Below are 288,358 nucleotides of genomic sequence, written 5' to 3'. Positions count from 1 at the left end.
GCCATTTAAAAAAAAGTTAATAACAAAAGAAATTTTCCAATGTTGGTCATAAATAAATATTTCAATATCAACCTTAAGTAAAAGGTTTTTATATCAATTATCTATGTGTGTGTGTAGAAATTGAAAGAAAATAAATTCTTATTACATCGATATGTCCTTTCTATATTTGAGTATGAGGGAAATGTGTAAGTCCTTTAGCATTTAACATATAATTTACAATTTCCATTTAAAAAATAATAATTCAAAGTTGGCCATAATTAAAATATTTCAATGTCCACTTTGTTACCCATCCAAATACATGGGTCATCGCAAGAGAAAGCTTTTTCTCCTATGGTGTAGATTTCTTGCCAACAAATACACATATTCTTCACTACTCCACAATATAGATCATTATTCCATGATCCACATTGTAAATATGATGACCAACATTCTCCACATACAACAACCTTTAAATGCTTCTTATATATCATGCTCAACTCACTCACTTGATCAACATACTCTTATGATAATGGTGGTTCAACACACATATCAATAGTTATTGTTCATATGAAGTGTTTACATCTAATGTATCAGACATTTAAGTAAGGATTATGGGTTGAAGTTAAAGAATGTATTATGATGCTTGGAAATTATGTTTATTTCCTTCTTTCGCCTTGGTGGTCATTAGTCCTTCTAGTCAAGTTTAAGCACCTCGATGATTTTATTTCCCTGTCTAGGTGGAGCACAAATAAAAGGCCTAGATTGAGATAGTGTGTTCATATCGGTCGATACTTAACACTTTTTACTTATTCCTTTCTTCATTCTCCCATCTTTTGAGTTGGTTGTTTTTAGTTGCTCATAATGGTTCCCTATTTAATGACCAACATCTTCCACATATAACGACCCTTCAAACGCTTCTTAATATATCATGCTCAACTCACTCACCTGATCAACATACTCATCTAATGATGGTGGTTCAACACACGATTTACAATAATTATTATTTCATACAAAGTGTTTACATTTAATGTATCAAACAATTAAATAAGGATTATGGGTTGCCATTAGAGAATGTATCCTTAGGCTTAGAAGTTATGTTTATTCCCTTATTTCACATTAATGGTCATTAATTCCTTATATTCAAGTTTAAGCACCTTGGGGATTTTATTTCCTCGTTTAGGAGGAGCACGAATAAGAGGCATATATTGAGATAGTGTGTTCATATCCCTCCATACTTTATACTCTTCACTTATTCCTTTCATTGTTTTCCCTTTTTTTTTTAATTGGTCATTATCGATTGATCATACTTGTTCTCTATTTATCTCATCCTATGAGAATAAGTTTCTTTGAAATGGTCAAAGGTTGATGCTACTACAAGAAATAAATTTAAAAGAAAGTGCCAAATGATAAAATTCAAAATAAAAAGAAGGGATGAATCATAGTTAAAAACCAAGTTGGCTTGAGCTCTATACCCTCATGTGAGGCTATCACCACTAGTTCCATGCATATCATGATATATCAAATTAAAAGGGACTTAAAGAACATTCCAATCCTTATAAACAATGAGCTTACCACAATAAAAGGGGATTCAAAAGAAATCAATGAAGCTGGTAAAACAAGCTAATCAAAGAAAAGTAAATGGCTAAGTAAGAGGTGTAAAAAGTAGTGTCAAGCAAAGGGTAACTCAAGTACAAATCACTCCCTCCATAAACACACTCATGCATTATGGTCTTGCATAATCCATGTATAAGACTGTGATGTCACTCATGAAGTCAACCCCTAACCATATCACTTATCACATACACCTAACAACTTAAGGGTCAACCTAGGAACTATTCCCCTCCCTTAGGCCTTTTTTTCACTGTCATTTCAAAGCACTTAATAGGGGTAGTTGACAACCCTCCGATACCATAATTTGGAAACTTGCACAACATCATGAGCTAGTGTGATATTTGAACAAGATAAATAATGTGATCTATTTATGTGGCTTTTGCATTAAATATATTCCACATTTTATGTTACATTGATTATTGTATCTATGAGGGTTGATCCTACTTGACTGCTTGAGACATCCTTGATGATGATACATACATATACATGTTGCTTCGGAGGACGTTAATAATGCTTCTCCAATACATCATGGTGATGCTTCACACCTTTTAAAGGGAAATGGAGCCTTGATGATGAGTGTTGGACCATGTGATGACTTATTACCTTTCTAGATACACTCCAACACACACTGGACCATGAATGATGCACCTTGGAGCTATAACATTGCATGGATGGGCTTTTGGAGGACATTTTTCTGTTTTAATATTATATGTTCATATTGGAGGCCATTTTTAGGATTAGCATGAAACCTAGGTTTTTTTTGGAGTCAAAATGAAACCTATCCACCTCATATCATGTATTATTGTGTTTTTAGGGGCTTGTAGTGGGTTATCAAAATAATGAGGCACAACACTTGGTTTTCCTCATACAAATAGGGGATGTTAACCTCATTTGAGACATTGCACATTATGGAGACATAACACATTTTTATTACGATTCTTTCTTTATAATTCACTATGGATGCATAAGTTGAGTAAACTTCTTAGGAGGACTTGTGATGTGGATTGCCTTCTTTTCTTGGATGGATATTGATGAAGCTTGGATGCATGTGTGATAAGCCTAGTAGGTGGAATTATTTTATCTTTTTCATTATTTATGGATATTGTTATTACGTATAAAGAAAATGGACATGGTATTTTAATTTTCATTGTCCATCCTAAACAAACCCTTCTTCCAGGACTTTGAGGAAAGAGCAATTGGGATCTTTAGCTTATCCTTCCCTTGAATACTGAGTATGTTTAAGGTCAAATATCTAGGGTAAGTGATTGCAATTTCCCTAGCCTTTGAACTTATATATAGTCCAAACTTATTTGAGAATGTCAATCCTTAACTCCATGTTCCCTAGATTGAAAAAGGCATCGAGCTTCTCCCTTTGTTAATAAACTTATTTATAGAACTTTTTATTTTAAGTGTTGAAGGGTAATTTAGGGTAATTTATAAATCTTTCCTTTAAAACATTAAATAGGTTAGTTTCTTAGCACTAGGGTTATAAAATGTTTGGAATATGTTATAAAATACAAAGTGTATTTTTTCATGCATTTTTCAGCGAATTTCTAGGGTTGGCATGTAGGGATTTTATTGTTGTTATGTTAGCCTCCACTTTACTATTATCATAGCCCATATTTTTACTTTATTATTATATATTCTAATCATGTTTACTATTGTTGTCGTAATTTGGTATATTACTGCAATTTCATATTATACAAGCTCGTTTACTACACCATTGAGTAATTTCTTAATAGTGTGTGTTTGGGAATATTCCTCGAGTTCATATCGGTTTCTTTATGCCTTTAGAATAGTCAGAAGACACTTCAAACTCAAATTTAGAAATTATATTCAATTCCACCTTAAAACCTAATTTCCTAACTGATTTCTTGGTGGTAATCATTGTAGAATCCTTATGGATCTCTTAGCTTATTTTGGTAGGATAATTTGATTCCTAAGATATACTAAGGAAGCCTCCATTGTGTTGAATTGTGCCCATCACTAAAACGATAAGAGTAGTTTCTATGGTGACAACAATGACTCTCACATGTTACTCATTGTCTCAGTCACTTAGTCAGGCTTTGCACTAAGGTGCAAGATTTTGTTGTCACATTTTACTGTCATTTTTAGGGAGGAGTAAGTTCTTATCTTTGAGATTAAATTGTATACTTCAACTCTCTTATGGTAAGCATACCTCAAAACTTACTTTAGTGTGCTCATTTAGTGACTTTATAATCTCATTCAAGCTTAGGGCGTAGTAACAAAGTACCCAATAAAAGATTTGCTAACCCTCCTAGAGTCTATAAGAGATTAACCCAAGATAAGTCTCTCTTTAGTAATCCTCCAAGAGTAGTTTTAATGTCCATTAAACCATGGCTCACCAATTCTTTCAAGCATTCAGACATTTTTGTTATACCAAATTATTTTAATAACATGCTTGATAAGTTTGATGAATGGTTACTGAAATTCTATGGAAATAATATTATCAGTAATGAAGAACACACATAAATAATTTATGAATTTGTGGGTATTCTTTGTGTTGAAGAGGAGGATGTTATGATGCAAGTTTTCTCCAATTATTTGCTAGAAAATGCAAGATCATGCTTTAGGGATTTACTTAAAAAGAGCATCCAAACTTGCACATAATTCTATGAGGCTTCCATTCAAAGTTTGGCATATAGGAAGGATGGAATATTGTTGCTCACCCAATTCCATGAAATTAGGAAGAAAGACTCTGAAACCATTAAAAAATTAACCAAATATTTTATATTGTCGTCAAATTAATTTCCTACAAACCTTAAGCCCCTTGATGTTACTATCCTGTTGTAATACACTAATGCTTTTGAGGGTTAATTTGGTTTTGCATTAAGGAATAAAGAACCTAATGAAATCATCCAAGCTAAAGAATATGATACCAATATTAAAGAAAATATCTTGGTGTCTAAAATTGATCTTTTTGCACCTCGAGCAAAGGATAAAACTAATCCAACGTCCATGAACCATGTTGATCCTATCGAATGATTTAGTTTCTTTTGCTTAAAATTTTGACAAAGTGACAAATGAGATTCTTCAAAGCCAACTTGCTATGATGAATAAGTTAACCATTCTAGAAAGAGATGAGGGACAACGACCCAACTATCCTCCCGACCTTCATTATAACAATAGTGGGCCACCAAGAAGGAACCAAGAATCTAATAATAATTGACCTCCACCTCAACAAAATTTTCCTAACACCTTTACTTCTAATGATATGATTAATCAAGAACGTATCCCTTGTTGTAGTTATTTTGGTGAATCTCAAAGATAGGACAAGTTCCCTTCAAATCAAGGATATGATAATGAAAATCCTAATAGAAATAAACACTTGAATTTGATTAATAATCCATATCCCCTTTCTATGTTTCCTAGAAAAAAATTCCATGTTTCTAATGAAAAACATGAGTAATTTGTTAAAGTATGTGATAATGCACCTAATTTCACAAGGTTTAATGTGAATGCTATCAATGAAGAAACAAGGGATAAATATAATAAGATAATACAATATATTAGGACGAATAACAACCTAAGAACTCTCAAACAACTAATAAAAATGCTCCTACAAATAAGTAGACTAGCATTCCTTTATATCTGAATATAAATCTTGGTCCCCTACAAATCTAGAAGGATTATGGGGTCCCAAGATGATGATGTCTCTTAAATTTGGATTTGGGTTATATCCTTGCCACAGTAAATGTTCCTATATCTATTCTTGAATTAAACAAATATGATCCTCACATGAACCAAGAAAAACAATTTTTTAGTGTTGATAAAGAACCTAAGGACCCTCCTATAATATTACAAAATATGCATTATGACCAAAAGAATGGAGGGTGTTGGGGCAAAGTGATTGCCTGTCATTTAATTTGTCAACCCAGGGGTTTCGTAAACTTGTGAAGCATGTGTGCATTGTATGTGCTAGAAATTGACTTTAAGTTTAGATCAATCTAACTACAAAATAACGAAAACCAATTCATCTAATCTATGAAATCAAATAATGAAAATAAAATTCAACTAACCTGTGAAATCAAGTAACGAAAAGAAAGTAAACAAATTCAAAAGAAAATATAGCGCGCACAATCACACTTGCAGGAGTTGGAATTTTAATCTAAGAAAGCATTTCAAAGCATGTAAAAAAAAAACAACTAATGTATACTTAGTTACTCCAGCATTCAATTATGAAGTGTTAACTTCTTGAGATGATGTGTAAGCAACTATCTATACTTTAACTTCTAATGTCCTAGAAAAGCAAGTAAAGTGTACAGAAAATAACTCAGTAATTTCATGTATTAAATATTCAACCATTCAATATTGAAATATGATTAAATCAATTTCTTAGAATGATCTTTAGGGATATTAGTTAATGCAATTAAATGAGGATTTTAAAAGCAAATATAAAAGCCCAAAAAATAAAGCTCAATGATTGCATAGGTTGAACATTCAATCACCTAATTTGAAGTCGCCTTCTTGGCTTGATCTTTTATTCAATTATATAATGAATTGATAATTTGATCTAAAAAAGTAAATAACAGAACATGAAATGAAACTAAATAACTATGAGCTCTTGCCTCAAACTTAATCTAATTGGAAAAGACATAAATCTTTCCTATTGAAATGTTTTTAGAAAAGCAAAGATTACACAACCATTCTAAAACTAATACTAAGAAAGAAAATGAACTTTAATCTATAAAAGCAATTAAATTTCACACAATTTAGATAGCTGATCTAAAAGTGTGAGAGTTGGTAAATTGAGATGCCCCATATGTAAGCAAAATCAAGTCAAAATGAAAGAACATTCATGAGTAAGGTGCCACAATTTAATTCTGTATTCAAAGCTTGAACATAACTCCAATTTTACACATGAAAATGATAGGAGAAAACTTTCCCTATTTATACAAAAAGATGAGAAGCTATCTCATTAATGAGAGTCCATGAATATCTCCCCATATCTCTAGAGTTACAATCAAAATAGGAAATGATAAGACACATGTCTTCTTAGAGTTTCAATACAAATAGGAAATGAGACACATATCCTTATGATCCCATGATCTTCTCCACTCAAATTCGAATTTGGTTTTGGGAGGCCACATAAGGGTATTTTAGAAGCTTCCTTTTGACCTACACATGTCAACAATCTCATCCCACTTGTTAGGCATAAGCATATGTACATTATTTTCTAATTTTTAACCGTAAATTCACTTAAAAATGCTAAGAATTAATAAAGTTGGGAAAAACACAAATGTGACTCAATAATGATAATGGTAAGGTAAATGTAATGAAATGGAGGTGAATGTAATGAAATAGAGGTGGAGTGAAGGTGACAATATGGAAATATAAGTGAAAATGTAATGGAAGTGAATGACAATTTCAAGGCCCAACATACCCCCCAACTGAAGCTATTGCATGTCCTCATGCAATCTATTACATTAATTCTTGTTTATCCTTAAGCTTTGGCTTAACTTTGCATGATATCATTTGATAACTTTATACTTCTCCAAAATCTTTTAGTTGAATTGCAACATGGTTGGTTCTTGTGTTACAACCATATTTTGTTGTTGCATTCATTTTTTATCTTTTGAACTTACATAATGATAATTTGATTATTGTTGCAAAGTATATCTTTATTGGATTGCATCATAGTTGGTTCTTGTGTGACAACCATGATTGTGTTTGTATCCAATGATTTTTTTAGTACTTTTGACAAGCTTTTATATGCTCATAACAATAATGTAATAGTTAATATCTTTTGAAAGTATGTGGGATTTTGAATGTGATATGAATATGGAAAAATATGAATATGAATGTATCCCCCCCAACTGATGATATTGGCAATTTTATGAGATGAGGAAGAGAAATGTTTTTTTCCAAAAATTATCATTCTAGCTTTTCAAGGAATTTTATGGTAAAAAGTTAGAAAATGACATACCTTACCTTAACCTTTAGAAATAGATGAGTTGCATGTGTGGTGGCTGCGAAATTCTGATCATAATCTTCTTCAAGTGGTTGGACAAGTCATGGAGAAAAGAGTTAAGATGACTTTTTATTTGCTTTTATTAAAACTTGTTAAATCTGCTGCAGAATAGTGTTGATTCTACTGCTGCCATTTGATTCTGCAGTTGTTATTTGATTCTGCAGCTGTCATCTGATTCTGCAGCTGTTGTCTAATTCTGCAACTGTTGTCTAATTCCGCAACTACCATCTAGTTCTGTAGCTACATATCTTCTACATTTGCTCCAAAATGCTGAAAATGATAACCTTCATGTCTTCAAAACTCATTGGCATAATTCCTGCTATGTGAATAAATGTTCTGATGTCGAACATAGCAGGACATTGTTGATTTAGTTGCCATTAATGGATGCCACTAGTCAACACGAGAACTCTCACCATTGATGACAATGAGAGTCAAGATGCCCAAACACATCTTGCTAAGTACGAATAATTTTGTTGTTGTCGAGTACCTAGAAGATTCGATGAACAAGGGACATTGATGTATTCCCATTGTTCGTCGGCATGAGGACTTGCCATTAAGGCATGCAAGCCTCAAGGTGTTTTTGCAAGGATTTTAGACTCAAAGGACTATGGACTCAATAATTTGCATTGAAGCAGGGTTTATTTGCGAAATGAAAAAGGATAGGAAAGGAAAAATGAAAATGGAAGATGATAATGGAAAATAATAATGACAATGGGCAATAAGCATGTAAGTGAGCTTCTTGCTTTTATTTGTGGGTCAGGCGGAAAGTGTATGTGAATAAAGGAAAATGAACAACTGACTCTTGCTGGGAAAAATGATTGTGGCTTGCTTTGAATTGCTTGGTTGGATTTATAATTCAAAAGGGAGGAAAGGTAATGGTTTTGGTGGATATGGACATGGACTTGTTCTTATGTTTCTCATGGAATCGGTCCTTTGAAGACCAATTGTGTGCACAATTAGTTTTCTTCAATGATCATTCGATCATCCCAAACCTGCAAAAAAACTTGACATAAAGAACATAAGTGTGTTAAAAAAGAAATGGCCAAATTACTTTCTGATTCTTATGCAAAATGTAAATGTCAAATAAAATAGATTAAGGAAAATCAAAAGTGTTATATTCAGTCCAATTCATGATATTGATAACAATCCATTTTTAAGAAATAACCATGAAAATTAAATTAACTCCCTGTTGTCGGATGACTTCATGCACTGTGCTCAGTAAAACAATTGGCATCACAAAGATTTGTTGTGCTCTACAAGTTAAAACTTCATAGAAAAATACACAGCAACAATATTAATGCCAAATGTTCATAAATCATCTAAATAATTTTCCAATTGTTTTGCAAGCCATTATTGAATCGTCATTTGTGCTGCAAAAATAACATGTTGTCAAAATTTTTTGAAGCGACAAAAATATGAAAAAGTACTTGTACCAAAAAAAAAAAACATTTCAATCAAATTTTGCAAGTATTTTTCACTTTATAAATTGCTTCAATAAATTGATTGCATATGTATTAATCATCACATTTTTTTTATTTTTATTTATTTATTATTATTTTTTTCATAAATAAAATGATTTCTTTCATTCAATCTTTGAAAATTATTGTTGTTCATTTCATTACTTCAGAAGTAGGGACCTTTCTCATTCTTCAGATTAATAGTGGCCTCGAAATTATCTTCCTTTGTTTCGCCTAGAAATCCACATCTCACATTAGTCGCTATCTACATGTCTGGCACAAGTCGCATTAATGTATCAACCACAAATATGAATTCACTGATTGTGTATTCACGCTTCATAGCATTCAAAACAGAATCACTCCCTGACTACACTGACATGTGACGAAACGAGTATACACATGGGTGCAACATTAAGTTAGCAATTTCTTCCAAGTGTTCAAAGATGTAAGGAGGGTAAATCTGTTGAAATTTTGCAGAGGAGAAAGAGTCATTGTTTGATTAGAAGTCTTAGTGAATTAAATTTGTTATTTCCAGCAAAACCTCGTGCATCATATATAAATATATATGTTTTTCTCACGCAGTCACCAAACAAGGTCCCGAAGAACCACGATTTTCTCCCGAATGGTTAGGAATCCGAGGAAACGATTTCTGGGTTATTAAATTCATCCCGTTCCAGAAAAAACCCATGTCCCAGTTTTTTCAGATTTGCCCTAGTTTGCTCAGAAATTTTGTTTTAAAATCGGGTGTCAAGATAGTTTACGCTTTCTGGCAATTACATTTTCTGCAAAAATCAATTTCGGATTTCTCCTAAACGATTGCAAAATCCAGAAAATCGCTCATGTTTTACCTAATTTCCCTCGTTTCAGAGAAAACCCATGTCTCAGTTTTTCTAATTTTCCTCGGTTTGCTCATAATTTTCATTTTAAAATCGTGTGTTAATGCTGCTGCGTTTTCTAGAAATGTTCCAATGATTTTTTATTTGCAGGTTTTGAAGGTTGGGCTTGTGGCTGCGTGGATGTCTTCCGACAAAGGAAAAGGGAAGATCTAACTATACCAATCATCCTATATACAATTCTAGGGAACTCGAAATCTGGAGTGGGATAAAAGATGGGACAACGCTTTGAAGAAATCTAACCGCATCATTTTTGTAATCCCGCAGAAAACTCTTGCATTACAGAGATAAGGATTTTTACACATGGATTTGCAAGTCTTGCAGTAGCTAAATATTTTTTATGATATATTAACAAAACAATTTCTTTTTCTGATCCTCCAGATCACATGAAGTGCAGAAGGAGAGCATACTTGAGAGATTTATTTTGTTAGCGTAATCAAGATTTTATCAATTGATTCCTCTGTAAATTTTGCAAAAATAAAATGAAAAAGGCTTGATCTCATAACTTAAATTATCGTTTGTGACCTTCGCTTGCACTCCTTGTTCTCAACTATTTGTTTTATTGCAAATTTTTCCTACCAAGGGTGTTAGTAGATGGGTGGTTCTTATTGCACCATAAAACATCAAATTTATCTAAAAACTATTTTTTTTTAAGTATATTCATGCTTCTAATGAAGCCATTTACGGATTAGAATTTTTGAAATGCTCATATCCAAACTTGAAAAATGTACCTGATTGTTTGTAAGGATATGCGAAATCGACTTGACCTTTCGATTTGCCGCAAGGATCTCTTGAAGAATTGATGAATATTGTGGCGTAACCGCTTCTTGATAACATTCCTCAATGTAGTCTTTAGACTGCATTCTAGACCCTTTGTCCATAAATGGTTAGTAAAAACAAAAACAAATAAAATGCACTATAAACTAAAAGCTAGTTCCTATGCACACTTCCCCGGCAACGACACCAAAATGTTGGGGCAAAGTGATTGCCTGTCATTTAATTTGTCAACCCGAGGGTTTCGTAAACTTGTGAAGCATGCGTGCACTGTATGTGCTAGAAATTGTCTTTCAGTTTAGATCAATCTAACTACAAAATAAGAAATGCCAATTCATCTAATCTATGAAATCAAATAATGAAAATGAAATTCAACTAACCTGTGAAATCAAAAACAACTAATGTATACTTAGTTACTCCAACATTCAATTATGAAGTGTTACCTTCTTGAGATGATGTGTAAGCAACTATTTATATTTTAACTTCTAATGTCCTAGAAAAGCAAGTAAAGTGTGCAGAAAATAACTCAGTAATTGCATGTATTAAATATTCACAATCTTGAAATATGATTAAATCAATTTCTTAGAATGATATTTAGGAATATCAGTTAATGCAATTAAATGAGGATTTTAAAAGCAAATATAAAAGCACAAAAAAGTAAAGCTCAATGATTGCATAGGTTGAACATTCAATCATCCAATTTGAAGTCACCTTCTTGACCTAATCTTTTATTCAATTATACAAAGAATTGATACTTTGATCTAAGAAATTAAATAACAAAACATGAAAAGAAACTAAATAACTATGAGCTCTTGCCTCAAACTTAATCCAATTGGAAAATACATAAATCTTTCCTATTGAAATTCTTCTAGAAAAGCAAAGATTACACAGTCATTCTAAAACTAATACTAAGAAAGCAAATGAATTTTAATCTATAAAAGCAATTAAATCTCACACATTTTAGGTAGCTGATCTAAAAGTGTGAGAGATGGTAAATCAAGATACTCCATATGTAAGCAAAACCAAGTCAAAATGAAGGAACATTCATGAGTAAGGTGCCACAATCTAATTCTGTATTCAAAGCTTGAGCATAACTCCAATTTTACACATGAAAATGATAAAAGAAAACTTTCCCTATTTATACAAAAAGATGAAAAGCTATCTCATTAATGAGAGTCCATGAATCTCTCTCCATATCTCTAGAGTTACAATCAAAATAGGAAATGATAAGACACATGTCTTTTTAGAGTTTCAATACAAATAGGAAATGAGACACATATCCTCATGATCCCATGATCTTCTCCACTCAAATTCGAATTTGGTTTTGGGAGGCCACATAAGGGTCTTTTAGAAGCTTTCTTTTCTCCTACACATGTCAACAATCTCATCCCACTTGTTAGGTATAAGCATATGCACATTATTTTCTAATTTTTAACCATAAATTCACTTAAAAATGCTAAAAATTAATAAAGTTTGGAAAACCATAAATATGACCCAATAATGATAATGGTAAAGTAAATGTAATGAAATAGAGGTGAAGTGAAAATGACAATATGGAAATATAAGTGAAAATGTAATGGAAGTGAATGACAATTTCAAGGCCCAACAAAGGGCTTGCACCTTTCTTCCTCACATAAGTTGTGAGCAATTTGGGTCTTTATAATTGTATGCTTAATTATTGTGTTTATAATAGTGTGATGCCTTTAAAGGTCATGAATTGGTTATAATTGTTAATCACGGGTCCTTATAGGAAAGTATGTGGTTTTGACTCATGCACCATTCAAGTTGTGGTTTTATCAAATATCTTAAAGTCAAACTCACTACTTGTCCTAATATAGTTGTGCTAATGGATGTTTTTTTCATATATGTGCATGATGTGTGGAGTATGTTGTTAACTAGGTAATGGTATGCCATTTTGGGAGGAAATTGATGTTGGAAATATTACCAGTATTAAGGTGGGGGGTGTGTAAACACCCCACTTACCTTAGTGGAATGTCCACTTACTAATCCAATTTCTCTTGTGTTGTTAAAAAATGGGATAATTTGTTTGTCTCTTATGTCCATTTTTCCTTATCAATTCCCCTTTCTAGGGGTTTGGATTATTTAATTAAGTTTGTCGCTCTTCTTCTACACCAAATATGTATATGTATATGTATATATACCTATGCCAACTTTGTCCATTGTAGGCGGATTTAATAACAAGCGTTGGCAGTGCGCATGTGGTCGATTTCCAACGACGATTCACCATTGCTTTATTGACACAGTGGCTCCCACTCGATGCCAAATTCTACCGTAGCCCCACACACACACACACACATACATAAACAAATTATTTAAAATACATCAACAGTCCACAATGCTCATTCTCCAGATCAGCGATTTGAGATGGGTCAACATGCACAGATGTTAACAAGGGTAGAGGTGGCGCAAAGCGGTTTATCAAAACCACCCATCATTAAATCTATGACAAGAATCAATTGTGACATCCCTTCATCACATTTTCTGAAACCACTGTAGGGGGTGTCACAAGGCGGTCTCTAGTTTCCCAAACCACTTACATGTTTGCTAACATGCGCATAATGACAAGTTGGGGCACACACCATATGTATATCCCTGAAACCTATGATACTTTACAATGTCACACCAGACCCACATCCTCACTCTCTGCACATTACCAGGTCCTCCACATTGTCTCGATCCTATCATCTCGATGTTCCCTTCACCTGACCTTCCTTTGAATTTCCAGTGTTGGGACCTATGGGACATGTCATCCAAGTCCCTACCCTCTTCACGATTCTCCTTGACTACTCACCTTTAAACCTTTAGGAAGGAACCTTCAGGGCACATCATACCGTGTTGACATCATCCCAACATTTCTTGAATTTACGTCGTCGAGGTCTTCCATCTGGATTTAAGTGGATCGATGGGCCACACCTCCATACAACTCTTTCTTCTAGTTGATCCATGATGTTGTAGTGCCACAAAATCCCATGTTGAATCACCCTACTTCCCTTCTCGGGCATTCTCATAAACGCTCTGGGATAATTTTCCAGGCTGGCTTGTCAGGTGGGTCCACTCCCCAGCCAATAACAAGACTGTCAGGCTCATGGGTCTGCCATCATGGCCTGAGCTTACATCATCCCTCTCATTACTTGTGTTCCTTACTTTATTCCTTCTGGGAATAACTTTCGGGCTTGCATGTACAGGTGCACCACTTCTCCATGCATTTCTCACTCATGGTTAGGCCATGACTTTCCTCCTACCATGAATGTCGTGCTGAGTCATCCTGACCTTCCTCTCTCAGCTTTTTCTCCGACACTCTTATTTAAACTTTAAGAAGACTCTTATGAGTTGACTTGTCTCAGGGCCTACCTTACACCAATGTGATTGTAATTGGGATCATGTGGAGGCCACCATGTCCCGACTCCACATCATCCCACTCCTTCGAATCAAGCTTCCCCTTTGAAATTATGAGATATAATCCTTTGGGATGAGTTGTTGTATGGGCTCCATTTCCAGCTAATGAGAACACTCTTCGCCTCTGTGTTGTAAGCCTAGCTGACCTGGTGCCCCGTCAGCCCTGTCGTTCGTTTGTGTTGTTAATTAAAAGCTTCCATGATGTGGCCTTCGAGCCACGTCACCCTCCATTCACCTAATTACGACAAGGCATAATATAGGGAACCAATCCAAGGTCTCCATGGTGAGGATTTCATCAAACTATTTGGATAAGGTTTATCCAATTAAGGCTATAAGATTGAGCATTAGCCCGCATTCGCCACAACATAGCTCATTGTAGAGCTTTGCCATGGCCCACTTATGGGGGTCCTACTAAATCATGAGCATACACTTGATTTTGGATCCGATGGTTTTCATGAAGACCCGCTCCCTTCTTGCACACTTCGCAATTCAAGCAAGGATTTGATTATGGTTTGGCCCCAATGGCTCTGCAAGCATCTACATCTGCACCAATGTTTATCCGTGGCCATTAAAGTTTGATTAAGCACTTACTGGTATTATCCTTCCTAATATTACGCTAAAGCTACTCTTCTCGAGTCCACAAGGTTCATGAGATATCATGAAGGCCACAAGTAGATTATCACTAATAGAAGGAACAGGGAATTCCTATTTTTATTTCGAATAATGCATGAGCCTTATGGACAGGTGCACAATGGATAGGTTGTTGACATTCAAGCATTCCTCGTTTAGGGACAAGTATTTCTAAGCATGACTGCATTGGTGACCTTTCAATAATCCCTTGCTAGAACTTGGTGACTCCTGAAGGGCATCTAGTTCTCCTATCACATGCTAAGATGCATCCTGTGGTTTATAACAACCTTGTGTGCAATTAGCAGGGATGCACACATCATCCCTCATGGACAAGATATTATCCCTCGAACACCATGGTTGCTACCAACCATTCAGGAATGATGCTGCCACAACATCCCAGTGCTAAGATGTTACATAGAATATGGTTTATAGCCTAAGAAGGTTCAATATTAATGCAACTAGGGAAGAAATGCATCTTGCAGAAAATAAAAGAATATAAATCAAGTCAATCCCTCTTATAAGGTCATGCTCTTCCCAAGAATACACGTAGATCCTTTGGACCAAATCCTATTCAAGTGAATATGTAGACCCAATATCAAGGAACTTCTCACAGCGAGCTAAAGAAGCCCCTCGTGTAAAATCATAAGTCATTAAGTTAAGTAAGGACGAATTCCTTAGCATTATTACAATGCATCGCAACAACAACAAGGGCTTGTAACCAGCACCTTCAAAATATTAAACATAAGCCTTGTTAGCACAGGTTTTCCTCCCTGTAACAATTATATTGTAATAAAAGGTGTCCTTATGTTAATCATTGACATGATTTAGTGTAGATTCTTATGAATCTTTTCAATGGCTTTAAACTTTGCACATTATGTTATTCATTTGTGTGTTATTAACAACACATTCAAGAATTCTATATAACATACCATTTCAAACTAGAAATGCAACATATTATTATTTTTTATCGTGTAAGGGCATTGCAAAACATGTTATTCATCGTTATAATGTCAAAATGTAGTCATGTATCTTGCTCTACAACACCATTTTAAACCAGAAATGCAACATACATTCATTATCATTTAAACAAATACACAAGAGAACTTATCTTGTAAACTTTCAGGGAATCTGAGTCAGGGATTATTACTGTCCACCCAACCATAGATAGTTGCAACCAGTTCTCATTTGAAGCTATCACCCCCAAGCCAAATTCCAAATACTAAGATGGTCTTTCTCAAGGGAGTATACACCAACTGCCAACTGAAATAGGGACTCCATAGGTCCTCCTACCTCCACCCACCAACTATTCAATGGTAAACCAATGCACGGGGAATCTAGAGGCCAGTTTCCTCCACTCTTCAGCTATTCAATAACCACACACACTCTATGGAATCCGTAGGCTTCCCCTCCACCCTAGAAGGATGTGACACAATGGTTCCACCCCATGAAGGGAATCCAAAAATCACTGTCAATAACCAAATGAAAAGCAAGAAAAGGAGACTCCAGGGTTTTCTTACCAAGAATCCAAGGCCTAATTCTCTACCCCAGGCTATCAAGGGAATCTATAGAATTCCATCTCCATGCTCCAGCCCCCCAGGGAATCATGAGGTTAAACCTCACCTGAAGGAAGTCTAGTTGTGCTCTTACTGCTCAAATCGAAATAGAATCAGCTCCTCCTAGAGCCTAGCAACAGACTTCATGTGCTTCCATTGTCACCCGTTGTGTTCCAAAAGAGTAGTTACTTCCCTCTTCTTCATTGTTTCATTCCCCCTTTTCTTTTTTTTTAATGCCCCTGCTTCCTCCCGAGAAATCCTCTCCAAGAAAAATACTTTGTTCTCCTCACTTGTATGTGCTCTTTTCCACTACTCTTCCCCAACTATCAGTGCAATACATTTCCAATTAATTTCTTTGTCCTTCTTGTCTTGTAATGTTTTCAAAGAAACATGGTCTGTGTACTTATCTTGTAGTTCCATAAATTCTGAAAATACAAGGTCATCAAATTTGCACCAACCAACCTTTAATGGTTGTCACAATTAGTTCATATTTTCCCATAGCAAGGAAACTTAAACGTCCCAAGCAAGTTGCCACCAGTCCCTAAAATATGTGTCCCTTACTTAGCCCATTCATTTCACAAGAGAAACATGGTTGGGGTTGTCACACAATGCATCAATATTGGACACTTTTAACAATTGTTTAAAACTTCAAAAACAACATGTAAATAATACTATCAACGACACATTAATTTATGCATGAAACTTATCTTAAATAGTTTCAATGTTTACAACTACCAACTTGAAGGAGGAAACAACCCCCTAGTTTACCAACACCTACTAGAAGGAGGCACCAACCCTCTAATTTAGAGGCTTCAACATGAAGGAAGTTGCAACTCCCTTGTCTTTCTCCACCTTGCCACCCTTGCTTTAATAAAGAGAAATAGGGACTCATGTACCAAGGATATCGGCCCTCTCACATACACTGCACACAAGAAAAATCTATAATAGTACATGTTGTCCAAGGTGAAGGCCTATAACAACCTTCTAACTAGAACCAAAAACCTTCAAAAGTGTGCTAAAACCCTTTTTAAAAATGTGCAAAAAACAACTTCAAAAATTGTGCCAAAACCCCTTCCATAGATATTCTCTCCAGTTTGACCTCTCCTCACTTCTAGTTCATGAGATATGAACCCTAAAATCCCTTCTTCTCTTTGCTTGTTTAAATAGATCCAAATTTTCCTTGAGTGAATTGGTAAAATGCCTCCTCCTCATGGCTATATATAATGCTCTTTGGGGCCCAAACAGTGATTGTGGGGCCCACTTGTCACTGCTTGGGGTCGACTTGTCAAAGGCTACATAATTAATAAACTTCAAAAATGCATATCTCCTCAACTGTGAGAAGTTAATATTTCCAACCATCTATGTTATTCTTCCATTTGAGCTAGGTAAATGGAGTAAAAATGCATTCAAAGAAAGGGTATCAAATTCTCTTTTTCTTGGACAACCTTGACATCAATGACAACTTCTTTCAACAATCTCCCCCTTTGTCATTAATGGAAACCAATATACTCCCCCCTTTGATCATGCTCCCCTTGTCTTCATGCTTCTTGGTCTTTCTCTCCCCCTTTGACATCGATGGCAAAGGGTGATTCTTCTCTTTAGGGCTACTCCTTCGAAACTGATCCAGGTGGATGTTGGTGGCCACCCACCAACCCATTTGGACCCCCACAACTGTCTCTTTCAGTCTTTTCAGTTTCCTTAATTGTAGCACAACTTACTATTTTTAGCAGTTTTTCGGGTCCTGAACTTCCGGAGCCGTTTTGAGGCCCTAAACGACGTTTTTTTGGGAATCTGGGGGCAACATGGGTCTATAGACCGATGTTGCCCTTCCCAAAGTGGTAGTACTCGGATAGATCTTTCTAACGAGCTATCGAACGCGTCAAACGGAGATCGTATGCCAAAGTTACGACCCCGAGAAATTGATGTACCAATTTACCCAAACGGGGCCCACAATTTGGCGTTTCATCTTCTAGGGTTAGGTTTCGGGATGTGAAGGGTTTTCCATTGTTTCTCAACAATAAATAGGCCTTCGAGCCTCATTGTAACACAGTTCGAAACAGTTCAGAGGCATGTAGCCGCACATCTCTTCTCAGAGATATGCTACCATCGCCCTAGCTGGTTTCTTTCCATTTCTGTTTGTAAGCATATTTCAGTATTTTACAGTAATGAAATGAAGTATTATTTCCGCTGCATCTTTGTGTATATGGTTATCGCATCTCTGTATTTATGGTTATCTCTGTAATCTATTGCGTTCCTGTTTAAATCCGGATCAGTGGTATCAGAGCGGTCTGCTTTTTCTCTATTTTTCTTTGCATGTCCCCAACGAGGTCGGGATATAAGGAGTTAGGGCTTGAACTGGTCGAACCTTTGCAAGACCAGCCTCGCAAATCCCGACGACCTCCCATGGCGGATGAGAAGAAAGACGAGGGGGCAGGAGATCCTATCAAAATCTTGCTCGAAGAAGCACTCGAGCGGCAAAGGAACGCGATGATGGATAGCTTTGCGTAGATCCTTCAGCGGCTACCCAGAGGCGACGCATCGGCTTCCAACAGCGACTCTGGAAACGCCACACCCTTCAAGGTACAAGTTAATTTTGAAATCCCCATCTTCGAGGGTCAAATAGACGCAGATGCCGTAGATAAATGGTTAAATCTGCTAGATGGGTATTTTTCTGTTCATGAATTTTCAAGTCGGGAAAAGATTGTTTTCGCTCTTCTCAAAGCAGCCCCCCACGTCAAGGACTGGTGGGAAACCTACTGCGAGCAGAAGGATGAAAGTACAGGCTCACTATTTTCAGCCGCACCGACTTGGAATGACTTCCGGGCTGCCATCAAGGAGCAGTATTACCCTGTCGGAAGCTATGAGGACAAATACATCAAATGGACCACACTGCGGCAGGGACGAGACCAAGATGTTCCGGAGTTCACAAACATTTTTCATACCCTTCGCACACAGTTGGGTATCAAAGATTCTGAGCTGCATCTGGTACTCAAATACCGTGGCTGCCTGCACAAATACATCCAAGAAGAGATGGTGTTCTTGAACATCTCCTCACTCGGCACAGCGTACCGATACGCTGTCAAAATCGAGCAAAAGTTCAAACAGAAGAAGCAAGACTTTGGATCTGCAAATCCGAAGCCCAAAGGACAAAGCCAAGGCGGGGCAGCCCAAGACAACCCACCAAAGTCGCAAGAAAAGAACAACACCACAAAGCCGAAGAAGGACACAGGAAAGTGGTGTGAGTTCCACAAGAGTCCCACTCATAACACAAGTGAGTGTCGGACCAAGCAGTCGCTGGTGGCTGAGTTGAAGGCTTCCGAATCAGATGCATGTTCTCATCCTGAGCCAGAACCCGACAAGGGGAATGGCAAAGGGAAGCAGATCATTGATGCGGATCCTAGCGCCACTGTTGCCACCACCAAGATTCAGAAAGATGAGCCCGAAAATCCAGAGGAAGGGGAGCGTCTTTTCCACTCACAGATGTGGGTGAAGGGTTCGCCGCTACAATTCATTGTCGATAGTGGCAGCCAAAAGAACCTCATTTCAGCAGAGGTCGTGAAGCGGTTGGGCCTACCGACTACACCGCACCTGCAGCCGTACAGTATCGGGTGGCTTCACGAAGGACGAGATCTCAAAGTTCGCCAGCAGTGTCGACTTCCCTACAGCATCAAGCCCTTCACAGACGAGGTATTGTGTGATGTTACACCTCTGGATGTTTGCGATGTATTATTAGGCCAACCATACTTGTGGAGGCTACATGCTGTGTATGAGTCAAGGCCTCGTGCTGTCATTATTTCTTTGAATAATTCATTATACAGGATACCGGAGGTAGCCCCACCTACTGCCACATCCTTGATCACTACCAAGAAAGGCAGCAAGCTCATATCACAGACCAGGAAATTCATTTGTCTAGTTCACTCCCAAAATAAGGGGAAGATCGTTGCTACATCCATGACCCCTGCAAAGGGTTCCTCTACACAGCAGCAGCAACAAAGGAATACGGTCATGACAGAACACAGGAACAACTTCTCCTCATTCACAGGGGTACCACATAAGCTTCAAGTGGGCAACAAATTCTGGTTGCATCTGCAGAGAGAACGCCTTACCAGAACCCATCAGAAGCTCAGACCACTCCGACATGGTCCTTACAGCAGTACCAAGGCTATGGGGAACAATGCTTTGGAGCACATCATTCCTCCATTCCTTCGCCTGCACCAAATGTTCAATGTGGACCATCGTCGACCATGCTTCCCACCATCACTGGACACATCAGAGATTGCAGGACAAGTTCAGCAGATGGAGGAACTCAACGCAATGGGGACCATTGCTTCCTAAGGGGGGAGGAATGATCCAGGTGGATGTTGGTGGCCACCCACCAACCCATTTGGACCCCCACAACTGTCTCTTTCAGTCTTTTCAGTTTCCTTAATTGTAGCACAACTTACTATTTTTAGCAGTTTTTCGGGTCCTGAACTTCCGGAGCCGTTTTGAGGCCCTAAACGACGTTTTTTTGGGAATCTGGGGGCAACATGGGTCTATAGACCGATGTTGCCCTTCCCAAAGTGGTAGTACTCGGATAGATCTTTCTAATGAGCTATCGAACGCGTCAAACGGAGATCGTATGCCAAAGTTACGACCCCGGGAAATTGATGTACCAATTTACCCAAACGGGGCCCACAATTTGGCGTTTCATCTTCTAGGGTTAGGTTTCGGGATGTGATGGGTTTTCCATTGTTTCTCAACAATAAATAGGCCTTCGAGCCTCATTGTAACACAGTTCGAAACAGTTAGAGGCATGTAGCCGCACATCTCTTCTCAGAGATATGCTACCATCGCCCTAGCTGGTTTCTTTCCATTTCTGTTTGTAAGCATATTTCAGTATTTTACAGTAATGAAATGAAGTATTATTTCCGCTGCATCTTTGTGTATATGGTTATCGCATCTCTGTATTTATGGTTATCTCTGTAATCTATTGCGTTCCTGTTTAAATCCGGATCAGTGGTATCAGAGCGGTCTGCTTTTTCTCTATTTTTCTTTGCATGTCCCCAACGAGGTCGGGATATAAGGAGTTAGGGCTTGAACTGGTCGAACCTTTGCAAGACCAGCCTCGCAAATCCCGACGGCCTCCCATGGCGGATGAGAAGAAAGACGAGGGGGCAGGAGATCCTATCAAAATCTTGCTCGAAGAAGCACTCGAGCGGCAAAGGAACGCGATGATGGATAGCTTTGCGCAGATCCTTCAGCGGCTACCCAGAGGCGACGCATCGGCTTCCAACAGCGACTCTGGAAACGCCACACCCTTCAAGGTACAAGTTAATTTTGAAATCCCCATCTTCGAGGGTCAAATAGACGCAGATGCCGTAGATAAATGGTTAAATCTGCTAGATGGGTATTTTTCTGTTCATGAATTTTCAAGTCGGGAAAAGATTGTTTTCGCTCTTCTCAAAGCAGCCCCCCACGTCAAGGACTGGTGGGAAACCTACTGCGAGCAGAAGGATGAAAGTACAGGCTCACTATTTTCAGCCGCACCGACTTGGAATGACTTCCGGGATGCCATCAAGGAGCAGTATTACCCTGTCGGAAGCTATGAGGACAAATACATCAAATGGACCACACTGCGGCAGGGACGAGACCAAGATGTTCCGGAGTTCACAAACATTTTTCATACCCTTCGCACACAGTTGGGTATCAAAGATTCTGAGCTGCATCTGGTACTCAAATACCGTGGCTGCCTGCACAAATACATCCAAGAAGAGATGGTGTTCTTGAACATCTCCTCACTCGGCACAGCGTACCGATACGCTGTCAAAATCGAGCAAAAGTTCAAACAGAAGAAGCGAGAGTTTGGATCTGCAAATCCGAAGCCCAAAGGACAAAGCCAAGGCGGGGCAGCCCAAGACAACCCACCAAAGTCGCAAGAAAAGAACAACACCACAAAGCCGAAGAAGGACACAGGAAAGTGGTGTGAGTTCCACAAGAGTCCCACTCATAACACAAGTGAGTGTCGGACCAAGCAGTAGCTGGTGGCTGAGTTGAAGGCTTCCGAATCAGATGCATGTTCTGATCCTGAGCCAGAACCCGACAAGGGGAATGGCAAAGGGAAGCAGATCATTGATGCGGATCCTAGCGCCACTGTTGCCACCGCCAAGATTCAGAAAGATGAGCCCGAAAATCCAGAGGAAGGGGAGCGTCTTTTCCACTCACAGATGTGGGTGAAGGGTTCGCCGCTACAATTCATTGTCGATAGTGGCAGCCAAAAGAACCTCATTTCAGCAGAGGTCGTGAAGCGGTTGGGCCTACCGACTACACCGCACCTGCAGCCGTACAGTATTGGGTGGCTTCACGAAGGACGAGATCTCAAAGTTCGCCAGCAGTGTCGACTTCCCTACAGCATCAAGCCCTTCACAGACGAGGTATTGTGTGATGTTACACCTCTGGATGTTTGCGATGTATTATTAGGCCAACCATACTTGTGGAGGCGACATGCTGTGTATGAGTCAAGGCCTCGTGCTGTCATTATTTCTTTGAATAATTCATTATACAGGATACCGGAGGTAGCCCCACCTACTGCCACATCCTTGATCACTACCAAGAAAGGCAGCAAGCTCATATCACAGACCAGGAAATTCATTTGTCTAGTTCACTCCCAAAATAAGGGGAAGATCGTTGCTACATCCATGACCCCTGCAAAGGGTTCCTCTACACAGCAGCAGCAGCAAAGGAATACGGTCATGACAGAACACAGGAACAACTTCTCCTCATTCACAGGGGTACCACATAAGCTTCAAGTGGGCAACAAATTCTGGTTGCATCTGCAGAGAGAACGCCTTACCAGAACCCATCAGAAGCTCAGACCACTCCGACATGGTCCTTACAGCAGTACCAAGGCTATGGGGAACAATGCTTTGGAGCACATCATTCCTCCATTCCTTCGCCTGCACCAAATGTTTAATGTGGACCATCGTCGACCATGCTTCCCACCATCACTGGACACATCAGAGATTGCAGGACAAGTTCAGCAGATGGAGGAACTCAACGCAATGGGGACCATTGCTTCCTAAGGGGGGAGGAATGATCCAGGTGGATGTTGGTGGCCACCCACCAACCCATTTGGACCCCCACAACTGTCTCTTTCAGTCTTTTCAGTTTCCTTAATTGTAGCACAACTTACTATTTTTAGCAGTTTTTCGGGTCCTGAACTTCCGGAGCCGTTTTGAGGCCCTAAACGACGTTTTTTTGGGAATCTGGGGCAACATGGGTCTATAGACCGATGTTGCCCTCCCCAAAGTGGTAGTACTCGCATAGATCTTTCTAACGAGCTATCGAACGCGTCAAACGGAGATCGTATGCCAAAGTTACGACCCCGGGAAATTGATGTACCAATTTACCCAAACGGGGCCCACAATTTGGCGTTTCATCTTCTAGGGTTAGGTTTCGGGATGTGAAGGGTTTTCCATTGTTTCTCAACAATAAATAGGCCTTCGAGCCTCATTGTAACATAGTTCGAAACAGTTCAGAGGCATGTAGCCGCACATCTCTTCTCAGAGATATGCTACCATCGCCCTAGCTGGTTTCTTTCCATTTCTGTTTGTAAGCATATTTCAGTATTTTACAGTAATGAAATGAAGTATTATTTCCGCTGCACTTTGTGTATATGGTTATCGCATCTCTGTATTTATGGTTATCTCTGTAATCTATTGCGTTCCTGTTTAAATCCGGATCAGTGGTATCAGAGCGGTCTGCTTTTTCTCTGTTTTTCTTTGCATGTCCCCAACGAGGTCGGGATATAAGGAGTTAGGGCTTGAACTGGTCGAACCTTTGCAAGACCAGCCTCGCAAATCCCGACGGCCTCCCATGGCGGATGAGAAGAAAGACGAGGGGGCAGGAGATCCTATCAAAATCTTGCTCGAAGAAGCACTCGAGCGGCAAAGGAACGCGATGATGGATAGCTTTGCGCAGATCCTTCAGCGGCTACCCAGAGGCGACGCATCGGCTTCCAACAGCGACTCTGGAAACGCCACACCCTTCAAGGTACAAGTTAATTTTGAAATCCCCATCTTCGAGGGTCAAATAGACGCAGATGCCGTAGATAAATGGTTAAATCTGCTAGATGGGTATTTTTCTGTTCATGAATTTTCAAGTCGGGAAAAGATTGTTTTCGCTCTTCTCAAAGCAGCCCCCCACGTCAAGGACTGGTGGGAAACCTACTGCGAGCAGAAGGATGAAAGTACAGGCTCACTATTTTCAGCCGCACCGACTTGGAATGACTTCCGGGATGCCATCAAGGAGCAGTATTACTCTGTCGGAAGCTATGAGGACAAATACATCAAATGGACCATACTGCGGCAGGGACGAGACCAAGATGTTCCGGAGTTCACAAACATTTTTCATACCCTTCGCACACAGTTGGGTATCAAAGATTCTGAGCTGCATCTGGTACTCAAATACCGTGGCTGCCTGCACAAATACATCCAAGAAGAGATGGTGTTCTTGAACATCTCCTCACTCGGCACAGCGTACCGATACGCTGTCAAAATCGAGCAAAAGTTCAAACAGAAGAAGCGAGACTTTGGATCTGCAAATCCGAAGCCCAAAGGACAAAGCCAAGGCGGGGCAGCCCAAGACAACCCACCAAAGTCGCAAGAAAAGAACAACACCACAAAGCTGAAGAAGGACACAGGAAAGTGGTGTGAGTTCCACAAGAGTCCCACTCATAACACAAGTGAGTGTCGGACCAAGCAGTCGCTGGTGGCTGAGTTGAAGGCTTCCGAATCAGATGCATGTTCTCATCCTGAGCCAGAACCCGACAAGGGGAATGGCAAAGGGAAGCAGATCATTGATGCGGATCCTAGCGCCACTGTTGCCACCGCCAAGATTCAGAAAGATGAGCCCGAAAATCCAGAGGAAGGGGAGCGTCTTTTCCACTCACAGATGTGGGTGAAGGGTTCGCCGCTACAATTCATTGTCGATAGTGGCAGCCAAAAGAACCTCATTTCAGCAGAGGTCGTGAAGCGGTTGGGCCTACCGACTACACCGCACCTGCAGCCGTACAGTATCGGGTGGCTTCACGAAGGACGAGATCTCAAAGTTCGCCAGCAGTGTCGCCTTCCCTACAGCATCAAGCCCTTCACAGACGAGGTATTGTGTGATGTTACACCTCTGGATGTTTGCGATGTATTATTAGGCCAACCATACTTGTGGAGGCGACATGCTGTGTATGAGTCAAGGCCTCGTGCTGTCATTATTTCTTTGAATAATTCATTATACAGGATACCGGAGGTAGCCCCACCTACTGCCACATCCTTGATCACTACCAAGAAAGGCAGCAAGCTCATATCACAGACCAGGAAATTCATTTGTCTAGTTCACTCCCAAAATAAGGGGAAGATCGTTGCTACATCCATGACCCCTGCAAAGGGTTCCTCTACACAGCAGCAACAGCAAAGCAATACGGTCATGACAGAACACAGGAACAACTTCTCCTCATTCACAGGGGTACCACATAAGCTTCAAGTGGGCAACAAATTCTGGTTGCATCTGCAGAGAGAACGCCTTACCAGAACCCATCAGAAGCTCAGACCACTCCGACATGGTCCTTACAGCAGTACCAAGGCTATGGGGAACAATGCTTTGGAGCACATCATTCCTCCATTCCTTCGCCTGCACCAAATGTTCAATGTGGACCATCGTCGACCATGCTTCCCACCATCACTGGACACATCAGAGATTGCAGGACAAGTTCAGCAGATGGAGGAACTCAACGCAATGGGGACCATTGCTTCCTAAGGGGGGAGGAATGATCCAGGTGGATGTTGGTGGCCACCCACCAACCCATTTGGACCCCCACAACTGTCTCTTTCAGTCTTTTCAGTTTCCTTAATTGTAGCACAACTTACTATTTTTAGCAGTTTTTCGGGTCCTGAACTTCCGGAGCCGTTTTGAGGCCCTAAACGACGTTTTTTTGGGAATCTGGGGGCAACATGGGTCTATAGATTGATGTTGCCCTTCCCAAAGTGGTAGTACTCGGATAGATCTTTCTAACGAGCTATCGAACGCGTCAAACGGAGATCGTATGCCAAAGTTACGACCCCGGGAAATTGATGTACCAATTTACCCAAACGGGGCCCACAATTTGGCGTTTCATCTTCTAGGGTTAGGTTTCGCGATGTGAAGGGTTTTCCATTGTTTCTCAACAATAAATAGGCCTTCGAGCCTCATTGTAACACAGTTCGAAACAGTTCAGAGGCATGTAGCCGCACATCTCTTCTCAGAGATATGCTACCATCGCCCTAGCTGGTTTCTTTCCATTTCTGTTTGTAAGCATATTTCAGTATTTTACAGTAATGAAATGAAGTATTATTTCCGCTGCATCTTTGTGTATATGGTTATCGCATCTCTGTATTTATGGTTATCTCTGTAATCTATTGCGTTCCTGTTTAAATCCGGATCAGTGGTATCAGAGCGGTCTGCTTTTTCTCTGTTTTTCTTTGCATGTCCCCAACGAGGTCGGGATATAAGGAGTTAGGGCTTGAACTGGTCGAACCTTTGCAAGACCAGCCTCGCAAATCCCGACGGCCTCCCATGGCGGATGAGAAGAAAGACGAGGGGGCAGGAGATCCTATCAAAATCTTGCTCGAAGAAGCACTCGAGCGGCAAAGGAACGCGATGATGGATAGCTTTGCGCAGATCCTTCAGCGGCTACCCAGAGGCGACGCATCGGCTTCCAACAGCGACTCTGGAAACGCCACACCCTTCAAGGTACAAGTTAATTTTGAAATCCCCATCTTCGAGGGTCAAATAGACGCAGATGCCGTAGATAAATGGTTAAATCTGCTAGATGGGTATTTTTCTGTTCATGAATTTTCAAGTCGGGAAAAGATTGTTTTCGCTCTTCTCAAAGCAGCCCCCCACGTCAAGGACTGGTGGGAAACCTACTGCGAGCAGAAGGATGAAAGTACAGGCTCACTATTTTCAGCCGCACCGACTTGGAATGACTTCCGGGATGCCATCAAGGAGCAGTATTACCCTGTCGGAAGCTATGAGGACAAATACATCAAATGGACCACACTGCGGCAGGGACGAGACCAAGATGTTCCGGAGTTCACAAACATTTTTCATACCCTTCGCACACAGTTGGGTATCAAAGATTCTGAGCTGCATCTGGTACTCAAATACCGTGGCTGCCTGCACAAATACATCCAAGAAGAGATGGTGTTCTTGAACATCTCCTCACTCGGCACAGCGTACCGATACGCTGTCAAAATCGAACAAAAGTTCAAACAGAAGAAGCGAGACTTTGGATCTGCAAATCCGAAGCCCAAAGGACAAAGCCAAGGCGGGGCAGCCCAAGACAACCCACCAAAGTCGCAAGAAAAGAACAACACCACAAAGCCGAAGAAGGACACAGGAAAGTGGTGTGAGTTCCACAAGAGTCCCACTCATAACACAAGTGAGTGTCGGACCAAGCAGTCGCTGGTGGCTGAGTTGAAGGCTTCCGAATCAGATGCATGTTCTGATCCTGAGCCAGAACCCGACAAGGGGAATGGCAAAGGGAAGCAGATCATTGATGCGGATCCTAGCGCCACTGTTGCCACCGCCAAGATTCAGAAAGATGAGCCCGAAAATCCAGAGGAAGGGGAGCGTCTTTTCCACTCACAGATGTGGGTGAAGGGTTCGCCGCTACAATTCATTGTCGATAGTGGCAGCCAAAAGAACCTCATTTCAGCAGAGGTCGTGAAGCGGTTGGGCCTACCGACTACACCGCACCTGCAGCCGTACAGTATCGGGTGGCTTCACGAAGGACGAGATCTCAAAGTTCGCCAGCAGTGTCGACTTCCCTACAGCATCAAGCCCTTCACAGACGAGGTATTGTGTGATGTTACACCTCTGGATGTTTGCGATGTATTATTAGGCCAACCATACTTGTGGAGGCGACATGCTGTGTATGAGTCAAGGCCTCGTGCTGTCATTATTTCTTTGAATAATTCATTATACAGGATACCGGAGGTAGCCCCACCTACTGCCACATCCTTGATCACTACCAAGAAAGGCAGCAAGCTCATATCACAGACCAGGAAATTCATTTGTCTAGTTCACTCCCAAAATAAGGGGAAGATCGTTGCTACATCCATGACCCCTGCAAAGGGTTCCTCTACACAGCAGCAGCAGCAAAGGAATACGGTCATGACAGAACACAGGAACAACTTCTCCTCATTCACAGGGGTACCACATAAGCTTCAAGTGGGCAACAAATTCTGGTTGCATCTGCAGAGAGAACGTCTTACCACAACCCATCAGAAGCTCAGACCACTCCGACATGGTCCTTACAGCAGTACCAAGGCTATGGGGAACAATGCTTTGGAGCACATCATTCCTGCATTCCTTCGCCTGCACCAAATGTTCAATGTGGACCATCGTCGACCATGCTTCCCACCATCACTGGACACATCAGAGATTGCAGGACAAGTTCAGCAGATGGAGGAACTCAACGCAATGGGGACCATTGCTTCCTAAGGGGGGAGGAATGATCCAGGTGGATGTTGGTGGCCACCCACCAACCCATTTGGACCCCCACAACTGTCTCTTTCAGTCTTTTCAGTTTCCTTAATTGTAGCACAACTTACTATTTTTAGCAGTTTTTCGGGTCCTGAACTTCCGGAGCCGTTTTGAGGCCCTAAACGACGTTTTTTTGGGAATCTGGGGGCAACATGGGTCTATAGACCGATGTTGCCCTTCCCAAAGTGGTAGTACTCGCATAGATCTTTCTAACGAGCTATCGAACGCGTCAAACGGAGATCGTATGCCAAAGTTACGACCCCCGGAAATTGATGTACCAATTTACCCAAACGGGGCCCACAATTTGGCGTTTCATCTTCTAGGGTTAGGTTTCGGGATGTGAAGGGTTTTCCATTGTTTCTCAACAATAAATAGGCCTTCGAGCCTCATTGTAACACAGTTCGAAACAGTTCAGAGGCATGTAGCCGCACATCTCTTCTCAGAGATATGCTACCATCGCCCTAGCTGGTTTCTTTCCATTTCTGTTTGTAAGCATATTTCAGTATTTTACAGTAATGAAATGAAGTATTATTTCCGCTGCATCTTTGTGTATATGGTTATCGCATCTCTGTATTTATGGTTATCTCTGTAATCTATTGCGTTCCTGTTTAAATCCGGATCAGTGGTATCAGAGCGGTCTGCTTTTTCTCTGTTTTTCTTTGCATGTCCCCAACGAGGTCGGGATATAAGGAGTTAGGGCTTGAACTGGTCGAACCTTTGCAAGACCAGCCTCGCAAATCCCGACGGCCTCCCATGGCGGATGAGAAGAAAGACGAGGGGGCAGGAGATCCTATCAAAATCTTGCTCGAAGAAGCACTCGAGCGGCAAAGGAACGCGATGATGGATAGCTTTGCGCAGATCCTTCAGCGGCTACCCAGAGGCGACGCATCGGCTTCCAACAGCGACTCTGGAAACGCCACACCCTTCAAGGTACAAGTTAATTTTGAAATCCCCATCTTCGAGGGTCAAATAGACGCAGATGCCGTAGATAAATGGTTAAATCTGCTAGATGGGTATTTTTCTGTTCATGAATTTTCAAGTCGGGAAAAGATTGTTTTCGCTCTTCTCAAAGCAGCCCCCCACGTCAAGGACTGGTGGGAAACCTACTGCGAGCAGAAGGATGAAAGTACAGGCTCACTATTTTCAGCCGCACCGACTTGGAATGACTTCCGGGATGCCATCAAGGAGCAGTATTACCCTGTCGGAAGCTATGAGGACAAATACATCAAATGGACCACACTGCGGCAGGGACGAGACCAAGATGTTCCGGAGTTCACAAACATTTTTCATACCCTTCGCACACAGTTGGGTATCAAAGATTCTAAGCTGCATCTGGTACTCAAATACCGTGGCTGCCTGCACAAATACATCCAAGAAGAGATGGTGTTCTTGAACATCTCCTCACTCGGCACAGCGTACCGATACGCTGTCAAAATCGAGCAAAAGTTCAAACAGAAGAAGTGAGACTTTGGATCTGCAAATCCGAAGCCCAAAGGACAAAGCCAAGGCGGGGCAGCCCAAGACAACCCACCAAAGTCGCAAGAAAAGAACAACACCACAAAGCCGAAGAAGGACACAGGAAAGTGGTGTGAGTTCCACAAGAGTCCCACTCATAACACAAGTGAGTGTCGGACCAAGCAGTCGCTGGTGGCTGAGTTGAAGGCTTCCGAATCAGATGCATGTTCTGATCCTGAGCCAGAACCCGACAAGGGGAATGGCAAAGGGAAGCAGATCATTGATGCGGATCCTAGCGCCACTGTTGCCACCGCCAAGATTCAGAAAGATGAGCCCGAAAATCCAGAGGAAGGGGAGCGTCTTTTCCACTCACAGATGTGGGTGAAGGGTTCGCCGCTACAATTCATTGTCGATAGTGGCAGCCAAAAGAACCTCATTTCAGCAGAGGTCGTGAAGCGGTTGGGCCTACCGACTACACCGCACCTGCAGCCGTACAGTATCGGGTGGCTTCACGAAGGACGAGATCTCAAAGTTCGCCAGCAGTGTCGACTTCCCTACAGCATCAAGCCCTTCACAGACGAGGTATTGTGTGATGTTACACCTCTGGATGTTTGCGATGTATTATTAGGCCAACCATACTTGTGGAGACGACACGCTGTGTATGAGTCAAGGCCTCGTGCTGTCATTATTTCTTTGAATAATTCATTATACAGGATACCGGAGGTAGCCCCACCTACTGCCACATCCTTGATCACTACCAAGAAAGGCAGCAAGCTCATATCACAGACGAGGAAATTCATTTGTCTAGTTCACTCCCAAAATAAGGGGAAGATCGTTGCTACATCCATGACCCCTGCAAAGGGTTCCTCTACACAGCAGCAACAGCAAAGGAATACGGTCATGACAGAACACAGGAACAACTTCTCCTCATTCACAGGGGTACCACATAAGCTTCAAGTGGGCAACAAATTCTGGTTGCATCTGCAGAGAGAACGCCTTACCAGAACCCATCAGAAGCTCAGACCACTCCGACATGGTCCTTACAGCAGTACCAAGGCTATGGGGAACAATGCTTTGGAGCACATCATTCCTCCATTCCTTCGGCTGCACCAAATGTTCAATGTGGACCATCGTCGACCATGCTTCCCACCATCACTGGACACATCAGAGATTGCAGGACAAGTTCAGCAGATGGAGGAACTCAACGCAATGGGGACCATTGCTTCCTAAGGGGGGAAGAATGATCCAGGTGGATGTTGGTGGCCACCCACCAACCCATTTGGACCCCCACAACTGTCTCTTTCAGTCTTTTCAGTTTCCTTAATTGTAGCACAACTTACTATTTTTAGCAGTTTTTCGGGTCCTGAACTTCCGGAGCCGTTTTGAGGCCCTAAACGACGTTTTTTTGGGAATCTGGGGGCAACATGGGTCTATAGACCGATGTTGCCCTTCCCAAAGTGGTAGTACTCGGATAGATCTTTCTAACGAGCTATCGAACGCGTCAAACGGAGATCGTATGCCAAAGTTACGACCCCCGGAAATTGATGTACCAATTTACCCAAACGGGGCCCACAATTTGGCGTTTCATCTTCTAGGGTTAGGTTTCGGGATGTGAAGGGTTTTCCATTGTTTCTCAACAATAAATAGGCCTTCGAGCCTCATTGTAACACAGTTCGAAACAGTTCAGAGGCATGTAGCCGCACATCTCTTCTCAGAGATATGCTACCATCGCCCTAGCTGGTTTCTTTCCATTTCTGTTTGTAAGCATATTTCAGTATTTTACAGTAATGAAATGAAGTATTATTTCCGCTGCATCTTTGTGTATATGGTTATCGCATCTCTGTATTTATGGTTATCTCTGTAATCTATTGCGTTCCTGTTTAAATCCGGATCAGTGGTATCAGAGCGGTCTGCTTTTTCTCTATTTTTCTTTGCATGTCCCCAACGAGGTCGGGATATAAGGAGTTAGGGCTTGAACTGGTCGAACCTTTGCAAGACCAGCCTCGCAAATCCCGACGGCCTCCCATGGCGGATGAGAAGAAAGACGAGGGGGCAGGAGATCCTATCAAAATCTTGCTCGAAGAAGCACTCGAGCGGCAAAGGAACGCGATGATGGATAGCTTTGCGCAGATCCTTCAGCGGCTACCCAGAGGCGACGCATCGGCTTCCAACAGCGACTCTGGAAACGCCACACCCTTCAAGGTACAAGTTAATTTTGAAATCCCCATCTTCGAGGGTCAAATAGACGCAGATGCCGTAGATAAATGGTTAAATCTGCTAGATGGGTATTTTTCTGTTCATGAATTTTCAAGTCGGGAAAAGATTGTTTTCGCTCTTCTCAAAGCAGCCCCCCACGTCAAGGACTGGTGCGAAACCTACTGCGAGCAGAAGGATGAAAGTACAGGCTCACTATTTTCAGCCGCACCGACTTGGAATGACTTCCGGGATGCCATCAAGGAGCAGTATTACCCTGTCGGAAGCTATGAGGACAAATACATCAAATGGACCACACTGCGGCAGGGACGAGACCAAGATGTTCCGGAGTTCACAAACATTTTTCATACCCTTCGCACACAGTTGGGTATCAAAGATTCTGAGCTGCATCTGGTACTCAAATACCGTGGCTGCCTGCACAAATACATCCAAGAAGAGATGGTGTTCTTGAACATCTCCTCACTCGGCACAGCGTACCGATACGCTGTCAAAATCGAGCAAAAGTTCAAACAGAAGAAGCGAGAGTTTGGATCTGCAAATCCGAAGCCCAAAGGACAAAGCAAAGGCGAGGCAGCCCAAGACAACCCACCAAAGTCGCAAGAAAAGAACAACACCACAAAGCCGAAGAAGGACACAGGAAAGTGGTGTGAGTTCCACAAGAGTCCCACTCATAACACAAGTGAGTGTCGGACCAAGCAGTCGCTGGTGGCTGAGTTGAAGGCTTCCGAATCAGATGCATGTTCTGATCCTGAGCCAGAACCCGACAAGGGGAATGGCAAAGGGAAGCAGATCATTGATGCGGATCCTAGCGCCACTGTTGCCACCGCCAAGATTCAGAAAGATGAGCCCGAAAATCCAGAGGAAGGGGAGCGTCTTTTCCACTCACAGATGTGGGTGAAGGGTTCGCCGCTACAATTCATTGTCGATAGTGGCAGCCAAAAGAACCTCATTTCAGCAGAGGTTGTGAAGCGGTTGGGCCTACCGACTACACCGCACCTGCAGCCGTACAGTATCGGGTGGCTTCACGAAGGACGAGATCTCAAATTTCGCCAGCAGTGTCGACTTCCCTACAGCATCAAGCCCTTCACAGACGAGGTATTGTGTGATGTTACACCTCTGGATGTTTGCGATGTATTATTAGGCCAACCATACTTGTGGAGGCGACATGCTGTGTATGAGTCAAGGCCTCGTGCTGTCATTATTTCTTTGAATAATTCATTATACAGGATACCGGAGGTAGCCCCACCTACTGCCACATCCTTGATCACTACCAAGAAAGGCAGCAAGCTCATATCACAGACCAGGAAATTCATTTGTCTAGTTCACTCCCAAAATAAGGGGAAGATCGTTGCTACATCCATGACCCCTGCAAAGGGTTCCTCTACACAGCAGCAGCAGCAAAGGAATACGGTCATGACAGAACACAGGAACAACTTCTCCTCATTCACAGGGGTACCACATAAGCTTCAAGTGGGCAACAAATTCTGGTTGCATCTGCAGAGAGAACGCCTTACCAGAACCCATCAGAAGCTCAGACCACTCCGACATGGTCCTTACAGCAGTACCAAGGCTATGGGGAACAATGCTTTGGAGCACATCATTCCTCCATTCCTTCGCCTGCACCAAATGTTCAATGTGGACCATCGTCGACCATGCTTCCCACCATCACTGGACACATCAGAGATTGCAGGACAAGTTCAGCAGATGGAGGAACTCAATGCAATGGGGACCATTGCTTCCTAAGGGGGGAGGAATGATCCAGGTGGATGTTGGTGGCCACCCACCAACCCATTTGGACCCCCACAACTGTCTCTTTCAGTCTTTTCAGTTTCCTTAATTGTAGCACAACTTACTATTTTTAGCAGTTTTTCGGGTCCTGAACTTCCGGAGCCGTTTTGAGGCCCTAAACGACGTTTTTTTGGGAATCTGGGGGCAACAAGGGTTTATAGATCGATGTTGCCCTTCCCAAAGTGGTAGTACTCGCATAGATCTTTCTAACGAGCTATCGAACGCGTCAAACGGAGATCGTATGCCAAAGTTACGACCCCGGGAAATTGATGTACCAATTTACCCAAACGGGGCCCACAATTTGGCGTTTCATCTTCTAGGGTTAGGTTTCGGGATGTGAAGGGTTTTCCATTGTTTCTCAACAATAAATAGGCCTTCGAGCCTCATTGTAACACAGTTCGAAACAGTTCAGAGGCATGTAGCCGCACATCTCTTCTCAGAGATATGCTACCATCGCCCTAGCTGGTTTCTTTCCATTTCTGTTTGTAAGCATATTTCAGTATTTTACAGTAATGAAATGAAGTATTATTTCCGCTGCATCTTTGTGTATATGGTTATCGCATCTCTGTATTTATGGTTATCTCTGTAATCTATTGCGTTCCTGTTTAAATCCGGATCAGAAACTTATGGCGCTCAATAGTACTTCACCTTTATTTTTTGTCTTCTTATACTTTCCTTCGTTGTTATACTTGGAGCTCTTTTACATGGCTTCAATCTTCTTCCTCTCTTTTTTGTCTAGTATATATATGTGTTATTTGATCTTGTTGTTGTTGTTGCAACCAATCTTCCCGAGTCTTATTCTATGATTTCACATCTTTAGGAATAAACATGAGATTGTATCCCTCATCACATATTTTGTTAAAAATAAGGAGATTGTGCTTCAAATCTTCAACCATTAAGACATTTTCTACTTTTACGTTGTCACTTCCAAGACTAATTACACCCTCTCCAAGTATATTAATAAATGAGTCATTTCCAAATGCAACACTATCACGTTTTCTTTTCTCCAAACCAATGAATTGGTTTTCATTCCTAGGCATTTGCGTTGAGCATCCACTTTATTATTAGCAAGCAATGTTAGTCCGCAATATTCTTTCTTTTTCTTTTCCCATATTGTAGCTAGTTTCTTATTCTTTATGATAGGAGCATTATTTTTTTATTTTTATTTTTTTCCGTAATCTTCTGCCTTGTGACCAAAATTATTGCATTTGTAGCATACAATGTTCTAACCCATCGGTGGATCAAATGGATTGCAATTTCTATTAACAAATAAATGAGCATTTCCAAGTCTATGGTCTTCCTTCGTATATCCATAATCATTTCTTTCTCTTGTATAATTGTTTCTTGCATTGATTTTAAAATGAATTCCTTTGTCCAAAATTTCTACAAGAATAACATGCCAAGAAAAATATACTGTTAGGAATGGACCTTCTTGGTGGCTCAATTTTCCTGAATTTTGATCTTTTGTTCCAACTGGTGATGAGATGTTCTTGTTGTTCTTCAACTCCTTTTTGTTTGTTGTTTTCACCTTTCAAAGCATTGGCATAACTTCTAGACTTTTCTTCATTTTCCCTTACTGGTGGTTTTGTGTTTGTTTTATCTATTATTGCTGTTTTCAAACTGTTTTCATAACCAAGTCCTGTCTTATTGATAGGTGGTGATTGTTTGCTTATCATTTCATCTAATTTTTCAGTACTTCTTTCAAATTTCAAGTAACCATTTAACTTTGTTGTTGTCAAAATTAGCTCCTTTCTTGTGTGATCTAATTCTACTTTCAATTCCTCATAATCTTTGGCTTTATCTGACAGCTTATTCGAACTATTATTTTTCTTTTCAAGCTCATGATTCTCTTTTTCACACCTTTTCAATTGGCCATTTAGTTCTCTTTTTTTTTATGAACTTGATATTTTCTTCTTCAACATAATTCAATTTTTGTTTGAGATTCCCTTCATCTTGTTGTTCATTTTCTGTATAATCTTCGATTCCCCAAAAGGTGTTTAATTCCATATTTGTTTCTTTTGCATCAGACTTGATTGTATTGTTTATGAACTTTTCTTTAGAACCAATATTATTTGTTTCAAAAGTTTTATGGTTGCCATTCTAGGTTTCTTGAGTTATGAAGAGAACTTCCCTTACATCGCCTTCTTCTCCATCACTTTCATCTGAAGAATTGTTGTCCTCTTTGGAGTAAAGACTATTTTTCTTGTACACGCTTTTATTTTCTTCAAAATAACATCTCTTAGCATAGTGTCCTATTTGACCACAATTGAAACATTTGAAGGGTAACTTACCTTTACATCTTCTGGTTCCCCTTTTTAGCTTCCTTACGAAATTTGCTTCTTCTTCATATGATTCATTGCATAGTCTTCCTTATATCATGTGTTCTTTGTTCCTTGCCTTATTTGAAGTCTTAAATGTTGCTGCTATGTTTGGCTATCCATCTTTTGTATATATTCTCATTTCATATGTTGTGAAGGTGTCATGTAGTTCATTCATTGTCATTTTGGTCAAATCTCTAGTTTCTTCTATGGTAGATACCTTGGCATCATATATCAAAGGAAGTGATCTTAGTACTTTCTATAAGATCAAAGATTCTTGGACTTATTCTCCTAATCATATGATAACATTGACAACTTCATCTAGTCTGAGTTAATAGGTTACAATATCTTATGTTTCATTCATTTTTATATTTTCAAATTGTGCTTTGTGTCATTGAATATTGACCTACTTGACCTTTTGATATCCTTCATAAATACTTTTAAGTTTATCCCAAACCTCTTTAACTGTGTTGCACCCCATCACCTTGGTCTTAACGGTTCTTGACAATCAACATGTGATAGCATGATGAGCCTTTGAATTACAACTAAATAATTTCTTCTAATCGGGATCAGTTAGCAGGTTTTTTGGAACTTTGTAGCCATTAACAATAGAGAGCCAAACATCCACTCCTAAAGCCTTCAAGTAAATTTCCATGTTATTGATCCATAATACATAATCATTTCCATCAAACACCTGAATTGTGTTTGGAGAGAGGCCTTTCATTTCATCCATATTTGTTCACGATCTTCCTTTTAGTGAATAGAATGTTATGAAGGTAAACTGCTCTGATTCCAATTGTTGGAAATATTACCAATACTGAGAGGGGGGTGTGAATCAGTATTGGACACTTTTAAAAAGTGTTTAAAACTTCAAAGACAAAATGCAAATAATACTTATCAACAACACATTAATTTGTGCACAAAACTTATCTGAAATCATTTTAATGTTTACAAGTACCAACTTGAAGGAGGCAACAACCCCTAGTTTACCAACACCTACTTGAAGGAGGCACCAACCCCCTATTTTACAAGCTTCAACCTGAAGGAAGCTACAACTCCCTTGCCTTGCTCCACCCTACCACCCTTGCTTTAATAAATAGATATACGGATTGTATTTAGGCTTCTGTAGTCCATAATGAATTAAACAAAGTCTTTCGGTAGAAATCACATAAGAGAAATTTTTGGCCGATGCGTTTCGAACCAACAAGTGTGGTTCATCATCAGGACCAGATGAAGAGGCAGACCATGGAAAAGGATTAGATAAAGAGAAATGTAGAGACATACTTGAAATTATGTCTCTACATTGCTCTCTATTTAAGCATTTTCCATGGTCTTCCTCTTCATCCGGTCCTAATGATGAACCACACTTGTTGGTTCGAAACACGTCAGCCACAAATTTCTCTTATGTGATTTCTACCGAAATAATTTGCTTAAGATATAAGGACTCTCATACTAGGGATATTTTCCCTCTCACATAAATTTCACAAGAGAAAAAACTATAATAGTACATGTTGTCCAAGGTGCAGGCTTGTAACAACCTGTTGTGGTAAAAACACAACACCTCCCATTATTGATGCGTCCGCTTCGAATAATGGGGACCCTTTCTATAAAATTTTTGGCTAAGCACCTTTTTGATTTTGATTTTAATTGATTGCCCTATGCTTTCATTAGTTTTTAGTTTTCTTTGGATTCTTGTTTTGATTGCTTTGTTAGAAATCGATTTTTTTACAAGCTTCCCATTGACGCTTGTTTCGCCTCATTTGGTCAACTGGTTTGAAAATGGCACTCCTTTGAAATCTCATCATTTATCTAGCCTGGGTTAAAAATGCATAAAATGTACAATATCGCATTTTGTAAATAAATTTGTCCAATAACGCATTCAGTTTAAATATTAACTCGTAGAGGGTTTTACTAACATTTTTCATTATGCAGCCAAATAATTAAGCATCGAGACTTAAGAAATTCACTCAAATTTTCTAATCAAATCTTAATCTCGAAAAACCAAACATTCAAGTGGCTGTAGTTTATTTTTATTATTTTTCATTTATTTTCTAAGTGGCTGTAGTTTTATTTTTAGCTATAGTTTAAAAACTTATGTTCATAAAAACAAAATAAAAAATGAAAATTTAAGTTTAAAATTAAATTTTAAATTAATTAAATTAATTAATATATTATATAATTAATTTAATTAAATTAAAATTTAAAACAAACAAATTAAAAAAATATATAAAAAAAACAAATAAAAGATCGCATCGGGAGTTCTATTTTGCATTATATTAAAAAGCCCCGACACCTCCTTCCCGATTTGCCGATGCGATGAAGCAAAAGGAAATAACCATTCGCATCGGAACTTATATGCATACGAAACAAGTTCACTTGACATGTTTTAATTAGCCCCTCCATCCCCCGATGCGATGTGCCGATGAGAAATGTGCCGATAACGAAAAGGAATAAAATCAAAATTTTACATGGTTGGTTCACGAATTATTCCTTTAAATTCTCACGTATGGTGTATGTTAACATATGGTGTGATGTGTTTAGTTTAATATGCTTTAATATATTAACATATGGTGATATGTTTAACGTATGAGTAATAAGTAGTTTAGGTTAGTGTAGTTTACATATTAGTTTATATATGTGCTGTAGGTTAGTGTAGTTTATATATTAGTGTATATATGTGAGGAGTAGGGTTAGTTAATATATATTAATTAGTTTATATTAATTAATAATATGTAATATATTATATTATTTAAATTAATATATATTATTTAATTAATAGTTCAGATTAATTAATTTATAACATGTAAATAATTTATTTAATTTAGATTTAAATATTATTTAGAATTAGTTTTTAATTAGATTTAATTTGTTTATAAATAGTTAATTAGATATTTGTTAGTTAGTTTATAATTAGCAATTAAATTAAAATTAATTAAGGACTAATTCAGGATTTAATTTTTAATTCAAATTCTCATTTTTTTAGCCCAGCAACAGAATTTCCAGATTTACATCAGATTTGACCCATCAACTTTGGAAGCTCATAAATTGAGTTCTACTTGGCCAAATGAGGCCCAGGACGGCTCATTGGAAAGAGAAAATCAAGGAGAACATTTTGGAGGAGGTTTCACCAACAGAATTGATCATTTATTGGGCCAAAAATCAGGCAGAAGATCAGGCTCCGAATTTTGAAAACAAAATCAATTTTCTGAGTTATTGTTTTCAATTTCATTTATCCAAAGCCTCTTCTAATTGCAGATCCATTGGCCAATGATATCCTTTGCCAATCAAATCATTCCAAGCATCAATACAGAGCTTAGATTTTATTTTTTATTATTTATTTAAATAGAATTTGATTGGGTTTGATTTAATTGCCAGAAATGATATTTTGATTGCATTTTAATTTATTTTGATTTCTTTTGCAGGAAAACAGTGGAAAAGATATGGAAAAAAGGATTTCAAGCAATGAGAATGCTCCAGCAATTAAAGATCAGAATCAGGAGCAAGTAAAATTATATTTGGCAGATTTCTCTTCAACAAACTCTCCTCTCCAAACATTCCTTCACAAATATTATAAATAACAGATTGCAGAATGTAAAAGGGGCTGCTCTCCTCTGCAATTTTAGAGCTTCTAAAAGCACTATTGTAATTGGAATTTAGAGTTGTAGGAGGGAGGAGTGAAAAATCTCAGATCTGGGGATTATTGAGGATTTTCCCTTTGTATATTGAATTATGCATGAGGAACAAAGCTTGCACTATTGTGGCTCTAGTTTTGAAGGCAAAAGTTCAAGCAATGTAAAGGGCTGTTGGAGACCAAGGATAGAGAAATGGATGCAATAAATTGGTATTTCTAATACTACTGTTTTAAATATCAGTTTCATTTTTATGGTAACAGTAATGTGTCATTTTATTCATGTTTGTGCACTATTGTCAATATGAGTAGTTTGTCTCAATGTTGTTATCATGTGTCTCTGTTCTTATGGATTAATTTCTGATTTATGAGTAACTGTTTACTCAGAAATCTGCCTTATTAAAACTGATTTATTGAGTGGTAATATGTTGTGAACTATTTCCACATATTATTGTTTAGTTATTGGATTTGCTGATTTGATAATCAATATCATTTATGTGAACTACTTCCTGAGTGTTGTTGGTTTATTATTTCAGTTAAAAGGTCTCAATAGGATGTGTTTTGATATCCATAATATCAGTTAATTGAACTACTTCATTAACTTGATATTCATTATAAACAAGACATATCTAAATCCCAATACTTTAATTATCTTGCTCTTAGTTGGGTTAGATCTATATCTGTCTAATTAAGATAGGATTTAGATTAGTTTATTTTTGCTTGCATCATAGAATAAGTTTGCATTTAGAGTAAATTCTGCATTCTTTTAAGTCCTCTCCTCAAAGAGGCAAAACTTTAGTTGTGGCTTGGCTGAGCCCAAATCAGCTTAAGGGTCATTCTCTTGCCTGATCAGCAAGAAGAAGTGATCTGATGTCCCTGTCTATTGGTGGTTAAAGATACATTATAAACCAATAGCAATAGGGAGAAGGTAACTGGACCTAGATGAACAGTCGGAGCCACCACACCAAACGGAAAAGGAGCTGCTTTTAAGGTCCGGACCGGGTGGTTATCCCCCAATGTTGTTGCAGCGATTTTCGAGGCCTCAACATTTTTGGCGCTAGAAGGAGGGCCTGAGATTATTTGTCTATTGGAGTCTTTTCAATTTTAATATTTTATTTATTGTGATGGCTCCTCTTAAACTTCCAATTTGGAGTTGTATTCATGGACGTGCATCTTCCAATACTCCACCCGAAGTGGTAAGACTCTTGTCTCAGGTAAAGTTCAATGGTAAGAGAAATTCTTCTGCTTTTAACCATGTCTTTCAATTTATTCAAAATGTTTCAAATTACGATTTTCAAGGAATTGATGAAGGTATCTTATGCAGAATTTTTACTCTTACATTTGCGGCAAAAGCCAGAAACTGGTGCAAAACTCTTCCAGTTGCCTCAATCCATAGCTGGGATCAATTTGTTACAATTTTCATTTGTAAATTTGACGGCTACGATTATGAACAAGTATGTCAAGAAATTGAATATCTACGAAGGTTTAAAAATGAATATGTTAATGATTTTAACATTCGATTTCATTTGAATTGCTTAAGATTTAAAGAGGAAGATAAACCTACGGAAGAAGAATCATTAGATTGGTTTAAATATATTAGTTCTCTTCCAACCATTCCCAATCCATATGAAATTGATTCAAGCTTTGTTCCATCCCCTTCCAATACAAATGAGAATCCCAATTTGGATGTGCAAATAAATTGTGATGAAGTGGTTTCACAAAGCTTAGAAGATATTTCTAATCAAATGCAAGAAGACAACAGCAACAATCTTGGAGAAAAAGCCGCCTTGAAATCTGAAAGCTACTTTGAAGTAAATTCGGAAAATCAAATTGCAAATCAGCAAGTACAAGCAGCAATCAAAGCAAATAAAATGCAAACTACTGTACAAATTTCTGAATTTCTCCATGATGAACAAATGCAAAAATCAGAGCAGCAAAGCAGCGTTCTTCAAGAAAGCATATGCACGCAAAGGAATGATCTGCAATCTGAAATTTACAATGAGCATAATGCACAAGAGCTCTCAAACAGAGACAGTTTTAAATGCATTGTTTCAGGTTCACACTTTTCCCTTTATCCTGATATTTTCAATAATGGTAATATTTTTCCTCTTGATGTTAATGATATTCCAGAAATTAAAGAGGCTGATTTAAATGAATTACCATTAAGTTTTTATCAAGATAAAGAAACAATAATTGATCATTCTTTTGCCATTAATGAACATGAAATTCTTGTTCCTTCTTGTTTGGATATATTGGATGAAATTGAAGGGAATTCTAGAGAGTCTTGTGAGGTCATTTATGATGATTACTCTGATATTGAGGATGTTGATTTCAATTTTTCTCAAAAGAATCCTCATGATAAAATTCAAATAATATACGAGAATGAGGAACACTTCAATTTAGAAATTATCCCAACCAATCCTCCTTTTAGAGTAGCTAATTATCTTCATGATTTCATTATTCTTGAAAACAGTCTAATTTATGATTCACATGAGGATCAAACTCCCATTCTTATTCATGACCATAATTCGTTTTCTAATTCACAAGTTGGAATTCCAAATTTTTCAAATTCCATAATTCTGGCCAATCCTTGTGAAAATGAAATAATTTCAAAACGATCCCAAATGTGCTGTAACATTAGTTGTACAAATAGTGACTTCATTTTAGTTTTTCTTTCACAGCTATTTTGTTCAAACTTAGATTTATTTTCTGATTTTGTTTTGCAAAATTTTCACACTCTTCGCTGGCATATTGAGCGCCTTACTATCAAACACTCAATTGATGCCTTGCCCGATTGGGAAATTGAAGTTTCATATTATAACCATGAACATAGAAAATTATTAACATATCAATGTCAATCGATGTTCATCGCTTATCAAAAGCTTCTATCTTCTCAAAGGCAATGTCAACAAGAGAATGTATTTTTGCAATCTGGCCAGCAATTCAATTCAATTAATATATTGCCATTTTATTTGAAAAGCTTCCATCCATTTTTCATTGACTCATTTGAAAGTTGTTTGGAAAATTTTCCTTCAAGCAAAATTGTCAATGATTTAACATTTATACATAACACTAACAAATTTTTCCAGGCCTTTGAATTTAAAAGCTCATCTTCACAATCTGGCCTGTTATCTCTTCCTTTGAACATTTCCCAATTTTTAATAGAGATCCATCCAGATTTCTATGATCCAATTGGTATCCAATTGGAAAAGAAATTTCAAGAGAATGAGATTTTAATCAACTTGCTAACAATAATTGTACATTCTGACTTCATATTTATTTTCCTTAGTTTAATTAGATTTGTATTTTTATTACTAACATTTGAACTGTACATAAACGCGGGAATAAAAATGAGAAAATGGCTACACTGGAAATATGACTATACCTAGTCATTTTCATGTATATGGTTAGAATAGGAGTAGAATTAATTTAGTTAGTTTGTTTTATGTAGTTAATTTATTTTCAGCAGTTCTGTAGATTAAAAAATAAAACAAAGCAATCAGCCTTCTCATACATGTCCAGTGGAAACATTTTTCCCTATCAGAAAATTTTAATTCTTGCTTTCCTTTTTCTAATTTCTTACAACAATACCTCTACTCTGCCTATTCTGAATAATCTCTTGATTAAATTCAATTATAGATGCACTTGGCATCAATTGCCTCAAAGCCACTTTTCTTTATTTCGAGATTTCTTTCTAAGATCTTCTTTTGAAATTTATATAGTGAGGATATAAAAGCTTCATGATCCCATTATCCCATGAGATGTGTGATTGACTATGATAAGCCTAATTCTAATCATTATTAGTCAGTCCAACCTTTCACAGCAATCATATGAACTTCATATTATATTCCTCGGAATTTGCCAAAAGCTGATCTTAAGGATGCCCATTTTGCCAAGTGCACACATTTAAATCTGTTTTGACATTTTTCTACAATTAGTGGCCTAATCTCATTCTAATCTTTAGTTTATTATCTGATGCTGTAAAAACGCATCATGTCTATTTACTAAAGGCATTATTAAAAAGTCACTATAACAATACAGATTTTTTTTCTTTTTTTTTCTCAAGATTAATTCGGAATGAGCAGAGGTAATAAATTGTTGTTTCAATTTGAAAGGGAAGCATAGTTTAATATTTATTTCTGATAAATTTTATATTTCCTGAACATGAATAAACAGATTTTGTTTAGGCTGATTGCACACTTAGATTTAGAATAAATAATGAGATGATTTGAAACGAAGGGAAAATTTGATAAACCGAAGGAAGAATTTGAAGATTCATAAGGTAAAATTTGCAGACAATTTCCTTCCAGGTATGCATTTGCAAGCTCGTTCTCATCTCTTATTAGTTTCTCTTTTCCTTAGTTTATTTTTTATTTATGTTCTGTTTTATTTGCAGGTTTTTATTTCTTTTCAAGACTTGAAGTAAGCAGCGAACTCATTTCAAATTTGCAAACAGGTTCAGGGAAATTTAATTCTGATTTATTAGAATTCAAGCATTTTTGTAGCTTTGCTTTTATTCACTTAGAAAACCCAATTGAAATTTCAAGGAATATCATAAGACCATTCGCATCATAAGATTTCATCGGAAGTAGCTCTTAGCATTTCTTCGCTCATCAAAGACCTCCGATGTATTATCTTACTCATATGTCATATTGCATTTCGCTTATCGGAGCTTTCCAAGTGAAGTATACTTCCATGAACATGAATCGCCTATCTCCGATAATCGACTTTACCGATATTGCGATAAACACATAATTCCGGACCCGATATGAAATTCAAATCAAAGTCATAAAATATCGCGTCCGTCCAATCGCAATAATGGTAGGAGTATAACTTTAAAGGAGGCCGATGTTTCGGATCCGATATGTTATCAAATTTTCAACATAAAATTATCGGGTCCACTCTTCATCACATATCGGCATATTGAGAATTGTTAAATTGTGTGCATAACATTGCCGAACGCGATCGCCGATTAGCCACGTCATTCATCGCATATCGGCATCGCAACAATCATATTGTGTTACATCGGGTGCTTAAGATTGCCGATCGCCGATTTACGTCATCTATCGCATCACCAATATCGCAATCGCTTCCTTGCAGTTTTATTTATGGCCGATACCTCGGATCCGATATGTTATTAAAATCCCATCATAAAAAGTTATCGGGTCCGCTCTTCATCGCATATCGGCATCGCAGAAATCATATTGTGTTACATCGGGTACCTAAAGTTTGCCGATTGCCGATTAAGCTATGACATCAATCGCATCACCGATAGTGCAATCATTTCATCACATTTATTATGCTCACGTCACTTCTCTGGATCTACAATGTGTATTTTGCAATATGGGAAGCACGATGCAATTTATTCTCTGATCCCCGATATAATATTTCTTTAATGATGCGATCGCTTCATTTCATTGCACATGTTCTTATCGGCAATTTGCCATTGCAATCTCCGATGCAATAGCTTCCAATGCATGCCTATGAGCCATTAACATTTAATCGATATATGGCATAGCAATAAAGGTGAAGTTCTGCAGATTAAATTTGAAGCATGGCGAAGAAACATGTTATGTGAATCATCCGATACGGCAATGTGTTATTTTAAAAGCGAGCTTGGGTAACCACTATGGTAAGAAAGCAGTTAATGACCAATTTGCAGCATATTCAAACGATTTCAATTTCTCATACATTTTAGTTTAAATATATAATTCCATAATTAAAAATGGAATTCAAAGACCTCTCTATCTTCATATTTAAATTTTATTATCGTAGATTTGGTCTTGATTCCGAACTATTTATAAAATCATGGAATTTATATGAAACTTGTGATATTTTGAGAAACAGTCATTGCTGCAAATTCTCATTCTCATTTTTGATGCATTTGCTTTAATTTCAACTCCCTTGAACACTAGGCATTTCATTTTTATGTTTTACTGCTTGCTTTAGTGTAAATAAAATAAATAATGATTTTGGGTTACAAGATTTTGGTTAGTATGACTTCTTCATGTTTTTAATGATAATTAAAATAAGGAGTCAGCTAGTTTGGAGAAATTGATACCTTTCAGGTAAGATCAAAAGCAATTATCCAATGGTAAGATTCATGTGCCCACTTTCATTAATTTCCATTTCATCACTCTAGTTTCATTTTTAAATTATGCTGATATAAAACTCTGTTTTGCAGCTCTCCATTTAAAGCTTTCAATCCCCTGCCAGATCATATTTTCGAAAGTCCATACTCTTCTCCTGGCTTTATTTCAAGAAGCAGCGATAATCCTCATTGAAACAGTCACACCAGGAAGTTTCTGAACCTTTAATTTGTTTCTCTAAGCATTCATTTTTTAGAAAATGATTAAGATAATGCTTGGAAACAAGAAGATTCATATCAAACAGAAATTATTCATTGTGGCTGAATTTTACGATCACTGTTATCTAAAAGCCTAAAGCATTCACAACTCTGCAAGGTATGTTTTTCTAGAGCTCAACATAAGAAGGAATGATTACATGCTTATTTTCTTTTTCTTCATATTGTTGGAGACATTGGTATAAACATTCTTGTTTGAGTTTATCTTGCGAGACTTGGATTTTCTTTTCCATTTTTAGAGATTTCTTGGTTTTGATTTTTGCTCGCTGATTTCTTTTCCCATTTTAGCATAAGAATTATTTTTCTTTGGTTTTCAGTTTTGATTTTGGTGACTTTGCCATTATTCATATGGAAGGCCTACTTGTTACCTAACAATGGTCAGCATACATGGAAAAAAATTGTTAATAGTCACCTATTAGCTTTTTCTTAAAATCTCTTAGTAAAGTTTGATTTTCTTATTATTAAAGTAGACATACTTAAGGAAGAGATTACCAATCAAGAGAAGTTGGCAAAGTATCGTAAAATCTGAAAATTTCTTTTTCATCAAACTGTAATCATTTTGAGATTTCAAAATTTTATTAAGATCTTTCAGAGTTCTATTATCAGTCAAGAAAAGTTATTTTTAACCAAGTAAAAACACTTTACAGCAAAGCACCTTTAACTCTGAAATTGTCATTCTTAACTCTTAAGGAGTCAATGATTCTCCCTGTCTCAAAGAGTTTTATTTTTCTAGAATATAATCCAGAAATATATTTAAACTTAAAAGATAAGAGGTCTCATCATGAGCCTGCTTACCATGATCATAGGGGAAAAATAGGCTGACATTACCAATACTGCTAAACAAACCAGGGTAATGGATTATGATTGCAAACAATTATAAGACAAGGGGTCTCATCACGAGTCAGCTTGTTCAGCCCAATTTTAACCAGTGAATGGCATTGTCAACTATCTGGCCACCAAACCAGGACAATGGCTTTTAAGATTTAATAAAAAATAAAAATAAAAAAGTAATACATATATAGATGGATTTATCTCTAGATCAATAATTCTTAAACAGATGGGATTCTGAATCATTTATGATTAAAAGGTAACCCTGTCGAAACTATAGATGTTTGCTGGCAGCAGTGGCTCTACCTATGACAAAGGAGTATATTTTAAAAGCTAAGCTGTAAAGTGACCCCTGCTTTATCCCTTCAGCTAATTAATGACTGATATAGAGTTTTGAAATATTTTAATTTATGAGGAATTTTAAGAAAAATTACAGTTAGATGATTCTGGTTTTTATTCAGACTAATGAACTAAGTCAAGCATTTCAAGCATAATCTTCTCTTCTTTAATTATTTTTGCTTTAATTTTAGGAAAATCTCATTCATAATAGAGATAACTGGTTCTTCTCCCGTGTGTCGCCAATTGTTGTGGTAAAAACACAACACCCCCCATTATTGATGCGTCCGCTTCGAATAATGGGGACCGTTTCTATAAAAATTTTGGCTAAGCACCTTTTTGATTTTGATTTTAATTGATTGCCCTATGCTTTCGTTAGTTTTTAGTTTTCTTTGGATTCTTGTTTTGATTGCTTTGTTAGAAATCGATTTTTTTACAAGCTTCCCATTGACGCTTGTTTCGCCTCATTTGGTCAACTGGTTTGAAAATGGCACTCCTTTGAAATCTCATCATTTATCTAGCCTGGGTTAAAAATGCATAAAATGTACAATATCGCATTTTGTAAATAAATTTGTCCAATAACGCATTCAGTTTAAATATTAACTCGTAGAGGGTTTTACTAACATTTTTCATTATGCAGCCAAATAATTAAGCATCGAGACTTAAGAAATTCACTCAAATTTTCTAATCAAATCTTAATCTCGAAAAACCAAACATTCAAGTGGCTGTAGTTTATTTTTATTATTTTTCATTTATTTTCTAAGTGGCTGTAGTTTTATTTTTAGCTATAGTTTAAAAACTTATGTTCATAAAAACAAAATAAAAAATGAAAATTTAAGTTTAAAATTAAATTTTAAATTAATTAAATTAATTAATATATTATATAATTAATTTAATTAAATTAAAATTTAAAACAAACAAATTAAAAAAATATATAAAAAAACAAATAAAAGATCGCATCGGGAGTTCTATTTCGCATTATATTAAAAAGCCCCGACACCTCCTTCCCGATTTGCCGATGCGATGAAGCAAAAGGAAATAACCATTCGCATCGGAACTTATATGCATACGAAACAAGTTCACTTGACATGTTTTAATTAGCCCCTCCATCCCCCGATGCGATGTGCCGATGAGAAATGTGCCGATAACGAAAAGGAATAAAATCAAAATTTTACATGGTTGGTTCACGAATTATTCCTTTAAATTCTCACGTATGGTGTATGTTAACATATGGTGTGATATGTTTAGTTTAATATGCTTTAATATATTAACATATGGTGATATGTTTAACGTATGAGTAATAAGTAGTTTAGGTTAGTGTAGTTTACATATTAGTTTATATATGTGCTGTAGGTTAGTGTAGTTTATATATTAGTTTATATATGTGAGGAGTAGGGTTAGTTAATATATATTAATTAGTTTATATTAATTAATAATATGTAATATATTATATTATTTAAATTAATATATATTATTTAATTAATAGTTCAGATTAATTAATTTATAACATGTAAATAATTTATTTAATTTAGATTTAAATATTATTTAGAATTAGTTTTTAATTAGATTTAATTTGTTTATAAATAGTTAATTAGATATTTGTTAGTTAGTTTATAATTAGCAATTAAATTAAAATTAATTAAGGACTAATTCAGGATTTAATTTTTAATTCAAATTCTCATTTTTTTAGCCCAGCAACAGAATTTCCAGATTTACATCAGATTTGACCCATCAACTTTGGAAGCTCATAAATTGAGTTCTACTTGGCCAAATGAGGCCCAGGACGGCTCATTGGAAAGAGAAAATCAAGGAGAACATTTTGGAGGAGGTTTCACCAACAGAATTGATCATTTATTGGGCCAAAAATCAGGCAGAAGATCAGGCTCCGAATTTTGAAAACAAAATCAATTTTCTGAGTTATTGTTTTCAATTTCATTTATCCAAAGCCTCTTCTAATTGCAGATCCATTGGCCAATGATATCCTTTGCCAATCAAATCATTCCAAGCATCAATACAGAGCTTAGATTTTATTTTTTATTATTTATTTAAATAGAATTTGATTGGGTTTGATTTAATTGCCAGAAATGATATTTTGATTGCATTTTAATTTATTTTGATTTCTTTTGCAGGAAAACAGTGGAAAAGATATGGAAAAAAGGATTTCAAGCAATGAGAATGCTCCAGCAATTAAAGATCAGAATCAGGAGCAAGTAAAATTATATTTGGCAGATTTCTCTTCAACAAACTCTCCTCTCCAAAAATTCCTTCACAAATATTATAAATAACAGATTGCAGAATGTAAAAGGGGCTGCTCTCCTCTGCAATTTTAGAGCTTCTAAAAGCACTATTGTAATTGGAATTTAGAGTTGTAGGAGGGAGGAGTGAAAAATCTCAGATCTGGGGATTATTGAGGATTTTCCCTTTGTATATTGAATTATGCATGAGGAACAAAGCTTGCACTATTGTGGCTCTAGTTTTGAAGGCAAAAGTTCAAGCAATGTAAAGGGCTGTTGGAGACCAAGGACAGAGAAATGGATGCAATAAATTGGTATTTCTAATACTACTGTTTTAAATATCAGTTTCATTTTTATGGTAACAGTAATGTGTCATTTTATTCATGTTTGTGCACTATTGTCAATATGAGTAGTTTGTCTCAATGTTGTTATCATGTATCTCTGTTCTTATGGATTAATTTCTGATTTATGAGTAACTGTTTACTCAGAAATCTGCCTTATTAAAACTGATTTATTGAGTGGTAATATGTTGTGAACTATTTCCACATATTATTGTTTAGTTATTGGATTTGCTGATTTGATAATCAATATCATTTATGTGAACTACTTCCTGAGTGTTGTTGGTTTATTATTTCAGTTAAAAGGTCTCAATAGGATGTGTTTTGATATCCATAATATCAGTTAATTGAACTACTTCATTAACTTGATATTCATTATAAACAAGACATATCTAAATCCCAATACTTTAATTATCTTGCTCTTAGTTGGGTTAGATCTATATCTGCCTAATTAAGATAGGATTTAGATTAGTTTATTTTTGCTTGCATCATAGAATAAGTTTGCATTTAGAGTAAATTCTGCATTCTTTTAAGTCCTCTCCTCAAAGAGGCAAAACTTTAGTTGTGGCTTGGCTGAGCCCAAATCAGCTTAAGGGTCATTCTCTTGCCTGATCAGCAAGAAGAAGTGATCTGATGTCCCTGTCTATTGGTGGTTAAAGATACATTATAAACCAATAGCAATAGGGAGAAGGTAACTGGACCTAGATGAACAGTCGGAGCCACCACACCAAACGGAAAAGGAGCTGCTTTTAAGGTCCGGACCGGGTGGTTATCCCCCAATGTTGTTGCAGCGATTTTCGAGGCCTCAACACAACCTTCTAAACAAAACCAGAAACCTGCAAAAGTTTGCCAAAACCCTTTAAAAATGTGCAAAAATCCCTTCCATAGATAACCTCTCCAATCCAGCCTCTCCTCACTTGTAGTTCATGCGTTATGAACCCTAGAAACCCTTATTTTCCTTGAGCGAATTGCTAAAATACCTCCTCCTCATGCCTATATATCAGGGTCCAAACCGTCATTGGCTAGGGCTGACTTCTCACTGGCAACATAATTAATAAATTTCAAAAATCATATCTCCTCAGCCATGAGGACTTAGAGGGAGTGCCACAGATTGTTGGAAAGATATTGGAATAAATTTCCAACCATCTATGTTATTCTCCAATTTGAGTTAGGTAAATGGAGTAAAAAATCATTCAAATAAAGGGGATCAAATTCTCTTTTTCTTGGACATCCTTTGACATCAATGACAACTTCTTTCAACAATTTACAAATGGATTTTCCTTATGCCACTATCTATACCCTTGATGGAAAACCATTTATCCTCTACAAGGAGCCCATTATGAAATATGAAGTTGAAGATATCAAGGAACATATAAATTAGATATCCAACATTAGCATAGAAATTGTGAATCATCGTATATTCACTAATCCAATGACACCAACGAAAGACTAAGTTAAGGAATTTTCCATCCTTCCTTGTGTCCATGAGGAAAGCATTGGCAATATTGTTTAGAGGGGGGTGTTGATGAAAATGATAAAGTTTAACCTTTAAGCTTTGAAATTCCTTAGCAAAAATTTGGTCCTAGAAGGGTCATGAATGATAAAAGATTGAAAGAAAGGGACAATGCTAGGTTTGAGAGTAATATATACCCTATAAGTGATGGTGATTTATCACCTTATATTCATAATAAACTTGGGAATACATTGATGTTGTTTCTAAGGGCATTGCTCATGATCAGAAGGTAAGAAGAAGAAGAAAACATAGACCTTAAAAATTCTTTGATCATAAGATTCAAGAAGAGGGTTCTGAAAAGGGAGACCTTGCGCTAGTTGAGGATGATCCTCATCTATATAAGATCCATGGAAAGGTTGGAATTGACTCTTTCACTTATCCAACCTTAATGGAGTGAATTTTCCCATGCAAGTTAGTAGCCAACTTCTTAAAGTTTATGCTAAAACTAGCACTTGGCTAATGTTGTTAGGCATGGTTTAGTTTAGGATTAGGTAGGTTGTGTATTATGCATTTTGATATATCATCCTTATTTGTTTTCCTACCATGTTGATTTTGTGCATCTTAATCACTAATAAGTAAATAAATAGATAATTAACAAGTAAAATAATAGTAGGTTAGGATTTACCTATTTATTTTTATAATCTTTCATATTTTAGGGCAACTTTATCACCCTATTACTTGTGCATTGATGAATTTATTGTATAATCTAGTAAGATAGTTGGAGTGATGTAGGCTATAGGTCTTGAAGTACTAGAGATGTCGAGGTTCTCATGCACTCTATGGTGAGCACATGTCCCTAAGTTGGAGCCAAATGTTACCCATCTAGATACATGGGTAACCATAGGATAATTTTTTTCTCCTATGATGCATATTTCTAGCTAGTAGCTACACATATTCTTCATTCCTCCATAGGTGAGATCATACTTCCATGATCCACATTGTAGAGATGTTGACCAACATTCTCCACATACAAAAACCCCTCGTATGCTTCTTATATATATCATGCTCATCTCATTCACTTGATTAACATACTCATCTGATGGTGGTGGTTCAACACACATGAGGTACATTAGCTATTGTTTCATACAAAGTGTTTACATTTAATGCAGTAGGAATTTGAGTAAGGATAATGAATTGAAGGGAGAGGATGAATAATGATGCCTATAAGTTATGCTTGTTTCCTTATTTCACCTTAGTGGTCATCAATTCCTTTTAGTCAAGTGTAACCACGTTAGGGATTTTATTTCCTTGTCTATGAGGGGCACAAATAGGAGGCCTAGATAGAAATAGTGTGTCCATATCCCTCTATACTTGACATTCCACTTACCCCTTTCTCCATTCTCCCTTCTTTCGAGTTGGTAATTGTCAATCACTCGTATTGGTTCCTTGTTTGTCTAATCCTATGAGAAGAAGGGGCTTGCAAATGCTATAAGGTTGATGTAGTTGTAAGAAAGAATAAAAATACATGTGATAAATGTTAAAATTCAAAATGAATCAAGGGATGAATCACAACCAAGAGCTAAGTTAGCTTGAGCTCTATCCCCTCATTTGAGACCATCACCCCTAGTCCCATGCATATAATGATATGTCAAAGTAAAAGGGATTTATAGAACATCCTAACCCCTATGAGCAATGAACTACCTATACTAAAAAGGGGACTTAAAAAAGTCAATAAAGACTGTAAAACAAGCTAAATAAAGAAAAGTAACGGGCTAATTAAGTGGTGGAAAGAGTAACTCAGGTACAAAGCACTTCCTCCACAAAGGTGCTCATGGATTCTGGTCTTGCATAACCTATGTGACACCATTCATGAAGTCAACCCATAACCATATTACTTATCACATATGCCTAAAATTAAAGGGTTAGCCGAGGAATTTTTCCTCCCTTTGGTGCCTTATTTTTCTTTGTCATTTGGGACCACCTAATAGGGGTAGTTGATGACCCTCCCATACCAAAATTTGGCAATTTGCATAAGGCCATCACCTAGTGTGAAGTTTTAATAAGATACCTAATGTGATCGACTTATGTGGCTTTTGCATTAAATATGTTTCACTTTTTTATGTTACATTAATTATCATATGTACGATGGTTGATTCTACTTGACTCCTTGAGGCATGCTTGATGATGATACATGCATATACATGGCCCTTTAAAGGACATTAATGATGCTTCTCACATATGTCATGATGATGATACACCCCTTTTGGAGGGTGTTGGAGACTTGATGATGAGTGTTGGACCATGTGATGACTTGGCACCTTGTTAGATACACTCCATGACACATTTGACCATGGGCATTACACCTTGAAGCTACAACATTGCATGGATGAGCTTTATAAGGGTATGAATCCCATCGATGATATTGCACCCTTTAACGATATTGAGGCTTGGCTTGGTGACATGACACTTGATGATGATCATACACCACTTTGGAGGTCATGGAGCCTTTCCCTTTGATGATGCCATGATGATGATAAAGGGTATTGCACATATTATGGGATGTATCACTTGATGGGGCACTTGCTTGAGTCAACCTATTATATTTGGTGATGAGGAGACATGGCCTTTTGATGATATATTGCAGCTTTTAGGGAGAGACATGACTTTTGGAGCTTTATCTACTTCTGAAGATGACATCACCTTTATGAGGCTTCTACACTCACATATGTGGCACTTTTGGAGGATGTTCTCATTTTTTAGCATTGTATTTTCAAATTGGATCGCATTTTTGGGTGTCGACACGAGACCTATCCACATTGTATCATGGATTATTATGTTTTTAGGGGTTTTTAAAGGATTCTTAGCCTAATGAGGTAAAGTGTTTGGTTTGCCTCATAGATAGGGGAGTGGTTATCTCATTTGAGAAATTACACATTATGGAGACAAAACACTTCTTGATTATTATTTTTTCTCTCTAGTTCATTATGGATGCCTAAGTTGAGTGATCTAATTAGGAGGAATTGTGATTTAGATTGTCTTCTTTTCTTGGATGGATACTAATGAAGGTTGGATGCATGCATGGTAAACCTAGTAACTGGACTTATTTTACCTTAGTTATTGTTTATGGATAGTATTGTTAAGTTTTAAGCAAGTGGGCATGGCATTTTAATTTTTGTTGTCCCTCTTAAAGAAACCTTTCTTTCAAGACTTTATGGAAAGAGAAAGTGGGCTCTTTCCGTTATCACTCGCTTGAAGATTGAGGATGCTTCAGGTCAAATCTCTAGGGTAAGTGACTGTACTTTCCCTAGCCTTTAAACCTATTTCTACTTTAATCCTCTTCAAAAATGTTGATCGTTGACTCCATATGCCATAGAATGAGAAAGACATTAGTCTTCTCCCTTTGTCAATCACCTTCTTTATAAAACATTGTATTTTTATTATTTTTTTGGCAATTTAGGGTTTATCTACAACAAAATATTTCATTTTTAGCATTAAATAACTTTAATATAATATCGCTAGGGTTAGGAAGTGTTTGTAGTATGTTATATAAAACAAATGTCATTTTTTAGCCTCTTTCTAGTGCTAACATACATGGTTTTTCTTGTTCTTATGTCTCTTCTATCACATAAAATTTATTGTAATTAAGTCTCTATTTTACACACCATAACCCTTATTTTTACTTTATTATTATAGATTCTAGTGATGTTTACTATTTCTATTTTAAATTGATATATTGCTGCAATTTCATATTATAGAAGCTACTTTACTACAACATTGTGAGATCTTCCTTGAGATCATATTGGTTTCCCTAGGCCTTTAGAATAGCCATAGGATCGTTTGAACTCAAATCTAGAAATAACCTTCAATTCCATCTTAAAACCTAATTTCCTAATCTTATTTCTTAGTAGTAATCACCATAAAATCCTTAAGGGACTCTTAACTTAGTATGACCGAGTTATTTGATCCCTAAGACCTACCATGGAAGTCTCTTTTGTGTTGGATTATGTCTGTAACTAAAATGAGGGGAGTAGTTGCTAAGGTTATTGTTGTGACTCTCCTATGATAGTCATTGTCTTAGTCACCTAGTAAGGCTTTGCACTAAGGTGAAAGACATCGTTGTGACACATCATAAGCAAAATATACAATATAAACTTTATATGTGTGCATGTGTGGTTAAAACATTTCAATGGTGTGATGCTTTGTATGGGCAATATGTGTAATTCTTTTTCGTGCTCTACACGGAGTTGACATGTGAGACCCACACACAAGGAACCAATGTAACTCCACCTTAGCTTTGGATTTATCATATGTCAAGAGGGATCAAGTCCTTCGAGGTTAAAACCTTTTTTAGATTAAAAATACTTGAGGAAATATTTGCACCTGAGGGATGTGATCCCTTTTAACACATGGTATATCTAGAAGTAAGATGGATCTATGCTGATTATATATATATATATATATATAGCTATTAGGGTGGTTCACAAACACTGAGTGGCCATTACATCCACGAGAAAATCTAGGTAGATCAACTCGAAGGGATCTACTCGCCGACCAAACTAGCAAGGCCTAACCCTAAGGGCGTTAAGGAGATTTGACCCGACCTCCTGATAGGCAAGGTACTTAGCAACAAGAACTCGACCAACTGAGCTATCCCTTAGGATATGAATTTATATAAAAACAAAATATAAAATATGAACAATATTTCTTTAAAAAATGATAATAATGAAGATATAACCTTTTATGATTATATAAATCTCCCTTGTTGTTGGGTAACTTACTACTTGTTATAAATCTCTTTGAGTTAGATACATTGAATGGGATGATGTTATGCGTTGATGCCCATTTCTTTTGGGTTTTTGACAAACTCTCTTTTTCTCTTTGAGTCCTTTTTTTGCAGGCATGTGTCCCTGGTCTACTTGATTAATGGGTGGCTCCCTGTTGTATGGGATGATGTTATGGCCATTATGCAATGTATGGATTCTCCCTGTAATGTATTTAGGGTTATATGTTGACACATATGCGGGGTGCATGTTTATGTAACATCTTTTTATCTTAATAGAAAGTTTTTCTTCTGAAAAAAAAGATACATTGAATGGTCTTTTATAAATTTAATAGAAATGCCATTTATAAATATACAAAATTTTCCTTTAAAAAATACATCCCTTGTCAGAGGGTCATAACTTGATTAGTGAGGAGTGAGTTTGATAACTTTTCCATCATGCTAGGCTAAACCATGCATGTCCCACACCAGAAGGCATTTGCCAACTAATATAGGGGCCCTGCCTAGATTCGAAACTTGGTTTACTTGTCTAGCGAGGCTTGTAGGCAATTGCACTAGGCTCAAAGTATAGTAATAGTCCCACAGACTCAATCCTAAGTCTCCTTAGGTCTACCAATTCAATTCATTAAATAAACAAAAAAAACAAAAACATCTTCATCTAAATTCAAACCTACCTTGTAGTAATATATTGACTAAAAAAATTAAGAACTAAGTTATGATAAGTTTCACACGTGCAAAATTAACTAGATTATGATAAGTTTCACACGTGTAATAAAATACGTTAACTTAGAAAAATGCAAACAAACACTCCCACCGATGAAAACAACTTATAAACTTATAACATCTCAACAGTGGCAACTATTGGATTTTGATAGAGAGCCCAAATCACTTTTTAATTACGAACTCCTTGGTCTGTCGTATTTAAAGAAATAATATGTTAATTTTCGAACTGGGTTTGGTTTCCTTTGAAAATCAATAAAAGAGAAAAATGGGCGAAAACAGGTGACCGAAGCAAAGGAGAAAGGAATGCACGAATATTATATTTGGTAACGGCATGATGTGGGGTGGTGCAGCGACCGTGGTGTAACTGTTTTTAGTCTGTTACGAGTTGTTATGGGATGGGAGGCACTGTCGGCGTTGCCCTGCCCTGCTCTGAAAGGGTGTATAGCCATCCATTCCATTTCATTGAGGTAAGAAAGGAAGATGGATAAGCCGTATTGCTCGGATTGTAAGCGAATGACAGAGGTGGTGTTTGATCAATCGGCAGGAGACACAGTGTGCATGGATTGCGGGTTGGTGTTGGAAGCTCATTCTGTGGACGAGTCATCGGAGTGGAGGACTTTCTCTGGAGAGCAGTCGGGTGCGGATCCAAACAGAGTTGGAGAGGCAAGCAATCCTTTATTGGGGAACCAGGTCGCCCTTACAACGCTCATTGCCAAAGGCAATGCATCCAACACTGACGTGTCTCTTCTCGGCCGCTGGCAAAACAGGGGAACCAATTCAGACCGCAATCTGCTTACTGCATTCGCCACTATTGCCACTATGGCAGATCGGTACTCCATTTTTCGTTTGCTTTACTGTACTAATCAATTTCCCCTAATTATTCACTACACCATATAACTTGACTAGATTATCTGTGTTTTATTTGTTCTTGCACATGCCCTTTTCCTCCTTCCTCATGGATTCCTCTCATCTATCAATTTTGTAGGTTGGGTCTTGTCAGCACAATCAAGGTTCATTGCTAAGCGCCTTCTTCGCATTTTTCACCCAAACTGCAACCAAGCTTTTATATATGTACTGCACATAAATAAAATACCAAAAACAGCCTCAATGTTTAGGTTTTCAGTTTATAACCAATTAGAGAGAAATTCAAACTATTTTGTCATATCAAACCCTAATAACATATAAATACTTTTGCATTTAGAAAGTTACTAATGTAGTATTGAAAATAGAAATCTCATTGTTGCCAATTTCCAACCATACCACATGACAACTGAGATCGAATAGTCTACCCAGGAAAGGGGTTTGGTGGTAACTGCATTGATTAACTTCGACAGAAGAATCTGATCCAAAACAAGCTAAACTCAAACAAGTCCAAAATCTGAATTCAAGCAAGCAGACTATACCTGCCTGAGCACTTGAGCATCCAGTCATAATAATGGGAATTATGAGCTTACCTTTGGAACTTTGCCTTTTTTGGTTGTCCTGTGGTAAATTGTGATGTACTTATGTTGCTTCAAGGCATTACCTTGAAAGTGCGTGAAGAATGTAATAAGAAAGCGAAGTCTCATGTTTCTTAATTTATGAACACCATGGATTCCCGACTATAGAAAACATTGTCCTTGAGAGTCTTCCTTCCAATCACTGTAATGCATACTTCATTTTTAAAAAGTTTTATTAATTTAGCATGAGTGCTTTGCTTTTAATTAAGGATCGAGCTAGTGAAATATACAAGAAGGTGGAAGATATCAAATCTATACGAGGAAGAAGTCAAGATTCAATGATAGCAGCTTGCTTATACATAGCTTGCAGGCAGGAGGACAAGCCCCGAACATTCAAAGGTGCATACTAGCTATTTTTGGCCATAACTACACCATTTGCTTTCCTGGCACTTCCCTTGAATTAGTAATGCAGGAGAATGACAACCTCAAGATTCCTGTGCTTTTAAGTTGTAAAGGAGAACATTTTTGATAAGAAGAGTAGATTTTTAGATGTACATGAATTCAAAATAATGTAATATGAATGGTAAATTCTTATTTTAATGTAGCTGTTTCATTTCCGAGAAGGACTAGGGATTTAGAATGGTTTGTCTGTAGTCTGTACTTAAAAATAATTTAATTTTTTTGCTTGTGGTTTTCTTGATAGATCATTCAGTTTGAGATATCTGCTGGCCGTTCACACTAGATTGCTTCGAATGAATGAAAATTTTCCATCCACATATTTGAGTACTTAAAATATCATGCCATAATAGGAACTTTTTCTTTTGACTGCAGAGATTTGTTGTGCAGCTAATGGTGCAACTAAACGAGAAATAGGTCGTGCAACAAAGTTTATTGTAAAACAATTAGAGGAAGAAATGGGAATAACAATGGACATGGGCACAATTCATGCAGCAGATTTATTGGTATGACACTTGTCTTTTTGCAAGAATAAGAGTCATAAAGAAAGGAAAGATATTTATCCATTTCCCTTGTGTTATAAGAGATAAGCGTTTAAAACATATCACTCTATTGGTATGGCACTTGTATTTTTGCAAGAATAAGAGTCATAAAGAAAGAAAAGATATTTATCCGTTTTATTTGTGTTCCAAGAGATAAAATTCTAAAACATATCACTCTTAACTCCTTCTATAGATATTGTGGGCTTTCCTTTTGGTTTAATTCCTCTCTTTTTTCCTACCACCAAACTAAATTCTAGCAGCTGTTAGTGTGTCTCATACATTTAACGAAAAAGTTTGAATCATTGAGAATGCTTTCTATTCATTGAGAATGCTTTCTATAATGTCCCTGCGCGCCAGTCGGGCAACGCTACAACAAAATTTGAGTAATGTCAGTATTCCGTGGAAGCTTCTTAACCTTGTACTTGGTAACATTTAATTAACATATATACATATTGCCTATTTACCAGCATAATCAGACAATATTAATAACAATAATGACAAGTAGTACTCATCTTGTACTATGCAGTAATTAACCAATTATTTTGCCATAATTAGCTAGTGACCAAGACAATATTAATAACAATAATGACAAGTAGTACTCATCTTGTACCATGCAGTAATCAACCAAAATTTCGGCCATAATTAGCCAGTGACCAAGACAATATTAATAACAATAATGACAAGTAGTACTCATCTTGTACCATGCAGTAATTAACCAATTATTTTATTTTGCCATAATTAGCCAGTGACCATATTTATAACGGATAACAAAATGTGCAGTGGCATTATCACAAATTATGTATATCTATATCAGACACAACTAGGGTTTATTGTGAGATAATTTATACAGAAATGCATGGTATACTATCACAATACCATAATCACCCATTCTAGGGTTTATTGATAGGACATGTAGAAACACATTAAGTATGCCCATAAAATATATCATTGCGCACAAAACACTTATCTGAAGATAAGCAACCATAAATTAAACATAATTCATATATAAACAACCATAGAGAGAATTGAGGCACTTATCTAATAAAGAAGATCCGACTTACTGTGGACTCTCCATATTCCTCATAGTCGTGGACCGAGTGGCTCATAATCTCAGCCATTGGTCACCCTCGAGCTAGGGCAACAACTCCATAGGCAACAATGGTCCAATAACAACCAAAACCCTGGCCTCGACACCAACCCTAATACCCTTAGTCTCCAACTACAGGCTCATGTCCCCTTGACAGACACCCAAGTGGCGCAACCCTAATCCCTTGGTGGTGCCCACCTTCCAAGGTGACTTAAGGTTGGCCAAGAGAGTCTCCAGGAGATCCGCTGCTGCGCGGTGTCCAAGTGCCAAACAACTGAACCAAGATCCCCACAGTTGATTCTAGAGTCCCAACAAGGAGTCACTAGTTATCTCCAACGGAGTTACTAACCAAAACTCCATGGCACCAAACCATAACCAAGGCCAACAACCCTCGGAGCCACCAAGCTCCTGGAACCACCAGGGTTCCCAGAAACATAGCACCGAGCTCTAAAACCATCATAACTAGGTTCAAAGTCCAACTCGAGACTCACTAGCTGTCACTCGGACTGAGTAATCAACAAATTTTATATCCGAATTCCCAACCCATAATCACTCATCTATTTCCTGCACTGTTTGAATCTATATGTTGTAGGAAATGCTGGGCCTGAGCTCGTTTCTAAGCAGAAACGGTACGGAAATGCGTTTGGTATGGCCTGGAAACATGTTTTAGGCTGCACTTCATTTCATGTGGGGGAAACGTGGCTCGTACGGCCTGAAACGCGTTTCTAGGTCGTACAACCACGTTTTAGCGATAAAGTGACCTTTTTTTTGTTTTTTGTTTTCAATTTTTTTTTGGATTTTTCGTTTTGCTTTTTTTATTATTTTCGCTCCCTACCAATTCAGGAGTGATACAGAGAGCTATTGAAGATTGGAAGCAATTTTTTTTGAGTGGGGCAACCTAATGTTCAAGCCTATGTTCGCCCTCATTGGATTTCATATGGAGAGTAGAATTTTAGATCTCACTCAAAATCCAGCAGACTTATCATTTTTTCAGGATTTCAGGATTGGGGGGATTGCAATGTTTCCATTGGATTTTGTCATGTACTAGGGTATGGAACTTGTATTAATTAAGAGAACCAAGCCCTCTATGCAGGTGAGACTCCCAATAATCAAGACCACCTAGGGTACTAGGGTATGGGACTTGTATTTAATCAAGAGCACTAAGGTCGTTTAACTATGTAAGAAGAGACTCCCAATCAAACACGAGACAAGAAACTAGAAATTTCTCGTGGTTGATTTTGGATATTGGTATTTTCATTATGTGATCATTCATGAGTAAATGTGATGTAAATTTAGAGACTTATAGTCTATGCATTGACATTGGACAATTTAATCATAATGTAATAAATTATAATGTATCAAGTATGCTTTATGATTGCACATATTTCTTAAATGTCCTTATATATATATACATATATATATTGCGTTTCCCCGTTTCCAAAATTTGGGGGGGGGGGGTCACTTTTCGTATTCGTACCCGTTTCAAAAACTCGTACCCATTTCCACATATCGTGCAACTTAGGTTTGAATCCTTCCATGCATAAATCATAATGCATAATAATAACACATAATCATCATAATACTAATAATTTATAATATTAATACCCCCCTTATAACAAGAACCCACACTCCCTTTATAATGCATGACCTTCACTAGCCAAGTGGCACTTCTTGAAGCCACGTGGCCCCAGGGTGCACACACGTCACCAAATCTTGACTGTTGCCTTTTTGCCTTGATGTTGCACCCCCCATACTCTTTATGTAGAGTGGGCTCTGTCTCCAACCTTATTTTATTATTATTATAATGTTTGTACAAAATAAGTACAATCTGGCTCTCCGACCACTTTAGCAATTAAAGTTATACGTGTTCGGGCACACTGGTCCCACAATCTATTTAGCATCTACATGGGCACACAAGCCCATAGTATAATTCTGGCTCACCAGCCTAAATATCATGTGTACATTGTTTACACAGGTGCTATGGCATTATCATTTAATACTCGGACCACCGGCCTAACCATGCGGATACTTCCAGAGACACCCCAGCCTCAATGTCCTCTTATATACATATACAACGCAAGGGTCAGGAAGGGTTATTACACTTTTGGCTTTCTTAATTCTGTAACTTTGTTCCTGTCTTCTAATTTATTACCAAAAGTTATATAGTGCTGCCACTGACATACTTCTTAATTTGGCTCTCATCTCTCATATCCTATTTGGAAATAAACACTATAAAGAACTGAAATGGTATAGCAGATTTACAACCCCTTGCAATTGTCAATGCAGTTTAAAGCCATTACTTTTTGTATTGTCAATGCAGTTTAAAGCCATCGCTTTTTATATTGTCAATGCAGTTTAAAGCCATCACTTTTTGTCAGAGTTGGTATTTGAAAGCTTGTAAAATATTAACAAGAACAGAGAAATAATGACAAGATTGAGAATAACACTCAACTTAAGTGGTGAAACTTTGACAGTTTACCAGGAAACATCCATGGGCAAGGTAAGGTATTTTACTATCTAAGATGAACAATCATAATTATACTTACAAGTTACAACCACCTCCAATCTCTTGGGTTGCTTTGATATATCTATTTCCATGGGGCATGGTAAGGTATTTTATTATCTAAGATGAACAATCACCTTTAGACTTACAACCACCTCCAATCTCTCTCTTGGGCTGCTTTGATATATCTATTTTGGCAAAATTACATTTGTTATACAAATTGTTGGTTTTGGAAACCAACACCATTAAACACTGTTAAACGAACCACCAAATATTTATCTAAGTGAATTTTGGGTTTTTACATTTTCTTTTAATTAATTGTTGCCTTCACCTTGATAACAATCTACTTGATACCTTACTTGGGCCCATTCATCACGTTTTTTGTAAGCCAAGAGAAGTCTAACACCATTGCAACTTCTTTAACAACATTGGTTTTGTAAACATGTTTGCGCAATTTTCTTTTGTGTGGACCTTTTTAAGATCCATTCCACCTCCATCAATGACTTGTCTTACAAAATAGTACTTAATATCAATAGTACTTAACATCAATATGCTTAGTATTACTATGATAAACTGGATTTGTAGCCAAATGAATATTTTTTCGAATATCACAAAATACAGCGACATTGTTTTGCATCCATCCAAGCTCACCCAAAATACCCTTCAACCAACAACGATATAATTTGTCTCAGTAGTGGATAAAGCAATTGTTTCTTGAATCTTTGACATCCAACTAATGTATCCTCCTGCTAGAGTAAAGACATAACCTAAAGTAGATCTCCTCTTGTCCAAATCACCTGCAAAATTTGAATCAACATTACCGTGTACAAATTCACTACTACTATTAAAGGTGATGCAATAATCACTTGTGCCTCTAAGATATCGAAAAACCCACCCATTTCACTACATTCCAATGTTCTCTTCCTGGATTTGCCATGTACCTGCTGACAACACCCTCTGCATGTGAAATATCTGGTTTGATACATACCATCGCATGCATCAAGCTTCCTATTGCATTAACATATGGTATATGAAACGTATAATCCTTATAAAATGGGAAGAGAAAGGGATATTTACGGGTTTTACATTATTCATCTCGAATTTCACAAGTATTCTTTCAACATACTTTTGTTGTGAAAACCTAATAATTACCATATTTTTTCTTTGTGTAATTCAATGCTGAAGATCCATTTTGTTGCTCCTAGATCTTTCATGCTAAATGTCTTAGCCATCTGATCCTTCAGCTTGTTGATCTCATCCATGCTTTTGCTTGCAACAAGCATATCATTAACATATAACACCAAGATAATGAATAATACAATTCAAACTTTTGAAGTAAACACAAATAGTCATATTCACTTTTGGTATAAATCTGGCTCATCATGATGGAATCAAACTTCTTGTAGCATTTCCTCGGAGACCACCTTATGTTGTACAATAATTTCTTGTGTTTGCAAACTAACCTTATTCTGCAATTTTGCACAAAACCTTCTAGTTGTTCTATGAATATCTCCTCATCCAAATATCCATGTAAAAGTGTTGTTTTAACATATAATTGCTTTAACTCCAAATCAAGCAAAGCGACTAGTGCCAACACAATATGAACAACTACAAGTTTAACAACTGGCGAAAAAATTTCATGGAAATTTGTACCTTCCATCTGAAAATATCCCTTTGTGACCAGTTTGGCTTTATACCTTTCAACATTACCATTAACACCCTTTTTCAATTTTGAGACCCACTTTCATCCAACAACCTTTCTATCTTTAGGAAGTTCTATCAGGTCCCAAGTTTTGTTTTTCTGTAAGGCATTTATTTCTTCTTTCATTGCCACCTTCCATTTGGCATTATTGATATCATCTATTGCTTGATGATAACAAGAAGGATCCCCATTGCCAATAACCAAAGCAATAAATGAAATAAAATCAATATACTTTTTTTCTTGTAGATCTTTTTGGTGTTGGTTGTGGAATTTCCACATTTTCCTAAATATCCTCCGCATTTACAATTTTTTATCATCAAAAGCTTTTTCTTGCTTCCTTCTGATTGTAGATGGTTGCATCTCCAACTAAATTGTTTGATTTAATGGTACCTATTCCTATTTCAAATCAACTTCTACACTCTCTGATCTAATGAGAGGAGATTCATTAAATGTTACATCTTTGCTAATGATGATTTTGTGGGCAGTATTCCATAGTCTACATTCTTTAGCTACACCATCATAATCAACAAATATATCTTTCTTCGATCTGGGGTCTAACTTAGAATGCTGATTCTTAGGAGTAAGAGCATTAGTTTCAAAACCATAAATTTTTAAATTTGAATAATCGTAGGGATAACCCATCCCTACCTCTTCAGGGATTTTACAATTTATTGCAATTGATGGTGTTCAATTTACAAGATAACAAGTAGTAGTGACTATTTCCTCCCACAACTCTTGTTGCAAATTGGCGTTGGAAGAGTCTTGTTCATGTGTTTTGCTGCCACCAATACCATCTTGAATTCTCAACCCAGCATAGAACCTCGAGATTTGGAGTTCTATTATTATTTATGCTGGGATCGATTTTGTGGCTCACCCAAGGGGATACACCTTCAAATTTTGCCGTCACATTTTAAATGAGTGAACACGAAAAGGAGGATGTATACATGCTTTGAGTAGCTTCAATTCAACATTTGTTCTTGTCTCCAATCTTGTGAAAAATGTGCTCAATCTTATGATTGGTTTTCATTCAAAGGTTTTCGCCTTTCGGACCTAGAAAAGTACATAGGTGTAAAATTCTCTTTCCTGTCCCCTTCAACGAGCCTTGCTGCAATTTTCCCCAATAATGAGGATACCCTTTCATTGCCTTTTGGTGCGGAATTCAGTTATTCTAACCATTTGCCTTGCTGCAATTTTCTCCAAAAATGAGGATACTTTTTCATTGCCTTTTAGTGTGGAATTCAGTTATTCTAACCATATTTCTTGTCAACAAGTGACTAAGGGCTGTGAGTTGAAAACTGCTTAGATAGAAATGGCTTATATCTAGTGGTGCATGCCATGGAATTGTTGATAAGACTAAGGATCTCTTCAAAGAGTACCTTAGATCCAATGAATTTAAGAGCTTCAAGTTCAATTTTTTCCCTAAATCTTTTGGTGTTCTTCATTATTTGGGTCAAAAGAGTCAGTCATGCACCGTTCATACGTTGCAAACAGTTGGCCAGGTTTCAATACTCCTTTTAGCAACCAACTACATCCAATACATGATAAGTAGCCTCAGTTGCATAAACTGCATCAAATTTCAAAAGTATTGTTTGGGAAAGACGTCTCAGTGAAGTCTGCCTTGACAGAATCATAACTTTTGTAAAGCCCCCGTTGCCTGTTAAGCTCCTCCTCGCCAATTTTTCCACTTATGGTTCCAGCTTTAGTTAAAGCTAGAAGATTTTCTAATTCAGAAGGCACTAATTTGATCTCCAAGCATCCGAGTAGCTTTCATGAACATAGAATCATAGACCTCCGAAACATTCTCCAAAAAGGTCCTAAATGGCTTTTGCCCTTGAAATAGCCTCATCTATTCCCTTCACTAAAATGAAGCCCCAATTGGGAGCTTGACCCTTATTATTTTGGAAATTAAGACATGTGAAAATCTAGGAAGTTTTCAAAAACATTACCAAGGTCATCAATCACTACAATATCTGAATCTATGAGAATAAATTATAAAATGATCAACCTGATTTTTCTTTCAAAAAGTTCTGTCACGGGATCTTAGTACAATTCTAGTATGGTTAAATGTATTTCGAGTCTTGAAACTAGATTGTGACACTCCATTTTAGATTTTATATCCAGATTTTGAGTTTGCAAAGTTGAGAAAGTTGATATGAAGTTGCCATTAGTAATGTCAACACGACTTTTTGGAGGATTGAGAGATATCTTTCTGAATTTTGATGGCTTCAACTTGACTCTTGAACTTCCTTGCTCGTATTGAATTGGTTCTGAGCTGCTTGCGTCCACTTCAAATGACCTTCTTGCAATTTTTTTTTTCGTTAGCAAGTTCTAAACACCAAAACAAGATAGAAAGGGGCGCTGTTTATGCTGCATTGATTAAGTCTGCAAGAAAGGTCGAGAATGCATCATGCTAGCAGATTTGATCCTTGTCAAAACATGCTGAAAACTAACTCTTTTCTTACAGGCTGTAATCTTCAAAAGCCTCGAGACCTAAAAAATACAAGCAAGTGTGGCAACCATCCCAACTTTGTTCACTCCAAAGACTAGATACCACAAATAGCCATGCGATCATGGACTTCACATTTCCTAGAACTGTATCACTAAGTGAGGTAATTTTGCAGAAATTTTCCAAAAAGTACCCTTGTTAAAATGGTGGTAATGGTTTGATCCAATTGTGGTAGATGTGCTCCACCTGGGGCAATGTGAATACCCTGGAATCTCGTCATTGTACTTGAGCAACTACCAAAGAAACAAATTGTTGCAACCACTGTTCAAGTGGACATATTCATCTACTAGCTTACTGTGACTTGAAGTGACATTTTTTAGTAAAATAAAAAAGCCAGTTAACCACCTCATGGATGCATTATTCCATTTCCTTCTTCCTCTATGCTTAATCACTATATCAAATAGAGACACTGAAAATCAGCTGCTTGTATGCTGAATTTTTTGTGAGCAACAAGCTGAAAATGCATCTAGGCACTTGCAAAACAACAATGTTTTCCAGTAAACCTGCAAACCATGATGAGTTGTTACATGGTTTGTCAATATATTCCTGCAGTGGGTTTGTATAATTGCTGTCCAGATCTCTAAACTCCAACAAATCTGCAGTTTTTTTTGCTGCCATCTATTTTTAGATTTGGGATCTCATCCTTTGTTTGGATTATATCACCATCATCAACGACTTTTTCTGCCATTCAAGACAGCCGTTCGAGATTGTTGTCCTCTCCTGACCATGGTTGAGGTCCTGACAGATAATAGTGCTTGCCTGATTCAAAATGTGATTCCCTGCCTAATGAAAGGAAAATAATAGTGCTTGCCCCATCCATTTTCAAGGGTAGCAGCTTACTCAGTTTACCTAGAAGTTAGAACTGCAAAGGTAGCAGAGATGGAGGTAGTAGTAAATTACAGTTATAAGCATACTCATCATAAGATAGTGTGTGACTGCACAAGCATGCAACAACTATAAGGTACTAGGTAGCCCGAGGCAGGTTCTGCACAATAAATTTTCTGCTATCCAGTTGCACATCATCATAGATTTGATATCCTGTGATGATATCGTCATGTTCAAACTTTGTCACATGGCTGGCTTTCCCCTCTTCTACACTAGGACTGTTTCTTCCATAGGTGGCTGGGGATTGTCCTCAATTATATTTTGTGCAGAACATACTTTTTTATTTCTTGGACATGGGTAAGCCAACCTCCTGAATCATAATCCTAGCATGCACAAAATGCTTTCAGAAGCTCTGCAAAAGATTTAAGTGTGTGTTTGGGGAGGATTTCAAACTATTTTTGTGCAAACCCTTTCAAGCTCTTGCAATATCCGATGAATGCAGAAAGGTATTCCACAACTGAATCCCCATATCCATAAAAGATAGATCAATCCTTCGTCCCAACTATATGGTCATAGGGAAAACCCTTCATGCCAGAAGAGTCCACTAGAGAATAGCACTCTGCTAACTAGGAAGGAAGCTCCATCCTTTCTACAAATGTAAGATTTCAAAGCAAGGTTGAAAGAAAAATAAGCAATAAATACTGATCATACCTCAGGAAATGCCTGATAGAGTCGCCAAAAATAGCTTGCTTTTTGAGCCTTCATAGTTGTTGGATGTGCTCACCTCTACATCCAACAAAGTATGTAAATAGTATAAGGATCAAGGGATTTGTTCCTTCGTGAAGTCGAAACACACCCACAATTTTTGTTGAAATACCGGGTTTATTGAGCTTTATCTTCAACAATGGCGCTAAAATAAAATGTTGACGCTCAAATTGTATGTTAAAGTGATGAAATTTCCAACCCACGTCGCAGTTGTACGACCTAAGGGGAACTTGGGTAGGTCAGCCATTGTCACCTTAGTGAACTACCTTGCCTCTTTAGGGCAGCTCTCCTTCGACTTTGAGGGGGCTCCTCTAAAACTCATTGGGGCATAAACAATAAGGAACAATGTGAGATCATTAGTAACCCCAACGAATGAATTGCTTTTCTAAAAGAAAAAGAATAGAATAGCGATTAATGGATGCAAATAACAATGTCAAAGATGGAGTCAAGAGAATCTAATAATGAGAAGATATCAAGAAGAATGACCCTTCTTGGGTTGGTTTCCTCGAATAATGGATCAATGAGGAGAAACTAGTATCGAAAATATGGGTAGCATCCTAGCCAATTAGGGTCAACTACAAGATCAAGAACCCGTTAGAGGGAATTTCTCAATGGGATTGTCCTCCCCTGAAGGATTGACTATGGCATAAAATAAGCCATGCATTTACTAAGGGAACCCCCTCAAGGGTTTGCCTAGCAAAAAGGCTTGGCAACTACTTTGCACCAATAAAGGACGAGATGGGGTTTAGCGCCCTAATCTCTCTTTCCATGTGATTGTTGTCCCTCAATGGATCGATCACACTAAGCCTCGTGATGATCTTGAATCACCTGCAAATTAATTCTTAAAAATACTGCGGACAAAACCAAGAAAATAAATCCTTCTAAGTTGAAACATGCAATACATAACAAACCCAAAAAACCATTTCACCAAGAAGTTTTTCATTAAATCCCTTAGGAGAGGAATACTCTCGTTATCTGACCATTAGTTGCAAAGGAGGATATACTTCCTTTATATAGTTGAAGAAAGAAATTTCCTTGACAATAAAATAATATTATTTAGGAAGTACCTTGAACCTAATCTAAGAAGATTAGATCTAGTTTAATTAAAAAACCCAAAAATAATAAAGTTAGTGGACAAAGACATATGTACAATGATAGTAATGGATTCCTACCCTCTAAAGTTGGATTAGCCCTTAAGATAATAACACGATGTTCACTAAATGGGTCACACTAGCCATTAAAGTAATGTCATGGCTAAGTTGAGGAATGATTTAAAATATTGACTAGGTAATGTGGCCCTCATCTTGAGCTCTCTATACTCTGGTCAACCACTCACCCAGCTTGGACTTGAACCCACAACAATGAGAGATTCTCCGGACTCGAACCCTAGACCTCCTAGGTGGTCGAAGCAAAGGACCATTGACAGAGCATGAACGAAAGGGAAAAAAATGAAACAAGGTGCATGCAGGATTCTTGGTAGCTTTGATGGCTTCCTCTATCACCCAGAAAGAATGTCATTGGTCCTTCTCTTTCCTTTCATGGAATTATCTGCCTTTCTGAAGCACAAAAACTGCACAGTTTGCCTTTGAAAAAACAAACTCAACTTGTTTAAGTCCTACACATTTTCTCCTTGATGTCCCATGCCAAACCTTGGCCTACCCTGCCTCCTTACTTATTTTTTCCATGCAAATTAAAACTAGAGGAAAAACAAATCTGCTGTTTTAGATGAACCACTACTGTTACCATTTTAAACCCTCCACCCCACATGGAACTTAAATATTTTTATTTTTTGTTTTCATTTATGCTTGGGACGGCTTTTGAGGCTTGCACGAAGGGATACACCTTCAAATTTTTGCTGTTGCTTTCTAAATGAGTGAACATGGAAAGGAGCCTGTATACGTTCTTTGAGCAACTTCAATTCAACATCAAAGTGTGTCTTCGATCTCGTCAAACATGTGTTGAATCTTATGATTGGTTATTGTTCAAAGGTTTTCGGGCCTAGAGAAGTACGTAAGTGTAAAAATCTCTTTCCTTCCCTTTCAACGAGCCCTGCTACAACTTTCACCCAAAATGAGGATACCCTTTTACTTCATTCTGGTGCTAACCTCAGGAATTGCAATATTCTAACCATATTTCTTATCAGCAAGGGACTGAGGGTTGTGAGATGGAAACTGCCCAAAGAGAAATGGCTTGTATCTAGTGGTGCATGCCACATAACTGTTGATGAGACTGTAAGATTCTCTTCAAAGAGCACCTCGAATCCAATGGATTTTAGAGCTTCAAGATTATTTCTGGATTAATCTTTTGGTGTTCTTCATTCTTTGGGTCAAAAGAGTTGGTGCACGATTAATCCACTGCAGATAGTTGGCCAGGTTTCAGTACTCCTTTTATCTCTTTGTAGCAGCCAACTGCATCTGGTGCATGACAAGTAGCCTCGATTGCATAAACTTCATCAAAAGTATTATTTGGGAAAGGAATATTCTTGAAGTCTCCCTTGATAGAATCACAACTTCTATCAAGCCCACATTGCCTGTTAAGACCTTCTTTGCCAAATTTTCCACTAATAGTTCTACCTTTAATTAAAGCTATAAGATATGCCAATTAAAGAATTTTTGATTTGATCTCCAAGCATGGAAGTAGCTTTCATGAACATAGACTTATAAACCTCCAGAACTTCCTCTAAAAGAGCTTTTGCCCTTGAAATAGCATCATCTATCCCTTTCACTAAAATGAAGTCACATTCAGAGGTTGATCCTTATTATTTGGAAAGTAGGACCGATGTGAAAATATGGGAAGTTTTCAGCAACATTGCCTAGTTCATCAACCACTACCTATATTTGAATTTGTGAGAATAAAATGATCAACCTGATTCTGCTTTCCAATATGTCTTGATAGCCTTCCTTCCCTAATGTCCTGTCACGAGATCTCATTGCAATTTTGGCATGGCTACATGTATTTCAGGTCTTGAAGCTAAATTGTGTCACTCCATTTTAGATTCTACATTCAAATTTTGAGTTTGCGAAGCTAAGAAAGTTGATAGGAAGTCACCTTTAATACTTTTAAGTTTTAACATGACCTTTTGTAAGATTGAGAGATATCTTCCTTAATTTTAATGGCTTCAACTTGACTCTGGAACTTCCTTGTCTATGTTGAATTGGTTTTGAGCTGCTTGCTTCCTCTTCAAATGACGTTTTTGCATTTTCTTTTTCTTCTTTGGCCAGTTCTAAACACCAAAACAATCTAGAAAGAGATGTTTATGCTGCTATGTTTAAGTCTGAAAGAAATGCTAAGAATGCATGATTCTAGCAGATTTGATCCTTCTCAAAACATGTTGAAAAATAACTATTGTCACACTGCTTGTAATCTTAAAATACCTTGAGACTTACAAACACCAGCAAGTGTGGTGGCCATTTCAACCTTGTTCACTCCGAACACCAGATGCCACAAATAGCCATGCGATCATGGGCATCACATTTCCTACAACTGTATCACTAAGTGAGGTAATATTGCAGTTTTTTTGTTTTGTTTTTTAAAGTTCTCTTGTAAAAATGGTGGTAATGACTTGCCCCAATTGACATGTGCTCCACCTGGGAGGATGTGAACCCCCAAATCTCATATTTTACATGAGCAACTACCAAAACAAACAAATTGTTGCAACCACTGCCCAAGTGGACTCAGTCATCTGCTAGTCTACTTTAACTTACTTGAAGTGGCATTTTTCAGTTAAATCAAGGAGCCAGTGTAACCACCTTAAGAAATTAAGAATGCATTAGTCCATTGCTTTCTTCCTTTGTGCTTAATCACCATATAAAATGGAGGCACTCTGAAAATCAGCTACTTGTATGCTGAAATTTTTGTGACAAGCAAGCTGAAAATACATCTGGACACTTGCAGAACTATGTTTTCCAGTTAACCTGCAAATCAAGAGGAGCTGTTATATGATTTGTCAATATATTCCTTTAGTGGGCTGGTATAATTGCTGTCCAGATTTGAAAACTCCAACAAATATGCAGTTTTTTATTTGCTTCCATCTATTTTCAGATTTGGAATCTCTTTCATTGTTCGAATCAGATCACCATCTTCAAAATTTTGCATGATAAATTCTTTTCTGTCCGGACACATATTATCATGGATATGATCTTTTGGGATGAAATCGTCATGTACAAGCTTGGACACATTGTGGTCGTTCTCTTGTTCTACACTAGGACTATTTCTTCCATAGGAGGCCCAGGATCCTCAACTATATTTTGTGTAGAATATACTTCTTCTATTTCTTGGACAAGGGGCAGCCGACCTCCTCAATCAAAATCACAACATGCACAAAATGCTCTCAGAAGCTCTACGAAAGATTTAAACATGCCTTTGGGGAGGCTGTGAAACCATTCAAACCTTTTCAAGCTCACCATGAAATACTTCACCATGACATCCTCATAAAGGAAGTCATTTTTCTTGCAATATCTGATGAATGCAGAAAGGTATTTCACAATTGAATCCCCATATCCATGAAATATAGGTGAATAGTTCATCCCAATTACTATATGGTCATACAGAAAACCCTTCACGCCTGAAAAGTCCACTAGAGCATAGCATTCTGCTACCCAAGAAGGAAGCTCCATCACTTCTACATGTAAGATTTAAAAGCAAGGTTGAAAGAAAAATCTGCAATAAATATTGACCATATGTTAGGAAATGCCTGATGGAGTCACCAAGGTGAGCTTGCTTCTCTAGCCTTAACAGTTGTTGGATGTGCTCATCTCTATATTCAACGAAGTCTTCAAATATTGTAAGGAACAAGGGCTTTGTTCCTTCGTGAAGTCACCATGCAAGAGTGTAGATATACCCATATTATTCCTTGAAACATTAGGTTGATTGAGCTTTATCCCTGTGAACGACACCAATTTGAAGGTTGGCTCTCCCCCTGTTTGGAGGGGGGGCTCCTCTAAAAGTCATTGGGACATAAACAATAAGGAGCAATGTGAGATCATCAATAACCCCAACAAATGAATTGGTTTTTTGAAAGAAAAATAAAATAGTAGTGATGGAGGGATGCGGAGGCCAGTGTCAATGTTCAAGGGCAATGGGGTCAAGAGAATGTTAGTATGAGAGGATATCAAAAAGAGTGACCCTCCTTAGGTTGATTTCTTGTAATAATGGATCGGGGAGGAGAAACTAGTATCAAAGAGATGGGTAGCTTCCTAACCAATCATGGTAAACTACAAGGTCAAGAACCTACTAGAGAGGATTCCTTGATTGCACTCAATTGAAGGATCAATTATGGTGCAAAATAAGGCACGCATCTACTAAGGTAACCCCATCTAGGGTTTGCCTAGTAAATAGGCTTTGTAACTACTTTGCATTGACAAAGGATGAGATGAGGTTTATTGCCCTGGTTTCTCCTTCCACGTGACCATTGTCCCTCAATGGGTTGAATCACCCACAAATTTGTTTTTTTCTAGTGCTAATTAAGGCAAGCACAATTTTTTGCGACTGATAATTAATTCCAATGATATACATTCTTATTTTAGCATATTTTAGAACATCATTAAGCAATTACACTTAGAAAATTCAACAATAGATTCAACTCAAACAATAAAGATAACAATATGCACAATAGACACCAAATTTTTCATTGGGAAACCCAAACTCGGGAGAAAACCCAATAATCTTTTCTAGGAGAAATAATTCACTTCAACAAAAGTACAATATGATTTTTCAAGTCAAAACTTGGTCAACCTAGACCAACAATCTAACATAGGTCAAACAAGCCTTAATTCGGCCTCCTACAACTGCCCACAAATTTGGTTAACCTTGAGTCAAACAGGCCGAATTTTGGGCTCCTACTGCTGCCTAGAAGCTCGGTTGAATTGCCTAATCAAATTGCGGTCAAACTACCCATAATATACTTGGTCAACTTCCTCAAAAAATTTTGGTCAAATTGCCTCAGAAATTTTCGTCAAACTGCCTTTGAATTTTAGGTCAACTTCCATAGAAATTTTTGTCGAATGCCTCAAAAATTTCGGTCAACTTCCTCAGAAATTTTGGTTAAATTGCCTCAGAAATTCACTCAAAACATGTCAAACAGATCTCAAAATAACTTTGGTCAATGCTAGTCAAACATCTGATCAGGCTTTGGTCTTCTTCCCTTTCTCCTTTCAACATGTGTACAAAAGAACAAATGTTTTGATTTGTTGAATGACTGAGGAAAGTGGAGGAGTCACACTTGTATTTATGTTAGACCAAGTGGGGTGACTTTTGACCAAAAGTCACACCCCTTCACTTGTGGGGCCGAACTGCCATTTTGGGGCCTACATGAGCTCCAAAATTTATAATTTAATTTTAATTCTCCTTTTTTTCATGGGCCAACTTTTGTAGTTGGGGCATACTACCCGCAACTACCTAAAAAATCAACACTCCCTCGTAGCTAGGGGGTATCCACCTTGATTTCCTTAGATGTCCACTTTGTTGAAAAAATTTCTCCATCCTGAGAAAAGATTGAATGAGCCTGCTATGTTGATGTATCCATCCACTTCATGTTCTAGTATAGAACCACGTGGAAAACATTGCTACAAAGGATCTAGTTACCCACTAGCCAAAATATCCTTTACAAAGGATCTAGTTACCCATTAGCCAAATACCCTTTGGCTATATGGTCATGTACCCCCTTACTGGAGTAAACACAAGACTAGTCCTAGCTCACCAACTATTCAAGTTGTCACTTGAAACTAAGTCAGTGTCTCTGACCAATGATGAAACCCTGGGCCAATCTTCCATTCCCTCTTATTGTCACATGATACTTGAACAGTAAAACACTTGCCCAATGCTATGGGCACTCACTCTACCCACTGACCAAGTAACCCTTGGCAATATGGTTAGAACTTTCTAACCAGGGACCACTTCGGGCCCTGATGCTCTTTGGGCCAATCTCCCTAGCCACATTACATGGCACTTGGTCAATACCCTTCACCTAGGTGGAATGTATATGAGTCTAGACCTCGCTCTGTGATTATTACTTTGGGCAATAAGTTGTACAGGATACCAAAGAAATGCAGTAAGATCATTTCACAGACTATGAAATTTGTTTTCGTTATGATTCACCCTCAGGGAAAGAAGAAGATTGTGGCCACGGCTTCCAGACAGGGCTCCTCTGCACAACAACAACAACAGATGGACAAGGTCGTGGAGGAGTATAGGGAAATTTTTCACCTCACCTACGGGGGTACCTCTGCACTGTCAGGTCAAACACTCCATTGATATGACTCTAAGCGTGTTGCTACCCAATGGACCGATCTATCGACGCTCTGTTCTGGAGAACGATGAGATCAAGAGGCAGATTCAGGAGCCGTTGCAAAAAGGGCACATCAGGCCAAGCTCATCACTCTACGGGAGCCCGATTGTATTGGTACTGAAGAAGGACAGGACCTGGAGACTCTGTATGGACTATCAGGTTCTAAAAAAGATCATTGTCCGGAATAGGTACCCAATCCCACAGATTGATGACCTTTTGGACCAGCTCAAGGGGGCCAAATATTTCAGCAAGATTGACTTGAAGTCCAGTTATCACCAGGTGCCTATCAAACCCTTCGATGTGTGGAAGACTGCCTTCAAATCCAAGGAGGGCCTTTTCGAATGGTTGGTCATGCCTTTTGGGTTGACGAATGTCCCCACAACCTTCATGAAATTGATGGATGACATCTTGTGACCCTTCACTAATGCATTTGTGGTGGTGTTTTTAGATGACATCTTGATCTGCACCTCCACTATATTCGACAGGTCCTCCAAACCCTGCGACAACACAAGTTGTGTGCCAATTTGAAGAAATGCACTTTTGGCATGACCCAGGTTCAATATCTGGGGTACATCATTGATGAGCAGGGTGTGCATGTGGACCCAACCAAGATACAAGTCATTTGGGATTGTCCTGCCCCAACCACTCTAAAAAAGCTCTGTAGCTTTTTGGGTCTTGCCAATTTGTACCGCAGGTTCATGTTGAGGTTCTCTCATATCACTTGGCCTTTAAGTCAAGTCACCAAGGGTGGATCGAAAGAAAAGTTCTTTTGGTCTGAAACCCAACAGAAGACGTTTGTCGAGTTGAAGCATTGCCTCTGCTTTGCACCAGTGCTCACATTACCAAACCTGCAACAACCATTTGAGATCGAGATAGATTCCTCCGACTATGCTATTGGTGCAGTTCTTACTCAGAGGGGCATCCAGTGGTTTACCACAGTGAGACACCTCTAGACACAGTCTGAAAGTACCCCACCTATGACAAAAAAATGTATTCCATTGTGTAGGCCTGCCGTCAATGGAAGCATTACATTCTGGGGAAGGAAACGGTCATCCACACATACCACCGACCCCTGTAGTTCATATAGACCAAAGGGAAGTAGCAGAACAATCGCCATTAGAAATGGTCCACATACTTGCAAAAGTTCCATTTGAACATTAAGTACAAGAAGGGAAACACTAATAATGTTGTAGACTGCCTTAACCGACCACCAGTCATGGCACTGATCACTGTGCTCGACTCCTGTGGGCACGAGACTTCGGGGTGGCCGCATCTTTACAAGAGCGATCTAGAATTCGACAGCACATACCAGACACTCCTGGAAGGTAAGCAAGTTCCAAATTTTCACCTCCAGGATGCACTGTTATGCCACTTGGGACACATCTGTGTTCCTTCAAGTGAGTGTGCCAAGATGATTTGGGAGGCGCACTACAGTCGGGTTGCTGGACATTTCGAAGTAGAGAAAATAGTGGCAGTACTGCAAAAGTATTTTTATTGGCCAAACCTTCGTCAGGATGTTGGGAAGTACATTAGATCCTGCACTGCCTGTGCCATTGCCAAACCAACCATCAAGAAGCAAGGCCTATATACTCCTCTGCCTACTCCTAGTCGACCTTGGGAATCCATCTCCATGGATTACATGTCGGGCCTTCCTTCTACTAAGCACGACAATGACTGTGTTTTCGTGGTTGTCGACAGATTCTCTAAGATGGCCATTATGGCGGCCTGTAAGAAGAGTATCACAACAAAGGCCACTGCTAAGCTCTTCTTTGAGCGAGTGTGGGTACATTTCGGGATCCCTCAGTTTATTGTCTTAGATCGAGATAGTAGATTCCTAGATGCATTGTGGTAAAGTCTCTGGTTAGTGCTGGATACCAAATTTACCACGTGTTGAAGAATCTAGGGCAATTAGGTGTAGTGTGATACTTCTTTGACTGATAACAATTTGTGGTGTCTTTTTACTTTTCTTGTAAGCTTAATCTTCTTCTTCTTATTAATGCATGTGTGTGTACTTCATCAAACTGCTACCAAAAACATAAGAACAAGAACACAAGATGTTGGCTCTCTGTCAGGGCCAAAACCTCTGTCTCTCTTAGAAAGGAAAACCCTTTGGTAAGTTTCTCTTATTGAAGCTTCTTATTGATCAATGCCAAACCCTAGATCCAAAGAATATCCTCCAAGAACAAGTCAAGTCCTTCCTTCTTCCAGCACTTTGTTTTCTCGACACTTCGTCCTCCTTTCGGCACTTTGTTTCTCGACACTTCGTCCTCTTACTTCCTTCAGCAACTAGTGATAGACCTTGCTTATGTGAGCTTCTAGATGAGATGTTCATTGTTTAATTATTGGTGATGTCCTTCGCTTATGGAGACACCCTTTTCATTGATCCAACAAAATACTTCTTGAGATATATATGCAAATTGATATGATTGTACATCAGCCCTAAATTCTCGCACGTTTGATAGGTTAAGTTGTAGTTTAGGCTCCTTTTATCTTTGCTTGAGGGAGGGACTCCTTCACTTGAGTGAGAGGCCTTGTAGGCCTAAGATCTAGGCCAAACAAAGATGGATACTTGACTGAAATGTTACTATACTTGCATACAGTCCTCCTTTTCCTTCGCATGTGTGACTGTTTCTAGCCCCTAATGGCTCCTTATATAGGAGTCTGTCTCCTTCTTTTGAGCCGACTTGAGGCCAACATGTAGACGTGAGGCCGACTTGTTTATTTCTTTACCATTTTGCTGCTTGAAGGCTTTTGTTGCAAGGAGATGACTTTGACTTTGTCTGGAGGTATTCCTTTTGACTTTAATACAATTATATGTATAGTGTAACATGCCTTTAAGGTCTTCAACATTTTCTTTTGACTATTTGACTTACCTATAACACTTAATCATGTGCTTGACCTATTTCAATGAGCAAGAAACTCATTGACATATATTATAAAAATAATATTTCTTTTCTTGAATAAATACAAATATCAAAAGTACATTTATGAAGATCGAACCTAGTTACATTTCCTTCAACACTCCCTCTTAACTAGGGTGGTATTCATACAACATTACAAGGTGTTTGGTTATGTTTCAATCTTGAAGAATTCACATAAGAGAAACCGGATTTGCAATCCATCTGTTATAGCATCATAATAACCAACATTGTTTCGACAGCAAGGCCTTGACTGACAACTCTATCTCTCAATAGATCAGAGCACAATGTTGGCGAGAGTAATGACTTATAAACACCTTAGTCATTGTCTCTCGAGGTACATACCCACCCAGGTATTCACTGAGTATGACCATCTAGGACTATTCTTGTCTTGGGTTCCCAACCCTCAAAGAATATCGCTCCTCTTGCCTAGTCTTGGATGCCCTACGCATCCTCAAAGAGTATCGGATGTCAGATGATTACCTAATCCTCTCATTCTTTCTTCCCAAGTGAAGACAAGAATGTTGTGTCTATCTTGTGTCTACATTTTCATTAATGGTCTTCATCTAGACTTACGGCTGTTAGTCCTAGTCTAGTGCTTGACACATGAAATGGAAAAACACAATTGTCACTCCTTTGTAATTGGGGGTGATCCAAAACTCCCTCTTGATCAGGGACCTATCAGAGCTCCTTCTTAACCAGGGACTCTTTCATTCATCAACAACTTTTTCTTCGTGGGTCCTTCCACTACTTGATCTCCTTCCTTTTTTTGATGTCATGAAGTCTTTGTTCGAACTTATTCTATGTAGGGCACCATCCATCGATCACTTTCCTTCCTGGTTTGTCATGTCATTGCTTCCTTCGTGGAAAGTGGCTTTCTTGTCATACATCAGGTTTTCTTGTCATCTGGCTACTCCTTTGTCATCTGTCCATGCTTCAGAATACTCTTCTCATGGATGCTTCGTCGTACTTTCTTGTTTACATGCTTCGACCTAGTAGCCCATCATGACTTCATCCTGATATTGCTTCAACCAATGTTGCTTGGGAGCGGAGCAACCATTTTTAGAAGCTCCCGGTTTGGGAGCGAATCCGGGAGCGATTTTTTAAAAATATATATATTTTTTAATTTTTGATACATATATGTCAACAAAAACATGTAGAATGATGAATTAGACATAAAAAACATAAAAAAACATAGATTGATCATTGAACCATATCACATCAATCATCTAGAAATTATAATCGTCGGCAACCATGTCCACAAGTTAGTAAAATACATATTACAACTGCAACATATTGAGTCTCGTGAATCATGATTCATCAAATTCAATCTTAAAGTTTCAACTTCAAGCTCTCAAAATTTAAAATTCAATAACATTTATCACCATTGATCACCAAAGTTGTACTTGTAAGCTAAGTAACTAAGTTTAACCATCACAAGAAGTAATATCTTAGATATTTCTAAGTCCTAACTTCTAACTGTTAACATGATATGAAATGTTATAAATTTATAAAATGAAACATGAATAATGAAATGAAATGAAACAACTTTAGTCTTTCACGAAGCATCATATTCATAATTCACAATCATTACCAATGAGTTATAATTGCCAAGGCCCAACTTCAAACTTCAAATTTTCATTGTCACAGTGATATATTGTTTACAAAAAATATCATTATGATATGAAAGAGTCAAGAGTCAAGAGTCAAGGACTCAAAACTCAACAGTTATGAAAACTAAAGTCTAATAGAAACTAAAAAAGACAAGTAAACTGTAAATCTACATGTGGCCCTTGCCACGAGAGTCTCCAGGAGTATGAGCAGGTCGTGGTGGTCTTCTAGGAGTCTCTCGCACAGACCGACGACTAGAACTAGAACCTCCACGTGAGGGTGTAGATGGAGGTGGCGACAACAAAGGAACAAGACTCAGACCTCGAGCACTGCTACTGGATGGTGGAGGTGGAGGTGGCATGGCTGCTGCAGCTGCTTCATCTTCATCCCTTACAAGTTCCTCTTCCAGTTCTTCAAGATGTACAATGCCATCCTCCAAATTGTCATCCTCTAGGTGATTGTCTCAAATTTATATGTGGGATCCTCATAAGCCCGATCACAGTAATGACTCAACAACCTCAAGTTGTAGTGCACATAAACCAAGCTTTTGGCTCGGTTTTCATTGAGTCTGTTTCTTTTCACATTATGTATGTAGCTGTAGGTGCTCCAACACCTCTCTGCAGAAGAAGTATTTACAACCTGTGAAAGAACTTTTTTTGCCAATTTTGGCAAAAGTCCGTGGCCGCCATATGTTTCCCACCATGTGAGAGTATCAAATCTATCTCTGTCGTCCATTGCATGGAAGTTACCATACAAACCAGTGCCACTGAAGTATCTGCCTATTTCAAGGCGCACAACTGCACATTCCTCCTTGTCAGGTACCAACTTTTCTAATGCTTCCAAATATCCTCTAGTTACCTCTACATCTAAATGGGGTTTGGTCTTAACCCCACCCCCTGGTGCAGGTTGGCCCAACCAAGATGTAGAGTAGTATTTTGGCGTAAGGATATACGCCAAGCAATGTAGTGGAAGATTAAGTCTATTCCACCGTTCACACACACAATCGTGAATCAGATTGTACAAGTCGGGATCTCTGTTATGAACAATATCTTTTATTTCCCCCAACATGGTATCCATCTGCTCATACACCTCGCCAATCACTGGTTTGTCTGTATCTGCAAACCGAATGATGTGATAAATGGGCTTGGTGAAATCCAATACTTGCCTCACACTTGTCCAAAACTGACCATCAAGAGCAGCCTCCTCCACCAGTTCAAAACCTCGCCTGTCAGCTGCATTTGTAGCCCTTTCCTTTAATACTTGCCAATGTGGACTTGATACCATGCTAGCCAATGACTCTCTTACCTTCAAAAGGCGCCTGAAGGTGAGGTAATAGCTACCAAATTTGGTCTTCGCAATCTTCAACAACTCCAATCTTGAGTGACTGCGGAAAAGGCCATGGGTATTGCTATGATTTGTAATAAATTTTATCATTTGTTTGCCTTTCTTGTACAAATCACCAATCCATTGGTATTGTGCATTTTTGTTTTTGACAACATCATGCATCAGAAGGTTCAATGTGTGAACCAAACATGCAGACCAAAATATGTTGGGGTATTTATCCTCAATAATTGCTCCCGTTGCCTTACAATTAGGAGCATTATCAGTGATGACTTGGATGACATTGTATGGCCCAATATGGTCAATTGTTTCAAGTAATGCTTCTGCAATGTTGATGGCGGTCTTGAACTTATCTGAGTAATCATGTGCAGTTAGAAAGATGGGACCACTAACAGACACAACAAGAACACTTATTAATGGCTTGCCTTTTACATTTGTCCATCCATCAGATACAATGGACACCCCATGGTCAGTCCAAGAACTTGTCATTCTATTCAAAGAATGTGATATTTTTGCTTTTTCATGATCAAGGCCAACGGTTCTTGCCTTGTCATACCCAGGGCTCTTGTATCCTTTAGGGGCATCATTTATGGCAGAAACCATTTCGTGCCAATAAGGTGAGCGAAGAACATTGAATGGTATCCCACATGCATAGAGAAACCTGTAAACCTTTGAATCCACATCATTCCTACACCCCTCATCAAGGAAATCTGATATGGTTCTACGCCTTAAAGCTGATGACCCTGTGCCTCCATATCCACTGCCTTTGGAGGATGCTAAAGGAGTTCTTTGTGATTGTGAGCTTGGTTCAAAGAAACCCCTTGATTTTTTTGATTTGTATTGGGCTTCCTCCTCTTCCCTTATGTATTTGGCTCTATCCGCTACTGACACCGTTGAACAAGTTTTGATTCCTATTTGTTTGTCTCCATCCCATGGCCTTTTCCCGCAGAGGTGTCTTCTAGCACAGGTGTATGAACCTGTGTAATCATTGTTGCAATGGGGGCAATGAAATTTAGTTGTTCCACCCCCTCTTCCTGTTTCAGCCCTGTTAACATATTTCCACAATGGGGTTTGGTCTTGTTTAGTTTTTTGAGGGTCATGTTCACCCTCCTCCAGCTCCTCCTCACCGGGGTTGTCATCAATTCGACTTTCTCCAGCTTCTTCATCCCCCTCTTCAGTTTGGCCCCTCTGTTTCCTACTCTCCAGCACCATAATAACCATAAAAGGGACCAAGAAGAGGAAAATGCCAAGAAATATAGCCAGGTCCATGGTGTTTGATGTTTGTAGGGTTTTGAATCTGGCAATCTGCAAATTAATTTAATTTATTGGAATTAATTAATTTAATTTAAATTCATGATTTTTAAACTAAATAAACTACATTAAATTAACTAAATTACTACCTAACTAAAGTAAACTAACTAAACTAACTAAATTACTAAGTTACTTACCTCTTTGCAGGCTTGCTCCTCGCTCCTCGGTGCTTGCTCCTCGCTTCTCCTTGCTCCTTTGCTCTTGCTCTCCAAGAAACTCAACTCAATGAAGTGATAATGAATTTTTTTAGGCCCATTGGGCTCTTAAAACAATTTTATTTTATTTTTTAATTTTAATTTTTATTTATTTATTTATTTATTTATTTTTAGTTTATTTTTTAATTTTATTTAATTTTTAATTTTATTATTTAATTTTTTTTTTTTTTTCTATTCTATTTTTTTTTAATTAATTAATTTTTATTTTTTTTTCTCGGGTTAGAAATTTTTTCGCCGAATCGCTCCTGGTGCCGCCCGAAACGATCCTCGAGTGATTTTTTAATGTTCGAGAGCGATCGCTCCCGGGCTTAAAATTTCGCTCCAGGAGCGACGGAGCGATCGCTCCCTACAACGCTCCCGAAAATGGCAGGGAGCGTAAATTTTTTTATCGGGAGCGCGCTCCCTACCTGCTCCCGCCCAGAGCGCGCTTTGGGAGCGGGTTCGGGGGAGGGGGGGGGGGCGCTCCCTCGCAACTCTGGCTTCAACATTGCTTTTGCTTTTGCTGGATGGCTTCGTCATCACGACATCTTTTGTAGAGTAGAATCAATTATTTGTGCCTTTCATATCTCCAAGGCCTTCATAGGTGTCCAAGGTCCTTCCTTCCTTTGTCAGAGTTGTCCTGCCTTCTTTCGGGAGATATCTTCAATGGTTCTTTGTCAGATAGTGATTCTTTGTGATCATGGTGTTCTTCACATGCTTGATCTCTTTTTTCATTTGCTTCTTCTTGGATAGATTGGTCAACCACCTTATGCTCCTTGTGAGATCACTTCTTCATTGCTTGCTTCCTGGACTAGTCGGCATTCCTTCTTTCTTCTTAGTCAACAATCTTATAATCCTTATGTGAGCATATCCTTTAGTGGACCTTCATTGCATTGTACTACATGCCTTCGAGCATGTCCTTGGTGAAAGAGATTTTTTCCTATTTGATCATGTTATAGAACTATTCCCATGACTCAATGATATACACATGATAACGTGACTAAACTTTGATGCATACATACCTCATCTTGATTCTCCTTTGATCAACTTAGCTTCATTTTGTTGTCCTTGGTGTGGCCCTTTTTGCTTCATCTTAGCTTGACTGCATATCATCCTTTTCTTGAATCCCATGAATGAGATTCCCAATGAGACATTTGCTTTGGTTCATGAACCTTCTTTTGAAGATTCCATTATAGGATCTTAAAGACCCTTGCCTGGCAAATGTTTCTTTTCTTTTGATAATGGAGGTCTTCTAAGATTCTTAGTCATGATCAATTTTCTCTCATCGTGGATGAGGTCCTACACTAGGTGTGCTCCTTCTACGCGAATATCTTGAGCTATATCTACCATGCTCCTATATTCTAGAAGATATTTCTAACCATGCATTTTGTTCTCATTATAAATGCTACTTCTTCATGAGTATCTAGAACTCTATGTACTTCATGCTTCTAGATTTTAGAAGATGTTTCTAGCCATGCAATTTTTATTTTATTCCTACATGCTCCTATATGAAGTAAAGAGTTTGACTTAGTCATAGTAGAGATCCGAAGGATCTTCCTTCTTTTGCTTTTTTTCTTCATCTTTCACCTCTTGAGTCATGTGAGCTTCTTCCCTCTTTCTTTTGTTGTTGTTGTCTTTCTTAAGGTTTAGACAATTCCTTTTGTAGTGTCCATATTCTTGGCATCCATAACATTGGATTTTGGACATGTCTTTGTTGTTTGTTCTTCGTGGACCACATTTGCCAAATTTTCCTTTTCTCTTGGCCATGGTAGCAAATGCTTGCTCCTTTGATCCCGCATCTTCCTTTGCTTTAAGTCTGATTTCCATTCTCTTGCATAGAGACCACATTTCACTGAATGTGGTTGCTTCCTTCTTGGCATATATGCTTGATGTGAAGCTGCCCAATCCTCAGGTAGAACATTGAGTACTACAATTGTCATTTGTCTGTCAGACATGACTTCCCCAAGCTCTTGAAGTTGATCCCTCATCTTAGAGATCTTCATGAAGTAGGGAGCTATTCCTTCCTTTGATATCTTCATCTTGTACAATTCATTTCTTAGAGATATCACTTCTCTGGCTGTGGATACCGAGAATATCTCTACTAGCTTATCATAAATTTCTTTTGATGTCTTTGATAGATTCTATTAGAATCCTTTGAGCTCTTGTCTCATCCTTATTGTACTTGGCCAAGGTTTGGGTTTGTTCCTTAGCAGGGATAGTGATATTCCCTTTGACATGTTCTAGAAGTTCATTCTCCTTGAGAAGTAAATCAGTGCTCTTCTTCCATCCAAGAAAGTTATTGGTACCTACCAATTTGTTGCTTTCCTTGCAAAAAGGCATTGATGTATATTCAAAAGGGGACATATACTTAATTTATAAACTTTGAAATGTAGTTGACTTCTTTTCTCCTTGAAGTCTTGATGGCTTGCTTTCCTTGAATCTTGATGTTCCTTAAGATGTCTTCTCCAAGTGGGCTTGCTTGATGATGAGACTTGCTTGATGATTTGTGGCTTGATGTAGGTCCTTCTTTGATCTGCTCTTCTTTGTATGTGCCTTTATATAAGGCTCTTCTTCTAGCTTTGTAGTCTCCCTTGATAGATGATAGACCTTCTTGTCCTTGATGTGATAGAGACTTCTTGGCTTGATGCTTCAACTTTTGTAGATGTCCTTCCTTGATGAGTGTTCTTGAGATGCCCTTTCCTTGATGTGTCACCTTAGCTCCAATACCATGTTGAAGAATCTAGGGCAATTAGGTGTAGTGTGATTCTTCTTTGACTTGATAACAATCTGTGGAGTCTTTTTATTTTTTTTGAAAGCTTAATCTTCTTCTTCTTATTACTGCATGTGTGTGTACTTCATCAAACTGCTACCAAAAACATAAGAATGAGAACACAAGATGTTGGCTCTCTGTCAGTGCCAAAACCTCCCTCTCTTAGAGAGGAAAACCCTTTGGTAAGTTTCTTTTATTGAAGCTTCTTATTGATCAATGCCAAACCCTAGACCCTAAGAATATCCTCCAAGCACAAGTCAAGTCCTTCCTTCTTCCAGCACTTTTTTTACTTGGCACTTCGTCCTCCTTCTCCTGACATTTTGTTCCCCGCACTTCGTCCTCCTACTTCCTTTGGCAACTAGTGATAGACCTTGCTTATGTGAGATTCTAGATGAGATGTTCCTTATTTAATTCTTGGTGATGTCCTTTGCTTATGGAGACACCCTTTTCTTTGATCCAACGAAATACTTCTTGAGATATATATGCACACTGCTATCACTGTACATCAGCCAAAAATTCTCACATGTGTGATAGGTGAGCTTGTAGTTTAGGCTCCTTTTATCTTCGCTTGAGGGAGGGACTCCTTCGCTTGAGTGAGAGGCCTTGTAGACCTAAGATCTAAGCCAAACAAAGATTGCTACTTGACTGAAATGTTACTGCTGTTATACTTGCATACAATCCTCCTTTTTCTTTGCACGTGTGATTGTTTCTAGCCCTAGAAACAGTCTAGAACTTTTCTCTTCTTTCCTTTCTTCTTCACTGCACTTGGAGACCCTTAGACTATCCTTTTGTTACCCTTTTCTCGTCCTCTATCTCGCAGATTTCAGAGATGATTCACCTCTATGTTGAGGAGGTCTAACGACTCCTTATAGGAGTTTGTCTCCTTCTTTTGAGCCGACTTGAGGCCGACATGTAGACTTGAGGCCGACTTGTTTATTTCTTTACCATTTTGCTGCTTGAAGGCTTTCGTTGCAAGGAGATGACTTTGACTTTGCTTGGAGGTATTCCTTTTGACTCTAATACAATTATATGCATAGTGTAACATGCCTTTAAGGCCTCCGACATTTTCTTTTGACTATTTGACTTACTTATAGTACTTAATCATGTGCTTGACCTATTTCAATGAGTAAGAAACTCATTGACATATATTATAAAAATGATATTTTTTTTTCTTGAATAAGTACAAATATCAAAAGTACATTTATGAAGGCCGAACCTAGTTACATTTCCTTCAACACTAAGTTCACGGCTTTGCACCCCAAATTGATGGCCAAACAAAGGTCATCAACAAGATACACTATTCGATATTTGCAGTAGCAAACAAATTGTTAAATTAATTAACAATTAAAATAATTAATTCCAATTGCAATGTGATTAGTTCGATATTTGCAGTAGCAAACAAATTGTTAAATTAATTAACAATCAAAAGAATTAATGCCAATTGCAACAATAAGATTTCAGACTTGAAATTTTCACATGGTATTAGAGCATGATTGATTAGACGGGGAAGCTCAGAAGCGAAAGCAGAAATTCTTTGTTGAGGGGGAGCAGCAGGACGAACTTCTAGAGGTTACGCAGAGCCTAAGCCAGGCAGATCAAATTGTTGGGTAAATCGATTTTTCAGTGCAAGTTGGTAGAAAAATTCGACCTGCCAGATTTAATGATTCCAGCAGGTAGAGCAGCAACAACTCAGATTTTCGCTAAGCAGATTTTTCGTCTGAACATAAACGGTTTTGCAGCAGATTGCTAGAGCAGAATTTGTGTTGGGCGGAAAGAGAAAGAGCACACGCAGAGAGAAGTTATCTCAAGCGAAAGCAGAAATTCTTTGTTCAGGGGGAGCAACAGGACGAACTTCTAGAGGTTACGCAGAGCCTAAGCCAGGCAGATCAAATTGTTGGGTAAATCGATTTTTCAGTGCAAGTTGGTAGAAAAATTCGACCTGCCAGATTTAATGATTCCAGCAGGTAGAGCAGCGACAACTCAGATTTTCGCTAAGCAGATTTTTCTTCTGAACATAAACGGTTTTGCAGCAGATTGCTAGAGCAGAATTTGTGTTGGGCGGAAAGAGAAAGAGCACACGCAGAGAGAAGTTCTCTCAAGTGGTTTTGAGTTTTAGAAATTCGATTTTCCAAGTTGAAAATTGGCAGGAGCTATGGGCAGAATTTCTCACTCCATGAGGGAGTGTGAATAGTGTTGAAATATGTAACTAGGTTCAATCTTCATATTAGCATATGTAATCGTGATTTTATGTATTTAATGAAAAGAAAAATATACATTTATTATTTGTTTTCTTGAGGCATGGGTTTCATGCTCAAGGGAGAATTATTTTTAGGTCAAGCACCCATTGAGTGCTTCTAGGTTTGTCATAAAGGCAATTGAGTCATTGTCATGTATTGAAGACTCATTTGGGCATGTTACATATTGTAAAGAAAAATTTATTGAGTCAAAATAGAGTCAAAAAACCCTTCAAGACCTCGTCATGGCACAAAGATGAAGTCGGCCTACATGAAGGGAAAAGTCAGCCTCAAGATAGCAATTTGTACCCCTCAAAAGCCTATAAATAAGAAGGAATCCGACCTCATTTGCACACTCACTCAAGCAAGTTCGATCTCCTCAGGATAGAAGTTGGAAAAGGACGAAAAAGAAGAAGATCAAGATTGAAATTTTTGGGCCTTGTTGACCACTCTGTGTCAACGACCTTATAACAATGCACCTTTTTTTCGCAAAAGGGATTTCATCATTCAGATCATCCAGGATTCATCATCACTTTGCATTTTGCGAAAGTTGTAAACCCATTTTGCATGTTTATAATGTAAATGATCTTAGTAAGACCATTATGTATGTAACAACCTAGGTAAGCCCATTATTTTGGTGACGATTTCTATCCTATGAGGTTTTTCATCTCACTAATTCATCTGTGTTTTTAGACATAAATGATCGGCAAAGTTTTTTTCTCCAGCCTCACCTCAAAGCTATGGTGGATTTTGTCGTCAAGATCTTAGGTAGGTCCTAGTGTTCTAGTCGAGTCTTCAGTAAAGTGAATTGGGAACAATTTTAGCTAATTGGCTAAATTATTTTATTACAGAGCACTTGGTCTACTAGATTTAATTTGAGTCGCAAAATTGGGCAAATAATTGAGGTTCTATAGAGAATGAGTGTTCTCCCTTCATGGGTTAAATGTAATTATCTTATGTAAATAATATTTTAGTCGTGATGCTAAAATATTAGAGAGTTGGAAAAAATAATTAATCCCCTCATTGGTAAATTAATTAATTTTTCTGGCAAAAATAAATTAAAAATCATAAGCGAGAAATTTAATTAATTAGAGTCAAAGTTAAGTCTTAGGAAAAATAAATTGTCCAAATTAAAAGAATTTGTGGGTTCTAGAGAAATTAATTTTTTGAGGTCCCCCACCAAGGAAATATTGAAAATTTCAAGAAATTTTGGACCCTACCTTGGTGGTTAAGTCAAAATCAATTTTTTGAGGAAATTAACTCAAAATAATTAATTTTGAGTTAATTAAAAATCAATTAAATAAAAAATTCGAATTTTCCTCAAAAAATAAATAATTTCGACGGTGATGATTAAATTTTTATCAACAGTCAATATTACTTTGACGAGTATCACGCCAACTAGTCGTTTGAAAAATTTATCTATAAATTAAAGGTCATTTGTCATATCAAAAGATCTGATCATTGAGTCGTGTACTTGCTATTGAAGCTCTCTTGTTTATCTATAAATTAAAGGTCATTTGTCACATCAAAGGATCCGATCATTGAGTCATGTACTTGCTCTTGAAGCTCTCTTGTAACCTTTTTTTGGAATAATAATAACACAACGTCTTTGGGGTTTATATTGATGGTGGTGTTCCTATCTTGCATCTTATGGTAATATTGTTTTTAATATTCTACTAAGTATTATTTTTTATAAATTGTTTGTTAATAGCCTTTGTGGAATATACTATTGCACAAGTATTTTGCATAGGCTATTGGGTTTGAAATAGCATTTTAATTTAATAGAATTAACAGGTATCTCTAATTCTTGAAAAATTACATTGTTATTTTACGTCTCTATTAATCTAACAGTTTAATCTGAAGTGTGCAGAAATCATTTGGGTTTAAAAAAATTGGGCGATTGGGGAATTCCTCAGCTGAACCAGTTCACTCCCAAGACATAAGATCTAAAGAGCCTTCCTGATCTAAATTCCTAGACTTATCTTACGATTTTCCTTTTGCAGGGCCTTTGGGGCTTGTACCTCATTTTTTAAATTAATCAACTTTTATAATTTGTGCTCAATAGATAGATCTGGTTAGGAAGAGCTTATATCTACAAATTTGGGAGTGGAGTTAGACTCATACTCCTCAGATCTAGTAGATCTGTAATTTAATTGTATAGATCTAAAATATTTTAAGATTCTAACATCTGGATCTTGGTGTTTTAGTTCTATTTTGTATGTATTGGGTCATGGGTGTTTTGTTTTTCACTTATGCAGGTGTAGATTTGAAATTTTTCGAGGAGATATGCGGGTTTTGAATCAGATCTAGGCCCTAGAAGGCAAGATCTTGTTTTAAACATTTGTTTGCAGGGCCAAAATTCAAGGATTATTGAGTCAAAGAACTTCTCATCTCAGATCAAGGATTGATAAAAAAAATTGTGAAAATTTGGGGCAAAATTTGAATTTTCTTTAGGGCCTAAAGGCCTAATGCAAGCCCCTAGGGCCCTCCAAAACCCCTGTTGCAGCCTAAAATCATTAATGCTCTGCCCTAACCCCTCTCTCCTAGCATATCGCAGCCCCTTTTTTCTCTTTTGTTCCTCCTTTCTCCCTCACGCTATTGTATTTCCTGCCTGTCGCAGCCTCTAACCCTCTCTCCTCCTTTCCCTTATCCATCCTCTTACGATGTCTCTTCTTCCTCTAAACCTTAATGCTGCTCACAACAACCTTTCTCCCTGACGATGTCTTAGTTCTCTCTTAGGCCGCCTGTAGCAGAGTCCTAAAATTTTAACATAGTCAATTTTTTGCCATTTAATTATGAACAGAATGGAGAAGTTAAAATTTTGAGTTGATTTTCTCATTGTCTATGCATTAAGCTAATAATTTAAAACAGTTTGGTTAAATAAACAAATTGGTAAGATAATCTCTTGCATGAAAATTACAATTTCAAGTGACTGTCTTTTTTTGTTTTTGTTTTTGTTTTTCTGAGATCTGATCATAAATTTGAGTTGCATCTTTCTTTGAAAAAACATATTTGAGAAGCTGATACATTCAGGGTTGTTTGAAATGTATTTGGCATTAATTTGGTGTCTAAGATTTATTGTTGTCCTCAAAACAATCTCTAAAAATTTGGGTACTTTAATATCATTTTGGAGTTATCTATCATAAGAATTTAGAGGGTTGATCTTCTATTTGCAAAAAGCATTTCTCTATTGTCATAAGTTTACTTGCTGCTCTTACAAACTTTTAATTTCACTGTTGTCATAAGAAAAATTTATGTTGTTCTGAACATAATCTCTAAAGTTTCAAGTAAGTTTTCATTGATGAACTGTTTGTATCATCAAAATAACTGTTGGTTTTTCTCTGGGTTATTTAATTTGAATTGCACACACATAAGCTTATTTTTTTCTGAAAGTTCATTAATCTCACGCATTTGTTTGAGTTGTTAAGATCTAAGGAATTGATGGTATTTGTCCCCTTTTTATTCTTGTTCCTTGATTGATGAATGGTAGATGTGTTGAGATCTAATTCTGTTTGGGCTAAGTGGCATTAAAGACAATTTACTCCATTTGCTTAACATCGAGTAATCTGAAGATAATTGATTAGTTTGAGATCTAATTGCATATTGGGCATCTTTTAAATAATTTGTCTTAGAAATTCAACTAATTGTCTTTGGCATTTTTCGTTAAAGATTGGATAAGTGTTCTAATTAGTGCTCTTGACAATTTGTGTATCTTGTGAAGATTTCATTTCAGTCATTTATTTAACTTTGTTGGCACTTTACAAGATTGGCATTTATCTTTCTGTTTGGGATTATCCATTGAATCTTTGCTTAAGTACTTAACGTATAACTTAAATTAAATCATAATCCAAGTACTTTGAAGTTTTAACAATCATGTTTCATTAAGCGTCCGCTCATCTCACATTGCATCTGCATTCTAAGTTAGTCTTGCATTTAATAATCGACCTCCAACCATAAGCTTGGTTGAAAGAGAGATAGGAACACTTTTGCGTCTTCTCTTGAGAAGTCTACCTTTTTAGTATCTAAAACGGTGACCTTCCATTCGTTAGAGCCACAGTTTTTGCAGTGTTGGAGGCACCGGGTACATTAGATTTCAAGGAGAGGGATCGTTAATCACACCCTCATGTGCTTCACTTTGACTTCTCTCTGCTATTTTCTATAAAGTTTAGGCTCAATACAAACAAAGATCAAAGGACATGTTCAGAATAGGCATTTAAGTAAAATCAACCAAGATTCCTGCATTTCACATAAGTCTTAGGAATTGCACTTCATATAGGATAGTTACTCAATAAAGCAACAATTGTCCATCTTGTACTTGGTCTTAGAATTTGTAAAGCAAGAGTATTGACTCCATAAGGCACTGATTTCAAATCTTATAAATCTAATTGAATATTTAATATCTTGCTAAATCTAAACAAGTACTTGGCCACTCAACTATGTCTTCTAGATTAGTTGGTTCCCAACTAGTCTTTCTTCATCTCATTTTCATAGGATCTACCCCCCATAGTTTGTTGTTGGGAGACAACATAAACGGAGAGGTTGGGGATCAAGGTGACAACCCCTGACCTGAGTTGTTGTCGCAGTGCCTATACATTTTGAGCGACAACATGCCCCTCTCTCTCTCTTTTGTTAGGGTTTCTACAGTTTCTGGGCCAAAAGAAATTGTGAAGCTGCAAGGTCGAAGTTGTGAAGCTACAAAGTCGAAACTGTGAAGTTGCCTCTAGAGCGAAGCTGTGAAGTTGTTAGGTCGAAGTTGTTGATGTTGCATCAAGGTCGAAGTTGTGAAGTTGCTAGGACGAAGTTGTTGAAGCTGCTAGGTCGAAGTTTCAGATATTGTTATTAGGGTCGAAGTTGCTAGAAAAGTTGTTGGAAGGTCGAAGTTTGTTACTGAAAGTTGTATAAGGAAAACTCATCAAGAAAGAAGGATGACTTGGTCTTGGAAGGTCTTGGTCAAGGGTCATAGGTCTTGGAATTCGTCAATTGAAGTTTTATAAGAAGAGAAGGATTCTGGTGAGTTTCCTCTCAGCTGGAGAGGCTTTGGCCCTGGTTGATCGTCTATATCTTTTGTCCTATTGTCTCATTGTTCTTTACGATTTGGTAGTTGTTTGATGATAGAGAACACTAATAATAATAAAGGAAAGAAGAAGTCAATAAAGTAAAGTAAAAATACATCATAAGCAGTGATCAAAGTAAGAGAAACCACCTACACTCCCCCTAGATTTTTCAACATGGTATCAGAGCTAAGGTCACTACATCAAAGAAAGGCAACACGAAGAAGGATACTCGAGGGCCAAAGTATAAAGCGATCATCTTGGAAACATCAAGAGCATCAGTCATCAAGAAGGATTAACCCTCTCATCATATTGAAAAGGAATAAATAAGAGCATCAAAGAAGACCTCAAAACTCTAGCTCATCCAAAGAAGGGTTCCACACTTGAAGCGTTCTTGGGAATCTCACGCATTCTACAAGCATTATCACGAGGAAGGAAGAGCGAAGCACTTTTAGGTCTGTTTTTCTGGGCTATACTCTCCACGAGTGCGAAGTATTAAGACATCCTTCTGCAGTAGCAAGTATCGAATTGTAGCCATCATTAAGGATCAAGTTCTCTGCCAAGAAAGGTCTCCTTTGCAAGCCGAAATAACAAGAAAAAGAAGTCAATTTAAGCGAAGTAGAAAGGAGGCAAATTTGTCCATCTTCTGGCCACAAGTGTGAACTACGGTACTGCAAAAAAGGTCGAAATTGCATAACTGCTACAACAAGCCGAAATTTGAGGTTGTGTAAACAAGTTTAACTAGCGTTGTCTTAAAGGAAGAAAAGCAGGAAAAATCATTGTCATCATCATCATCAAGGAATCAATGCGATCTCCCTTTGAGCCAAGGATCACTTTTGAAGAAAGACCTCTTCACCAAGAAGACATCTTCTATTAGCTACATCATCATCAAAATCAAGAAGGCATCAAGTTGAAGATTTCATCTAGGAGTATCTTCACTTGACAGGTAATTTTATATCTATATTTGAATATGTCAAAATGACTTCATATTGCAAGGAGAGCAACAAATTGGTTGGGTTGTAAAACTTTCTTGCATGGAAGAAGAGGATGATTTGATCCTCATAAGAAATGAAGTTGTTGGTCATATTAAGGGTTTAATTGTCGAACCGCCAAAAGAAGCTCAAGCTCTACAAGATGAAGATATCAAAAGAAGGAATAGCTTCATACTTTATGAGGGTGTAAAAAATAAGAGACCAACTCCAAGAGTTGGGAGAAATAATGTCTGACAAGGAAATGACTACCATAGTACTCAGTGCACTGCCAGCGGAATGGGGCAATTTCACATCAAGCATCAATGGGAAGAAGGAAGTTACTCCATTCAATGAACTATGGTCATTGTGCAAAATCAAAGAAACCAGGCTTTAGGCAAAAATCGATGTAGGATCAAGCGAGCAAGCTCAAGCATCTGCTGCCATGGCTAGAATAAAAGGGAATTTTGGGAAGCTTGGTCCTTAGAAAAAGAAGAACATGTCGAAGGTTCAATGGTCATGAATATGGGCACTACAAGAGAGATTGTCCAAAGCTCAAGCCCATATCGCTGAAGAAATGGAAGAAGCCCATATCATTGAAGAAGTGGAAGAAGTTGAAAAGAAGAAATCCAAGGGGGTTTTTGTTGCAAGTTTTCTGTTGTAAAGTATAACTATCATGGTAGGAATCATTATAAGCATGATAGGATACATCATGTTAGGAGATGGCATCATAGAAGCATACGATTGAAAGCAATAGCTCATGACATCATCATAAAAAAGCATGAAAGATAGCTGAAATAGAAGTCTATGGTTGTCACCTATAGAAGGATGTAGCTCTTGGTAACCTCATTAGAAGCATAAGTAGTACTTATGGGAAAAAGAAAGTCATCTAGTATAAAGCTCATCATAAATCATTCAAAAGGAGCATTTGCAGGATGAGGATGATCAAGATCCTCCATTGGAATCTTCATTGGAAGATTCACCTACTGGAAGAAGCAAGTGTCTCACTGAGAATTCCAACTTGTATGGGATTCAAGGGGTGATGGTATGATGTCAAGAGAAGTGAAGCATGTCAAGGGATTGAAGTTCTTTCAATCAAGGAAGTTGCCAAAAGAAGTCTAGATAACCAAAAGAAAGAGATGAGGTATGCATGCTTGTACTTGATAAAATAGAGTCATATCATATAGTTGCATATATCATGAATGAGTGCTTTACCTGAAGAGCATGATCAAAAGAAAGGATCTCCTCCTGTGAAAGGATGCAGAAAGGCATGGTTAACACATTGACTAGATGAAATCAACATAATATGTCCTCATATGAAATATGAGGTGGTTGACAAAGTTGAAGGAACTATGACTGGAAGTTCCTGGGAGGAAATGTGCGAATAAATAAAAGAAGAGATCATGAAAAATGCAACTGTGGAGAAGGCAATCAACATCCAAGGACTAGAAGATTTGACTATGATATCTCCATGGGAAAGATATGAAGATCCTGAAAAAGAAAGAGACACTTGACGTTGTATATATTTTTGGAGATGTGTCAATATATGTGTAGGATGTTGATGCAAACAAGGAGATGTCATGATGAAAGACCATCACAAAGGTATTTTTGATTTAATGTTCATTTTCTATTTTTGAACAATATTTGGATGGGCTAATGCAGGGCTACCAAAGGGAGAGTTGTAGATGTTATTTATCACTGACTCTCATTCTCATGTGGTAGGATGAAAGATTGATGCGAAGAAAGGTAGCAAGGTATGGATGAAAGGCTAGATATGGACTAATGGATCACTTTCCAATGAAAGAAAGGATGACATGACTGACACGATTCATGAATGAAAGTGATGGATGGTCGATGCCCTACGAAGAAGGTCCAAAAAAAAGATGAAGACTCCTGAATAAAGGAAAAGAAGTTCATGACATCGAAAGGGGGAGCTTTTTAAGGCACTGGTTGTCCCAAGATCTCCACCTAAAGAGTTGCTAGAAGCAAGTCCCTAGTCAAGAGGAAGCTTGGTCAAGTCTTTGATTAAGAGGGAACTTGGGTACATGCCTTCACTGGAATGGGCATATCCACACTCCTAGAAGGCAAGCAAGTTCCAAATTTTCACCTTCAGGATGCACTGTTATGTTACTTGGGACACCTCTGTGTTCCTTCAAGTGAGCCTGCCAAGATGATTTGGGAGGCACATTACAGTCGGGTCGCTAGACACTTCGGAGTAGAGAAAATAGTGGTAGTGCTGTAGAAGTATTTTTATTGGCCAAACCTTCGACAGGATGTTGGGAAGTACATCAGATCCTGCACTGCCTATGCCATTGTCGAACCGACCATCAAAAAGCAAGGCCATATACTCCTCTGCCCACTCTGATACATGTCGAGCCTCCCTTCCACTAAGCATGGCAACGACTGCGTTTCCATGGTCATCGACATATTCTCTAAGATGGCCATTCTGGCAGCCTGCAAGAAGAGTATCACAACAAAAGCCACTACCAAGCTCTTCTTTGAATGAGTATGGGTACACTTTGGGATTCTACAGTCCATTATCTCAGATTGGGACAACAGGTTCCTAAGTACATTTTGATCAAGTCTCTGGTTGATGCTGGATACCAAGCTCACTAAGTCCATGGCTTTCCACCCCCAAACTGATGGCCAAATAGAGGTTGTCAACTAGATGATCGTACACATTCTGCGCATGTACAAATCGAAGCATCCACGCACATGGGACGAAAGCCTCCCCTATGTCCAACACAGCTACAACAGAGCTCTCCATAGCTCAACTGGCCACAACCCTTTTCAGGTGGGGTTGGGATTCCAGCCACTATGTCCCATTGATGTGGCCATACCCTTCTGGTGCATCCAAGGCATTATCTTGTCTTTTAACATTAGCAGGGGGAGGAGTGTGTATGGCTTTTCAAAGAGCTGCATCTTCATGAAATGTTATATCTCTGCTAAAATCTATAGTGCTTTTACGAGGCATATATATTCTCTAAGCTTTAGAATTTTCACAATAACAATCATACCTTTCTTACCTGAAGCTTCCAGCTTGGTACTCTTTTCCTTTGGCACATGAAAGTAGACAAGGCAGTGACAGACTCTTAAGTGCCCATTTTGTTCTGGGTTATATGGTATGGTGGTCTACCTTGAGCTGCCAATTTTCTACCCAATTTTTGCTCGGTTAAATGTATTTCAGGTCTTGGAGCTCAATTGAGGCACTCCATTTAGCTTCTGCATCTAGATTTTGAGTTTGTAAAGTTGATAAAGTTGATACAAAGTTGTCTTTAGTACTATCAACATGACTTTCTGGAAGATTGAAAGATATCTTCCTAAATTTTGATGGCTTCCTTGTTTGTATTGAATTGTTTCTGAGCTTTTTGCTTCCTCTTCAAATGATCTTTTTGTATTTTCTTTTTCTTCTTTGGCTAGTTCTAAATACCAAAACGAGTTAGAAAGATATGTTGTTTACACTGCTCAGATTAATTTTGCAAGAAAGGCTGAGAATGCATCATGCTAGCAGATTTTATTCCTTCTCAAAACAAGTTGAAAAATAACTCCTGTCACATAGGCTGTAATCTTCAAATGCCTTGAGACCTGACAAACAACAAGAAGTGTGGCATCCATCCTGATCTTGTACACTTTGAACACTATATGCCACAAATAGCCATGCAATCATGGACTTCACATTCCCTGAATTGTATCACTAAGTGAGGTAATATTGCAGGATTTTTTCAAAAATACCATTATTGAAATGGTGGTAGCATAATCAATCATTCTTATTTTCTTGCAAAACAATGTGTTATTTTGAAAACCCATCTATATATATACATGCGCCATGTTTCCACTGGCATACCCATTTCCAAGTTTCTTGCAACTTAGCTAAAACATTTAAAAATAACTTGCTGTTGAAGCTTTGTCGCCCCCTTAGCAGTAACTACTTCTAGAGCTATCCTTGCATGGGGTGTGGTGTGTTGAAAATGTAGCGAGCAAGGTCTTCTGGCTTGTGCCTTAGCTAGTGAAGACCTCAAGTTGTCCCTAGGAGATAGACTTCAGTTGTGGTGAGTTATTTCTAGTTTATTGGAATAATTATCAAGTTAACATGCGTAGTGTTGAAGCTTCAGTTAACTGGAAGTCTTCATTAGTTTGACTACATGATTGGTTGGTAGTTACGAGTTCAGATAGAATGAGTTGGAACTTTAGCGATTGTTTGAAGAAAGGACGAGTTATAACTCCAGTATTGATTGTAGAGAGAAATAGTCCACTCTTAGTTAACTTGTTGATCATCACTTGAGTTCTAAATTTGTACTTGCCTAATTTAGCATAGATCGAATCTATAAAGAGAAGGAGGAAGGCACAAGGAATTATGAATTGTTTTGTGCACAAAGGTTTGTGACAGGACAAAGCTCACAGGTTGTGAGAGAGCCTTGTTTGTGGAGAGGGCAAAGAGCTTTTGTCCTAAGTAATAGGAAATCACAAGTGTACTAGGATTTAGGAGTTGGGATCAAGGGTTGGCAACGCAAGTCTAGGCTAGATCTGTAGGAGAACAAATTTGTCAAGGTATTCATTAGTAGTAGGCGTGGTCAACGTAGGGGCCCAGTCGTAAAGCAAAGGTGGCGAAGTGACAAAGTAGGCCATGGGAGTCGAATCCACAGTTCCATAGGGGAGGCATGCCATGTCTAATGGTTGAGGTTTGCATTCAAGCATGCAAAGAGAGCTAGCGAATGAGCAAACACAAATAGTCGAGGACGCAAAGCATTGGTTAGTGCTACAGACCAACTTATGCGGGATTGCATTATCACATACAATCATCACAACACTCTGCAGGCTCGGGCAACGGGCCCAGGTAGCATGTTGCGGAGGGCTAAAGTAGCCATGTAGAATGCTCAAGAACGAGAGGTTTCTAGGAGCATAGTTCTTAGCTTGGGTTTCATATCTAGTAGTAGGGAAATCTTCTATTTCAGAGGGAGAAATTGCAACCACAGAGAATGTAGTAGTGTTAAAGATAGATCCAAGTGGACGCGGTTCTTCCAAAAGCACCTTCCTCGCTAAGAGGGAGTGTTGAAAATGTATTAGCAAGGTCTTCTAGCTTGTGCCTTAGCCAGTGAAGACCTCGAGTTGTCCCTAGGAGATAGACTTCAGTTGTGGTGAGTTATTTCCAGTTTACTAGAATAATTATTAAGTTAACATGCATAGTGTTGAAACTTCTGTTAATTGGAAGTCTTCATCAGTTTGACTACAAGATTGGTTGGCAATTACGAGTTCAGATAGAACGAGTTGGAACTTCAGTCATTGTTTGAAGAAAGGACGAGTTATAACTCTTAGTGTTGATTGGAGAGAGAAGGAGTTCACTCTCAGTTAACTTGTTGATCGCCACTTGAGTTTTAAATTTGTACTTGTTTCATTTAGCATGAATCGAATCTATAAAGAAGAGGACGAAGGTGCAAGGAATTATGAATTGTTTTGTGCACAAAGGTTTGCGACAAGACAAAGTTCACAGGTTGTGAGAGAGCCTTGTTTGTGGAGAGGGCAAAGAGCTTGTGTCCTAAGTAATAGGAGATTGCAAGTGCACTAGGATTTAGGAGTTGGGATCAAGGGTTGGTAGTGCAAGCATAGGCTAGATCTGTAGGAGAACAAATTTGTTCTCAAGAGACAGGTTGCTTTGTATTTGATTTATTTGCTCAACCAATAAATACCACATCAAGTAGAGGGTTTTCCTAAGAAAAATTATTGTGTCTTTTGTGTGACTGTGTTCTTTATCTTTGTGTTTAATTCCATTGCTTCTATTGTTGAGAAATTCTGTGTCTTGATGAAAAGAAAGGTAGTTTCAGATTTTTCATGCAAGCAGGTGCAGAATTTCGTGGAAATTTAACATGGTGTTCTGACTTGCATGAGCTCTATTAGTCATCTCACTCAGACTCAAACTTGTTTTTCTAATTCTCCTTTAGATATATGATGATCTTACCTCACTCCTCAACAGATGCCTCAACCATGGTATATCAAAACCTTTCTCTCACTTAAGATGATACATGCACTTACAAACAATACACCATACTTTAACACATAGGGTGCTATGTTCTTTTGGTTTAGCTTGTTCACTTCAATTGCTGTGCTATGGTTTCATGTGTGGTTTCTTTCTTAGGCATGGTGTGTTGGTTTCCTACTTGGTTGTGAACATGGAAAACGTTGGATGTGATCTAATAACACTTCATAACAATAACATTTTTTTATTATTTTGCCTCGTTGTACCAAGGAGGACAATTTTCCTTTTAGGCGAGTGTTGTCATCTCTTGACTTTGGTTGTACTACTAGAGATTTGGTTGATGTAGTGTGTCTCATATTCCAAACCATACTTTACATTACATCCACTTCCATTCCATTCTTAAAAATTACTCCTGCTCATGGTTGACTCATCATTGTCATTCAACAAGGTTCAACTAAATTTGGTTGATGTAGTGTGTCTCATATTCCAAACCATACTTTACATTACATCCACTTCCATTCCATTCTTAAAAATTACTCCCGCTCATGGTTGACTCATCAATTGTCATTCAACAAGGTCCAACTAAACAAATGAAGGCACATATATAAATTCCTAGGTCAAGTAAAGCCAAATATACTAGAGGTGGAGAACAAATAAAAGTAAAAGGCCAGAAATAATAAAACTTGATCATTGAGCTATGCCACCTCATTATGAGGCCAATGTCCCTAGTTCTGTGCTTAATAACACATATCTAAAGAAAAAAGTGACTTTAAAAATAAAAGAAAGTGAAACAAAATGAAAAGGCCAAATAAGAGCGATAATAAGAACTAGTGTCAATGAAATGGTAACTCAAAGCTAAATGCTCCTTAAAGGCATCCATGTGGTATTAATGAAGATTCCTAGCATTTAAAAGGTAGTTGGAGAAGACAAAAGCTTCACATCATCATACATGATTGTGGGGTTAATTTTTGAAATTCCACTTTTGTACATTATTCATCATATCATCTACTTTTAACGTAGTGATCTAGGAAATACTTCTTTGTCTCACGATTTTCCACATGTAATAAGGGTTAAGGTTGTCCTCCCATGGTAAAATGTAGGCAAATCTTAAAATTAATTTATGTTATGATTTTGTTAGATGGAATCCTTTATTGTGCATTACTTAATGACTTGCGTATTCATTAGGGGAATTTTGAGGTAAAAAATGTTAAGTTTTGTAGCTTGGAAGGTACTTCTAGTCTTGTGTTAAGAGCTTGCATGCGACATGCATGTTGATGTGTTGCATGTGACATGCATGTAAAACAAACTAAATTTATGACTTGTATTTGAGTGAAAGTAGAGAAAGTCAAAGATAGGATAGTTAATTAGAGTAAAGTCATATCTTCATTTAACTTGACGAGCTAATTTTAACCGTTAATCTTAGCTTAGGAAAGTTATAAATTAAGCCTAAGGTGAGGAGCTAAGACATAACAACACAAAATTGAGAGAGGCTTCTCAGTGAGTGTGTGATGGGTCTAAGATAGTGCAATGAAGTTGGTGATCAACTTTGTATTTTGTATTACAACACAAAATTGAGAGAGGTTTCTCAGTGAGTGTGTGATGGGTCTAAGATAGTGCAATAAAGCTGGTGATCAACTTTGTATTTTGTATTTTCTCCCTTGGGCCATTATCCCAGGATGGGATCCCACCAAGTTTTGTGATTAATTTATTAATGAAGAATTGCTGATAGGGCAGAAATCTGTTTGTGTGATTCAAATTGAGTAATTTTGCTTTTGCTAAATATTTTGTGTTAGGAACTTAGCCATGTATTCATTTAGTCAATAATTGCGGGGAACCAAATATCTGGTGCTGGGTTTAGGTAATTCTAACATGGTTTAGAGCCCTAACCATGAATCGATCTTGGAATTACAAGTGTTGGGTTTGTGTCAGATCGTCGAAGCTAGGTTGGTTGGGATCATACTAACAAATTTTTTAAAAGGGTCGCAAGTTTTGTTGGGCCATGTTTTTATTTTTTTCATGCGAATTTTTTTTGAGTTGAAAAATAAAAAAAAATAAAAAAAGGGTTGATGTGCTAGAGCTAGTTGTAGTCGCTAAAGAAGGTTGTTGCGGGGAAGAAACAACGCGTTGAGTTTACAATCATTGGCAAAGAAAACAACAACCCAAGTTGTGGGTGTAGAGGAGGATCGTGTTGCAGGGAGGGTACCATGCTGGGATGATCAAGGAACTGCAACATGCAGTTGGTGATAAAGAGTCGTTGGGAGGGGATTTGCTGCGACTTCTTGTGAGTAAAAGTGTCAGTAGGGTTTAGCCAATAGCGTATGGTACAAAGGACAATACCAAGCTTGCCAACAGGATTGGTGGAGGTCAGCCCTCAGAGGGACAGAGGGAGACCATACTAGTTGGGGGATTAGCAACAATTTTTTGGGTGTCTCAAAGGATCGAGACAGATCCACAACCATGCTCGAAGGTTTTAGCACAAGATCGAGGCTAGTGGACAATAGAGTGTCTAGTCAGATGACAGAGATAAGGCCAATGTTCCACAGTGTTTCAAAGATAGGCTCAGACTGTAGTGTGTTTAGTGGGAATCGTAGCATGCATCTAGTGAAGGGGTTTGGATATGTTAGATTCGAGATAGAGTTAGGAGGATTGTTTGTTTAAGGGTTGATGGTACACATGCTCTAAGTATCAACGTTGGAGGATGCTGTATATAGATTTTTCTTTCGATATGGACAGGTGTTTCTATATTCAGAGGGTGCGACCTTGGATGCAACTGTAGTGCTTGGCATTAGACAGGGGTTGTCATACAAGTTGCTGGGACAACCTGTGGGTATATTCAAGGAGATCTTGGATACAGGAATAGTGCTAGTTACTAAGGGGGAGCAGGTGGCGAGGAAGAGTGATTCTTTAGGTACTGCCAAGAGCCTCAACTGGTATGATATGACATTTTTAGACTCTCAGAAGTAGGATCCTAGGAGCATGGTTGGAAGGAGCAGTTCTTCAAATCAAATTTCGAAGCAGTAGCAGGCAAGTCTTCTAGTTCAGAGGGAGCAACTACAACAATGTATAACATGGTGGTGTCGGAGACAAATTCTAGTGGAGGTTCTTCTAGAAGTACCTCCCTCACTAAGAGGGACTGTTGAGTTTTGTATCTCGGAAGGTACTTCTAGTCTTGTGTCTTGACTAGAAGGACCTTGATTTGCCTCTTTAGGAGCTTGCGTACGGCATGTAGAGAGTGCAAGTGAGTTGCACACATGTTGATGTGTTGCATGTGAGATGCACCAAATGTACATGTAAAGTAAGCTAAATTTATGACTTGTACTTGAGTTAAAGTAGAGAAAGCTAAAGATATGATAGTTAACTAGTGTAAAGTCACTTATCTCTAGTTAACTTGATGAGCTAATTTTGGTTGTTAATCTTATCTTAGGAAAGCTATAAATTGAGCCTAAAGTGAGGAGATAAGACAACAACAACACAAGATTGAGAGGGCTTCTCAGTGATTGTGTGCTGGGTCCGAGATAGTGCAGCGAGGTGGTGATCAACTTTATAGTTTGACTTTGTATTTTCTCAGTTGGGCCATTATCCTAGGACGGGAGTCCAAGTAAGTTCGGTGATTAATTTATTAATGAAGAATTGTTGATTGGGCAGAAACCCATTTGTGTATGATTCAAATAGAGTAATTTTGCTTTTACTAAATATTTTGTGTTAGGAACTTAGGCGTGTATTCGTTTAATTAATAATTGTTGGGAATCGAATACTGGTTGTTGGGTTTAACAAATTCTAATGGGCCTCAAAATGAAAAATGTGATAACAAAATTCACTTTAAAAGAACTAGTAGGATTCATGATGATGATGTCATCCTCAGGGGTAAAAATTTTTGGAGGGAAAAGAAGAAAACTATTCTTTTCTCATATTTTGAAATTTGGTTTAACCTACAAGGAGATAAGTAAGAAAGGTAATAAAGAAAAGTATCTTTCTTTCTTTTCTTTTAAAAATTTCTCTTATTTTATTATTTCTACTATTATTTTATTTTTTCTTTAGGAGGCACATTTTAGACCTCAAAATTCCCCTAATGGAGACATGATTCACCATGATGTGTGGGTGCATTGCATTAGGATTTGTGTATATGCATTGGGAGTTGCATCTATGCCTTGTGATTAGTGTACTATGCCTTGAGATACATGTACTTTTTTGAGATCCATGACACTAGTAAGGGATTTGTGTATGGGCATACAAATATATGTATATATTCATCAAGATCTATGATATCTTCTTGAGATGAGTGACACTACAGTGGGATAAGTGTCAGTGCATTAGGTTTTGTGACAGTGCATTGGATAGTGTGATGGGGATTTCACATCGTCATGTGACACCTAAACCATTCATAGAGGGTGAGATATTCCCATAGGTGTGGCTTATTTGGGTTTGTCATGTCTTGTTGACCACACGTGTGAGGTTGTTGGGGTTAGTTATGAGATTGTTGAACACTTGGACTAGTTCTTGAGTTTGTTATAATGTTTTTTAATATATATGAGGAATCAACAATTGGGTCAGGCTCGTACTCGTGTGACATGGGCTTGATTCTAACCACTACCATTATAACCTCTAGGTGAACCACACACACCCCCACATATGGCTCATGGGTAAATCAAGGGGGATTTGAACCTTGGATCACATACTTTACATTATATTTCATATCACGATCATTGCCAATCGATTTGTCCCCGTAGGGGCTAAGTTTATTATGAGTTAGCTGAGTTGGTTATGACTATTTTTCCACTTGATGTAATTCCTTGTTCCTAGTGCTACATGTGCTACTTGTTATTGGAGCACCTCATCCCACATTACACAAGTTGTCATCTTTGCTTGGAGTGCATTTCACTATCTCATTCATCATTTCGTATTCAATGTAGTTGGTTGAGAGGGTGCTCTTATTTTTGGGTCCATTGTTGACCATGCATAAGACTTTATGAGGTTGTTATCTCACATTTGGAAGGACAAACCACTACATGGATTATTTTATTGGCTCATGGTGGTTTTAGACCATGGTATTGGAGCTAGAATGCATTTTTGAGTTGTTTCATAATAACCCATATTATTTTATTGCATTTGACTTAAACCTTTCTAGTTTATTAAAGGGTGACTATTTTGGGTAGGGAAGTTCTAAACCTATGATTATTTTATGCATGAGGTTGTTTAGGTTTTCTCCTAATTAAGAGACCTCTCACTCACTTGTATCTTTGTTGGAGAATAATTGGAAGAAGCTTGTCTTGCCTTGCCAAAGTTATTATGTGATACTATTTTGTTTGAGGGTTATTATTCTTGTATTGTATAAGAAGATACTTTGTTTTTTCAAGTGCCTTGGAGGAAGGAGCTACTACAAAACCATAGAGGGGCTCCGTGCCATGTTGGAAGTACTATAAGGCATAATTCATTCTTGTCTTATCCTCTTCTTTTTTATTTAGATCTAGTAAATTGAGTATGGACATCTTATGATTCTAGATTCTTGTTTTAGATAGGCTTAAAGTTCACATTGTAGTATTTAGTTTGGATTTTCATGGGACCAAGCTTCCCAAGTTGCTTGTGTAATGTCTCTTTTTGAGAAATGACTACGAAGTGGTCGACTTAGTAGCCTATCTTGATTCCTGTGGGCTATAGTCGGAGAAAGGGGGATCAATTAGTTATTTAATGTCACCAAGGGGAAAAAGCAACATTGTACTCGGGTGAGGAAAAAATTATAAAAATAAGGTAGGAGCTCATTTTTGTATATGATTGGAATTTCTATGAATTGAATTTAGAGAGGTCTTGTGGCTTGTTGCGTAAGGGGAAACCCTAGTGAAAAATTAGTTTCAGTGTTGAGACTATCCACCCTAGTTGGTTAATATTGATTTTAGTGGTGAGGCTTATCCACCTTAGCTGATCCAAGGGGAGGATCACTCAGGTTCTCCATAAGGATTTAACGAGGAGAAGGACGAATTTGCCAGAGATCGTGGAGATAGAAGACAACATCAGATTACCCATTGCAACAATTTTGAGATTTTTTTGGGTAGGTCGAATTCATCTAGAGAAGATCGACTTAAATTGTGGCAAGCCGAATTTTGTCTGAGTAGCTAAACATTATGGGAGAGGCCAGATTTACTGAAGAAGGTTGAATTTGTTTGTAGGGCCAAAGTATTCTCTAGAGGTTGAGTTTTATAAAGAAACTAAGTTTCCTACATAGGGACGAATTCATTATGGAGGTTGATTTCTTATCTATTGGAGGCCAAATTAATTGCAGAGGTTAGATTATTTTCTAAGAGGTCGAATTAATTAGAAACAACTAAATTTCCCTGAGAGGGCCAAATTGTATCTAGGAGGCAAAATTGATTGAAGAAAATCAAATTTTTGCCCCGAAGATATTTTTCCTTAGAAGGCCAAGGTTAAGCTAATTTCCTAAAGAGGTTGAAGAGGCCAAATTCTTCCTTGAAGGCAAAATTGACTTTGAGAGGAGCCAAACCATGCTATTGTCGAAGCAAGATTCTAGGTTTTAGTAATCTATTTTTGCATGTAATTTCCATGATATAATTTAGTAAAACTTGGTTGGAGTTTTTGGTGTTTTACCTAGGTAAAATTATTGTGTAGAAATTTATTAGCAATGCTTCCTTAATTTTGTTATGTGATACTTGCATACAAAATATATGAATAAAGATATGTTGTGAAAGTGTTTGATGAAATACTTGAAAGGAAATTTGGGAACATTTTTGCAAATTAAATTAGTAAGATTATTAGGGGGACATTACATTGGTATTAGAGCTAGTTTTCTTGCCAACTTGTGAATAATATGCTATTGGATGAATCTGGAGGGGTTACGTTACTTACTGGAGGGAAAGGAAAGGATCTTCTTCACTCTAAATTTGAAGAAGGAACAAAAATGAGTGGTTGAGATGATCAACTGTGGGGTAACATCATATATGCTCTAAATGACATGGCAAAGAGACAACATGAACAAGTGTCAACGATGGAAAAAGGCCAATAAAAATTGGTGCAAGTTTTCACTCGGTTTATGGCCAATATTCAAGGAAATCAACAAACCCCAACAAGAATGGTGCAAGAGGGTTGAATGACCACAATGGGCAACATGTTGATGCGAACAATACTTATAGTCCATCCCAATATAATCCTTAGTCATAAAGCAAAATGACACCTAGACCTCTCTTACCCAAGTTTTTGGAGGAACAACCAACAAAGAACCAAGGGCAACAAAGGCTAGGAGAAGAATTTATTGATTAAATGAGTATCAGGCATTAGGAGAAGAGTTTCATGCAGTAGTGTCCCTACAAGATTTATGTACTATCAAGTACAGGAATAGGCCCAAAGACTATAAGCAGGGGTCACAAAATTATGTGATTACAAGGAAATCATAGAAGATAACTATCTCTTCCTTTAATGGATCATCTAGTTGCACGACTAGAGCTTGGGTGCATAAGTTGGATACATATTTCCAACTTAACCCCATGACAAAACAAAGGAAATCCAATATGCTACATTGCACCTGGAGGGGGAGGCTCATGATGGTAGTACCATGGGTTAGTCACCCTAGAACACTCTAGTATCACCTCTTACCTAGAGTTCACACAAAGATTGATCAATTGGTTTGATAAAAAGAACCTTGAGTTGCATTTCAGGGAATTGGTGCAACTTAAGCAAATAGGGATGCCTGATACCTATATCTTTGAGTTTTAGAAGATTGCAATGATGGTGACCGATGTGTCAGAACAAAGATTGGTCATGTTGTTCATTAAGGGTTTATCAGAGCCACTATGTGGTTGGTTTGAGGCCTTTAAACCAAATTCATTGCAGGATGCTATCATGAAGACTTGAGATATGGAGGACGTAGTTCCTAATGGTAAATTTCCTTTCAAACCTCTCCTTTCATAGAAACATAAGTAGCCCTTACAACATGATTGGTTTGGGAATTTAATTGCAAGGAGCCTTAGGTGCCAGGTCACAGATGCATGGGAAAAGGCAAGGTACACTATATAGATTTACTCTTCGACAGTGATGATGAAGAAAAAATGAGGTCAACTTTGGATAATGGACATAGCAGTTCAAATGAGGAATTGCCACAGGTGGAGTCGAGAGGTGGCACTATAGGCAAACTCTACTGTGCTTCTTGGTATAATACCTTCAAAGTTAGAGGAGTGGTGCAAGGAAAACCACTCATTGTTATAATTGATGGTGGACCAACCCACAATTTTATTGGCTCCACCTTGATAGCTAGAAGAAACATTCCTACATAGGAATTTGAGGGGTTTGATGTGGAGGTGGCTATTGGTGCTAGGAATGTCCCACAACTAGAGCTAAAGATGTGGACCTTCTCACTAACAAATGATTTCTATGTGGTAGAATTGACCAACACCAATCTTGTATTGGGTGTTCAATGGCTTATCTCTATAGGGAGACATTGGAAGGACTACTAAACTATGGAGATGAATTCACTATAGCAGATGGCCAGAAGGTGATTTTGAGGGGTATGACCAATGGTGTCCCTAGGGTGGTTATAGCCAAAAGGATGGAGAGTATTTTTCGGCATGGTGACATGTCTTGGGTAGCAGAGTGTTTGGTTTCATCACAAAAACCTTCAGATAGCAGTCGACAAAATCATATAAATATTCCATTATTGTTGAATAAACATGACAAGGTATTTGGGGACAAGGGAGACCGCCTGACAGAGGTTTTGGGCATACCATCGAGCTTGAACAGGGGCCTAAACTAGTCATAACCACCTCATACAGGCACTTGAAAAGGTTCAGGGAGGAAATCGCAAAGGCCGTTGAGGAGTTATTAGAAATGGGGCACATCAGGCCTAGTTCCAGTCCATTTGCTTCATCCATTATATTGGTTAAGAAAAAGGATGGACCTTGAGAATGTGTCTCGATTATTAGGCCTTGAACAAAAAGACAATTAAAAATAGGTACCCTATACCTAGGATCGATGAACTGTTGGATGAATTGCATAGGGAAATTTACTTTTCAAAGATTGATCTTTGATCAGGGTATCATCAGATTAGGGTCAGAGAGCAAGACATACCCTAGATTGCTTTCTAATGTCATTATGGGCACTATGAGATTTTGGTCATGTTTGGATTGACCAACACACCTGCGACTTTCCAGTCATGGATGAACCATATTTTCAATAAGCAGTTGCTTAATTTTCTATTGGTATTCTTTGTTGATCTTGATATAGTGTCAGACTTGGGAGGACCACTTGTGACATCTAGATAAGGTGTTGGGAATATTGGAGGAGCATTTACTATATGCCAAGGAATCCAAATGTGAATTTGGTATGACAAAGATCTTATATCTGGCCCATGTGATCGACGCACGAGTATAGGTGCATCAAGAAAAAATCTAGGTTGTCTTAGATTTGCCAACACCAAAAACTCTTGCAGAATCATGAGGATTCATGGGAATTTGCAACTACTACAGGTGATTTGTGAAGGGGTAATCACAGTTGGCTGTGTGTCTAACAAATTTGACAAGGAAAGGGGCCTTCAGGTGGATGAGGATAGACATTAGACAAGTGCAAGGAAGTGATGAGCACTTGCCGAATTTTGGCGCTTCCATATTTCACTTAGCTCTTTGTGCTAGAGTGTGATGCTTTAGGAGAAGGAATAGGATCATCTTTTATGCATAACAGACACCTAATTGCATTGAAGAGTTGAAAGCTCAAGGAGACAAAGAGGCCTTATTCCATTTATGACAAAGAGATGCTCGCCATAATGCATGTGTTGGTAAGGTTCAAACAATATCTAGTAGGTGGTAGGTTTGTGGTTAAAACCGACCACAATAGTTTACAATACTTATTGGAGCAGACAGACTTGAATGAGAGGCAACGAAAGTGGATAAGTAAGATACAAGCTTACGACTTTGACATTAAGTACATGAAGGGTAAGAACATTGTTCTAGATACCTTTTGTAGGAGGCCGACAACATGCTCTCTTATGGAGATTTCAGCTAACTGGTGAGCACTTATTGGTGGAGTATTCCAAGAATAAATTTGCGTTCGAAATAATGGATGGGCACATCCAGGATGACGGGTACAAACCAGGATGACGGGTACAAAGTGGTGGGGGACATCATCTATTATAAAGACAAGATATATCTAGTTTTGGAGTCCAAGCTCAAGGAGAAGATCATGAGAGTTGTTTAGGACTCATCACTAGTAGGGCACCTTAGGTATTTTAAAACCTATAGACAGGTCCGAGAGAGGTTCTCTTGGAAGGGCCTCAAAGATGATATATTGGGGCATGTAAAGGAGTGTATGACTTGTTAGTAGAACACATCAGAGGCTACCCATCCCACAGGTTTATAATAGCCCTTACATATTCCATAGCAAAAATTTGAGAGTGTGTCCATGGACTTTGTCACAGGCCTTCCTAGGGTACAAGGTAGAGATTGTGTCTATGTAGTAGTCGGTCAATTGGCTAAGTTCGCACAATCTGTGGTTCCATTAGAGTTGAAGGCAACACAAGTGGCCAAACTATTTTTCAGGGAAATATTTAGACTCTATGGGTTGCCTAAATACATTGTTAATGACTGGGGGATAGAAGATTTCTTAGCGCATTTTGGTAGGAGCCATCCAAGTTAGTTGGCACAAAATTGACTTTCAACACGAGCTATCACCCACAGACAGATGGTCAAACACAAATTGTAAATAGATGGGTTGAAGGGTATCTGCAGAATCGTCTCTGGGTAGCATAACTCTTGGTTCAAGTGGTTACATTTGGGTGAGCATTGTTTCAACACCACTTATCATGTCCATTGGTATGACCCCATAAAGATTTAACAAGGAGAAAGACGTGTTGCTGCCTCGCTTGCACACCTAGGTTAGTGTGGGAAAAGTCCTCAACCCCACAAGGTGTGATCTTGGTGGCAAATTAAAAGAAGGGGCTGTCACCTAATCCCAACTCTCTCCGTTAAAGCTCTCTCCTAGTTAAGCTAAGGGGGGTGGTCCCTAAAGAAGTTTAATGAAGGAAATGTGAGTTTCTAGGAGATTAAAGTTAGAAGGAGATACTTATAAAAAATGACTTGATTCCAAAATGTGAATAAGCATATAAATATATGAACAATATTCAATGATATATTCAAAGTATAGATCAGTGCTTCAAAGTAAATGACAAACGCTTGCTCAAAATAAAATTCAAGATACAATGACAAATAATCCTGCAAAACCAAATGTTAGACCAAGATGAGCATATAAATACCACTTGCAACTATAAAGAAAATAATACTTGTAAAGGGAGTGCTCAAGTAACAAAAGATAGTGACATTAAGTAATTATGAGCTAAATTTCAAGTACATGAAATAGCAAAATTGTTAAAGATTGCAAAAATAAAGATCCACAATACTTGTAAAATGGAGAAAAGGCTACTTGAAAGAAATATAATGCTTGCAAATGAGATTCAATAAACCCAAGATAGCTTATGAAATATTACTTGCAAAATGTAAATAAGGATTGTACTTGCAAAGGAAATGCTCAAGATATAATGACATCAAGTAATAATGAGACCATGTAACAAGTACATGAGACAAATAATATTTCAAGTAAATTATCCTAAGTGAGAAATTATCCTATCAAGTTCTTACCAAGGGGTAAAGATTGGGGTGACTTGCAAGGAAGAGGGGCTGAGTAGGCACAAGGCGTCATTAATGATACCTTTTCCCTAATCTGAGTGAAAACTCACACCAATTTTTGTTGGCCTTTTGCCATAGTTTACACTAGTTCTTGTTGTCCCTTTGCCATGTCATTTAGAACATGTATGATGTTACCCCACAGTTGATCATCTCAATCACTCATTTTTCTTCCTTCTTCAGATTCAAGGTGAGGAAGATCTATCTCCACAATCTCTGGCAAATTTGTCCTCCTCCTTAAATCATTAAGGAGAACTTGAGTGATCCTCCCCTTGGATCAGCTAAGGTAGATAAGTCTCACCATTGAAACCAATCTTAGCCAACTAGGGTGGATAGTCTCACCATTGAAACTAATTTTCACTAGGATTTCCCCTTACGCAACAAGCCACAAGAGCTCTCTAAATTCAATTCATAAAAAATCCAATCAAATACAAAAATGAGCTCGTATCTTCTTTTTATGAATTTTTCCTCACCCAAGTACAATGTTCCTTTTTCCCCTTGGTGACATTAAATAACTAATTGATCCCCTTTCTCAGACTATAGCCCACGAGAATCAAGATAGGTTAGTAAGTCGACCTCTCTGTAGTCACTGCTCAAGGGACATTACACAAGCAACTTGGGAAGCTTGGTTCCATGAAAATCCAAACTAAATACTACAAGATGAACTTTAAGCCTATCTAAAACAAGAATCTAGAATAATAAGATGTCCATATTCAATTTACTAGATCTAAACAAAAAATAACAAAGAGGATAAGACAAGAATGAACTATACCTTATAGTACTTCCAACATGGCATGGTGCCCCTCTATGGTTTTGTATTAGAGGCAAGACAAGCTTCTTCCAATTATTCTCCAACAAAGATACAAGTGAGCGAGAGGTCTATTATTTAGGAGAAAACTTCAACAACCTCATGCATAAAATAATCATAGGTTTAGAACTTCCCTACCCAAAATAGTCACCCTCTAACAAACTATAAAGGTTTAAGTCAAATGCAATAAAATAATATGGGTTATTATGAAACAACTCCTCGAAAATGAATTTTAGCTCCAATACCATGGTCTAAAACCACCATGAGCCAATAAATTAATCCATGTAGTGGTTTGTCCTTCCAAATGTGAGATAACAACCTCATAAAGTCTTATGCATGGTCAATAATGGACCCAAAAACAAGGGCACACTGTCAACCAACCACATTGAATACTGAATGATGAATCAGATGGTGAAATACACTCCAAACAAAGATGACAACTTGTAGGACTTGTAGTGTGGGATGAGGTGCTCCAGTAACAAGTAGCACATGTAGCACTAGGAACAAGGAATTACATCAAGTATGTGGAAAAATAGCCAAAACCAACTAAACTAACTCATAATAAACTTAGCCTTTAGGGGGACAAATCGATTGGCAATGATCGTGATATGAAATATAATGTAAAGTATGTGATCCAAGGTTCAAATCCCCCCTGATTAACCTGTGAGCCATATGTGGGGGTGCGTGTGGTTCACCTAGAGGTTATAGTGTTAGTGGTTGGAATCGACCCCGGAAGAGATCTCGGATGTCAGGGAAAGGAACTTGTGAAGCATTATGATTAAGGAATACCTGCTTAGGTGGAGGAATTTCCCAATGGAAGATGCCACATGGGAGGGATATTAGATTTTATAGCATCGTAACTTACAATTGCTTGAGGACAAGCAATCTCAGGAAGGGAGGAGTGTAATGTCCCTTTTTGATTAGTGACTACAAAGGGTTTGACTTAGTTGCCTATCTTGACTCATGTAGGCTACAGTCAACAGTTAGAAAAAGGGGATCAATTAATTATTTAATGTCACAAATGGGAAAAACAACATTTCTAAAGTGATATTAGATAATTGACTTAAAAAGATGGTAAAATCAAGTGACCCAGGGTATTCGGGTGAGGAAAATTTTATAAAAATAAGATACGAGTTCATTTTGGGATATGATTGGAATTTTTATGAATTGAATTTAGAAAGCTCTTGTGGCTTGTTGTGAAAGGGGAAACCCTAGTGAGAAATTGGTTTTAGTGGAGACTAATCCACCCTATCTAATTACGATTGATTTTTGCATTGAGACTTATCCACCCTAGCCAATCTAAGGGGAGGATCACTCAGGTTCCCATAAAGATTTAACAAGGAGAAAGATGTGTTGTCGCCTCGCTTGCACACCTAGGTTTGTGCGGGAAAAATCCTCAACCCCACAAGGTGTGATCTTGGTGGCAAATTAAGAGAAGGGGTTGTCATCTGATCCCAACTCTCTCTGTTAAAACTCTCTCCTAGTTAAGCTAAGTGGGTGGTCCCTAAAGAAGGTTAATGAAGGAAATGTGAGTTTCTAGGAGATTAAAATTAGAAGGAGATACTTATAAAAAATGACTTTCCAAAATGTGAACAAGCATATAAATATATGAACAATATTCAATGATATATTCAAAATATAGACTAGTGCTTCAAAGTAAATGACAAACGCTTGCTCAAAATAAAATTCAAGATACAATAACAAATAATCCTGCAAAACCAGATGTTAGACCAAGATGAGCATATAAATACCATTTGCAACTATAAAGGAAATAGTACTTGTAAAGAGAGTGGTCAAGTAACAAAAGATAGTGACATTAAGTAATTATGAGCTAAATTATAAGTACATGAAATAGCAAAATTGCAAGTAATGTAAAGATTGCAAAAGTAAAGATCCACAATACTTGCAAAATGGAGAAAATGATACTTGAAAGAAATATAATGCTTGCAAATGAGATTCAATAAACCCAAGATAACTTTTGAAATATTACTTGTTGCAAAATGTACATAGAGATCGTACTTGCAAAGGAAATGTTCAAGAGATAATGACATCAAGTAATAATGAGACCATGTAACAAGTACATGAGACAAATAATATTTCAAGTGAACTTAAAGTGGTCAAAGATAACTAAATTGAAATGATGTGCAACTTATCTAATGTGGAATGCAATTATCTTGGTTAGTTTTAAACTATATGCCTATCCTAAGTGAGAAATTCTTTTACGAAGGGGTAGTGATTAGGGTGACTTGCAAGGAAGAGGGGCCGAGTAGGCACAAGGCGTCATTAACGATACCCTTCCCCAAATCCTTACAAACCATGTGTGCCGTCGTTCCTACAAGGGGACAAAGCCACCTTCATAACTGCAGGGTCACACACTTTACCTTACTCCTTACCAAATGGAAGAAAGTTTCAAGGAAAACTTTGTCCTGTTGTGTCGATACAACCAAGCTTATGCTTGGAGGTGAGCCTTAAAGATGCAAATTAATACTAAAAATGCTTAAATGAGATGCTTGGGTGAATGTTAGTGTTTCACAAGAAACGTATTCAGACAATGTGTAACAAATGAGAGATAGCGCTCAAGTAAATGGTACCAATATCTTTCAATGGAAAATGATAAGTGAAACAATTAGCTCAATGTAGCTCCACAAGTTCCAAATATCTTGCTTGTAAGTAAAATGAATTGCTCCAAATGAAATGACACAAGAAATATTTCAAGAGATAATCATCAATAACCAAAATGCCACATACATATGAACAAAATATTGATGCAATGTATTCAAGAAACTTGTAGAACCAAGGAGATGGATGAGTGAAAATAGTCTAAGGTTGCCAAATAAATATGAGATACTTGTTTGCTGAAAAATAAATATTGCTAGTGTTGTACATGGATTGCACAATACAACTACTTAAGGAATTGAAATAGCAAACATAAATCAATGTCAAACTTATGCCAAAATAAAAATGGATGAGTGTTATGTTAAGAGACTAACCATGCATGAATGAGATTAACAAATGAAATTAGCAAGAGAGAATTTAAAGGAACTAAACTAAAGAGATTAATCCATCCACAAGCAAAGATCCTCCCTCTAAATGGGGAGAAGTGATACCATGGGAAAACTCCCAAACTCCCATCCAGAATATCAGCCTTTTATTAATTTGATTACAACAGATGAGAACCCTTCAAATGCCTCAACCAAACTCAAGGAGAGTCTTTACAATAGTAGCTTAGAAGCTTGAACACTAGACTTCCTCCTTGATAAATTAGATTGATGCAAATGAGACACAAAAGAAAAACCTTCAAATCTGAAATTTAAAGGACTGTTTTGGCAATTACAAATCAGTCACTTGAAAATCACAATGAATGCAAAGGAAGAGAGGCTAGGACACCTCCAACTCTTGGCCTTGAAGAAGAAAACTTGCAGCCTTCACAACAATTCACGAGCTTCTTTAAATTTGTCCAAAATGAACTTTCAGCCTTGTCAAAAAGCCTCCGTTATGATGCCAAAGGTTTTGCAAGAAAGATGTTAGTAGTTTTCAAGAGCTCCTTCAAATTGCCACCAAAATGGATTTATAATTCTGCTCAAAGAGGCTGCAAAACAGATTTAAAAAATGAGTGGAGAGAGTGTAAGGAGGGAAGCAATAATTTACAATTAGTGTACAAGAACTAGGTCAGGTTATGCAAGTAGAGATACGTACGTGTCTAGCCAAAATCATGCTCTAAATAACTCATAAAATCATTGAAAGCACATAATTTTTGATCAAGAAAAATATTGAATTGAATTTTATGTGATTTTAGTAGACTAAAGGAAAGGAAACTCCCCCTTTGCACTTTGTTTGATGCTATGTTGCCCGATCCGGCATCGGGATGGCGGTTCCGCGGATCTGAACTGGATCCGGATCCGGATCCGCCAAAAATACGGCGTAAATACATATACGTACATATTTGATTATTTAAGAAACGTTTCATTGACAGAGGAAACGGATCTCGAGCCAATTTGTCAAGTTGCTGGAACAACCCAAATGGGTGACTGTTTGTCGCTTTAGGTTTACAGTTTTTTTGGTTTTAGGTTTTAACTTTTAGTTTTATAAACGTGGTCCCTCCCCTTTGTCGGCACTCACACCGAATATCCCACCCAACAATTGTTGAATATTGAACTGGGCCCTGCTCCATACAGCGACTGTGAGCACAACAAATTGTTTACTATTGAACTGGGCCTTGCTTCATACAACAACCATGAGCACAACAACAACAACTGTGAGCACAACGACATAGCCATCGAAGAAGCTGTCGCTGGTCGAGACAATGCCGTCAAGGAAGCCGCCGTCAATCAGTTGTTGCCGCTAGCCTGTGTTGTGGGAGTGAGAGGAACGCTTAGTCGCTGCCAGGAATGCTTAGCCACCACCTTCGTTGCTGCTTAGCTAACAGGTTAAAACTATTTTTTTTTTCAAATGTCGATTTTAAATACGCAGCAAATGGTCCGATTTTTTTTGTTTTGTTTATTTCGAAGGTCGATTGTCCATTTTTTTGTTTTGTTTTTAGAAGCCCGTCGCAAATGCCAAATGGTCGATTTTTTTGTTTTGTTTTTAAAGGCTTGATAGTCGCAAATGCCAAATGGTCGATTTTTTTGTTTTGTTTTCAAAGGCCCTATAATCGCAAATGCCAAATGGTATTATTATTTATATAACGACAAATGACATTCTATATATATAACTATTTAGTATTATTTAGTCAATTTAAATTTTATAGTTATGAAACATTCTATTATATAGTTTATTTATAACTATTAGTAATTTACTAATTACAGCGAATGCCAAATGGTATTATAATTATATAACAACGAATGGTCGATTTATAACTATTAGTATTCTCTTTATTTATATATATTATAATATATATTTTATTGTTCCCTCTTATAAAGTTATAATATATATTATTATTATATATCTTTATTAAAGATTCTTTATAAAGTTATATAATTATATTTCATATTATGATATTTGTCATCTCTAGCATGTATATCGTATAGACATATGTTATACAATTAATAATTATAAAGTGTCCACTGTCTGTTAGTTAATTCCCTTCTCCAATTTTTTATGTTTTTCTTCAATATAATTTGTTTTTAAATTTTAATGTATTTAAATTTTTATGTATTTAATAAATTCATTGTGTATTTTAATTTTTAATTGTTTATTGATAATATATTATAATTTGAATTTTATATGCAGTAACATATACCATTATCAATATGGAACCATCACAGCATGAGCATAGTGAAGGGGAAATAATCAAAACAGACCCAAAATCTTCTCTATGGCAGTATGTGGAGATTATTGGAAAAAATCCCCGAGGTGGTTCGTGTAAATGGAAGTGCAATGAATGCCAAGATATAAAAATGGCTCATATACTAGAGTGAAGGCCCATTTCATTGGTCAAACTAACATAGGGGTGCAAGCATGCACCGAGCCAAAAGATGCAAATGGCAAACCTGGGCAAGGTTTGAGTCTTGGAAAAATAAAATTCTATGCATCTTTACAAGAAGCTATTGATAGGAAGCTTGCTAAGGGAAAACACCCTGTGAAAAGCTCTACAACTAGGCCTCCACTGCCATCTAGGCCCGCTACCACAACTAATAAAAGGCCCACTCTAGGTCCTCTTGAAACGTGTTTCAATAATCAAGGTAGAGACATAGCTGATGAACATGTAGCTCGTTGCATCTATGCAAATGGCCTAGCATTCAACTTGGTGCATTCCCTTTATTGGCAACAAATGATTAAGGCAGTGAATGAAGCACCAAAAGGGTACAAAAGCCCTGGATATGAAAAAGTCCGCACTACTTTGTTGGCATCAGAGAGACAATCTGTGGATTGACAACGATAGGCAATCCGGGATACATGGACAGAAACAGGGGTGTCCATCATTTCTGATGGATGGAGAGACCAAAGAAACCACCCATTAATTAATGTTGTTATAGTATGCCCCCAAGGGGAAATGTTTTTGAAGGCTGTTGATTGCAGTGGAATAGAGAAAGATGCATCTTTCATATCCACAATTCTTTTTGATGCAATAGAAAGTGTGGGGCCACATAATGTTGTCCAAGTCATTACAGACAACGCATAGGTTTGTAAAGCTGCAGGTTTGATTGTGGGGGGTCGATATGATCACATCTTTTGGACTCCATGTGCAATACATTCATTGAACCTTATGCTTGCCAAGATTGGTGAGATTGAATGGATGAATGAAATATATGTAGCATCAAAAGAAATCCAAATGTTCATAACAAATCATTCAATGTCCCAAGCAATTTATCGGGGTTTTGCAAAGTTGGAGCTACTGGTACTTTTTTTTAATCAATATTATTTGTATTGGAAATCTTATTTTTAATTAAAATTTATATATGGTTTCTCATTTGAGATTTGACTTTTTGAAACTTGTAGGTTGCTGAAACTCGTTTTGCCTCCCACACTCTTGTCATAAAGAGACTTGTGGAGGTGAGACAATCACTACAAGCAATGGTCATTGACCCTCTTTGGGAATCATGGACGACTTCCACTTCTGATAGAGGGAAAAGAATCAAGTCCATCATTCTTGATGATGCATGGTGGGATAAGGTTCAATACCTTCTATGGTTCACTGAACCAATCTTGACATTGATCAGGGCATTTGATATAGATACATCTTGCTTGGGGGAAGTTTATGAAAACATTGATAGTATGTTGGAGAGGATAAGGGAAATTATCAGGGCAAGTGAAAATGACCGTTATGAAACATTCTATTATTTAGTGAAAGACATAGTTACAGAAAGGTGGAACAAAATGACCACACCATTACACTTTTTGGCATATGCATTGCACCTTAAATACTATCATTCTAAAATTGTCTTTACCTGGTAGAACAACACCAAACAAAGATTCTGAAGTGGTACAAGGATACAAGACAACTTTGAGGAAAACTTATAGAGATATGGGAGTTGCAATGGACGTACGCCAAGAATTTGGAGGGTTTGTACAGTCTACTGGTAGCTTTTCAGATCCAATAGTTATGGATGATCGAGGGCATCTTGATCCTATTACTTGGTGGGGCTTCCATGGTGGGGATAGCATTCATATCTCTACTCTAGCCACCAGGTTGTTATCACAGGTTGCTAGTTCCTCATTAGCTGAGAGGAATTAGAATACATATGGCTTCATCCATTTAGTGAAGCGAAACAGACTGGGAGTGGCAAAGGCCGAGGATCTTGTTTATATTCATTCCAACCTTCGTCTTCTATCACATGTTGAATCAGAGTATAAAAAAGGTCCGAGCATGATGTGGGATATGGAGCCTGAGATCTATGACTTGAACCTGACACTGAATGCCATGACTCACCTCAACCTACTTGAGGATATTGTTCCACCACCAGTCCAACCCACTGATGCAACTTCCTACATTCCAGGACCCCATCATCTATTCATGATGTAGAGTTGCAATATGCAGGAGATATAGATCCATTTGAGGATATGTACATGTATTTACTATTATCATTTATGATATTATGATCCTTTTTGTTACTTTGTATGAGAGAGGATGCATCATTTCAGTGTTTCAATCTTCATATTTATCATTCAGTGTTCTAAAAGTGTTTGATGGTTTCATGGAGTATTTGATTTTTTAGCTCTAAAGTGTTTTTTAAAATTTAAAAAATATTATTATATATATATATTTTTTTTTTGTGTACGTGACGTATCCTTGCCGTATCTGGATCTTGGATTTTCAAAAAACTAGCGGATCCAGATCTGTATCCGTATTCGAATCCTGGTAACATAGGTTTGATGAGATTGTTGAGGCAAAATTGATTGTGTCCTTCAATCCTTAAGCTTGAGAGTGAGTTAATCTATTGGAGATTTCTCCGACTCGCATGTAATCCTTCACAAGGCTTCAGAAGAGTTTTCTACACACTTGGAAATAAATATTAACATTCATAAAGGAATTAGAGAAGTACAATGGCTGAGAGAACTAGAGATTCCTCCTAAAGTCACCTAGTGCTTTTCACCCCTAAAATATTTCTTTAAATAAAAACTAAACACAAGATAGCTTGCATATATAAATCCAAAATGAATGGCAAGATGATAACTAACATAATCCAAATTTCATAGAAAAATGAAGCACATAAATCAAAATAACATCACCTCAAAGGGAGAAGGAGAACACCATCAATGTAATATCACAAAGTCTTTAATTAATTGAAAGCAAGTACACAACCCAGCAGAGTCATGGGAGCAAATCCCAATGGAGAAACCAAATGACAAGTGTAGCAAATGGAAATTCCAATGAGGGAAATCAAATCACAAGTTGCTTGAAGGACTGCTTGAGGTGGCATGAACTGCTGGTAGGTGTCTTCAATTAACTGTGCGTTCTTCCCTGTTCTGGCCAACGTATCATCTTGGAGGATCTGCGTACTAGCTCAACTGTTGCCCATGTGTTGACTCAATTGAAGTGTATAGGAGACAAACTCCCTCAAATATCTACTCATTAGCTTAGTTAACTGCCACCCCAAATCTGCTTATTGACTGTTGTGCGTGTCACCATCCTGGGCCTGCGTAGACTCTAGAATACTCCTTGAAATGGGTTGTGTATCTCCTTTTCCATGTGCAAATTTTATGGACTGCATTGTGTGAAATTAAGTAGGTGAATGGGAATCAAACTCCCATCTAATCCTCAACTAGAAACCAAAGTGTGACACCTTGCAATTTGAGCCAACAAACTGCGGTGTTGACTAGCTGATCTGCTGGTGCGTAAATATCTTTTAACAGACCTGCATATAACCATTGGCTGATATGTGTGCCAACGTGTGGGTTAAGTGGGGACAAGAGCAACTTGGTGGGGGACAAGGCCTGTCCCATGTGGCAGCTTTGATCCCACTAACTCCCTTCGAAATTTACCATAGCTTAATCAAGTCCATGAGCCTCCAATGTGGTTGACTCGAGCCTTAATTTGGAAACACATTCATATGCCCCTACTCAACATTTTTTATTGATTTCTTTTTGTCTCATATGCCAAGTCACTTTAATTCCACCATGTTTAAATTAAGTCAACTTTGAAACCTCAAACATTTTGTTGTGCCTCCTGAACTTCAACGTGATGTCTGTTGATTGCCTTTTGACCACCCTTTGCCTTGAGTCGTGGTTTATGTGGTGGGCCCCACATGGTTGCCACATCATCTTTGACCTTCACTCGAATTGCCATGTCACTTGTTTGACTTTCTTTGACTTTGGAAAAATTTATAAATTTTTCCAATTATTGATTTTTTTCTTATTTTTGTCCCACTAATATTAGAAAAATTGGCTTTTGAGGGACTATAAGTCATTTCTTAACCCTCAAAGTGGGTCCTAGGATAACGTTGGGTCATTAATTTCGAGCAGTCACACACCCCAGACATTTCTTAAGGCCACTTTTTTCATCATTACATAAAAATTAATTAAAAAATCCAGTTTTGTGGAAAATTTTTAACTATTAAAAAACCCTACTTAGACTTAGTCAAAATCCGTGAAATTTTTCGAGTGATCTAGTATGGTAATATACAACGACTCTAAACACTAGGACTCACCCAAGGCCTTGCCATCAAGCCGCACTCCGGCTTTGGGGTTATAGCCTGGAAGAAAAAACTCAATTAATTATTTAGTGCTAAAAAGTATCAATAATTAACCAAGTAAAAAAAACTTCCTAGAGTAAACTCACTTGATGACAATGCCTCAAGTTACTTAGGTTTGTTACATGACTCAATTCATCACACTAGCATCACTTTACAACATCTTCGTAGGGCTTGCGAAATCTAAGTAAAATATAGAAGAAGAATGAGAAGAAGAAGATAGAGCTTAAAAGCTCTGATGATATATGAACTTTGGTACATGATCTCTTTGACATATCCTCGGGCATGGTATGTATCTTTCTGATCAAGTACATTTCAGTGGTCAACTAGACGAATTTGCCAGAGATCTTAGAGCTAGAAGACAACATTAGATTACCCACTACAATAGTTTTAGGATTTTCCTGGGCAGGTTGAATTTGTTATGGAAGATCAAGTCTTTGAGAAAATCGAATTAGATTGTGGCAGGCCAAATTTTGTTTGAATAGCTGAACTTTTTGGGAGAGGATGTATTTATTGAAGGTCATATTTGTTCGCAAGGCGAACTATTCTCGAGGGCGAATTTTTTGAAGAAGGTGAATTTCCTATAAAAAACCAAATTCATTGTGGAGGTTGATTTCTTATATATTGGAGGCCAAATTAGTTGTGGAGGTTAGATTATTTTCTGAGCCCAAATTAATTAGAAACAACTAAATTTCTCTAGGAGGACCAAATTCTGTTTGGGAGGTAAAATTAATTGAAGAAGATCATATTTATGCCTCAGAGATATTCCTCAGAAGGTTGAATTATTGGGAGGTCAAGTTAATTTCTTGAAAAGGTCAAATTTTTTCTTGAAGGCCAAATTGACTTCAAGAGGAGCCAAAGTCTAGACCATGCTATTGTCGAAGCGAGTTTCTAGGTTCCAATAATCTATTTTTGTATGTAATTTCCATGATATAATTTATCAGAGTAAAATTACTGTGTAGAAATTTATTAGCAGTGGTTTCTTAATATTGTTATGTGATACTTGCATACAAAATATTGAAATAAATATATGTTGTCAAAGTGTTTGATGAATTACCTGAAAGGAAATTAGAATTTTTTGCAAAATAAATTAGTAAGATTATTAGGGGGATATTACATTAGAAAAATTTTTAGGTCTAAAATGGGCCTCTTAAGGAATATTATAAAATAATATTGGAAATAATAAAATAAGATTAGATTACTTCAACTAGTTTTGGAGGGAAAAAGGAAAAAACTACTTTTTCAACTCGTTTTTTCAACTTATTTCCATTTTACTTAAATTTTGAGCGGGAGTGCTAGTTGGATGCAAAATTTAATTTTGCATCAAAGGAGTACACATGTTGCATATTTTCGATGGACCCTACAACACGAAAAATGTGAAATATATGAAAAAACGTGATTGCAATAACATTTTTTCATGTATTTCACAATTTTCTTGTAGTAGGGTCTATCAAAAGTATGCAACATGGGTACTCCTTTGATGCAAAATTAAATTCTGCATTTGAGTAAGATCGTAGGGAAATAAGTTGAAAATATGAATTGAAAAAACAATTTTTTATTTTTTTATCTTTTTACTTTTTTACTCCAAAAATGATGTCAACCTTGGGGGATGATTCACCATTTTTGAAATAAAAAGATAAAAAACAAAAAATAAAAAACTATTTTTTCAACTCGTATTTTCACTTATCTCCTTATGATTTTACTCAATTTTCGAGTGGGAGCACTAGTTGGATGAAGAATTTAATATTGCATCCAAGGAGTACCCATGTTGCATACTTTCGATGGACCCTACTACACGAAATTTGGGTAAAAATCATATAGAGATAAGTTGAAAAAATAGTTTTTATTTATTTTTATTTTTTTCAACTTTTTACTTTTTTACACAAAAAATGGTGAAACATCCCCCATGGTTGACATCATCATATTGAATCCTATTGGTTTTTATAAAGTTGATTTTTGTTATACATTTTTGTTTTGAGGCCCATTTTTGACCGTAAAATTTCTCTAAAGCAATTTTAATTCCGAAGGTCTTAGTTGATGCTCATTGGGAAATCCTTAAATGGTGCAGGCAACTTTGACACTTTAGACCAACTGAATGACCTCTTAAGCTAGACAAGTGTTCCCCATAGTCCGAGTGGGGTACTGGTCTAATCCTTTTAATTTTCATCTAAACCTTTGAAATTTTCTCTTTTCAGCCTTTTAGTTGTCTTGCAACCTAGCGTTTAAATGGTTCATCTCTTTAGATCTAGATTGCTAGTTCAAATCTTGTGGCTGATTTTCTTTAGATCTAGTCTATATTGGATAATTGTACAAGTTGTTTGCTTCACAAGTTAGATCTACTAACATTTTGCAGGTTTTTATAAAGTTGATTTTTGTTATACATTTTTGTTTTGAGGCCCATTTTTGACCGTAAAATTTCTCTAAAGCAATTTTAATTCCGAAGGTCTTAGTTGATGCTCATTGGGAAATCCTTAAATGGTGCATGCAACTTCGACACTTTAGACCAACTGAATGACCTCTTAAGCTAGACAAGTGTTCCCCATAGTCCGAGTGGGGTACTGGTCTAATCCTTTTAATTTTCATCTAAACCTTTGAAATTTTCTCTTTTCAGTCTTTTAGTTGTCTTGCAACCTAGCGTTTAAATGGTTCATCTCTTTAGATCTAGATTGCTAGTTCAAATCTTGTGGCTGATTTTCTTTAGATCTAGTCTATATTGGATAATTGTACAAGTTGTTTGCTTCACAAGTTAGATCTACTAACATTTTGCAGGTTTACTAGTTTATGTTGTTAACATGCAAATAACTAGTGAAACATCTTGGATTTGAAGTTAAATTTTTGTGGATAGACCTAAGTAAAATCAAAGAATTGACTAAATCTTGCATAGAACAAGATATCCTTTCATTTAGTCTAATTCATTTCATAAGGCTGAAAATACAGTAAGAGTTGTGATATTCTTAGTCCTTGAATGTTTTGGTCAATCAATGTTTAAGCCCCTAAGAGAAACTTTTCTCCTATTCATCTCTTCCTGCTGGCAGGTAGCAACCCTTGAGAGCCACTAGTAGCCGATGACGACATGCCATTAAAATCTCCACCACTTGGATCAGTGATATGTTTCCTAGCCCAATTGCCAAGAGCACATGTTGGAAGTTGGGCTTCTCATCAAAAGGTACTTTATTCATTTTGCAATAAGGTGCTCATGCTTGTTTGTATTTGGGCATTTTGACATGGATTATGGGGTAACTGGGAAGAAAGAAGGGTCTTGGCTGTGATCTTGTTCCCTCACCTTAAATGGGGTTGGGGGGGGTTAATTTTCAATCCTAGTCTAGTGAGACCTCTCCTAATAGCTCAACGAGTACAGGAGGGGCACTACTTGGGAAGCCATGATTGAGATATTGTAGCCCCATCTCTCCCTATTCCATACTTACCACTTTCCATCTTATGTTACAAGCCCCTATTCCAGCTCCATTCTTCGAGTTCAACTGGCCATTGGTTCATTAGGACTTGGTACCTAGACATCCTCACACCTAGGAGGACTTGGAAATGTACCATGGGAGGTTGATGTAGCTAAAAAAAATAGAAAGATCACATGATGACCTGTAATGTTCCTAAACAGGAATTTAAGTGATAAACCAATTAAACAAACAGTACAACAGTGGAAAATTAAAAACATTTAGCAAACACCCATGAAACACTGTAATACTGGAACTGCTGAGCCATATATTATGAAATATGAGAGCATGAGTACAATATATAAATGGAGTAGTGCACCTGGGCTTGTCTCAAGGACAAGATGGACCAAACCCAGGTGGTAGAATAACTGGAAAGATGGTTGCTCAACTGCTGCTCTACTATGCTCTGCGCTATCCCAGTAAACTGTTGATCCGCTGACTTCGGCCTGTTGGAAAGTGCCCAAAAATTGTCCAGAAAATTCTGCCGTTTTAGCCTTAGAATCCCTGGACAAAACCCAGAAAAACCCAGAAGGGAATTTCTTTGATTTTGAATTTGGATTTTCAGCGGCTTGGGCGCTGCTCTCCGGCTACATCTGTTGACATTCGGCCTGCTGGAAAGTGCCAAAAAACTGCCCAGTAAATTCTGCTCTTTTAGCCTTAGACTCCTTGGACAAAACCGAGGAAAACCTAGAAGGAAATTTCTCTGATTTTGACTTTGGATTTTTGGCCTCTTGGGAGCTGCTTTTTGGCTACATCTGTTGATTTTCAGCCTACTAGAAAGTGCCCAAAAACTGCCCATAAAATTCTGCCCTTTTAGCCTTAGACTCCTTGGACAAAACCTAGAAAACCCCGAAGAGAATTTCTCTGATTTTGACTTTGGATTTTCAGTCTATTTGGAGCTTCTCTGTGGCTACATCGGCTGACTTTTGCCCTGCTGGAAAGTGCCCAAAAACTGCCCAGAAAATTCTGCCTTTTTAGCCTTAGACTCCTTGGACAAAACCCAGAAAAAACCAGAAGGGAATTTCTCTGATTTTGACTTTGGATTTTCGGCCTCTTGGGAGCTGCTCTCCGGCTACATCTGTTGACTTTCGGCTTCTGGAAAGTGCCCAAAAACTGCCATAAAATTCTGCCCTTTTAGCCTTAGACTCCTTGGACAAAACCCAAAAAAACCCAAAAGGGAATTTCTCTGATTTTGACTTTGGATTTTCGGCCTCTTGGGTGGCTAAATCAACCTTTGCGTATTTCTGGCTGCCTAGAAAACACGCAGTCCCTTCCTCTGCGTGGCTAGTTGAGCTGTGAATTGCTGCTGGAAACTCCTGCAATCTCTGTGGAACAACCTCCCTAGGGTGGGCACGGATGGTCCCTTGAAGTAGAGGTTGAATCTTCCCTACGGAAGACTCGTGGCTAAACAACCGGTAGACTCGCTAAGCAACAAAGCATACAAGAGTGAGTTTGTTTGTCAAATATTCAGAATGAAAACAAAATGAGAGTTGATCTCTCTTTATAACTCCTTGGGCCCCCTTAGCCTCATGTGGGCCCCTCCATCCACCCATTCGATTTTCCCTCCAAGCATATCAAATGGCTACTTCAAACTCCTATGTGGGTGCCCCCCACATTCCACTAGCAGCTAAATAAAGCCGATTTGGCCCCTGAGTCCTTAAGTCGAAAGTGTGGGGCCCTCTTCTTTAGTAAAAAATGTGCAAAATTGTGTACCAACACCCTGTTACTAATGTGTTTGAGAAGGGACATGACAGTCCTCCGCTCCCAAATGTTGCTTGCCCTCAAGCAACCTCAAAGTTGGGTGCTCTAAAATATGCTCACCTTCCCAGGTGGCATCCTCATCTGGCAAGTTCTTCCAATGCACCAAACATCGCTTGTCCTCAAGCAATGCTTGAACAAACACTCTCTTTGATTGTGGACCCCCACTATCACTTCAACTTCACCAGGGTCCCAAATGTGCTATTGGATTGCCCCTAATCGTTGTACTATCCTATAGTGAAGGAGTCCCTTGATACCTGGATTCCAAGCCAGCCTGATCAACGTGAAGCCCCCCTTGTTCCACTCACTATCCTGCCAGATATGGGCATTAGAACCCTTGTGTCTATCACCAATAAGTAGAGCATCTTGACGATCTAAAACTTTGCCCATATCCTCATGAAGCTACTCTCCTAAATAGTCCATCTCATGCAGTACAAGAGTAAACTCCCGAAGATGCAATCCAATCCTGGTGAAATTGAACCCTCGTCTACCCGGGCCTCCCCTGATCTCCTCTTGTCGATCACCCTGCCACACCAGTGAAGTTCCCCACACCATCAATGGATCACTAAAACCAAATGGAAGATCTGCATGACCCTCCCCTGTAGAAACCAACTCACTTCTACGGGTAGTTGAACTGCTCAGCCCTGTTATGCTAGAATCCCCTGCCCATCGCAGAAGGAACCTATCTTGTTGACATCGTGACACTCTGGTCATGAATGACTGCCTAGCATGCTCGTACTAGAACCTCCTCTCCCATAAATCTTGGCCATAATCTACGCGATGATCAAGGCTATGCCAATCTTGCCAAAGTGACTCGATAGTGCCAACACCTATCACTCCATGGCCTGCCCAAATCCTGAGCAACAATCTGCCTTGTCCTATAGTGAGGACTTCGGTGATCGCCCATGTGTACGCCTGTGAATGAATCAGTCTACTTGTTATCCCGACCATGCTCACTGAGGAGTGGAGTATCCCACCAATCCATTGGATCCCTGGATCCCATAACCATACTGGAGGTCCATAAACCCCAATCCTCTCTGTCTGTCGTTGTGATATGCTGCTAGTTATTGGGACCCCTTTGTGCCCCATCTCTGCTTTCTGTAGGTATCCAATAGGTAGGCACCGAGCATCAAGAACCCGTGCTGCAAATATCCAGTTGTTCTGTGCCTGCCAAATCACACAGCGAGATCTGCTATCCCAGCTCCTGATGATGTGCTCGGGTACTGCTAGAAGCCTAGGCATCATCCTGCCAACAAGGACTACTGTCCTCTGCACCTCATGCTCCCCTAACGCCTCAAGCTGTCCAACTGAAAAAGCACCATGTAACTCCCTCTCGGTCACCTCCCCAAGTGTGAACCTAGGGGTGGAACATATGCTACCTCAACAATCAACCATGCCATCCCTAAGTCTGTAACCGTCAACTTGTGCACCTACCAAGTGTCTCAACTGGAGAGTCTCCTCTTGGCCCATGACACGTGGTGTCTCATCCAAGTGCCTAGGGTGAGTCCCCCATGCCCTGATGGAGAGTGTCAAAGTGAAACAACCAAACTCTCTGTGACTGTAAGCAACCTTGGAGGATGATGGGTTGTCGGAATGCTCAAGAGTAATCCTAAAGACGACCCACTCTCTGCCTCGGATCTGCTGGTAACTCAGTCAAGGCCTTGCCTCCACTAAACATGGTGTCCCCAAATGCTCGACAATGTCCTCATCGATCGTAGGTGAGTTGCATCCAATGGTACACCTACTATTCCTGTCCATAAGTCTCCCTGGAGGCAAATATCCATGAGCCTGTTGTACTGCATCATGTGTCATTGCATACCACCAAGTACCACCACACTCCATGAAATGCCACTGTATGCCGCAACCTATCCCTATACACCATTGGATACCCCCGACTACGGCTATACCATCCTGTACCCTCCTGTGTCCTGCTTGTGTCACTGCACCTGTCACTCCCTGCACATCCTCAATGCGATGTGAGTCACTCCTACCCCACAGTGTAAACCGGCATGCTATGGTATACCACCATGTATCTCCATGCTCCTCTGTAGACCACTGCTCCTCGCTGCATAGCCCTGCACACCACTGGGTGCTATGGCCTAGAATTGGGTCTGTATGCATCAGGCCACATCCCTCTATATAACACTGAACGCTACGACCTGACTCTGTGTAGTCTTGTGTACCACTGCCTACTATCATACCACCCTGTAACATATGGTATCCTGCATGTGCCAAAGTGTCTGCCACTCTGATAGTGACCCCACCATGACACGCGTCATGTCCCCTCATCCATCCTGGTAGACCTGAGCACCCTAACTCCACTCTTGCTAGGGGGGATATCTCTGTTGTGTCGATCGTCTGTGACCCCTGAGTCCTAAACCTCAATGGGAGAACATCGTCTCCATACAATATCTGGTCTGGTGGCCTACCCATGCCACCTCCTCGAACCAGCTCCTACCAGAGAATGTTAATCATCCTGCGCCCCCATGCACAACCAACATGCCAAAACAACCAATGGATTCTGCTCACAAACCACCTGGCCACTAGCGTCAACTGGAGCTCCCCTAAGGAATGCATGCACTCAGGCATGGGGTTGACTACATCATCAATTCCATAGCAATCTCGCGTGTCTGATATTGGATAGGAAGGCCTGCCTGGATCCCAATGCCAACTTGGGCCTCCAACACCCTTAATGCTTGAGAGCTCCCACTGAGCTTTACTCAGAACTACGACCATCTCCATGAGTCCAACCCACTCCACTGGGTACGAACTCAGAATCTCTCGCGATCCAACCCCAAGAGGGATCGAATGCACAAACTCTAGCACATAGAACAAGCCCGACATGCGGATGTTGCATCTTGTGCAACTCTGACTGTCTCATCCCATTACCTAAGTCAACACATGAAATTTCACTAGGTAGCTCTGTCTCTCTTTCTCCAATGGGCAAAGGTGACCCAACAGTGCTGCTAACCTAGTCATTCCCTTTGGTATGTCTAGACAACTCTACCTCTCTCAATCCAATGCGTAAGGATGGGTTGATAACACTGTAGATCCTGTCAGTGTGCCTCTGAAGCGAACTGTGCTGAAATCCCAACGTGTCGCCTCTATGCTGCCCCTCATCACTGGCTAACCTAAAGGATGATTGCACATCCTCCTCCATCATGGGCTTGACATGAGCCTCCAACTGCTCCTCCCTAAACAACCCAACATGCAAGACATGCTCATTAGTCGTGACTTTCATCCGACAACTTTGTCATAGATTTGGATGCCTCTGCATCTATTGGCTCCTCATCAATAGTGGGGATGTTTCCTAACACCTCATCAATGGATGGTCCTATGGGTGTATGCTCTACTCTCTCCCCCAAGGTCTCAACTGGTGCTATCAAAGAGGCCTCCAACAATGGTGACTCTTGTGCCACGTTGGGTATACCAATGTGATCCTCACACTCCCATGTGTCCTCTACCTCATGTTCAAGCCCCTCCTCAGGCTCTTGATGTCTAAGACCAGGTCTCCACTAGCAAAATCATCTCCTTGACTCATCCCTAATTGTCTCTGGCCTGCCTGCTCCTTTCCAGGAGATCTGGTGCCCTAATTCTGTCAGCTTTCCCCGCATAGTTTAGATGGTTGTACTCCCACAGCTTGTGCACCTCTAGTGTCTATGTTGTAAGGACAAGGATGGATCTGGTCTGACACCTTTCTCAACTGAGCCAATCTCTCATCACTCCAGCGGATTCCACCCCAGAATCCTTGCATACTGAATCTCCCTTGAGCCATGGGTAGTGTACGGTCTAACTCGTCACTGTGCATACATGCCCAAATCTTCCATGATCTTACTGAATACCCACAACTGGGCCAAGATAATGCTCTGATACCACTGTAATGTTCCTAAACATGAATTTAAGTGATAAACCAATTAAACAAATAGTGCAACAATGGAAAATTAAAAACATTTAGCAAACACCCATGAAACACTGTAATACTGGAACTGTTGAGCCATATATTATAAAATATGAGAGCATGAGTACAATATATAAATGGAGTAGTGTACCTGGGCTTGTCTCAAGGACAAGCTGGACCAAACCCAGGTGGTAGAATAGATGGAAAAATGGTTGTTCAATTGTTGCTCTACTATGCTCTGCGCTGTCTTAGTAAACTGCTGATCTGCTGACTTTGGCTTGTTGGAAAGTGCCAAAAAACTGCCTAGAAAATTTTGCCCTTTTAGTCTTAGACTCCTTGGACAAAACCCAAAAAAACCCAGAAGGGAATTTCTTTGATTTTGATTTGGATTTTCGGTGTCTTGGGAACTGCTCGGCTTGTTGGAAAGTGCCCAAAAACTACCCAGAAAATTTTGCCCTTTTAGCCTTAGACTCCTTGGCCAAAACCCAGAAAAACCCAAAAGGGAATTTCTCTGATTTCCATTTGAATTTTCGGCCTCTTGGGAGCTGCTCTCTAGAGTCTAGCTATATCTGCTGACTTTTGGCTTGCTGGAAAGTGCCCAAAACGTGCACAAAAAATTCTGGCCTTTTAGCCTTAGACTCCTTGGACAAAACCCAGAAAAACAAGGAAATTTCTCTGATTTTGACTTTGGATTTTCAGCCTCTTGGGAGCTGCTTTCTGGCTACATCTGTTGACTTTCGGTTTGCTGGAAAGTGCCCAAAAATTGCCTAGAAAATTTTGCCCTTTTAGCCTTAGACTCCTTGGACAAAACCCAGAAAAACCCAGAAGAGAATATCTCTGATTTTGACTTTGGATTTTCAGCCTGTTGGGAGCTGCTCTCTGGCTACATCTGTTGACTTTCGGTCTGCTTGAACGTGCCCAAAAATTGCCCATAAAATTGTGCCCTTTTAGTCTTAGACTCCTTGGACAAACCACCCAGAAGGGAATTTCTTTGATTTTGACTTTGGATTTTCGGCCTCTTGGGTGGCTAAATCAACCTCTGCGTATTTCTGGCTGCCCAGAAAACACACAGTCCCTTCCTCTGTGTGGTTGGCTGAGCTGTGAATCGCTGCTGGAAACTCCTGCAATCTCTGTGGAACAACCTCCCTAGGGCGGGCACGAATGGTCCCCCGAAGTAGAGGTTGAATTTTCCCTGCAAAAGACTCGTGGCTAAACAACCAGTAGATTCACTAAGCAGCAAAACATACAAGAGTGAGTTTGTTTGTCAAATATTCAGAATGAAAACAAAACGAGAGCTGATCTCTCTTTATAACTCCTTGGGCCACCCATTCGATTTTCCCTCGAAGCATATCAAGTGGCTAATTCGAACTCCTATGTGGGTGGTCCCCACATTCCACTAGCAGCTAAATAAAGTCGATTTGGCCCCTAAGTCCCTAAGTCGAAAGTGTGGGGCCCTCTTCCTTAGTAAAAAATGTGCAAAATTGTGTAGCAGCACTCTGTTACTAATGTGTTTGAGAAGGGACATGACATGACCACAAGCAAAAAAAAGAACAGAAAAATCAAAATGCAAAAGATGGTTGGGACATAAAAATTAGCAAATGGGGAAAAACCAAGTGTGAGCTCTACCTCACTTGTTATGGCCATCACCAATCAAAATGCAAAAGATGGCTGGGACATAAAAATTAGCACATGGGCAAAAGCCAAGCATGAGCTCTACTTCAGTCGTTATGGCCATCACCAATCAAAATGAAAAAGATGGCTGGGACATAAAAATTAGCACATGGGCAAAAGCCAAGCATGAGCTCTACCTCACTCATTATGGCCATCACCCGGTCCCTGGGCCAATGTTGCCCTATCATATTAATGAAAAGGAACCATTGCACATTCCAACCCCTGATGGGCAATGAGTTGCCACAAATTAAAAGGGGTAATAACCAACGTTGCACAAAGACGTTTTTTGGAAGCGGGGATGCGGAGGCGTCATTTCCCAAAAATCTAGGAAGCAAAGCATCTCGGAACTGTCTACTATATATATATATATTTATATTTTTTTGCATTTATATTAAAAAAAAATCCAAAATACCAAATTAGTTGTAGAAGACATGAAAACATGCACATTTTTACATAAATCAAGATATATATGGCATCCATTGTACATCAAAGATTAATTATTCCAGGATTTTACCATCTACAATCTAGATTCTTCTTCTCTTGTCTAGCTTAGCCTCTACTTCAGTTCTATAGGGATTTTAGTCAACATTGCCTAATTTTGATCAAACAACTTAATCCAAGCCTTATACTATGTTAGAGAAAGCTTAACATGCCTGATCAATGATTTTGACTTGAGTGAAGGGTACATAATTGCTAAGGCCATGATAAAGGAGTTCAACAATCGATAACACCAACATTGGGGTACATATAGGGCTTGGTGCTCTTGATTAAATGCCAATCACATGCCCTCATACATGATATAATCCAATGAAATGCCACAATCCCATTGATTCTGAAAACTATTAAGTCTGTTGAATTTTGAAAGGGATATGAAATTCTATGTTCTCCATATGAAGTCTGATGAGGTTGGAACCACTCTCAAACATCCTGAGTCATTTCATGGTAATGTTAAAAATTTAAGCAAAAGTATGGAAATGAAAGATAAAGGAGAATGTCACTTTTACGAATTTAACATTACCATTATCTACGAAGCATTTAGGGAGCATCAAGGGTCACCTTGGGAGTATTCGGAAAATGTAGTTTGTTCCTCACATAAAAGTTTGAAATTTCCAAAAAAAAACCCCTCGCAAAACTATGTGAATCGTCCACCTTCTCTCAGATTCGCCCACGACCGCGGTGGATACATGCTCGAACCTCCATAGATTCACGCCCGATCCTTTTCAGATCCGCGGATTAGGTAGTAGGAACCGCAGTTCGGGCCCCCATGGATCTAATTTTCTTGGAATCGCCAAAAGGCAGAACTGTGGATCTGATTTTCCATCTGCGGTTTTGCCGAAAGATCGGTGGCGGATTTGTACGGGACGCGGATCTGCCTCCAGATCCTTGCGGGGGGAGGGGGGGAACAGTTCCTGCAACACTGGTAATAACTGTTATACATCATACAAAAGCAAGCTCTCATTCCTCTAGCTACAAGTAATACAAAGAATAATTAAGAAAAAGCAAAAGGCATAAGAGGGGTGGAAAAACAAAGGCCGAGTTGGTAACTCACGCATCCATGATTGCTCCCTCATGTCTATACACCCAGGATAAGGTCCTCCATCATTGCTGGTCCCTTTGACTATGGAAATTGGCCATGAAGTCTTTCCCCCTCCGTTCCATAATTATTCACATGGCATCTATTGATTGAAGGGTGGATCAAGGACATGTTACTTCCCCTTGGGGGTTGATAGCACGTAATATGGTCTTCTATTAACAACCCCTAACTAGGGAGGTAACACCATTATGTGCCTAAGGTCACAATTTTGAAAGAGAAGCCTTGCATGAAGTGTTAATTTATCCATATCTCTCAAGCTTGGTTTACTTAGATGCAATAATGATTAAAACATAATAGTACCCAATAGTGAAAGTTGCAGCACTGGATTTTGTGTGTAATTGACACGTGGTTCCATCTATACGTTTGGGCAACTTAATTGGGTTCCAAGTCCTCTAGAGGGACAAATTGACACCCACAGGCGAGGCATTGAAATCCATGGGCCTCCGGAGAGTTGTAGAGCATTAGTTGTATCCATGGGCACCTTCGGCACCCACAACATTCCTGCACTTTTCCCTATATCATTTACTTTCATGTGATGATGCACTTGGACTTGCATGCCTTCAACCGACTTAGCAGTGATCATGGAGGTAGGAAGTTGATCCAAGGCTTAGATGAGGTTTGTCTTACACCTTGAGACATGAGAGGGCTAGCACCATCTTCAGTGCCCTCAATGTTGGAGTAGAGTCAGGCATATTGACTATAGGGAGACCCATGAGACCATGTGCCCCAAACTCAAAATTGGGATCCATAGGATGTTTATAATAGAGATCTAGGGGACAACCCCTAGACCATGATTTTAGAAGGCCTCTACACTTTATGAGGCACCTATTTCCCTCTATGCTAGCATGACGTCAACATTTTGGCTTGCACGTATGGATCTTTATTTGATTTGTCAAAGGATATTAGGTCGGCTTGTGACCTAACACATTGTTTTTATGTTTGGAGGGGTTAGTAGCCTAAATAGGCATTCGTATGCCCCATAAATATAGGAACATGTCATTGTGATATCTCATCAGCACAAACTTGGAGATTTTTTTTGCAATAATCACTAATACTGGGGGGTGAATTAGTATTAGGCACTTTTTAGCAATTTTAATTATATCAATTAAACATTAAAGATTGACAACACCATTCAATAAGGCATAACATCATAGATAGTACAAAAGATTTTTAGGTGGAAACCCTTCCGAGAGAAACTATAGAATGTTTTTTAATATATGTCTTAAATATTACATCAACATGACGCTCCAACTTCTAAGATTCTCTAGTAATGATTGGAAGGAAGCTCCAACACCCTGGTTTTATCAGCTCCAACTGAAAGGATGTGCCAACAACCTGGTTTTACTAGCTCCAACTGGAAGGATGCTTCAACACCCTTCTAGCATCAATCTGCTGCCCTAGCACCACCATGCCACCCTGAAGTGTTCTTAGCGTCCAACTTGAAGGAGACTTCAATCTCCACCTTGCACCACCCTACCACCCTAAAGGTAAGATGAATGAGAGAGATCACACTGCTCAACCACCACACCTGATCACTGCACTTCATAACCACTGCTCAATAACCAAGTTTGCTTAGTACTCTCTGTTCAACATGCACATCAAGCTGTTAAACCCTAGTAGCAATATGCATACATCTGTTTCTCATAAGCTCTTTCTCTAGCCATATAATTCACTATTAATGTTTTAGCAACAATATTAGCATCAATACGAGCATTGTCTTCTCAGTTATATATAACATCAACAAAATCTCTTTGTAGGAAACAAACCCTACCAACAGTAGCAACTCAGATCTCTGCATACTCTTTGTTCTAGGCATTTAGCGATACATGATATCTAGTGGATTAACGCACACTCAACTGACAAACCGTAGCTCTATAGCAAACTCCACTCAACCAACAACACATTACCAAGAGTATGACAACACAAGCCTAATCATTTCAACAATGCTTGCACACTTTCATGCAACAACATATAAACTTGCTACCCCTCTCCTAGCACATCAACTTAGCCTCAATTGTCAATTTGCAATGCTAGCACAAGATGATAGGAACTCTGCTACAACAACTTTGCTCACTGCCCTACAATATCATATCCTAGTAGCACATCAAAATTCCTCTCTCAACCACACTATAGCATAATATTCCAACCATGGTAGCTATGTTGTTTTTCCACGATACTAGAGTCTAGGTTAGAATCTTACAATCACTGATGCTACCAATCCAAGTATCACAACAAACTACTTTGCACAATGAAACAATAGACAACAATAAATCTACCAGTGCACAAAAATATATACAACTTTTTACAATTTTAGTAACAACCGACTTCGTTATACTAATCAAACTGATAATACAACTGTCTAGGGCTCCTGTACCAGGGATAATAGCACTCATACATCCACTAATACAAGAATAAAAGAACAAGATACACTCATGATCTAGTTGATGTAGTCGACGATCACAACTGCTTTGTCATATCCTGAACACATTGCAGGTCCTTCGCTTCCGTTCTGCAACACTACCTCTATCAATGTACCAACTCCTTTAGGCCACTGAATTCGGCCCTCCAATCTGCCCTCTAGCTGATCCTAAGTCCATCTACAACCAATACATAAGGTCTTCATGCTCACTAGTTGCTCCTTAGTCCTTCAAGGCCACAACGCTTTGATTCGTCTTGCCCACTGTTGCTCCTCAGCTACTTAGGGACTTCTTCCCACTGTTGTCTTCTTGTGCTGCTCCAATGAAGATAAACATAGGGAGGGATGCCACCTATTACTACAAGATGTCCTCCCACAATGAACTTGGGTTAGTACAATTGCTCTTCCTGGCTAATCAGACCTCGAGCTCCTCAATCCTTTGCCTCATTTAGTAGCCACCTTAATCCTTTAAGGTGCTGCACTTAGGGCCAACTTGGTCCACTCTCACACTGCACTCCAACAGTCCACGAGTGTCCAATATCAATGTCCTCTTCTAGGACCTCCACACCTTCACAAGTGTCGAATACCAAAGTCCTCTTCTAGAACCTCGAGATTTGTGCTTCTTGAACTTTGGTTAGGACACAACAGCAGCCCTAAATCCCTGCTCCCAACTGTGTTTCACTTCTCCAAACACGTCCCCTTCTTCGCTGCCCTTTTTAGGCCTCCAAAGCACTATTTTGGGCCTAAGGAACCTCCTCGAAATACCCTACAACACTGTCTCACTACAACAGGTGATTCGAGCTCTCTAGAAGGGAAAACACCCCTGTTCAACTGTGCTGCTCCTTGGAGTAATTGCAGCTTGGGTGGAGAGCCTTTACTAGGCCTCTTGGCCCTCCAAATTATGCCTCCAACAACAAAGATCCAAACACCACACAAAGGTAGCACTGAAAATCACCCAAACTTCAAAACTGTGACTCTGTCCAACAAGGAGATTCGCACCCAAACACAAGAGAAACTCCTCCACAACTTGTGCCAAACTCGTCTTCCTTACTACCTTGCGAGCTGCCTCAAATTCACTATCTATTTCAGAGGTAAAATTTGATGTATTGTACTTTTGATGTGACCTAAACCTCCATACATTACCCTTTATTTATACATAAACATGTGGCTCCAACGAATTTGTCTTTGGGGTATCCTTAAGCCCAAGTCGACCTGCTCGGCTAGACAAATTAACCACCAGTCACATATAAATTCATATCTTCATTTCTAGACCTCTGATTTGAGTGATTTTCGCTGCCCCTAGTTCTTCTAGAGGTCCTTTATCATCTCCATCGGTCACATGTCAAATTCTCCTCATGGTTTTGGCCTCGCTCCTTTGGGTACAAAACCCCAAGCTTAGGTTCCAAGCCCATAAATCACTTTTGTGACATTTCTTCCTCCAAACGCGAACCCTAGGGCTTGCAGTTGCTCCCAAGCTACCAAATCTCAACACTCACTCTTAGCGAGGGAGGTACTTCCAATCCTAGGAAGTCTCCATCAACATCAACGACGACACTACCCCATTTGGTGTCCATCACTGTAACATACTCTGTATAATGAACCATGCTATCTTGGTAGTACCTCTACCTCATCTCATCTGAACCTGAAGACCTCAACACTTCCATAGGGCTGCTCCCTCTGAAGCTAGACTCCCTCTGAGTCTACATGATCTCCACTGGCTCAACCTGCTACTAATCTTGTGTCCTACAAGGTCAGTCCGAGTTGCGGTCAAACACGGACCATCATCACCGCAACCCAATTCTACAAGCACTCATCCTCCTGGATCAAACACAACTCGTGCACATCCCTCCAATCTCGGATATGCAACATCACGATCCAATGAAGAAACTAGCCTGCCAATCTATAGCATATCACATGAAGCAATCTCGATCATACCAATCTTGTCCATGCCAAAGCAATCCTCGAATTGTCCCAATGATCCATGGCAAGTCATAGGAAGTCCATGATCAACAACTGGCCCTACGACAAGCTATTGTTCACTAAGCTCACCACCAATCGACTAGAACTCCTAACCAATCTCGCTGCCAAGCTAGGCAAGACCACATTTCCATGTCTTTAGCTGAACTCTTTCGCTCCATGATCTAGACAATCTCGACTCCCTCTGAGATGCTTCGCTGTGCACACTCTGATTCACAGGCCCTGAAAGTAGCTCTGATACCATGTTGTTTTTCCATGATACTGAAGTCTAGGTTAGAATCTTACAATCACTGACGTTACCAATCCAAATATCATAACAAACTACTTTGCACAGCGGAACAATATACAACAGGAATCTACTAGTGCACAAAAAAATACAATTTTTTATAATTTCAGTAACAACCCAACTTCATTATATTAATCAAATTGATAATACAACTGTCTAGGGCTCCCATACCAGGGATAATGGCCCCCATACATCCAGTAGTACAAGAATACAAGAACAAGATACATTAATGATCTAGTTGATGTAGTCGATCACAACTACTTTGTCGTATCCTAAACACACTGCAAGTCCTTCGATTCCATTTTGCAACACTGCCTCTATCAATGTACCAACTCCTTTAGGTCACTGAACTTGGCTCTACAATCTGCCCTCTAGCTAATCGTAAGTCCATCTACAACAAACACATAGGGTCTTCATGCTCACTAGTTGCTCCTTGGTCCTTAAAGGCCACAACACTTTGAGTCTTCTTGGCTACTGTCGCTCCTCAGCTACTTAGGAACTTATTCCCACTATTGTCTTCCTGCGCTGCTCCAATGAAGACAAACATAGGGCAGGAAGGTTGCCACCTATCACGACAAGACCACTCTCACACTGCCCTCCAACAGTTCACAAGTGTCCAATACTAGTGTCCTCTTCTAGGACTTCTACATCCACTAGCAACCAAACATCAACAAGAGAATACACATACCTTGCTCTCTAACACACTGTTGCTTCCCTTGTCCTTAGGATCTGTGCTTCTTGAGCTCTGGTTAGGGCACACTAGAAGCCCTAAATCCCTGCCCCCAACTGTGTTTCCCTTCTCTAGACACCTGCCCTTCTTCGCTGTCCTTTCCAGGCATCCAAAGCACTGTTTTGGGCCTAAGGAACCTCCTTAAAACACCCTACAGCACTTTGTCTCACAACAACAAGTGATCCAAGCTCTCTAGAAGGGAAAACAACTCTATTCAATTGCGTTGCTTCTTGGAGTAAATGTGGCTAGGGTGGAGAACCTTTACTAGCCCTCTCGGCCCTCCAAATTATGCCTCCAACACGCTGTTGTAGTAGCACTTCCCTACGGCCTGAACAGAGATTCAAACACCACACAAACGTAGCACAAAAAATCACCCAAACTTACCTCAGAATTGTGGCCCTATCCAACAAGGAGATACGAACCCAAACACAAGAGAAACTCCTCCACAACTTGTGCCAAACTCGTCTTCCTTGTTGCCTTGTGAGCTGCCTCAGATTTGCTATCTATTTCAGAGGTAGACTTTGATGTGATTGCAGTTTGGATGTGACCTAAACCTCCACACATTACCCTTTATTTATACACAAACATGTGGTTCCAACGAATTTGTATTTTGGGCATCCTTAAGCCCAAGCCGACCTGCCCAACTAGACTAATTAACCACCAGCCACATAAATTCATATCTTCATTTCTAGATCTCTGATTTGAGTGATTTTTGCTGCCCCTAGTTCCTCTAGAGGTCCTCTGTCACCTCAATTAGTCACATGTCAAATACTCCTCATGGTTTTGGCCCCACACCTTTGGGTACAAAGCCCCAAGCTTGGGTTCCAAGAACACAAATCACTTTTTTGGCACTTCTTACTCCAAACCCCAAACCCTAGGGCTTGGAGTACCTCCCAAGCTACCAAATCACAAGAAGCTATAGACTCTCAACATATGAATTGAAATATCAACAACAAGACCTCACTTAGCCAACAAACTAGCACTGGTAATGACATATTAGTAGCAATGACATATTCTCAAGGCAACTCTCTGGGAGCAATTTTCACAAATGGCCCCGCAATACAAGTAATTAATACTATATCAAACTTTGACCATACTCATCACACACACACATGTCACTCCATTCGTATCATGCCTCTTTTCTTTGCAGAGGAGCTAGATCTTACTCCTCTTTAGCTCTGGTTGATCCAATACACAACCCACAAATCACATAACATGCTTTTCATTATGCTATAGAGATAAACTTTAGGCTCTAATCGCACACATTGTGACCAACTGCACCACTCCTCTCGATTTTCGATTATACCAACAAAGATCAAAACCAAATGGTACTTGTCGAAATCCTTTGCAATGCAAGCCTTGAGATGAGCTCGTGGATCAACCCTTGTCGGCGATCACCGGATGCAAGATAACTAGGTGAAGCCTGTAAGATACAAGTTCAGAGTATCATTAACAAAATCATGTAGATTTCTCCTTTTTTTGTTTTAATCATGATTTGGTTTTAATAATAAAGCTTTTTCAAATCGAATCACATTCAGTAACATAACAATGACGGATTGTAAACGTAAATCACACGATCAAAATATACATTGTCCCCTTGTTGACTTGTTGTGGGTTAAACATATATTAACTGAACGACATCCAAACTCAGGGTTACAATCCACATATTTTTAATTACCAATAACAATATTACAATCTATTAATCATTCAGTCAAAGCAAATGGGTGCCAAAAAGATTTCCTCTGATTGTAACTATTATACAATAAAGATACCCGTCTTTTTGTAATGTTCCCAATTTTTGTGAGTGCAAAATTCACTAAGGAGTTTTGCCAATTTTTGGTGATATTAAATAAAAAGGAGAAAATATTATTTTGTGGGAGAAATGTGGAAATTATTATTTTAATGAAGAATCTCGACAAAGTAATATTTTATTAGTGGAAGGTGGGGACCACCATGGGAGAGGGCTGACAATTATAAATAGAGTTTGGAGGCCTCCATTTGGTATCTTTTGATTATTTGACAATTTAACACTAGTTCTCTTGAGCTACTTAGCCAAGACAACCAGTGCTGTTCAACACAAGGAGTTTCCGAGTGGGAATTCCACCCTCATTTCGGAGAACTGAGAGTGTTTCCCTAGTGAGCAATTTGGGGAGATCCATTCAGAGGTTCCATTGGACATCATTACAGGAGTTTACTGAGCAGTGCACATTTCTTGAGCACAAAGGTATTTTTGTCGAGCACATTGTGGGAGCATGCATTGGTTAGAGGCCTGTGATTTTGCAGGGAATTTTCTTATTGTTAGACTAGAGTTTGGATAACAATTTGTTGGGCTGGATTGGAGGTTATTACCTGGGTTGATTTTTCTCTCTTTTGGCAGGGGCGCAAAAGCTATTTGACCAAGTGTTGTGCAGGGGATTAAAGAAGTGGAGCTGGGAGAGATAAGGGTTGAAGATATGAGGTATTTCTTAGTGGAGAATTTCATTAGAGCTGGGAAAAATTTCCCGTGTAGATTTGGGCATAATTCAGTAGTACCGAAACTGTGGGATGTTTGGGCAATTCATACTTGTTGGGGTTCACTAGGGGTCAGTGGATTCAACCCAAACCCTTTCTGGGTTTTTGTGGGTTTATTGAGAGGAGTCTTCGACTAATTTTATAGAATTTTCCAGGCGATATTCAGTCCTGAAATCCACATTCTTATAGCATGGTGAATTGCTAGTTAGCTGGGGAATTTGCATCACTTGGTGGGCTCAGTTTTGGCTTGGAGTTGGGCCAAACCATTTCTGGGTTTTTCTGGGTTTTGGGAGAGGAGTTTAGAGCTAAATTTTTAGAGCATTCCGAGGAGTATTCAACCCTAAGATCAACATTCCAGCCAACAACTAGTAGTAGATTATTTCTAGATAGTGCACAGATCACTCCGAGACCATTTCTACTACTTGGGTCCGGGCTATTTTTTCGGGTTCTGCTTAACTTGCATAGCAAGCCCAGTTTCCAAAATTTCAGCTCATTTTATGTACTCTTTTATCATAAAATTAATAAAATGGCTTGTGTTGTTGGACATTTTGGTGTTTTAATTGTGTATGAGTTCTAGTTTATTTATTATTCCTAGTCCATTGCTTGGTATTATATGTTAAATTCCAATTAGGAATACTACAATGGTATCAGAGCCATGACCTTAGCCAAGCTGTGGGCCTTTTGCCAAGTGAAAAGACCTGGAAATATATATATATATATATATATATCTAAAATTCATGGGATCCAAAGGAAGATTAAAATCAAACATGGCAGTAACCGATTATGGGATCCAAAGGAAGATTAAAATCAAACATGGCAGTAACCTTGAATGAGGTGATTATGATGCAACAAAAGATGATTGATGTGGGGGAGCAGTTGATTCACACCACAATTGGGAATCAGGACCATTCTCAATTATACAACAAATCCGCTATGCCCAAAATTATGGATAATGCATCAAGATAGCAAGTCATGATTGATATTGATGTGGAGTTATTGGCAGCAAACTGGAGGGCATACCAATCATTGTGACATGGCATTCGGGCATCCCTCTCTTTTTGGGAGTTCTGTGAACTAAGAGACATGCACAAATCAATGCGAATTCAGTGGAATTATGCAAGGATGATGAGGAGGATCAAGGCAGAAGATGAAAAAGTAGTTGAAGGGGCCATGGTTGGCAAGGAGATAGTTGAGCATACACCCGTTGATGAAATGCCGACAATTGATGAGGTACCCAGTGTTGTGATCGAGTTTTCAGGTGATAGAAACACACCACAGGTTGATGAGGTGCTGAGAGACATCTTCACCATTGAAGAGGAGTCGATAGGTATAGAGGCATTGTAATATTCCTAATTAGCCATGGCTAATTGGAATATTCGATTTTGCTCAATTTTGCCTTCTATAGTTATTAATAAATAAAAAAAGAACCCTAGTAGCACAACGATGTAACTTAAAAGGGGAGCCAAGGGGGGCCCAAGGACCATGTAGAGAAGGGGCCCACGTAGACACTTGGAGGGCCTGCGCAGATGAGAAGGAACACGTGGCAAGAGAGAGGCTATGTTGGAGGAGGTGGCCTTAGGGTTTTGAGAGAAGCCAATGCTATAAAGGAGAGAGGAGCCTCCTCATTTTGATCATTCGATTATGTTGCATTTGAGCTAGTCACTTCGACTTAGAGCACACTGGCTGTATAGCCTATCTACAACACTGTTTAGTGCATCGAGTGTCTCCGTTCGGAGATCTCACCATTAGCCCGGGGGGGCTTCGAGTGCCTGCTCGAGCAAGGTAGTTTTAGCAGTATTTTGCAGGAGGAGTGATTTCTAGAGTTGAGGAGGAACTGAGCATTTTGATGACTGCGCAGTCTTGAGAGGGGAGGACGCAATCTCTTTTGGTAGGAGCTCCAGATTGGGGTTTTGTGGAGGATTTGAGCTTGGAGATTGAGCAAGGGATCAACCCTTGCATATTGGAGGATTTTGGCAGAGTTTCAGGTAGAGTTTTGGAGGATTCTCTTCAGGGGCAGCGCAGAGCCTTGAGGGATTGCGTAGATCCCCAAGGGGGTGATTTTCGGGGGTCAGCTATTTTAGAAAAGCTTTCTGGGCTTTTCTGGGTTTATTGAGCAGAGGCTGATTCCAGAGTTTTAGCATTTTCTAAGGAGGGGAACAGCCCCAAATCCTCATTTGATTCCAGCAGTAGCAGCAGCACAACAGTTCTCCGGCAGTTTGGACGCAGTTCAGAGAGAGGCCATTTCCTTACCATTTTGAGTGTATTTCTTCACTTGCCTTGTGCAAGTCGAGGTGCTATCTTTCTGATCACCTCTTGTACTCTTTCCATTACTTAGTATAATAAAATGGCTTAGCATTTCTCTTTGCATTTCTCGAGTATCTGCTTATATTCCATGTATACATTATTGTATGTTGCACTACTGTTATTTCTCTGGTTAGAGTTTGCTTGTGTTTGAGGGATATCTCTGATAAGGGATATTACAGTGGTATCAGAGCATAGATCTGGCTCAGCCTGTGGAGCTAGCAGTCTATGACACCGAGGGAGAAGCCCTACATTTGTTACAGAGGTAGGAAATACAGAGATATTGAGCATAGGTTGGAGAACACCTACGGAGAGGGAGACTGTGTTCGGGTGGTGGACACAGAACAGGAAGAGCATGTGGTGAACACAGAACATGAGGAGCCTGTGGTGGACGCAGAGTAGGAGGATTCGATGGCAGATGATGATGGGAAGAAATTTGTGGACATGCTCCTCAAATCAGTGCAGGATCTGTCGAGGCAGATCAAGGTGATGGGGTAGAGATTCACGGTAGGTGGAGGCTAGACAGCGTGAGAGCCCACAGGTTTTCCAGGTTGGAGAGGGATCGGGTGCATCTCACCATTTGCCAGAGCAGGGTGCCACTCAGCGTGATACTACGCAGCAGGTGGCCTCACATTCCCCTATACGCTCTATCTTTCCTAGGAGCAGACACAGGGGCCGGAGCACAGCAGGAGGCAGAGCCCGGTCATATGGGTGATTATTTTGCGGAGTACTAGGCCTATGGGCAGGAGTTCAGGGATGCTCTCTCATTCAGAGACTTTGTTCAGCTCCAACGGGATAGTAGACCCCGCGACCATCACAAAGGATACCAGCATTATCATGATGGAGACTGGACATCTATTTCCAGCTTAACCAGATGTCAGAGACAGAGGCCATCAAGGTGGCGACATTACACTTGGATGGTGAGGCCCAGGACTGGTGGTTCCATGGGTTGGTTACACTCGGACACTCCACATTGACGACATATGCCGAGTTCACCAGGAGACTGATGGAGAGGTTTGACTGGAGGGATCCAGAACAACACTTTGTTGAGCTGACGAGGCTCAAACAGACCGGGAACCCAGAGACTTACATTGCAGACTTCTTGAGGGTTTCAGTGATGGTGCCAGATCTATCCGCGGCATGGAGGATCTACATGTTTGTTGAGGGGTTAGCAGAAACACTTCGGGGTCTAGTCAGATCCACTAGACTAGCCACACTCCAGGATGCTATTAGCAGGACCCGGACACCTTACCCCAGAGACAAGCTTTCCAGCCTAAGGGGAAGGATGTGAGGATTGCTCCTCCAAAGGGGAATCCAGGACGAGCACAGATTGATGATGATGCCAGGAGGGAGTTGAAGAAGAAGCGGTTGTGCTTTACCTGTCATGAGCTGTGGGCACCGGGACATAGATGTGCTGCTGGCAAAGCACATTTAATTGAGGCCTTCTCCGAGAGTAGCAGGGAAGAGGATGAGGACGATGATGTGGAGGTAGGAGATAGTCATGCCGCGTAGGATCTTTTGCCACCTCCACCACCAACAACAGGTGGTGTCGCCTTTGCACCTACTAGAGGGGCCCTTGCAGCATTGCGACGAGTTCCCAAGTATTTGACGCTGCGCGTACGGGGGATAGTACGTGGCCAGCGAGTATCAGTTTTGGTTGACAGTGGGGCAACCCACAACTTCATCGATGCACAGATGGTTGAGCGGAGAGGTATACAGACAAAGAGCTTCGATGGCTTTTCAGTTTTGGTCCCAGGAGATCAGACCATGGTGTGTGCTCGTTATGTTCCAGAGTTATCAGTGATGATGGGCACCTACACACTGACTGACCACTTTTTTGTGGTCGATATTCCGGACACCAACATGATACTAGGTGTTCAGTGGCTTATCACTCTAGGGAAGGTCACGACAGATTGGAAGGCCCTAGAGATGGAGTGGGATGATGAGAAGACAGGGAGGCATGAGAAGATACAGGGACAACACACATATCTGCCTCAGACTGTTTCGGCTCATCGGATGGAGGCAGTCTTCCGGAAGGGAGACGTAGAGTGGGTAGTGGAGTTGCGTGCATCAGAGGCAGGGACTACAGGGCAGACGATGCACCCAGAGATACAGTCCATCCTTGACCAGTATGCCACAGTGTTTGGGGAGATTCTGCCAGGACAATCACCGGACTGGGGATTTGAGCACACCATTGAGCTTGAGCAGGGCATACAGGCAGTGATTACTACCTCCTATAGGCATCCCAAGGCCTATTGGGATGAGATTGAGCGGGCCATTTAGGAGTTGTTGGCTCTTGGGCACATTCGGCTGAGGACGAGTCCTTTTGCTTCTTCCGTGGTGTTGGTGAAGAAGAAGGACGACACATTGAGTATGTGCATTGACTACAGGGCCCTGAACAAGAAGACCCTGAAGAACAGGTACCCCATACCTAGGATCGATGAGTTGATGGATGAGTTGAGAGGAGCACGGTTCTTCTCAAAGATTGATTTGAGATCTAGGTACCATCAGATTTGCGTGAGGGAGCAGGACATTCCCAAGACTGCTTTCATTTGTCACTATGGGCACTTTGAGTTTTTGGTGATGCCCTTCGGGCTAACCAACGCTCCAGCGACATTCTAGTCCTGCATGAATCACATCTTCCGCAGTCACTTATGGAAGTTTGTGTTGGTGTTCTTTGATGACATTCTCATTTACAGCAGGGCTTGGGAGGAGCATCTCCAACACATTGAGACAGTGTTGCGCATCTTGGAGGAGCAGCAGTTCTATGCCAAGCTCTCCAAGTGTGAGTTTGGGTTGACGGAGATGTTGTACTTGGGACACATCATAGGGGTGGACGGAGTGAGTCCACGAGGAGAAGATCAGGGCCATCAGAGATTGGCCGGAGCCGAGGAATGTGACAGAACTCCGGGGATTCATTGGTATTTGTACTTACTATCGGAAGTTCGTCAAGAGTTTCTCACAGCTTGCTGCACCCCTGACAGATTTGACGAGGAAGGGGGCATTCAGTTGGTCGGATGCAGCGCAGTGAGCCTTTGACAGGCTCAAGGAGGTTATGAGCAGCTGCCCAGTGCTTGTATTGCCAGATTTTTCGCAGCCATTTGTTTTGGATTTTGATGCATCGGGAGAGGGGATCGACGTAGTGTTGATGCAGGGAGGTCACCCTATAGCCTTTGAGAGTCGGAAGCTCCTTTCGCATGAGAGGTTGTATTCTATATACGACAAGGAGATGCTGGCCATTATGCATGCATTGGCCAAATTCCGACAGTATTTAGTGGGTAACAGGTTCAGGGTGAGGACTTATCACAACAGCCTCAGGTTCTTTTTGGAGCAGAAACAGCTACAGGAGAGGCACCAGAAGTGGATCAGTAAGATCCAAGTGTATGACTTCGACATCAAGTATGTCAAGGGTAAGAACAACGTGGTAGCGGATGCCCTTTCACGTAGACCAACCACGTTGTCTCTTATGAGCTTGGACACAGACTGGAGGGCTCGACTCTTAGTAGAGTACTCCAAGGACAGATTTGCATGTGAGATTCTGGATGGGCAGGTGGCGGATGACAGGTACAAGGTGATCGATGAGATCATCTACTATAGGGACTGGATCTTCTTGACTGAGGGATCTCAGCTCAAGAAGAAGATACTTCAGGCATCACATGATTCACCATTGGCCGACCATCAGGGGTTTACCAAAATCTACAGGCCATTAGAGAGAGGTTCTCATGGAAGGGCCTCAAGGAGGATGTACTCTAGCATATCCGGGAGTGCGATGTTTGCTAGAGGAACAAGGGGGAGATGAGCCATCCCGCAGGATTATTGCAGTCTCTTTCCATTCTGGAGGGGAAATGGGAGAGTATTTCGATGGACTTCATCACAGGGTTGCCCATGGTGCAGGGCAAGGATTGTATCTTTGTCGTCGTTGATTGACTGACAAAGTACGCACATTTTTTCGCCATATCCGCACACTACACAGCAACGCAGGTGGCTGAGCTGTTCTTCAGAGAGGTCTTCAGGCTACATGGTCTTCCTAAGACCATCATCAGTGACAGGGACAACCATTTCATGGGCGGGTTTTGGCAGGAGCTTTTCTGTTGGTGGGGACAGAGTTGACACCGAGTACCAGTTATCACCCACAGACAGACGGGCAGACGGAGATAGTTAACAAGTGGTTGGAGGGCTACTTGCGTAACTATGTCAGTGGGCAACAACGAGCATGGCTGAAGTGGCTGCATCTGGGGGAGTACTGCTACAATACTACACATCACATGTCCATTGGTATGTCACCCTTCTATTCTTTGTATGGATATCATCCTTTATCTTTTGCTGACGTGATGTTTGGTGCTAGCAAGGCTTCGAGAGCCAAGATTTGGATCCAAGAGAGTCAGGATATCCTCTGAGCTCTCAAGGATAACATGGCTACAACACAGAACCAACAGGAGCTGTATGTCAACAGGGGCTGGGTGCAGAGACAGTTTGAGGTAGGGGACATGGTCTACGTACGATTACAGCCATACTGACAGTCGTCACTGAAGCAGAAGGGGGCTGAGAAGTTCAAGCCCCGCTTTTATGGGCCATATAGGGTGATACACAAGATTGGACAGGTTGCATATGAGTTGGAGCTGCCCCAAGGCAGCAAGATTCATAATGTTTTTCATGTATCATGCCTGAAAAAGGCATTGGGGCAGCAGGTGATAGTGACAGATGAGCTACCACCCATGGATGATGAGGGGCATTTGGTATTGCAACCGGAGGCTATCATTGATACCAGGGAGAGGCAGCTGCGGAGCAGGACGGTCCGGGAATTCTTGGTGAGGTGGAAGAATTTGCCGGATGAGGATGCCACTTGGGAGAGTGAGAAGATCTTGCAGCATCCATCACTTCAGTTGCTTGAGGACAAGCAACATTTTGCCGGGGGAGACTGTAATATTCCTAATTAGCTATGGCTAATTGGAATATTCGATTTTGTTCAATTTTTGCCTTCTATAGTTATTTGTAAATAAAAAAGTGAGGAAGGGGGACATAATTCACTTTTAGAATAAAAAGTCACTTCCTAGTAGCACAACGTTGTGACTTAAAGGGGAGCCAAGGGGGCCAAAGGGGGGATGCAGAAATGGAGCCCATGCAGACACATGGAGGGACTGCGCAGGAGGGAAGAAACACGTGGCAAGAGAGGAATCACACATGAGGAGGTGAGCCTTGGGATTGAGAGAGGCAAAGGCTATAAAGGGGAGAGGAGTCCCCTCATTTTGATCATTCAGTTATGAGCATTTGTGATAGTCATTTTTGACTTAGAGCACGTTGGCTGTTTAGCTAGTCTGCAGCACTGTTTAGTGCATTGAGTGGCTCCGTTCGGAGATCTCACCCTTAGTCCTGGGGGACTTCGAGTGCCTGCTCGGGCAAGGTATTTCCATTGGCATTTCAGCAGTAGTTTCATCAGCAGTTTTATCAGGGTTTTGGAGGACTGTGCAGAACTGAGAGGGGGATGCAGTTTTTTCTGGCAGGAGTTCTGGGTTGAGGGTTTGCAGTAGGATTTGTGCTGAGAGATAGAGCAGGGGATCAACCCTTGCATATTGGAGAGTTTTGGCAAAGGTTTCAGGCAGATTTCTGGAGGGTTTCATTCAGTGGTAGCGCAAAACATTGAGGGACTGCACAGAACCCCAAGGGGGTGATTTTTGGGGGTTGGCCATTTCAGAAAAGCTTCCTGGGTTTTTCTGGGTTTCTTGAGTAGAGTCCGATTCCAGAGTTTCAGCCTTTTCTGAGGAGGGGAGCAACCCCAAATCCTCATTTGATTTCTAGCAGCAGCAGTAGCACGACAGTTCTCCAGCAGCTTGGACGCAGTTCAGAGAGGGGCCATTCCTTTGCTATTCTGAGTGTATTTCTTCACTTGCCTTGTGCAAGTCGAGGTGCCATCTTTTTGATCACCTCTTGTACTCATTCTATTACTCAGTATAATAAAATGGCTTAGCATTTCTCTCTGCATTTCTTGAGTATCTGCTTATGGTTATATTGTTATATGTTGCACCATTATTATTTGTATCTCTTTGAGCATTCTCGGCTATTATACCACTTGTGTGTTTTCTCCTATACTCTTAGACAGAGTCTGGAAAGGGCCAGGTAGCCTCCGGATCTCGTCCTCTTTTCAGAGGCGACATATCTGGTAAATGCCCTCCCAGTCCATCTCTGGTTGGAGTTTGCTTGTGTTTGAGGAATATTCCTGATAAGGGATATTACATAAAGTCTATTGAATCAAAATTCACGTCGAAGTCAGGCACGACTTGTCAAGGATAACTTTTGCAAAATATGGATAGGATCGAATCTTTGCTAAAGTTGAACTTTACTTTTGCCTAGTAAAGTTTATTGAATCAAAACTCGCGTCGAGGTCAGGCACGACTCGTCAAGGATTGAATTTAGTCAAACATTCAAGCAAAACCAATCGCATATGATCCATATCAATAGAACAATGGCATCAAATGCTTCAAACAATTATGACCATAGTAAAAAACTGTATCATCTTCAACAAAAACTCAGCTGCATCCGTGATATTTAAACTTGAACCACTATCAATATTCACTATAAAACTCATTCATCACAATAGATTGTTGTACACTTAAAGTCCAGTATTATGTACATATATATAGGCATGGTGAGGGGTCCAAGGATTATGTGGGTTGATCCAAATGAAATCGACCAAATCATAACCATATTATGATTTGTGCAAAACTGACCATATAACAGCCCTTAAGGCTGACCTTATTACCATGTGACCATAATTTTAATTTGAAAATAATATTCCAGCCAAGGCCGACTTGTCTTGGTTTTTTCTTGCAGTTTTGCCTTCGTTGGAGAGCCATATCAATATCTTTTAGTTGATGCTTGGGTGAGGATCATTCTTTGACCCCTATATTAGTTTTTTAATATTTTACTAACATTGGGTGAAATGGCCCATGCATTGGGGCATACCATCTTCAAATGAGCGTATCTCTTCAACCAACAAGAACCATGTAGTATGCCACCTATCGTTGAAACAACATGATGGGGACTATCAAATGATGATGGTCTTGTGTGCAAAATCAATGTCCTCTACATGCTTTTGCCTCGACAAGTGCGAGGCACCTGGACAGGGGCTTCCTTCCTTCTTTTCCAAGACTTCTTGTCCATTTGTACTTCCAATTAATGCAATAAAAGGCGTATGTTAAAATCATTCAAAGACTGACTTCGACATCAATGACAACACCATTCAACAATTTTGCCTCTCTCTCTCTCTAAAGAAATTTCGACCCTCTTTTCTTGTGGTGGAGATTGGATCTATAAATGCACTTTGATATTTGGAGCTGATTTTGGTTATCTTTCCAGTGATTCTTTGGACAAATGGATGGAATCTTTGCATGTTATCTTGTAAGTGCACTTAATTGTTGAATATCTATTTTGTTCATGTCTAATGTATGGAATAATGTTGATTCTAGGTTATGCTAATTATGTCCTAATTTGTTGAAGATATACTGATTACTATCTAGATGATCTATTGCTTGCATGACTCATAAAACATGTGAATGAATTGTCCTATTGGTGATCTCTTTGTAGCTCTCCCATGAAGAATCCACTATCCATTACATAGTAATTGTTGAAATTTTGATTGTTGGACACAGTATCTTGATTCTCAACCTCCTTGGAAACTTATTGGTTGACCTATCATATTATAGACTCCACTCACCCAAAATAAGGCACCAACCCTCCTTTGTTGGTGATCACTTTAACTTTTATCCATAAATTTTCTCCTTTCTTTTTTCCCTAATTCGGCTCCTTCAAGGCCAAGTGAGCTAAGGCTTGATGCGAATCCCTAGGAAAGGTGAATTTGTGGGATTGGAGAGCCTAAACATCAAGGGGATAGCATTTGCCACAAAATCTATCCTTTTGGTGGGCATCCACTTCAATCTTGTCCATAAATTTTCTTGCCCTAGTTGTTTGCCCCTAAGGGGGAACCCTAGTCTAGTTTTGCTTCAACTTAGGGGCTTCTTTGAAGGTTTCATGAGCCTTGGACTTGTTAGTATACATTGTTGGAAACCTTTTCTCCTAGCCTTGACCTTTGGTTACACCAACACTCAACTCATCAATCAAACCCTAGGTCTTGTGCCTCATCAAATAGGCCTCTATCAAGAAAGTGAATTGCCTCCTATTGAAGCCTTGAACCTAAATTGTGCCTTTCTTGTAGAAAAACTTATTGTGTCACCTTGTACTTTAACCTTAGAATATCCATTAGATGACCTCACATATCGGGACTCCTACCATCACTAGTCTAGTTTTGCTTCAACTTAGGGGCTTCTTCAAAGGTTTCATGAGCCTTGGACTTTTTAGTATACATTGTCGGAAACCTTTTCTCCTAGCCTTGATCTTTGGTTACACCAACACTCAACTCATCAATCGAAACTTAGGTCTTGTGCCTCATCAAATAGGCCTCTATCAAGAAAGTGAATTGCCTCCTATTGAAGCCTCAAACCTAAATTGTGCCTTTCTTGTAGAAAACCTTATTGTGTCACCTTGTACCTTAACTTTAGAATATCCATTAGATGACCTCACATATCGGGACTCCTCCCATCGCTAGTCTAGTTTTGCTTTAACTTAGGGGCTTCTTCAAAGGTTTCATGAGCCTTGGACTTTTTAGTATACATAGTTGGAAACTTTTTCTCCTAGCCTTGATCTTTGGTTACACCAACTCTCAACTCATCAATCGAAACCTAGGTCTTGTGCCTCATCAAATAGGGCTCTATCAAGAAAGTGAATCACCTCCTATTGAAGCATCAAACCTAAATTGTGCCTTTCTTGTAGAAAACATTATTGTGTCACCTTGTACCTTAACCTTACAGTATCCATTAGATGACCTCACATATCGGGACTCTTCCCATTGGTGAAAATCCATAAAGAGCAGGGGGTTTTGGCTTGTTGTGATAGTGGGCCACTACCCCATTGTTGTTTCTTGGTCTAGTTTTAGCCTTCTGGAGTGCCCCTCTCCAAGGCCTGTTATATTTTGCGGCAACAAAGTCATTTTCATGGAACCAAATGATGATGATAGAGGCCTAATGATTTTGAGATTTTAAATTGAGGTCTTATCTTGGAAATACCACATTGGATGATACATTGCACTTGCTTGATACAATGTTTCATATATTTGGCAATCTAATTCTCTAGAGTCTAAACAGATTAAATCGATGGCATAAACCCTATAACAACTTTCAAATTTGGGCCTTAAAGTCTCATTTACTATGAAATTTTATTGCGGGAAGATTGCCTTGATGTCTGCTTGTTCTTGGAATGTTTTACTTTATTTATGGTATAACATTTCTGATGGTAAAAAGATTCATAATTTACTTCAACATTTTTCTCTAAGAGCACCTCTCACTTTCTTACTATTTACCATGCTGAAGTACATTAATGTGAGGATCTATCTTGGAATATTTCATTTGGTCCAACCTTTAAAACACATCTGAAGATTGAACTTGTGCTCAATATGTGCTCAAATGACATGTTTGGAAGCTAAAATTTCAATTGCAATCGCTGGTATAACACTTGTGCTTAAGGGTTTGGCATAAATACTAGTTTGAGTAATGTTTGCTCTTCTAAATCTGCTGCAACAAGTGATCGCAAGCAGATTTTAAATTTGGGAGAAGTCATCACTTTTGCATATAAGTGTTAGTTGACACAACTTAATCTTAAATATGCTATGTTTTAAGTTTTCCTTTCATGATGGTTTATAGACAATAACGCACAACATTGGCAGCATTTCATAATTCGAGCACTTAATCATTTCCTGTGGACTTCAAGTTATGGGAAAATGTGATACATATTTCAGATCTAGGCATTGTTGACTGTTGTACATTGATCACTCTATTATTGTGTTGATGGATGGATCTTAACATTGATATAAAAATGTCCCAAATAACTTGATAATTTAAGTGTAACTTTGTGATCTCTTGTTAGCACTTGGATTCATTAATTTGAATGGATGGTTATTGTTAAGGCATGAGCACATTTGAGCATTCTTGGATAATTCTTGGTTGTGAACATTTCTTGAGGCATAATTTAGAAATTATTGTGACGATAAACAAATCTAGTTTTACTTGGTTATTTAACATTGTCACAACTCACTTTAAGTCATTTTCAGCTTTCTATGACAAAAGTTTGTTGTTGATTTGTAATTCATTGGCAAACTTGTGTCACTTGAAGTAACAAACTCACATGCTTAATCATTTCTCATATATAAGGAAAATTGGTTATTTGGTGACAAAATTCCTAGTCAATTCAAGCTAATAAAACTTTCAGACATCTACGATGTGTAGCTTAATTGACCATAGTCATACCCCCTTGATTAAGATGCCTCCTTTCCTTTAGTCTAAAATGAGAGGCACGAACACTGAGGCGACAGTGGGTGGCATACCTAGTAGTTTTCTTGAGGATTTCCTTGAGTTTGAGTAGTAACAAGCCCCAAAGGACTGAAAAAACCTTAATTTGATGTCTGAAACAGCCTTACAGTGGATAGAGGAAGAAAAAACTACACTAGCGCTAATACCAAGTTATATTCATAAGCCAATGGATATATGGTGAATTCTCGAATGAAACCCTAGTTGAACCATAATGGAAACAAAAAGAATATAACAACACTAAATGGGTGAACTTAAGAGAGACAAACCCATACCATAGTTCACTTGAGCAAGAGATGACCACCAAAAAACTAATAGAGTGAAAATTTTAGAAGTAGCCTTAGGATTTTATCAAATAATGACATGAACGAGTGAGATAGTACAAATGAGGAGTGTATATGTTTATTTATGTTTTATACACATACTTTAGGTATAGGGTGCTATCCCCAGGATTGTGACTAGGTCAACCTAGTCAAATATAGATAATATACAATAAATGGGTTGATACCCAATAAGTCGGCCAATAAAGGGCAGGCATGTGGCCACAAGTGAAGATTAGTATTAAAATCTCAATAGTTTTATGAATATATTTAGACTGTACAATGATAGGCAACTTTCTACATAGAGGCACTAATTTATCTGAATTCAGCTATTTTTTTGTCTTATATGTATTGACATTCTCTCTCTCTCTGAGCGAGAGAGCATATTTAATTTTGAATTTTTATTTTTGTAAATCTTAACTTCATAAGACATGAAATTTATATAGTAGATTGATTTTGACACACTTTCTGTTGGGATGTGCAGAGGAGATTTTGTTCTCATCTTGGGATGAACAACCAAGCAACCAGAGCTGCCATTGAAACAGTAAAAAGTATAGAAGCTCTTGACATTAGGTATGGTTATTTTGTTATCACTAAAATCAATTTTTCTTTATAAATGGACATTAAATCTGGACAGCATTATTTGTCTTCTATTTTTTGTGATGCAACAAATATTGTCAGGTTATTTTTGGATTTCAAGTTTAGATCATGCATCTTTTATAAAATTCAGACATCATCTATGCTTGGTTATCTTACTTAGGATGCAATACTAGCTTACTTTTGGTCATTAGAATTCAGTGATTTATGTTCCCAAAACAAATTAGTAGTACTGCCATGGCAGTTAATATGATCCTACAGGGAGCAAGATAATAGGTTTTGTTTGTGTTGATCCTTATGGAGGCAGATATCTGTTTAAATGTATAATATAATAGCATGGTAGTGGGCCCAATTGTGTAATGAGTGAGAATATGTATATATGGAGGTCGATAGAAAGAACATGATAGAACATGTATATGTAGAGGTCAATTGAGAGAATATGTAATATCGAGGACAATAATTCTATTCTCTCTAATGAATTTGTTACCTCTACTCACTCATTGCCAATGTGGGCCCACCACCAGGCCAGATTATGTATGCATTTAATCCCATCCGCTTTAGGGTCATAATAGAGTTTTCTTGTCCACTTTTTAAACATACAACACCCAAAACAAAAAGAGCAAAGATAAATGCGTCAAGATTATAATTTAGTTCTGTGCCTATTGCATACATTAAGACATGTATGCAAACAAAGATGCAAGCTATTTGCATCCATGAACACAAAGATATACATAGACAAAGATGCAATAATGTTATAATTATGCTAAGTTCCACATGCAACATGAATGTACTTATTGTTGGAATATGGTGTGTTGTCGCGCAGATTGGCACGACAACGCTCGGACCGGGGGCTGTCACTCTGATCCCCGATCCCTCCGTTTAAGCCTGTCTCCCGCGGCTAAGAGGGGTAGACCCTGAGAGATGATGAGACCAACTGTCGACCAGTTGGTTGGGAGACACGAGATACGATATGAAAAGCACTCGATGGATTTGATTAGTTGAGCAGACCAGTGCCTTGTGGAGTCAATGTTTAAATGATTACTTGTTAAATGATATAGAGACATGAACCATGAACAGCAATCATCTATCATCGGCTAAATCATAATGCTCAAAACGATATCTGGCAACTGAAAATTTCGAAGAGATAAATGCCTTAAAACACCACGAGAGTCGTAAACCATTAACTAGATATCATTTTCGCATCTCGACTTGAAAGTTTGGCATCTCAGCATAAAACAAATAACGTGAAAACTCATGAGACTTGCAAAATAATTTTCCACAAAATTTTTTAAATCTTTTTCAATTTTTTTTTTTTTTTTAATAATATTATGGAAATAAAAGATCCTAAAAAAAAATTAAAATTTTTATTATTTTTTTTTTTTTTTTATATTTTTTAATTTTATAAAAAAATGAAAGAAAAATCTAAAAAAAATTAAAATTTAAATCCTATTCTAAAACTAAATCTAAACTAAAACTTAAAATTTACAATCTAAAATATGAAATTAAAAATCTATTCTAAATAGAATCTTAAATACCTAAAATAAAATAAACCTAAGTCCTAAAAGGTACTAAATAAAATCTTTTTTATTTTTTATAACAAAATTTAAAGCATAAATAAAAATCTAACATATTTACATTTTTTATGAAATAAAACTTTAAACTAACAAAATATAACCTACATCTAAAATCTTTACACTATCTAAAATCGAAATATTATAACTAAATTCCAAACTAACCAAAACTAAAAAAAAAATCTACGTTAATCTAACTAAACCCTAGATCTAAAATGTGACCACGCATTTCATACATACATGATAATAAAAGATCGAATTAAATCGTAACCCTGTCATAGAAAACCACGCAAAGCTCAAATATGATTACGCAGCGTATTATGCAATCAACCATGCGTATTATTCCTTCTTTTTTTTTCTTCGAATTGATATGTCACAGCAGTGTTTGCGATGGCGTAGGGAAAAGACGTGAAATTATACTTACCTGTCCGCATACCTGAAAGGCCAAAGCCGGAACACAGTCATGGGTGCATGCCACAAACAGTAGTCACGTTTGATGACACCGAAAAGAATCCTTCAGGTGTACGCAGAGAGCAGTTTGACGGTATGGATGGAAACAACCGAAAATGCAAGAGGAGTTCGGAGTGAAACGGATCAACAAGCTTTGCAATCAAGTGTAACGATGGGTTTAATCGTTTGCAGGTCCACGACTTCCAGCAAGTCGGAAAGTGGTGATTTATAACAAATGCGTGGGCATTTTCGGTCGATTTCTGAGCCGTTGGTATCGATTTGAGACTGTGTGTTTGCAGCGAGTGGAGCAGAGACAGGGCTGGAGCTGGTGGCTCAGCCGCATTTCACTTTCTATTCTACTTTATTTGCAGGTTTGTATGCAGAGAAATCACTGGATGTTCACAGCAGGACTTGTCGACAGCAACATATATTATCACCCATGCACGCAGCCTTTTCGAAAACTGGTTTTCGAAAACTGGTTTTGCAGCTACGCTCTGACAGATATTTTCTAAAAAAAAACCCTGTAGCTGAAAACACAGAAATACAAAACCCTAACGAAAAAATTGAATAAAACAAAAATTTGAAAAGCAGAAGTTTGAAAACCCTAAAAAATGAAACCCTAAGACGGCTTAATAAATTTACAGATTGTGGCCCCTGAAATGCCAGATTTAACAATAATTGCAGCAATACTTTTGAAACATCAGAAAATTTGAACTTTACTGTGAGCAGAAAGAAAATTTCTCAATGTAAATCATGAAATAAACTTTAAAAAAGGATTAACCCAGGGCACAATCAGCTGGGCTCTGCACAGAACAGCCTGTGGGAGTCGGCTGGTTCAGCCCAGAACTTCCCCAAACGCCCACAAATACCCTGCACCTAAAGGTTTCCTGCACACTTCAAGCAAACATCAGCAAAGAGGGCAAGAAATGCTGCTAGAATTCAAGGAATAATGGAGATACCTGCCATTATTCCAAAAAAAACCTACAACATTCAAACCCTAGCACATGAGCAAGATACCTGTACCCACAATGCTCTGAAAACCAGCTATTATTTACTGCTGAAAACTGAAATATGCAGAAAAAATGAAAACCTCACAGCAATTCCAGAGAGTAACACCAGCCAGTTTTGAACCCCAAAGTCTCTTTATTAATCAGAAAATCAGATTTACAAGAGAGCTTTCTCAGTACAGACTCACAGATCAGATGACTTGAAATGACCCCCTAAGACCCTATATAAAGGAAATGATCCTAACGGCTAGTTCAAGTGATCCATGTAGAAATGATCTCGACCGTTGATGAGGATCAAGACATCTCTTGATCTCATCCGTCGATTTATTAACTTAAAATATTATTATTTTATTAGTTAGGGTTTTTGCTTGATTTTTTAATTTTTTTATTATTTTTTATTATTTTATTATTTTTATTCATTTTTTAATTTTTTAATTCATTTTAAAATGGATCACTGAACTAAACCTTCGGAAACATCACCTAGGACCTAGGACTTAGGACTCATGAGGGGATTTAAAACATTTCTCGACCCTCAGGACACATTACATCATGACTTTTACAAAATTACATCTTAAGGGACAAACCCATTTAATACAGACCCTCACGAAACACCCAGCTCTGCAACACAACGATAATCTAGCAGATCAACACACTAGGATTCTCCTAAAGTTCTAATGACAAAATCAATCCCGGCTTTGGGGTCAGGTTTGAAGGAAAACTCTGCCGATCCGTGGATCGGTGAGACACAAAAACCTTCCGGGACGTAGATTATCATCAGAAAGTTAGGTCCACCTAGGCAAATTACATACATGACTTCATGTCTGCTAAGATTATTTACAATTAATACATGCAGACTGGGTTTACAATCAAAAAGATCAAGCTGCTGCTGATGGCAGGATGGCACGGACATGCTGATCAGGTGCTGCTTCTTTCTGTCAAGAAAAGACGGGGTGCATTGCATGGGAAGTTGACCAGTAGGGGTCAACATCTGGCTCTACTTGGGGACACGTTGCTGCTTGCATGAATGTGAGAATCCAGAATCTGCATCCATACAACACAAAAATAAGTAGCGTCCATCCCAAAAATCAGCGTATACATTAAGCACAGGAAAGATAAAAGCTCTTCATTTATTAACTATCTAATAACATGAAAAATAAATCTAATCCTAAAACAGAAATGAAATGCTGAAAAGACAAGGAGTAGAGTTAGAAATACAATACAAAAAATGCCTCACGGCATCAGATGTGTTCAATATAGTGCATACTGAGCATTTGCCTGCTTTCAGGCAAATCTGTGGGCTGCTTGTCGGATGTGCCATGTCCAATTTTGCATATGGTAGGACTCCTTCCTATCCGAAAATCAAGCTGCTCACGGCCGTCTGATGCATCAAATCTTCGTCTAATCTTCTTCCTCTTGCGCTTCTTCTTTCTGGCAGGTTGAATTACTGATGACCTGGTACTTTCTGTTTCAAAGCTATCAGATGAAGTATGTAAGATATGCATGCTATGTCTTTCTTCATCTTGCATCTGATCTCTATCATTCTTAAGTCTGTCTGGATCACCCTCAATCAACCGTCTTTCAATCGAATCAACAACCTCCCAATAATAAGATGAATCTTGTTGCAGAAAATGAGAAGGCTCCTGATCTGTCGATGTTTGCTGGTTTCTCTCATCTTCCAATTGTTGAAACCTTTGAACTTGTATTCTAATGGCATCAATCTGACTATAATGTTGAACCTTTATATTACTGATTTGTCTGGCATGGTGTTCTTGCATGTCTTTTATTACTTTAACATTCTTTTCCTTTATGTCCATCAAGCAATGCTGTATAAAATTTATTTCTTCTTTATGGTTCGCTTGCATGTCAGCCACTTGATTATTATGGTTGAACGTCATGATGGTCATTTCCTCATCCATGGTTAATAGCTTGTTTTGCATAGAGTCAATTTCCCTATCATGATCAGCTTTCATGGCCACCATATTTTCCTCTAAGATAGACAACCTGCTTTGCATGATTCTAATTTCTGTTTCATAATTAGTTTTTATGGCCTCAATTTCCTTAGCATGCTGGTTTTGCGTGACCTCAATCTCTCTATTACGTTTCTCCAGGTGAGTGCATAAAGTTTTCACATCATTGACATAATTAGTTTGATTGATTTCCATATTTCTTACCAGCATCATTAGATCTCGTATAATTTGGTTTTGCTCTTCTTTTTCATTGTCATTTGTCCCTGATTTTTCACTATCATGAACTTGATCTGCAATATTTTCGGTGGATGACACATTTTGACATGAAGAATCGTCCTGGAATCTTTCAGCTGGACCTCCTATCAAATTACTTACATTCTGTTGTACAATTTTGGAGGAAGAAGGCAAGCTGTTTGGATAACCATATCTATCTTCAAAAGCATTGATAATATCAGCCAAAGAAGAGAAAGAATCCTTAGGAAAATTGTTAAACCAATTCAAAGCATTATCTTCTAAAGAAAGGACAAATAGACGCATTTTGATATCACCATGATGAAACTGAGGGGGTCTGCAATATATGATCATGAAGCGGATAAACAAGTCAATATGCCTTTTAGCAGCGATTGGATCACCATCTGAAAAAATAGGCAATTCAGGAAGGGCCTCCTCCGGAAAATCATGGAGACGGTGAGTAAAACGACATGGTTTAAACGAATAATCCATGATGAACAATAAGGGATGATAGAACTAGATCTTTGCTCAAGAAAATCAAAAGATGAAAGAAGTGGAGTCGCCACTTGAACAACAAATCTGATTCTAAGATCCGAGAAGCAATCAACAAACAGATATGCGGTAGGCTTCTTGTCTGGGAAAAATGAGAAAAGTGGAGTCGCCACCCAAACAAGAAACAAAACCGAAGAGATGCTGCTGATATATGATGAAAAGATGCCAAAATATTGAATCTGCCAGCGCAACTGAGAGATGAGAGATGAGAAGATTAATGTCGATGAAACCCCAAGAACAGAAAAACTCTGTCCCCGGCAACGGCGCCAAAAATGTTGTCGCGCAGATTGGCACGACAACGCTCGGACCGGGGGCTGTCACTCTGATCCCCGATCCCTCCGTTTAAGCCTGTCTCCCGCGGCTAAGGGGGGTAGACCCTGCGAGATGATGAGACCAACTGTCGACCAGTTGGTTGGGAGACACGAGATACGATATGAAAAGCACTCGATGGATTTGATTAGTTGAGCAGACCAGTGCCTTGTGGAGTCAATGTTTAAATGATTACTTGTTAAATGATATAGAGACATGAACCATGAACAGCAATCATCTATCATCGGCTAAATCATAATGCTCAAAACGATATCTGGCAACTGAAAATTTCGAAGAGATAAATGCCTTAAAACACCACGAGAGTCGTAAACCATTAACTAGATATCATTTTCGCATCTCGACTTGAAAGTTTGGCATCTCAGCATAAAACAAATAACGTGAAAACTCATGAGACTTGCAAAATAATTTTCCACAAAATTTTTTAAATCTTTTTCAAATTTTTTTTTTTTTTTTAATAATATTATGGAAATAAAAGATCCTAAAAAAAAATTAAAATTTTTATTATTTTTTTTTTTTTTTTTTTATATTTTTTAATTTTATAAAAAAATGAAAGAAAAATCTAAAAAAAATTAAAATTTAAATCCTATTCTAAAACTAAATCTAAACTAAAACTTAAAATTTACAATCTAAAATATGAAATTAAAAATCTATTCTAAATAGAATCTTAAATACCTAAAATAAAATAAACCTAAGTCCTAAAAGGTACTAAATAAAATCTTTTTTATTTTTTATAACAAAATTTAAAGCATAAATAAAAATCTAACATATTTACATTTTTTATGAAATGAAACTTTAAACAAAAAAAATACAACCTACATCTAAAAACTTTACACCATCTAAAATCGAAATATTATAAACAAACTCCAAACTAACCAAAACTTAAATATAAATTAAAATAAAAAAAAAAAAATCTACGTTAATCTAACTAAACCCTAGATCTAAAATGTGACCACGCATTTCATACATACATGATAATAAAAGATCGAATTAAATCGTAACCCTGTCATAGAAAACCACGCAAAGCTCAAATATGATTACGCAGCGTATTATGCAATCAACCATGCGTATTATTCCTTCTTTTTTTTTTCGAATTGATATGGCACAGCAGTGTTTGCGATGGCGTAGGGAAAAGACGTGAAATTATACTTACCTGTCCGCATACCTGAAAGGCCAAAGCCGGAACGCAGTCATGAAATACAAGGAAAATTTCTTCGGGTGCACGCCACAAACAGTAGTCACGTTTGATGACACCGAAAATAATCCTTCAGGTGTACGCAGAGAGCAGTTCGACGGTGTGGATGGAAACAACCGAAAATGCAAGAGGAGTTCGGAGTGAAACGGATCAACAAGCTTTGCAATCAAGTGTAACGATGGGTTTAATCGTTTGCAGGTCCACGACTTCCAGCAAGTCGGAAAGTGGTGATTTATAACAAATGCGTGGGCATTTTCGGTCGATTTCTGAGCCGTTGGTATCGATTTGAGACTGTGTGTTTGCAGCGAGTGGAGCAGAGACAGGGCTGGAGCTGGTGGCTCAGCCGCATTTCACTTTCTATTCTATTTTATTTGCAGGTTTGTATGCAGAGAAATCATTGGATGTTCACAGCAGGACTTGTCGACAGCAACATATATTATCACCCATGCACGCAGCCTTTTTGAAAACTGGTTTTGCAGCTACGCTCTGACAGATATTTTCTAAAAAAACCCTGTAGCTGAAAACACAGAAATACAAAACCCTAACGAAAAAATTGAATAAAACAAAAATTTGAAAAGCAGAAGTTTGAAAACCCTAAAAAATGAAACCCTAAGACAGCTTAATAAATTTACAGATTGTGGCCCCTGAAATGCCAGATTTAACAATAATTGCAGCAATACTTTTGAAACATCAGAAAATTTGAACTTTACTGTGAGCAGAAAGAAAATTTCTCAATGTAAATCATGAAATAAACTTTAAAAAAGGATTAACCCAGGGCACAATCAGCTGGGCTCTGCACAGAACAGCCTGTGGGAGTCGGCTGGTTCAGCCCAGAACTTCCCCAAACGCCCACAAATACCCTGCACCTAAAGGTTTCCTGCACACTTCAAGCAAACATCAACAAAGAGGGCAAGAAATGCTGCTAGAATTCAAGGAATAATGGAGATACCTGCCATTATTCCAAAAAAAACCTACAACATTCAAACCCTAGCACATGAGCAAGATACCTGTACCCACAATGCTCTGAAAACCAACTATTGTTTACTGCTGAAAACTGAAATATGCAGAAAAAATGAAAACCTCACAGCAATTCCAGAGAGTAACACCAGCCAGTTTTGAACCCCAAAGTCTCTTTATTAATCAGAAAATCAGATTTACAAGAGAGCTTTCTCAGTACAGACTCACAGATCAGATGACTTGAAATGACCCCCTAAGACCCTATATAAAGGAAATGATCCTAACGGCTAGTTCAAGTGATCCATGTAGAAATGATCTCGACCGTTGATGAGGATCAAGACATCTCTTGATCTCATCCGTCGATTTATTAACTTAAAATATTATTATTTTATTAGTTAGGGTTTTTGCTTGATTTTTTAATTTTTTTATTATTTTTCATTATTTTATTATTTTTATTCATTTTTTAATTTTTTAATTCATTTTAAAATGGATCACTGAACTAAACCTTCGGAAACATCACCTAGGACCTAGGACTTAGGACTCATGAGGGGATTTAAAACATTTCTCGACCCTCAGGACACATTACATCATGACTTTTACAAAATTACATCTTAAGGGACAAACCCATTTAATACAGACCCTCACGAAACACCCAGCTCTGCGACACAACGATAATCTAGCAGATCAACACACTAGGATTCTCCTAAAGTTCTAATGACAAAATCAATCCCGGCTTTGGGGTCAGGTTTGAAGGAAAACTCTGCCGATCCGTGGATCGGTGAGACAAAAAACCTTCCGGGACGTAGATTATCATCAGAAAGTTAGGTCCACCTAGGCAAATTACATACATGACTTCATGTCTGCTAAGATTATTTACAATTAATACATGCAGACTGGGTTTACAATCAAAAAGATCAAGCTGCTGCTGATGGCAGGATGGCACGGACATGCTGATCAGGTGCTGCTTCTTTCTGTCAAGAAAAGACGGGGTGCATTGCATGGGAAGTTGACCAGTAGGGGTCAACATGGTGTAGTTCCTAGTCTTGTACATTGCTTGTATATGTGTACTTGGGGTTAGTTGTGCATGTAAAGTTACATACACACAGATCCAATAAGATTGTAATTTGGTTTGGTTGTACATACAACTTGAATGTACTGGTAATTTGGAGTATGATGTAGTTCCTACTTATATTATATGTCATTTTTATGTGTAGTTGTGGTTACTTGTGCATATAAAGAGATATGTACATAAAGATGCAATCAGTCCAGTTCTATGTCATGTCCCCATTTTTATTCTTCTTCATAGTACAACTAGGGTGGATTTCCAGGGAAGGAGATGGCCAGGTCAGTGGAGCAGGTTTATGTCATCAGGGGTCCTAATGGAGTTTTGAGGAGTTTTTATGGGATTTGATGGCATTTGCTTGGCATATTCCATCATCTGCACAGTTTGCCTTTCGTTCCGACGCATTTTGACAACTTTTAGAAATTATTATTGGGCATAACTTAATTAATTATGCTCGAGGTGGCATTCTAGGGAGATTAATTGATGGAACACCTCAGTGTAATAGCTCGTTGGAACTAGAACGAGAAGATCTATAGGATGGGACGCTGAGAAGAGACTTCCAGTGGCCGAAGGGAGTATGATGGGCGATTTTCCATTTTCCCTAGTTAAAAAATAACTTTAATTGGTCATTTAATTAAGGAAAAATAATTAATTGGAGAAAAAGGGCCAAAAGTGACTTAAGTGAAATAAAATAAAATTAAAGGTCACTTAAGATAAAGTCAATGGAAGAGCTTTTAGAATAATAATAAAATAATAAAATAAGATGCTTCTAGAGGTTTGGAGATCTATCCATTAGATCTATAAAAGGGGAGGAGGAGATCATTTGGAGACAACTTGGTTTTGAGTATTGTTTTTGTGGAGAGGTTTGAGAACGTGGTTCTCTACTTCAACAGTAGCCCCAGGACGGAAACCCTTGGGTGATTCAGTGAGAGTGGGCGAGCACCCACCTCTTCCCTTGGTGGATCGATTCAGGGTTCACAAGTTGCAGTGATTTGATTTTCAGTTTGTTTTGGGAGGCCCATTGTGGCGTTATTGTAGATCTGTTGAGGCCAGCTATCTCAACTATCTTGTTATTCCATCATGTAAAACCCCAGTTCTTATATTATAATAAAACTGAGATTGTTTCTACTTATCGTGTTATAGAATTGCTTGCATTTTATATGTTATATTTTACATGGCAATCTTCTGTTTATGAGTAGAAATTTTATGTGTAGGTGTTATTCCAAATTTCGTTCATTTGGGACATTACAGTGGTATCAGAGCCTTGGTCTTCTTAACCTGCGGGTTTTTCGGTTGCAGCTATTATTGAAGGGTTTTTTTAGAGAAATCGGAAACCCAATTTCTGCAACAAAATGAGAATTGGTTAAAAGGAGCTCCCCAATTTTATTTTTGAATATGCAACAAATTTCTGACAAATTGTTGCATGCAGAATAAAAATTCAATGAAATTGCGTTGCGAAATACCATCAAAGTTTGAAGGGTCAAATCATTTTGATTTATTTAAAGGGGCCGAAGATCAAATATTTTAAGTGGGGACGTGGATAATTTTTACCAAGCAAGGTGGCCCAAATTTTGCATGGTCGAATTATCATGTGCCATTGGTTAATAGTATGCGATGAAGGTTTTATTAAAACGACACAAGTTGGGGCCATGGCGGCGCGAGTTCCTGTGTGGGAAAAAAATCGAATCCATTTCCAGGGGTTTGCAGTAAACAAACCAAGTTTTCTCAAACATACATGGCCAAATTTGTTGATCATCGAAGAAGGGTTTCATACCACTTGCCTAGAGGAAGAGAATTCTCAAACTAAGAGCCGAGAACTTGATTTAATCTGAAGGCGTGAATATTTTGGTGAAGAAGGCTTAATTCTATAAATCGTAATTGCATTTCTGGGGATGCCACATCTGTTTGGTAGAAGAGCGAATTGAATTCCAAGCTGGGGTCAGAGCTCTTTCGTGCCCTCCATTGTACAAGGAGTGGAGCCAACATCTTCTTTACTGCTAGCCGAGGTTTTCTAGTGCCAATTCTTTGCATTCCTTCCAGGATTCCACCCACAAACAAGTCGAGTTTTACACTGTGACAAAGGGTCAAATTACTTGGGCATCAACAACGACGTTTCAGAGACCGATTGCACTTAATTTTTACAGCTTGGGGAGCCGCCATTTTTAGAGACCGATAATTAATTCATTTGCAAGAGCCACTTTTCATCTACGACAAGTTGTGATTGCGGTGTGAGGTGCTTGGTTTGCATTCACTAGAAGGCATCAATTAATTTAGCGGGAGTACTCTCTCATGGGGGTTGAATTCTTGAGTTGTTTAAAAAAAAAATTCGAGCCCGAGTCGTTTGCCAACTTGCTGGACGAGTTTTCATTTCCAGGGCCGCATTTCTTCTCCAATGAATGAGCTATCACAAATTGTATAAAGCCGAATTTATTAATTCCTGACGCTGGCAAAGTTCATTATCAACTAAAGCGGTTCCCATTGCTGATCATGGGTCTTCATTTCCAGGGCCGCATTTCTTCTCCAATGAATGAGCCATCACAGATTTTATAAAGCCGAATTTATTAATCCCTGAAGCTGGCCGAGTTCATTATCAGCTAAAGCGGTTCCCATTGCTGATCGTGGGTCATTTCCCCAAACTGGACAAATTTTGTGCACAAAAAGACAATGAATTTCCTTGCAGAATTTTGTGGCACACAGAGGTGGTATTATTGAATAGGATAAAGGTTGTGTTTTAGTGGGTCATTTCAAACTTGAGAGGAGCCGAGACATCATTCTTTTACGACTCATCTAGTTGTTGTTAGTTAGGGGTTGAATTCTCCTCCATTAGCTGTGCGTTGCTGCCTTAAAAAAAAGAAAAGAAAAAGTGTTGCAGCTTGTTTTCACTGGAGAACACTCAGTAAATTGAACCCATTCAAGTGAATGTTCAACCTCTTGCTGATATTTGCCTTGCTGGAGGTGCCCACCAGTCAATATCATCAGAGGAGACGAGCTGTTATGTTGTGCAAATTGACGTCGAAAGGACCAAACCAGGTTCATCTACACAGTCTCTTATTTCTTAGTGTGTTTGCATTGCCTTGCTGAAGTTTATTAACATTTTGCAAGCAAAATGAAATGTTGGTTTTTATTGTCTCTCTTCTGTGGGAGAAAATATGAATATATGTCAGTGGCAATGTTGCACGAAGCGGGAGCGAAGCGGAAGCGTTTTTTGGAAGCGGAAGTGTCATTTTCCAAAAATCTAGGAAGCGAAGCGTCCGCGGAAGCGTATGCTATATATATATTTATATTTTTTTGCATTTATACTCAAAACAAACATCCCAAATAGCAAATTAATTGTAGAAGACATGAAAACATGCATATTTTTACATAAATCAAGATAGATATGGCATTCATGATTCCATTGTAGTTACGAGTATGTACAACAATCATCTATATTCTAGCTATTACAAACATACATCAAATTTTTAAGCATATTATAAAACCTAAAACATTTAAGCATATTATAAAACATAAAACATAGAGCATATTATGATTTATCTAGCAAGTGAGCAACTGTCAACATTTGTCATGTCCAAAATTCAAATAATAATGTTTAGAAAATATGTCACTTGGTCACCGCCAAGACAAAAAAGGTTCAAAATTCAAATTCACAAGCCTACAAGTCTAATGAGTAATCTATGACAAAAAGTAGTAGACTATGAATATATCTACTAATCTCTCCTCCTTCCACCACGAAGAGAACGTGTCGGCGGGCGGGGGCCTCCACGTGGTGGCAATGAAGAAGATGGTGCCGGTGGAAGTTGTGGAAGTGGCACTGAAACTGATGAAGAAGAACCCCCTGCTGTTGGTGTTGAACCATGGAACCTAGGAACCAAGGGACCAGATGGGGGTGGGGGTGGCATATCAACACGATCATCATCATCCTGGAATCGCTCAAAAAATTCATGCAAAAAAAAAAAACACTAGTTAACAAAAAATTAAAAAACATGAATTAGAGAAATGCTTTATAAGGAAAAATTGGAAAATTCATACCACAATGGACATACGTGGATAAGAGCATCCTTTAATTGTTCTAATCGCAACACTCCATCCTCCAAATTGGGCTCCTTTGGATTCTTGTCCCAAATCAACAACTCTTTATTAGACTTTGCATCTTCACAGTAATGGGACAACAATCACAAGTTGTAATGAACATAAACCAAGCTCTCTGCCCGGTCTAAACTCAACCTGTTCCTTTTAACACTGTGGATGAAAGAATAAGAGCTCCAACACCTCTCTGCAGAAGAAGTGTTTACCACCTGTGATAGCACCCGCAATGCCAAAGCCTTTAGAAGTGGAGTACCCCTTCCATGCATGTTCCACCACTCGAGAGAAGAAAAAGTCTCTCGATATTTAATTGCATGCATGCTCCCAAATGGACCAGTGTTAAGCGTATAGTTGCTCACCTGTCTCCGTACCAATGCAGCCTCCTCCTCAGGGATTAATTTACTCAATGCAGCCATACATTTTTTGTGAACCTCTTGATCTTGGTGTGGTTTTCTCCTGCTTTCCCCCCCAGGTGCTAGTGTTGAAAGCCATGATGGATGATAGTATTTAGGTGTCAAAACATATGCTAATGCATGCAATGGAACATTTAGCATTTCCCATCGATTTTGCACCTCTACACGAATATAATTGTACAAGGTGGTATCTCTAGGCTCAACAATGTCTTTAATCTGCCCCAACATGCTATCCATTTGCTCATACACCTCCCCAATTACTGGGCGATCTGAATCTGCAAACTTGATCATGTAATAAATTGTTTTGGTGAATTGCAAAACATATTTAACCTGTGACCAAAAGTAACTGTCAAGAACAATGTCCTTGATTGCATTAGCACCATCTATGTCAGTGTTAATTTCATCCCATGTTTTAGCACACATTAGATTAGTTAAAGCTTGTCTCACCTTCACTAGCCGCCTAAAGGTGAGGTAATAACTAGCAAATCTTGTCTTTGCAATTTTAAGCAACTGCAACTTGGAGTAAGTGCCATAGAAGTAGTTTACCCTTGTATGCCCTGTGATGAATTTAATGAGCTGCTTCCCTCCTGTAAAGCTCAGTAATCCACCCACATTCTTTGTGCTTCACAATATCATGCATCAAAAGGTTCAATGTGTGAACTAGGCACCCAGACCAAAAGATGTGTGGATGAGTATGCTCAATAATTTTTCCTGCTGCCTTACAATTTGCTGCATTATCTGTGATCACTTGAACCACATTATTCGGACCAACATCTTTGATTGATTTCAATAGGAGATTTGCAATGTTTTGTGCAGATGCAGTGATGGAGGAGGAGTCATGACATGTAATAAATACTGCACCACTAGAAGAAACACCAAGAACATTTATCAAATGTTGGTTTCTAATATTTGTCCACCCATCTAATACAATGGATACCCCAGAATCTACCCACTCATTTGTAAAACGTGTCAAAGCTCTTTGAACCTTAGCTTTTTCTCTTTCTAATAACATTGTTCTAGCTTTCTCATAGTTGGGGGCCTTGTATCCTTTTGGGGCTTCATTGATGGCCTTTACCATTTCATGCCAATAGGGAGAGTGAAGCACATTGAATGGTTCACCGCAAGCACAAAGAAAACGGACTATCTTTCCATCCACATCATCCCTCCCAACAACATTAAGGAAATCCCCTATTGTTGTTCTACCTCCAGAGGTTGCAGAAGTACCATGAGGAGATGAGCAGCTACCAAATTTAGAGGTTGCACTTGATTCAGAATGAGTTCTTTGTTTCTTGTTTTTTTGTTGTGCAACCATCTCTATTTGGATGTATTTTCTTCTTTCTTCAGCTGAAATGTTTGGGCAAATTTGTACCCCCACAAGACCCTTTTTTTCATCACTGTCCAACACCCCACAAAGATGCCTCCTCAAACGGGTATATGAACCACAATATGGTTTTCCTTCATGACAACCATGAGGGCACACATATTTGTATGATCCACCACCCTTTCCCCCATCAAGTTTGGTCACATAGTTCCACAAGGGTGTTGATGTAGCTTTCCTATCTTGTGTTTCATTGTCTTCTTCAGGTTCATCCCCTTCCTCTTCAAACCCTTCCTCCTCATCATACATTGGGTCACTCATATTGGGACCACTGTCCTCTTGTGTTTCATCCCTTCTATTTCTATTCCCCCTTGCCATCATTAAAACCAAGAGTGGAATGATACATAGAAGCCAAAAGAACACCATCTTGGAATATGGATATAGGTGGTGGACAACCTGTAAGTAAAGGAGCAAGTAGAAACAATGGGAAAGAGTAGGAGAGGGAGGAGAAAAATACAAAAAAATTGTCAAAAAAATAAGGGAGTTTGGGGTTTGAACTTACCTCTTTAGCTCTTGTAGATGAAGTCCTCCAAGCTCTTGCTCCAAGCTCCTCCTCCTTCACTCCTCCAAGCTCTCCTCTCTTCTCCTCTCCTTTCCTCTCTTCTCTTCTCCTCTCCTCTCTTCTCTTCTCCAACTCTCATAAACTCAAAGTGAGAAAATGAGGAATGAATGGGGGCTTTATTCTTTTCATTCCTCACCTTAATCTCACTCTAACCTCACCCTAACCCACCCCCTTTATGTTAAGTTAACATAAATTAAAAAAAGAATTAAAAAAAATCGTTTTTTTGCCTTGCGCGCGGCCTCTTTTCCGAAGCGTACGGAAGCGTACACTTCCTCCTCCGAAGCGCCACGCTTCTGAGGCCCAAAGTGCCATACGAAGTGCGCTTTGGAGGCCTGGAAGCGTCGCTTTCGTACTACGCTTCCAAAATTCCAGGAAGCGGCTAAAAACAGGAAGCGACACTTCCGAATTCGAAAGCGCCGCTTCGGGCCACGCTTCCTAGGCGCTTCCGTACGGGACACGCTTCGGGGCTTGGATCCGCCGGGGGGGGGGGGGTGCTTTGTGCAACATTGGTCAGTGGTGTCATTGTATTCAGCCTTTTCTGAGTATATGATAGGCCAAATTTCATGAGGAAAAGTGCTTAAATGCCTAGCAACATATTTCTGAGTTCAACAAGTCAGATTTGCAGCTACAGCAGTTGCTATGAAACAATTTGTCCAAACACCTCTCTGAACTTGTCATCATTAAACATGGTTGCGACCTTCACAAAAGCCCTTTTGAATACTAGAATCTAAAGTCAGAAACACCATTAGTAGCAGTAAAATATCTGAATGTGTTGCTCGGTCAAGCACATTACACAATTGGAGTAGATCATGGGACAGTGAGAGTGCCAAGTATTATTGGAGAGATGTTTGTAATGTGTATCATTGCTGCTAGCATTATTGCTTATTTATGTAGTGTGATTGGTTGTGCCTTGCATTGAATGTGATACCTTGTATTGTTGCAATAAAAATGGAGCATCTAAAATACCTTATAAACCAACACAACAACACCTCAATGGACGATGATATACACCAGAAAACCAAGTATAACAGTAGGCCTTTCTCAAAAGGCATCTATGCCATTCTTCAAAAGAAAGTGCCAAGGGATCTACAGAAAGAACCAGAGATACGGCACAAGATTTTTTCTCTTGGGACAGATTTGAAGCACGTGAGGGTCACATGGAAAATTCTTTTCAAACTTAATGAACTAGATGCACTCCTTTCCAAAGTGAGCTAGTTAGAAGGGGAGAAACTAATTTGGGCTCTAAAACCAGCTATGCTTGCTATCATACAACACAAATTCTTGGAGCAACATTGTGAAGTGATTAGATTCCTAGTTGCATCTTGTCTCAATGACATCATGAGACTAACCATCCCTAGAGCTCCTTACAATGATGATGTTATGAGGAGAGTTTTCAAGTTGATAGTGGATACTTTTCAGGACTTAGACAACAGTGAGTGTCCTACATTTGGGAAGAAGCTTGAGATTTTAGAAGTTATGGTTGTGACTAGGACTTATGAAGTCATGTGAAGCGAACAAAGTTCCTTCTTAAGATTAATTACTCTAGAATACTTGGAATATCAAGATATCCATGAAGATATAAATATTACATATTAAAATGAATAAGAATGATAATGATAATGATTTACAATGAGAACAAGAGGCTTGCTTATATATCACGCAAGCGTCTCTTCATGAAGAGTCATGTCCTATTAGACATGCCTCTTCAACCTAATTATTAGCTTAACTTAACTATTATTTATGATTATTATCTTTTCCATTATATTTATATATTTTATTCGCTACATTGCCTCCTTCCTCGAAAAGCTTTGTCCTCAAAGCTTGTTGATGAAAAAAAGCTTGATCTCTTTTTCGGCTTTGAAAGTCTTTCTGTTTTGGAATAGTCATCCTTGTCGATACAAGTTGATATGATCTTCTTAGTGACAAACAAAATTGTCGCACCGAGAAGGGATCAGACCATCCCAGATTAATCTTCTGTATAGCATTCTGATCACTGGAATTTTGTGACGACTTGTTAGCATAAGACTGGATTGAGATTACATCACTATTATCCGGAACATCAGTTTGTTGTTTCGGTTCTGACTTGTTCAAATATGTAGCATGGTTGATTCGTCTGTTCTCATGATTCAGATGCCGATATGGAACCTTTTTTGTTTGATTTTTCCTTACTGGGCATGCGACAATTTTTATATTTTCTTCTGGCGAAGATGTTGAGTTTGTTATGAAACATTCATTGGGGATGTTCATCGTTTGAGTTGCAACATCCACGCTCGTCTTTTCTTCAACTTGCTTGTCTTCTTCCTGAGTTGTGACATTCACTGAATCGGTATGTGTTGTTTTGTCATCAACTTGAATTCCTACATTTGATGCTTCCTTCTTGATAAGTTGTTGTACCTGGTTTTCTAATGACTTCTTATCCTTCTTTAGTATCTTAATTTGCGTCAGCAATTTTTCACTATGGTTTTTAAGTCGAGAAACTTCTTCATTTTTGTCAATAGTGATTTTGTCAATTTCATTTTGCATATTTTGTAATACTTTTTTACCTTCTTGAGAAATTACTTTTGAAATATCCAATATATCTTCTGGCGTTACTGAATTAGGTTTCAGTGTAACATCTTGGAGCGTTATTTTCTTCTTCTTGTAAGAAAATGTTAAAAACTTTTTCTTAGTATTTAGAATAAAGGAACCTAGAGTTTTCATCCATGGTGATCCCAAAACAATGTCACTATCGTTAAAAGATAGGGTTTGCACGGTGAATTGTGAGGTAAAAGTATAATCTCCAATATTTAGGTGTAAATTGCTTATATCGTATTGTTTGCCAAAAAAAATTGTTTCAACTATATTTGATTCAGGAATCACCAATTGATTAGCACATTTAGGACTAACATAATTACTTCTTTCAGTAGGACTGATAGAGATTATGAGAGTGATCCTTTGATGTTAAATAGTGTGCGAACACATGTACTACGGGTTTCAGGAAACCTTTCATTACTAGTCTCCATTTTTTCCTTGATGTTTTTACGTAAACAATATGTCAACTGGAGCTATTTTTATTATAAAATATCACTTATTTCTCCTATATATATTTTTCAAATATTCTCCTCTTCTTCTTCTTTTTTTTGGTTCGCTCTTTTAATAAAAAATTTATATAATAATAATTTATATATATTATAAAAATATAATTATATAAAATTTATATATACTTTTTTGAGACCCACTTTTCCTTTTATATGTAACTATGTAAGGCTTATATAGTATCCTTTTTTATAATTATAATAATATTTTTTTTTCGGAAAATTTGTCAACTGGAGCTATTTTTATTATAAAATATCACTTATTTCTCCTATATATATTTTTCAAATATTCTCCTCTTCCTCTTTTTTTTTTGGTTCGCTCTTTTAATAAAAAATTTATATAATAATAATTTATATATATTATAAAAATATAATTATATAAAATTTATATATACTTTTTTGAGACCCACTTTTCCTTTTATATGTAACTATATAAGGCTTATATAGTATCCTTTTTTATAATTATAATAATATTTTTTTTCTCGGAAAATTTGGATGAGACGTGACTTGGTACGGTCACAATCTTTAGATTTGAATGATTAAAATTATTTAGATCACACTTTTTTTTCTCCAATGTTATCAAAATATCTTTTACTTTTAAAATACCATGGGCTATTACCATGGGTTGTTTTTAAAACTTACCTTTCACGTAAGAGCTTTTGTATTCTTGTTTCTTTAACTTTTAAAATACCATGGGCTATTACCATGGGTTGTTTTTAAAACCTTCGTTAAAATGTTCTCCACGTAAAAAGTAAAACCTCCATTAAAATGTTCTCCACGTAAAAAGTAAAACGTATTCCTTTTGTTTTTTGTTTTTCTTTGTTTTTCTTTTAACTTTCTAAAATACCATGGGCAATTACCATGGGTTGTTTTCTCCACGTAAAAAGTTTTAAATATACTTGGTATGATACCAAATGATGCGAACAAAGTTCCTTCTTAAGATTAATTACTCTAGAATACTTGGAATATCAAGATATCCATGAAGATATAAATATTATATATTAAATTGAATAAGAATGATAATGATAATGATGTACAATGAGAACAAGAGGCTTGCTTATATATCACGCAAGCGTCTCTTCATGAAGAGTCATGTCCTATTAGACATGCCTCTTCAACCTAATTATTAGCTTAACTTAACTATTATTTATGATTATTATCTTTTACATTATATTTATATATTTTATTCGTTACATCATGTTTGATCTAGAGTGTGATGGTTTGATCTTGTAGATGTTCCAATGCTTCTTCAGCATTAGGAAACATCATCTTGACAGAGTTATAGCACACATGCAGTCCATCTTGTCCTCATGTATAAGAGGCCGTGATGCCATCTGTCGGGAGTTGTAGTCTCAATTGTTGTCTGTTTGGAGGAGAGAGCAGTTGGTCTCACCTGCTGCTTATGATCTAGCTAGGAGGTTGTTTGAACAGAACATTGGGTTGTTCAAGAGACAGTTGACCAGGGGGGAGCAACTCAGGTTTGGGGGCTCATGCAGCAAGAATGAGATGAGGAGGAAGGGACTTTGCTTTATCTGCAAAGGACCTTGGGGACCTGACCACTCATGCTTGAGTGACATTGAGGAGATGACAACGGTAGAGTAGGGAGATATTCTTTATGTCTGTCAGGATGAGGACTCTTTGTTGGACGAGCCCATGGGTTCAATGTGGAGTTGATGACAATAGCCCAGATATGCTTCCATGTGTGGTAGAGGAGTATGAGTAGCAGCTGATTGTTCCCATGTGGGAAAGAGATCAGGGAGCAGATGAGCGGCTGATGATTCAGCATAGAGAGCACATAGAGGAGCATGAGTCATGTCGAGTCATTGACATCAGGCCAGATTCATATGATGAGCAGTCTGTGGGTCTTAGGAGAGACATTCAGGATAGTGTGTCACCAGTGATGAGTCAGCATGAACAACATATGATGGAGCATGAGTCAACTGAGGAGGATGAGGTGCACAATATGCATGATCATTGATGAGCCTTTTTGGGAGAGCCAGTTGGAGGTTAATATTGAGCCCGTGATGGTGGAGGATGAGCAACCAGCCTTGGGGTCAGCGTTTGATGAGGAGAAGACAGATGTACATAAAACTGGCAAGGTGACAGTATTCGCTGACACTTGTCCTCAGGAGATGCTGGAGTATGACAGGACAATTTGGCAGGAGATTGGTGGACTGGAGGAGCGTGGAGTTTCCTATCAGGCGAGGGAGATGGCAATGCATCCATCTTTGGGTCTACCCATTGATGAGGTGCAAACAAAAGTAGTGGCAACCAACCGAGCTGTAGCATTTTCAGGCAGGAGCCCTCTCCAGGAGGACATAGACAGGGCTTGCAGCATAGTTTGCCCACTTTTTCGTATTAGAGGGAGGGAGGTAGGATTTCTTGGACATATTTTGATTGACCGGGTAGAGTCAATCAAACCGGGTTGAGCATGAACCAATTTCAGCATAGCAGACATATCCCTTGCACAGGTGTCCATACATTAGATTGGCGGGAGATCATAAGTTGGTATCCTTTTGATGGAGTATCAACCTTTGTTCGAGGCATAGTACAACAAGGGTACTTAGACGAGGAGGTTACTATATGTTTTAGTGAGCAGTGGGAGGTGGATCGACAGTTCACCAGTGTTTCCATAGCATTAGCCCTGCATCAACAGAGTGGGGATGACCTTGGCCTATGCCCGAGGTTGGATTGGAGAGAGGTGATGAGCTGGTACACAGTTGGTGGGGCAACATTCACAGTGGAGCTATAACACAGCAGGAGCCATGGAGCATTGATGCTCCTTCTTGGTGGCATTGGGATCTAGGTGGATCTACTAGTAGCAGGTTGAGTCAGAGATGGACATGGGATCCAGGTATTGGAGGATCTAGTCATGTTTCGATAGCTTGGAGGCGTGACATGGACCAGTGGTTCGTATGGGATCCGAGCATTGGGTCTCAGTTGCATTGGGCCACCAGATTGGTCCACAGATTTGGATTGCTTGAGGGCAAGCAATCTTGGGGCGGGAGGACTGTCATGTCCCCATTTTTATTCTTCTTCATAGTACAGCCAAGGTGGATTTCTAGGGCAGGAGATGGCCAAGTCAGTGGAGCAGGTTTATGTCATCAGGGGTCCCGATGGAGTTTTGAGGAGTTTTTATGGGATTTGATGGCATTCGCTTGGCATATTCCATCATCCGCACAGTTTGCCTTTCGTTCCATCGCATTCTGACAACTTTAAAAAATCAGTGTTATTATTGTGCATAGCTTAATTAATTATGCTCGAGGTGGCATTCCAGGGATATTAATTGATGGAACACCTCACTGTAATAGCTTGTTGGAATCAGAACGAGAAGATCTACAGGATGGGATGCTGAGAAGAGACTTCCAGTGGCCGAAGAGAGTATGGTGGGCGATTTGCCATTTTCCTTAGTTAAAAAATGACTTTAATTGGTCATTTAATTAAGGAAAAATAATTAATATGAGAAAAAGGGCCAAAGGTGACTTAAGTGAAAAAAAATAAAATTATAGGTCACTTGAGATAAAGTCAATGGTGGAGCTTCTAGAGTAATAATAAAATAATAAAATAAGATGCTTCTAGAGGCTTGGAGATCTATCAATCAGAGCTATAAAAGGGGAGATGAGATCATTTGGAGACAACTTGGTTAAGAGTATTGTTTTTGTGGAGAGGTTTGAGAACGTGGTTCTCTACTTCAGCAGTAGCCCCAGGACGGAAACCCTCGGGTGATTCAGTGAGAGTGGGCGAGCACCTATCTCTTCCCTTGGTGGATCCATTCAGGGTTCACAGGTTGTAGTGATTTGATTTTCAGTTTGTTTTGGGAGGCTCGTTGTGGCATTATTGTAGATTTGTTGAGCCCAGCTATCTCAGCTATCTTGTTATTCCAGCATATACAACCCCAGTTCTTATATTATAATAAAATTGAGATTGTTTCTACTTATCGTGTTATATAATTGCAAGCATTTTATATGTTATATTTTACATGGCAATCTTTTGTTTATGAGTAGAAATTTTATGTGAAGGGGTTGTTCCAAATTTCCTTCGTTTGGGACATTACATTCTATATGCAATCTGAATTTACTTTTTATTGTTTTGCACATCATTTGTATGTGTCATTTATAGAGTTGTTCCTTGCACTAGAATTTGCAATTGACCCCATGAAAGGAAACTTAGAAATTTGCAAGATCGTGACAAAACTAACACAATGTGCATTGATCACACTTAAATACATTTGGGGTGCTATTACAAAACTTGTAGAACTATACAAAATATGATGCAATGCAATCCATACAAAACTGGTGTAATATGCTTTCAAGACAAGAACTTGTGCATTTACACAAGAACTCATGAAAGGATTGCACAATATATCTTGGTTGACAAAACTTGATCTCAATAGGCTCTAACCCACACTGTTTAGTCATCCTTGAGTTGATTAGTCATTGAATGAGGGTTTGTTGGGATGTCGTTGTGCAGTGACCTAGCTTTGCAAATTTTGAATCTAGTACACCACATTTGTCTACTCTCCTGTAGTTGTTTGTAGGTGTTTTTCCAAGGAAAGTCTCATGAGTAAACCCAATGGATGCTTCCCCACATTCATAAATGGCCCCCACATTCATAGATGGCATTCCTAGTAACCCTGTTGGCATAGACTAGTCACGAGTAGTGTGCCAGAATTTTAACTAGGTAATTGCTAGCATGAAACTAGCCAAATGCCCAACAATATTAGCAACAAATGATTTTCGTAACCCCTAAAGTTATACAATTGTTTGTAATTATATGTTATTCTTGGTTGTTTTGCTTCATGCAAGTCCTACCCTTTTCTTTGATTTAGCTTGGCTATACATTGGGTGCTTTTCTACAATAGTGCTATTGTGTTTTGCAACCTGACATGGAATTTTGAACATTCCCCATTATAGCATACCATCCTTGTTTGCTTGGATTTTCTATATCTTAGGCTTAGTGCTCTTCAAGAATTTTTCAAGTTTTACTTTTTCTAGCATATCTTTGTTGTCCTCCATTGCATGTCTCCTAGCCCAAAGACCCTATGGGTTGCTTACAGTGCAACCACAATGTTGTTGATGTGTGTTGGAAATACTAAGAGGGGGGTGAATCAATATTTTTTTTCCAATTAATTGATTTTAATCTTTAGAGTATTAACTCTCATTAGCTTTAGATAAATATAAACATTCATCAACAATAAACAACACCATTCAACAATTCACAATAATCAAGATAGTAGACACAAATATTTTTAGGTGGAAAACCCCCTCTGGGTCAAAATCACTGAACGCTTCTTAATATTTGTCTTTAAAAATAGTTACATCATGTTTCAGCTCCAAATGAAGGAGGCTCCAACCCCTAGATTTACAGGCTCCAACCTATAGGATGCTCCAACACCTTGTTTACCAACTGCAACTGGGAGGACACTCCATTTCCCTAGATATCAGGTTCCAACATAACGGATGCTCCAACACCCTGTGTACCAGTTGCAACTGGATGGATGCTCCAATGTCCTGTGCAGGCTACAACTTGCCCTATCACCACCGTGCCACCCTGAAGTGTTTTTAGGCTCCAACCTGAAGGTGACTCCAATCACCTGCCTTGCACCACCTTGCCACCCTAATCAGACAACGGACCATGTTTTACAATTTTCAGTCTAGATCCCCCTGTGCTTTGAATCGATATAAAAAGACTAATGAAAATTCGGCTACTTTGTTTGGTATTTATATCACGCCAAGTCCTGGCTGCCTCACTGCTCAACCCTGCTCAATCTGGCACATACCTCAAACAATATTCACTGTCATACCCAAACCTGCCTCTGATCAATCACAGTGCCAAATCAAACCACTGCTTAATTTGCACATCAACCTGACAACTGTACAATCAGTCCACAGATGACTTTTCTTTTCTTCAACCTGTACTATAAACTCCTGTCATAAAGGCAAAAAATATATCACTGTCATATCTTTGACAAGAAAATACAGTCAAAACCTCTCTATCATCACAACTATCATGTCACAATCATCACTAGCATTGTCACATTTGTCACATGTCAAGTTGTCTTATCATCTCAAGAAATGTTGTCATATAGGGTTATTGTAGTATGTAAGGTCGTGTAGTCAAGTATCACATTATAAGAGCAAAGTTACTGTCTCATTGTCTTGTCATACATAAGGTTTTTGTCACTGTCGAGTCAAGTCAAAACATCACAACAAGAGTCACTTATCATCAATGTTGTCAAGTCAAGTCACACCAAGAGTCACTATATCAATAAGCATCAGCAAGTGTTACTGTCAATTTTGCTGTCACATTAAGGGCCATTGTCCAATAGTCAACACAGTCTCACTAACATTCTTGTCTGCACCACTGTTGTAGATGTCTTGAACTCACAGTTATCTTTGGCTTCAAATATTTAACCTCACTTTTCTCATCAGTTAAGAATATCATGGTTATGTACCTTTTTCTTTTGCTACAAGTAACAGGACCAAACTCCCTTTATACTTGAAATCAAAGCCAAGATGTATACCAATACCCAATTAATCTGATGCAATAATGTTTTCAGAAATCCTTTAACAATCTGGTTAGGTGCAATTTCCTTAGAAGATTGGCCTTTATTCCTAGAGTCTGGAAGTGTCACTCTTATTACAATGTCACAACTTCTATACTATACTAGGTCTAAATATTTCTTGATTGCTGATGTCTTCTAGATTGTGGAAGTTAGTGTACTTTGATTGTGCTTGTATTTTCAACATATTCTTAAGACCAGATCTTGAGGTATAGGAGTTTCAGTTTAGGTCTCAATGATTGATCTAGGAGAAATTCTTGGGTTTTAAAATACTCAGGTTTCAGATCTTGAGATTAGGTTTCTATAATTGATATTGGAGCGATGCTCATAAGGTCTTTTGAGGCCGCACAGATAACTAAATGCAAAGGTGAACCTTGTCTTTAATCTGCAAATGCAGATTTTAGGGCAATAGCTTGTACTCACATAGTAAGGTCTGAAGATGTGCCACCCACAAAGTTATGATCCTTCCTGCAATAGAATGAATCCCAACCCAAACAAAAATGAAAGAACCGAAACCTTTCCACAGATAGTGCGTTTTCTCCACAGGGGTCAAGAAAGTTCAGAATGATATTTGTCAAGAATTGATATTAAAATGAAAGAACCGAAACCCTTCCACAGATAGTGCGTTTTCTCCACAGGGGTCAAGAAAGTTCAGAATGATATTTGTCAAGAATTGATATTCATTTTTGCACAATTGATCGTATATTGGATGCTCCTTTTATAGACAAAGGAGGGTTTTTATGAGGCATCAAATTCGTAGATTTTAGGGAAATGAATATCATAGGTTAGGGAGACATTTGTGTTTAATAACTTTAATTTAAAATAGGATTGATATCTTTTATTCTTTTGATAACATTTAAAAATAATGTTAATCATTTTATACTTTAATTAAAATTAAAAATTGTTTATGATTAAAAATAATGTTAACCCATTATTTTTAATAATGTTTCTTTTTAATCAATTTATACTTTAATAATTAATATAATTAATTATAATTTAATTTCTTCATTTGATTTTCTTTTGACCTTTGACCATGGTGTTGGGGTCTTTGCCGAAGAATGGGGTTAGTCAACTTCAAGTGAGAATATCTCTCAAACCGAGAGGATTCTCAGGTCGTGCCACATACCACTGGAATGGGCTTGTCGGGGAGAATGCGATGGCGAGGATTCCTAGGGAAAACTTAGTGATTTGCTTCTTCAAAAGCTTCCAACAAGTGTTGGGTGTATCCATTGACCAGGGCATTCAAATCCTGGAGCCAGGGTTTTTAGCCATCCTTTCAGTCGAGCTTCCAACTTGATGTAATTCAGACAAATATTAAGAGTGCTCATTAATAGTTTGACATTGATGACAAGTGTTTAGTCAAAGTCAAAATCTAGGGTTGACATTAATGACAATACCATTCAACAAGGTGAACCTTAATCTTGGGCATCTCACCTGGAGGCTCTATAAAAAATTTAGGGGCATGAAGGTGTCTGGTTATGTGGGCATGCTTTCACCCTCATAAGAGCTTTGTGGTGGGAGAGTGAAGTTGTGTTCATGTGATCCATATACATGGAGGAAGGGGAAGGTGGGGAGGTGAAGGTGTGTGTTTGTGTGACACACATACACAAAGTAGGGTGAAGGTTTGGGCCATGAAGTCCACGTCAGACTTGTTAAATGTCTACTTGACGGGCTTGCACAACTTCTTTCTCTTTACAAAATGTTTTAGTATTTGTCAACATTCTCCTAGCTAAACATATTGTGGACTCGACCATCCTTCTCCTAGTTGAAAACACCAATAGTTGTTGGCATGTCCCCATTTTTATTTTTCTATGGTACAACTAGAGTGGATTTCCAGAGCACGAGATGGCCAAGTCATGGGAGTAGGTTTATGTCATCAGGGGTTCCGAGGGAGTTTTGAGGAGTTTTTATGGGTTAGTCAATTTCAAGTGAGAATATCTCTCAAACCGAGAGGACTCTCAGGTTGTGCCACATACCACTCGAACGGGCTCGTCGAGGAGAATCCGATGGCGAGGATTTCTAGGGAAAACTCAGTGATTTGCTTCTTCAAAAGCTTCCAAGAAGTGCTGGGTGTATCCATCGACCAGGACATTCAAATCCTGGAGCCAGGGTTTTTAGCCATCCTTTCAATCGAGCTTCCAACTTGATGTAATTCAGACAAATATTAAGAGTGTTCATTAATAGTTTGACATCGATGACAAGTGTTTAGTCAAAGTCAAACTCTAGGGTTGACATTAATGACAACACCATTCAACAAGGTGAACCTTAATCTTGGGCATCTCCTCTGGAGGCTCTATAAAAAATTTAGGGGCATGAAGGTGTGTGGTTATGTGGGCATGCTTTCACCCCCATAAGAGCTTTGTGGTGGGAGAGTGAAGTTGTGTTCTTGTGATCCATATACACAAAGGAAGGGGAAGGTGGGGGGGTGAAGGTGTGTGTTTGTGTGACACGCATACACAAAGTAGGGTGAAGGTTTGGGCCATGAAGTCGACGTCAGACTTGTTAAACGTCTACTTGACGGGCTTGCACAACTTCTTTCTCTTTACAAAATGTTTTAGTATTTGTCAACATTCTCCTAGCTAAACATATTGTGGACTCTACCATCCTTCTCCTAGTCGAAAGCACCAATAGTTGTTGTCATGTCCCCGTTTTTATTTTTCTATGGTACAACTAGAGTGGATTTCCAAAGCGCGGTATGGCCAGGTCATGGGAGCAGGTTTATGTCATCAGGGGTTCCGAGGGAGTTTTGAGGAGTTTTTATGGGATCAGATGGCATTCGCTTGCCATATTCCATCATTTGCACAATTTGCCTTTCGTTCCGTTGCATTTGGACAACTTTCAAAAATTAGCATTATTATGGGGCCTAACTCAATTAATTATGCTTGAGGTGGCATTCTGGGGAGATTAATTGATGGAACACCTTAGTGTAATAGCTCGTTAGAACTAGAACGAGAAGATCTATAGTATGGGATGCTGAGAAGTGGCTTCTAGTGGTCAGAGAGAGTATGGTGACCAATATACCATTTTCCCACATTAAAAAGATATTTTAATTAAGAGAAATGTGCTCAATGATTAAAATAATAATACAATAGGAGCTTCTAGAGGGGTCCATCAGATCTATAAAAAGAAGAGGAGGCCATTAGAGGACATCTTGGATTTGGTTTCCTTCTTGTTTGAGAGGTTTGAGAACTTGGTTCTCTACGTCATTTGCAGCCCCAGAACGGAAACCCTCGGGTGATTGAGTGAGATTGGGCAAGTACCCATCCCCCCTTGGTGAATTCATCCATAATTCACAGGAGAGCTTAGCAGTGGCATTTCAGTTTAGATTTGGTGGAGGGCTAGCACAACATGGGAGCAAATTCTTGAGGCCAGTTCTATCTTAGCTATATGGGTTGTATCAGCAAGTAAACCCCAATTTATCTAATATAATAAAGTTGAGAATTTTCTTGTTCATTGCGTTATGGGATTGCAATGCTCTATATTTTATATGCTAATCTTCTGTTAAGAGAATGGTAATTTTATGTGAAGCATTTGTTGCAAATTTTTTCCATTTGGGACATTACAGTGGTATCAGAGCCTTTTGTCTTGGCTCAGCCTGCGGGTTACTTAGTGGCTGCTATTATGGTTCGACGGTTTCAAGATTATTTGTAGTGATTTCACAAATCATTGAATTCATCAAATTGCTTGCTTATTTCAACAATGTTGGGGGGGAATTTGTCTTGGCCATAAGCATTAGACAAATTTTGGAATAGCATGATCTGAATTATCCATAGTATTGTGTTCATTCTGTCGACGTTTTGAACCCCAAAGGGGGTCTATCATTAGGACTAAATTTGATAGAATATGAATGATAGTTCTTTGAGAGAAGAGTCTTTCTATCAAATTTAGTCCTGATGATGGACCCCCTTTGGGGTTTGAAACGTCGACAGAATGAACATAATACTGTGGATAATCCGGATCATGCTATTCCAAAAAACTACCACAGAAGCTTAAAATCTAACATTAGACAAATGCTTTCTCATTTGTCTTTTATTTAATGATTATGCCACAAATTGGGCCAATGTTTATTTTTATTTGAAGGTGTTGTGGGCAATATTATTAATCATTCAAAAGAAATTATTTTGTTCAAGGTTATCATAATCAAATTGTTTAGGAAGGGCCGAATTTTATTAAAACGAACAACTTTTAATTTTGTTTTTGAAAATCGTCCAATATTGAAGGGTTGAATATTATACAAGGGACGAGCTTCTAGACCGAGTTCCTGTTTTGAAGCCAAGATTATAATTTATCGAAAAGAGCTATCAAAATCAAAGACCGAGCCATTGCAATTTTGAAGGGGGGTCGAGATCGCTATTGAAGTGACCAAGCAATGGAATTTCCGTGGACCGAATTCACCATATGTGATCAACCCATCGTATCAATCACTTGCAACATGATAAAGAGGTATAGGAGGGAGTTCAAATATCTGGGCATGGGTGTATAGTTTTCTAGACAACGATGTTCCCAGATCATAGCTGCTGTGCTGTATCGTGTGTGAAAATTTCTAACACGAAATTCTACTACAGTAACTGATGTATTTCTCCTAATTATTTTCCACAATAAGTTATTTACAAAACCCTTCAGTAAACATCAAAGTAAATCACATAATAGTATAGAGAAAAGAACAGTGAAATACAAGCACAAGAATCAATCACATCAACACAGTTATTTTTGGACAATAGTCCTCGGAAAAACCAAATGCGGGAAAACCGGTGTAGCAGATGAGGGTTTATTTATTATTCTTCAGCAATAATTTCTTTACAAGGAATGATTTTGCAGAATATAGAGAAACCTCTGAGAAAACACCTGAGATAATTTTCCTCCTCCCTTTGGAGAAATTCTAACACCCCAAAGACCCTCCAGCCTTCATTGCGTCACCCTTGCGTCATCTTTGCGTGAGGACTGTTTAAGGACTGTGTCCCTTGCTGTGCCGCCTCTCAGAGCTGTCCCTCTACACTTTCCCTCTGATGCACTGCGTCACCTCCTCCTCAGTCTCTGACTGATGCTGATGCCCTCCTCTTCCTTCATTTTGCAACTCTCCCTCTGAAATCGAACTCTTACTCCTTGAGAATCGATTTCCCTTGGGTTACTGAGTATTTGCCCGGTGTATCTCCAAATGACTCTCAAGTCTTCCTTTATACTTTTCCTGTTGAGATATCAACGACCGAGATTAAGTCTCTAATCAACGACTAAGATTAAATTTGATTTGATCTTGTCTCTTAGAAGCTTCTCACCCATATTTTTATTAATCACCCATTAATATTTTATTTTCCCTAAGTTTAGACTTAGGAACCCCATTAAAAATATTAATTATTTTAATAAAATACAATCCCGGTGGAATTTCACCAAACGATTTTTGGTTCTTGGAGATCTAATGTGTTCTAGCTTCTCCAAAATTTCGGAGTTAGAGCACATCCAATACTACCCAAAAATCAACATCGTGGTAGTATACAACATTCCCTATCTATGTAGAGGAGAAAGGTGGCGTGTATATGTGGATCGTGAAGCTCTTACTGGTGGATCGACTACCAAATAAACTAATGTATACAGGAGGCTGCACCTTAACAGAGGGTTGAATTGTGAAGGCCAGGAGAGCGTGCAAAATCTGATGCCATTCTTATAGTTGAAGAAGGACGTGAATTTCTCCCAGTTTTGTTGGGCAGAACAAGTTCAAAAGATCTGGGGCATGAGTTTTCCTCGTGTTTCCTGGTCAAACTGCTCACTCGAGCCGATTGCGTAACCAATTACAGACCAGTTAATCGGGGCTAAAAATTCTACGACAAAGTCATCATGACGGGTTGAACAATTGAAGTTGACGAGTAAACTCAAGTGCATGGGCAGAATTTGCGTTGCCACAACGGGGTCGATTATTTCGTGGTTGAACGAAGTTGTATTTTGTGGAAGGGCCGTGTCCAGTTTAATGCAGGAAGAGAAATTCTATTTGGCCGACCCTGTAATGCTTCATGTGACCTGTTGCAAATTGAGGCTGCCACTATGATCCTGGACACAGCGTGACGAGGGAGATTCAACGGAGGCGCTGGTAGCAGATCGTGGTCACTTAAGGAGTGAGGGGAGCCGAGCTTACATTGTTAATATTACAGTGAGACGTGCAGTCTAATCTCATGAGTATTTGCAACCAATAATCTTGTTCATGACTCAACCGTTGGATGCCAGCGTGCTCGTTCTGTGGCCGCAGTGACAACAATCAAAGATGTTTTGATCGTTGGTCGACGGAGGTGCAGCAAGTTGGTCAAGATTTCCACGGAGGTCGTGTACAAAGACAAGCCTGCAAACTTGAAATTAGCAACAATCGTATTTGTTTGGGATGGTTCCAACAAGTTCATAGCCAGAGATCGTGTAAATTGAATATCTCAGTGGTTTGTGTCTTCTTCGGAAGTGGTGTTGAGCATGTACACATATACTAGTGTGCAGTGACAGATTAAAGAAAAGGGGCCACTTCTTTCATACAAAGATTTCCACGCTTGAATACCAGTTCTTTCTGCATTTCTCAGTGTCCATTAAAGGAATATGAAGCATAATGTCTATTATGAGTAAATACTTAAGCTGATTTCATAATTGTCATTAATGTTATTTGGGAAAAACGTCATTTTTCTAAGCCCTGAATATGAGTTTATATTCTATGCACACTTACTACAACAAGTAAATTAAACCCACAATAGTGTGTAAACCACCTGTTTGACAAAACCCCAAAGAGACAAAACTCATACAAACTCATAAATCTTTGTGGGTTTCACAAGATAAACCAAGCTGGGTATGACATTGTTGCGAGAGTCGTGTCAAGGTTTGAATGTTGGTCAGGGTTTTACCATTAAGCATACAGTGGCTAAAGTACCATCAGTCCAGTTTGTGTAGTAGATTGAATTGTGAAAGATTGACATAGGTGTTGGAGAGCCAAAACATGCTTCATGTGTCAGGTTTGAAACTAGTGAATGTCAAATTGGTTGTTGTCTTTGAATGAGTTTGTGTATGTTTGTTGGGGTAATTGGGTCGGAATTTTGTTGCATGCTACGGAAGCATCCTATCCTTGTTAGTTTGAATGTGAATTGGGAAAGCCTGTTAGTCAAGTTCATGCATAAAACAACTTGATATTCTTGTCATCATTGAGCCAAAACATGGATCAAACCTTTATAAACTCCCTTGATAAACCAGCAACGACAAACAACAAACCCTTCTCAAAGGGGGTCTATGCCTTTCTTCAGAGAGAACTGCCAAAGGATGTGCACAATGGGCAGGAAATAGGCCACAAAATATTTGCACTTGGGACATATTTGAAGCACATGAGGGTCACATGGAAAGTCCTTTTCAAACTAGATGAACTAGATGCACTCCTTTCTGAAGTGAACTAGTTAGAAGGGAAGAAACTAATTTGGGCTCTAAAACCAACTATGCTTGCTCTCATACAACACAAGTTCTTGGGGGAACTTTGTGAAGGGGTTAAACTTCCAGTTGCATCCTGTCTCAGTAACATTATGAGGTTGACGCACCTATACCTCCTTACAATGATGATGTTATGAGGAGAGTTTTCAGATTGATAGTAGAGACCTTTCAGGACTTGGATAACACTGTGGGTCTTACCTTTGGGAAAAAGCTCCGGATTTTGGAAGATATGGCCAAACTCCGAACCTATGACATCATGTTTGATCTAGAGTGTGATGACCTGATTCTTCAAATGTTCCAATCCTTTTTCAGCATTAAGAAACATCATCCTGACACGGTCAAAGCACACATGTAGTCCATCTTGTCTTCAGTTATGGGAGATCATGATGCCATCTGCAAGAAGTTACAGTCTAAGTTGTTGGCCATTTGGAGAGAGGAACAAATGGTCTCGCCTACTGCTTATGAGCTAGCTGAAAGGTTGGTTGAGTAGAATATTAGATTGTTCCAGAGACAGTTGACCAGGGAGGAGCTGCTCAGGATTGGTGGGCCATGTAGCAAGAATGAGTTAAGGAGGAAGGGTTTTTGCTTCACCTGCAAGGAACCTTGGGGACTTGATCACTCATGCGGGATTGACACAAAGGAGATGGTTGAGGTAGATCATGAGAAGGTTCCCTCTAACGTTCTGACTAAGGATCCTTCTTTTGTTGGGTCCATGGATTCTTATGGTTATGCCTCTAAGGAGCACGAGTAGTCATGTGGAGTTAATGACAGTAGCCCAGATATGCATCCATGTGTAGTAGAGGAGTATAATGAGTAGTCGATTATTCCCATGAGGGAAGGAGATCAGGGAGCAAATGAGCGACTGATGTTTTAGCATAGAGAGCACCTAGAGGAGCATGAGTTAGATGATACACACAGTATGTTGGATGAGCCATTTTGGAGGGCCGACTAGTGGCTCGTGTTGATCCCATGATGAAGGATGAGCAGACACCCATAGGGCTAGCCATTGGTGAGGAGCAGGCAGATGTGCAGGCAGCTACCAGGGAGGTAGTATTTGATGATATTGGTCATCAAGAGGTGTTGGGACCTGATAGGACAGTTTTGCAGGTGGTGAGTGGATAGGTGGAGCGTGGACTTTCCATTCAGATGAGGGAGGCTCTTTTGGAGATAGTGGTGCATCCATCCTTGGGTCTACCTAGTTACGAGGTGCAAATAGATGTAGTGGCAGCTAACCAAGCTGTAGTATTTCCAGGCCGCAACCCTCTCCAGTAGTATATAGAAAGGGCATGCAACGGGGGTTGCCCACTTATAGGGAGAGAGGCAGGGATTCCTAGACATATCTGGTTAATTGGTTGGGTAGAGCTGCTTGATTTGGGCACGGTGCAACATAGGAGACTTATCCCAGATACAAGTGCCTATGCATCCGATCCCTCCCACAAGATGGATTGGCGAGGGATCATGAGTTGGTACCCTATCGATGGAGTATCATTCTTAGTCCGATGCACAGTATGACAAAAACCCTTAAATGAGAGGGTCACTGCATGTTTCAGTGGGCAGTGGGATGTGGACTAACAGTGCATCAATATTTTAGTAGCACTAGCTCAACATCATTAGAGTGGGGTTGACCTCAACCTATGCCAAAGGTTGGGTTAGAGAGAGGTTATGAGTAGCAGCTATAGCCGGAGACAGAGCACATTCAGAGCCAGGGGACTTGGGCAATGATGGGCCATGGTGGCATTGGGATCCAGGTGGATCTATTAGTAGTAGGTTGAATCAAAGATGGGCATGGGATCTAGGTATTGGGGGATCCGGTCATGTTTGGATTGGTTGGAGGCATGATGTGGACCAATAGTTCATATGGGATCTTGGTATCAATTTGCAGATGCCTCTATAGTGGAGATGTGTAGATTGCTTGAGGGCAAGCCATCTTGGTGTGGGAGGATTTGTCATGTCCCCATTTTTATTTTTCTATGGTACAGCCAGAGTGGATTTCCAGAACATGGGATGGTCATGTCATGGGAGCAGGTTTATGTCATCAGAGGTTCCGAGGGAGTTTTGAAGAGTTTTTATGGGATTGGATGGCATTTGCTTGGCATATTCCATCATCTGCACAGTTTGCCTTTCGTTCCTTCACATTCTGACAGATTTAAAAAAATAGCATTATTATGGGGCCTAACTCAATTAATTATGCTCGAGGTGGCATTCCAGAGAGATTAATTGATGGAACACTTTAGCATAATAGCTCGTTGGAACCAAAACGAGAAGATCTACAGAATGGGATGCTGAGAAGTGACTTCCAGTGGTTAAGGAGAGTATGATGGCCAATTTACCATTTTCCCACATTAAAAAGATATTTTAATTGAGTGAAATGTGCTCAATGATTAAAATAATAATAAAATAGGAGCTTCTAGAGGGGTTCATCAGATCTATTTACCTGCATAGCCAAGACCCGATTTATCGATGGGAGACCTTTTATGACTTAGGATGTCATCCAGGGTTTGAGAACTTTTCAAGTTCTTATTAAGCAAGTCAACAGTGTCAACTTCCTTTTTAAGAAAGACAATTTCTTCCTTCATTTTCTTGCATTCTTCATCCTTCTTTGATAGAATGATCTCCATTTTTTCCTTCATCTTTGCTTCACATGATTGGGCCTTAAGAGAAGTGATTTCTGATTTTAACTTGGTCATATCATTATCCTTTTCTTCTAGTTGGCATATCATGGTGTTTCTCTCCTTTTCAGCTTCATCAACTTGTCTTCTTATGAATGCCAAAGCTTCCATCACCTTCTCTGCTCCTTGTGCTTGTTTCTTTGCTTCTTGTAGTTGAGATCTAAGGGAGGAGACCTCTTCCTTGTATTGACCAATCTTTGCTTCAAGTTTGTTCAAGCACTTGTGCCTTTGTTCAAGGTGGCTTGACAAGGTATTGACAAGGTATCTTCCCGTTTCTTTGCCTTATCCAATTGATTTGTCATGGATATGACTTCTTCATGATGCTTTCTCTTGTTTTGATGAAATTCTTCCTTAATCTTGGCGAGCTCCTCATCTCTTTCTTGTACTTGAAGCTTGACAAGGTCAACTTCCTTCCTTGTCTTGTCCTAGTGTAATATCCCTTATCAGGGGAATCCCTCAAACACACGCAAACTCCAACCAGAGAAATAATAGTAGTGCAACATACAATAATGTATACATGGACTATAAGAAGATACACGAAAAATGTAAAGAGAAATGCTAAGCCATTTTATTCGAGTAATGGAAAGAGTACAAGAGGTGATCAGAAAGATAGCACCTCGACTTGCACAAGGCAAGGGAAGAAATACACTCAGAATGGTAAGGAAATGGCCTCTCTCTGAACTGCGTCCAAACTGTCGGAGAACTGCTGTGTTGCTGCTATTGCTGGAATCAAATGAGGATTTGGGGCTGTTCCCCTCCTCAGAAAATGTTGAAACTTTGGAATCAGCCTCTGCTCAATAAACCCAGAAAAGCCCAGAAAGCTTTTCTAAAATAGCTAACCCCCGAAAATCACCCCCTTGGGGATCTACGCAATCCCTCAAGGCTCTGCGTTGCCCCTGAAGAGAATCCTCCAAAACTCTGCCCGAAACTCTGCCAAAATAATCCAATATGCAAGGGCTGATCCCTTGCTCAATCTCCCAACTCAAATCCTCCACATGAACCCAATCCGGAGCTCCTACCAAAAGAGACTGCGTCCTCCCTCTCAAGACTGCGCAGTCATAAAAAATGCTCAGTTCCTCCTCAACTCCAAAAATCGCTCCTCCTGCAAAATACTGCTGAAACTACCTTGCCTGAGCAGGCACTCGAAGTCCCCTGGGGCTAAGGGTGAGATCTTCGAACGGAGACACTCGATGCACTAAACAGTGCTGCAGACAGGCTAAACAGCCAGCGTGCTCTAAGTCGAAGTGACTAGCTCAAATGCAACATAATCGAATGATCAAAATGAGGAGGCTCCTCTCTCCTTTATAGCGTTGGCCTCTCTCAAAACCCTAAGGCCCACCACCTCCAACGTAGCCTTTCTCTTGCCACGTGTTCCTTCTCCATCTGCGCAGTCCCTCCAAGTGTCTACGTGGGCCCCTTCTCTACGTGGTCCTTGGGCCCCCTTGGCTCCCCTTTTAAGTTACAACGTTGTGCTACTAGGGAGTGACTTTATTCATAAAGTGAGTTATGTCCCCCTTTCCTCACCTTTTTATTTATAAATAACTATAGAAGGCAAAATTGAGCAAAATCGAATATTCCAATTAGCCATGGCTAATTAGGAATATTACAGTCTCCCCCGGCAAAATGTTGCTTGTCCTCAAGCAACTGAAGTGATGGATGCTGCAAAATTTTCTCACTCTCCCAAGTGGCATCCTCATCCGGTAAATTCTTCCACCTCACCAAGAATTCCCGGACCGTCTTGCTCCGTAGCTGCCTCTCCCTAGTATCAATAATAGCTTCTCGTTGCAACACCAAAGGCCCCTCATCATCCGTGGGTGGTAGCTCATCTGTCACTGTCACCTGTTGCCCCAATGCCTTCAAGCATGATACATGAAAAACGTTATGAATCTCGCTGCCTTGGGGCAGCCCCAATTCATACGCAACCTATCCAATCCTGCGTATCACCCTGTATGGCCCATAAAAGCGGGGCTTGAGCTTATCAGCTCCCTTCTGCTTCATTGACGACTGTCGGTGCGACTGTAATCGTAGGTAGACCGAGTCCCCTACCTCAAACTGTCTCTCCACCCGACCCCTGTCAGCATACATCTTCTGCTGGTTCTGCGTTGTAGCCATATTATCCTTGAGAGCTCGGAGGATATCCTGACCCTCTTGGATCCAAATCTTGGCTCTTGGAGCCTTGCTAGCACCAAACATCACGTCAGCAAAAGATAAAGGATGATATCCATACAAAGCATAGAATGGTGACATACCAATGGACATGTGATGTGTAGTGTTGTAGCAGTACTCCCCCGGATGCTGCTACTTCAACCATGCTCGCTATTGCCCATTGACATAGTTACGCAAGTAGCCCTCTAGCCACTTGTTAACTATCTCTGTCTGCCCGTCCGTCTGTGGGTGATAACTGGTACTTGGTGTCAACTCTGTCCCCACCAACCGGAAAAGCTCCTGCCAAAACCTACCCATGAAACGACTGTCCTTGTCACTGATGATGGTCTTAGGAAGACCATGTAGCCTGAAGACCTCTATGAAGAACAATGCAGCCACCTGCGCTGCTGTGTAGTGTGCGGATATGTCGAAAAAATGTGCGTACTTTGTCAATCGATCAACGACGACAAAGATACAATCCTTGCCCTGCACCATGGGCAAACCTGTGATGAAGTCCATCGAAATACTCTCCCATTTCCTCTCCGGAATCGGAAGAGGCTGCAATAATCCTGCGGGATGGCTCATCTCCCCCTTGTTCCTCTGGCAAATATCGCACTCCCGGATATGTTGGAGTACGTCCTCCTTGAGGCCCTTCCATGAGAACCACTCTCTAATTGCCCTGTAGGTTTTGGTAAACCCCTGATGGCCGGCCAATGGTGAATCATGTGATGCCTGAAGTATCTTCTTCTTGAGTTGAGATCCCTCAGTCAAGAAGATCCAGTCCCTATAGTAGATGATCTCATCGATTACCCTGTACCTATCATCCACCACCTGCCCATCCAGAACCTCACATGCAAATCTGTCCTTGGAGTACTCTACTAAGAGTCGAGCCCTCTAGTCCATGTCCAAGCTCATAAGAGACAACGTGGCTGGTGTACATGAAAGGGCATCTGCTACCACATTGTTCTTACCCTTGACATACTCAATGTCAAAGTCATACGCTTGGATCTTACTGATCCACTTCTGCTACCTCTCTTGTAGTTGTTTCTGCTCCAAAAAGAACCTAAGGTTGTTGTGATCAGTCCTCACCCTGAACCTGTTACCCACTAAATACTGCCGGAATTTGGCCAATGCATGCATAATGGCCAACATCTCCTTGTCATATATAGAATACAACCTCTCATGTGGAAGGAGCTTCCGGCTCTCAAAGGCTATAGGGTGACCTCCCTGCATCAACACTGCGCCGATCCCCTCTCCCGACGCATCACACTCCAAAACAAATGGCTGCGAAAAATCTGGCAATACAAGCACTGGGCAGCTGCTCATAACCTCCTTGAGCCTGTCAAAGGCTCGCTGCGCTGTATCCGACCAACTGAATGCCCCCTTCCTCGTCAAATCTGTCAGGGGTGCAGCAAGCTGTGAGAAACTCTTGACGAACTTTCGGTAGTAAGTACAAATGCCAATGAATCCCCGGAGTTCTGTCACGTTCCTCGGCTCCGGCCAATCTCTGATGGCCCTGATCTTCTCTTCGTGGACTCTCACTCCATCCACCCCTATGATGTGTCCCAAGTACAACATCTCTGTCAACCCAAACTCACACTTGGAGAGCTTGGCATAGAACTGCTGCTCCTCCAAGATGCGCAACACTGTCTCAATGTGTTGGAGATGCTCCTCCCAAGTCTTGCTGTAAATGAGAATATCATCAAAGAACACCAACACAAACTTCCTTAAGTGACTGCGGAAGATGTGATTCATGTAGGACTGGAATGTATCTGGGGCGTTGGTTAGCCCGAAGGGCATCACCAAAAACTCAAAGTGCCCATAGTGGCACCTGAATGCGGTCTTGGGAATGTCCTGCTCCCTCACGCGAATCTGATGGTACCTAGATCTCAAATCAATCTTTGAGAAGAACCGTGCTCCTCTCAACTCATCCATCAACTCATCGATCCTGGGTATGGGGTACCTGTTCTTTAGGGTCTTCTTGTTCAGGGCCCTGTAGTCAATGCACGGAAGAAGCAAAACAACTCGTGCTCGGCCGAATGTGCCCAAGAGCTAGCAACTCCTGAATGGCCCGCTCAATCTCATCCCGATAGGCCTTGGGATGCCTATAGGGGGTAGTAATCACTGCTTGTATGCCTTGCTCAAGCTCAATGGTGTGCTCAAACCCCCGGTCCGGTGGCTGTCCTGGTGGAATCTCCCCAAACACTATGGCATATTGGTCAAGGATGGACTGTATCTCTGGGTGCACCGTTTGCCCTGTGGTCCCTGCCTCTGATGCATGCAGCGCCACTGCCCACTCTACGTCTCCCTTTCGGAAGACTGCCTCCATCCGATGAGCTGAAACAGTCTGAGGCGGATATGTGTGTTGTCCCCGTACCTTCTCATGCCTCCCTGTCTTCTCATCATCCCACTCCATCTCTAGGGCCTTCCAATCTGTCGTGACCTTCCCCAGAGTGATAAGCCACTGAACACCCAGTATCATGTTGATGTTCGGAATATCAACCACGAAAAAATGGTCAGTTAATGTGTAGGTGCCCATCGTCACTGATAACTCTGGAACATAACAAGCACACACCATGGTCTGATCTCCTGGGACCAAAACTGAAAAGCCATCAAAGCTCTCTGTCTGTATACCTCTCCGCTCAACCATTTGTGCATCGATGAAGTTGTGGGTTGCCCCACTGTCAACCAAAACTGATACTCGTTGGCCACGTACTGTCCCCTGTACGCACAGCGTCAAATACTTGGGAACTCCTCGCAATGCTGCAAGGGCCCCTCTGGTAGGTGCAAAAGCTGCACCACCTGCTGGTGGTGGTGAAGGTGGCAAAGGTTCCTGTGCGGCCTGACTATCTCCTACCTCCACATCATCCTCCTCATCCTCTTCCCCGCTGCTCTCGGAGAAGACCTCAATAAAATGTGCTTTGCCAGCAGCACATTTATGTCCCGGTGCCCACGGCTCCTGACAGGTAAAGCACAACTGCTTCTTCTTCAACTCCCTCCTGGCATCATCATCAATTTGTGCTCGTCCTGGATTCCCCTTTGGAGGCGGAATCCTCACATCCTTCCCCTTAGGCTGGAAAGCCTGTCTCTGGGGGTAAGGTGTCCGGGTCTTGGGTAAGGCATCCTGTAAGTCCCGGGTCCTGCTAATAGCATCTTGGAGTGTGGTTGGTCTAGTGGATCTGACTAGACCCCGAAGTGGCTCTGCTAACCCCTCAACAAACATGTAGATCCTTCGTGCCGTGGATAGATTTGGCACCATCACTGAAACCCTCAAGAAGTCTGCAATGTAGGTCTCTGGGTTCCCGGTCTGTTTGAGCCTCGTCAGCTCAACAAAATGCTGTTCTGGATCCCTCCGGTCAAACCTCTCTATCAGTCTCCTGGTGAACTCGGCATATGTCATCACTGTGGAGTGTCTGAGTGTAACCAACCCATGGAACCACCAGTCCTGAGCCTCACCATCCGAATGTAATGTCGTCACCTTGATGGCCTCTATCTCCGACATCTGGTTAAGCTGGAAATAGATGTCCAGCTTCTCCACCCAAGACTTTGCCGAGCTGTTTGATGAGCCATCAAACGTAGGCAAGTGGAATCTACTAGCTGTGCGGTGGGTGTCTCCATCATGATAATGCCGGTACCCTCTGTGATGGTCGCGGGGTCTACTATCCCACTGGAGCTGAACAAAGTCTCTGAATGAGAGAGCATCCCTGAACTCCTGCCCATTGGCCTGGTACTCTACAAAATAATCGCCCATATGACCGGGCTCTTCCTCCTACTGGGCTTCGGCCCCCATGTCTGCTCCTAGGAAAGTGGGCATGGTAGAGCGTGTAGGGGCATGTGAGGCCATCTGTTGAGTAGTATCATGCTTAGTGGCACCCTTCTCTGGCAAATGGTGGGATGTACTCGATCCCTCACCAACCTGGAAAACCCGTGGGTTCTCACACTGTCTAGCCTCCACTGCCGTGAATCTCTGCCCCATCACCTCGATCTGCCTCGACAGATCCTGCAATGATTTGAGGAGCATGTCCGCAAATCTCTTCCCGTCCTCATCTGCCATCTGATCATCCTGCTCTGCGTCCACCACAGGCTCCTCCTGTTCTGTGTTCACCACAGGCTCCTCCTGTCCTGTGTCCACCACCCGAACACAGTCTCCCTCTCCATAGGTGTTCTCCAACCTACGCTCAATAGCTCTGTATTTCCTACCTCTGTAATAGGTGTAGGGTTTCTCCCTCAGTGTCATAGACTGCTAGCTCCACAGGCTGAGCTAGATCTGTGCTCTGATACCACTGTAATATCCCTTATCAGGGGAATCCCTCAAACACACGCAAACGCCAACCAGAGAAATAACAGTAGTGCAACATACAATAATGTATATATGGAATATAAGCAGATACACGAAAAATGCAGAGAGAAATGCTAAGCCATTTTATTATAGTGAGTAATGGAAAGAGTACAAGAGGTGATCAGAAAGATAGCACCTCAACTTGCACAAGGCAAGGGAAGAAATACACTCAAAATGGTAAGGAAATGGCCTCTCTCTAAACTGCGTCCAAAACTGTCGGAGAACTGCTATGCTGCTGTTACTGCTGGAATCAAATGAGGATTTGGGGTTGTTCCCCTCAGAAAATGCTGAAACTCTGGAATCAGTCTCTGCTCAATAAACCCAGGAAATCCCAGAAAGCTTTTCTAAAATAGCTGACCCCCGAAAATCACCCCCTTGGGGATCTACGCAATCCCTCAAGGCTCTGCAATGCCCCTGAAGAGAATCCTCTAAAACTCTGCCCGAAACTCTGCCAAAATCCTCCAATATGCAAGGGGTGATCCCTTGCTCAATCTCCCAACTCAAATCCTCCACATGAACCCAATCCGGAGCTCCTACAAAAAGAGACTGCGTCCTCCATCTCAAGACTACGCAGTCATAAAAAATGCTCAGTTCCTCCTCAACTCCAGAAATCGCTGCTCCTGCAAAATACTGCTGAAACGACCTTGCCTGAGCAGGCACTTGAAGTCCCTCGGGGCTAAGGGTGAGATCTCCGAACGAAGACACTCGATGCACTAAACAGTGCTGTAGACAGGCGAAACAACCAGTGTGCTCTAAGTCGAAGTGACTAGCTCAAATGCAACATAATCGAATGATCAAAATGAGGAGGCTCCTCTCTCCTTTATAGCGTTGGCCTCTCTCAAAACCCTATGGCCCACCTCCTCCAACGTAGCCTTTCTCTTGCCACATGTTCCTTCTCCATCTGCGCAGTCTCTCCAAGTGTCTATGTGGGCCCCTTCTCTATGTGGTCCTTGGGCCCCCTTGGCTCCCCTTTTAAGTTACAACGTTGTGCTACTAGGGAGTGACTTTATTCATAAAGTGAGTTATGTCCCCCTTCCTCACCTTTTTATTTATAAATAACTATAGAAGGCAAAATTGAGCAAAATCGAATATTCCAATTAGCCATGGCTAATTAGGAATATTACACCTAGTCACCAACTTGCGCTTTTTCCTAAATTATTCATTTTCCTTTTTCAAATTGTTAATCTCTTCCATGGTAGCCATAAGTTTAGTGAGGAGATCTTCTTCAAAATATTTGTCATTCTCTTCATCTTCTAGGTCTTCTTTAGCCTTGATTTCATCACTCTTATCTTCAACTTCCTTGATGGGCTCTGGATTTCCTTCTTATTTTCCATCATTTTCTCGACTAGAGATCATTGTCAACGCTCCTTTTGAGTGAAGATCATGAAGTTTATCCCATATGCCTTTTGCTGACGAATATTTTTCAAAATTGGTCTTCATAGAATCAGGTAGCCCATTGAAAATTGCTTTCATTGATCTTGTATTATGTTCCTTGGATTCTCCATCCATCATGTTATCAACAATCACCGATTTCCAGACTTCAATACCAGTCTTTAAGAAATTCCTCATTCTTGCTTCCCATATATCAAAGTTTCCATTGAACAATGGAGCCTTCTCAAATTGATTGACTTCAATTTCGGTGGTTGAGGAGGACACATCTTTAGGAGGATTAAAGACTTTCTTCCTTGGCTTCACCATTTGTGTTCTAATGATCAACCTTCAAGCTTTTAGGCTTTGTGTGAAGGTACTGGCTCTGATACCAATTGTTGGAAATACTGAGTGGGGGGTGAATCTGTATTTCTTTTCAATTGTTACTTTTACCGGATAGATCAATTATATTTAGAACACAAAATGAACAATAGGAATAAATACTTTTATTAATATAATCTTTACAATGAATCAAGTACAATATATATAGGGCTCCAACCCTAGATGAAGACACTGATCTTCAATCTCCCAGGCTCCAACTTGTTGCCAAGCACCAACTTGGACTTTAGTGAGGCTCCGACCTCTAGGGCTTCGACCCTATCTTATCCAAGGCACCAACCTTGAGTTTAGGAGCACCAACTCCAAGGACACCAATCCTATAGCTTTGCTTTGTCAAGATATGTTTGGTTGTACTTCACGGCTCCCAAAGTCTTCTTCACCGAGCCCTGTCAATCTTCAGCTATCCCCTCACTTAATCGTCACATCACATCATCAATGACAACCTTGTCATGCAGAAAGTGTCACCATTGTTCTTCATAATACCCAATCAATCTCTTCAAGTTACCTCATCATGACATCAACACTGCATTATGATCTTCAATACAACACTTCAATGTGTCTTCAATGAACTGCACCAAGTTCTGCACCAACTCTAATAATAGTTCTGCACCTTCTTCAAATCTGGTCCAAGGTCAGTCCCAAAGATTACTTCAAGTTACCTCCAAAGGTCTGCACCAAGGTTTGCACCAACTCTTCTGCACTGCACCAATACCAGATTATCTCAAGACTACTGGACCACTACTGCACCAAGACTTCAGCACTAGATTGTGACAATTCTTCTTTACAAATGTCCTTGCACCACACTGCACCAGACCATTGTTCATACACCTCACTGCACCATCAATTATGCACCACACTTCATCAATTATGCACCAATGTTCTTGCACTAAGACTTCAACACTGCATCAATCACTAGATTATCTCAAGACAACTTAAACACTGTTGCACCAAGATTTACTGAAGTTGTTAGTTCAAGAATGCTTCATTTCACCAATCTGCACCATACCGCACCATCTCCACTTCTTTTATCAATACTGCACCAAAGTTTGCACCATAGACATCACTGCTACAGTCTTAGTTTATAGTCCAGCTATGTCACAGAAATCAACCCACTGCACGCTACTATCCAAGCCATTGTCTGCTTCTATCCAAGGCGCTGTCTCATTCTCAATCCACTGTCTAAATGATGCCACTGTCCGATCACTTGATTTTTAGGCACAGTCAATCCGTGTCACAGTGCTTTTACCATACACCAAACTGTTTCAGAAATCAACCCATTGCACGCTACTATCCAAGCCACCGTGTGCTTCTATCCAAGGCGCTGCCTCATTCTCAATCCACTGTCTAAATGATGCCATTGTCCGATCACTTGATTTTTAGGCACAGTCAATCCGTGTCACAGTGCTTTTACCATACACCAAACTGTTTCACATAGTCTGAGGTATCTTCTCCTCAGTCCGAGTTATCTGAGAGAGTCCACCAAACCGGGCTAGACACCAATCCAAGAAGTAGTCCACTGCACTGTGTCAAGAGAGTCCGAAAAAATCGGGAAAAATCGGGAAAAACTCGTTTGGTACAAAAATATTCATTTTTTTTCAATTTTTTTAATATCTAAACCATCTACAACATAAAATAAATACATTGACACATAAATATGATAAAAAAACTAATATATAAGATGTTTAATATCATTTCTAGCGCTAAAATCACACATAACATTGAATCATGTCCTGAATAGTAAGTCCCGACTCCTGAGTCCCAACTCAGCCTCAAAATATCAACAAAAAATATGATAATGTATCTCATCATGTCATAATGTCATATACAATAAAATGAAAGTCTAATCCTATTGATTTCCTCTGCCCCTCTTGCGAGAAAATGCCACAAATTTCCCTTTCCCTCTAGATGTAGACGCTGGTGCCTGTGCTGGTGGAGATGGCAGTGGAGTCTGATGTGCTCTAGAAGCTGAAGAACTAGAAGTAGGAGCTATAGGACGTAGACCACGTCCTCTACTGGTGGCAGGGGTAGCCTGGGCAGGTGGTGTCACCTGGAAACATTACAATCTCCCAATCCTGAAATCCTGAAAAACTAATAAGTCTGCTGGATTTTAAATGAAATTTAAAATTCTACTTTCTCCATATGAAATCCAATGAGGCTGGAACCACTCTCAAACATCCTGAGTCATTTCATGGTAATGTTAAAAATTTAAGTAAAAGGATGAAAATGAAGATTAAGGAGAATGTCACTTAAGGATGAAAATGAAGATTAAGGAGAATGTCACTTAAGGATGAAAATGAAGATTAAGGAAAATGTCACTTTTACTTTAAGAATTTAACATTACCATGAATAGCATATCCATACTAGGGCCCAGAGTTGATCCCTCCGCGCGCCACTGTCCAAATGAGCAACTGAAAAACCAAAAAAAAAGTTTATAAAATCGTGCTGCCCTGACCCCGCACGATTTTTTCAGCAAAAATTGCGATTTTTTGGAAAAAAACGCGATTTTTTCAGCAAAAATTGCGATTTTTTGGAAAAAAACGCGATTTTTTTCAGTAAAAATCGGCAAAAAAAAAAGTAGGCGATTTTTTGCGTATAAAAATTTCGTTTTTTTTGCGTATAAAAATCGCGATTTTCACAACACTGGTATTTTCCATTAATCAAGCCGCAGTTGTATGCTTCTGAAGGTTAACACCCTGCCATAGTCATAAGCTATGACTGCACTTAGTCCGAGAACAGAGAGGCACAATCAAGCGAAGGTACAGTTCTGTTCTTGAAGCCCGAGGTCCAGAAGTATAACCTGAGATCTTTAATCCTCCTTAATTTTAGACAAGTCTGAGCATCAGTAGGACTGCACTAATACCGAGGTCTGCAGTGCGGTTTGATGAGATTTTTAAGCCCAAACAAAATATCTAAAGGTTCCTTCTCCTGTACGCTTTTAAGTTCACGAGATGTGAACTAAATATCTCATGTATTGTGCTTGATGACTGAGTGAATGACAGATAAGTGAAAACTGGAATGTGTATATATATAGTTTTTTTTTCTAGGAAGATGATGTTATGTAAAAAATTAGTTAATTTTAGGTTATTGTTTAAATTTTAGGTATAGTTAGATGAAAGGGCACGATCATAAGATCATGCCCTTTCCCAAAGGGTGTCCGTGGCGGTATATAAGCCAGGAACCCCATTGTAATCAATCATCATCTGTCTATTCTTTTATTAATAAATTATTTCTATATATATTTCTGTTATCCCGAAGTTTTCTGTTTCATCTGGTATCAGAGCCTGTTCGCTTCTCCGGCAAGACGCTGCACAAAACCTATCATCCGCTGCCCAAACCTCTCTTCCTGCGTGTATTAACTGTTGTCTTCGGTCTCTGGTGGGCTTGCAGCTTCACGGCCCTGTCTGGGCGCTCCAGTCAACCGCATTACATCCCTGACATAGCTGGGTATACGCTGTGTTTCCCTGCATCTACTGTCCACTCTACTGCATCTCGGTTACTTATTCATCACCCACCGCAATCTATCTACCGACTCCGCCTTCCGCCAGTCACCTGTTCACACCCACTATCAACCGTAGCATCCGTTAAAAATCTGCGGTGATATTCACGATTTTTTAAAACAGCGTCCGTTAAAAAATAAAAACTGCGGTGGTATTCAATTCACGATTTTTTTTTTAAAACAGTCAACGGACGTGACTATTCGTTTGTAATATATAATATATATAATATATAGTTATATTATTAATTCATATATATATGTTATATATATATATTACATAACCGTATCCAATTATATTATATTATATTAATTATATATATCTATATATATATATATATATAACATCAATTTAATTAAATTTTTTTAATTAAAATATATATATATATATATATTAATTAAATTAAATTGTTAAATTAATTTAATTAAAAAAAATTTATTAATTAAATTAAATTATTAAATTAATTTAATTTAATTAAAAAAATATTAATTAAATTAATTTAATTTAATTAAAAAAAAAAAAAAAAACATTTTAGCTGGCAAATAAATACACGCCCCCACAAACCCGCTCAATGTCGACAATGACAATGGCGGATTTTCAAAAAAGGTTGTTGGATGTAGAGCAAAAGATAAATAACAACCATGACGAGGTCAGTAAAAGATTAAATGAAGTCGAGAGCAAGCTTGGGGAGCAAGCGGACAAAATCAAAAATCTTGAAGATACAACAAATCGAATAGAGATAAAAATGGAAAGTCAACATGTCCAAACAGAAGTAAACTTCAAAGAGGTCTTAACAATGCTAAAAGTTCTGTGTAAAAGGTCGAATTGTACGCCCGAACAACTACTGAAAGAAGGTGAAGAGAATCAAGAACACGTCTCGTCGGATTCAACTAAGTCCACAGACTCTCATGACAAGGTTGAATCCCCAAAAAAATCAGCGACACCCCACCAAGAAGCAACACAGTCTTTACAAACAAGCAACTCTGGGATAACTTTACCAATCAACACCCTTTTTTCGCTCAACCAGTGGCAACATACCAGCGAAGGGTAAAGGTTGAGATGCCTAAATTCGATGGGAACGAAAAAAACAATGTTGCATGGATATATAAAGCAAAAGAATACTTTGAGATATATGACATCACTGACGATGACGAAAAGCTCAGACACGCATCCATGGAAATGGAGGGAGAAGCATATAACTGGTATATGTGGTGGAAAAAGACAACACATGTCATTAGCTGGAGGAAATTTAAAGATGCATTCTTCAAAAGATTCCAAGGTGTAAAGGAAGAAGAGTTCTTTTCAAAACTCATCAAATTACGACAAAAAGGAAGTGTCGATGAATACACTCAAGAATGGGAGACCTTAGTAACACGAGTACCTGGGTTATCAGAATCTCGTCTAATTCAGTCATACATCTCGGGACTCAAAACCCATTTACAAGCAGAACTTGAGATGCATGATATTACATCTATAGAAGAAGCAAGACGAAAAGCAAAAACAGCCGAAAAGAAATCCGAACCAATATTTTGGTTAACAGCGGAAAAAGCTTATGCAAGACGAAGGATACCCCAGTATGTGGACTCAAATAATACAAGATATGTTCCACCACATCGTCGTGAAGATGAAAAATCTAATGTGGAAATGCAAAGGATAAAAGAGGGTAAATGTAAACGCTGTGGTGAGAAGTGGGACCCCAAACATAGATGTGCTAAAGGAAAAGAACCAAAGAACCTATATAATTGTGAAGCAACCAATGATTCAAACAGTGAAGATTATGACGTAGAAGACACAGAAGACGCTCCAGAATTTTCACCAGAACTAGATGATGGAAGTATTCCACAAGTATCATTATCAGCTATGACAGGTATATCACAACCTCAGACTTTAAAGTTAAAAGGACACATAAAGAAGAACAACGTAGTGGTTCTCGTCGACTCTGGAAGCACACACAATTTTTTAGATGCAACCATGGCAAAGAGACTCAATATATTTTCATTTCCCTTACCAAACATGAAAGTGATGATAGCTAACGGTAAGAAGATTGAAAAGGTGGGAAAATGCCATAAGGTTAAATTGTAGATTCAAGACTTCAGTTTAGAGTCTTCGTTTTTCACAGTACCGTTAGGAGGAGTAGATGTAGTCTTAGGTATCCAATGGCTACGAACTTTAGGTACTTATGCCGCCAACCATCAAGTACAATTTATAAAATTCAAATGGGGAGGTCAGAAGTACAAGCTACACGGATTCCAAGCACCAGAAAATCAAGTTACATCATCATCCCAGATGATGAAGCTTAGTCGAAATGGAGCACCTGCTTATGCAGTACAATGTCATCAATTAGAGATGTTAGCTGCAAATACAACCAGAGAAGAGTCACCAGAGATACAAGATTTGATTCGGAAGCATGAAAAAGTATTTCAAGACCTACCTATGAAGATGCCACCTAATAGGGAAATTGAGCATACAATAGAAGTCAAGGCAGGGTCAGACCCTGTCAACATCAAGACAAATCGATATCCACATCACCAAAAAATGGAACTTGAGAGATTAATCCAAGACCTTTTAAAGTGTGTGACCTTGATCATCTTAGAATATCTGATCAAGTGGAAGGACTTACCCGAAGAAGACACTTTCTGGGAGAATGAATCATTCTTCAACAACATCCGTCGTTACATATGCTTTGAGGACAAAGCATTCTTTCGAGAGGAAGGCAATGTTATGTAAAAAATTAGTTAATTTTAGGTTATTGTTTAAATTTTAGGTTTAGTTAGATGAAAGGGCACGATCATAAGATCATGCCCTTTCCCAAAGGGTGTCCGTGGCGGTATATAAGCCAGGAACCCCATTGTAATCAATCATCATTTGTCTATTCTTTTATTAATAAATTATTTCTATATATATTTCTGTTATCCCGAAGTTTTCTGTTTCAGATGAATAGACATGTCTCTGGAATAGGCCGACATAAGTAGGCCAAAGTAAGGTCGGCTCATAAGTGAATATATATCTTCCAACTTAAAAATTCAATATCTCACAAACTACTAGGAGTTTGGAGGCATGTGAGGGCTTGTTGGAAAGACAAAATTATGCTCTAAAAGATGGTATAGGAATCACATTGAGAGGCTGCCTCTAAGGTAGTGAAAATTAATTTTCTTTGTGACTGTCCTTAAATTTCTGTGCATAGAATATTTGGAACAGTTTTGGGACAGTGTGGCTTCTCCATTGTTTTGCACCAATAATATCATCATGATAGTATCCAACATCATGATGAAGGTATAGCATCATGTATTCAATGATAGTGCAGTAATACGTCATAGTGCAACCTTCATTAATTTGTCAAAGACACCAAAGTAGTCTTCCAATTATGTCAAAGTGTGGTCATTCTTTAAAGAGTATGACATCATCAAGTGTATGACTCCATATGTCATCAAGGGTTAAGGTCTAGATCATCAAGGCACATGCAACATTATAGTTAGTTCAAGGGCTCCTTAGGACTTCTTCATTAATGGTTTGACATCTTCGTGGCTTGACATCTTCATTGATGGTATCCTTGTCAAACAAGAGTCCTGACATCATCATCTGGGACCAGGCATCTCAAGAATATTGACATCTCGGTCAATGCCATATTGACATCAATGACAACCTTGATTAACAGAAATTGAGCCAGAACAACAATTTCATTTATATTTTATGAGAAAGAGAGTACAATGAGTATGAAAGTGGAACCTGGGCTTGCTACAACAAGATAGGCCGTGCCCAGGTCTTAAAACTGCTGTCCAAATACTAAGAACTCAGCCCCAATTTAGCTTTTGCATTGCCCTGGCAAATCTGGGTTGCTGCTGGGAGAAATTTGTTGTACAGGCTTCAATACTGCTCCTAATAGGATGAAACTTTAGTTGGTACCTTTTCTCATGCCGCTCCACCAAACCCAGAAAGGAATTGGGCACTCAACTATCCACCAGAAAACCCACTAAGAAGCGTGAGTTGCCCAGTGACACCAGTTGTACGCACTGCTGAAAAATAGCTGCAAAGGGCCCTCAAGCCACTATAAAATATCAGCTGAAAAGCCCTCCAACTAACCCTGGAAATTCCAGTTCTTACCCAGCTCCAAAACACCAGCCCCAAGCTCCCACAAATTTGCCCAATTTGTCCTCTATGCGTGCCCTAGACAACAATCGATGACCCCACTAATTTACCACAAAAGCAGGCTCTACAATCACTCCAATCCACCAGCAAAATGTATGCAATAATTCCCCTTAAAAACTCGACAAAGGATTTGACTTGTAACAACTCCTCCAAGAAGTATGAACTCTGGTACTGTGTCCAAGCTGCCCTAGAAATTCGTCAAAGTACCTGCAATGCCTCCTGGACAACCCTCTGAAGTGCAAGAGAATCCTCCTAGGGATGGCACTTGTGGTCCACTGAAGGTAGGTTGATATTTCTGCTTGGAGATCTTGTGTGCTAAATAACACTCTGTTGACCCAGCGAAATAGCTTGAGCAAACAATGGGTTTAGATGTCAAATAAGCAAAAGTCCCAAATGGAGGCTCTCTCCTCATGCTTATACTTGTTGGCCCCACCTTCCTTTTCTCCCCTCCAATTCTTTTTGCATCCCTTTTCTTCTCCTCCCACAAATGCGTACTAGCTTAAGGGGTGTGAATTTCCCTTTGAGTGGCCCCCACTTCTCACTAGCTTTTTAATATTTCCCTCTTCTAATGTTTGGCTATGCTTTCTCCCACAAAATGAAGTAATTCTCCCTTTTCCACCCACTTATCCTAAGTTGAGCCAAAATTAATATAACTTAGACAAAATTGCAAAATTGGTGTAGTTGCTAGGTGAATTTAAGTAGAGGGGACATCACAGTCCTCCCCTCCCAAATGTTTTTTGTCCCCAAGCAACTGTAATGCGGGGTGCTGTAGAATATGCTCACCCTCCCATGTGGCATCCTCATCTGGAAAATTCCTCCACTGCACCAAATACTCCTTGATAGTCCTACTCCTCAATCTCCTCTCCCTGGTCTCCAAAATAGCCTCAGGCTCAAGAACCAAATGCCTCTCATCATCCAATGGGGGTAGCTTAGTAGTTGTTGTCACATGTTGTCCCAATAGCTTCTTGATGCTTGAGACATGAAAGACACTGTGTACCTTGCTTCCAGGTGGAAGCTCCATCTCATATGCCACCTCCTGAATCCTCCTAATCACCCTGTAGGGCCCATAGAAACGTGGTTGTAGCTTCTCGACACCCTTCTGCTTCAATGTGGACTCTTTATATGGTTGGAGATATAAGAAAACCAAGTCTCCCACCTCAAAATGTCTCTCAATCTTGTGCCTGTCTGCATACATTTTTTGCTGATTTTGGGTGGTCTGCAAATTGTCTTTGAGAGCCTTAAGGATGTTTTGGCTCTCCTATATCCAATCTTTGGCCCTTAGGGCCTTGTTGTCTCCAAAAACAAGGTCAGCAAAAGATAACACATCATATCCATATAAAGCATGGAAAGGTAAAATACCAATAGACATATGGTAGGTAGTATTGTAGCAATACTCCCCCAGGTGCAACCATCTCATCCAAGCTTGTTGCTTCCTTGTCACATAGTTCCGCAAATATCCCTCCAGCCACTTATTAACTATCTCGGTCTGCCCATCTGTCTGAGGGTGGTAGCTAGTACTGGGAGTGAGCTCTGTGCCCACCAACCTGAAGAGGTCCTGCCAAAATGCCCCCATGAAGTGACTGTCCCTGTCACTATTGTCTTGGCGAGAGCATGCAACTTGAAAATCTCTTTGAAGAATAGCTTCGCAACTTGCGAAGCAGTGTACCTGGAGGGAATAGCAAAGAAGTGGGAATACTTTTTCAACCGGTCCACCACTACATATATACAGTCATGACCCTACACCATAGGAAGTCCTGTGATGAAGTCCATCGAAATGCTCTCCCACTTCCCCTTAGGAATGGGAAGCGACTGCAGTAACCCAATGGGATGAGTCAACTCCCCCTTGTTCCTCTGGCAGGCCTCACACTCCTGCACATGCCTCAACACATCCCCCTTGAGGCCCCTCCAAGTGAAGCGCTCCCTAACTATCCTGTAAGTCTTTAGGAACCCTTGATGTCCTGATAATGGCGAATCATGTGTTGCATGGAGAATCTTCCCCCTCAACTGTGAACCAGGTACTAGATATATGCGCCCCTTGTAGTAAATGACATCATCCATCACCCAGTAGCGCTCATCCCCATGAGTACCATCCAAGATCTCACACACCTGTCAATCCTTGGAGTACTCCAAAAGCTGCGCCTTCCAATCATGGCAGATGCTCATGAGTGAAAGTGTCGCGGGCCTCTTGGATAGGGCATCTGCCACTATGTTTTGCTTGCCCTTGACATACTCCATGTTTAAATTGTAGGCCTCAATCTTGCTGACCCACTTCTGCTGCCTCTCATTGAGGCCCTTCTGCTCCAAAAAGTGGCGAAGACTGTTATGATCAATCTTCACTCTAAACCTGTTGCCCACCAAGTACTGTCAGAATTTGGCCAATGCATGCATAATGGCCAACATCTCCTTGTCATAGATAGAGTACAGCCTCTCATGACTAAGGAGCTTTCGACTCTCAAAAGCTATTGGGTGGCCTCCCTGTGACAATACTGCACCAATGCCCTCACTTGATGCATCACACTCCAAGGTAAATGGCCCTGTAAAATCAGGCAAAGGCAACACTGGACAATTGCTCATCACCTTCTTGAGGTGCTCAAATGTTGCCTGTGCCCTATTTGTCCATTTGAATTCCTGCTTCTTAGTCAAATTTGTGAGGGGTCCCGCTAGCTGTAAGAAGCCCTTTACGAATTTCATGGAATACGTGCAAATGCCCACAAATCCCCTTAGCTCAGTCACATTCCGGGGAACTGGCCAGTGCTGGATGGCTCTAATCCAGTGTTGTTAAAAGCGCGATTAAATCGCGCTTTTTTCAAAAAAGTGCGCTTTTTTCCCTAAGCCGATTTAATCGCGCTTTTTATGGGAAAAAAGCGCCTAAAATTTTTTTTGCCGCTTTTTTCAAAAAAAGCGTGCTTTTTTTCGAAAAAATCCTGCTTTTTTCGTAAAAAAGCTCAGGGGTCCGCGACAGCACGATTTATAATGAAAATTTGGATTTATTAATTATTATTTCATGATCTTTGTACAGGTTGGAGTCCCAGCGACTTAATGACATGGTCTACGTCTACTACAATCTTCGATTATGGGTGAGGCAACTTGAGAGGACTCCTGATGTGGATGCCATCTCATTGGATGGGATTGACACCACTGTTGCATGGAGGGTTGAGGCCGAGAGGCCTCTCATGGATTCTACTGATGATTGGTTAGTGCAGGATGAGGTGGAGGAGGAGGAGCAGGTGGAGGAGGAGGAGGAGTAGGAGGAGGAGGTGACACCGCCTACCCGGGTTACCACTAGGACCAGTAGAGGACGTGGTCTACCTCCTGTAGCTCATACTTCTAGTTCTTCAGCTTCTAGAGCACATCAGACTCCATTGCCATTTCCACCAGCACAGGCACTAGCATCTACATCTAGAGGGAAAGAGAAAGCTGTGACATTTTCTCGCAAGAGGGGCAGAGGAAATCAATAGAATTAGACTTTCATTTTATTGTATATGAGTCTATGACATTATGACATGATGAGATACATTATCATATTTTTTTTTGATATTTTGAGGCTGAGCTGGGACTCAGGAGTTAGGACTCAGGACTTACTATTCAGGACATGATTCAATGTTATGTGTGATTTTAGCGCTAGAAATGATATTAAACATCTTATATATTAGTTTTCTTATCATATGTATGTGTCAATGTATTTATTTTATGTTGTAGATGGTTTAGATATTAAAAGAATTGAAAAAAAATGAAAAAAAAATGAATATTTTTGTACCAAACGCTTTTTTCCCGCTTTTTTCCATTTTTTTCCTGCTTTTTTCCGATTTTTTCCGCTTCATTCACGGCGCCGATTTAATCCCGCTCGCGCTTTTAACAACATTGCTCTAATCTTCTCTTCGTGCAACTGCACTCCATCCTCTCCAATAATGTGTCCCAAGTAGAGCATCTCAGTGAACTGAAACACACACTAGGACAAATTTGCATAAAACTGTTGCCTCTCCAAAATACCAAGCACCTCCTCTATATGTTGTAGGTGCCCCCCCATGTCTTGTTGTAAATGAATTTGTTGTCAAAGAACACCAACACGAACCTGTGCCACTGCTTGCGAAACATAGGGTTCATGCAAGAATGGAAAGTAGCAGGTGCGTTGGTCAACCTAAAGGGCATGACCAAAAACTCAAAGTGGTCGTAGTGACACCTGAAATTTGTCTGAGGGATATCCTGATCCCTCACCCAAATCTGATGGTACCCTGAATGAAAATCTATCTTAGAGAAGTACTTGGGTCCTCTAAGCTCATCTATGCGGGGGATGGGGTACCGATTCTTCAGGGTCTTCTTATTAAGAGCTCTGTAGTCAATGCACATCCACAACATACCATCTTCTTCACCAGAACAACTGATGAAGCGAAGGGACTAGAGCTGGGTCTAATGTGCCCCAATGCCAATAACTCATGAATAACTCACTCAATCACATCCTGATAGGCCTTGGGATGTCTGTATGGGGTCATTGTGACTGCCTGTACCCTTGGCTCTAGCTCAATAGTGTGCTCAAACACCTTGTCAAGTGGCCGCCCTAGTGGGATGTCTCCAAATACTGTCGAATATCTGTATAGGATGGCCTGAACATCTAGATGTGGTGGTCGGGGCTGATCCCCTGCCTTTGAAATCCTCAGCTCCATTGCCCACTCAATGTTTCCATGCCTCAAGTCTGCCTCCATCTTGTGTGCTGAAACTATCTGTGGTGGATACGAGTGCATGCCCCTCAACACAACTAACTTCCCATCCAGCCCCATGAACTCCATCTCCAATCTCTGCCAATTTGTGGTAACTCACCCAAGAGAATAGAGCCATTGGACACCCATCACCACATTGGTGTTCGAACATCAACCACAAAGAAGTGGTCAGTCACTGAATAGTTCCCCATGATCACCGTCAAAGAGGGAACATATCGGGTGCACTGCATGGTCCTGTCCCCTAGCATAAGGACTGAGAAGCCCTCAAAAGTCTCATGGGAATGCCCCTCCTTTGTACCATCTGTGCATCAATAAAGTTGTGGGTATCCCCACTATCCACCAATACTGAGACACGCTACCCCTGCACTGTGCCTCCAATCCTCAAGGTCAAATATCTGGGAACCTCTCGCAATGAAGCAAGCACTCCCCCAACAGGTGCAAAAGGTGCTCCTCTTGTTGCATGCAACTCACTATCGCCTCCATCTGCCTCTTGCTCTTGATCATCCTCGTGGTCGCTGTCAGAGAAGACCTCAATATAGTGAGTGTTGCCTGTGCTACATCTGTGGCCTGGGTCCCAAGGCTCCCGGAAGGTGAAGCATAGCTTTCTCCTCCAGAGGTCCCTCCTAGTCTCCTCATCCAACCTCCCACGTGTTGGTGCCTCACGCTGTGGTGGAGGCATAGTGTCTCTGCCCCTTTGCTGGAATACGGGTCTGGTGGTTACCTGTGCCCTTGTCTTGGGAAGCGCATCCTGCAAATCTCAGGCTCTATTTATTGCATCTTGCAAAATGGTGGGCCTCTTGGATCTCACCAAGACCCTCAGTGGCTCTGCTAGCCTCTCCACAAACAAGGAAACTCTCCCAGCCTCTAGTAAGTCTAGTACCATCACTGATATCCTTAGAAACTTAGAGATTCTGCACTATCGATCTGCTTGAGATGCGTTAGCTCTCTGAAGTGCTCCTCAGGGTCTCTCCTCTCAAATCGCTTCAACAACCTTCGTGTGAACTCCTCATAGGTAGTAATACCTGCATGCTCCAAAGTAGACAATCCATGGAACCTCCAATCATGAGCCTCTCCCTCCAAGTCAATGTTTTTAAAACCGGAACCGGTCACTGGACCGGTCCACCTAATGAACCGGTTTACCGACTGGAACCGGTCTAACTGGGACTGGTTTGGTCTAAACGAACTGATTTTAAAAAAATACATTAAATAATTAATTTTTAATGAAACAAAACTATTTTTAAGATGTAAAACCATGATTCCAAGCCAATAGAGACAAAATATGCAAGATTTGCTCATTTATATACCATGTAAAGGTGAATATATCAAAATGGCACCGAGTACAATACATATCATCAACAAAATAGCAAAATACATAAGAAATGAGGCTCTAAATGGCCTATAAAGTCCAAAAACAATGCTGTAAGCTATGAGGCCATTGGCCTACTACAAGTCTACAGTGTACACATGATCAATCATGAAGTTCATCACCACTACTAGACACAGGATCATCATCAGGAGCTACATAGACATCATCCGGTTCAGAGTCTGAGGATGCCTCAGCCTGATCTGCAACCTCAGTATCAATGCCACCAATGACAATAGAAGTGGACCTAATGGAAGCACGAGTTTGTCGACCTGCACGACTAGTGCCTTCCATTGGTTCTTTGCCTTTCCTTGATGCCGCCACTGATCCTGGTTTTGATGCCGCCACATAATCTGCCTCATCCCCCGCTAAAGCCATGTCGATATCAAAATCAGCCTCAAACACAGGATCTTCAGTCTCCTCCACCCATTCTGATGTTGGATCAATATCGTCCAACACAATGGGATCTAGATCAGGTGATTTGCTCATCATTTGGTTCCTCCTCAGTCGAAGGTTGTATTGCACAAAAACAATATCATTTAACCGTTTTTGTTCCAAACGGTTTCTCTTCTTCGTGTGTATGCGCTCAAAAACAGACCAATTGCGCTCACAACCTGAAGCACTGCAAGTTTGATTGAGGACTCTAACAGCAAACCTTTGCAATTGAGGACACTGGCCACCAAATGACTCCCACCAATGTGCTGCAAAGAAAAAGACATTAATTAGTAACTTAGTTTATAATTTGAATTGTAAAGAACGTAAACAATTTTAACTTGAAAAGAAAAACAAAATGGAAATTGGAATTGCTTACCTGGTTGGTCCACATCTCTTGCGATCTTTGCCAAGTTTTTGCCAAAAGTACCACTTGCCATATTGAAAATAGTAAGCTGTCTATGTATTTCCAACTGGTCTACATGGCTAGGGACCATGCGCTCCAAGCAATCAATCAATCTAGCTCTGACCTCCCCATCATGCTGATCTCCTAGCTGATTTTTATAGTGATACCTTGGGTTCAAAAAATACCCAGCTGCATGTATAGGACGATGGAGTTGATTGTTCCATCTGTTATCAATGATCTCCCATATACGGCCATATTTAGCTAACCTGTCCTTGTAAGCTGCCCGTATCTGCTCCTTTGCCTGATCCATAGCTTCATAAATGTAGCCCATGGCCAATCTTTCCCCATCCACCAACCTTAGCACCTTAACAAGGGGCTCGGTAATTTTCACAAGCTCTACAGACCTTTTCCAAAAATAAGTGTCTAACACTTTCTTTTTGGTGTCTTTTCCACCTGGTCTACGAGCCCACCGAGATTTAGACCATTCTTCAGAGGAAAACATTTTATGCAAGTTTTTATGTTGACCATTGAGACATTGCAACGTGAGAAGTGAGTTGCAAATCTCGTAATTGCAAGCCTAACAAGCTCTTTGCCCCCAGTGTGTTTCCTCATTAGGTTCAATACCCATGAGTGGTTGTAAATGTATTTTGTAATGCACTTGGCATGCTCTACAGTGTTTTTTACCCACTCCACTTTGCCTATATCCTCAAGCATGAGGTCTATGCAATGTGCAGCACATGGAGTCCAAAATATGGTCTTATATTTGGCCTCAACCATCTTTCCAGCAAGAACATAGTTTGAGGCATTATCAATGATGACCTGCACAACATGCTGCTCCCCAACTTCCTGAATAACGTTATCCAAAAGCTCAAATAGAAGGATTGCATCCTTTACCTTATCAGATGCATCAACTGATTTCAAAAACATGGTTCCTTGAGGGCAAGAAACAAGGAAATTAATGATAGTGCGGTTCTTTCCATCAGACCATCCATCTGACATAATGGAACAACTTGTTTTGAGCCATGAATCTTTAAAATCAACCAAATACTCATCAATGGAAGCTATCTCTTTTTGCAAAAGAGCTCCCCTCAAGTCATGCATACTAGGGCCTTTGAAGCCCTTTCCTGCAGCTATAACAGAGTCCCACATAGCTTGGTAATAAGGTGAGCGAGCAGCATTAAATGGGATATCTGAATCATACCACCATCTAGCAATGTATTGGTGAGAAGTTTCTTTGCATTGTCTTTTCCAATGTTGATCCAAAGTGGGTTGAGAACTTGGCTGGGGGAAAGTGGGATTAGAAGAGGCAATGTTGGCAGAAGATGAGAAATAACTTTGGATGTTTGTTCTCTTTGTTCCTTTTGATGGTTGGCCAATAGAAGGATGAACATAGTGAAAGGGGTCATTGGTGGAAGGGATAGAAGTGGAGTCTTGAATCTCATAATCATCATACCCACTCTCTTTCATGGCTTCTAATAATTCCCTCTTCCTTGCAATGTCATCTTGGATGGCCTTCTCCCTAGCCTTATCCTCATAAAATTTTTCAAGCTTGGAAATGTATTCTGCCCTAATAGGACCTAACAATGCATTTGGTGCATCACATGGCTTTACTTGGCCTCTTATCCCGGCCAAGTGTTGTTTCAACCTAAGAATACCCCCACCTCCAATAGATTTATGGCATAATTTGCATATCATTTTTCCATCAATTACATCACAATGAGCCCATGCACTGTCCTTTCCTTTTGGAGCCATGTTTGCTTGAAATAATAACAATTTGCAAAGAAATCTGCCATTTAAAAAAAAATTGCAGCTAAGCAACATGGAAAACCAAAGATAAATGTAGGAAAACAAATGCACATGCAAGGCTCGAGCTACAAAATTTGATAGCATAGAGCTAGAGAGTTTATAGCATACATGATAGATCATAGAAGTGAGAAGTTTATAACACAAAAAAAAAATTCATGGACAACAGACTCAAATGAGGAATTATCAAGTGCAAATCCTTACCTGGAAATGCAAACTAGCTCCCTTAGCCTCCTCTTGAAGATGGCAACTCCACTGACAGCTACACACTATCTCCAAAATAGCTCCAACTCCAACTCCAAGATGACTACTTCAGCAAAAACTCCACACTCTCCAAGCTCACAAACAAACTCACAAACACTCACAAACACTCCAAATCAGTTGTGTGAGACAAATGAGAGTGAGAGGGGTCTCTTATAGCTTGGAGAGGGTGTTTTTGGAGGGAAAACACCTTTACCTCCCCCCCAAAACCCCTAAACCACAGTCAAAATCCGCCTTTTTGCATGGTTCGGTGGGCGTGCCAAAAACCCGCCGGTTTAGGATGGAACCGGCCGGTTTGCCCAAAACCCCTAAACCACAGTCAAAATCCGCCTTTTTGCATGGTTCGGTGGGCGTGCCAAAAACTCGCCGGTTTAGGACGGAACCGGCCGGTTCTGTCCTAAACCGGTCGGTTTTCACCGGTTAGGGCCAAAAAAAGGTGAAATGCCCTATCAAACCGGGTTTTTTGGCCGGTTCGGACCGGCAGCCTTGCTAACCGGCTGGTTTGACCGCTAATCAGTTTTCGAAAACGGTTTTAAAAACGCTGCTCCAAGTGCAAAGTGGAAATCTTGATTGCCTCCATCTCTGTCATCTGGTTAAGCTGGAAATAGACATCTAGCTTCTCAACGCATGCCCTAGTTGAGCTCTTAGAAGAGTCGTCAAAAGTTGGAAGGAATAAATTTCCCATCGCGTGTTACAAATCAATGCCATGCACATAAGCTCCCCCACTCGGCCCCTTGTTTTTGTTTTTATTCTTGAGTTGGCAAAAATCTTTGAAGGTGATGGCATCTCTAAAACCAGCCCCATATGACTGGTACTCCAAGAAAGTCTCCCATAGGCATATCCTCCTGCCTCTATTGCCCTACAGTACCAGATGCTAGAAATGTAGGGATAGTCGACCTGGGTGGTGCGCTATAGATGTGGGTTGTATTGTGTGGGTTTGTGGCCTGATGGTTCAAGTGTCCCTGGTGGTGTGAGGTGCCTGAACCCTCTCCCAAATGGATGTCTCCTTGGTTGCCCTTACCCTTGTTATTACTGCTATTCTGCTGTCTCAACTCATCAATACCCTTGGCCAAATAATTGATAGCGTTCAAGAGGCTATGGGCAAAGTCTTTCTCTTTCTTATTTTTGTCATTAGGATTATCCTCCATGTCTAGTTTCTCAACCCCCTGCTCAAGGGTTTCTAGGTCAGGGGTAATCTGTAGCTCTCTTTCTTTGCTTTTGTACCTCTGTCTCCTGTAAGTGATATTCTGCTTGTCCTATCGTGTCATAGAATGAAGGGTTTCCCGCAGGCTAAGCCAAGATTATGGCTCTGATACCACTGTAATATTCTAAATAGAAATTTACAGTGCAAACACAACACACACAAGGGAAAATAACCAAAATTTGCTGCACATTTTCATTCTAATACCAAATGCCAAAAGATTAACCCAGAACAACAACTTCATTTATATTTTATGAGAAAGAGAGTACAACGAGTATGAAAGTGGAACTTGGGCTTGCTACATCAAGCTAGGCCACGCCCAAGTCTCAAAACTATTGTCCAAACACTAAGAACTCGACCCCAATTTAGCTTCTGCGTTGCCCTGGCAAATTTGGGTGTTGTTGCTGGGAGAAATTTGTTGTACAAGCCTCAATACTACTCCAAATAGGATGAAACTTTAGCTGGAACCTTTTCTCATGCTACTCCACCAAACCCGAAAAGGATTTGGGCACTCGAATATCCACTAGAAAACCCACCAAAAAGCGTGAGTTGCCCACTGACACCAGTGGTATGCACTGCTGAAAAATAGCTTCAAAGGGCCCTCAATCCACTGTAAAATCTCAACAAAAACGCCTTCCAACTAACCCTGGAAATTCCAGCTCTTACTCAGCTCCAGAACACTAGCCCCAAGCTCCCATGAATTTGCCCAATTTGTCCCTTGCACAGGCCCTAGACAACAATTGATGACCCCACTGATTTACCACATAAGCATGCTCTACAATCACTCCAATCCACTAGCAAAATGTAGGCAATAATTCCCCTCAAAAACTCAGCAAAGGATTTGACTTGTAACAACTCCTCCGAGAAGTACGAACTCTGCTACTGCGTCCAAGCTGCCCCATAAATTCGTCAAAATACTTGCAATGCCTCCTGGACAACCCTCTGAAGTGCAAGAGAATCCTCCTAGGGATGGCACTCATGGTCCACCAAAGGTAGGTTGAGATTTCCACTTGGAGATCTTGTGTGCTAAAGAACACTCTGTTGACCCAGCTAAACATCTTGAGCACCTCTCCTCATACTTATACTTGTTGGCCCCACCTTCCTTCTCTCCCCTCCAATTCGCTTTGCCTCTCTTTTCTTCTCCTCCCACAAATGCCTACTAGCTTAAGGGGTGTGAATTCCCCTTTGGGTGGCCCCCACTTCCCACTAGCATTTTAATCTTTCCCTCTTTTAATGTTTGGCTATGCTTTCACCCACAAAATGAACTAATTCTACATTTTACACCCACTTATCCTAAGTTGAGCCAAAATTAATATAACTTAGACAAAATTTTAAAATTGGTGTAGCTACTAGGTGAATTCAAGTAGAGGGGACATCACACCAATGTTGCATTAATAGTTATCGGGATAATATCGGCACGAGGAAAAAATCAGAATTATCGGGAAATAATTGTTTGGTACAAAAAAACTCATTTTTTCAATTTTTTTAATATATAAACCATCTACAACATAAAATAAATACATTGACACATAAATATGATAAAAGAACTAATATATAAGATGTTTAATATCATTTCTAGTGCTAAAATCACGCATAACATTGAAACATGTCCTGAATAGTAAGTCCTGACTCCTGAGTCCCAACTCAGCCTCAAAATATCAACAAAAAATATGATAATGTATCTCATCATGTCATATACAATAAAATGAAGAAAATAACTAAAGTCTAATCCTATTAATTTCCTCTGCCCCTTTTGCAAGAAAATGCCACAACTTTCCCTTTCCCTTTAGATGTAGATGCTGGTGCCCGTGCTGGTGGAGATGGCACTGGGGTCTGATGTGCTCTAGAAGCTGAAGAACTAGAAGTAGGAGCTATAGGAGGTAGACCACGTCCCCTACTGGTGGTGGTGGTAGCCAGGGCAGGTGGTGTCACCTCCTCCACCTGTTCCTCCTCCTCCCCTTCCACAACATCCTGCACTAACCAATCATCAGCAGACTCCATGAGAGGCCTCTCGGCCTCAACCCTCCATGCAGCAGTGGTGTCAATCCCATCCAATGAGATGGCATCCACATCAGGTGTCCTCTCAAGTTGTCTCACCCACAATCGAAGATTGTAGTAGACGTAGACCATGTCATTAATTCGCTGGGACTCCAACTTGTATAAAGATCATGAAATAATAATTAATAATTAAAAAAAAAATATTGTTTAATGAATTCAAATATTTATTTGGAAATTTGCAATATTTTAAATGTTTAAGTGTTAACTTGTTGCGCTTCTTGTTGTGTATTTTTTCAAATACACTCCAGTTGTGCTCACATCCTGAGGAGCTACATGTTTCGCTGAGGATGCGAATGGCAAGCTTTTGCAGAAGGGGTACCCTGCCACCATACATTTATGCATCTACAACAAAATTACAAATAAAATTTTAAATAAACATAAGAAAAAAATGGAATTTGAAGAGACAATGAAATTTGAACCAAAGTTACAAACTAAAAAATACCTGGCATTTTAATCGTCTTATCAGTGACAGCCACCTCAAAGCCAAATGTGCCACCTGCCATCCTATATGTCTCAATTTGTTTAGAGATCTCTATACGTTGTTCTGGAGATTGCACCATCTTCTGGACACAGGATAAGAATCCATCCATGATCTCAGCATCAAAATCAAACCCACATGCGTAAGAAAATGCAGGGTTCAGGAAAAGCCCACCAGCATGAATGGGACGATGGAGTGTGTTGTTCCATCGCTCATCAATCACTCCCCATAGGAGGAGTTGTCTCTGAAACCCATCATCTTCCTTACTATCATAGTAGGCCCGAATGGCTTCTTTGGCTCTGTCCATGGCCTCATACAAATAGCCCATTGCGGGCTTCTCACCATCAACCAATCGAAGAACCTTTACCAAAGGTTCAGTAACGGTGCACACCTCCTGCACTCCCACCCAGAAGTCTTCCTGGTATGAAACTAATCTGCATATGGCCTCTCCTTCTGGTTTGCGGCTCATTGGCAAAGCACGCCACTCCTCTGAAAGAAACATTCTCTTCACATTCCACATAGAATTCAAGAGGGATTGATGAGATATGAAACTGGTGGCAAACCGTGTAATGGCGGGGCGCACCAACTCTTTGTTGTTGGTGAATCTTCTCATCAAGCTAAGCACAGATGCATGGTTATATATAAATTTTGTAATGCTTTTGTATGAATCGACAATATTTTTGACAAAGGGAATTTTCCCTATGTCCTCCAACATCAAATCTATACACTGTGCAGCACAAGGTGTCAATCAACCCTGCATGCAGCAGTGGTGTCAATCCCATCCAATGAGATGGCATCCACATCAGGTGTCCTCTCAAGTTGCCTCACCCACAATCGAAGATTGTAGTAGACGTAGACCATGTCATTAATTCGCTGGGACTCCAACTTGTACAAAGATCATGAAATAATAATTAATAATTATAAAAAAAATATTGTTTAATGAATTCAAAAATTTATTTGGAAATTTGCAATATTTTAAATGTTTAAGTGTTAACCTGTTGCGCTTCTTGTTGTGTATTTTTTCAAATACACTCCAGTTGCGCTCACATCCTGAGGAGCTACATGTTTGGCTGAGGATGCGAATGGCAAGCTTTTGCAGAAGGGGTACCCTGCCACCATACATTTCCCACCATGCATCTACAACAAAATTACAAATAAAATTTTAAATAAACATAAGAAAAAAATGGAATTTGAAGAGACAATGGAATTTGAACCAAAGTTACAAACTAAAAAATACCTGGCATTTTAATCGTCTTATCAGTGACAACCATCTCAAAGCCAAATGTGCCACTTGCCATCCTATATGTCTCAATTTGTTTAGAAATCTCTATACGTTGTTCTGGAGATTGCACCATCTTCTGGACACAGGATAAGAATCCATCCATGATCTCAGCATCAAAATCAAACTCACATGCGTAAGAAAATGCAGGGTTCAGGAAAAGCCCAGCAGCATGAATGGGACGATGGAGTGTGTTGTTCCATCGCTCATCAATCACTCCCCATAGGAGTTGTCTTTGAAACCCATCATCTCCCTTATTATCATAGTAGGCCCGAATGGCTTCTTTGGCCCTGTCCATGGCCTCATACAAATCGCCCATTGCGGGCTTCTCACCATCAACCAACCGAAGAACCTTTACCAAAGGTTCAGTAACGACTCACACCTCCTGCACTCCTACCCGGAAGTCTTCCTGGTATGAAACTAGTTTGCATATGGCCTCTCCTTCTGGTTTGCGGCTCATTGGCAAAGCAGGCCACTCCTCTAAAAGAAACATTCTCTTCACATCCCACATAGAATTCAAGAGGGATTGAAGAGATATGAAATTGGTGGCAAACCGTGTAATGGCGGGGCGCACCAACTCTTTGTTGTTGGTGAATCTTCTCATCAAGCTAAGCACAAATGCATGGTTATATATAAATTTTGTAATGCTTTGGGATGAATCGACAATATCTTTGACAAAGGGAATTTTCCCTATGTCCTCCAACATCAAATCTATATAGTGTGCAGCACAAGGTGTCCAAAATAAAGTAGGATGTCTGTCCATGAGAGGCCTCTCGGCCTCAACCCTCCATGCAACAGTGGTGTCAATCCCATCCAATGAGATGGCATCCACATCAGGTGTCCTCTCAAGTTGCCTCACCCACAATCGAAGATTGTAGTAGACGTAGACCATGTCATTAATTCGTTGGGACTCCAACTTGTACAAAGATCATGAAATAATAATTAATAATTAAAAAAAAATATTGTTTAATGAATTCAAAAATTTATTTGAAAATTTGCAATATTTTAAATGTTTAAGTGTTAACCTGTTGCGCTTCTTGTTGTGTATTTTTTCAAATACACTCCAGTTGCGCTCACATCTTGAGGAGCTACATGTTTGGCTGAGGATGCGAATGGCAAGCTTTTGCAGAAGGGGTACCCTGCCACCATACATTTTCCACCATGCATCTACAACAAAATTACAAATAAAATTTTAAATAAACATAAGAAAAAAATGGAATTTGAAGAGACAATGAAATTTGAAACAAAGTTACAAACTAAAAAATACCTGGCATTTTAATCGTCCTATCAGTGACAACCATCTCAAAGCCAAATGTGCCACCTGCCATCCTATATGTCTCAATTTGTTTAGAGATCTCTATACGTTGTTATGGAGATTGCACCATCTTCTAGACACAGGATAAGAATCCATCCATGATCTCAACATCAAAATCAAACCCACATGTGTAAGAAAATGCAGGGTTTAGGAAAAGCCCAACAGCATGAATGGGATGATGGAGTGTGTTGTTCCATCGCTCATCAATCACTCCCCATAGAAGGAGTTGTCTCTGAAACCTATCATCTCTCTTACTATCATAGTAGGCCTGAATGGCTTCTTTGGCCCTATCCATGGCCTCATACAAATAGCCCATTGTGGGCTTCTCACCATCAACCAACCGAAGAACTTTTACCAAAGGTTCAGTAACAGCGCACACCTCCTGCACTCCCGCCCAGAAGTCTTCCTGGTATGAAACTAGTCTGCATATGGCCTCTCCTTCTGGTTTGCGGCTCATTGGCAAAGCACGTCACTCCTCTGAAAGAAACATTCTCTTCACATCCCACATAGAATTCAAGAGGGATTGAAGAGATATGAAACTGGTGGCAAACTGTGTAATGGCGGGGTGCACCAACTCTTTGTTGTTGGTGAATCTTCTCATCAAGCTAAGCACAGATGCATGGTTATATATAAATTTTGTAATGCTTTTGGATGAATCGACAATATCTTTGACAAAGGGAATTTTCCCTATGTCCTCCAACATCAAATCTATACAGTGTGCAGCACAAGGTGTCCAAAATAAAGTAGGATGTCTGTCCATAAGCATCCTGCCAGCAGCAACATAATTTGCAACATTGTTCGTTATGACTTGGACAACATGTTGTTCACCCACCTCCAAAATAAACACATCCAGCAAATCACATAAAGTTCTTGCATCTTTGATTTGTGCAGATGCATCAACAGATTTGATAAACATAGTCCCCTTGGGACAATTAACCAAGAAGTTTATAAGGGTTCTCCCCTTTTGGTCAATCCAACCATCTGACATAATAGTGCATCCTGTTTGTGCCCATGATGCCCTAAATTCCTCCAATCTTTGGGTGCAGTCACGCTTTTCATTTTGAAGAATTCGACCTCTGAAATCATGATAAGAAGGGATTTTGTACCCTGGGCCAACACTGGCAATAGCATCAACAGTAGGTTGGAAAAATGGATTATTCCTTACAATGCTGAAAGGAATATCACTCCAGAGGAGAAATTTTGCCAGCAACTTGTCAGCTTGTTCTTTCTCAGTTCTTTTTAGCATTGAACTGATAGATGGCTGTGAACCAGGTGTGGTTTGAGGAACAAAAATGATGTGGCAGCTACCGGATTGGTTGATGCTGCAATAGAACCAGTGTCACTTGGCCCACTTCCTTCAGCTGGCCTTTTTAGTTGCCTTTTGAGTTCTTCTTTGGCCTCTCTAGTCTGCTCTAAATTTTCCAATGCTCTCATGGCTCTTTGGATAAGTTCAGGATTTGTATTTGTACAAGGCCCCACATCTTTTCCAGGGATTTTTGCAAGGTGAAACTTCAACCTGTACACCCCCTCGGACATAGGGTGGCCACACAACTTGCAACTCAAGTTTAGTCTATCATTCGGAGAATCAGGTACACCATATTCCCAGAAAGGATCCAATTTCCTTGGCATGTTTGTTTTTGAACTTTGAAGTTGCAAACTTGAAGTCTTGACTCTTGAATGGTGTTTTGGTGCAGTTGTGAACCTATAGGAAAATAAGTATTACAATTTAGCATTTACAAAATTACAAGTTACAAATTTACAATTTAGTATTTTATTTTTTAATTTTTAACATTGTACATTGAAAATCCAAGTTACCCAACCTAAAACAACCATTCCAAAGTTCAAAGTTTCAAACACAAGTTACCCAACCATTCCAAACCCAAGTTACCCAACCAAATGGCAAAAATAATGAAAAATACATAAACAATATTTAAAAACATTGAAAACAAAAAAAAAAATTAGTTCCCATAGTCATAACAAGTTATCCAACCAAAAACAATGAAGAAATACAAAAAAATCTTTAAAAGCAATGAAAACAAAAGAAAAATGGTGCCCATACCAAGTTACCCAACAAAAAACAATGAAAAACATACAAAAACAATGTTTTTAAACAATGAAAACAAAAAAATCCACACACTGTTTCTATGGAGAAGTGAAGTCGGCGGTCTCCTCTTGATTTTCTCCTCTAAGCACTTAGATTTAGCTAAAAACCCTCTCTAGCTTGGTCTCCCAGCTCTCCTCTGCCCTCCGCGCGCGACTGTCCAAATGAGCTCATTAAAAAACCAAAAAAACGTTATAAAACTGCGCTGTCGTGACCCCCCACGATTATTTCCTTTTTTATCGCGATAAAATCGAAATTATCGCGATAATTTCAATAAAAATTGGCAAAAAAAAATTCCGGCGATTATTTCGTATAGTTATCGCGATTTTATTGGGACAGCGAAAAAATCGCGATTATTTCATTTTATTGCAATATTATCGCGATTTTCACAACACTGCATCACACACTTTGAACGGAAGCATAGCTCAAAAAAAGATGAGGTTTTGGGAGTGCTTCGAGAGCATGCTTCCCAACGCTCTCCAACAATAAGAAAACGCTCCCGCCCCTTTAGCTCGCGCACAACCCAGATTGGGATTTTTTTGTTTTTGGAGGGAAATGGGAGGGCTAATGGATATAAAAGGCCTCGTCCCCTCCCACTTAACATCATTTTATGAGTTTATGAGAGAGATTCAGAGGGTTTGAGCCTTGAGGAGAAGATTTGAGAGGATTGAGAAGATAAGATTGTGGGAGCTTGTAAGGGAGATTGAAGGCTGCCATTTGTGAGAGCTTGGGAGATTGAACCACCATTGGAGAGCCAAAGAGGTAGGGTCTAATCCCATTCTTGTTTTTTTTCCATGTAACATTTGTGTTTTTTATATGTTGAATGAATCTATCAAATCTAAAAGTAGAAACTAGTTACTAGAATCTAGATGCTCTCTTCTCCTACTCTTTCCCATTCCTCCCTCATTTTATTGCAGGCAAGAATCTCAAGTTTCAACAAACATGATGGGTATATGGCTTAGCCTTATCTTCTTGGTTCCATTTTTGCCTATGATGGTGTTGTTGGGAAAGTAAAGAAGATGTGATGAAGATAATGAGGGATTGGGTAGTGGTGGATTAAGATATCGTGGAGAAGAGGAGTACGAAGAGGAAGAGGAGGAGGAGTAATGGGAGTGAAGATGATGATGGAAAGAAAACCAAAATAGATCAAACACCCTTGTGGAAATATGTTACAAGGCTTGGAGGAGGGAAAGGGGGTGGAACCACTAAATTTATATGCCCCCATTGCAAATCTACTTACATAAGTTCATATACCCCTGCAAGAAAGCATCTGTGTGGGAAACTGGCCATGGGATGGAAATAAGCCAATAAGAATCAAAACCTGTGCAAATGTACCAGCGCAATAGAGAGCCAAATATAGAAGGGAAGGGGAGGAAGCACAATTCAAATCAAAAGATCGAAGGTTGTACATGAGGCCATTAGCACATAGAGCATGCAGTGGTCGAACAGGAACTCCATCCACCCATGGTAGTGGATTCACAACCACAGGCACAAACATCCCTTTATAGTGTAGAACAATATCAAAACTCCTTGATCAAGGTTTGTAGGTTTTAACCCCGTACATAAATTACCTGCATACGAATTCTAAAAAACAGAAAATAAACAATGCGAGAGCATAACACATATATACAGAGATTTTCCCTTGGATCCCAAAACCGGGACTACCAGCTTGATTTTTCATTATGTTCCTTTCAATGTTACAATACATATTTATACATGCCGAAGCATCCAATACCATGGACTGAAAACCATCGCGTTCAAAACCATGGACCGAAAACCATCACATCCAAAACCATGTGCGAAAATCATGCACAAAACCATAGGTAGGTCCGCCCAACCTAATATAGGGTCCAAAAAAAATTTTCCCGAGGTGCTGCCCCGGACCCCGTAGAGGGGGACTACCCGCCCCCCTCAAACCCCCCGAACAGGGGGGCCTTCCACCCCCCTTGTGACCCCCCCACTGCACAATCAGCGCAACGAAGGGGGGCTCTGCCCCCCCTCTAACCCCTCGGTTCACTACGTGGGCTATTCGTGGAAAGAATAACACAACACAACATTCTTCCACTTGTTGTTTTCTTTCCACAAGGGGCCACAAGAGAGTTTAGTCATTTATTCACCTCTACAACGCCCATTGTTTCTCTACACCAAGAGAACTTCTCAAAGCTCACAGATTTTGTTAATGCACCTGCAATATTCTTCAAAGTGTCCACCTTTACCAGCAACACCTTTTTGTCTTCTATCATATCCCTCACAAAGTCATACTGAACATCAATGTGCTTTGTCTTTGAATGGTAAGCAGGGTTCTTTGCCAAGAAAATTGCACTTTGGTTGTCACAGTCTATCCTTATAGCTCCCTGTACGAACCCCATACTTGAACACAATCTCTGCAACCAAACTGCTTCCTTGCTTGCATGAGTGGCTGCCATGTATTTTGCCTCTGTAGTTGATAGTGCCACTACAGATTGTTTCTTACCCATCCAACTGACTGCACCTCCAAATAGGTTAAATACATACCTACTTGTAGATCTTCTTTGATCCAAATCTCCAGCCCAGTCCGCATCAACAAAGCCACGGATATCCAAAACTCTGTCCAATCCTGATCTTCCTTTGTAGCACAAACCATAATCACTAGTGCCATGCAAATACCTGAAAACCCGCTTCATTGTTGTCCAGTGCTCCTTCTATGGTTTTGACATAAACCTGCTCAATACTCCCACTGCATGTGCAGCGTCTGGTCAAGTACAGACCATCGCATACATCATGCTACCGACTGCACTTTCATTTGGAACACAGGACATGTCCTCTTCCTCTTCTTGTGTCTTGGGACATTGTTCAACAGATAACTTTACACCTACAGGAATATGAACCTTCATCAGTTTACTATCCTGCATATTAAACCTCTGCAATATTGTCTCGACATACTTCCTCTTTGTCCGATCTCTTTTAATTTCCATGCCCAAAATATAGTTTGCAGCACCAAGATCTTTCATGTCGAATTTGGAGGACAAATGGGTCTTCAAATCCTGGATAATTTCTTTGTCATTTCCAACCAGCAACATATCATCCGCATACAAGACCAGATAAATAACATGGTCACCAATTAAGTTAAAATACACACAGTGATATTCTTTGCTTACGGTGAAGCCAAGTCCCTGTATAAATGTATCAAATTTTTGATACCACATCCTTGGTGACTGTTTTAACCAATACAGAGACTTCTTTAACTTGCATACTACTTCTTTCTTACCCTTCACCGCAAAGTCTTCAGGTTGCTGCATGTAGATCGCCTCTTCCAGATCCCCGTGAAGAAATGTTGTCTTCACATCCATTTGTTCTACCTCAAAATCAAAAGCAGCAGCAACAGATAAAAGTAATCTAATAGAAGTTACCTTGGCAATAGGAGAAAAAATATCACCAAGATCAATTCCCGACACCTGGGAATAACCTTTTTCTACCAACCGAGCTTTGTATTTCTCCACCTTTCCTTCTGCATTTGTTTTCTTCTTGAACACCCATTTGCTGCCAATGGGTTTCCTTCTAGCCGGCAACTCTACTAGATCCCAAGCCTCATTTTTGTGCAAAGATGCCATTTCATCAACCATGGCCTCTTTCCAGAGTTTTCCATCCTCTGAATCTACTGCTTCCTTCACAGTTCTGGGATCATCATCAGTAATAGATAAAGCAAAATTTGAACAGAAAGCAGATGGACTATACCTTTCTGGCTGCCTTCTTTCTCGAACTGATCTTCTCATATCCGGAGTTTGTGGCTTTTCATCTTCTGATTCCTCCTATGTTGTAGAGTCTGATTCTTCCTCTTGTAGCTTAAACTCTATCTTCTCAGGTTCCTTTGGTTGGACTTCATGTTTAATAACATCTTTCACCTCTCTGTACACCACATCTCGACTGTACACAACCTTCCTTGTTATTGGGTTCCAAAGCTTATAACCCTTTAAACCATCCTTATACCCAATAAAGATGCACTTTTCAGATTTACTATCCAACTTGGTTCGTTTTTCCTTTGGAACATGTACATATGCATCACATCCAAATACCCTTAGATGTGAAAGAGAGGATTTCTTACTAGTCCATACCTCTTGTGGAGTCTTATCCTCCAACGTTGATGAAGGTGATCTGTTGACCAGGTAACATGCTGTCTCCATCGACTCTGCCCAGAATTCCTATCCTAACCCGACACGACTAAGCATGCTTCTTGCTCTTTCCATCAACGTCTTGTTCATTCTTTCTGCAACTCCATTTTGCTGAGGTGTATATGGAGTAGTCTTCTGCCATGCTATACCACATTTCTTACAGAATTCTTCAAATTCCTTACTACAAAACTCTCCACCGTTATCTGTTCTCAACACCTTTATCTCTTCTCTGTCTGGTTTTCCACCAGAGCCTTAAATTCTTAAACCTGTCAAAGACTTCAGATTTCTTCTTAAGGAAATATATCTATGTATTCCTTGAGAAGTCATCTATAAATGATACATAGTACACAGACTTACCCAGTGATGGAACCTTCACAGGTCCAAACACATCACTGTGCACAAGCTCTAATATCTGTTTCGCCCTCTTACCACTAGAGGGGAAACTCACCCGATTCTGCTTCCCATATACACAATTTTCACAGAAATCAAAATCTAGAGAGCTATTACTTATACCTTCTACCATACCTTTACCATGAAGTGTTCGAAGGCCCTTCTATCCAATATGTCCAAGCCTTTGATGCCATAGCATGGTCTTCTCTCCAGAGACCACTAGATTTTATGCTCCACTTTCAGGAACCACAGAACTGTTGCACCCATCAACAACAGTGCTACCTTGCAGCTTGTACAGAGTTCCAATCCGAACTCCCCGCATCAATACCAGTGCTCCTCGAACCATCTTGCAGGTATCCTTCTCAAACACTGTTTTTACACCTGCATCATCTAGCTTGCTTACAGAAATCAGATTTTTGGCCAATGCAGGAATATGTAGAACACCCGGAAGTGTTCTAACCCTTCCACCTTGCAACTTCAACTTTACTTTTCCGCGACCAACGATTTTAGCCTTCATATCATCCCCTAAGAAGACATCACCACCATCATATTTCTCATATTCGCAGAACCACTCTCTATGGGGAGTGAAGTGAAAGGATGCACCTGAGTCAATTAACCATGCCTCATGATCTACATGTGTACTTGAATAAGCCAAGTACACATCCCCACCTTCATCTGAGGTGGTTTTCGCCTCTGCAGAAGGAGCATCATCAGATCCCTTTCCTTTGTCAGTAGCTTTAGATTTACAGTCCCTTTTGTAGTGCCCTCCTTTCTGCATTTCTAGCACACCACCTTTACAGGTTTTCCTGGAGATTTAGATCTCCCACTCGATGACTTATTTTTGTTTTTGTTTTGGGACCATCCTCGTACAGACAAGGCATCACCATTCTTGCTCTCCATATTTTTCCGTCTCATTTCCTCCATCAGCAAGGATGAAACTATTTCATCAAACTGCAAGGCAATTGTATTGCTACCTATTGCAATAACCAGACTATCCCACGAATCTGGTACAAAACACAACAAACTAATGCACTTATTTTCATCTGAAATTTTGATATCAACAGACGATAACTGACTTGCCACAGTATTAAACGCATTTAGATGCTCTGTCACCGAGTCTCCATCTTTCATCTTCAAGTTATACATCTTTTTCTGTAGGAACAGTTTATTCACCAGAGACTTAGATTAGTACAAAGTCCCTAACTTGTCCCACAAGGCCTTCGTCGTAGCTTCCTCTGATACATTCAGCAATATTGAATCTGAGACACACAATCGTATTGTGCTCTTTGCCTTCTGATGCAACTTCTTCCACTCTTCATCAGACACTCCCATTGGTTTAGTACCGAGATCTACTGCGATCCATTGATCTTTATCCATCAACAGATCCTCCGTCTTGAGTTTCCACAACTCAAAACTCTGATCATTAAATTTCTCGATCTCTATATTTCCACTGCTCACCATCTTTTTTCACCACCAGAATCGATCCCGTAGATCTCCCATTGAACGGGGTCTACAATAGACCCGAGCGAAACCCCTCAGCAACAAAGGCGTCCCCTTGAAGCCAAAACACATCTGATACCAAATGTAGGTTTTCACCCCGTACAGAAATTACCTGCATGCGAATTCTAAAACACAAAAAATAAACAATGCGAGAGCATAACACATAAAAAACATATACACAGAGATTTTCCTTTGTATCCCAAAACTGGGACTACCAGCTTAATTTTTCATTATGTTGCTTTCAATGTTACAATACATATTTATACATGCTGAAGCATCCAATACCATGGACCAAAAACCATCGCGTCCAAAACTATGGACCGAAAACCATCGTGTCCAAAACCATGTGCGAAAATCATGCACAAAACCATAAGTAGGTCTGCCCAACCTACGTGGGCTAGTTGTGGAAAGAATAACACAACCCAACAAGGTTGTGGGGATGATGTGGATGCAAAAGTTTAGCAGTTTCTCTTTGCATGTGGCATACCATTCAATGTTCTTTGCTCACCTGATTGACATGAAATGGTTACCACCATCAATGATGCCCCGAAAGGATACAGAGCCTTGAGTGTGACAAAGCTAGAACAATGGGACTTGATCGGGAAAAAGCCAAAATAAAAAGTTCTTTCGGTAAAGTCACAAATGCTTGGAATGAATATGGGGTATACATTGTATCTGATGGTTGGAAAAATGTAAAAAGTAAGCCATTGATAAGTGTCCGTGGTGTGTTTGCTATTGGTGTAGTCTTCCTTTCATCTCATGACTACTTAGATAAGTTCAAGATCGACATCAACATTGCAAAACCATTAATTCAAACAATTGAAACTATTGGGCCATACAATGTCATCCAAGTCATTACTGATAATGCTTCTAATTGTAAGGCAATGGGAGCAATCATTGAGGATAGATACCCCAACATATTTTGGTTTGGGTGTTTGGTTCACACAATGAACCTTTTGATGCATGACATTATTAAGATAAAGGAAATTGAATACAAAATTACAAATGGATTGGTTTTTTATACAAAAGGGACAAATAAATGATAAGATTTTTTACCAATCATAGCAATGCCCATGGCCTTTTCCACAATCAAGGTTGGAGCTATTGAAGATTGCAAAGACTAGATTTGCTAGCTATTACCTCACCTTCAGGTGCCTTTTGAAGGTAAGAGAGGCATTGGCTAGCATGGTATCAAGTGAATCATGGAAGGTATTAAAGGACAGGGCTGCAACCACATCTAATAGGGAAGATTTTCAAGAGGTGGAGGACACTGTTCTTGATGGTCAGTTTTGGGCAAGTGTGAAGTATGTTTTGTAGTTCACCAAGCCCATTTATAACATGATTCGTTTTGCAGATACAGATGCGTTGGTGATTGGGGAGGTGTATGAGCAGATGGATAACATGCTAGGGAAAATAAAAGATATTGTTCAACCGAAAGATGCCATCTTGTATGATCATATTCACAAACATGTGGTCAAAAGGTGGGATAATCTTAATGTTCCACTCCATGCACATATGTTCTTATGCCAAAATACTACTCTCCATCTTGGTTGGCCAAACCTGCACCTGGGGGTGGGGTTAGGAGAAAACCCCATACAAATCCAAAGGTACAAAATGGGTACATGCTAGCATTAGACAAGTTGGTCCCTGACAGGGAGGAGTGTGCTAGATTGTGTGGAGAATTAAGCAAATACTTCAATCAAATTTGAATGTTTGGTACTTTGCATCAATCGATGACAGAGATATATTAGATCTTGTTGAATGGTGGAACATGTATGGCTCCGAGGGACCTTTGGTGAAATTGGTAGTTAATGTGCTTTCATAGGTGGTTAATACTTCCTCTGTAGAGAGGTGTTGGAGCACCTATAGCTTCATCCACAATATCAAAGGAAATTTCCTCAATAAAAATGGGGCAGAAAGCTTGGTTTGTGTACATTACAACTTGAGGTTGTTGACACATTATTGTAAGTGGGCTTGATTTGATAGAGCATATATCACTTGGGACAAAAACCCAGGAGGAGGATAATTTGGAGGATGGAGCCTTACATTTAGAATAGTTGGAAGAAAAACTTTTGGATGATGAGTATGACAATCATCAAGCAACAACAACAACAACATCAATATTTGCCTTGTGGTTCTAGACGTGGTTCATGACCATTGCAGAGTCAAAATATGTGAGAGGAGACTCCCATTGTTCATAGATCACGAGGAAAAAAATTAGAAGTTCTCGTGGCAAGAAGAAATTTTAGTAGATAGTAGATTTACTTGCCTTTTCTAGTTTCTAGTACTTTTTATAACTATTGACTCTTTCATATTTATTATGGTTTTTTTTGTAAACAATATATCACAATTTAAGTTTGAAGTTTGAATTTGCCAATTATAACTCACTGGTAATGAATTATGAATATGATGCTTCGTGAAACATTTCATTTCATGTTTGATATTCTTTGTTATAGTTTGGTAATGGTTACAAGTACAACTTTAGTGATGACAAATGTTATATATTGAATTTGAAACTTTAAGGTTGATGAGAATCGAGATGTTGTGGACCTATGGTTGATGAAGATTATAACTACTAGATGATTGATGTTATATGGTTTAATCCATGTTTTAATGTTTTTTATAACTAATTCATCATTCTACGTGCTTTTGTTGACATATATGCATCAAAATATATAAAAATATATATTATATAAAAAGCACTCCCAAAAGTGCTCCCAATTTGGAAGCTTCCAAAAATTGTCGCTCTCTCTCGCTCCTACTTCCAAGCAGCCTTGTTATATAGGAGATACGATAAGATAATTATATTAATGTCCTATGAATGGCCATTGTTACAACAAAATCTATTGGCCTAATGCAAAGCCTCACTAGGTATTTTAGGTTTAGGGCAACAATGGGATCAACCACCACTCACCTTATTGGCCGTACTCCAACTATTTTGTGGATGGATACTATCCGCATAAGGAGGGCTTCCCTGACAGGCCTCAAAGATTAAGTAATCCAAGAAATTGTAGGCTAAAAAGCCTCCCAGGAACTTGTTAAATTTATAGAAGTGTTCAAAGTGAAAAAGAGGTGACGAGTTCAAAGAACTCATGGCTAAGTCTAAAGGGCTAAGATAGGTCCTAAAGATGCTCAAATAGATTCCAAATACATGACACCATTCAATTTAAAGATTGCTGTTATAAATTAAGGTTTTGGATGAAGGCAATGTTACAACATGCAAATTTATGACAACAATTTGAAAACAACCCCTAAAATATGATATGAAATAAAATTTCAAAGGCTATTTTAAAGTGTAAACAAGGGATGATATTTTATGTAATGACCCATCGAATTATAGGGAACATACGAATATTAGCATGCATACAAGGCATGCATATGATAGCTACATATGCATGCATCGAATTATAGGGAACATACGAATATTAGCATGCATAGAGGCATGCATATGATAGCTACATATGCATGCATTGAATGCACTGCACTAGTATACATACTAGTTAATATTGGAAAATGACTAAGTGTAGGTAATGAATTGATTTTGAAGTAAATACCTAATTCCCCAGAATATAATGAATATATCGAACAGGGTACTTGGTATGTGTACCATCATCATAATATATAATTCCAAAATAAAGTTAATACATGGACTATACAAAATAAAAGGAAACTTTATTTATAGTAACTAAAAGAACTTGTATATGTATTGTATTGACTAAAAAGAAACTAAATAGATATAATGGAAAGGACATATAACATTATCATAAATCGTTCCCAAACAACTTTAATTAATTAATTCTAAATTAAATTCACTCTTAATCTTATGAAACGTAACCACCTCTAAAAGTAAAAGAACAGTGCAGGAGTTGGAATTTGCTCCACCTGTGACCGACAGAGACCAAGAAGAAAACATTTTATTAATCAGGAACCTAAAATGGTGGAGAGATTACCGGTGAAGGAAGGAAGCTCGGGGAATATAAGGGGGTTGATGGAGGAATTTAAGGGAAAGTTTTCTTTTGAGGTTTATGGAGACAAAGTAAGAAGTCCTAATGGAGTCGCAGACAAAGAGAGATTGCGCTCGATTGTTCTTGGAGTTTTGGGCACAAGCGCCAGAAGACTTGTCTTCTGGATTTGGGGACCGTATAGGTAGACCCCACCCATATAGGCTGGGAGGAAAAAGGGCAGTTTGGTAATGGGAGCCGGAGCCACGTTGGGTCAGAGGCAACTTCAAACATAGAGTTCCAGGTAAGTACTCAATAGTGAATTGATAAATTCTACTTCAAAATTTCATTGTTTGGATTCTGAGTACAAATTTTGTTAAAAATTGTTAATTCCCGAAATTAGGGCTCCTGTAATTTAAGATTGTCAGGTTAATTCATAAATTTAGGGCTTTTCCATTTTTTTATTGTAAAATTGTGAAATTAGGGCCTCATATTCTAGCAACTTTTGATGGCTGAAATGCAAAAAACAACTAGCAAAACCTAAACATCAGCCCTAAAATTGTGGCAAAAAGATGCATAAAAATGATATTTTTCCTTTTCCAATTTATGATATGACAGCCATAACCCTAGGATAAAAATATACATGTAAATTTTAGCTAGTAAGTGCTGATTTTTCCAACCCTAACCCGAGTTTACAATGCAAAAGTAAAAAATATAATTTTTTAAAGGATTGGCACACAAAAGGGCTAGTGGCTTTATCCACCTTGGTTATATGGAGTCAAGAAGGGGGAACTCAAAGGGGAAGGAATTTGGTCGGAGTGAGCTAGAGAGAGTATACTCTCAGTCAAGCCCTATCATTTTTCAATTTCAATGGAGATTTATGGTGAAGGAATGCAACTCTAGTTTCCTTGATGAATACCATGTGGCAAATTTTAGAAAGGATATTTTAGAGCCATAAAATAATAACCATAATATGAAAGCATCATAGAAACCCTAATTCTACAACTTTGTAAAATGGAAAAAGATACTTACAATAAACTTGCACAATTCACCGTAGTATCACTTCATCAATGCAAGAAAATCATTCCAATCCTACTCTATCCTCTCTAAGGCTAATTCACCTAGTTTGAGTTCGTGTTTGATTCGATGACCTTGAAGTTCAACAACTATATATATATATCATTGTAGCATGACTTATTAGACCCGCGAGTACTCACAAGTCTTAACAGGTTTTATAGCGAGACGGGTCACTCTCATAGAACCTTCGGTTTCTACTCGTACCCGCCTCATGCATAAAACTCGGCTACCCACATATGACCTGCGGTTTCTACTCGTACCCGCCTCCTGCATAAAACTCGGCTACCCGCATATGACCCGCGGTTTCTACTCGTACCCGCCTCCTGCATAAAACTCGGCTACCCACATATGACCCACATAAGACCCGTGGAGACTCTCGAAATTTGATTTTTATTTTTATTTTTTTAATTATTTTTTGGAGATCATGTGGAGGGAAAGGGAAAATGGAGGGAAAATTTGTGAGTCTTATACTAGTCGTTCCGGAGTCTTATACGGGTCACCAAGTCAATAGCCAGATGAGTCGTGCAACATATATATATATATATATATATATTTATATTATAATATTAAATAGTTATAATATTTGTTATATATTATATAACTTTATAAGTCCAAAAATTGAATTATTAACATTTATAACCTAAGTTGCACGAAACGGGGAAACGGAAACGAGTTTCCGAAACGGGAAGCGAAACGAAACGCGACCTCCCCAAATTTTGGAAACGGGGAAACGCGAATATATATAATATATATATATATATCTATATATATATATATATCAAAACACCCTAGCTGAAACAACTGCCAGTCTCCAAGAGAAACGACTTGCTGAATAGTGTGATGAGAGAATGAGACAAACTGCTCTTTTATAACTTTAGAATAGGTTTCTAGAACATACCGGAAACCTAAAAAAAAATTAAAAACAAATTAAAAAAAAATAAAAAAACAACACATAAATTTGGGGAAACGTGGCTCGTACGGCCTGGAAACGAGTTTCCGGTCGTACGGCCACGTTTCCGTTTCGGGAAACGTGGCCGTACGGCCGGAAACGCGTTTCTAGGCCGTACGGTACGCTGAAACGCGTTTCGTTTTGTTTCCCTAGAGGAAACGACCCCTAGGGCCACGTTTCCTGCAACTTAGTTTATAACTTAATTTTAGAAATATATAAAAAATTGTATATTATTATATATAACTATATATATAAATAAATAAGTTCTATACATTTAAATTATGATTATAAAAAACCTTGAGTTATGTAAATATAATTTTTTATATATATGTACGACTTTGACTTCAATTGCCTACACGGTCTCTATGTTGGCGACTTGACATGTTATGCGTGCCCACTGTGTAGACAGTCACCGACTCACCACTACAAACAGTGAAACCAAAACAAACGATGTTAGGCATATGGTCATTCTCTCGAGTCTAAACTTCTCATCTTACTGAGTCACAAAACTAGTCATGATGCCAACAAAGACTTCAAGAATCGATGGGGGTAGGCCACAACAAAGAAGAAATGGAAGTGGAACGCCAACGATGTTTAAAACTTTGGTTTTAGACCTTGTTAAAAAAAACCCTAGTCTAACCCAATCAAATAAAAATCAAATTTAATAGAATTTTTTTAGGTTTGCATTCATGTTCATGATCATCTTGAATTTTCCCATATCTGTGGTGAATTTAAATGAACAAATTTGATTTGGTTTTAGTTTCAGTGAATTTCAAACTTCAACCTTAAAATTCACTGAACCTGGTGACTTAGTTCCAAGACAAGTCATATTACTTTAGTGATCCATTGCTTCCAAGAAGACAAGACTACTAGTGCTCACTCTTTCACATGAGGAAATAAGAGTGTGTGTGACTATGATCCTCTCCAAATCAACTTCCCTTTATTTATATGAGGGGAACCAAGTCGATTTGGAACAAAATACACTAAAATCCCTAAAATAATACTTTTAAATCTTTACAAGTTAAGTAGGTCACAAGCTGACCTAAAGGATAGCTCTCATAATGATAAAACATAAGAAATGACCTCCTTTTATCCCACACGTGTGAGAAAAGGATTCCCAAACATGATGTCATCCTCTAAAGGTGAAGATCTCCCTCAAGCAAGTTCTAGAAAAAGTCAAAGAGTTCTCCTCACTCCAAACCATCTCCTCAATGTTAGAGGTGCATCCTCAAGCCATATCTCTCCTCAACCACACGCCATCATTAATAAGCCCCACATCATCACTCTAGGCCATGCAAGGGTGATGTCACTGTAATATCCCAAATGAGATATTTTGCTAATTTTGCAGAAATATAGCTTAACCAAAAATTCTCCATCAAATAACCATTCAATTAACAAAAGATTGCCATGTAAAATATAACAGATAGAGTGCATGCAATTCCATAACACAATAAGCAGAAAATAATCTCATCTTTATTATAATAGAAATTGAAACTGGGGTTTACATGCTGATACAATAAAATAGCTGAGATGGGAAACTAACCTCAAGAATCTACTCCAGTGTTGCGATGGCCCTCCGAAACTAAACTAAAATGTCATTGCTGAGCTCTCCTGTAAATTTTGGATGAATTCACCAAGGGGAGATGGGTCCTCGCCCAATCTCATTGAATCACCCAAGGGTTTTTGTCTTGGGGCTACCAATGGAGTAGAGAACTGGGTTCTCAACCTCTCATACAGGGAGAAATATCAAATCCAAGATGTCCTCTAATGGTTTCCTCCTCTTTTTATAGATCTGATGGACCCCTCTAGAACCTCCCATTTTATGATTATATTAATCATTGAGCACTTTTCCCTCTTTTTATTTCAATTAAAATATTCTTTTTAATGTGGGAAAAGGGTAAATTAGCCACCACGTCTCCTCAGGTCACTGAAAGTCACTTCTAACCATTCCATCTTGTATATCTTCTCGTTTTGGTTCCAATGAGCTATTACACTAAGGTGTTATATCAAGTATTCCTCTTGGAATGTCACCTTAAGCATAATTAACTGAGTTAGGCCCGATAATAACCCTGTTTTTTGAAAGTTGTCGGAATGTGACAAAACAAAAGACAAATTGTGCAGATGATGGAATACGCCAAGTGAATGTCATTGGATCCCATAGAAACTCCTCAAAACCCCATGAAACATCTCCAAAAGCCCCTGGGCCCGCTGATGAAGTAAACCTGCACTTGTGACTTGTCTGCCTCCAACCCTGAAAGTCCATCCTAACCATGCCATGAGGAACACCAAAAAAAGGAACATTACAAATCCTCTCGCCCCAAGATTGCTTGCTCTCAAGTAATCCAAACCTGTGGAGTCTGGACCAATCTGGTGGCCCAACGCAACTAAGACCCAATGCCTGGATCCCATACGAACCATTGGGTGATGTTCTGCCTCTGTGTCAACCCACCATGAATGGTCTCCTTAATGCCCGGATCCTAGACCATCCCTTGACTGAACCTGTCATCAATCAATCCTCTTGGACCCCAATGCCACCAAGAACAAGTATCAATGCTCCACGGTCCTTGTTGTGCTATAACTCTAACCATGAGTGTTGCTCCATCCATCGTGTAGCAACTTATCACCTCTCTCCAATCCAACCCTTGGCATAGACCAAGGTCAATCTCACCATGTTGATGCTATGCTGAAATACTAATGAGTGGCCAGCCTACATCTTGTGGCATTTAGTATCCCTCACCTCTAAGGGCTCCTGTGGTGCAATGCTCCTGACTAAAAATGATACTCCATCAATAGGGTACAATCTCATGATCTCTCGCCAATCCAATGCATGGACACTTGTGTAAGAAACACGTCTACTAGGTTGATATGGGTCCTTGCTCAACTCAAGATGCTCTATCTGGTCAATCATCAATATCCATCGAGAAAACACTGCCTCTCTCCCTGTAATGGGTAAAAGTTGCCAAACTGTGCTGCAAGCCCTATCTATGTACTCCTGGAGAGGGCTGCTCCTTGAAAGTACTGCAACTCTGCAAGCTGCCCGTGCATCTATGCACGCTGCCCGTGCATCTACCTGCACCTCATTAGTGGGTTGGCCAAAAAATGGATGCACCACCATCTCCAACAGCTCCTCCCTCCTTTGATCAGAAACTTCATGCTTCTGCCGTCTACTAGCCTCCTACAAAACTACCCTGTCAACCTCCAACACCTCCTGAGGGCAAGTGCCTACAAATACTACCACCATGCTAGTTGTCTATACATTTGTCTACTCCTCATCAATGACTGACCCCAAGGGTGGTTGCTTATCCTCCTCCATCTCGGGCTCAATATGAACCTCCAACTGGCTCTTTCCAAAAGGCTCATCATGCATATTGTGCACAACATGTTGCTCATGCTGAATCATCACTGATGACTCAACACCCTGAATGTCTCCCATAAGGTCCACTAGTTGCTCATCATACACACCGGAATATAAATTGGGCCTGCTGTCAACAACTCCACATGACTCATGGTCCTTAGAGGCATCCTCATATGAAGCCATGGACTCGTCCAAAGAAGAATCCTCACCCTGAAAGTTAGAAGGAATCTCCTCCTGCTCTACCTTTGTCTTCTCCTCAATGTTACTCAAGCATGAGTGGTCAAGTCCCCAAGGTCCCTTGCAGATGAAACAAAGTCCCTTCCTCCTCAGCTCATTCTCGCTGCATGATCCACCAAACCTGAGCAACTCTTCCCTAGTCAACTGTCTTCTAAACAACCCAATGTTCTGCTCAACCAACCTTTCGGCTAATTCATAAGTAGTAGGTGTGACCAATTGTTCTCTCCTCTAAAAGGCCAACAATTGAGACTGCAACTCCCGACAAATGGCATCATGACCTCTCATACATGATGACAAGATGGATTGCGTGTGTGTTTTGACTGAGTCGGGATGATGCCTCCTAATGTTGAAAAAGAATTGGAACATTTACCGGATCAGGTCATCACACTCAAGATCAAACATGATTTCATAAGTCCTGACCATGGCCATGACTTCTAAAATCTCAAGCTTCTTCCCAAAGGTAGAGCCTCCACTGTTGTCCAAGTCTTGGAAAGTTTCTACTATCAGTCTGAAAACTCTCCTCATAACATCATCATTGTAAGGAGCTATAGGGGTGGTTAGTCTCATGATGTTACTGAGACAAGATGCAACTGGAAGTCTAACCCCTTCACAAGGTTCCTCCAAGAACTTGTGTTGTATGAGAGCAAGCATAGTTGGTTTTAGAGCCCAAATTAATTTCTTCCCTTCTAACTGGCTCACTTTGGAAAGGAGTGCATCTAGTTCATCAAGTTTGAAAAGAACTTTCCATGTGACCCTCATGTGCTTCAAATCTATCCCAAGTGCAAATATTTTGTGTCCAATGTCCAACTCTTTTTGCAAATCCATTGGTTGTTTTTGAAGAATGGCATATATCCCTCTTGATAAAGGTCTGTTGTCTTGCTTAGGTTTCTGGTCCAATGATGCATAGTGGTTCAAGGAATTAACGTCCGCACTGTTCAATCTTTTCAATTTATTTAGGATTTTTGTGAGTTCCTCCATGGTTTAGCCTAATGATGACATGAGGGCACTGTTTTTTTGAGTTGGTTGAGGTATTTTGACACACTTTGGGGACAAACTATGTATTTTGCAGCTGGTCTCAAATTAGACAAACTGTGTTCTTTGCAATGATAATGAAGAGCTCGAATAGATGAACCACTTGTGTTTATAAACTTAAAAAATATATATATTTTCACTGTTGTTGCAATATTAATTAAAGTGAAGGATTTGGGCATATATCAACTTCTACTGATTGTCTGAGCATTTATAAACACTAAAAATAACAAAATTTGGAACTTGGTTTCTTCAAATGAAATCTCCAACGTCTCCTTCCTTATCCATAGTAATTTATGTCCCCTTGTCCTCAAAACAACTCAGGGACTGATATGCATGCATTAAAGAAGGCTTCAATCTCTAATTTGATTCAGCCAAGGAAATCATCCCAACTCAGCCCCAACTCAATTTATCTCTATGTTGACACTTCCATCCAGCAAGGGATAGTCACAACCCAGTTATGCCAAGTGAAAATGTTCCTTTCATGCCCATAATGGGACTGTCACAATTGTATACATTCATACAATTTGTGTTCTGACCCAAATTCATTGCTAGAGCATGCATCACAGACACTCCCACGCATCATCTGCGGTTTTAGTGAATAACATTAGTTGCACTTAGCATCATTTCTTGCGCACTTAGCATTACTTAGACGTTCACACCACAGGCTCTGCGTCATTTCTTGCTCCGGATACACGCACTGCCACTACCAAACACGTGTTGTCTTTAGTTGATCCAATGCACAGGTCGATTTTTGATATTTGCACTTGCATAAATTATTATTGTGGAATTGACAACCAAAGTTGTCACAGAGAAGGATTGCTCGATCACGGAAGTACACTAGACCCACGTTCTGACTTGATCAATTGTATTTGTTCTAACACTGGATCATAGTCGGGCACTTCATTCGCAACACAATTCACGTATCTCTCTGCTCTAATTATTTCAGCAATGTGGCTACTATATTGGTCGCTTTAATTTGGTGAGCACGACCTCATTTTGTTTCACGTAGGCTTGTAATACTTCGAATCCCAGCGAATCACCTCCAATCATTAACACGGTTCTAATTTTTTTTTCGATAACTCAGACAATTTGTATGCACAATTTGTCTCAGGCTTGTCACAATTACGATCTCAACAACTGTGATGATGTGGCCTATCAATAATGTTTTTTGTGCCCAGAATGTTCAGGAGTTTGGACTTCCACAAATCCCTTTCGAACGACTGTGGCTTTGAATCCCTATGGGTGCATAAACTGACCCCTGCAAAAGTAATTGGACAGAGACTTGACTCCTCTATGGTGTTTGGTCAATACGAATGCGTGGCTTGTCCTGGAGAAATGAATTTGGATGGTAATAATTTGGCCAGGATAATAATCTTTGACTTGTCAAGAAATTTTTCACGTCTTTGATTTGCTCAAACAATAAATCCAACCCTTTTTATAATTTGGTCGAATAATAAAAATTCCAGCCCCATTTTTAATAATCCATGCCAAAATATAATCGGCCCCTAACATTATAATAGTCAGCACTTCATAATATACAAAATAATAATTGGGCCCTCTTAAATTTTTTTGCCACAATTTTATTCAACAATTTGAAATAGAAATTGTTGAATATTTAATAAATGAGCAACAATTTCACTGGCCCACAGGGAAAAATCTTCAACAATTTTGATCTATCTTTAGCATTGGAAAACTTCAGAAAACTAGCTCTTCTGAAACCCTTGATTTTCTCTGAGGTTGTTCTGCAATAAACCCTCAGGCTGGCAGGATGCACAACTCTGATACCACTGTAATATCACAAATGAGATATTTTGTTAATTTGGCAGAAATATAGGTTAACCAAAATTTCTCTATAAAAAACAATTCAATTAACATAAGATTTCCATGTAAAATATAATAGATAAAGTGCATGCAATTCCATAACACGATAAGCATAAAATAATCTCAGCTTTATTATAATAGAAATTGGGGTTTACACGCTGATACAATAAAATAGCTGAGATGGGAAACTTGCCTTAAAAATCTGCTCGACCCTCTAAAACTGAATTGAAATGTCACTGCTGAGCTCTCCTGTGAATTCTGGATGAATTCACCAAGGGGAGATGGGTACTCGCCCAATCTCACTGAATCACTCGAGGGTTTCCATCCTGGGGCTACCAATGGAGGAGAATCGGGTTCTCAACCTCTCATACAAGGAGAAATATCAAATCCAAGATGTCCTCTAATGGCCTCCTCCTCTTTTTATAGATCTAGAACCTCCCATTTTATGATTATTTTAATCATTGAGCACTTTTCCTTCTTTTATTTCAATTAAAATATTCTTTTTAATGTGGGAAAAAGGGTAAATTGGCCACCACGCCTCCTCAAGTCACTGAAAATCACTTCTAACCATTCCATCCTGTAGATCTTCTTGTTTCGGTTCCAACGAGCTATTACACTAAGATGTTATGTCAAGTATTCTTCTCAGAATGCCACCCTAAGCATAATTAACTGATTTAGACCCAATAATAACCCTGTTTTCGAAAGTTGTCAGAATGCGACAGAACGAAAGACAAGTTATTCATATGATGGAATACGTCAAGCGAATGTCATCAAATCCCAGAGAAACTCCTCAAAAACCCATGAAACATTTCCAAGAGTCCATGGGCCCATTGATGAAGTAAACCTACACGTGTGACTTGTCTGCTTCCAACCTTGAAAGTCCATCCTAACCATGCCATGAGGAACACAAGAAAAAAGAACATTACAGTCACAAGCCTAGGGCACAATGTCATCATCAAGAAGAAGTGTATTATCCCTTTAAAGGGATCACGAGTCAACATCATCATCACAAGGTCCAGGATTAAGGCAACGCCTATCAAGAAGGTGCAAGTCCAACACGGGGGTGTCCTAGGGTCATTGGGGTACGTCATCATCCCTTGTAATGCCTTGGCTTCATTGCGTAGTGTTTCAACTTCTGAAGAGGGAGATGGTGACAAATTTTTGAATGGTGTTGTCATTGATGCCAACATGGGTCCTTGAACGCTCTTAATATCTGTCTAGTTTGCATTGATTGAAAGCTCCAAATGACAAGAAGCCCTGGAAGAGAGGAAGGGAAGCCCTAGATGCTCCACACTTGTTGAGAAATGGATGTAAAGGATAGTTATTTTGAATGTGAGACCATATTCATTTGAGAGTTCTCACTGTGTCATTTCCATTGGTAGGTGGCACGCTCCATAACTCCTCGCAGTTGAGGAGATATGCTTGTTTCAAGTTTGTTCCCCGAAATTTGGTCAAGTTCCCCAAAAATGAAAGGATAAGGGTTGCATGATGATTGATTTATTGGTTACATTTACTCTCAAGAAATCTGAAAAATAATGATGGACCTATTAGCCCTTCACACGTGGAAGAAAAAACTTAATTTTGGAATTATGGAGATTAAGTCGGCCTCAAAGGGATTTTAAAATTTGGATTCAAAATTAAATTTTGAAAATTCAAAATTAAAATTTTGGAGGGTTGGCTCCATTCCCTTAAGTATGTTGGTCTCTTCCTCCTAGTTGCTTCTTCGTCCTATGTATAGAATGTGTTGGCCCTCCAAATGTAATGAGCTAGAGTAATTTTGACCTAGAATTTTCTTATGAACACAAAGGTTTCTCCAATAAACCATTTTACCAAATTGAACAATTCATGCAATAATCACTATCCAATAATGTTTATGTTCCTCACTAGCTAGTAGCAAGACATTGCCTATTTAATAGTAAAATGCCAAACTTCATAATTCAACTAAATATATGCCACTATTCATAAAGCCCTCCAAACGTAATGAACTAGAGTAATTTTGACCTAGAATTTTCTTATGAACATAGGGGTTTCTCCAATAAACCATTTTACCAAATTGAACAATTCATGCAATAATCACTATCCAATAATGTTTATGTTCCTCACTAGCTAGTAGGAAGACACTGTCTATTTAATAGTAAAATGCCAAACTTCATAATTCAACTAACTGTATGCCACTATTCATAATTCAACCAACTGTATACCAATGTTCATAATTCAACCAATGATGTTGAGGTTTCAATGACTTGTGTTTAGTTCTAGATTCAATGATTTACAACTATTGAGCTATCTATGGATGTCACACTTCTAATATTCCTAATTTCCTTGATCCAAAACCCTACTAGAAGACTTACAATAATAATCATCAATTTTGTTCAGACCCACGAACTTTGTCAGCAATGGAGAAACAACCTTGTTGTAGAAGGTTCTCGCACCAAGTGATTTAACCCCACATACAGGATCTTTAGCTAGGCTTCGGTACCTCAAAGACTCCCTTTACAACTTTGGTAGGCACTGTACTACTCCAGGAATCCTCGCATTAGATCGGATGACTCATTCTCCTACCACAGAGGGATTTGTTACTTCAGGGACTCAATGTATCAACTTTGGATGACACTTTGTAAGCCACGTCGGTTGAAATGACTCGTTCTTCTATCATAGAGGGTTTCGTAACTTCAGATGATACTCAAGAGCCTCACACTGGTTCAGTTGATTCATTGTTCTGTCACACTCTACTACAGCATCTGTGATTATTACTGAAGCTCGGATCTGCTACAGGATCTGCATGAAAAGCTCAGATCTGTTGCAGGTCCACATCTATTTCAGAAGCCGCACTAATCACCGTAGCTCAGGTTTGCTGCGAGAGCCCACAAATTACTTCAGCAGGTTAATCATGTCCTTGGAATCACCTTTTGACTTTTTGGAGAAACCCTAGGTCTGTTGTAGAATTGCTTGAAGGGCTTCGGGCCAGACATAGAATGGTGTTAACTCATGAGAATCCTCACGTTTGTAGGAATTGACCTTTGCGTGGCCCAATATACTCGTTTATCCTGTAGAGATACTTCTGTTGGTTACATAATAATTTGCATGGCCTCAGAGTAGGTCTGTGATAGAATTTTGTTTCAGTTTGCCTCAAATTATCTTACTTGACCTCAACAAAAGAATTTTTTTTTTTGTTGCTACAAATGCTTCCTTGGAAGAATTCATTGACTCAGACCATAACGTCCTCCGATAATCTTGTGCCAGAACAAAGACAAGAAAGATAAAAGATAAAAAGAAGTTGATCAACTAGGGTGGAATCTTTCACCACCAAAATTGATAGAAAAAAGGGGTCTTAAAATCCTTAGAGCCTCAGGCTCAAGAAAAACAAAGATAAAATGATCCAATCCAATGATGATCCAAATGAATTCAACCCGCTTGTATTTATAGATTTCCTTGAGGGGATTTTCTCCTTAATTATTTTGAGTGAAATTCACATCAAACCCCACTTTTGGGTTTCTTTTCTCAGCTGGCCCAAAACTTGCCCAAACATTGGGTGTTTTGGGGTTTTCCCCTTTATCAAGGACTATAGCCTGCGAGGATTGATAGGCTACTTTGTCTCTTGGGAAATTAATTTCTCGGGAACATTACAATCCCCCCTTCCCAACATTGCTTGTCCCCAAGCAATGACAAGTTTTGTTCCTGCCCACATTGTTCTCCTTCTTTGATGTTAGAGATCAGATTAAGTGGATGTTCGACGGTTTTGATGGCTTCTTGAAATTCATGCTCCTTATAACCATGTTGATCATAATTTGCCGATGTTCTTTTCCAGTACTTTCAGTTCCAGATATTGACTTCCGAGCATATCATGTAGGCATATTTATATGTTTTTCAAGAGTAGTCATTTGCCTAATCAAATCCATTGCAAAGGTACTGCGCATTTCACTGGAGCTTCTGGCTATGCATGGCAACACCAAGTCTGCAATGTCTTTCTCTATTGCAAAATATTGACTCTGGAAGCAACCTCCCACATCAGAATCATTGAGTGAAGTACCAAATTGGCCAAGTGGAGCAAGAAGTTTAATGTTGTTTCTTCCAACAAAATCTTGTGTCATTCCCATAATTGTGTTGGCAAGACTCTGCTCACCATGGTGGTAAGTAGAATGCTCTGAGGCATAACTTGAGAATTGAGCAACCTTTGCTTGTGTGACAAAATTTCTCTTGAAAGAACAAAACAAAATTTTTCTTTGCCCTGGTTTCAATCCATCGACCATGGATGGGATGGATCTCTGCAAATCAGCAATGTGAAATAGGATTAGTTGTTTACAAAGTCACTGTACTTGATAAGCATCTCAGTCTGGTCCAAATATGTTCCTGACTCAAATTGTCTTAGCCAGTCCTTTTTATGCTTGACCAATTTTTTGAAATACTCCTTGCCCTCTTTCGAAGTACTTGTACCAAGACCTTTATAGTACTTTATGGTCCAACCTGATGTTGATCCACCCAGAGATTCTCTCCATGATTCATACTCAGGCATGGTGTAAAAGGACAATGTCCTTCCATCCTTATGGGTTGCCTTGACAATAGGAGTGATGAATTTAATGAGAAATGAAGGAATCTTAAGTAGAGATGGCCAGAAAGAGTGTATGAAGTTGATCAACAATCCTTTGATGTGGGAACCATCATGATCCTGATCTGTCATAATCATCAGATGGTCATATCTCAGAGATTTGACACTGTCATATTCCTTTCCATGCTGCAGACCAAGGATTTGCTTAACAATGTTTTTCCTTTGCTGATTGGACCTTAGGGTTTGCTTGGTATTTTGAATCTCAGCATTTTCCATGATCTGTTTATGGCTAGCTTCCCTTACATTCAGCAACTTTCCTCTGAGAGGGAACACACTGTAGTGGTTTCGACCAACAACAACTAACCCTGCCATAGCAAGGGCCTTAGCTGAATCTCCCTCTGTTAAAATTAGAGTACATTTCTCAGAATTCTTGCCACCTGCATCATTTGCATCATCAAGCTTGGTGATACCAGTCAACCTTTGTCTCTTGGTTTCATCAGTTTTCTTGAGATCCTTGCTTTGTTTGAAGTCTGCCCATGACAATATGTTCTCAACCACTCCGCATTTTGCCACTTTCTTTAATAATTCTTGAGAGAGTTCACACTTCGAACCAAAGCTGTTCTGGCGAGTTGTCAGTGTCTCCTTCGTTTGGGAGTCAAGAGCAGGATTGTCAATTAAAGAATTGACAAAGATCCATAAATGGTTCTTGATCGTATGTGCTTTCACTGCAACATTCTTGTTCTTCTTATTTACAATGTTCATCACATTGGTCATTATCTGGTTTGCTACTAAATCTACGTGAGAACCACATTTAATGGTAGCTATTCCATTAACAAAGTTGACCTGTTGAAATTGTCCATCACTTAAGCTCACACAAATCTCCCATCTGTCACTTACTTTTTCATAGATTCTTGGAAGAGGCTCTGGCTTCGATTTGGAAGCTGCTTGCAAGTATAGGCCAATATAGTCTTGAAAAGTCTTGACAGGCAATCGCTGTCCATTCAGCTCAACCTTAATTGTCTTCCCAAGGCACCCAGCTATATCCACAACTCTCTTCCTCATCAAGGAAACAACATCATCTTCCAGATGGGTCATATTAAATTTAATCAAATCGGGCTTAAATGTGACCTTGGTCCAATTCTCTCTTGGCTCACTTGGTAATAACTGGGTCTGACTTAATGCCCATATTGCTCCTGAAAACCTTATTCTTGTCATCAACACCACCAACAACCTCTGACTTTCCATCAATACTATTAGCACCCTCTAACTTGTCATTAATAGCATGCTGGTCATCAGGTTGCTCATCCATTTCTTCATCTGATAAAATATTATATGGTTCCATATCACGACCAACACCCACTGCAACCTATAGATCTTCTTCTGACAGCTTCATAGTAGACCCTGTAATACTCTTAGTGGAAATGTCAATATCACTATCTGATGTCTTTGTGCTTGCTACCATTGAGATTGAGCTGTGCAGTGACAAACCACTGCAAGAGGTGTCTGGAGAGTCCTTGCAGACACTACTGCCTTTACCCTCCTTTATACCAAGAATACTTTTGTTATCTCCTTTAGTATTCAGCATATCTGAAATTTGAATGACATTGCTGTCAAAAAGTGTATGACCATTATGTTCCCTAAGATTTAGCCAACTTCCTTCATCTTCAATACTATTACCATTGGCTATGGTGTCTCCTTTAGGATTTTCCATCTTTCCAGGGGGATATAGCCATGTCCCTGCCTTTGCCTCTACCCTAGTTTTTCTTATACTTTGTTTTACAAGCTTGTGCTTATCATCAGTATCGCTTGATTTGTTTTTCTTGCAGCTAGCCCAAAACTCGTTCCATTTCCTTGTACCTGCTTTCTGTTGTGTGATCTTATCATCCGGTTCCAGGGATTGATCCTCTACATTTTCCCAATGTTCCACCAAGTCTCCGGGACGGGGAGACGCACAAAGGGGACGTGTGGGAGAACCCTGAAATTTTTGGGAAATTTAGGGGAGACGGGGAGACGTCGAGGTATATATAATATAATTTTTAATTATATATATTATAAATTTATATATATGTATATAATTTTGAAATTTTCATGTTCATATTCATTGTTCAATAATGCTAATTCATCAAGATTCAATACCAGAAGATTCAATAATAAAATTCAATATGAAATTCAAATATTCAAATACAATGTACATTGATCCATATCAATTATCATTCATCAATCATCATTCTATAATTTACATTGAAAACCAAAATAATAACTGAAACTAACATATATTGCAAACAGTTGTTTCTATATGATTAAATCAAAAAGTTATAAATAAATTAACTTCTAATATATCTGACCAACCTCTGCTATTTCGCTTTGATTTTCACTAAAAGAATGACGATAGATGAACCACATACTTGTAATCTTACAATGCTCTTAATTTGTTCACGGTCTAGAGGTTGGAAAACAATATACTCATCAATGCGATTCATGAACTCAGGGCGGAATGTCGTTTGAGCCACTTCCATAACCCTGTTCTTCATTCTCTCATACAGTTCCTCTTTTGAGCCAGGTTCATCATCAAGCCTACTTAGAATGTACTGAGAACCAATGTTTGAAGTCATAATAATGACAGTGTTGGTGAAGCTTACAGTTCGACCCTGAGAATCAGTGACCCTTCCGTCATCTAAAATCTGAAGTAGAATATTGAAGGCATCTGTATGTGCCTTCTCAATTTCATCAAACAGAATAACTGCATAAGGCCTTCTACGTATAGACTCAGTCAACTGTCCCCCTTCTTCATAACCCACATACCCTGGTGTGTATTCACTCATGTCAATCCTCACTAGAGCTTCATCAGTATTAAATAAATAGGATGCAAGAGCCTTAGCTAATTCTGTTTTGCCAACACCAGTTGGGCAACGACTGCTAAGTGCTAACAGCAAGCCGCTGCGTGGAGATGAGTGAGGATGTGCTGAAGCTCTCGTGGGCGCAGTGAGAGCAGATGGAAGAAAAAAATGCGTTGAGGTAAGAGCATAATGAATGGCGGCAGAATGAAAACTTGAAAAGTGGAGTTAACCGTAACTTGTTCATGTAATCTTTTATTTGTAATTGTTAATTTAGTTTATTTTTATTTTTTATGTTCTTTTAATAAATTAATTTTCATTTCTTTTTGATTTTTTTTTTTGGTTTATAAAGGGTAATTAGACAAAAATGAAGGGGGGACGCCCAGAAGAACCCCATTTTTGGGGGGACGCCTAGAAGAACTCCATTTTTGGGGGGGACGCCCAGAAGTACCCCTTTAGGGGAGTCGAGTCTCCCACATTGGGGAAACGCACCCCCTTGCGTCTCCCCGAGTCTCCCCAAAAGGGGGACGTGGGGAAACGCACCCCCGAGAGTCTCCCCGTCCCGGGTGCGTGGGGTGCGAGGGGTGCGCGCACCCCACCCTGGGGGACGCGTCCCCGTGGAACACTGCATTTTCCTTAAATGCTGCAGTTTTTTTGTTAAATTATTTTAATCTTGTAAGGGCCATTACTCTGCGAATTCCTTGCCAAATTTTTCTTCCAGCTGTTCCATCTTCAAACACCCTCCAGGCTGGTAGGAGAGCCAACTTTGATACCAGTGTAATGAGCTAGAGTAATTTTGAATTAGAATTTTCTTATGAACACAAGGGTTTCTTCAATAGACCTTTTTACCATATTGAATAATTCATGCAATAATCACTATGCAAGAACATTTATGTTCCTCACTAGCATGACACTGTCTATTCAATAATAATGCCAAAGTTCATAATTCAGCTAACTATATGCCACTATTCATAATTCAACCAGCTGTATACCAATGTTCATAATTCAACCAATGATGTGAAGGTTTCACTCTGTAAGCCACGTCGGTTCAAATGAACCGTTCTTCTGTCACAGAGGGTTTCCTGACTTCGGATGATACTCGGGAGCCTTGCACTGGTTCAGTTGATTCGCTGTTCTGTCACACACTACTACAAGGTCTGTGATTATTACTGAAGCTCGGATCTGCTACAAGTCTGCATCTATTTCAGGAGTCACCTATCACTGGAGCTCAGGTTTGCTGCAAGAGTCCACAAATTTCTTTAGGGGGTTAATCACGTCCTTGGAATCACCTTTGGAATTTTTGCAGAAACCTTAGGTCTATCGCAGAATTGCTTGAAGGGCTTTGGCTTAGACACAAAATGGTGTTAACTCATAAGAATCCTAGCGTTTGCAGGAATTGACCTTTGTGTGGCCCAGTATACTTGTTTATCTCGTAGAAATACTTCTATTGGTTACAAAATAATTCGCATGGCCTGAGTAGGTCCCGGAAACTCGGTGGAACATTGATTATCTTGCTTGACCTCAGGAAAAGAATCCGATTTTTGTTGCTACTGCCTTGGAAGAATTCGTTGCCTCAGAACAAAACTTCCTCCAATAATCTTGTGCGAGAACAAAGATAAGAAAAATAAAAGATAAAAAGAATTTTATCAATTAGGGTGGAATCTTTCACCATCGAAATTGATAGGAAAAAAGAGGTCTTAAAACCCTCAAAGCCTAAGGCTCAAGAAAAATAGAGATAAAATGAACCAATCCAATGATGATCCAAATGAATTCAACCCTCTTGTATTTATAGATTTCTTTGAGGGAATTTTCTCCTTAATTATTTTGAGTGAAATTCACATCAAACCCCAATTTTGGGTTTCTTTGCCCCACATGTTTAGAAACCAAAAACAAGTAGATAATGATGATTTCTCTCTATGATTTAGTGGACAGTCTGCACTTACCATCGGCTCTTCATTGGGCCAACAAACTTTGTTGAGTTTCTTCAGTGTTATTCATTCAGATGTTAGGAGAGATGAAACAAGTAGATAATGATGATTTCTCTCTACGATTTAGTGGACAGTCTACACTTATCGTCGTCTCTTCATCGGGCCAACTAACTTTGTTGTGTTTCTTCAGTTTTATTCATTCAGCCTCAGATGTTAGGAGAGATGGGTCTGATCCTCAGACCTATTAGCTCCTGGATCTTCTCCGCTAGGGCCAAATGTTGATTTACTTCATGCATTGTATCTTTTATAGGAAACTGTTTGGTTCTCCCGCTTTGTATATACATCAGTGTACTCAACAGTCCCTTTGACCTACTTTGTGGTCATTAGTTGGACATAAACATAATTATATTATCTTATCTTATCTACTTGATAATTACTTGTGAATATTTGTTGGCTTCTTATTAATATTATGTTCTTCTCATCAAGTAATTATCAAAAACATAAAGATCACAAAGAGATAAAGAACACCAAAAATTAGGCTCTAAGCCAAGGCAAAACCCTACAAGGGGTAAAACCCAAACAATCCTCTTCTTATAGAATCAAATCAAAGTGAGATATCCAAGACCCAAGACCAAGACTGCCACAAAGACCCAAGTCAACCCTCCTTCAAACCTCCTCCAACCAAGTCAAAGTCAACACTAGTCAAACCTTGTCAAATCTGGTCAAAACACAAAATTTCGGACTTGCAATTCAGACTTGTAAATTCGCAGAGTTTCCCCAGCACCTTCGCATGTGTGAACAGAAACAAGCCAAAAACACCCAAATTCTCTCTCCTTTGACTTCACTATCTTTCTTCTATTTTGCACAAAAATCGAAATGTATGATAAGTGGATGAATGAGGTCGAAGTGTCTTCTATTTATAGTTGTCCAGGAGGTCAAATAGGTGCCTCTTCTAGGTGTGAACAGAAACAAGCCAAAAACACCCGAATTCTCTCTCCTTTCACTTCACTATCTTTATTCTATTTTGCACAGAAATCGAAGTGTGTGATAAGTGGATGAATGAGGTCAAAGTGTCTTCTATTTATAGTTGTCCAGAAGGTCGAATAGGTGCCTCTTCTAGGCCGACTTGTCTAGGCAGGGCCGACTTGTCTAGGCAAGGCCGACTTGTTCTTGTGGATGACAAATTGACTTTTTTTCCTCAGGATGAAATAATTTTATTTTTCTTACAAGGAGTCCAAATAAGACTTTGACTCATAATAAATTTTATTTTTGAATCAATAAACCCTAGAAGCATGAAGAACATGCTTTGACTAGAAATAAAAATAATAATAATGAATGCAATGAATGAATATAATAAGTACAACAATGATACATTTGTATTACATTATGAAGACCAACACTAGTTACATTTTCAACACTCCCTCTTAACTAGGGAGTCATTCATAATGACACAACAAGATACTCTCAAATTGAGATATTCTCATAAGAAGGGATTCAGATTCAGATTGATTGCATGTTTTGTAAGAGTATACCCATAACATCATTTTCATCAAATTTAGCTCTATTTTTAAAGGCAAGTGGTTGACATTCACATTATTGACCATATTTTTACCTTCTAACACTTTTAGCTTTGAATATTTAGGAACACTTTCGCATTCTGAATCTCAGATCCCAATGATCTGCAATATTTCCCATCTTTCGACTTCCCCAGTCCAGTGAGAACCCCAACCTTGCTATCCTTAGCTTTGATTTTACCAACCCATTGGATTTGGTGTGATTTTACCATCAACTATATTTCACAAATGCCTTTTAACCAAATACAATTGCACCTTTTCCCTGATGGGGGTGTGCCCACCACCTCGCCCACTTGAACGACAGTAAATGCAAAGGGAGAGATGTGTTTGGGGCATGCATTTGCATGCAGCCACTTGGTGGTAATAAATAGAAGAGCTAGCCTGATGTTGTGTTTGTTGTTTGAAGATGGAGGTGAAGGGTTGCTGCAGGCGTGAGGTCAAGGTGTCGACCTCCCTACTACGAGCCCCTTTATTAGTCTCTGGTGTGGTGGAATTTTGAGTTCATTTTGCTATTAGATTGTTCTCTGAGAGGTGGGCCTTGCTGTGGAAGTGGGGTTCTAGTCATTCATGCTTTGGTATGGAGAGTGCGCTGCAAGCTCGATTGTACATTGATAAGTGGAGGGAGGGTATACTGCAGAGCATGTTGGGCTTTTGGAGCAAGGTGAAGGACTCTAGGAGAAGCGTTAACTAGTTTGTGGCTTTGGATTCTGGCTAGAATGGTTGATGTTGGCTGTGAATTGTGCACTAGGGCATTGGGACACTGGAATCATCCTCTCCTATCTACTTTGATATTGTCAATTATCTATCTGGAGTTAGTCAGGTCTGGGTTAACCTTGTTCTTGCCATGGGGTGTATACTGTCACGGGGTTGTGGGTCTGGTTTGGGTTGGAGTTTGACGCCCACATGCCCTTAAAAAGTTGTGTAAATTGGTGCAATCTCAGAAGGGTAGGTAGTCTTTGTGGTTGGGGTTTTATTGTTGGTCTTGTAATCTTGGTAGTTGTTGGTCCCTCTACGTGTGGAAGCTACCCTCGTGGGTCTACACATGAGATTCCTTTTGGTTCAGGTTGTTTTATATCTGGTGAAGGTGTGAATTTCCTGTTAGTTCCTTCTTCGGTTGGGGGTCGGGTTGGGATTCTATCTTGCCATTTCCCTGGTTGTGGGTGATTCAGTTTCTATTGCAAGCGTTACCCTCTTTGGTTTGCCATGCCGCCGAGACAACATATGAGGTGCAAAAAAGGGGGAGGTGGCAGCAACCCACTTGGTCAACAAAGGGCTCATCTCTTCGCTCAAGATTCAGTTGCTACATATTTCAGTGTTGTCCCTCTGGAAACCAGGAGAGAAATTAGGCAGTTAGAAACTCAGGCTAAAGCGGAGAGAGGGTCCTTCTCCGACTCTGAAATTATGGAAGATGTGTCTTGCTAGGTTTCAGACCCTGGGCATACCAGGGGATGGAAAAAACAATATCTCAATTATGTTGATCTCCATTGGCAGATGAAGACATTGTTGGGTCCGGTGTTGAAAGATAAGTAGGTGGAATGTTACAATGTATTTGCCTCACTGGAGGACATCAAGAGGATGTTGCAGAATCAACGGTTCACTCTGGACAGACTAGACTCAAGCTTGGCTCATGTTGAGGGTCACCTCCTCTACGAGTCAGACAATGTTGCTCCTCCTAGATCGAGTGCCAGGGATCCTGCTCCCATCTCTTCATCTGATTCCTAATGATGTCTGTCTTTGTCTGCTAGCTGTGTTTGGCTATATGTGATGTTTTGTTTTAATTTACCAGCATATCAGGCTTGTAATTAGCAGGGTTACAAATTTTGTCTCTGGTTTATTGTATGCATTGTATCAGCTCGCCAGTAAGTCTGGTTTGTAGTTCTTTTTGGATGTTCAGCTGGAGAAAAAAGATTATATCATGTAAGCTGGTTCTGGCGGAAAACACATTTACTCAGTACTCTCAGAAGTCAACAGAGTCCTCTTTGGAGACCTGATCATATCAGCTATGTAACTTATGAGTTTTTGTTAATATAAAGTTTTAAATTTACAAAACAAAATATAGTTGCATTTTTACTAGCCAGGCATCAATTGTTCATAAATGAACTTTTCTGTGGCAAGTGCCATCATTTTGTTCAACATGCGGAGGTTTAGTCCCCACAAGTCCCGTGGTCCAATCCTGGGCAGGACTATGTACACCTGAGAGCTGCTCCAGGCACGATTTCTTCAAATGAAAAAAAAGAAAAGTGCCATCATTTTCACAATCATGTTATAATTCTTAAGCATACAACACATCGAAATAAATCCACAGAGAAAAGCATTTAATCCTAATAGATGCATATATGAACATGATCATGCCAACCTATCTTCATATGGCATGGAACGCTGCAATCTTCTTATAATTTAAAGCCATTTTTACATTGATTTTGATTGTACTTATAACCTTATATTTGCATGCAATGTAAGTCACTACATGTTGGATGTGTAGCTGTGTTTCCAATTTCAATTAATTGGTCTTGTTCCTCCTTTGACTTTTCATGTAATCAAAGTGATTGTTTGGTGTGACTGTTCTGTCCTTAGCTTTTTAGTGCAAGCAGTGTAGTTATATACTTTCATTACCTACATGGGAAAATAGTAACAAGAAATTGAAGCTCTTGCAGGAAAAGCCCTATATCCGTTGCTGCAGCAGCAATTTACATGGTTTCACAGATTTCAGATGCAAAGTTATCGCTAAAAGGTCTAAAATTACATATTCCTCAGCTTTCAATATTAGAGAACGGTATTTTCATATATGTATGCATCTTCTAACAGAATTATAAATCCAAGTAAAACAAATTTGGAATATTTTAAGGCCCATCAATTTTTTTTATTCGGGATATTAAAAAAAATAAGTTACTGTATGTTGTTAAACTTATGGGTAATATTGATGTTCTGCAGCAATTTCTGATGTTGCTGGTGTTGCAGAGGTCACAATCAGAAACTCTTATAAGGAGTTATTTCCACATGCCAGGAAATTGCTTCCTAATTGGTTTGCACAAGAACAACAACTGAAAAACTTATCTTCTTTTTAATTGGTTTTATTTCCATTGAAATAAGGAATTTGTAAAATACGGTATGCACTGACCTGACCTTCTCTTCTATAAAAGGGATCAGTAGACAACCTGGTTTTCAATATCTCATTTTCAGCTGTAGTTAATTTTTAAGATTAAATGGAAACTACACTTTGGTCTATGTGTCTATGTAGCCTGTTCCGATTGATCCATGTGTATTTATGTAGCCTATTCCAACTTTTGTTACAGTTTGAGATATATTCTTCACTAGGCATGGTTAAACTTTGACTAAGACTGGTCAGCAGATAATTTTTTGGATGGCATACTAAAGAAATGACTGGGCTGCAGCGCCCACAGTTTATATTTCACAAAATTGGGTTGTAGCACAGATTTGCGAGTCTAAAATTCTATTTCTTCCACTATAGGTTGAAAAATCCATAATGTAGCCTGTAAGTTCAAAAATCTGTTTCCTCTATTGTAGGTTGCAAAATTCGTATTATAGCTTCTAATAATGTTAAACTGGAATTTACAATTTCAGAAAAGATCAATTATTTTCTTTTGGCGACGTGAGCTAATATTACATGTATTATAAATTTGATTCTTTTGAAAATGAAAATAATGGTGCATTGCTTCCATGATTAATTAGTGAAAGTCTAAATTATTACAGAATTCAAGCAAATTGCTGCAGAAGATTAGAGATGATTTTTTTTCAGAAGTGAATACAGATAAGTATGTCCTAAAAACAAATTTTAAGTAACAACTTTTAGGTGTATCCAACTTAGTAATGGGCGTTTTTTTAGGAAAGCATGTGAAAGGGGTACTATAAAGTATGCCAGCGAGATATTTTAATTATTGAAATTTTGTATAGATAGAGGGCAAGATGACCAAGAAATAAGCATATTCATCCCACAATCAGTCAACCACCATGTTAGTAGGAGGTGCCACTCCCTTGTGGCTTCTCTCATTGGCCTAAAGATTAGGGTATATTAGAGCTAATATGTTGTTTTGGGCCACATCTCAACCAATGTGAGATTATTTTCTGTATAGAGAGGTTAAGAGCATGTGTTTCCTCCTAATAGGTCACAGGTTCAAAACCAGATGGGGGTAGAGTATGTATGCCTTTGTAGACTTAATAGTCAAACTGCTGCACGGAGGTGGGTCCCTTGTCCCACAAACAAGGGGGTCTCATACACCAATTTGGTGTCTAGCTTGGCCGTGACCTTAAAATTGGATAATAATAATATTTTGGAAAGAATTCCAAGCCTCACAGATTTTAGGGGTATTCAACTTAGTAATGGGCATTTTTTTTGGACATTTAGTCTGGCTTGGACATGACCTTAAAATTGGATAATAATAATATTTTGGAAAGAATTTCAAGTCTCACAGATTTTAGGGGTATTCAACTTAGTAATGGGCATTTTTTTTGGACATTTATTAGGAAGGCACGTGAAATGAGTGAAATGAGTATTATAAGGAACTGCCAATGAGAGTTATTTTTTTATCTTGCATAGAAGGAAGGGGGAAGTTTGAGCAACAAATATATGCACACCACAACCAATAAACCAAAATGTTAGTATGAGCAACTGCTCCCTTCTCGCTAACCCCATCGGCATAAGTAATGAACATATTCACACCACAATCAAGCAACCATTATGTTAGTTGGAGGCATTGCTCCCTTGTCCACATTGGCATAAGGATCATGGTTTATTGGAGCTTATATGTTGTGGGCCACATCTTTGAATCATTGTGGGATTACTTTTTTTTGTATACAGAGGTATTTTTGTTGTAGAAACAATTCAATACACATCTATTTTTGGTGTATTGGACCTAGTAATGAGAATGTTTCTAGGGAGACACATGAAAGGGGAATTGTAGAGTATTGATTGTGAGAGAATTTTATGAAATGGTGAAGGCTAAGCAACAAATATTCACACCACAACTAATAAACCAATATGTTAGTTGGAGGCACTTCTTCCTTGTGGCTGCCCTCAAATTCATGTGTCATGTCTTCGTTAAAAAACAATCAAGACCTTAAGATAGAGAATCAATATGGTGTTGTAGTATGTGCACCTTCTCGTTGTGGGGAGGGAGTCCCTTGTCCCAAAAACAAGGGGTCTCATATATCAATTTGATGTCTAGCTATGTTGTGACCTTAAAATTTTATTATTTTTTATTGTTATTATATTGAAGTTGTAATATAAAACTAATATGAATGTAAGAGAAAAACCATAAATATGGTGCAACAAGGCATGGATAGCTTATTTTCCATTCTATAGATTTATAATTGACAAATCATGTGAGACTCCCCACAATTAAAAATTTAATGTCTTAGCTCACAAATATTATGGAATATCCATCCCTTGTCCCAAAAACAAAGGACTCTCATATATCAATTTGGTGTCTAGCTATTTTGTAACCTTAAAATTATATTATTGCTATTATTATTATATTGAAGTAAGTTATAAGATTGAAAATTAATATGAATGCAAGACATAAACCATAAATACAGCGCAACATGTGGACCAAGACAAGTCATGGATAACTTCTTTTCCATATATATAATTATAATAGACAAATCATGTGATATTTCCCAACTAAAAATTTGATGTCTTAGCTCACAAATATTGAGTAACATGTAGAATAACAATGGATATGTGTGTGTGTGGTCATTTAAATATTCATTTGTTTTTATTATTTTAAATATCACATATCAACTTAGTGTTAGACGTGTAAATTAAATTAGAATATATAGATTTTTTTTTTTAAACCAAAAAGAGTATTTGTATCATATAATTATGTGTCAGGTTTGCAACAAATACATCAAGCATTACAGAGCTAATTTATCAAAATTTTCCAATTGTTTTATCCTTTCTAATAGGAATACATGGTTTTCTTGATGAGAATAGATCTGAACAACAAAAAGAGGGGTTTTGTAGGTGAATACTTTACAACACTGACCCAACAAAACACAAAATTTACAATATATCTTAGCAACAAAAAGAGGGGTTTTGTAGGTGAATACTTTACAAAACTGACCCAACAAAACACAAAATTTACAACAATAACACAACTAGTGAATTTTTTTAATAGACTTCATTTGCCATGAGGGAATTATAGCAAGTTTGATTTGATCATTAATATTTAATTCACTTATCTCCAAACACCCTTTGTTATTTGCTTCTTTGTTCAAGTCTCTTAGGACATTGAAATATGCTTTGGATGGGATATCTTCCACTATTTTCTTGATTCTTTTCATGATTTTTTCCATATATTTCTCCTTTGGGACAGAGCCTTTGCCCAGATGATGCAAGATTAGGAGAGAAACTCCCATAACCATAAGCATGTCCACTTGATGTTCTTTGGCTAACAAAAGTGACTAGTAAAGACCATATATGTGCTTGATTATTTGTTATATGACCAAGATGTGGAAATATGTAACTAGGTTCGATCTTCGTAAATGTATTTGAGTCACAATGTAATGTACTTATCAAAAGAATGAAGAAAATATTATTATTATTATTATGACTTATTAAATCTCGAGTTTCATGCTTGGGTCATCTTGTTTTAGGTCAAAGTCCCCATTGAGGACTTCTAGGATTTATTTTAAATCATTAGAGTTATTGAAGATTAAAAGAGAGACCCTTCTTGGGCTTTCGAATCATGTAAGAAGAATTATTTTTGAGTCAAAAATGAGTTTAGTCTCCTCCACACCAAGTCGACCTCAAGAAGATCAAGTTGGCCTCAAGATCGGCCTCAAGAAGGGTAATTCGACGTCACTGGAAGCTTATATATACAAGGTAGTTTGAATTCATTTGGAGCAATTTCACTCTCACATATAGTTCGATACCTTGAAACTGGAAGTTGGAAAGTGTGAAGTTGGAAAAGGGATGGAAAAAGAGCTAGAAAGGAGTGTGAGTTTTTGGAGGAAGATGGAAGACACTAAGATCAAAATTTTGGGCCAACTCCCTCTCACTTTTGAGGTGTATCAAGGGAGATAGAAATTTTTCTAGTCTAGTTGAAGTTGCTTCTGCTGCTGTTATTTCATGTGGATGCTACTAGGTTGAGGTTGCTTTTAAAGGGTTATCATCTGCAAGAAGGATTGAGGGTTGACTTGGTGTGGACGAAGTCTTTGTCTAGGTTAAAGAGTCTTGGATTATCCCAAGAAACTATTGAAGGAAGAATCATTGACTGGGTTTTCCCCTATATAGGGGTTTTGCCTTGGTTGTCAGCCTTCATCTGTTGTCTTTGTGTTATTGTTTTGGTAATTTCTTGATGAACTAAAAGATAAAATAATCACAAGTAATTATCTATATAAAAAAATATTCCTGCCTTTTTGATTTCCTAACATGGTATCAGAGCTAAAGTGAAGAAGGAAAAAGACAGTTTTGAGATTCTACTAGGAGTCTAAAGGATTGATCAAGGGATTATATAAGGAGCTCTTCTAAGGGAGGAAGCTCACTATCTTCACAGACAATGTTTAACACAATAAAGAGTGAGAACAAATTGGAAGGAACATCAAATTACAAGGCATGGAAGAAGAGAATTGACCTCATTCTTGAAAAGAACAAGGTCTTGGATTTGGTTAAAGGAAAGGTGAATAAACCTACTGAAGAATCCAGCGATGCAAACAAGGTGAAGTATAGAGAGTCAAAGATATTGGCTATGGCCCGGTGCATTTTCTATCCGGGGTGTATTCTGCCAGCAAGTAGCGATATCTCAAGCAGGTAGGTTCGACCGTGGCTTTGAGGTTATCACCCGCCATTAGGCCCACCGAGTGATTTGATTGATTGATTAGTCTTATTCCCCAAAAAAGAAAACTGATAGATTAGGAGTTTTAGGAGAATGATGATTAGGATTCTACCAAACAACCAAGATTGATTGGATTTTATTGATTTGATTTATGAGTCTTCCCCTTAGGAGCCAACCGATCAACAGAAAGCATAAAGGACAATCTTGTCCCATACATTTTCAATTTAGACCATGCTCAAGAAATGTATGAAGCTTTGTCAAAATTATTCACTATCAAGAACATTGGTCAAGTAGCAAGTTTGAAGAATGAGTTAAGGACTACAAAAATGACAAAGGATGATATTGTGGTTTCCTTCTTTGTGAGGATATTTAGAATTAGAGATGAACTTCAAGCCATTGATGAAATTGTACCGGAAAGGAGCTAGTAATCATGGCATTATTGGGATTACCACCTACTTGGAGTTCTTTCTCTTCAAGTCTCAACAATTGGAAAAAAGCTCCTACCTTCGAGAAATTATGGAATGCTTGCACCCAAGAACAAATGAGAATCTCATTAGTATCCAACAATGAAGAAGAAAAAATTTCAAATGCATACTCCGCTTCTCACAAGAAAGGAAACTCCAAGAAGTCAAGAGGGCCAAGAAGGAAGGTCGATATGTCCAAGATAGAATGCTAGCAATGCCACAAAATTGATCACTATAGAAGTGATTGTTCTGACAATCTGAAGAACAAGAAGAGAAGCAGCGAACAAGCCAATGTTGTTGAAGAAGAATCTCTAAAGAAGAATAAGCCTGAAGAACTGGATACAAGGCACTTACACTACTTGGAAAAACATTTTTATTTTGTTCTCAAGGTTATAGGCATCCCTCAAGCTTGGAGGGAGCTCTCACTAACCTTCAAAGATAAGTATCTTATTACCTTTTTCATTTTTAGTTTTCCTTATCCAGTTTTGTTTGTATTAAATGCTAATCAAATTTCCACTCATATTTTCCTTGTTTAGGAAAAACTTGTTGAAGACTCAAGGAAGAAGGCCTCACAAGACAAAGCATTGGAATTATCAGGTTTGTTAAGAAATATTAGGTATGTTTTGAACTACAAGTTTTTGCTCTCTTTATATTCATTCTTGATAAACTATTGCTAACATCATTGTGTCTAGATTTCTTGAATCTTAAAGATTCTTGATTGGGTGATTCGTCATTAGATAAATCTACCCTCATATCTTTGATTACTCTTGTGGAACCCTAAAATGGTTCGTTGTGAAAACCCTAACTTAAGGGTATGTCGATGATAATGTGTGAAACCCTAGCCTACTTAGGGTTATTGTTGAAGTCAAAAGAAAATGTTTGATGCTTTGATGATGCCATGCTTGGGGTTTTGGTATGGGTATGGTAATCCTAACTTGTTAGGGTTGAATGGTAATGTCTGAAATCTTGAACCTTTGAAGTATTGGTAATTTAGGGATTGTTATGTTTTGTATTGAAACCCTAGATCATTAGGGTTTGGTAGCGTGTATAAGCAAGACCCTTATTTTAGATATTGTCTTAAGAATGAAATCCTAGGTATGTGTGTTTGTCCAATTGAAACCCTAGTCTAATCAAGTTTGTGATATGTCTAACTTTAATATATTGATGCTTGAGTCAATGGGTTTGACTAAACGTGTTATGATATGCTTGTGCATGATGATGAAGTCCTAGATATATTTATTGACCTAATTGTTGATGGTCATGAGTCCTAGGGTTTGGAACTAAACCCTAGTCAAAGTTTGATTCTGTAGGATGATAGTATTTTTGAATTATAGGGTTTTGTAACTAAACCTTAGTAGAAGTTAAAATCTCTGATATATGATGACATTGATAATATGGGATTTATGAAAAGTTGAAAATGTCTAAAATTGCATTGTGGGTGTTGAGAATTAGTAAAATCTAGGGTTTACAACAAACCCTAGTGGAAACTTGTCATGTTGTTACATTGAATTGAGTCATGATTGATCTTGATTGTTAAAGCTCATGTATGAAATCTAGGGTTTTGCACTGAATCATAGTGGAAGTCTAACATATGAATTATGAAGTTGTTAAATGCACTATAGATCTATATTTATTTGAAATTGCTTTTAGGGTTTGCAACGGTTTATAGTAGGGCATGTCATACCTGTGGAAGAAACATTAAAATCCTAGATGTAATGAAGGATGTTATGAAATGCTCAAATTCTTGATGATATAGTCTAGGGTTTATACAAAAACCCTAGCAAGAAGTTGAAAAGTATGTGTATTTGATGTCTAAAGTTGAATGCTTCCATGATTTTGATAGTGTTAACTTCAGGCTTCTATAGATTTGGTTGTACTTGCTATTTAAGTTGTGCATGTACATAATCTTCAAGATGGTGAAGATGTTTGTAAAGTAAAATGATAAGCATGATGTGAATGATGATGGTCATGATAACTCTGATAAGAAGGATGGAAGCCATAAAGGATTCTTCAATGTTGTAGAAAAGAAAAGAAATCTCCCTAAGTTAAGAGGAAGCTTGGATGAAAGGAATCTCCAGGGAGTTTGGATAAAAGCTATCTCCCTAAGTTAAGAGGGAGCTTGGATGAAAGAAATCTCCCTAAGATTAAGAGGGAGGGCATATTATAGTCATGATGGATACCTGAAAGAAGAAAATTGGAGAATGCATTTTGAAGTGCCGCTGCAAGAAGGAAAGCAGCATTTGGTTGTAGAATATGTTGTTGCATGTAAAGTAGGAAAGGAAATTGTATGGTTGAGGAATCATCTGTCAAGATTCATTTTGAAAGCTTTAAGTCCTATTGTGAAAAGTTGAGAAGCAACATAAAGATGTCTGAAAGACCCCTGAGCTTTGTGTTTATTTATGTACATTTGAAAGATTGTTACTGATTGGGGTTGTGTTTGTACAAGTAAATCTATCAGAGGTTTGATGGCATGCCAATCATTTTGATTAGGAGAGATTTGTTGTTACCATTCTATTTGATTGTGAAGAATTTGTTACCGATTGTTATAATTAGGAAAGTTGAGGCTTTGTGTTTGAAACACATTTCCTGGGAGGACATTTGGCCGACACTTTGTGTTGATGTTTAGTTCCCGAAGTAGGGAGGGTGGTATTGGTAATGGAGCTTTGACCTCGAATATGCATCTAGATCCCTGGGTTGATGGTTAGCAAGCTTGATGGTACCTAGAGAGGCTGCAAGCTTTAGTCCATCTTAGTCCCACCTGGATAGTTTTCCCTGGTCAGGAATCTAGTCCATAGCATTGCGGTGCCTAAATTGTTGGAGGACCTTGGATAAATTTCCCTAGTTAGGAATCTAGTCCATGACATTGTGGTTCCTAAATTCTTCATGGTTCATGTGTCATATCTTCCTTGTACTTATGAATACCTCCCTAGTTAAGAGGGAGTGTTGAAATATGTAACTAGGTTTAGTCTTCATAAATGTATTTGAGTCACAATGTAATGTACTTATCAAAAGAATGAAGAAAATATTATTATTATTATTATTATGACTTATTATGACTTATTAAAACATGGGTTTCATGCTTGGGTCATCTTGTTTTAGGTAAAATTCCCCATTGAGGACTTCTAGGATTTATTCTGAGTCATTAGAGTTATTGTACATTATAAGAGACCCTTCTTGGGCTTTCGAATCATGTAAATAGAATTATTTTTGAGTCAAAATGAATTTAGTCTCCTCCACAACAATTGAGCCTCAAGAAGCGTAATTCGACCTCCCTGGAAGGTTATATATACAAGGCAGTTCAAATTCATTTGGAGCAATTTCACTCTCTCACATATAGTTTGATATCATGAAGCTGGAAGATGGAAAGTGCAAAGTTGATAGGGCTAGAAAAAGAGAAGGAAAGGAGTGTGAATTTTTGGAGTAAGATAAAAGACACCAAGATCGAAATTTTGGGCCAACTCTCTCTCACTTCTGAGGTGTATCAAGGGGGATCAAAGTTTTTCTAGTCTAGTCAAAGTTGCTTCTGTTGTTGCTACTAGGTCGAAGCTACTACTGCATGTTGATGTTGCTAGGTCAAAGTTGCTTTTGAAGGATTAGCATCTGCAAGAAGGATTGAGGGTTGACTTGGTGTGGAGGAAGTCTTTGTCTAGGTCAAAGAGTCTTGGATTATCCTAAGAAACTATTGAAGGAAGAATTGTTGACTAGTTTTCCCTTAGATACGAGTTTTTCTCTGGTTTTTTGCCTACGTCAGTTGTCCTTGTGTTATTGTTTCTGTAATTGCTTGATGAACTAAAAGATAAAAGGAAAACATAAAGATAAAATAATCACAAGTAATTATCTATACAAGAAAATATTTTTTCCCTTCTGATTTTCAAACACAAGACCCCATGAGGAACACTTTGCCCTCCATTGTTAAATGAAGTTAGAGGAGGAAGGGTCCTACCATATTTAGCAAGTGCACTAAATTTGGCATAGGAACCCACAAGTGGGGTCGAGGTGTAGTTTAATTTTTCCTAATTGTTTTTTGGCTTAGGAAATTTTAAATTTTCCTATAGTAAAAGAACAGATTGATCCAAGTCATCCAAGAAGATCTAATCTCAGCCATTTGTGGTAGTGGTGGGCCCAAATCAAATTTTAAGAGGGAAAAAAGGCACAGAACTTGTTCATTATGCACTAGACATCTTGGTGTTCAGCATGGTGAAAGAGATAAAGGTTCAGCTCAGTGTTAGGGTTTCATATCAGCATGAAAGAAGCAAAGAAAGGAGGTCAATTCAACCAAAATCACTTCCATCCATTCACATACCTCTCTAGGGGCTGAGATAATTGTGTAGAGGAGGTTTTATAGGTAGTGTGAGTCTGTGTCAGTGCATAGTAAAGAGGCAAAGTGTGTTTGCAGTGTGCAAATAGTTGTGAAGATGGTTTGCATTTTGAAGAATGTAACTATTGTCAGTGTTCATAATTATATTTAAGTCATGATGTATTGTATTTGCCAAAAGAAAGAAAAATAAATCGACTTATTAAAGCATGGGTTTCATGCTTGGGTCAATTGTTTATAGGTCAAAGCCTCCATTATAGGCTTCTAGGGTTTATGTCAATTGTCTTCATCCATGTCATAATGTGAAGAACCCTTCTTGGGATTTATTTGTCAAGAAAGAAAATTATTTTCATGCAAATTAGGTCTTCCAGGCCTCCTCCACCAAGTCGGCCTCAAGGAAGGACAAGTCAACCTCAACAAGGGAATTCAACATCACAAATTCACTATATATTGGACCAACACGACCTCATTTGAAGCACTCATTCAACAAGTTCAAATTGCAGTAGATTGAAGCAGAAAAAAGTGTGAAACTCAAGAAGGAAGAAGGAAAGAGCTAGCAAAGAAGAAGGAGGTCATTATCTAGCTAAGTCAAAAATTTATCTCTTGTCTCACACGTGCAAAGGAACTGAAGCTGCTGGAGGGTCGAAATCGTAGTCTTGAAGCTCGGTCGAAGTTCTGATGCAGTAGGGTCGAAAATTAGTCCTTGATAGTATTAAAGCAAGGTTTATGCAGTATTGTTGCAGTTAATATTTGAACGCTGGAAGAACAGTGTGAGGGCTGACTTGGTGGATGAAGGTTTGTTAGTCTAAGGTCTTGATCTATCTCATTTTGAATTACTGAAGCAAGAGTTTTCTCACTGGGTTTTCCCCTATAAAGGGGTTTTAGACCTGGCTGAGTGGCTACATCTAGTGTACTTGATATTCGTGTTTTGATTCTGATAATTGCTTGATGAAACTAAGATACAAGAAGAAACATAAGAAAGATAATAAGAACACAAAGAAATCACAAGTAATTATCAACAAAAGAAAATATTTTTGCCTTTCTGATTTTCCGACATGGTATCAAATCTAAGGTGGAGGAGGAAGAGAAAGGTAGGTTGAAGCTCTATTGAGGAAAATAACAAAGAAAGGTCATTAAGGAAAAATGATCATATAAGGAGATAAGCCTACTATCTACGAGAACTATGTCAAACTCAATGAAGGGGGAAAACAAACTAAAATGAACCTCCAACTATAGGGAATGGAAAAAGAGGATGGATTCTTCCTCGAAAAGAACAAAGTTTTGGATCTAGTTCAAGGAAAAGTCAAGAAGCCTACAGATGAAGCAGCAAAAGTAAAATTCAGAGAAACAAAAATTGTGGCCATGAACTTAATAGTGTATGGAGTGAAGGACAACCTCATCCCATACATATCCAACATAGATTTCGTTCAAGAAATGTATGAGGCTCTTTCCAAACTATTCAGCATCAATAACATTGGTCAAATAACAAGCCTCAAGAATGAACTAAGGACAATAAAGATGACAAAATACGATATTGTCTCATCGTACTTTATAAGGATATCTAGAATCAAAGATGAAATCCAAGTAATAGATGAAATTGTCCTAGTAAAGGAACTTGTAGTTACTGCTCTTCTAGGACTCCCAAAATATTGGAGTGCTTTTTCTTCAAGACTTAATGGTTGGAAAGATACTCCATCATTTGAGCAAATGTGGAATGCATGCAGTCAAGAATAATATTGAGTATCGTTAGTAAACAACAAGAGGAGGATAAAGAAGAAAATGTTGAGAAATATATAAAGGCAATGCTTAGAGTGACTTCCCTTTTATTCATAATTGCTAGTGATGCATTTTTTTTTTCTTAATTATTTAGATTCTTTACTTATTATTATGTTTGTGTATCATCAAACAACTACCAAAACAAGAAGAACAAAAACACAGAATATAGGCTACAAGCCAAGTCCAAAACCTCTCCACTTGAGAGGAAAACTCGCAAATCTCTTCTCTTCTTATAGATTCTTCATTTGAAGAATTCCAAGAACTCTAGACCAAGATTACTACCCTCCAAGACCAATTCCAACCCTTTTGGATGATGTGCTTCCTTTGTTCAAGTCAAATCTAGTCAAATCTCTTCCAGTAGCACAATTTTGACTTTCAGTTGCATAATTTCGGCCTCTATTGCACATTTGAAATTTTCGGTCCTCCTACAGTAGTTGTTATCACGCATGTGAGCTTCTTCTGGCCTCCCAAGGCATCCTCAAACCTTAGCTTGGATTTTCTCTTCCTTTTGGAGTTTGAGGATGGCTTATTGTGACCTTTGGTGACCTTCTTTCCCTTCCTTCTTCAAGATCAAACTTGCAGAAGAAAACCCTAGACCAATTGTAGAAACCCTAGCATTCCTTTGCACATGTGAGCCTAGAAATAGTCCAAAAAGATAAGTCTCCTTCATCCTCTTCCTTCTTTGTTGCCTTCTTCTTCTTCCTCCTTCGCTTGAATGAGTGAGTGAAGAATGTGTTACAAGGAGGTTGAGTTTCCTCCTTTATATAGGCTTCTCAAGGTGGACATAACTCCTTAATTTAGCTTGACTTGCCAATTGCCAAACTGAGTTGGCCTTGAAGGGTATTTTGACACTTTTCAGGACAAAAATAATTTTCTTTATAACTTACAATGTGCATGATGGGGTCTTCAACTTATGACAAGTACTCTTCTAACTTCTTGACCAGGACAAACCCTAAAATCACTCAATGGGTGATTGACCTATAAAATAAAAAACCTTGAACATGAAACCCATGCTCAATAATAATAATAATAATAATTTTTCTTTCATTTTACAATATACAAGAATAAAAAATACATTTCATATTTATGAAGACTGAACCTAGTTACACATTTTTCAACACTCCCTCTTAACTAGGGAGGTATTCATAAATGGTACACGAACATTCTCAATCTTGAAGAGATCTCATAAGAAGAGTCAGATTGGTAACCCATTTGTAAAGCATCATATCAACCAGCATTGTCATATAGCAAGGCATTGACTAACAATTCTATCTCTTCACAAGATCATAACACAATGTTGCGAGACCAATGATTTATAGGCACCATCATCATTATCTCTTAAGGTGCATACCCCACCAGGGTGTTCACAGAGTATGGCCTTCCTTGGACTATTCTTATCTTGAATAGCTAGTCCTCAAGGAATATTAGTCCACGACTACTCTTATCTTGGATGCCCTACCTCATCATCAAAGAGTATAGAATAACATATCCTTACCCAATCCTCCATTTTGTCTTCCCAAGTGAAGATAATAATGATGTGCCTATCTCTCCCTCTCAACCAGGGAGGATACATCAACCACGTCAAGCTTGTCTCACAAATACACAAGCTTCTTATTAGGAATATATTTTGTCAATATGTCAGCTACCTGCTCATCGATAGAGATATATTGTAGCTACAACACACCATCTTGTACTAGGTTCTGAATTTAGTGATACTTTTTTATATGCTTTGTCTTTCCATGAAATATTGGGTCTTCAAACAATCGTATACAACTGGTGTTATAACAATGTATCATTGTATGGTCCATTTGTGCTTCAAATAGGTCGGATGATAGCTTCCTCAACCAGACAGCTTCTCTGCTTACTTCACAGGCTGCAATATAGTCAGCCTCAACACTACTCAAAGTAAATGTTTCTTTCTTTCTTCTCATCCATGAGATCATGGAGGATCCCAAACTAAAACATACTCCTATAGTGCTCATTCCATCCTGCTCACTGCCTCCCCAGTAGAAATTTGTATATCCAATCAAGTGGATATCATTCCATATTTCAGTCAGTAGTGGATTTTTACTTGCAGATAGCTAAGTATATGTTTTGTTGCTATCCAATGATCATGCCTCAGCTCCACTTGGAATTGATTGAGAACATTTACTACACAACATATGTCTAGTCGAGTATTCACCAAGTACATTAGTGAGCCAATCAATTGTCTATACTTGGAAGGATCCACAGGGCTTGATTCAGAACTCCTTACTTTTTAATTTTGTGATCATCGGGGTTGTCATTGGTTTGCAATCCATCATGTCAAACCTCTTCAACATCTTGATCACATACTTTCCTTGACCTAGATAGATCTCAATGGGTCCTTGCCAAAATTCCAATCCCAAATAGTAGTGCATCAGCCCTAAATCCTTCATGTGAAATTTTGTTTCTAGTTGCTTCTTACATTCTTCAATTTGAACTTCCACAGCTTTCAAGAGAAGATCATCCACATACAAAAGAATGATTATCGGCCCTCCCTTCACAACCTTAATATAAAGGTTTGGATTAGAAAAAAATTTATGTGAAGCCTAATCTTTGTAGATATACATCCATGCTAGCATACCATGCCCTTGGTGCTTTCTTGAAGCCATATAATGCCTTCTTCAATCTGCAGACATATTCCTTTATATCTTTAACTCCAAATCCCAAGGGTTGTTCTATATGGACTTCCTCGCCAATTGTGCCATTCAAGAATGCAGTCTTGACATCCATTTGGTGGATGTTCCATCCCATTGATGTTGCCAAAGAGACCAACGAATGAATAGTTGTACACCTTGTTGTTAGAGTAAATGTCCCTTCATATTCGATGATTTCCGGTTGAGAGAAGCTCTTAGCCACAAATCTTGCCCTATATTTATCAATACTTCCATCTACTTCATGTTTGATCTTGTAGAGCCATTTGGTAGTTCCCACGGATTTGTCTTCAGCCCTAGGTACGATCTCCCAAACTCCATTCTTCATTATAGATTGATATTCTTCATTCATGGCGTCCTTCCATTCTTGGTGATTGACAACTTCTTCAAAGGTGGATGGATGTGCTTCTATTAGTTTTGTCATGTAGGTTGCATACCCAAAATATCATTTGGGCTTCTTTCTTTCCCTGAATGTACCTTGAGCTGCTCCATGACCTTCTGCATCTAGAAGTTTAGACTTCAACTAGTTAGGTCTTTTTATAGTTTCGGGGATTACCACATGTTGTATAGGTTCACAGGGACATTCATCTTCATGGTTTGATTCTTCTTCCCTAGTAACTTCTTCAAATATCAGAGTCCATAGGGAAATCCTTTGATTTCTTGAATGCAATACTTTTGTCAAATATCACATCTCGTCTTAATTCTATTTGGCGTCCTTCCTTTATGTATATCCTATAGGCCTTAGAAGAGTTATTGTAGCCCACAAACGTTCCCTTCATGACAGATGGATCCAACTTCTTTTTTTCGTCCTTAGGTATATGAATATAGATAGGATAACCAAAAATTTGAAGATGATCTACGATTGGTTTCTTCCCAGTGAACACTTCTTCGGGAGTCTTGTTATCTAGTGACCTATGGGGACTTAGTTGTCTTTATAGATTCACCCCATAGAAATTTCGGTAAACCTTAATCATGTAACATTGATTTTACACTTTATTCAATGGATCGATTCTTTCGTTCTACAACTCCATTTTGGTTGGGATTATATGGGACTATCAGCTCCCTCTTAATCCCATATTCGTTATAGAAAGCTATGATTTCCTTAGATGAGTATTCTCCTCCATTAGTAGATATTAGTATCTTGATTCTTCTTTTTGTAAGGTTCTCTACTTCAGCGTTGGATTCTTGAAATTTGGTAAATACTTCATCCTTGGATTTCATTAAGTAAACCCACGTTTTCCTTGAATTGTCATCTAGAAATGTGACATAATATAGATGGCCTCCAATTGATTTAGGGTTCATAGAACCACAAACATCAAAATGAATAATATACAATATTTCTTCTGACTGTGAAGCACTACTTCCAAATGGTCTCTTGGTGTTCTTACCCAATGCACATCCCTTGCATACTTATTTGTGATCTTCTTTCAGTTCGGGGATTCCATCTACTGTTGAATTTAGATTTGGAAGGATTTTGAAATGGAGATGACCAAATATTTTATGCGAAAGTTCACATGGGCTGATTTCAATGTGAACTAAACCTTGAGAAAGAGGATATAGCAACCTGTAAAGTCTTCCTTCATGAATCCCAATCACTCTAGCATTTTCTATGCTTGAGTTTTTACCCCATACTACAACTTTTCCATCAATGAAAGCCATTATATCACCTTTATCTTCTAGACTTGAAATGGAGAGTAAGTTCTTATGCAAACCTGGAACAAATAAGATGTTGCTGTCTAGCTCTATCGAGGTTGATCCAATTCCTCTCACATGATAACTCTTACTATCACCAAGCTCTACAGAGTAAGAATACTTTCCTTTTGACAATGTTTTTAGTTTCTTGTGATGATCGGTCAGGTGACTTGATGGTTCACTATCGATCACCCTAATGTTCTCATCTTGAAATGTGTCAGTGAGTGTTGAGAAGAGTCCTTCGTCCTTTGTCTTGGTCACTTCCTTGTTTGGAGAAAATAAGAGATTCCATACTTTGATACCCTTATTAAAATGACTTGCTACCTTTGAACACTTCTTTAGAAACTTCTTCAATGTAGTAGAGATATTCATAATGTCTTCTTCAATGTAGTAGAGATATTCATAATGTCCTTAGTCAACCTTAGCTCTGATACCATGTTGAGAAATCTATAAGGGCAATGATTAGAGTGATTTCTCTTTTATTGATAACTGCTTCTGATGTCTTTTTACTTTTCTTACTTATTTATCTTCTTTCCTTATTATTATATTTTTGTATCATCAAACAGCTACCAAAACAAGAAGAACAAGAACACACAATATAGATTACAAGCCATGGCCAAAACTTCTCCACTTGAGAGGAAAACCAACAAATCTCTTCTCTTCTTATAGATTCTTCAATTGACGAATTCCAAGACCTCTAAACCGAGTTCAATACCCTCCAAGATCAATTACAACCCTTCTGGATGATGTGATTCCTTTGTTCAAGTCAAACCCAGTCAAATCTCTTCCAATAGCACAACTTCGACCTCCAGCTACATAATTTCGACCTCTACTGCAGGTCTGAAATTTTTGGCCCTCCTGTAGCAGTTGTTGTCACGTGTCTAAGCTTATTCTGGCCTCCCAGGGCTTCCTCAGACCTTCACTTTGATTTTCTCTTCCTTCTGGAGCTTGAGGATGGCTTATTGCGACCTTCGCTGACCTTCTTTCCCTTCCTTCTTCAAGATCGAACCTGCAGAAGAAAACCCTAGACTAGCTGCAAAAACCCTAGCCTTCCTTTGCACTTGTGAGAGAGAAATAGCCCAAAGACAAGTCTCTTTCATCCTCTTCCTTCTTTATTGCCTTCTTCTTCTTCATCCTTCGCTTGAATGAGTGAGTGAAGAATGTGTTCCAAGGAGGTCGAGTTTCCTCCTTTATATAGGCTTCTCAAGGTGGACGTAGCTCCTTAATTTAGGTCGACTTGCTAGCTGCTAGGCCGACTTAGCCTTGAAGGGTATTTTGACACTTTTAAGGACAAAAATAATTTCTTTACAATTTACAATGTGTCTAATGGGGTCTTCAACTTATGAAATGACACTCTTGACTTCTTTACCTAGGAAAAACCATAGATGCACTCAATGGGTGTTTGACCTATAAAATAAAAGACCTTTAGGATGAAACCCATGCTCACAAATAATAATAATAATTTTTCTTTCATTTTGCAATATACAAGAATCAAAAGTACTTTTCATATTTATGAAGAGCGAACCTAGTTACAATTTTTTCAACATAAAACACCTCTAATGAAAATTTTTCTCATCACAAGAAGAAGGGAACCTTTAAGAATTTCAAAGTACCAAAGAAGAAAGCTGACCTATCTAAGATTGAATGTTACAATTGTCACAAATATGGGTCAATACAAAAGTTAATGTCCAGAGAATCCAAGGATTAAGAAGAGAGAAAGGGAACATGTGAATGTTGTTGATGAAGCTCCACTTAAGAGAAACAATAATGAAGAATTCGATATCAAAGATCTATTTGCCAAGGACTCTTAGGAATATTATCCTCACATATCCCTTTTATTTTAAGTTTTTCATTGTTTTCCTTTTATGTTTTGATTTCTAAAGTTTTTATGTCTAACATATCTTGTTAGAACAATTTTTTTTTTAATTGTTTATGAGTTGTAGGTATCCCTCAAAGATTGAATTTATAGAGAGCCTTCACCATTTTACCAAAATATAAGTATCTTGTTTCTTGTTTCCTCTTTTTCATATCAATATTTGTTTGTATTGTATGCTAATAACTATTTCTTTGTATTTTTCTTGGTAGGAAAGATTGAAGATTACATAAAGGTTGTGAAGGAGACTTGAAGCATGGAAAAGTTTTGTTGCAGAGTAATCCTTTCAAGAATTAATATCCTACAAGGTTTGTTAAGGAACAACTCAAGGTATGTTTTAGACTATAAGAATTTTCATAAAGTTCTCTTCATGTAAAATGTACAGTCATTCTTCTTTTTAAAATTTGTGTTACATTACTGACATTGTTATGTCTATGGTTTTGAATCTTAAAGATTCTTGTTAAGGGTGATTAATCATTAAATTGAATCTACCCTCATTATATGATTCTTGTGAAACGTTAACCTTTAAGGTTCACTATAAAAGCCTAACATATTGTGGCTAAGGGTATGCCAACACTGATTACAAAACCCTAGCTTACTTAAGGGCTATTGATAATGTCTAAAATCATATTCTCTTGAATTTTAGGGTTTTGATAATGTTATGGAAAAAACCCTAATCCTTTAGGGTTTTCTATTAATGTCTAGATGAAACCCTAGATCTTTAGGGTTTGGTAAAATAGGGTTTGTAAGTAAAACGCTTGTAATATTTATAGTTAGGTCCTAAGAATGAATCCTTGAGTGTATGTTTGTATGTATGATCGAAACCCTAGCTTGGTCAAAACTATTGTATATGTAACTTTAATATATTGATGTTTGTGTCTTGGGTTTACTTAGTAAATATTGTTATAAAATTCTAGTGCATGATTTTGAAACCCTAGTATGCTTCTTGATACTCATGTTTTAGTTCGTGAATTCTAGGCTTTGTAACAAAACTCTAGCAGAAATTAGTATTCTTGGACTTAATGATATTATTAATATGGTTTTCATCTAGGGTTTGGAACAAACCCTAGTAGAGTCTATCATAGAGTATATTGTTGAAACCTTTTATGTATAGTAAAAAATATTATTTGATTGAATTACTGATATCGAAGGCTTTGTGTCTCAAAGATAAAGTCTAGGGTTTATAACAAAACCCTGGCAAGAAGTTGAAGTCTAGTATGTAAATAGATGTGTATCTTATCAATTATGAACCTAACTAGGTTTAGATATTTGATGTCTAAAGTCTAAATGCTTTGATACTTCCATTATAACATGATTTTGATATAGTTAACTTCATGATTTTTGTATGTTTGTAGTTGGTTGTACTTGCTATTAAAGTTTTGTAGGTACATAATATTCAAGATGATGAAGATATTTGTATCATAATAATAAGCACGATGAAGGAATTTTTATGAATGATGATTATCAAGATGACCTTGTTGACATCTGAAAGAACGAAGCATTGAAAGATTGAATTTTCTTCAATATTATATAAAAAAGGAAGTTGTTGATCTCCCTAAGTTGAGAGGGAGCATGGTTAGAAGAAAGAGTATATCTCCCCAGTTTAGAGGGATGACATATTATGACAATCATAATGAACGCTTTGAAGAAAGAATGAAGTCGAAGAATGAATGAAAGTACTTATAATGTATTAAGGATGTCTTGGTGTTGTTGAAGAAATGAAAGAAGAAAATATTTTGACTAGTTGTATATGAATAACTTGATATAAGTGGCATTAGGATGATTGAGGACCCCAAAGGTTTGTGTTTACTTGTATATGTATTTGAAAGTTTATTACTGATCGGGGTTGTGTTTATACAGGTAAATATCTCCATAAGAATTTTGAACACTCTGGAAGCATGCTTGGACAAATGGATATATCTTATTTAGTTTATTAGGGAGAGATGAAGCATCTAATGGAAAGATGTTGGGAGGACATTTGGCCGGCCAATGTGTTGATGTCTAGATCCCAAAGAGGGAGGGTAGCATTGGTCATGGAGTTGTAACCTTGGATACACACCTAGATCCTTGGGTTGATGGTTAGCAAGTAAATCTGATGGTACCTAGAGTGGCTGAAAGCTTAAGTCCATCTTCATCGCACCTGGATAGAATACCCTAGTCAGGTATCTAGTCTGCAACATTGAGTGTGACAGAACTCTTCGTAGTTCATTTTGAGATCTTCCATGTACCTCTATATATGTAATTATGAATACATCCCTAGTTAAGAGGCAGTGTTGAAGAATGTAACTACTGTCGGTATTCATAATTGTATTTAAGTTGTGATGTATTGTATTTGTCAAAAGAAAGAAAAACAAATTGACACTATTAAAGCACAATTTCATGCTTGGGTCAATTGTTTATGTTGGAAATAATACTGAGAGGGGGGTGAATCAGTGTTATCAGATCAATAATTTAATTTCCCAAATAGATTTATATACGCTACTTCAGCTAAGTGAACTAGCGTGTACATGTGATTGAACTTAAAGCAACTAGCTTATATGTAGAGAACTTTTGATTTAGACAGTTTATCATGTATTGAACTTTAATTAGTATATCAGAGAATTATCAGACAGTGCAGTAAAAGCATAATAAAGCATCACACATAAGCAACACACATGAACACCAAGATATAAGGTGGAAACCCAATGTGGGTAAAACGACCTGTTGTTGTCATCTCTGTCTTCTTTTAATAATAAGAAAATCTATTTACAATCTTGTACTGGTGCGGACTCATACCAGTATGTAGGCACCCACCTGCAGAAGGCTACAACCTTCTCTCGTTTTCCAGTTACTACTGGAAGGGAGCTACAACCCCCTAGCTCTTGTACTAGCCAATATGTATACTAGTACATAGGTGCCAGCCTACAGAAAACTCCACTCTTCTACCAGGGACCACGTTTCATGAATTTTCAGACTGGATACTCCTGGAACACAACACCACAATCTGAAGGCCACGTTTCATTCAATTTTCATATTGGACCCATCAACAACATCATAACTGCAATACAATCATCAAGTACATCTGCATCAACCAATCACTAAACCTAAATCTAATTATTTAGAACACTGTCACCATAATACAGTCACCAGAACCCAAAGCAGAACCCAGAACTCTACAACAACAAACAGAAACAACTGAAACATACTTTATAAGGTATACGCTACTTCCATGTGTCGAACCTGCGTGTATACACGCTTTTATCAAATCCAACCAACGTACACATCTGTAAATATTAATTCATAATTTTGCAGCTATTCCAGACTTCAGTTATACCCAGATCATAATATTTACAGAATAACACATGCGTCAGTATTCAGATCTAGATTATACATGATCAAACCATATAATGATAATTCAATTTAAGCCTTAAGATCCCAATCCATCATTAGATCTTATCCCTCATCAACTGTTAAGGTTCATCCTTGGTTCAGATCCAGCAAAGCACCATAAGCCAATAACCTGCATACTAGATCTCACACTTCATCATATATGAGATACTTCAACACCTTGGCCTAATGATCTTCTCCTCCTTATATAATTTTAGGCCTTTCTCAATACCATGGATCAAAACCACTTAGGACCAATACCTTGGACCAAATACCTAGGGTCAATACCTCAGACCAAATACCTTGGACCAATACCATGGATCAAAATACCTTGGACCAAATACCACGGACCAAAAGCTTAGTTTTCCAACATATACATGCTTTTCCTTTTGTGAAAGTGCGTGTGTACGTATACGCGACTTGTGTTCAGTGAACCTGCATGTATATGCAGCTTGGTCAAGGTGAACCTGCGTATACCTCTCTTTCTTCATTCTTTGTAGTCTGATCTGTAATTCTTTGTTGTTTTCATGTTGCATCGTGATCTTTCATCTAAGTGAGTTGCCATCAAGGACAACACCTGTATCATAATGCCAACAATCTCCCCCTTTGGACTTGATGGCAACAACAACACCAAGTCACTCTCCCCCTTTGACATCAAGGGCAAAGGGTGGACCAAGATATTCTCTCCCTTTGACATACATTATGATGTTCATGTGCCCCCTGAATACATGTTGAAATCTTTGATTGAGCTCCCCTTTTGTACATGCTGAGATGCACTGAAATCGTCCATGCTCCCCCTGAGCACAAGCAGAGTCTGGAAAAATATTTTCCAAAAGAATAACATGACTCTATAACTCAACTATGTGAGGATGACCTTCCTATCAAGAATGACACATACATACATCCATCTCCCAACCAAGTGGGGATATACCAAAATTGACTCATCCACCCAACCAAGTGGGGATATACCAATTGTTTATACATGACAAAAACAATAAATATTACATCATTTGTCCAAGAGGACTCATATCACTTCCTAGACGTTTACATGACTTAAGTAACATATGGTATAGATATCTGAAGCCATAGCTGGACTCAACTACCATAATGCCAACAATGCTGAATGTACGTGAAGGCTAATGCTCCCCCTGAACCTGTGCTACATGTGCATTGTTAACAGGTCAATGATCAAGGCACCTTTGTCAGTCAGATAAAATTAATGAACAAAGCATATAGACATTAATGATCAATATCAGTCAGAGCACCCATATTAGATCTTGCCCCACTGTTTTTCTTGTTTGAAACACATATACGCTCCTTTACCTATAGAAACCCACGTGTGTACGTGACTCTACTTCATGAAACACACGTATAATAGCCTTTTTCTGAAAAAGTTGGATTGAAAAAGTTGGATTTAACAGCAGGATGATGCAACAACTACTCCCAGCTTTTGTCTGAGATCTTCAAATGTCTCTCTGGGAAGTGGTTTAGTGAATATATCAACAACCTGTTCTTTGGAGGGAACATACTCCAATTTGACCTTTTGTTCAAGCACTTGTTCACATAGAAAATGGTATTTGATGGGTATGTGCTTGGTCTTGGAGTGCATGACTGGATTCTTTGAAATGCTGGTGGCACTTGTATTATCACATAGAATGGAGATGGTTGGAGTGCATGTGATCTGAATGTCTTTCAAGGTTTGCATCATCCAAAGTAGTTGTGTGCAGCAAAATGAATCAACCACATATTTTGCTTCAGCTGTAGATAGTGCAATTGAACTTTGTTTCTTGCTAAACCAAGACATTAACCTGGAACCCATATAGAATGCACCACCACTAGTGCTTTTTCTTTCATCAACACTTCCTACCCAATCTGCATCTGTCTATGCATGAAGAGTGAGATCTGTATCTCTAGGATACCATAATCCAAAGTTCTGTGTTCCTTGAAGATATTTGAAAATTCTTTTGACTGCCTGAAGGTGTGATTCCTTTGGATTTGCTTGGAATCTTCCAACTATTCCTACTGCATGCATGATGTCAAGTTGGGTACTTGTTAGATAAAGCAGACTACCAATCATGGATCTATAAGTCGATTGATGTACTGGTGCTGATTCATCATTTGAGCTGAGACTACATCCTATTACCATTGGTGTACATACAGGTTTAGAATCTTCCATGCTGTACCTTTTCAAGATCTGTTTGAGATATTTGGTTTGTGAAAGAAAAATACCATCTTTATTTTGTTGAACTTGTAGACCCAAAAAATAGGTAAGTTCACCAAGCAAGGACATTTCAAATTCTTGCAGCATTACTGATGCAAAATTCTGACTCATGGATTCTTCATTGGTACCAAAAATGATATCATCAACATAAACAAAAATAATGAGTAATTTATCAGTGTCAATCTTTGTATATAGATTGCAATCTGCTAAACCTTTTGAAAAACCTTGTTGGTGTAGATATTTGTCAAGATGGTAATACTAGGCCCTTGGAGCCTATTTCAGACCATAGAGAGCCTTTTTGAGTGTGCATACAAGTTTTGCATCATTTCCATGAATGAATCCTTCTGGTTGTTCAATATAAACTTCTTCTTCTAAATCTCCATTAAGGAAAGCAGATTTTACATCCATTTGGTATACTTTGAATTTCTGAAGGCTAGAAAGAGAAAGAAACATCCTTATGGCTTCAAGTCTAGCAACATGTGCAAAAGTTTCTTCAAAATCTATACCTTCTTTTTGAGCATACCCTTTACAAACAAGTCTGGCCTTATTTCTAATGACTTCTCCATTTTCATTCAGCTTGTTTTTGAATATCCATTTAGTTCCTATAATATTTTTATCATGAGGTCTAGGAACTAATTCCCAAGTATTATTCTTTTCAATTTGCTCAAGTTCTTCAATCATGGCCTTGACCCAACATTTATCTTTGCATGCTTCATTTGCATTTTGAGGTTCGGTGGAGGATAGTAATGCTAGATAGCTTGAGTTTTCTGTAATGGTTCTTCTTGTCTGTACACCTACCTCTTTTTCCCCTAAAATTTGAGTTTCTGGATGATTTTTCTGAACATACATGGACAAAGTCTTTTCTTCTACCGTTATCTCTTCTTCTGGTGCTTCATTGGTTTCTTATTCGATATCATTGTGATTTGATGTGGGAAAATACTCCCCATCTTCTTCATTGTCATAATCTTCTACCTTTGTTTGTTTTGGATTTTTGCATGCTTTATCAGCTACAACATCAATACTTTCAACAATTTTTCCAAGTCTTTTATTATAACATTTATATCCTTTACTTTGGAAGGAGTAACCAAGAAGAATACCTTCATTTGCTCTGGGCTCAAACTTACCAAGTTTTTCATCAGTCCTTTTGATATAACATTTGCTTCCAAAAACTTTGAAGTATTTTACAATAGGAGTCTTACCATACCAAAGTTCATGTGGAGTTTGAGTGCTATTTACCCAAACATTTTCTTGGTTGAGAATAGTTACAGCGGCGAATGCAACTTCACCCCAGAAGGTTGCAGGAGTTCCAGATTCATCTAGCATAGCTCAAGCCATTTGTTGAACAATTCTGTTCATTCTTTCTACCACTCCATTTTGTTGAGGAGTCCTTGCGGTGGAGAATTGCCTATTTATTCCATGTTGTTCACAAAAGTCAAAGAATTCATCCAAGGTAAATTCCCCTCCTTGATCAGATCTAAGGCATTTGATTTTTTGATATGATTCATTTTCAACCAAAGCTTTGAAGGCTTGGAACTTTTCAAATGCTTCATATTTATGCTTTAGCAGACCTATCCAACGCATTCTTGGAAAAATCATCAATGAACAAAATAAAGTATTCTTCTCCACGAGGTGACTTTTTCCTTGATGGTCCACATAAATCAGTATGGACAAGTTTGAGAGGCTTACTAGCTGACCCTTCTTTTTCAATGAAGTGAGCTCTGGTTTGCTTACCGAATTGACATGGTTTGCATATTGTGTTTTCAAGGATGCTGATATCTGGAAGATCACGAACAACCTTGAATCTTCATGCTTTTCTTATTTGAGAAAAGCTTAGATGTCCCAATCTTCTATGCCACAACCAGTTTTCATCATTTTTGCTTATATAACACTGTTGTTGTCCTCCCTTCAGTATGCATAATTTGTTTGGAGTTCTTGTACCTTTGATCACGGTCTCCCCTATATCAATTTCACGAACCACACATTTGTTTGATCGAAACACCACTTCATTTCCTTGATCATGACTGACACTCAACAGGTTATGCTTTAAACCGTCTACATACATAACATTTCCAGCTTTAACCTTTTCTTTCAAGAAAACAGATCCTTTACCTTTTATGACAGCAGGAGTGTCATTTCCAAATGAGACATTGTTTTCTTTTTCTAAGGCATTATATGAGTTAAGTTTTTCTTTGTCACCTGTCATGTGTTTTGAGCATCCACTGTCGATGTACCACTGATTTTATTGCCCCTATACATACAAGGCTATACCACATCTTTCTGTTTGAGATTCTTTCCTTCTCCATATCTTGGGATTTAATGGAGTTTGCTCTTTTTGAGATGATTGCCGAAATTTGCTCCTCAATTCAGATTCTTGATGACCAAAGTTGTTACAGATTGAGCATTCTATTTCATTTTCAAGAAGAGAAAAGTTATTATAGGAACTTTTTTTGACCCCTGTTACATTCCTTTGATTTTGTGCTTCTCTAGTCATGATGGTTTTGTAAGCAACACATTGAGCAGCTTTGTGTCCGAAATTATGACATGAAAAACATTGCCCATTAAAGAAGTTCCTGCGACTATCGAATTTGTTGACCTGGTGATTGTAGTTTCTATTGTTATTCATCTTTGGAGAAAATTGAGTATGATTTACCTGAGATTGGTTGTGGCTTCTATTCATCCTTGGAATAAATTGAGTCTGATTTACCTGGTGATCTGCTTTATGCCTTTGCTGACGATTGTCATACTGTTCACTGGTCTTTGTTGCATCAAGATAGCTTTTAGTGGAGGTTGACGACTTCTGAGATTGAGATGCTTCTTTAGTGTATCCAAGACCTGTCTTTATCAGAGGAGAATGCTGCACTTTGATAATTTCATCTAAGGTTTCTGATCCTTTAGAAAATCTAAGATTGAGAGATTTCGTTTTCTCAAGATCCTTTCTTATACCCACAATTTCACATTCTAGTTTTTCATTGTGTTTTTCTTTTTCAGCAAGTTGGTATGTCAAAGTATCTATAATCATATTCTTTTCTTCTAAACATATTTTGAGTTTAGAAATTTCTTCATAAAGGTCGTCTTCTTCTAAAGCATCCCAAAAATTATCGTCATAAGCCATTAGAAGTCTATAGTCATTACTATTTTCATCTTCATCATTATTTGATAAACCATCGCTATCTTCATGAGTATAGTAACTTCTTTTATTTACAACTTGTTTCCTATTCCATTTTGCATATTCCTTCCCTTTTTCATTTTTATCTTTATGAGGACATTTGGCAGCATAATGACTGACTCTGCCATAGGCAAAGAATTTGAAAGGTAGCTTACCTCTAAATCTTCTGGAACCCCATTGAAGCTTCTTGACAAAGTTTACCTCATCTTCTTCTTCTGAAAGATGTCCCGATTCATTGTGTTCTTCCTTTCCTTTTGCTGAAGCTTTAAATGCGACTTATCTCATATCTAATGGAACTCCTTTTCTCATCTCAAAGGCAGTTAAGATTTCGTGACGCTGTGTCATAGTGATAGTCTACAGATCCTATTTTTCTTCTATGGCAGACACTTTTGATTCAAATTTAGCAGACAAGGATCTCAAAACTTTCTCAACTAAGGTAACTTCCTTTATATCTTCACCCAGATTCTTCATACAATTAACAACCTCATCTATACGTAAGAAGTAACTAGCTATACTTTCATCACTGTGCATCTTAAGAGTTTCATACTGAATTTTGAGAGTTTGAAGTTTAGCACGTTTTACCTGAGAGTCTCCTTCATAGCTCAGAACGATTTTGTCCCATATTTCTTTGGCTGATTTGAGCTGCATGACTTTGACAAACTCTGATTGTGACAGACTTCCCAATAAGGTATTGACAACTCTGGCATTGGTTTCATATTGCTTCTTACCTGCCGTATCTGTAGGAATTGTTGTTGGAAATGTATATCCTCCTTCCACAATTTCCCAGACATCTGTTCCAAGTGATTGTAGATAGGCTGTGGTTCTTATTTTCCAATAAACAAAGTTGCTCCCATCAAAGATTGGCGGTCTGATGGATCCCACGCTTTCTTGATTACTCATGATGATGGATCTCCCTTCAAGCGATCAAGCTTCTTCTGAAGGACCTGCTCTGATACCAATTGTTGGAAATAATACTGAGAGGGGGTGAATCAGTATTATCAGATCAATAATTTAATTTCCCAAACAGATTTATATATGCTACTTCAGCTAAGTGAACTAGTGTGTACACGCGATTGTACTTAAAGCAACCAGCGTATATGCTGAGAACTTTTGATTTAGATAGTTTATCATGTATTGAACTTTAATCAGTATATCCGAGAATTATCAGACAGTGCAGTAAAAGCAGAATAAAGCAACACACATGAACACCAAGATATAAGGTGGAAACCCAATGTGGGTAAAAACCACCTGCTGCTGTCGTCTCTGTCTTCTTTTAATAATAAGAAAATCTGTTTACAATCTTGTATTGGTGCAGACTCATACCAGTACGCAGGCACCCACCTACAGAAGGCTACAACCTTCTCTCATTCTCCAGCTACTACTAGAAGGGAGCTACAACCCCCTAGCTCTTGTACTAGCCAATATGTATATTAGTACGTAGGTGCTAAGCTACAGAAAACTCCACTCTTCTACCAGGGACCACGTTTCATGAATTTTTAGACTGGATACTCTTGGAACACAACACCACAATCTGAAGGCCACGTTTCATTCAATTTTCATACTGGACCCATCAACAACATCATAACTGCAATACAATCATCAAGTACATCTGCATCAACCAATCACTGAACCTGAATCTGATTATTCAGAACACTGTCACCAGAATACAGTCACTAGAACCCAAAGCAGAACCCAAAACTCTACAACAACAAACAGAAACAATTGAAACATACTTTATAAGGTATATGCTACTTCCATGTGTCAAACCTACGTGTATACGCGCTTTTATCAAAGCCAACCAGTGTACACATTTGTAAATATTAATTCATAATTTTGCAGCTATTCCAGACTTCAGTTATACCCAGATCATAATATTTACAGAATAACACATGCGTCAGTATTCAGATCTAGATTATACATGATCAAACCATATAATGATAATTCAATTTAAGCCTTAAGATCCCGATCCATCATTAGATCTTATCCCTCATCAACTGCTAAGGTTCATCCTTGGTTCAGATCCAGCAAAGCACCATAAGCCAATAACCTGCATACTAGATCTCACACTTCATTAGATATTCGATACTTGTACACCTTGGCCGAATGATATTCTCCTCCTTATACAGTTTTAGGCCTTTCTCAATACCATGGATCAAAACCACTTAGGACCAATACCTAGGGTCAATATCTTGGACCAAATACCTTGGACCAAATACCTAGGGTCAATATCTCAGACCAAATACCTTGGACCAATACCATGGATCAAAATACCTTAGACCAAATACCACAGACCAAAAGCTTAGTTTTCCAACATATACGCGTTTTTCCTTCTGTGAAAGTGCGTGTGTATGTATACGCGACTTGTATTCAGTGAACCTATGTGTATACGTAGCTTGGTCAAGGTGAACCTGCGTATACCTCTCTTTCTTCATTCTTTGTAGTCTGATCTGTAATTCTTTGCTGTTGTCATGCTGCACCGTGATCTTTCATCTGAGTGAGTTGCCATCAAGGACAACACCTGTATCATAATGCCAACAGTTTATAGGTCAAAGCCTCCATTGTAGGCTTATAGGGTTTATGTCAAGTTTCCTTGTCCATGTCATAATGTAAAGAACCGTTCTTGGGATTTATTTGTCAAGAAAGAAAATTAGTTTCATGTAAATTAGGTCTTCTAGGCCTCCTCCACCAATTCGGCCTCAAGGAAGGACAAATCAACCTCAACAAGGGAATTCCACGTTACAAACTCACTATATTTGAAGCAAATCGACTTCATTTGGAGCATTCACTCAACAAGTTCGAATTGCAGTAGCTGGAAGCAGAAAAAGTGTGAAATTCAAGAAGGAAGGAGGAAAGGGCTAGCGAAGAAGAAGGAGGTCATTATCTAGCTAAGGAAGTCAAAATTTTCTCTCTCTTGTCTCACACATGCGAAATAACTAAAGCTATTGGAGGGTCAAAATTGCAGTCTTGAAGTTGGGCTAAAGTTTTGATGTAGAGGGTCGAAAATGTGTCCTTGATGTAGTGTTGATGCAGTATTGTTGCAGTTAATCTTTGAAAGCTGGAAGAACAATCTGAGGGTTGACTTGGTGGAGGAGGAAGGTCTATTAGTCTAAGGTCTTGGTCTATCTCATTTTGAATTACTAAAGGAAGATTTCTTTGACTAGGTTTTCCCCTATAAAGGGGTTTTAGCCCTGGATGAGTGCCTACATTTGGTGTGCTTGATCTTTGTGTTTTGGTTCTAATAATTGCTTGATGAAACTAAGATAAAAGAAGAAACATAAGAAACATAATAAGAACTCAAAGAAAACAGAAATAATTATAAACAAGAGAAAATATTTCTGCCTTTCTAATTTTTCAACATTGTAGAGAGAGAAAGGGAAGTTTTCCCTCTTGAATGTAATCTTTTCCTTAAGTAGATTTTGTTGAGATGAATAATAAAACACCAAGATTGCAATTTTTTCCCATATTGGGGTTTCCTAGGTAAATTTATTGTGTATTTTTTTATGGTGTGCTTGTCTTCATCCTATTGCATGCTTAGAAAACCCAACATATTTGTGGTTTAAAAGTTAAAGTTCAGTTTTTTGTTCTTTGCTTGGTTAAAGTTCACAGATTAATGGGGTTTTAGAAAATTAACATCCTCTGGGTCATAGAGTACCCCTCCCCCTCCTTCCACCCCTATCCTCTGGGTCATAGAGTACCCCTCCCCCTCCTTCCACCCCTAGGATGTGGAGATTTGATGCAATATGGGGTAACCCTTTTATTTACCTTAAAAAATGTATAAGATATTGAACAAATGGATAACTTCTTTTCCATTGTATAGATTTATGATACACAAATATGTGAGACTTCTCACAACTAAAAGTTTAATGTCTTGTCTCACATATATTAAGAAACATGTAAAATAACAATGGATATGTGTGTGTGCATGTGTGTTTATTTAAATATTTCTTTGTTTTTATTTATTTTTAAATATGGACATATTAGCTTAATGTTAAACATGTAAATTAAACTAGAATGTGCAAATTTGGTACAATAAGGATAACCATTTTATTTACCTTAAAA

The 288,358-nt window shown here is 39.0% G+C and overlaps 1 protein-coding gene and 2 pseudogenes across 2 annotated transcripts; 1 reads left to right on the top strand and 2 right to left on the bottom strand.

Moving 5' to 3' along the window:
- The first annotated feature begins 57,538 nt into the window (after positions 1-57,538).
- LOC149222529 (transcription initiation factor IIB-like) lies at positions 57,539-258,183 on the top strand. Of its 2 annotated transcripts, none has more exons than XM_089385502.1 (7): positions 57,539-58,150; positions 58,306-58,330; positions 59,029-59,158; positions 59,591-59,721; positions 156,713-156,801; positions 257,613-257,689; positions 257,917-258,183. In XM_089385502.1, exons 1-7 carry the CDS (start codon positions 57,801-57,803, stop codon positions 258,021-258,023), a joined length of 909 nt encoding a protein of 302 aa, XP_089241628.1. In that variant the 5' UTR covers positions 57,539-57,800; the 3' UTR covers positions 258,024-258,183. The 2 variants fall into 2 exon arrangements, with proteins under 2 accessions (XP_089241628.1, XP_089241627.1); XM_089385501.1 differs by having other exon boundaries at positions 57,542-58,150; positions 257,890-258,183.
- On the bottom strand, positions 66,060-67,775 carry LOC149222531 (cycloartenol-C-24-methyltransferase pseudogene; annotated as a pseudogene).
- LOC149222530 (cycloartenol-C-24-methyltransferase-like) lies at positions 71,111-130,326 on the bottom strand (annotated as a pseudogene).
- Positions 258,184-288,358: the final 30,175 nt, after the last annotated feature.

Source organism: Pinus tabuliformis, chromosome Q (genome assembly GCF_031772625.1).
Source record: "Pinus tabuliformis cultivar Carrire ecotype Pingquan chromosome Q, CPIR1, whole genome shotgun sequence".
Lineage (NCBI taxonomy): Eukaryota > Viridiplantae > Streptophyta > Pinopsida > Pinales > Pinaceae > Pinus > Pinus tabuliformis.
Note: the sequence above shows the minus strand (reverse complement) of the source record. Positions and strands in the feature narration are given on the sequence as shown.

What these genes read in the sequence shown, in the direction of transcription:
- LOC149222529 (XM_089385501.1), top strand. Translation starts at nt 57,801, where the DNA reads ATGGATAAGCCGTATTGCTCGGATTGTAAGCGAATGACAGAGGTGGTG. An exon ending in GTCTTGTCAGCACAATCAAG is followed by an intron (nt 58,331 to 59,028) that starts GTTCATTGCTAA and finishes CTTTTAATTAAG; the next exon opens with GATCGAGCTAGTGAAATATA. An exon ending in ATAGAAGCTCTTGACATTAG is followed by an intron (nt 156,802 to 257,612) that starts GTATGGTTATTT and finishes AAGCTCTTGCAG; the next exon opens with GAAAAGCCCTATATCCGTTG.